Consider the following 288,358-nt stretch of genomic DNA (forward strand, 5'->3'; position numbering starts at 1 on the left):
TGGATACCTTAGCCACAAGAGCGCTTTGAAGTCTTCTTTTTAGCAGCATAAAGCTCCGAACTGGACCAACTTGATTATCTTACCCTCTGAGATCACACCTTGTTTGCAAATTCATTTGGCGATTAGTTCCAGTTTTCTGAAGGTTGAAACTATTGCATATCCCAACTTTTTGGAGTTGCTTTTTCAGGCAGCATCTAAGGCTCTCAGGCCCTAAGGGAAAGTACTTACAGTCCAGGCCCCACTTCCATAGAATCCACTAGCACAGTCCAGTGCAGGTCCCCTTGCCACTGGTCAACTGGGGACTCCAGGAAAAGGCCTCTTTCAACTACTGATGTCCCAGTAACCACAGAGGAGGTCATCAAACTGATCCTTGGAATCCACATCTTAGTCCTGGGTATAAGTGGGAGCAGGTCCAGCCCTTCAGGTCGTTGCAAAGGTCATAGACATCATGCTCAGTTTTATTCTGTTCTTCAACAGATCCAGATGTGTTCTAGGGAGTGAAGTGCCACTTTTGGACTATTCTCTAGCGAGTGGAAGGGGGTGACTCCTGGACATTCCTTAACCAAAACACGGAAAGTTTCCTTGTCATAATTAAGACTCCCTATAGTCCAAACCCATTGATTTGGCTTTTTATTGACTTGATGCAATGAAGCAAACTCACAATTTCAAAGTTTCCTTTGGTGTGCTGGCACCTTAATTTACTTTGAAGCTGTAGAAATCTCTTGAAAATCTCTGTTCTCTACATGCCAAATTCACCAGCTCACCTATCTAAAACTGGGCCACTATAAACATGAGTTTTACCTGTCTGAGTAGGTGCACTGAAGCACCTGATTTCAAAGTGAATGTATGCAGGACTATCCCCATCCATCCTGCTCTGAGACGATATGGGAAAGTGCTTCACCTCTTCTAAATGTGAGGCTCTGATATACTGAACCCTCAAAGTAATACACATCATTATGCAACATTGAATGGGCAAGACTGGGACTTTGAGGGTCGCATTACTCTATGTGGAGTTGGTTAGAAAAGACAGCAAGATTCTCCAAAAAGTAGACAACAGAAGGCAGTTTGATCTTTTTAATTGAATGGAGCCAGTGTTGGAAACAAGTGGGATCCAACCAGATTCCAGATCAGGCAGCAATTATTGAGCCAGATCATGGATCTGTTTGGCCCCCCAGAAAAATGTTGAATTTGTCCAGGTGTAATTTGCCAAAACTGATTTGTTTGTGTTCCAAACAGCAACCTGCAGGTGAGGAGGTGACATTCTTATTTTCAATTCCAGGTGGGCCCAAGACAAACACCAAATTTAAGGGGTATAATTGTGGCTGGGAGCTATGTGGATCCTAACACCTAGACCCCAAAGCAATGGAGGGAAACAAAGGTACACAGCTTCTTATCACTTCACAAGTACTAAACCTACTATTTGAAGGCAACCTTTTGACTGTGTTACGTCCCTGTATATAAGAACTATGCCTGCACTGTAAGATGTCAAACATATTGGTCTTTATGAGATTTAACATAAATTCTTATTTAAATAGCAATTTTCTATTTTTTTCTATTGCATTCCATTATATCGCTGTTCATTTCAATGTAGGATATCAGAGCGCTTTACATCATGCAATAAATCACAAAGTGTGTAAATTAGTGTACCGGATGTTAGATAAGACAATGAGGCTTTGAAGGTGTAGGAGTCACACATCATCTTTACTGGCAGGTATTATATGTTATGGTGCATGGCCTGAGAAACACAAAGTCAGGATTTAAACTGTAATGCAGGGCCTGGGAATATCTATACTAATGAGACTTTATTACGACCCAAATAAACCCTTTTTAACAACCTTATAATAACAACAGATCAGGATAAATACATAAGGTTCTAAACTGTGCCTTGCAGTTTGCTTGCAGATCCTTCATGCCAGTTCATAGCTCACTGCCCTATATTAGAATGGTTGCAATTTATGAAATGAAAGTAATACATTGATCTTTTAGTCAAAATCAGTAACATCCTTACCTATCTGCATACAATGCAAATCTCTCACCTGCATGTTATATGATGTGTTTTGCAGGAGACACAAGAACCATTATAGGGTTTGGGGTTTTACCTGGGCGCTGTCAGGAAGTATGCTCAGCTTCCTCTTACCTATTTTAAAAATAGAATAAAAATATCACAATACCTAACCAAGAGGGGTGGCCCGGCCCAGCCCAGCCTCCTCCGGGTCCACATGGGTGCAGATGTTTTTACATTTATATTTACATTTTCACCCGGCATACCCCAGTGTGTCCCACATTGCAGGACCTGCAGGCAGCTTTTAAATGCCTGCTCAGTGCTGCTCGGTGTTCCCCTACCTCCTGTCATACATAGAATGATGGTAGATGGAGCCCTGGCCCTTTTGAGCCTCCCACAAAGGAGCGTTCAAAACTATTTTGAATTTGGTACTTATCTGCAAGAACATTTTATTTTTTATTAAATATACAATATTTTTCTTTTAAACTAGAATAACAAATAAGTTGCAATTGTGTTCCACATTACTGTAATTCATAAAATGTGTTTACAAAATGATTAATACATTTCTGTTGATACGTAACTATGAAATTAATTTAAATAAAAAATACACACTTAAATTAAATGTCTAATTTACTACATATTTATTATATGTATTTTACATTTGGTATAATTGTGAAATATATATATTTTTGAAATATCAAATTAAATATAAAATTGTATATACGTTTTTTAAAATTATAAATATTTAAATATGATTACACACATTTTATACTAATAGATATTGGTTACACATTTCAAAAATAATAAACTAAACTTTAACTACATTTTATTGAGATAAACAATTATTCATCATATTTTAATTATTTTAACTCTCTTCCTAAAGCTGTTATACATTTTTATAGAAACATACTATTATAACTGAAATCCCACTGTAATACAGAAAACATTATCTTAGTGTGATAATCAAATTCATTAATCTTACTCCAAACCCACTCTTATTGAAAAAAAAGTTTAGTTTTTAGAATACAGATTCACTTTTCTAACTCCAAAGGCATCCTCTTTGGGGAAAGTGTTTAACTGTAGGGTGTTAAGATTTACTATTCTAACTCTGACCCCACCCTCATTAAAGAAAATGTATAATTTGGGAGAGTTGTGTGGAGTGTAGAATTGAGATTCAGTATTATAGTTCCAAATCCACACACATGTTCAATTTTGGTGACTTCAGATTTACTATTCTAACTCCAGTCCTACTACCACTTGCAAAAGTGTTTAATTTTGAGGAGTGCATATTTACTATTCAAACTACAACCCTACTACTAATGTAGAAAGTGTATACTTATCTAAATTCAAACCCACACCCAAATAGGAACGTTTTACATTTTTGGGAGTTTTTTCTGATTTAAGATTCTACCTCACACCCTACTACAGTTCGGATTTATTAATGTAACTCCAACGGAACTAGCATTGAGAAGTGCATATTTACTCCAAACACACATCCATTGGAGAACGTGTTTACATTTGCCACTCATTGGGAGTTTCCTTTGTGTTCTTCAGATATTTTTATTACAATTCAAAGCCCATAATAGTTACTTCTACATATTTTTTACTTTTCCTGATTTTTAAAAATATTATTAAATAATAATACTAAGTGCCATTAAAATATATGATTCCTTAAACCTATATTTATATCCTAATTCATGTAATCCATCAGTCTTATAATTGTCCTATATATATTTATTAACTTTGATATTTAATCTTTTAGTAGTAATATACAAATATAACCTTTTTAATAATATTTTTACATTTCACACCAATTTCCATAAAATCCCTCAAATGCTTTTCAAAGCACTAATTAAATGTAATTTATTAAAAGGCCGATACCGATGCGGCTCGAAGGGCTAAAACTGATGGTCGGAACCTACAAAGCCTCATTGTAATGGGACGGTTGGATTCCTTACCGACCGCCTCATTTTGATGGAGTTGATCGTAAAGGAATCCGACCTATCATTCAGGCTGGCTTCCAAGAGCCCTTGCGCCAGTCAGAATGCTGTCAGAATGCAGCAAGTAAACATTTAAAAAAAAAACATCTTTTTATTAAGTACAACCACTTGAGTGACACAGCAGTACATCTGTATAAATACATGACCATCATTCCTTTACAAAGTCTGATAGGTAGATCTCCTTTCTTTACACAAAATATCACAGGGCTGATTCATCTTTATTGTCTGTTTCTTCATGGCTCGGTGTTTAGGATAGATCTGGGTTAGGCTATTTCCCCTGGGGGGAGTGCAGGGATACCCTCTGTATGCATTCCATTTGCCCCATATTTTTCCCCATTTCTTTGGGCACTCTCTGTGCAAGTATTCTTAAGGGCGGGCGTTTCTGCTCTTGAGATTACGATGACGGCTTCCGACATGGTTTCCATGCCGCTCTGCCCCACATGGTAACCATGTTGGATAGTGTCTTAGGGAGTCCCCAGCAAGGCCCCCATGGGTGCACGGCCTCCGATTGGAGGCTGAGGGGCACCTATGGTGCCTCCCTGTTGATCCCTGCACCTTGTGGCAGGCACCTTGAGATTTTACTATGGGAGCATTCATTATGGTTGTTTTACTACCGGAATTCATGCTCCCATAGTAAAGTGTAAGAATGCGGCCAACCAGAGGGTCCAGGGAGGCAGAGAGGCACCAAGGGAAGGATAAACATTTTCCTTTCCCCGGTGTCTCTTTGCAGTGCATTCCTGCTGGGTGATCACTGGTGGTCCGTAATAGTGCAGCAAGAATGCACCCACAAGGCCACCAGGGATTTTCTTTGGCTATGGGGAGCGGCCCCTATGGCAAGGGTTGCTCCCTTTTGTTTGTGGGCAATATCTGGCCATTTCTGTCCCCTTTCGGGGCAGATCAGCCATATTTTAGGCTGATCTACCCCCAAGGAGGGCAGAAACCCACTAGACACCAGGGAAAATTATTTCTGCATGGGGGAGCGGCCCCTTAGGCAAAGGTCACTCCCCTTTTTTGGGTAAATTATTCAGGCAGGCCGGCCATATTTTTAGGACACCCACCAGACACCAGTTATAATTGTAGATGCAATTTGAGGAGCGGCCCCTTAGGCAAGGGTCACTCCCCTTATATATTCTGGCAAATAATTTGGCCATTGCTGCCCCCCTCAGGAACAGATTGCCATATTTTTAGGCTGATATGCCCTAAGTGGGGCAGAAACCCACTAGAACCTAGGTATAATTGTTTTCGCAATTAGGGGAGCAGCCCCTTTGACAAGGATCACTCCCTTTTTATTTAACCACATATTTTGGCTGTCGCTGCCCCCCTCGGGGGCAGATCAGCAATATTCTTAGACAAAAGCAACTAAACACCACAGAGTTTTATATTTATATGTCGTAGAGCGGCCCCTTGGGTAAGTGTCACTCTCCTTTATTGGAGCAATATTTTGCCCACTTTCTGTCCCCCTGGGCTAGATTGAGCATATTTTTTCCCCCATCTGTTCCCAAGGAGGACAGAAAATTACTAGAGATCAGGGAAAGTTTCAGTGTGTGTGTGAACTGGAGTTCGGCTGACAGTCTGGGTGTATTGGCGTTTGGTTGGCTGTGTGTGTGGACTGGTGCTTGGCTGGCAGTGCGTGTGGACTGGCACTTGCCTAGTGGTGCGTGTGGACTGGACTTTGGCTGTTGGTGCATGTGGACTGGTGTTTGCTGGCAGTGTGTCTAGACTGGCACTTGGCTGGCAGTATGCATAGACTGACAGTAAGCATGGACTTGCATTTGTGTGTGTAGACTAGCGCTTGACTAGAGCCCCCCTTGCAAAATCAGGTTGTTTTGTGGTAAATTATTTTGATGTGTCCACAATATATTTTTGGCCATTTCCTGTTATGTGCACTTGGCCCACCCACACTAGTGAGGTAGCATTTTTATCTGGAGGCCTGGGGACATGCTGGTGGTAGGAATTTTGTGCCGGATGAGATTTTTTAAGCTAAATTTGAGGCTTGCAGGGAATTCTGGTTAAGAAAAAAGTGGGGCATTCATGCACGCTACATCTCCCTGGACTCCCCTGGGTGTCAAGTTTCAGAAATATCTGGATTTGGTGAGTTTCCCTAGATGGCCGCTGAGCCATGGACCAAAAACAGAGGTGACCCTATTGCAGAACTAGGTCCTTTTGTGATCGATAATTGTGATGCCTTCACAATATGTTTTGGGCCCTTCCATGTTGAGGGCACTTGGCCCACCCACGCAAGTGAGATAGCATTTTTATTGGGAGACCTGTGGGAACGCTTGGTGGTGGGATATGTGTGCCAGCCCAGTGATCCCACAACTTTCCCACTCAGATATGTGAGGAAAATGTGATTGTTTTAGCTGAATTTAAGGGTTGCAGAGGATTCTGGGTAAGAAAACTTTGGGGGATCCACGCAAGCCCCACCACCCTGAACCCTCCAGAGTGTCTACTTTTCAGAAATGGGTTTGGTTGGTTTCCCTAGATGGCCCCCCAAGGGCAGGACTAAAAACGCAGATGCCATTTCAAAACTAGGTTGTTTTATGATAGATGATTTTGATGTCTCCACAATAGGTTTTGGGCCCTTCCGTGTTGAGGGCACTTGGCCCATTCACACAAGTGAGGCAGAATTTATATAAAAAGACCTGGGGGAATGCTGGGTGGTAGGAACTTTGTGCCGGCCCAGTGATTCCCTAACTTTCACACACAGATATGTGAGGAAAATTAGATTTTGTTAGCTAAATTTGAGGTTTGCAGGGGTAAGAAAACGTTGGGGGATCCATGCAAGCCACACCACCCTGGACTCCCCCGGGTATCTAGTTTTCAGAAATGTCTGGGTTTGGTAGGTTCACTGATATGGCCGCCGAGCCCGGGACCAAAAACAAAGGTGACCCTCTTGCAAAATCAGGTCTTTTTGTGATCAATAATTTTGAATCATCCACAATACGTTTTGGGCCCTCCCTGTCTCTGGCACTTGACTCACCCACACAAGTGAGGTATCATTTTTATCAGGTGACCTGGGGAAATGCTGGGTGGTAGGGAATTTGTGCTGGACTGGTGATCTCACAACCTTCCCACATAGAAATATGAGGTCAATCGTGGTACAGAATACACAAGACTATGTTGGAGAGATTGAGCAACAAATCCAGATGCAAGACAGTTACAGCAAGATAAGAGGAGATCCCACCTCGGAAATAAAGACATTAATCGAAACCGTAACCAAAAAGGGACTTGAAGATGGCTTTTTGAGCCAGCATGAACATGATTTTCTAAATCAGCAGGACCCAGGACCCCTACAATATATGCACTGCCTAAAGTGCACAAGAGACTTGAAAAACCACCGGGTAGGCCCATAGTGTCAGGCTGCGGTTCAATCCTAGAGCCTCTAAATACATTTATTGATTACTTTTTCCAACCCTGGGTTGCGCGTACAAAATCATACGTACGTGACAGCATGCATATCATCCAACTCCTTGAAGGCCAACCTTTTGATGACAAAAAACAGACATTGGTGACACTAGATGTGTCATCTCTGTACACCTCGATCCCTCAAGCAACCGCACTGGAAGTAATCAAAACTACACTAGATAAGAGGGAACGACCACACTGGATACCAACTGACTTTCTGATTAACATCCTGGAAATAGCAAAGAAAAAGAACTTCTTTGTGTTCAAAAAACAATTTTACTTTCAGTGTAAAGGAGTCGCTATGGGCGCTACATATGCCCCCAGCTTGGCGAATATCTTCATGGACCACTATGAAGAGGAACACCTATACGATCTAAGCAATCCGTACCTGGCCAAAATTGATGTATGGAAATGATACATCGATGACGTGCTGATGATTTGGTCTGCGGAAGAAACCGAATTGAAAGAATTCCACACCTGGTTGAACAATAGAAGCAGCGACATTCAGTTTACAATGGCACATAGCTCTGAGTCCATTGACTTCTTGGATCTCACATTTAAAGCCGAAGATGGTCACCTATATACGGATCTATTCCGTAAACCGATGGAAAGGAAAACGCTCTTGATGTATGGATCCCACCATCCATGGAACCTTAGGGATAACTTGCCCTATGGGCAATACCTGAGGATAAGAAGGAACTGTTACCGGAGGAATGACTTCTTCCAGGCGGCTGATGATTTGACATTACGCCTAAAGAAACGGGGATATCCATCAGGCTTACTCAAACGAGCGAAGAAACGTGCATGGTACCAACCACGGGAGCATCTACTTGAACCCAGTGAGAGGACAGAAGAAACAAGAAACTTAGTATGTGTGACCACATACAACACCAGGAGTGCGGATATAAAAAAGACTATAAAAAGATACTGAAACCTCGTGGCAACAGAGTTGCACATGGAAGAGCAACCGTTGTTAGCATTTAAAAGGGGAAGGAACATCAATGACACAGTGATCAGGGCATTTCTAGACCCCCCATACAGCCAGATCTAAGAAGTATGATGAATCTACCACCAGTGGTGGGTCACCACAAGTGTGGCAATTGTAAAGCCTGTGATACGTGTCAAGAAGGATCAAGCTTCTTTCATAATTCAAAAACATATAAATTGTCTCAATTTACCAACTGCAACAGCACCCATGTGATATATTCCATCACCTGTCCCTGTGGTTTGGTCTATGGGGGCCAGACGATGCAAAAAGTTAAAGTAAGAATACTACAGCACATGAGCAGACTTAGATGCAACACAATTGGGGCCCCACTAGTTGAGCACTATACCATCCACAAACACAAACCGGAGGAAATAGTGTGGAGAGTCTTGGAAAAGGTAACCATAGGTGCCAGAGGAGGCTCTTTAACAAAAGCAATGGCCTATAAAGAATGCAGGTGGATACACTTCCTAAATAGTGTACAACAGGGCCTGAATGAAAGAGAGAAAACAGCTAGACAGATGGGACAACTGTAACCAGAATAGTGGGATAGGCAAAAAGAAACCAGTATCTATTGTGCACGTTGTATTACGCACCCATGAAATGCTTGAACATTGTCTATAAATGGATAATCTATATTTACTTGATGAGTGGCCACACAGTCTCTCATCGATAGTATTCTTTAACAATGTTGATACTAAATGTTGCCCTGAAGGAGACAAGACTTCTATAAGATTGAACCATTGGGTGATGTCTCAAGATGTTTTCATTTATCTGTATATATGTATCATTGATGCAGGGTGTAGGTGAACATACATTCCCATTGCATGAAATGTGTCAAGTTTGTCAATGTATATGTATCAGTTATATGTAGGAGTATTAATACTGCCACTGTATTTTCCTTGGTCGGTCTGAATTAACTTAGGACAAACCGTTTCATTATGAAGATACTCTGAAAAAAAACCCCACTCATAGGATATAACATTAATTGCATGAAGACTACGAGAATAAGTCACCTAGCAATGTTAAAAGAAGCACCCACACACGTGATGTAATTGCCACGATGTGCGCGATTGAAGGTGGATCACACTTCAGTTCGCCCGTTTTTGAAATAATAATTACCAAATACAGATACTGTAGAGTGACTCTGTTAAATGTAAATACTGTGGAGGGACTCCGTTAAATTCAACGAGTAACGAGGCAACGAGGCAACGTCCTCGAGACGAATACGGAAGTAAGCATATTAGCGGCCCCGCACTCGGAGCCCGACTAGATGAGAACGGATGGTGGACGTTTTTTCCGACTCCAGTAATGAGCAGCAAGAATCTAAAATCAGGGTGAGTGAAGTCAGCACGGCGAGCGCCCTTACCGAGACTCTTGTATAGGCATTATGCACGAGCGCTCACTGAACTGTTTTTCCAAATTTCCAGATTTCGGAAAACAGTTAATGGAGAGACAGGTCTAAGCAGGATTTATACAGTGAGGCATCTCCTAGATGTATTTATTGCTTATTGAGCGCAGCTGTCACCCAAAGGGTATCCTGGCGCTAGATCTAATGAGGCCTCTCATTGGTGAGTTTAGCGCCGTTTTTCCACAATCAGCTACAAACACATTGCAAGCTAAAAAGAATGTACGAGTCCTTGATCCATTCGAACTTTAAATTGCAGATCGCAGAAACAGATTTCCATAAAATAAGGAAACGCCCATATCAACAGGAGTGATTCAATATGAGAGACAGATGTCTGTTCTCAGTTGGTGAGTTGACACTATCACCTAGGTTAAATCAGAATGCCTAAGAGCTAAATTATGAGTCCAATTTTACTTACCACTTACAACGTTTACCATGTTACACAGATTAAACATCACAGAAGAGAAGACCTTAACCAGCACAACTCCATGGTGTCCAACCCAAGAGGGGACCCAAGCTGGTGCCAAAGTAACCGGTAATTTGTAATCCCCATCCCCATATGAAAGTTTTTATCTTTTTAATGTAAACCCTGTGCAAAAAACAAACCTGATGGCTTTATTCTAATTAACCTACAGGCGCTATATCACTTTCCCTGTCCCCGTCCTGAAGAAGACCCGTCAGAGACCCACAACTAAGGCGTCAATAGGGTCGAAACGTCGACAATATACTCTAAGGACCAATCATCCGAGTCCAGCGTAACATAGCTAACTAATATAGCGTGTTGGATTAGAGAATTGTTGAAATAGAGATTGGCTTTCTAAATTGTTCTTCCTCCCTCCCGTCTATACTCCTCATTCACATGTATATAAGTCACTAATTGTTTTATCACCAAGTCACAATATTTCACTTTATGTCACAATTTTCACCATTTGAATTGATGCGCCGTTTTTGTAAATGATTTCTATGCATAATTCAAGGAGTCAGTTTAAAGCAAAAAGATAAAACATGAATGAAAAATAATTCACTGATTAAAAACATGTTCTGACCCTTTCTTGGTTTGGTTTGCACTGAATGATTTAACCTAGAGTCATAATAAGTAACACTATTATGCTGTAAATATGTTTTGAGATACGCACAGTATTTGAAGCAATTCTGTACATACCCGACAGAACCATTGTTGATAATATCATTGTATCGCCCAGGTTCTGAGGGATACTGGGTCACCCCATAAGAAGTTTACTTTCATAAGACAACAGCGTACGCGATTTAGAGCGCTCCTGAAAACACTCAAGCCACACAAGCCCCACACCACGGTTACGGCATAATATATATCTACAGCCACAGTGATCGAATTATATGCTCAATGAAGATCACACTATCGGCAGTTAGCTCATACAACAACTGTCTTGCTCAGAATACATCATGACATTGAGACCATTTAATTTCTACACCCCGCACCCCAGGGTCTAGTAGACGTAATGGTATGTTGCTGTTAAAAATCAGCCAAAGTTGAAAACGTAGACACAAATGTGTTTTTTTTCAACCTAATTTCTATATTTTTTTATTTAAACTGTTACTTTCTATAGGAAAACCTTGAAGGATCTACACGAATGAACCTTGCTGAATTTTGAATTTCGTCTACTTCTCAGAAATGTGTAGCTTTCAGAGATCCACCATAGGTTTCACATTCATTTCTACTACTAACTGGAAGAAGGTTAAAAGCACAAAAAATAGGAAAAAATGTGCTTTGTCCCAGTAAAATTCCAAAACAGTGTTGAAAATGTTTCGGACTCAAGCTGCCTGTTCTTGAAAGCTAAAGCTGGGAAGATTGTGATTTTAGCACCATAAACCCTTCCTTGATGCTATTTGAGCGGAAAAAACAGGCACTTTCTTCTGCAGCACTTTTGCCCATTTCCCCCCTAAAATTGCTGTATTTTGGCATATTTCTCAGTCTGCTCCAGCGGAATCCACAAACACTGGGTGCCTTTAGAATCCCCTGGATGTTGGAGGAAAAAAACGACAAAACTTAATTGAGGCCTAAGTGCAAACTATCCCAAATAGCCCAAAAAAACGCTTAGCATTTGGTTTGCGAGAGGTGGCGGGGGCCTTGCAGCAAAGGGGTTAAAAAATATATTTCAAATAATACAACAATCAAAATTATATCAAATAAATAAAAAAATAAAAATTTCACAAATATTTAAAGTTAATTGAAAACTGTAAAACCTATATAAAAATATAATTGATTAAATATTTATGCAAAAAATATAAAAGAAAGCAGTTATATATAATTTTAAATATAAAAATCTATCACAAATTCTAGGTTAAAATAAAACAGATCAAAATACAACAAAAAATACATTATGCGCAACAATGTTTACATGATCTATATTGTAAACATCACCATTTTTTACAAAGTGTAAAAACTGTGGGGCTGATTACGATGGCGGACAGACTTCAGTCCGTCCGCCATCGTATCGGGGAATGGGACCACCCAGAAACGTATCTGGGAATGGGGTGGTGGATCTGGTTCCATTGTGATCTTATGACCTCACTCCTAGCAGGTCCGAGTGACTATAGCACAGCAGAGGTAAGACCTCCAGCATCATTAGGACTTGGATTCCACTTGATGGTGTCAGCTGGGAGTCTATAGTGGCATATGGTTCAGTTGCATTTTGAGTTTGTTTTGCTGGCCCTAGCAGTCATGGGGGGGTGTGGTGATTACTAGATCAGGTCCACGGCATCTCTGGCAACTGTGGCTCCACTTGCATGGTGTCATCTGAGTGCCTTATCACCTAGGTACCAAAAATAATGTATAATCAGTTTTAAAAAGTTATCAATAGGCTAGATTTCTCTTTGGTGAAAACGTTATGACAAACAAATAACAAATATTTACATGTAACAGACGGGTCATGTATATCATTATGAATGTTTTAATGTCTATTTAAATACTGTAAATAAAAATATCGCAATCAGTTGGTCCTGCACAAAAACCATAAAGTGATTTAGAATATCACACAGTTATTCAAAATAATCTATATTCGTTTTTCTTCAAATACACCTTTATTCAATTTAAATCTAAATGTACAACTCGCCAAGAACTGTTTCGAGGGACAAACCCTCTTCCTCAGGTCTTATATGTAATTGATGACTTCTGTTTGTATAGTTTCTTAATCTGGCAATTTTATCTAAATCACAATATCCAATTTTTAAATCGCTCCATATCGGTATGAATTACAATGGGATAATGTAAGTGAAAGAATGAACCAGGAGACGGATTGAGTGTGTATCTCGTTTGGATGGATTTGGATTATTGATAAATCTGTGGGGCTGGTCCTAACACCAAGATTTTTCTTGTTTCCATAAAGTGATTTAGACTGCAGCAACACGTTTCTCTGTTCCATACTACAAAAGCAAAAATAATGGTGCAACTTTGCTCTGTCTTTGGTGCACCAGAGTGATGTTCAGATGCCATGGCCTCATGTGTTTCAGGTAATGGAAACATGTTTATTGAAGCACATTTTAGGGGCTTCGTTGGATATCACCCCAGAAAAACAAATGTGAACGCTATTACTTTAAAGAAAAAATGGATACTTCCAAAGTGAAAAACAAAAACATACCAAACTCTGCAGAGGTGGGCGGACTTGGGGTATTATTCTGAGCCTGTCCGTCCCCTAGACTTATGAGTTGAAGAAGAGAATCGAACCCATGGAAATGTTGAAGGTGGGCTAAGGGAGCAGACTTTCACTCTCGTTCACTGGAAATTCTGGGACCAGATGTTGGGTGGTGGGTGGATGTGTGGAACTTTCTATAAGTGTTTTGTTACTGTTTATGATCATGTGGTATGTTTTATTTTTCTTGTATTCACCTGCCTAAGGACCGTGTTATCTCAGTAAAACCTAATAAAATGTGTTGTGAAAAAAAACGACTTTATCGAAGAGCATTTGTTTTCCACTGGCCAGGTTACCCCGATCCCTCTGTTTCCTAATTTTTGTAAACCACAAGAGAGGATTTCTCATGCCTCTTTCCTCACATTGTTTCCACGGACAAAAGAGAGCACAAAAGCAGTTCTACACAATGGTTTTTCTTTGACAAATTGCTCTTTACCACAGCTTGAATAAGCACAGAGAATTGCGTTTCTTTTATTCCCTGTCAGAATTACATCAAGGGAATCTGATTTTTAGAATGTTTACTTGCCCACAGAAAATAGACACTGGAAATAATTATAAGTCAGGTACTGAACCTAAGCCCTCCACTAACTTGCATATGTTTGCCACAGCTTTCTCAGAGACGCAAACTAATTACATAATTCTTTACCACAATGCGCATCCCTAATGTCGTCAAGCTGTCATGTTCTGCCAGTGGCACATGCTGGCACTTTTCCAGTCTATTTCAAGAACTGGCAGGAAACTTCAACACAACATCATGGGGAAGTTGTTCACATACACGACTACACATGTTAGAGTGTGATTTCTAGACACAAAAATAAGACTTCTCAAACATAAAATTATGTTCTTTTGTCCAAGGACCATGGCTGGTAGGCAGGATATCAGCAACCCAGCTCTTGTCTAATAATCAATCTCTGCATCAAATTAGGCATCGTAAAAGTAGAACTTTCAGCAGAAAAAGAAAAACATGTTTTATTTCAGTACATTTTTTAAGCTTTTATCCCCAAAAATGTGCCACTGTGAACAAGCTTCACTGCCGTCTCTAATACATTAATACTTAATGGTAATACATTCTAGAAAATTCAATTTGGTACTAAACACTGAATACCATAATTTGAATATATTCTCGTTTCAATGCAATATGATGTCTAAACAATTATAAAATTAAAAGAAATGGGAACAACCTAGAACAGGAGAAGAAAGTTATCAACATACTCCATCAATAGGTGCAGAATAAATTCCAACCTGGCATTATCACCACTGAAATTAAACCTGTTTCTAGAGATGTGTGAAGTTGCAAATGTCTCAAATTTTTTACAAACGTTGTAAATGTTTCAAATTTTAAACTGTTTAGAAAGCAAATAAGCAAAACCCCACTTTCAGTAACAGGACCCGTTTTTGACAGAGAATTTTCCTACAAAAGCTTTTATTACAAGACTTGTTGCCCACATGTGAAAGGTTTCAAAGTTTACTAAAATGTGCAATCTTTGTTATAGGAGAGGTTTGCCAATCTCTCAAAATTGTGTGAGCAAAAGTTTAGATTTTCATACCTGTTAACTAATTCATTTAGCTTTGGCATGGCAAGTTTAATGCAGGCTAAGAAGTTCAGGGGAGATCTAAAGAGTAGCATTTCCCTTTTTAATTCCCAAAGGAAGTGCCTTTGCCTAGTTTGGTGTAAATCTGTGTAATAGTTTTCGAAGAAATAGTATTAGAAAAGCAGTTTTAGTGGGCCTTAAATTGAGCCGACTTGACAATAACATTTTGGAAGTTAAAGATATCTGTACTAATTTTCCCCTATTGTACCTTTCAGGTCTTCTAACCAAAAGTCAAGTTGATAGACCCTAAGCTCTCTGATTGACTGCCTACAATTTGAAGGAAAATGTCCCAGCTGCCATTACAGAAGGTCGTTACTCAGTCCCCACGTTCTGAGAAAAAAGATGAATGAGCTGTAAGGGAGGGCATCAACTCATCCAAAGGGGCCAGACTCAGTGACTAAAAAACAAAAAAACTAATTTTGCTGTAGCCCCCAGGATGGGGTTGAGAGCAAAAGCATGGCCTCCAAGGTTCCTATACCCATCCAGTGGTGCACGAACACAGGACAAGAGTCTCAGGGTCCTAGTTTTTACTGAAAAAAAAACAAAGGTTAAAGTGATGTTATAGTTTGGTGAAAATGTGAGTTTGAATGTAACATTTTAAACAAAATAAAATACACTGAAATTCATCAGTTATAGTTAATTTATGTAACTATACCTCCTAACCCCACCATGTACAGTGTTCATCTCAGATATTGTATTGATGTTATCAATAATGTTATAGAATATGTCATGAGTGATGTAACATGTGAGGTCATATCGAGGGCATGGCAAGGGCATAAATTATAGTTACTTGAAATAACTATAACTGTTGAAATTTCAGTGCTTTTTAATTTGAGTTCTTATGGTTAAACTGACATTTTCACTTCAATCTTAGCTTTTTCAGTCAAAATGTCTATGGTCTTTTTTTAGCATAAAGTAATATTTTATCACCATATGTAACTAAGCCATCCCCCATATTGCGGGCGAGTTTTAACTGCGCACAGCATGGATGGGCCACAGAGCATGGCCTGTGACTAGGCTCTGCACCCAGACCCCCGTGGGCAGCGAAACCAAGTACCCATGTCCTGAAATGACGGCTGCAACATTTCTTCTCATGTTATGGCCAGCCAATCATAGCGCAAACCTCTGTAAGAGCTAGCCATGTATGGGAAAAAATCCCCGTGGTTAATCAGATCACTCTAATATTTGAAGTTGCGGGCCAGGGGATTTCTCAAAAAGTAATGAACTTATTTACACCAAATCACAAAACAATATGGCTACAGATCTAGCTTTCTGATAAATTTGGTGTAATTCTGCTCAATAATTTGAGCTGTAGCACTGTTCAAAAATCCCAATGGAAATTGCATGGGGAAATTATGGTATTGGGAGCCCCCATTTTCTCGGAACCCTGATGACAAATCAACTTTAAAGAAAGGAGCTGAGGTTTTTTCTTTTGGAAAATTTCCTGATGATCTGTCAAATAGCGCCAAGGTTATTAGCAAAACAAAAAAACGCTTTTCCAATGGCAGCTAGTTCCAAACTTTAAGTACACAGTGGTGACGCACCAAGTATAATATATATACCTCTGGTCATTTGTTGGTGTCATTGTTGCAAAACCAGATTCTGAATAACAGTATTCATCATCTTCACCAGACCTGGTTTGCTCATATCTATATTGCCTCTGACCCACAATTTTAGTTTTATTATCTTACTCATGAACAATGGGCAACTCATTATGGGCTCTTTATATGGGAATTTCCGTAAACTGACAAGTGGCTATTGCCATGAATAAATCTATCATTCAGGATGTAATGCATAAAATGCCTCTTGGAGGCAGATTATGATGGTATACATCCATTGGTTCTCAAACAAATGTGATATTGGAGTCATTTGGAGTAAACAGAAATTCAGAACACAGCTGCCTCAACAATGTGGCCTGATTTGTGTATATGAAGTGGTGGAAAACAGCTCCTATTCAATCTCCGCATCACATTCTGTTGTTTATGATGTAGACAAACACAAAGAGGCAGTTGACTGGACCATATACCTTTTTTAATCAGAAGGTAGGGAGGAGGAATAGGTGTCAAGTCTGTTCCCCAGGGTAGTATTATTTATCATAAGTGGACTAAGACACTTGTAACTGCGTTACACACCGTAATATAGATAACCCTCATAAACGCTATGTTTGAGGTGATGCGGTTTATCTTGATTCTCCGCCCCACATAGACGTTATTGCATTTATCATTGGGTCATCTATTGTGATGCATGCCAGCCTCAAGCCTGAGGTCAACTCTGGAGTAGCGCAGTAGTGTCCAGAGAAAAGGTGACGCCACATAGGAAGGTTAATGTTAAAAGACACACCTACACCCAAAATCACTTTATTCTAGAGCGGATGTGGTCTGTTATTAAAAATACCATATGGGTATACAGTTGGATCAAGTTACTGGGTCCTTGTATATCACTTAGAAACAAACTGTCAACATGTTTCTGCTCCCTTTGGCCCAGCCGGGTCTGTGGAGCATTCGTCAGGACAAAGACAAATTAAAAATATATACTCACACCCTTTTTGTGTGGTATGTCAGTGGTTCTTGTTGTACTCACTGTAGTTTTTTACTGGAGGTTCTGTTAAACCTCATTAGTATGTAGTTGTATGTCTTCGGGGGAACGGACACATGGGTCCCAAGTCAAGTCAAGTTAAGTCAGAGAATTTATATAGCGCACTACATACCCAGAGGGTCTCAAGGCGCTTAGAAAGGGGGGGAGGATTACTTGTCAAATATCCACGTTTTAAGTTGCTTTCTGAATGCTAGGTGGTTCTGGGTAAGGCGAAGGTAAGCGGGGAGTGAGTTCCATGTTTTAGCAGCCAGGTAAGAGAAGGATCTGCCTCTTATGGTGGTCTTGTTGATGCGAGGTACAGTGGCGAGGGCTTGGCTGGAAGAACGTAGTTGGCGGGAGGGGGTGTAGAAGGACAGTCGTGAGTTGAGGCATTCTGGTCCGATGTCGTAGAGTGATTTGTGTGCGTGGGTTAGCAGTCGGAAAGTGATCCTCTTATTGACGGGTAGCCAGTGGAGGTCTTTAAGGTGACCAGAGATGTGTTCGTTGCGCGGGATGTCTAAAATGATTCTGGCTGAGGCGTTTTGGATTCGTTGGAGTTTCTTCTGGAGTTTAGCGGTAGTGCCTGCGTAGAGGGTGTTTCCGTAGTCCAGTCGGCTCGTGACCAGAGCATGGGTGACTGTTTTCCTTGTTTCGGTGGGGATCCAGCGAAATGTTTTTCTGAGCATGCGAAGAATGTTGAAGCAGGAAGAGGATACGGCGCTGACTTGTCTGTTCATTGAGAGTGAAGAATCCAGGATGACGCCTAGGTTCCGTGCGTGGTCTGTCGGGATGGGTGCTTTTCCGAGGGCTTCCGGCCACCAGGAGTCGTCCCATGCAGAGGGGGATGTACCTAAGATGAGGACTTCAGTTTTGTCTGAGTTCAGTTTCAGACGGCTTTGTTTCATCCATTCGGCAACTTCTTTCATTCCTTCGTGTAGGTTAGTTTTGGCGGTGCTGGGGTCATTGGTGAGAGAAAGGATTAGTTGAGTGTCATCCGCGTAAGAGATGATGTTGAGGTTGTGTTGGCGGGCAATGGCCGCGAGGGGGCTCATGTATACGTTGAAGAGGGTGGGGCTGAGTGAGGATCCTTGTGGTACGCCACAGATGACTTCAGTGGCCTCGGATTTGAATGGTGGAAGGCGGACTCTCTGGGTTCTTCCGGTGAGGAACGAGGTGATCCATTCAAGTGCTTTTCCTTGGATTCCGATGTTATTGAGGCGTTGTAAAAGAGTGCTGTGGCAGACTGTGTCGAATGCTGCAGAGAGGTCGAGGAGGATGAGGGCGACTGTGTCTCCATTGTCCAGTAGAGTTCGAATGTCGTCTGTTGCTGCGATGAGGGCGGTCTCAGTGCTGTGTTTTGCTCGGAAGCCGGATTGTGAGGAGTCGAGGGATTTGTTGGCTTCGAGGAAGGCGGCGAGCTGGTTGTTGACAGCTTTCTCGATGACCTTGGCCGGGAATGGAAGGAGCGAGATGGGGCGGTAATTTTTGAGTTCGGTGGGGTCGGCTGTGGGTTTTTTCAGAAGGGCGGTGAGTTCAGCGTGTTACCAGTCTTCCGGGAAGGTGGCGGAGTTGAAGGAGCAGTTGATGACGTCTCGGAGGTGCGGTGCTATGACGGAGTCTGCTTTGTTGAAGATGTGGTGAGGACATGGGTCTGTGGGGGATCCTGAGTGGATGGAATTCATCAGGCGGATGGTGTCCTCAGTGGAGATTGGGTTCCAGTCGTTAAGGGTGTTCACGGGGGGAGAATGTTCAGCAAATGGTAGGGTGGGTTGGTTTCCGGGTTGGTTGTCGAAGCTGTTGTGGATGTCTGCAATCTTGTTGTGGAAGAATGAGGCTAGGGAGTCGCAGAGGGCTTGAGAGGGGGTGATGTCGTTGGAGTTGGCCGAGGGATTGGAAAATTCCTTGACGATGTTGAAAAGTTCCTTGCTGTTGTGGGCGTTGTTGTCAAGTCGATCCTTGAATGCTGTTTTCTTGGCCTTTCGGATTAGTTGGTGGTGAGTGCGGGTGGCGTTTTTGAAGGCGTCCTTGGTGCTAGTGGTTGGGTCTTTTTTCCAGGCCTTTTCAAGGGAGCGGCAGAGTTTCTTGGACTTCTTAAGATCATCGTTGAACCATGAGGCCTTTTTGCTGCCAGGTTTGCTTTGACGTTTGCCGCAGTGGAAGGCGTATTCCGCGTCTGGTGCTGGCGCTGCCCCCGGATGTCATTTGGAGTAAACAGAAATTCAGAACACAGCTGCCTCAACAATGTGGCCTGATTTGTGTATATGAAGTGGTGGAAAACAGCTCCTATTCAATCTCCGCATCACATTCTGTCTGAGTTGTTTATGATGTAGACAAATACAAAGAGGCAGTTGACTGGACGATATACCTTGCATGTCTTTAACTTATTAACTCCATTACTTATTTATTTCATTACAGACCGGGAAACCCCTATGATCCAAAAGATTTACCCTAATATCCAATCATTACTTATTGGAGGTATATGGAGTATCAAAATGTGAATCTAATGATGGTCTCACAGATTATCATCATCCACAGTTGTCATAGAATGTCAACTATACCTGCTTGAGCATCTCAGTGAAAGGTTTGGGTATCATATGAGACACTTCAGGTACTCTGTGTGATTCATCCTCATTGTGAATATCTACAATTGCTCGTTAATGTTAACTTTATCAAAAATTCATTCTAATGTAGTCATAAATTTAAAACGCTGCAACCATTTATGATGAGAAAAGGGCTGACTCTGTTCTGAGAACTCACTCATTCGATTTTTAGGTAGAAAAGATTATGCAGTGTCTCTGTAGAGTCACCATTTAAAGGGAAAGTCTTGTCCACTACTGCTTGAACCATCACACTACTAAGCTAGGCATACTATATGTAGGCAGAACTAATCAACAGAAACACAATGAATGTTAATTGAGAGTAATTTAATGATAAGGCACTTACATTTTTTCAACTGCTAGGCCATGCAATCCTGTTTTGCAAAATAGCTCAATTTCACTCCTTTTTTCTAAAAGTTACTCTTAACAATGGAGCAGTTCTGCCTACCAGCTGAATTTTATGCCACCCATACGCAACAACTTGCCACCCAACTGAAGAAATTTTATTAACGATGATTTTGCGGCCGGCACTCTATCCCCCTCTACAGCACAAGCACTAATAACCTCATTGCCGAAGCCCGGGAGAGACAGCACTAAGCTGTCCGCATACCGCCGACTTTCCTTGTTAAATACTGAGTATAAAGATTTTGAGTAAAATACTAGCCAACCGTATACAGCCCCTTTTAGCGAAATTAGTACATATAGATCATTGTGGATTTGTCCCAGCATGTAGCACATCTTTAAATATATGCAGGATGTACAATAAATTGTTCGCCGGAACCACGTAAATGCCAGCTGCAGGATGTAACACACTCAATATTACCCAAGCATTCAACACATTGGGATTGGACTATATGCTTGCTGCGCTACGGAAATTCTGAATTCCACAAGAATTCACTCGATGGATTCAACTACTATACCACCTTCCAAAAGTGAAGATACGCACAGGATCGCATATTTCAGAACCATACCAAATACAGAGGGGAAAAAGACAGGAATGTCCCCTATCACCTATATTGTTTGTTCTTGTACTTGAACCTTTAGCCCACAAACTAATGGGCATCATCGGCGGGATGGGATATGAATATGATTGGCACTCATCATGCTCTCTCACTTTATGCTGATGACATTATCCTATACACCAGAAGACTACCGAATAATTTGAACACTGTAGCGCAACTCTTTACACAATTCGCGGCGGTTGGCAATAAATTACAAAAAATCATACGCCTTTGGCACAAACACGGAGGAACTAACTGTTCCATTTGGAATCTGTGCAATAACAATGGACAATAATACTGTCAAATATTTAGGGATTCAAATATATAGAACAAAAAGTGATCTTATAGAAGGGAACCTGCTAAAGGCAATAAGCTAACTGAGGGCCCAAATCACTTTTTGGACGTCACTGCCCCTCTCAGTAGGAATGTATGATGATACTACGCGATCAACATGATCTTACAACGCGGATTTTACAACGCAAGTCGTTTCAACGATTTGCGCTGGAGTGCGCTGCACTTTGGAGCAGAACAATTTACTATTCCAACACCAGTCTACGAACAGTAGGGAAGGTGTTGGATAGTTAATCGTACTATTCCTTAGCTTTCAGCAGTGCCCTCCAGCGCAAGTTGTTGAAACGACTTGTGTTGTAAAACCCGTGTTGTAAACATACAGCGGTGTAACAACGGCGTTGTAAAGGTCGTTTCCCCTCAGTAGCGGGAAGACTGGTAATATCAAAAATGGTAATGCTCCCGCATTTACTCTACTTCTTTACGAACCTTCTAGTGATATTCCCTAAAATAATATTTACAACATTGAACACACTGTTGACCAGTTTAATATGGGGCACGGGCCGCAGACATCTCAGCTTAGTGAAACTGCAACTTCCATCAGATGTCGGGGGATGGGAGCCCCAGGTTTTTTTATGCATATTGTCTATTAATGAAACTGCAGTGGCTCTCATATTGGTTGGCAGGCTGCAATCTGCAGGAAATTGCATACTTGAAGCGGATGATAGCACAGGGTGTTCTGCGTAGACTGCTTTGCCCAGGTAGTACAATTCCATCTACCGCAAGTATGCCACTCAAAACCGCCCTTGCATTCTAGAAGTGAGCAGTAAAATATACTAACACTGGCCCAGCTTAAGCCGCCAACATACCACTATTAGGAATCCCCACTAATCTGGGAACACTCACCACCTGCAATTTGGAACTGTGGGTGCAAGTGTCAGGATCCGTCCACCCCCTCGCCAGAAGGGTGGATCGAGCAGAAGGTGCAAGCTAAAAAACCCTTGTTGGAAAACTTCATTGAGATTCCTAGTAACAGCGCTGCGGAGGTCCGCCATCTTGGGAGTGCGGAAGTCATTCCGTTTCCTGCGTGGTGGTTTACTTTGCAGTTGATTCGAGAGTGTCTGCATATCGCGCACGCGCGCAATTCGCGCTGCGCACTTCAACTGAGGAAAATACCGGAGACGCGTGCTTACCTCACGCTCTCTTCAGAGAAAGTTCTTTTGACCAGAGTTTTTGTGTACAAGGTGGCTGAACTGAAACCTTAAGGAAAGTAACAAGTTACGCTTTGTATTATAGAAAAAGACTTTTCCTAATTCGCCTTTTTCCCTTCAGTATTGTCAAAGCTGGAAGAATCCCGTCGTCGGAGTTCAGGAGAGAAGTTGTGTGGAGGAGTCAGAGCTGGGGAAAAACTTCAGTCAAGAGAAGTTCCCTCAAAGACCTTCAAGTAAGAGTATTATTCTTGAGTTATCTGAGAGAAGTCTCAAGGCAATGAACTAAAGACGCTTTTGGACTCACTTTGGCAAAGAAGCTGATGAGCGTTGCGTCAAGAGCCTTACTGAGACATCTTGAGGAGAAAGACTTTGATTAAGAACGTGAATCTTCAAAACGTGTCCAGAGAGCTAAAACATGTGATGAAAGACTACTCCCTGTGGAGTTTCCGAAATAGTCTCAGAGTTGAAAGACTGTACATTCAGAGTTATAAACTTGAGTTTCACAGATCACAGAGTGTATTCGAAGCATTGTTCTAGTCACGAAAATTCCAAAGACCAGAGTTTATTCTTCCAGTGAACCAGTAGTAATTCTCCAGACATCACTTATAGAGAGTGGCTATCTTCCTAGTTTGCTTAGGTAAGACATTGAGGGCATAATAATAATAATAAAACAGAGTAACTAAAATATGTTAAGTAGAGAGGGCTAAAGAATTGTCTTTTCCTTTGCAGCGAGTCCAACCTGAGGGCTATCGAAGCAAACCTGACGAGGAAGAAGTCTCTCTTGTTTTGTCTGTCCACTTCCCCTTTCCCTTGCTGGTGAGGACTGAAGACTGTATATCTAAGCGGTCTTGGGTCTTGGCTAGAAGGGGACTGAGGAATTAGCGTCTGTTCCTGAGGGGGCCGAACCAGTGTATCCTTTACGGTTCTGACAGATTGAAGTGCCTGCCTCTATTGAGGAATCAGGTCCCCTCCCGGACAGAATGACGGAAGGCTTCGATTTAAAAACCTTGAGTGAAGTTCTAGGAAGTATGCAGGTGCAGTTAAATAGTGCCTTAGAGGAGAATAAATCTTTAAGAGAGGAAGTTAAAAGATCTAGTTTAGAAACCATGCAAATTCGTCAGAGGTTAGAAGGTCTAGCAACGACAGGGCCGTTACCTAGAACCGCTACACCACAGCAGTCATCCCCGTCGGGGGTTTCGACTCAAGTAATTCACTCTATTTCCCCAGTCATTCCTTTGGCAGCCCCAGAGAGGTATGGGGGGGATCCGATGAAGGCCCAAATTTTTCTGACGCAGTGTTCCCTACACTTTTTGTGTCGTCCGGTAATATTCACAGACGATCAGGCTAAGGTAGCATTCATATTGTCTTATCTGACGGGAGATGCGGCTGCTTGGTCAATGTCATTGGTCACCAAAAAAGATCCGATCCTAACCAATTACGAAAACTTCAAGGTGGAGTTTGCTCGAATTTTCAATCGACGATCTTGTGCTCAATCCACTGATAATGAGCTGTTGGACCTTAAGCAAAAAAATCGAGATTTGGTGGGATATTTGGCTAACTTTAATAAGTTGGTAGTGGAAACTAATTGGCCAGAGGAGAAAAGAGCGGCAATTTTTTACAGAGGCCTTCGAGACGAGTTGAAAGATGCTCTTGCTCAAATACCACAGCGTCCCACAGAGGTTTCCGCTCTCATAGACTTGGTGTTACAATTGGATCACAGATTAAATGAGCGGAAACATGAAAAAAGGAAGGACTTTCGACCCATACCTCCTCGATTCGATCGAATGAGAAGTGATTCTCAAAAGAGTTCTGAGACAACGTCCGTAGAAGAGCCCATGCAAATTGGATCCGTTCGAGGTCCGTTGTCAAAGGAAGAAAAGGAGAGACGGAGGAACTCCCTGTTGTGTATTTATTGTGGAGGTTCTGGGCATTTTGTCAGAGAGTGTCCGAAAAGATTAAAGACATCGCAGCCAGTAAAAGATCGGCTTCGCCCGTAGAGAGAGTTGCACGGGTCGAAGCGTCAGAAAAGTCAACTCCAGAATCTCAGCATATTATGAATACCCTCCAGTCGGCTGCTCCACATTTAATCGCGACCTTTGTGGTGAAATTTCGAGATCAAGAAATCAAAGAGGTGTCTGTCATGATCGACTCAGGAGCAACAGGCAATTTTTGTGATTTAAAGTATGCCAGACGGCATGGCATTCAGTTTGTGAAGAAGGTTACTCCAGAGCCTGTGCGAGCAGTGGATGGCACCAACTTGTCCTCGGGGCCTATCACTCATGAAACAGAGCTACTTCGATTAACAGGTTTACAAGGGCATTCAGAGTATATCACCTTTAACTTGATTGACGCACCACAGTTCCAGTTGATATTGGGACTTCCTTGGCTAACAGAACACAATCCAAGAATCGATTGGAGTCGAAGAGCAATTGAAATGACTTCACCTTATTGTGTCGAACATTGCTTTGGTAAGGAGAAGGTTCCAGAAGAGGAGTCACAGGTCAAGATTTTAGCTTCTGTTCATCCGGCCCAAATCTGTGCAGTGGAAGTTAAGTCAATTCCAGCTGAGTATCAAGACTTAGCAACGGTGTTCGATAAAAAGAAAGCAGAAACCCTTCCTCCGCATCGACCCTACGATTGCAAGATTGACATCGAGCCTGGAGCAATTTTGCCCTGCAGTCGAATCTATGCGCTCACAGAGACGGAGAATCGTTTCCTGAAGGAATATCTAGACAAATACTTGGCCAATGGATTTATTCGACCCTCGCAGTCCCCGGTCTCCTCGCCTCTTTTTTTTATTCCGAAACGGGATGGAGATCTGCGGGCTTGTATTGATTACCGAGCCTTAAATCAAGTAACTGTCAAGAATCGATACCCGCTCCCCTTAATCTCAGTGCTGTTGGACCAGGTCAAGAATGCTAAAGTCTATACCAAGTTGGACCTTAGGGGAGCATACCATCTCATTAGAGTGGCTTCAGGAGATGAGTGGAAGACAGCGTTTCGGACTCGATATGGATTATTCGAATATCAGGTGATGCCATATGGCCTTTGTAATGCTCCTGCTGCCTTCCAACATTTCGTTAATGACGTGTTGGGGGAGTTTTTGGATCGAGTGGCAGTGGTTTACATTGATGATATTTTGATCTTCTCCAACAGTATGGAAGAGCACATTCCTCATGTAAGAGCAATCTTGAGTAAGTTATTGGAGAATCACCTTTACGTCAAGCTGGAAAAGTGTGCCTTCCATGTCACCAGAGTAGAGTTTTTGGGTTTTGTGTTATCCCCTGAAGGAGTGAGCATGGATGTCACGAAAATCAAAGCAGTCCAGGACTGGCCCTCTCCCAAGTCGGTAAAAGAAGTGCAGAGTTTCTTGGGATTCTCGAACTTTTACAGGAGATTTATCTCAGATTTTTCACAGAAGGTGACCCCCATTACTCGACTCTTAAAAAAGGGAGTCCAGTTTGAATGGAAGGAAGAAGCAGAGGAGGCTTTTCAATTTCTGAAGAATTCATTTACTCAAGCTCCCATACTGTTGCATCCACGAACCGAAGACCCCTTTTATGTAGAAGCAGATGCTTCTGATCTTGCCATTGGAGGAATTTTGTCACAGCGGCATCCTGATACTGGTCAGTTACATCCGGTGGCGTATTACTCTCGCAAGCTCAATCCTCCTGAGTGTAATTATTCAATCGCTGACAAGAAGCTTTTGGCTGTAAAGAGTGCCTTTGTGGAATGGCGCCATTATTTGATAGGAGCGAGACATAAAGTAACTGTTTTTACGGATCACAGAAATTTACAGTTCCTCAAGTCAGCACGAACCTTAACCGCCAGACAATTACGATGGTCATTGTTTTTTGCGGATTTTGATTTCGTCATTACCTTTCGCCCTGGAAAGAGTAATGCCAAGGCGGATGCGTTGTCAAGGATAGATTCAACCACCTCAGAGAAAACTGGAAGAGAGGAACAGAGCATCATTCCGGAGGAAAAGATTGTTATGGTAACCACGGCAAGTGATCTGCGGGACAAGGTGCAGGAAAGTATGTCCATTCAAGAAATGCAAGATTGGTCTCAGGAAAAGCAGGGTCGAGAAATCAGAGATGGGTTGCCATATCAGGATCAACGTTTGTTTCTACCGACATCAGAGCTCCGAGAAAAGGCGTTAGAATCTTGTCATGATCATCTATTGGCAGGACATAAAGGAATTCTCAAGACCACCGATTTGGTGGAGAGGAACTTTTGGTGGCCTGACATGAGACCGCAGATCCGGCAATATGTAACTTCTTGTGAGAGGTGTTTGCGAGGAAAAGCTGATAGGAGATCACCTCAGGGGAAGTTAAGACCACTACCGGTGCCACCTCACCCCTGGCATACGGTGTCAATGGATTTGATAGTGGAACTACCCTCTAGTTTAGGCTACACCGTAGTTTTAGTGTTTGTCGATGTATTCTCTAAAATGGCACATTTTATCCCTTTGAAGAAGGTTCCAAATGCACCCGCTTTGGCACAGCTTTTTTCCCAACATGTTGTGCGGTTGCATGGAATTCCCAAGGTCCTGGTTTCGGATAGGGGAACTCAGTTTTTTTCGCATTTCTGGAAGGCCTTTACCCACAGATTAGGAATAGACACTCGGTTTTCTACAAGCTACCATCCAGAAACAGATGGCCAAACGGAAAGAGTGAATCAGGAACTGGAGCAGTACTTGCGACTATACCTATTGGATCAAAAGATGGAATGGTCTGAGATGGTGTGGGCAGCAGAGTTTGCTTATAATAACTCTGTTCACTCTTCCACTGGTTATTCGCCTTTCTACATAAATTATGGTAGACACCCTACTTTGATTGTAGAAAAAGAAGAGAGTTCAGTCCCTGCAGTGGATGATATAGTCTCTAGAGTGCAGAGGTCCCTTGCCCAAGTTAAAGAAAACCTGTCCAAGGCCAAGGAATCTTATAAAAAACATGCAGATAAAGGGAGGAGAGAAGATCCGGTTTTTTGCCCAGGAGAAAAGGTGTGGTTGTCCACAAAAAATTTGAGGTTAAAAGCTAATCGAAAATTCCAACCCCGTTTTTTAGGGCCCTTTACAGTGGAGAAAATGTTAGGACCTGTAACGGTTAGGCTACACCTGCCCTCTTCTCTGAAAATTCACCCCACCTTTCATGTCTCTTTAATTAAGAAAAGTCCAGAGCATTTGAGAGTAGGCTTAACTCCTAAGTCAGTGCAGGTAGATGGTGAGGAAGAGTTTGAAGTACACAAAATCCTAGACTCAAGGTTCAGAAGAGGCACACTATACTATCTGGTTGACTGGAAGAATTTTGGTCCAGAGGAAAGATCTTGGGAACCAAGTGACAATATCCATGCCCCCAGGTTGCTCAGAGACTTCCATAAACTTCATCCTTCTAAACCCCGGCTGGGGAGAGCATCCTTGGTGGGAGGTACTGTCAGGATCCGTCCACCCCCTCGCCAGAAGGGTGGATCGAGCAGAAGGTGCAAGCTAAAAAACCCTTGTTGGAAAACTTCATTGAGATTCCTAGTAACAGCGCTGCGGAGGTCCGCCATCTTGGGAGTGCGGAAGTCATTCCGTTTCCTGCGTGGTGGTTTACTTTGCAGTTGATTCGAGAGTGTCTGCATATCGCGCACGCGCGCAATTCGCGCTGCGCACTTCAACTGAGGAAAATACCGGAGACGCGTGCTTACCTCACGCTCTCTTCAGAGAAAGTTCTTTTGACCAGAGTTTTTGTGTACAAGGCGGCTGAACTGAAACCTTAAGGAAAGTAACAAGTTACGCTTTGTATTATAGAAAAAGACTTTTCCTAATTCGCCTTTTTCCCTTCAGTATTGTCAAAGCTGGAAGAATCCCGTCGTCGGAGTTCAGGAGAGAAGTTGTGTGGAGGAGTCAGAGCTGGGGAAAAACTTCAGTCAAGAGAAGTTTCCTCAAAGACCTTCAAGTAAGAGTATTATTCTTGAGTTATCTGAGAGAAGTCTCAAGGCAATGAACTAAAGACGCTTTTGGACTCACTTTGGCAAAGAAGCTGATGAGCGTTGCGTCAAGAGCCTTACTGAGACATCTTGAGGAGAAAGACTTTGATTAAGAACGTGAATCTTCAAAACGTGTCCAGAGAGCTAAAACATGTGATGAAAGACTACTCCCTGTGGAGTTTCTGAAATAGTCTCAGAGTTGAAAGACTGTACATTCAGAGTTATAAACTTGAGTTTCACAGATCACAGAGTGTATTCGAAGCATTGTTCTAGTCACGAAAATTCCAAAGACCAGAGTTTATTCTTCCAGTGAACCAGTAGTAATTCTCCAGACATCACTTATAGAGAGTGGCTATCTTCCTAGTTTGCTTAGGTAAGACATTGAGGGCATAATAATAATAATAAAACAGAGTAACTAAAATATGTTAAGTAGAGAGGGCTAAAGAATTGTCTTTTCCTTTGCAGCGAGTCCAACCTGAGGGCTATCGAAGCAAACCTGACGAGGAAGAAGTCTCTCTTGTTTTGTCTGTCGACTTCCCCTTTCCCTTGCTGGTGAGGACTGAAGACTGTATATCTAAGCGGTCTTGGGTCTTGGCTAGAAGGGGACTGAGGAATTAGCGTCTGTTCCTGAGGGGGCCGAACCAGTGTATCCTTTACTGTTCTGACAGCAAGCCGGCATTAACACGGTGGGGGACCTCTTTGAAGAAAAAATGCTACTTACAAACACAGATTTCACGAACAAACGGGGGGTCACGGAAACACTATTTTTGACACATGAACGACAGGTGCGCTACATTAAAAACAATGGGAACCCCACGGAACTGAACCGAATACACACGAGTTGGTTCATCTGATGCACCTTATGGGGACAGGTAGCCACCTTATTCGCTGGTTCTATCGTGGGATATGCACTCACCAACCATCCCCACTGTCTGCAACACATACTGAATCGGAACAGGACATTGACAGACTGCTATCAGACAAAGAGTGGCAATGATACTAGAATACCCAAAACGAGTATCCCGGTACACACATTTTAAACGTGTACAGTATATGATAACCCAGAGAGCGTACTTAACTCTGCATAAAATACATGCCATCTTCCCTAACATTATGCCGTCTTGCCCAAGGTGTCCCAAACAGGACGCAGATCTCATACACATGGTTTGGCCTTGCCCTGGACTGGGGAGATATTGGGGAGGAATAACTGAAGCCTTAAAGGAGGATGTTTGAGACATGGGTTAGCACACAGTAGAAACAAGTATATTGGGATTATATTGAGAATAAAAATAACAAAAAGTACAAGCCAAATTTGCTGATTTGGCCCTCCTACTTACTAAACGAGGTGTCACAAGGAGGTGGAGATCACCCGTGGCCCCAACAATACTCAGTTGGAAAGGGGAGGTTGTAAAATGGGGACTGGTGGAAAGTGTAGCCATCTGTAGAGAAGAAAACAGAGGACTAATACAGGAACCTGTTGCTATAAGATGGGACCTCTTGTTGGAATCTTTTAAATCTGCTGACATATTCACTCCATGACACTCTATCAGCTCCAGACACACTCACACTCAACAGACTCTTTTTCATGCAGCAGTATCCACTCTTGGTGATGAGAGATGATGCTAGCCACACTCAGGAACCCCCCAGGTTCCCATTCACTACCAGCCTAGTGAGAAACTCCGGAGTGACATTCACTCAAAATATAAGTATATATAATTTTTTGAACTCTAGTACCCACCCAACTAAACAGGCACGCAACATTCAGCCTCCGCAACCCAGACCCTAGTCCTCACTCTTCATAATTAGGCTTTCTTTACCACAAAAAAGGCCCATCAGCAGGGGATGGGGGTGAGTAGTTTAAAAAAAGTTGCCAACTGGTTCTACTATCATGCAGGAGAATAGTGCTATTTATGGATTAGCAGGCAGAAAGATACAGCGCATTAAGACCCAGGCGGAATAGCCAGGTCCCAAACAATAAGCGATTGTAAACACGGCGAAAGGTCGAAATGTGATGTAACTGAAAATAATTTGTATCGCTACTATGTGTATAAATGTGATCCTGCTACACAGAAATCTTATTTTTTTTCTATGTGCTGTAAATGGAAAAAACAAATTAAATCTTTTTTTTTTAAAAACCAATGGAGCAGTTCAGAGGCTCGCTAGTCCAAATCTCTACTCAAGGAAAGCCAATGCATTTTTCTTGGTTATAACTTCTTTTTGCTTTAGCTTAGGCATTAAACTTTTATGAATAAAAATTGTGACAAACAAAATACTTATAGATGTATAGAGACTTCCATACTAGCGCGATGATTGTAAAACGTCTCTAATAAAAGAACTTATTGTTTGAGCAAACAAATTCACAAGAAATGAATGAATAAGTCAATCAATATTTCTTGTAAACCATAAACAGTGCTAAATGCCAATCTAAACTAAAGGAAAGAGACCAACCAACGATTAACAAAATATACTCAGAATGGAAGTGGAGTCAAACACATCATGAGGTTAAAAATTCCAGAGTATGGCTGCAGTCTATCAAATTAATCCAGGTTAAAGTGCCACATTTTCATTTTTTCCTACAAATAGCAAGTGATGGAGCTAAACGCAACTCCAGGGGATAGTAGATTCTAGTATTTGGACTCCACAAGGTAAAGAGCGCCCACCAATTCTTGTTTAACGGATCAGTGGGATAGTGAGGAGCATCTCACACAAAGCTCTTATGTCTTTGTGGGGGGTGTACTTTTGGTCCCTCTCTCTTTACTGCTTTATAAGAGAAGTTTATGACTTTTTATAGTATTTTCTTGGACTGGAAGGCAATACACGTTCCCAAGATGAGGGTAAAACAGTTGATGCCGGAGGATTCACAACAAGAGTCGCACAGTCTGGCATTGAAAATGTAGGCATACCCAAAGGGAGTTGCCAGATTCCAGTCTGGGGGTGATCATGGCACTGATCACTGCTTTGCTGCTGGGAGCTTAAAGAACTCAATGATTTTTCTGAACGTTTTCAGAAGCACAAAACAGAGGAATGTGTCAGCTGTAATCTGTGAGTTCAAAAAGATATGATCAAAATGAATCGTCAAATTTCCTACTATTTAGAAAGAAACAGGAGGCTACCCTAAATCAGAAGGCCTTCAAGATTGAGACGAGATATAATCAGAGGCACCAAAAATTAAGTTCTCTGTCTTGTTAGAGTTGACCTGAAGGCAACTTCATTGCTTCCATTTGGAAACTGCTCATACAATCTTCTAAGAGCTGTTGAGAGTGTTGTTTGCTCCAATATTTACAGTATCAGTAGAGTATCCCCTGCGGTTGATAGTATCAAAAAAGCCATAAGATGGTACAATCTGCCCCAAAGGAGCTAACACCACATTCAAAAGTGTGGTGGATAAGGAAGACCCCAGAGAGGCACCTCGCTCTAGCGGGTAAGAAGTAGATTAAAACTGACCCAGCATAACTGCTAAAAATGTTCTGAATGAAAGGAGTAAAGTCATTTGAGATCAGATCTAAAAAAATCCTTTAAAGGCATTCCAGCACAGGCATATGAGACAGGGTATCAAACACTGTTGAGAGGTCCAATAACACCAGTGCAGCCAGGCTTCGCATGTCCACAACTGTGCGTAGGTATACAGACAATGGAAAGAAAGCAATTACAGTGCCATAGTGTTGCCTAAAACTGATTGGCTGTCACCTAGAAGCTAATGCTCCTCCTAAAAGATTGCCAGCTCTTTATTATTTTTTTAAACAATTTTGGTATGAAGTGGTAGAAGTGATATAGGCCTAAAGGTGACTAAAACAAAGGAATCTGCTAAGGGGCTGTTTTAAAGTGGCACCATGCTTGCTGGTTCCCAGAAAGACGAAATTGTTCCCAGTTCTAAAACATTTTTCAAATAAAAAGTTAGAGTTTTATGATCTTAGGCAAAGCTGAATCAAGCAGACAGTTCGAGGAGCTGGCCATGAAAGAGGCTTTCACATCACGTAAGGAACCAGATCGAAAGTAGCTAGTGTGGACATATTGGAATCACTCGAAGTTTCCAGTTTACAGATCTCTTTGATTTAGAATGAAAAAAGAAGCCAAGTTGTCACACACATTCTGGAAAGAAGAAACCACCGACTGGCAGCTAGAAAAGAAACGAGTTTGCCATATAAAATATTTATCTCGAAGAATTTACAGAGGAGTTCATTCATTCATAATTTCTTTTCGGGGTAAATACCCCCAAAAACATACAAATAGAAAATAACAATAAATAAACATAAACATGTATATTACTTATACAAATCAAGATGTACAATGCAAAATAATCACTTAATTGGCATTAAATTTATTAGCCATTCAAATCAATATTTTAAAGAAGTAAAGACCTATAAAAACTATGTACAAATCGAAGAAATACCATATTTGTCTATTAAAAGTCAGAATTATTGCACAAAAGTATTTGAATACCTCCTAATGTAATAAGTTCTATAGAAAATTATCATAAGATTTGCATTTCATAAGGAATACCCCATCTGCTTCCTCACTAGGCAAACGGCATAAAGATATAGGCTTACAGAGTACATAATACCCAAATTAGTATTTGTCCAGAGTATCCTAAAGCAGTTTGGTATTTTCTAATGCCAAGGCTTAAGCATAGTGGTCTCACCCAGGTTCTTCTTGCACTTTTCTACAATGGACACAGCAGAAGTTCAACATTTTCTACAGAGTCCATACAAGAACTACAGAAGATCTGTGCATCATGTTCGGATTTCCATTTGATAGACAATTTTCCTACCTGCAAGGTTCCTAATCTAAATGTAATATATAAGGTATGAGCATTATAAGATCTTACAACATAGTTTTGATTGCTGGTGTCATTTTAAAGGCTAGGAATGCCACAGTTAGACTTCCAGATGTACCATTACTGTGGTAGAGCTCGTTTATGTGTGCCAGGAAAGCTGATTTAAAGGCTACTCTTGTTCCGCACCTCATTGAAGAGGTTTGATTCATATTTTGTCTACACCTAAAGTCATTGAGATAGATTGTAAATGGCAGAACCAAGAGATGGAATTCGAATTGCCCACATTTAAGACCTCAATTAGGTAATCCTATAAGAATGAAAATCTGGGAGAAGGAGCTACGTGTTGAGCAAGATGGCCGCTTAGGACCTCGGCTCCGCGTTACTAGCCCTCCAGCTCCTTAATCCTGCATCTTATCTTGGCGCCGGAGCCCACCACCCGAAGGAAGAAGTGCCGCTGAGCCTCCGACAGTGATTCCGGCCCGCTACAATATCGGGGGCCGGAGATACGCCGTCCGATAGTTGCGGCCTAAGAAGCGGCTTGGACCGGGGGCTTGCGTGAGTCCAGTGGCCAAAGCAGAGTGAGTAAACAGCGGGGCCGGGAACCGGAAGTCACCGGTCCGGCCCGCTGGACGAGGGCGGGGGAGCGGCACCACGGCGAGAGGGGAAGCGCAGCTACACGCGGGCAGAGGGGACTTGCCTGCAGCATCGGCAGTATCAGTTGTGAACCCCCCCGGACCGTGCTGGAAAAGCTCTGAGTCAGTGAGACTGTGGAGCAGGCGGTGGGGGGCATCGGGGCCTCGAGAGGAAACAGACTGGCCTTGGCCTTCCCCTCCCGCTTGAATATCGGACCAGCTGGATGTGGCTGGCATAAGGGGGTGCGGTGGAGTGTAAGGGGGTTGGCCGCAACATCAGCTGTCCCGCGTGGATGCCCGAGGAGCAACTATAGCTTGAGAGATTCCGTGGGCGCTGCCACACCGTCGGCTGGCTCATCATCCTGCTGCGGGACTCTGGGGTCGTTGTCCAGCTTGTGGGGATTCAATGAGGTGGTTCTTCCATGGTGCGGCCCTCAGACTGTTCATCCATTTATTGGCCACCACCGCTTCAGCCGCTTTGCGATGATGCCGCGCCTGTGAGTGTTGTGACCTCCGATGCCCAGGACTTTCAGAAACGCCGGGGGTGTTGTATGACCGGCTTGGCTCTGGCCTGTACCCTTCACACTGCCCCTCTGGGACCATGGGCCATCCCCCCCCCCCCCGCCACCCCCTGGGGTTCCTTACTCCTCTGGCCCGTCCCGAACTGAGACATCGGACTGAGGTGGGGAAGACAAGTTAATGGATGTGGTTGAATCGGCCCGGGTTCTCGCACGTTCACACTGAATCTGGGGGTGGAAGTGGCCGTTGAGGAGTGTTCCAGTTGGCAGCCAGGCCGTATACCGACAAGAATCTGCCCAGGTCCTTCAGAGGAACTAAACAGGTTCAGTCCAACAAGCTGGACTGCTACACCATGTCTAAAGGCTCGCCTATAGAGACGAAGCGGGCTGTGACTCATCGGGAACGCCGGCGGAGCTGACGCTGCTGGCTGTGATTGCGGCTATCAAAGGAGTCCAGGCATCATTGGGGGGAAAAATTGAATCTCTGGACAGCAAACTGGACACGGTCACGATAGAGGTCAACCTCATCCAGGTGGATCTCACGAAAGCAAGCTAAAAGGTAAAATCGCTGGGTATAAAGACTGCCAGCCTGATAGACGACGAGGCATTGCTCCAGCATGAGGTGCATGATCTCAAGGCCTCACGGGCCCTGACTGACAAGAAGCTCGATGATTTCGACGGGAGAGCCCAACGAAATAATATTCGCATCCTTGGGGTCCTGGAGAAAGAACCCAGCCCCGGACCTGTTCGTCGAGGATATTATCCTGAACCTCCTCAAGCCCAAGGGACTGGGTAACTCTTTCACAATCGAGCAGGCACACAGGGTGCCCGGGGGACGGTCCAGGCCTGGGGCGCCACCTCGCCCGATGATTGCGAGGGTCCTGAATTTCAGGGACAGGGATGTTATATTGCAGGCGGCCAGCTCGGGGGCCCCCTCCTGTACGAGAATGCCACCCTCTCCTTCTTTCTGAACTTTACACAACTTGTCCAGAAGCAGCGTCAAAACTTTCTAACTGTGAAGAAGAAACTGAGAGACAAGGGCCTGCGGTATGCAATGATGTTTCCGGCGAGCTTGAGAGTGGAGGCTGAAGGGAGGACCTGGTTCTTCGACAACCCGGAGGTTGCATCAGACTGGATTGACAGCCATCCCCTGGCCGAATCAGAGGCACACAATTGTGAGGGAGAAGGCGAACAACAGGAGCAGGAGTGAAGAAGGTGGACGTGACTGTGGGACTATTGTTAATTATAAGGTGGTGGGTCTAGGCCCATTAATGTGTCTTATTTGTGGGCGCAGTGATAATGAGAGGCGTGTGGTCTACTCCGAAATTGGGGATTAATGTTTGATGTGGAGCTGGGGTGGGGGGGAGTACGGGACATCTATTCTCCTTGTTACTACCTCTAGTTAGTTTGTAGAGTTAGAGTGTGGGATTAGAGGCATACTGCCAGTAGGGGATGGGCGTATGCTGTGAGCAGGGGTGCAGGGAGAGGGGGAGGGGTTCGGGGTTGGCGGGGCTCCCCGGTGTTCGGGGTCGTGCTGTTTGTGGGTCTGTTTGGTTTGTGTTTTTTGTTTACAACATCAGGGGACAGTGTAGCAAATGTGATGCTTCTATACCAGTTTGATGCCGAATAGTGGGAAGGGATTGGGGATTAACGTGCTTAGTTGGAATGTGAATGGCCTGGGCGATAAAATCAATAGGGGAATGGTCAGTCAGTTTATTAGGAGTCACTCCAGAGACATGGTGCTGCTGTAAGAGACACATTTTATCGGAAATAAGTGCATGGCCCTACTTAGAGGGGCTACAAGTTAGTGGCGCATGCGGGATTCAGGTCTGGGTCAAGGGGGGTTGGTAATTTACTTTCTCCTAAATATTCAAGCCATGTGGTCTGATCAGAGGGGGAGATATGTAGCCATCTCGGGCCAATGGGAGGGGAAGACTGCCACCTTCATTTCCGTCTATGTCCCACCAGGTCTACAAACAGATTCGTATAGGGATCTAGGCGCAATTTTCCTGTCTTTGCCCCTGGGCATTTTGGTAATGGGAGGAGATTTCAATGCGGTGGTTGACGGAGAAATGGACCGCCACCCTGCTAGGGCCCTGCGTCTGGTGCAGAGGTGGCTTCCTGACTATTTGGACACAACGGGGTTGGTGGATAGCTGGCGGGTGCTGAATCATAGTGGCGCACAGTATACGTATGTGTCATCCGCACATCACAGTATGTCTAGGATAGACTACATCTTAGTCCTGGCTGCTCAGGCGTGGGCCGTTCGGGAGGTGCGGCACCTGGGGAGGGGCATCTCTGACCACTCCCCGGTTTGGTTGCAGCTAGAATTCGACCGAGTCTCTGCAGGCAGGATTGCTCCCATCAACCCTTGGCATTTATGGGACCCTACCATTAAGAGGGACATTGTCAAAGCCATGGACAGGTATTTCCAAGACAATCAGGGTATGGTGGACTGGGCGCAGACTTTGTGGGAAGCGTTTAAAGCTATAGTACGGGGCGAGGCCCTATCCCTGATTGTTAAGAAAAAGAGGGAGAGGCAGGCCGAGTTGAAGAAAGCGGAGGAGGCAGTGATAATACTAGAAAGGGAAGTATCCCAGACAGCAACCGCAGAGGGTCTCCACCATCTCAAATGAAGGCAGGATGGGTTTGGTAGAGTGGCTAGGGAAGGGGCCAGAGCGCAGTGCGGCGAGACCTAGAGTAGGGTGTATGAACATGGAGACAAGGCGGGAAAACGGATTGCTTGGCTGGAAAGAGAGAGTGAGCGTCAAGGTTAGTGCCTGAATTGCATTGGGAGGACTCTGAAGTGATTGTAGACCCGCAGACTATTGCCGACAGGTTCACCAACTACTATAGTATGGTGTTTTGTTCAGAAGGAGTGTATTCTGAAGAAGATAGTAAAGGGATGATTAAGGACATCCAAATGCCCCGGCTTTCAGAGGATGACCGTGCATACTTGGACTCCCTGATGAGGTGGTGCATGCCGTCAGGGGGCTTAACTCTGGCAAAGCATCGGAACCAAATGTCATCCCTGTCAAACTCTAGAAACTGAATTCTAATAAACTCACAGCATTCCTCCGCTCTCTGCTTGTGGAGAGTAAGGATAGGGGGGGGCATCCATGTGATCAGCGTATTGCCAATATTGTGTTTAGCCACAAAAACGGATAAGCTCAAAGTGAGTTGCTCATCCTATAGGCTCATCTCACTCTTGAATGTGGAACCGAAGATCCTGGCAAAACTGCTGGCGACGAGATTAGCCAAGGTCATCACCTCTTTAGTGCATCCAGACCAGTCGGGCTTTATGCCGCGTCATAATACGGCCCTTAATTTGCGCCGACTCCACAGGGTCTTGGGCCGGGCGCGAACTATCCAGGAACCAGCAGCGGTGGTATCACTACACGCTACCATGGTTTTTGACAGAGTCGAATGGCCCTATCTTTTTGCGGTGCTGGGGAAGTTCAGCTTTGAGCCGGAATTTATAGACTGGCTGCGCCTTCTCTATTCTGCCCCCTTGGCTCGATTGGTGGTCAATAACCACAAGTCCTCCGACTTCCCCCTGAGCAGAGGGACAAGGCAGGGATGCCCCCTGTCCCCGCTCCTGTTCGCACTGGATCTGGGGCCATTGGCGGCATGGGTCAGACCATCCGCTGGATGCGATGGACTCTCGACTGGGAGGATAACATTTCGCTCTATGCAGATGACATCCTGCTTTATCTCACTAACACGAGATGGTCCTTGAACTGTTTTTTGGATATACTGGCTATTTTTGGGAAGCACTCAGGCTTCGCTATTAATTGGTCCAAGTCGGTACTTTTCATCCTCATGGGAGACACACTGGTCGTCCCCAAGGCTTGCCCTATACAAGTTGCCAAATCAGGCTTCCGGTACCTTGGAATCTATATCACCTTGGATCCCAGGATTCGCTTCGCTAATAACCTGTCCCCCCCTCTGACTCGTTTTAGGGGGGATGTGGTGCATTGGAAGACGCTCCTGCTCTCCCTTTTGGGCAGAGTAGTACTCTTTAAGATGTTGGCCCTGCCCCAGTTCCTGTATGCACTACAGAATGCTATGGACTCAGTTCCAGCATCATATTTCAAAGAAATAGAGTCCTTCCAGAGGCAGTTGCTCTGGGACAGTAAACCCTGTATAGCCGATTCCAAACTCACCCTTCCCTGGTACGACGGGGGCATAGGGCTGCCGGATCTCAAGAAATATCATTGGTCCTCCAATTGGCGGCAGTTATATATGGGGCCCCGAATGACCCAGGCAATGCGATGGATCATTGGCTGAAGCCAGGGCGAGACTATACTAAAGCATTGTATGTGGGACCCCATAGATTCCATCTCACGGGTCCCACGGCGCATGCCGTCCAGGTGTGGCAAGCGGCCAACAGACACCTTAAGTGGGAAGGAAGGCTTACGCTCGCTACGCCATTAAGGAGTGCAAAAAAGTTGGGATGTCTGTGGAAGTCGACAGACTCCGACAAATGGGGCCTCATCGGCATTACTTCTATAAAGGATATCTGGGGAGACGGGACGATTCTGTCCTTTGACTCCCTTAAGCTACAATATCATCTTAGTGACGGAGAATATTTCTGGCACCTTCAGGTACGGCATGAACTACACACACATATCCCCCAGAACATTACACTCCCTGACGCTTCTCCACTAGAAGACAGAGTGCTAGATGGCCACCTTTCTGAGAAAACTATTTCCTTGATATGTAAAAACTCATAAACCATATGGAAGACCCACTAGGTTTCCTTAGAGTGCAGAGGCAGGAGGACGGATTGGAGCTAGATGATGAGGACTGGCAGGATGGAGTGTCTTCCCCGTGGGTGGTTGCAATCCAGATGAGACTTAGACTGGTGCAGCTGGAGATCTTCCAGAGGTCATATATCACAGGGTGCAGATTGGTCCATATGGGCCGCTCAGAGAGGGGGGAATGTAGGAGGGGATGTGGGGAGTTGGGAACGTTTATGAATACTTTAAGGCATTATACGAGACTGCATAGGTTTTTGGGGAGGGTCCACAGCACATTGCGGGCAGTCCTGGGTATGGAATTGCGTATGGAATCCCGTAGATGTATTCTGAATATCTGGGAGCCAACTGACCTCAACGCATATAAAAAGCAATGTGTAACATTGGCGCTCATGATAGCGAAGCGCAATGTGGCCCAATTGTGGGAAGCCATTCAGCCGCCTCGGATGGAGAAATGGATGGAGGACTTGGACTGGTGTATGTTCAGGGAACGATCAGTGTATTGAGCCAGGGGTTGTCTGTGGAAGTGGAGCAAGATCTGGGAGGCCTGGAATACATATAGGGGAGGCATCTGCACCTCCCCCCCAGTGTGTCCCAGTAAAGCTGAGGAGCATGTGTCCCCTTGATCCGTCAACTGAGTTAATTGCAATATATTTTGGCGGTATGGAATGTCATTCACTGATCAGTAACAATTTGAACTATGTCACCTGGTGTTTCTTTGTTGATTTTGTTTAATTAAAAGAAAAAAAAAAATGTAAATCTGGGGTTATCCACATCCTAATCCAAAAAAGTAATGGTCTTAAAGCAGGACTATTTCCTATGCACTTTAATCCTACATCAAGAAATAATGGGACTGTAAATGTACTTTGGGGTAGGCTGAACGTATACCTTATATAGGTATTATCATGCTCCTGGATTTCTGCCCCGTACAATGCAGCACTCTGAACTTTGGCATAATAAATCTCAATAGCTGGAGAAATCGACCTAGGAGTAGGTATTTTGTATCTTTTGAGTTACCCAAAGGCGCCATGTAACAAAGTGGTACAGCTCTTAAATAGGTGTGAAGACCAGCAGGAAGAGTTATCTACTCTAATGCAATCTAATTGAAGCTGTCAATCCTCTGCAGTAGGGAGCCCTTCATCCTGAATTTACCTTTAAAATGTTTATGAGGTTTAAAAAATAATCATTTGGTTTTAGCAATATTCACCTCCAAAATCCTATCATCGCAAAAAGCTGTGACATGGTTTAGCAAATATTGTAGCCTCTTAAGCATTCGAGAGATTTGAAAGGTGTCATCGGCAAACATAAGAGCAGGTACTAAACAGTCATTTAATCTTGGTGAGTCATGAGTGCAATCATTTAAATTCTTTTACACATCATTATATATAGAGGGAGAATATGGATGGAACCAATACACAGCCCTGTCTTACAACCCTCTCAATAGGTAATTGATTTTTTAGCTCCTCATTAGGTATCCACCATACTTGGGCATAGTTTGCTTCATGCAATCTCACAATGACTTATAACAATTCTGAGCTTAGGCTCATTGATCTTAATATTGACCAAATCTTCTGCCTTGGTACTAGATCAAATGCTGCCCAGCGGTCCATGAAAAGCCACACATAAATATTCCAAACAAATCAAGGTAAACCCGAATATCTGATCAGTTGTATGTTCTTTATTACAAAAGCCAGTCTGTCAAGGGGAAAGAATCTTATTAGAGCTTATCCATTCATGTAATTTGTCTAGCGCTTGGTAAGAAACCACCTTTTGGATGTTATCAATCAAGCCAATGGGGCGATAATTCCCGGTATCACCTTTCTTATATACGGAAATGATCTCTGCCACTGCCATGAGGCTGGAATACAGTCTACTTCCATGATTCTCTTTAACAATTTATTTCCTATACACAGATCGGAGCGCAAACTCAGATTAATAGAGGTCCCCTGGTACCTGGCAAGGGTCAGGTGCGTTCCTCTGTTGTAACCGGTTAATAGCACGTTGGGTCTCTTTGATAGTAAAGAAAGGCCCAGATGGTCTGGCTTCATAGATAAATGTTAAATTAGGAGTGGGTTGGGTAGGTTCAACAGCCTCTGTGTCAGGTTTATGTGCAGTATATAAATGTCCAAAATAATTTTCTCAAAGATATGGAGGGAAAACAACTCCAAGGGGTATTAGACAATGCACTCATGTGAGCTACCATGTGCCAAAAATCTCCTGGGTTTCTGTTTTTAACTGCCACCACAAGGTCCTCCCAGTTTGAGTCTTTAAATGTCTGTTTAGAGTTGGAGAAAATGTTCTTATAACTCTCTCAAGTGTCCCTAATATTCCCAATATCACCCAGATTAACAACCTCAATTCATTCTGATCTGACCTTACTGTACTTGGTATCAAACCAGGAAAAGGTTTTAGAGTCATCTAAATATATACATTTTAGCATTATTAAGAACCTGAGAAGGATCTCTTTGAAGAATTATCAGCACAGGAACGAAAGCTGAATTAAATGCATCAGAGGTATTGAACATACTATTCAGTTTAGAAGAATGTTTTGGCCACTTGATAGATCTCCTATTATTACCCAAGGTTAGCACAATCTGTGATCTACTGGAAGATTTGGCTTTGCCAGTAAAGAAATTGGTCTTAAGAGATAAAAGTAAAGGATAATGGTCACTACCAGGTTTAGTAGGGACACACAAATCATGCGTAGCATTAAATCTCTCTAAATCTAGTAATATTTAATTGATCTTGCCTTTGCTCACCCCCTCTATAAAATGTATATTCATGCTGGGAATCTAAATTAGATAACCTATTACATGCACGCAAACCATATTTCAATGTAAAGGACTTGAGTTGACTAGCACAAGAGGACCATCTCTTGAGGGGTTCTGCATCCAAAAAATATACAACCCAAGCCTCGTCTTCAGATTCTGTTACAGACAGAGTTTATTACAGAGTTGATAAAAGCTAAATGTTCAAAAGTAGTGTTGAAGTCTCCTGCAAACATTTACGGGGAACATGGTTGCCTATTTGACAAATGATGATCTAACTTGACCAATGTAGGGGATTTTTTGCTTGTTTCAACAGATTGACTATATATGTTAATTAAACTCACAGTTACGCCATTTGTTACCTTTACAGTCAAACCAATAATGTCAGGGTAGTCAATCAACAGTTCATCATGAATAGACAGGTTCAATGAAATTATTACCAGATTAAAATGCCTCCAGAAGGACGTCCCGCTCTGCAAGGAGTGCTTTTGCAGCAATAATTTGATTAACCAGAGATTTGGATGGGTTCCCCCAGCCACGTTTCTTGTAGCATAATCAATTTAAAATGAGTTAAAAAATTAAACCAATCTTGATCAACCAGTTTATTACGTAGCCCGGCTATGTTCCACAATAATATTTCAAAGCTGGGTGTACAGTCCTGGCCTGGTTGTAAGTGGATGCTAGAGTTAACAGGATTGATACTATAATCAATTATGGGACATGGGATCAGTAAGCAAGACTCTGATTTTGAACAGAGGAGTTCAATTTCCTAGCATAATAATATGCACATGTGACCCTTATAGACTTTAGGCACTCTTTGAGTATAGGAAAGTAACGTATTTTTATGGTGGGGTCATACAAAATTCTTCACTTGCATTCCAAGACTATAGATTTTCTTTTTCCCATGATATTTCCTCTGAAAAACAATGGCTTTCCACTGATAATGCCTCTGAAAACCAAGATCAGATCATCTCTCTTTACATTAACATTTTAACTAGTACCGTCTGCTGTTCTTCGTCATCTTTTTTCATTCTGGTTCTCCATAAAGGGCTATGTGGTTGATGCTTTAGCTGACTGTAGACCATGGTTTCAAACAAGCTTATTTAGAAAACAATGTCAGAGTACAACACAACCACAACTATGATCATGAACCATAGTTTACCCCACTTCATATTGCATTAGACAAGGGTAGGATATCAAGAGGTATTGGAAAGCTCAACTACACAGAACAGGCTACTCACAAGAGATAAGGTTCTCTGAAGCTCACACTTCACAGGGTTCTTACATTCAGACTAAAATAGCTGCTAGAAGTACCACTGTTGTATTTCTATCTAGGACCCTAATTCGATATTCCCGATTCATGCCCTTATGTGGTTATAATAAATAGTATCCTTATAAAGGCATAAGAATCATATCCATATTTAGTAATAGCCCATGCAATCCAAAGCCCGGCAAGGCTACTCCCATAGACTCCTAGAAAGCACAACACGTTCTTTAAACAAACCAAGCCTCCAGCAGCCCGGGAATGCCCCCTGCTTTTGTTTTGATTTACACAAGAACTCCTGGAGTCCAGAAAGAACTGTTAGTTCTTATTGACGTCTTATGTCCAACCTTGCGTCAAACTCGACACCTTTCAGGAATAAATATACCAACGTTGCCTTAAGCAAACACACGGTGGTGGGGAGCAGAGCGACGTTCTACTTGTCCGAGAGCCCAGCTGTTGCCAGAGACGAAGGAAGCCGCCCCTCCCTTTTTTGACGCGCTGGAGAAGCTGCTTTTTCTCACGCCGAGAAATCCAGCTCCGGTGTTTCCAAGTCACCCTTACGGGTTGCTGGGAGATGGAGTCCTGAGAAGTGAGATACAAGACCTCCTTCATTCTATAACCAAGGTACGGAGCTGATTAAAACCTTAGAGAGAATACTTGAATCCGATACTTGGCAAAATCCTAACTTAACTTAAGACTGCAACTTACTTACTCCTTCCCACGTATTAGACTTAGGTCAGGTACACCGGGTAGGCGTATCTTAGAAGCACCAGTTGAGTTCGTTAGTCAATGTTTTTATGTATGTATATATTTTATCCATTTTAAAGTATCATATGGCTAAGAAACCATATCAATGCTTTTACAGTATAATTTCATAATACTACTTTTACTGTACGCACTTTACTTTATGATAAGTATTGCAATTGTGGCAATTCATTTCTTTTGCATGAGAAAGAAGACTGCTCAATAAAATAACACCTTTTATTGAAAACGCCCGTCTCTCTATTTCTCTGCACTCTGGTGAAATTAACCATGCACGATTGACTGCGTAAAATAGCTGTCTATCGTTTTCACACGACTCTAGAGATACACTCTTTATTCTGAGGGAGCAAAGTTGTCATGTTTATGCGGTTGTCAGAACCTAATCCCTTCTTGTCTAAATCAGGACGGTTAACCCTTTCCTGAACATTCGAGAAAGTTTCTAGTGACCTCTGAGCTAGCTGGCAAAAACTAATTAAGTCTAACATAGTCAGTAGAGACCTAGATGACCTCAGTCCCACGTCTACACTGCTGTTTATGTTATTCCAATGCGCAGAGCCTATTGGGAATATAGGAACTACACTACATGGCGCCCAGCGTTTGGTAAGGCGATAATCTAACGCAAGACACTAGAGTAACTCAGTCGTGCTTTTCACACAGACCCCTTTCTCCCGTAAAAACTCCAATAGACGTCTGGAGTGGGTGAAAGGTTAATATCCGCCGGAACTTAGTAGGAGGAGAATCCTATGTATTAGTTTTTGGTATAGTCAACGTTGAAGGATACAGTGTTCCAAAATATTGTGCACCTAATCTTTGTTTCCTTGAAACTTGATCTGCAACAAAAAAACGTTCTTTCAGTAAAATGACGGATAGTGAAGAAGAGAGATAAAGAGAGGCCTTAGCAACTAGACTCTTAGAGGAAGACACAAGTCTCCAGCAAGGTGACCCGAATGCTATAATCATTCTGGTCAATATAAGAAAAACTATAACTCTTAAACTTATAGAAAATGGACTATCACCAAGAGGTGGTACAGTCATATTCGTGATAGAGGCACATGAGTATCGGCAGACAGAGGTATTCTATTCATGGATACATTTTCCAGCAGCACACGCTGTGACAAAAGATTTCCACTATTACAAAATAGAGGAAACTCCGGATATATACACTCCTTTCGAGGACGTTGAAATCCCACTAACATACCAAGAGCACCTGCACTGGTTTAAAGGCGCCCTAAAACATCAAAATCACATCACCAGGCACGGTCCACTAGGTAGACCAGGAGCCACGTGGCCGGTTCTAGCCAGCTACACAACACACCCAGACATTGAAACAATGTCAAGCGAAGAACTCCTAGTTAAACTAAAAGAATTAATAAAGGCATATAGAGAATTAGTTCAATTGGCAAGGGACGATATAAAGTACATCCAGAAATTGAAGGAGACAGATATTACAGACCAACCGTTTGAACTTACCGGAATCATAGCAAAATCCTATGAAGAGCTAGGAAGAGATAGTTTGGGTGGGAAACCAATAAAACCCCAACTAACCGAAAATCCTGAAAAAACATTTATTAAAAAGAATCTAAAAACTCCAAAAATAATTGGGATGGTAAAAAACAATCCACTCCCAAGGAAAAACGATTCCAGTCCAGAGGAAGGTCTCCTCAACGGAGAGAAAGATATCCTGGCCGAGGAGGCAAGTCTCCCCAAAGGGAACCCTCTGAAAAAAGATATATTCTCAGAGATAGGGATAAAATGAGAAAACCTGATAGATATCAAGATATTGATACACGTCCCTCTCGATCTTTTTAGACTTCCTCACAGAAATCGGAAAGAAGAGGACGGTCAGAACACAAGGAAGAGCACGTCAAGTCCAAAGACAAAGAACCTGCTCATCAAAGTAAAAAATCACAATTTCCCAGAAAGAAGGTAGCAAGTATTAAAATTAAACATGCCGAGGATTCTGAGGACACAACTGAAAAACGAAGAGTGTGCCCAGACAATGCTAGACAGCACAGCAGAAGTGACCATAGCTTGCAAGATCCTGATGAATCTTCTGGAGACAGTGGACACGAATGAATACATTCAGGTGGAAACTGCAGACACACGAGTTAGCTTGCCCCATAAACTATATGAAATAACATTACGTATAGAGGGGGATAAAACTAGGAAAATAAAAGGTCTCTTCTGGGAGAATCTTTCTAAAGGCTATGACATCCTGTTAGCTGAATAGGACTTGCCACCAGAGTTTGTCAGGGAGGCCCTCATGGCGAAGAAATGATTATGCCTGCCTTCTCAAATCATATTCCGATTCATAAAAAATACACATTTGCAAGAAAATGGGCAGTGGCCCAAGCCCCTGCATTATACAACAAGCATTGGAAATGCAATAGGTCTCGCAGCATTAGAGTTAGTGCTTTTAGAATTGTTTATGGGTTTTTTTGTAAATCTTTAGCATTTTTGTTTCCTGTAGCCAATGCTAAAGAATTTTAAAAAAAAGCCATAAACATTTCTAAAAGCTCTAACTCAAATGCTCCGAGACCTATTGCACTGTGTGAGGGTGAGGGGTTGAGGGTGAGTGAGGGTGAGTGAGGGTGAGGGTGGGTGAGGGTGAGTGAGGGGTTGAGGGTGAGTGAGGGTGAGGGGTTGAGGGTGAGTGAGAGTGAGGGTGAGTGAGGGTGAGTGAGGGTGAGTGAGGGTGAGTGAGAGTGAGGGTGAGTGAGGGTGAGAGTGAGTGAGGGTGAGGGTGAGTGAGGGTGAGTGAGGGTGAGGGTGAGTGAGGGTGAGTGAGGGTGAGTGAGGGTGAGGGGTTGATGTTGAGGGGTTGAGGGTGAGTGAGGGTGAGTGAGGGGTTGAGGGTGAGTGAGGGTGAGGGTGAGTTAGGGTGAGGGGTTGAGGGTGGGTGAGGGGTTGAGGGTGAGTGAGGATGAGTGAGAGTGAGGGTGAGTGAGGGGTTGAGGGTGAGTGAGGGTGAGTGAGAGTGAGGGTGAGGGGTTGAGGGTGAGTGAGGGTGAGGGTGAGTGAGGGGTTGAGGGTGAGGGGTTGAGGGTAAGTTAAAGTTTGTTTAAAGCCCTATATGCTCGCAAGCTCGATGCGCATGCGAATCGAATAGCTCGACCTAAAAAACTCTTAAATATCAATATAGATGCACAGATAGAAACACTAACGTGCAAGCACAGAAATATAGAAACATGCATGCACAGACAGACATGCACACATCTGGAAACACAGTCACCTGCAGCCACATACATTGATAGATGCAACCACACAAGCATACATATACACTCTCAGGCACACATACGCTTGCAAGCAGGAGCACATACAAACACAGACACACACATGCACATAGAAATGCATATAGCAAGCATGCATATACATATGCAGCACTACCAAGAGCAGATACATTTACACACACGCATGCAGATATATAAGCACACACACAAACACAGGGACTCCTACATACCTATGCAAATGTGTACACTCAGACACACATGCACGCGCACTTATACACGCACACACTCTTGTATCTCTTGTCTCACCCCTGTGAGGTGGCTTCAATGAAATATTAATGTTACACCTTTGAAAAATGCAAGCATTTGAAGTGCTCGGGCGGGTGGAAGCAATTTTGATGTAGAAGTGCTGTGGGAGGCGGGTGCAAGTAAGGACAGGGAGGGCAGAAGATGCCCTTGTAGAACATGCACTTTAATGGAGCATGACAACAATAAAAAATGTCAATTACTTAATGAGCCTGCAGTGAAGCAACATGTCCATTTTTTCCATTGCGTCACATATTTTGTATGAGCACTAAACTCACGTAACAGCGGGCGCTACACCATTGTGCGGTTGGTTAAAGTATGGTCGGGGTGAGGATGGCGAAGATGGTGGCTGGGCTGAGGGTAGAGTGCAGTGACCAGGATTTTTAGAAGGCTGCGAGTGTTACAGGACCCTCTAGAGGGGTTTCCTATTTCCTGAACCACAGCTGTGAAGGTTCAGAAGACCCCTGCCGTTCACTGCTTTGCAATGGGAGGTTTAAAGCGTCCAGATTTGAAGAAACAAGAGATTTTAAGGACACAGAGCGAGATGGGGCAACATGAGTGGATGGGTAAAGAGAGAGAGCAAGAGAGCAAGGGGGAGAGAGATGAAGACAGAAGTGATTAGGTAAGGTGAGAGAGAAGGAGCAATCCGGCACACACAGACGGGCACACACACACAAAGGCACACTCACATAACACAAAAATACACACTGACTGAAAGCAATAATACACGTGCTCACATACAGAATGCAATAAATGCGTACATACAAAGAGACGCACATGTGCAGAATGTTTTCTAAAGGTGAGAAAGGCATACACACGAAGGGGGTGAAGTGGAAGTGGCGAAAGACGCCCTAGAAAGCCAGCCCATTGTATACCTTGGAAGCTATTATCTTTTTGCAGGCATTGCAAGAGCGACTCTGGGAAGCAGGTCACAATGTGAGGGAAGCAGGGGGGGGGGGAGCAGAGCAAGAGGGGTCGGGCAGTGAGCGGAGGGGAGGTATGGATAGCTGAGTAATGAAGATCGAGCGTTGCTGGGACTCATAACTAAACTAAGAAGTTCCCACAAGAATAGAAAGCACATTTGATATAATATTGATTCCGGAGACCAGGGCCCAACTCAGTATCCCACACATTTGTTATGCAGAATTCAGATAGCCGGCCGATGAAAGCCTGAACATGCCTGCCATACTGGGGGTTGTCTGCCGGGCCGCGGGATACGGGGCAGACCTGTCTTGACTGCGATTGAATGCCGAGGATCCCGCTCCGAACCGGATTTGAAGACGAGCCTGCGGTGGACTGGCTCTGCGGCCTGAGCACCTCTGTGGTGGTGCGTTGAGACCCGGGGCGCGCTTGTAGCCCCGGTGAGAGGCCCAGGGAAGCAGGAGGTCCCGACTGGTGCCTGGAGACATGGAGCGTTGAATAGCAAGACGGACGGACGGAAGAGAGGGGAGGGGGGAGGAGAAATGCGACACGGAGGGAAGGGGAGGGGGCGGAGCGGGGAGGGGGCGGAGAGGGGAGAGGTGCGACACGGCAGGATGTGACCGTTGCGGCGGTGTTACGCGGAAGGGCGTTAGACGGAAGGAAGAGAGGGGAGGGGGAGGAGAAATGCGACACGGCGGGAGGGGGCGGAGCGGGTAAACAAAGACGGACGTGCACGCGCACGCGCTTTTAAGGTCAATGCGCATGCGCATAAGCTCAATGCGCATGCGCATTGACCTTAAAAGTCACGGGCACTGCAAGGAATCGCCACGATTCCTTGCAGTGTAGATAAAGAGTGGATAACTCGCAATAGTCTCGCTTGCTCGATGCGCATGCGCATCGACAGGCGAGACCTAAAAATCATGTAGGATGGGATGAGGACTCTCCCCCCACAAAATCCAGTTAAAAAAATCAACCCACTGCACAAAGGCAGTACCCAGTTAAACAAGAAGCTAAAAAGCAAGTCAGGGAGATCTTAGTCCAACTTGAATATCAAGGGGTGATTGAAACATGCACCTCACAAATGAACAATCCTTTGTTTCCTGTCTCCATGCCTGACGATTCATATCGTCTAGTTTTGGACTACAGACATTTAAACTCCTGCTGCAAAACTTTTGCAGTACAAAATTCTCACAGTGCAGCACTAATGAACAACATTGTGTGCAAAAAATATAAAACGACATTAGATATCTCTAATGGATTCTTCTGTCAAAACATTGCACCTGAAAGCAGGTATTTGACCGCTTTCTCAATAATGGGGTCGCAAAAACAATTTTGCCGACTCCAACAGGGATTCAAGAATAGCCCAGGATTATTCTCAGCAAGGGTAACAGAGTTACTACAAATATATGATGATGAGGCATTATCCTATGTCGATGACATCTATCTTACAGACGATGACCTGGAGACTCACTTAAAAAGAGTGAACACCATAATTCTTGGGTTCGCATCAGAGAGTTACAAATTCAACTTTAAAAAGTCAAGAATTGCCCATCTAACAGTCCTATTTTTAGGATATGAATTATCAAGTGAAGGCAAAAGCCTGGCAGACAACTTCTTAGAGAAATGTGCAGTACTCCAAGCACCAAAAACGCTGAAAAATTTACAATCGATACTAGGCTTCCTGAATTTTGGTAGAACATACATTCTAAATTATGCAAAGAGGGTAAAACCTCTCTATGAATTAATAAAACCTGATTTCAAACCAATATATTGGACTCAAAAACACACAGAAATTTTGAGATCATTACAGACAGACATGTTAACTAAAAAAATCTGCAAACTCGCGAAAAACGTATGCAACCTTGTAATCCGAGTCATCCCAGGAAGATGCGGATTCACGTACCTGACCTCTAATGAGGGAGAAACGGTACCTATAGCTTACAAATCACATTTGTACACTCAGGCTGAAATGAAATTCAGTTCTACAGAAAAAATTCTGACAGCGGTTCAAACTGCTGTAGCAAGAGAAAGAGCCCTAGCCCAAGGCAAGAGAATAACTGTCTATACAGCAGAATCACCCCTTGAGGCATTAACAAGTCCACGCAATCTGAATACAGTGGCATTAGATCCAGAATGGATACAATGGGAAAATTCTCTTGCTACAGAAGACGTGAAATACTATTTTGACCCGAAACTGAAAAAACTAGATGATCTAGAATATGAACAGGAATATCCTCTGCCAATCGAAATTCTGCCTCTCGAACAATATACCTGTGTGATCTATATGGACAGATTTGCACACCATTACGATGTAGAAAAAAAAAATCCTACAATGCAGCGTGCGCGATTGTTAAAGGTAGCTGGCGCTCTGGTAAATTCAAACCGATGATTACCAAAACTGAATCACTCAGAAACTGTTCAGCTCAGCGAGCTGAAATAAGATCTTTAAAGATGGTGCTTGAAAATGCTGATCGCGAATTCCCCACACTAATAGTGTGCGATTCACATTACTGCGTCAAGTCATACAACAGTGACATGCAGACATGGAGCAAAAACGGTTACAAAGATGACACAGGTGCCACAATAAAGCATAAAAAACTTTGTGAACAAGTAGTTCTTTTGCAGAAAGAACTACAAAAGACTCACGTGATACACGCACTGAGTCATCGATGTGATGGCATTCACGTTGCAGGGAATTCATTGGCTGATAGAGCCATAGTGGCGGCTGGTCAACCGGCTTCTGAAGCCACTAAAAAGCGTTCAGAAAAACAAATAGATGGAGAAACCATGCTGGAGGTAAAAGCATTGTTAAAAGGCGATTATGCAGCATTACATCTCAACTATCCACTCAGTAATACACACATAATTGATGCAAACTCCTTTTGCTCAAATCCCTGGAGTGGGGGATAGAGTAATTCCAAACACGAACCGGAGGGTTTTCTTGATTGAAGATGCACACATGGGACTGGGTCCGAGGCACCAAGAGATCTTGAAATCTCTAATTGAATTACAATCAGAATACTGGTGGCCGGGGATGAGCTTGCAAATTTACAAATTTGCAATGGATTGTCCAGACTGCAACAGAGATCGCAGTTGTGAACCGGACCAGACTATTGCCAGGACACCATTATTAGAAAGCATCAGGCGATCTATACGCAGAAATCCAGCCGGAGAAATGCGTCCCCATAATTATTAAGACTGAATTCACTTAAAAATGTAGACCCCACCGCTCGGCTGACGAAAGAACTGTTATAAAAGATTTGCGAGTCTTTATCGGCACATACGCAATTGGCATGATACATTCTGACCAAAGACCTGCGTTTAGCTCTCGAGCTTACAAAGTGGCCATGACCAGCATGGGCATTGCATTGCAGTACTCTTCTCTCTTCCATCCTGAGGGAAATGCGGTAGTGGAAAGAAAAAAACCGTGATATAAAGCAATCTATAACGGCGAGGGTATTAGGTTCGGGTGATGGGTGGGTCAAACATCTAATAAGTGTCCAACGTAGTCTTAATAACATGCCAAGAAATTCTCTAGGAGGTATCAGTCCGTACGAGTTTTTCTTTGGTACTAGAATGATTATCCAGGATCTGGATCATCAGACTTCAGTGGTAGAAGAAAAAACTTTTGATATCAAAGACCATTTGGCTGTTTTACAGGACTTGAATGAAACAAGAAAGAGTCTAAGTAACATAAATAGTAAGCCAACAACCACTGATGAACCACCTGTCCCAGCAAGACCTGTCTGAATTCCAAAGATTGGGGATCTGGTCAGAGAAAAGATCGCGTTGAAGAAGGAATTTGGGCCTTCATACAGAAAAGCAGTACCTGTCTTACCTGTCAGCGGAACAAGCTCAGTAGTACTACCGCTACTTGCTGGTAAAAAACAGAATTGTTTCCATCGATCTGGTGAAACCACAAACATGTGGCCGATAATAAATAGCAGGCCCAGTGGACTACCAAGAAATAGCAGAAGACCAAACTTTGCTACAATCCAAGAGGTTCAAACTGAAAGACCAATCACATTCGATAAACCTGCAGTAAATAAAAAGGGACTATGCAACAAAGCCATGGAACTTGTGCCTCTTGAAACCCAAATTGCAACAATTTGTGATGATACACCAATCTACAACGATGTAGCATCAGAATGTACAAATGTAACAAAAGAAAACGCAAAGATCAATGGAAATGCCGAAGCAATCCCACCAATTGACAGAACTGCATCTGGCTATTTTATCAACTTTGATGACTTTTCCGATGATCCAAGTGAACAGGGAGACAAGGCAGCAACAAAAACTTTCAAAGAAAAAATGACTGAGCTTTTTCACCAACTAAAAGAAACATATCTGATTTCACCATGGATTGAATTTTGGACTGTGTTAGGTGTACTTTTCCTCCTGCTTTGGCTCATCATGGTTTTATGTTTGGGTAGATTCATTGATGGAAAATATAGTACAATGGACACAGCAAGTCAGAACATCAACTTGGTCCTAAAGTCTCACAGATCCTCTCACATCGAGAAAAGAGAACTATCATCAGTGAACATCACAGCCAGCCCAATACCTGGGGGTATTGCATGGGCCAGAACTGACTATGATATTTATGTCCCGATTGAGCTCTTAAAGTATCCACACCAGTTTAAGGTTTCCTTAAGTGACTTTGTGATACCAAGTTTTTTCTGATGATTGGGACTTTGAAAATATTAATAATATGATGTCAGATTTAGTAATGTCAGCTAAATTTACAGAACATGATTACTTACAGGGTTCATCAAATTATGAAGAATTATACTGTTACAATCACTATGGTCATCACTATTTGCATAAATCTGCACAACCTAGAAATGTTTTTACTTATAATCAATGGGAACATTGTCCAACTCCACCAAAAGGAAGTTCAAAGACACTTTTTGAGAAATTTCCATGCTTCTCAGGGTTTAACAACAGTGATCCAGAAACGTTTTATTTTAAAATGTTAAATAAGACAGGAATGAAAACAATATTGACAAATACTAAACTGATTTATTCTGAAAAATGTTATGACAAAATGTCAACATTTGGTTTTGAATTTTGGAAAAACAACATTGAAACAAAAACCATCTGGGGAACAAAAGACTGGCAGGTACAAGGTCTAGAATCATTATTTAGAGCCTGCATGATCCCAGAACAAATAATTTTCCTGAATGATACCATTCAACAAACTACTTGTCTTGGTTTAGCTAAGATAAAAGACTTAAGTCAAGTCAAAGAAATCTTTATTCGATATTTCATCATAAAAGACATACTACACAAATTAATCATAAAACAATTCAGTCTAAAGATGACCAGATAGAGTAAATACATTACCCTACAATACAAATACGCAAATATAATTAAAATGTGTACAATAGTTAAAACTATAAATTACTATACATTAAGAACAGACTAAAATAGCATTAAATCACAATATGCAAGACTTCATTTTCAATAAAAGACCCGTATAAACAAGGCATCTAAAATACAACAAGTCCTTCCTAAGTACGTCGGGCCTGTTACCAATCTGACATAATATTATAGGGCAGTTAGCAATGATTTAATCAGCCTTAACCGTAGGATCCAGGCCCAGCCAATACATTTTGTAACCCCAATTACCACCAATGAAGAGGTGTCGGTCTTTAGAATTCTGCTAGCTGTCTTCGCTGAGCGTGTACCCAGTGACCTACAGACTGGGTTTAACCACTAGTGTCTAGGAGCTTGATACACAGGGCAGACAAAGAGGAAGTGGTCAACTGTTTCTTCCGACTCTGTACACAGTGGACAGTATCCGTTACCACTGTTGGCCCAAGACTTTGTTAGACCCCTGAGCGGTAGTGTCCCTACTCTAAACTGATGGAATAGCTTACGATCTAGGGGCCTAGTAATGACATTTCAATAGTCTTCAAGGTGACAGACATCCTTCACCAACACAAAGGATGCCGTCAATGAGGCGTATATCAATAAAGCATGTCTTTTAGAGACGGCCCATCCCCAATACAGATCTCTAAACAGTTTTTTCGGGGGAAAAGTAGCCGTATTCGGGTTACACCAGAGTTCTCCCAACCCCATATCAAACAATGTAGTTCTTAGGTCTCTCAACCAGCCTATCCTATAGGAACCCTGAAGATCCCTAACTTCTAGCAGTGCTTCCGCGTATAGGGAAAGTTCTGGCGTGGTCCACAGGCGCCGCCAAAACGCTAATGGTCTATATCGCGCAACATCCTCTACAGGTTGGCACCCTAAATCATATAAAAGGGAAATGCGGGGTGTAGATTGCGGGAGGCCTATTGCTGCCCTAAGGAATCTGTTTTGGGCCACTTTAAGGGGGTCCAAGTTACTGGCAACTTTTTTGAGCCGTAGATCTTCATAAGTGGGGACATAGATTTTGTTTGGGAGCTTTTATGTTCTTTAAGGAGTGCTCCATCTAATTGAGCATGCTTTAAAGCAAGAATGTCTATCTGGGGGTTCCAGCTAAGGTTGTCACTAAATGTGACACCAAGATATGTAAAAACCGAAGTCTGTTCATGGGTAGCCCCACCCATTGTTGCCCTGGCTGTAATTGGGCTTTTCCCCCGTAAGACCATAAACTTGGTCTTGGCCACGTTAACCTCTAGCTCATGTTCGCGGCAGAACAGTTCAAACCTAGACAGGGCCAGCTGTAGTCCCTGTCTCGTTTTAGATATTAGAAGCGTGTCGTCCGCGAACATGAGCAGAGGATTTTCATACCGGCCAAGGATGGAGCATCTGTGGGGTGGTTTGTAAAATAGTTTAGGGCCCCGTTAATGAATAAAGAAAATAAGGTAGGGGCCAAAACACACCCTTGTCTAACTCCCTTGGCGACATCAAATCTTTCAGTAACCTCACCAGGTTTGCCCCAGCGAACCTGTGCATATGTGTGGGCATGTAGGTTTACCAAAAGCCTCACCAATTCTACTGGCATAAAATAAACCGTATATTCCGAAGCCCATACCTGATAGTAATAGTACTACGGATGTGGAAATAGACGTATCCCATATTTTTCACCAAAACAGAACAAATCCTGATTGGAAAAAATGGTTGATCTGGCCTACAGACACAAACACCTGTCAAGATAGATTCCTGAACAAAAGACAGCAGTTCAAAATGGCCAGACCAGACCCAAGAGATTCCCAGAGACAACATCCAGGGATAGTTACAACATACAGTGTAGGCAAATTATGCCTTGAATGGCTACAGAAATCCACACTGGCTGGAATTAAGCAACACTTGACTTTACTTAAAGAAGGTGCTGCCTTGCGAGATTTCATAATGGGACCTCGCAAACAGCATCAAAAACGTTTCATAGCGACCGGTATATACGCTGCATACAACGAAGCTTGGAAAGTAATGCAAAACAGCAGAAGAAATACAAGAAATTGATCGTATAAATTTGGAAAAATCACTTTCTGTTGTGGACAATGGGTTAATGACTCTGTCTTCCAGAATATATTCACTGGACAGTATTGTATGATCTGCCTTTGATATAATAGAGCAAGACTTGCTAATGTTACAACATGGTCAGTCCCAATTGCGTTCTATTGTACAGCTTGGCTGGACGTTGCAAAACCTACGTTCAGGCTACGTGCCATGGCGTCTAATCAACATAACGTCATTATTTTCTATCTTTAACCTTACTGATAAACAAATCAGTTTGGCACAAAAAGGAGCCGATTATACGATTCTGAGCATTGAAAAACTTGAGAGATTACCATTGACAATGTCAGAGAGACCTGTCATTAAATGGATAATACACGGAACACTTACAATTCCAATAACAACTTTCCAGTTTAAATATTGCCAAGAATATATACCAGCAGGCCAGTATGAAAGGTTGGGTAAAGGATACATCAAATCAACCTGGGATTTACCTTACACACACAAATGTTATAGTGAAGGGAAAAAGGAGGCATTCCTTGGTGGCAATAATTGTAAAAAATCACTAAGCGGTACACTTCTGTGTCAAGGTATTAACTTGCATGGAGCTTGCGAAGGGTCTTTAAATAACCTTTCATGTCACCTGCAAGGCACTCCTGCAACACAGATAGAACCATTCTTCAGACAACTCTCCAACGGTAGCTACGTTGTAATAACTGACCACAGCTGTTGTGGAATGGTGCCAGGAGAATGCTATCTCGTAACTGTTACTTCCAGGGTTGTTTGCTGTATGCAAGTATTGTATTCAAACAGCAATCCAGACATGGAGGCGGCAATATGGCCTTATGTGAATATCTCTTTTATTCGAATTGACACTTTAAGCAGAATGAAGTCTATTCTTTTACAGACAACTGTGCCATTGACCTCATCCAAAGAAATGTATGATCTGCAAGTTGCAAGGACAGCGGCAGAGATACATACTCTTTTTTTGACAAATTACCCCGTGCATTTCGCAGAAATGTTAAGTCAAATTTTAAACATGTCTGATACCAGTGGCATCGCACATGTATTTAAGACAATTTTTTCGGGACTGTTAACACCATTTGAAACAGTTCTGGGCATCTCCCGAATTTTGTCCATTCTGTCTTTGGCGGCCTACCTTTAATTTTGGGACTCGTAGCTGGAATTTTATTCTTGTTCCTTCTGCTCCGATATGGCAAGCCAATCCACAGACAAGACTCCAGCAACGATAGAATAAACGATCCTAGCAATACGATACCGAGACCGCATCACTAAGGTCCTCGGATTGGCCCGGCTAAGAGATCTGAGTACAACTTGGTTTCTTTCATTCAGACCAATCTGGCAGGATTGCATCTTTCCTGTGCTTCGATGTCTGCTATGCGGAGAAGAAAGCGTGTTGGACGTTTGTCTTACACTACCATCAGCAGTACCAATGGATATCGATACTTTGCTTTGTCCTGTAACGACTCATGCAACGTGTTGTCCCCAGCGGCAACCTATCCTGATGACGGCATTCGTTGAGACTTTACCACTACGAGTAGGTGGCGGTGAAGTACGAGAGGAAAGCAGCACCAAACAGGTACAACCTTCTGTGAGCATTGCTGATCCAAACATCGATGATAGCAATCACGCACAGAACTGCACAGTTTCAGTATTTTCAAACTTGGTCGAACTTTCACCTGATGTTGTAGACCAATTTTTTGCAAGCCTGTCTGATATGATGTTCTCCCCTGAACAACGAGAATAACTTTTTAAAACAACAAGCTCACAGCGTTCCCTGAACTCTGAATTTGGCCTTCAGTTCTGTTAAACAAAGCAACTGAAAACATTTGGAACTATATATTTTTTTTTCCCCTGAAAGCGAAATTATTTTTCTTTCAAATTAAAAATATTTACAATTTTTTCCGGCACATGGTACTTTGCTTAAAGTAGAACTATTCTTAGAGAACAGAGCTTCTATTTTTAGAGACGTTAGAGACAATATTTTACCTCAGCCTCTAGCACATGTACAGTATCGTATAAATAATATGTGATGAAATGGTCTCGACCTTCTCTTCTGTATACAGAGCCATTTCATGTGTAATTTTCGCAATTCGTTCAGCTGATTTATATGCATATAACTGAATGATAACGCTGCTTGAAAAACGTACAGTGCCAATACTCATTTTCGTGTATGAACCATACACCATTTCAAATGCAATTATGCATTTTGGGGTGGGTTGGAAAACACACATGCATCGTATGTTTAATATTGCTTATTTTTAGTAATGATGGACATTAATACGTGGAGTGGGTGTTGTATTTCTATCTAGGACCCTAATTCGATATTCCCGATTCATGCCCTTATGTGGTTATAATAAATAGTATCCTTATAAAGGCATAAGAATCATATCCATATTTAGTAATAGCCCATGCAGTCCAAAGCACCGCAAGGCTACTCCCATAGACTCCTAGAAAGCACAACGCATTCTTATAACAAACCAAGCCTCCAGCAGCCCGGGAATGCCCCCTGCTTTTGTTTTGATTTGCACAAGAACTCCTGGAGTCCAGAAAGAACTGTTAGTTCTTAGTGACGTCTTATGTCCAACCTTATGTCAAACCCGACACCTTTCAGGTATAAATATACCAACGTTGCCTTAAGCAAACACACGGTGGTGGGGAGCAGAGCGACGTTCTACTTGTCCGAGAGCCCAGCGGTTGCCAGAGCCGATGGAAGCCGACCCTCCCTTTTTTGACGCGCTGGAGAAGCTGCCTTTTCTCATGCCGAGAAATCCATATCAGGTGTTCCCAAGTCACCCTCGCGGGTTGCTGGAAGATCGAATCCTGAGAAGTGAGATACAAGACCTCCTTCATTCTATAACCAAGGTACGGAGCTGATAAAAACCTTAGAGAGAATTCGTGATTCCGATACTTGGCAAAATCCTAACTTAACTTAAGACTGCAACTTACTTACTCCATCCCACGTATTAGACTTAGGTCAGGTACACAGGGGTAGGCGTATCTTAGAAGCACCAGTTGAGTTCGGTAAAGACCAAACACAATAGGACCTTCCTTCTAGATAACGTCAGGCTGGAACCCGTCAAGAAATGTTGCTATCTAGGGATCATTTTCTCTGGGGACGGGGGCTGGACTAGCGAACAGGAGTCTGTAAATTCAAAGTTGACGAGGAACATCAACAGTATCTTTAGATTCGCAACCAAGCTGGGGAATCGCAGAATCAAAGAAATTATCCACATTTACATCATGAGGTGTCTGTCATCTGCATTGTATGGGGCCGGCATTTGGGGACACAATATAAGTAGCTGTAAGCTGCTTCAACACCAGGAAAACCTCTTCCTAAACCATATATTGTGTACCTCGGCACCCGCTTCCATAGAGATCTTACACAGGGAAGTAGGTCTAGCTTACGTTGGAGATCTGGCAGCACTACGCCCCCTATCCCTATGGAGATCTATCTGATCTAAGTCAGAAACAGAATTCACCCAAATAGTCATCAAGGACTGTTTAAACCTAGACAACTATATGCGTATTCCCTGGTTTAGGCACATTCGGTTCTGGTTTAAGACAGTCTTTAACCACGATCCCTTTTTGAATCCAGAAATGGGTGTCCAGGTGACAAAAAAGGGGTTGAAAGATCTGTTCCTGGAAAATGCTAAGAAGGTTAGGTCCTCTAGATATGTATCCCAACTCACATATGCCTTCTATAACGAACATAACACCAAAGAAGGTTTCCAAAAATATTTGTCAACTGTCATCAGAAGTTCTCACCGTTTTGTTTTGACTCGGTTGAGACTGGGCACTGTGCATCATTTAGTGTCTTTCCCTCAAATCAAAAGGAGTAGCACTTTGCCCTGCCCATGTGATGGAACATCCAAACAGAGCTGTTGTCACTTTATGCTTTTTTGCAAATGTTATATTCCTTATAGGAAACTGTACCTAAAGCCTATATTCTTAAAATTTAATATAAGAAGAACCAAAGATGCCTTACAGTTAATGTTTGACTTGAGTAGCACAGAGGTATGCTTCCATGTAGCTTTTTATATTTTAAAATGTGTTTCCAGTAGAAAATCCATTATTTTATGATTCACATTATCATGATACTATGATTTTAGTAATATTCTGTTTACTATCGATGTATTGGTGCTATTTTTCTAAACCAATCGACTACACTAATTAGATGAAATCGTTATAGATTATGAATTTTAACATGTTTTTAAATTTAGGAACTATATTCATGAACGTTATACGTGTCACTCCAATTTTCCCTGACAAGCTTTGGGACTTCGCACTTTGACACTTTATTTAAAGGAAATCCTGTAACAACGTATTAATTGCCTGTAATGCACTTTTGGGTGAAATATCTCAATTTTTTCCTTTATAAATTGACTTACCGATCCAAATTTGTGAACATCTTGTATACGTTCTGGATCCTATATGATAATGTAATCCTTTTATGATGTATTATATGTATTTTTCTGCATGCTATATGGTTATATTTCATATACTGACTAAAGCATTTGAAACTGAAACTGAGTTCGTTAGTCAATGTTTTTATGTATGTATATATTTTATCCATTTTAAAGTATCATATGGCTAAGAAACCATATCAATGATTTTACAGTATTATTTCATAATACTACTTTTACTGTACGCACTTTACTTTATGATAAGTATTGCAATTGTGGCAATTCATTTCTCTTGCATGAGAAAGAAGACTTCTCAATAAAATAACACCTTTTATTGAAAACGCCCGTCTCTCTATTTCTCTGCACTCTGGTGAAATTAAGCATGCACGATTGACTGAGTAAAATAGCTGTCTATTGTTTTCACACGACTCTAGAGATACACTCTTTATTCTGAGGGAGCAAAGTTGTCATGTTTATGCAGTTGTCAGAAACTAATCCCTTCTTGTCTAAATCAGGACGGTTAACCCTTTCCTGAACATTCGAGAAAGTTTCTAGTGACCTCTGAGCTAGCTGGCAAAAACGAATTAAGTCTAACATAGTCAATAGAGACTTAGATGACCTCAGTCCTACGTCTACACTGCTGTTTATGTTATTCCAATGCGCAGAGCCTATTGGGAATATAGGAACTGCACTACACCACAATATAATTACTTTCCCTAGCTACATATCCCCTTTATTCAACAACAATTGTCCCATTGTGGGTCCGGGCAGTGCTTAATTTGTAAAACAATAAGTGCCAGGACTCATGTCAGGATGCAACTGCAGCTCGCCCCACCCATTGCTCCTGACATCGCTGCCAATGATAGTGACAACACAACTACTAACCATCACACTCTTGCAAGTGTGGCAGTTTGGATTATTTCAGGCCCCTAAAGCTATAAGAATGGCTTGGGCAGCAGTAATGGTCATTTTTAATGTATACTGAATTAAGGGCTGTTGTGGTCATCTGTAAATCAGCCATACAGCGCCCCTTTGTGGTAGACTGTCACAAGCGCTGGTGTTGATAATTAAGTGCCAGTGCTAGCACCGGAAACCCTTGGCTCAAATTACGCACCGGGTCTTCGGCATTCAGTAAAAGGTATGGTGCTTTTACCTGATGTCTTCTCAAAAGTGGTTGCCCACAGAACTGCCAAGGACAGTTGCGGCCCATGCAAGTAACAGTGGTGGGGTCAGGTGAGGGGGGGATTTCAATGGACAATGACAAGGGGAAATTAATTATTTATTTATTTCCCCTCGTCATCATCTCTCAAAATCTACCTCAAGCCGGCCCCACAGCCCCAACTTCTCTTACCTGCACGGGCAGCAGCTTGCCAAAGACCACAGTCCTGATTTCAGAGATGCTGTTAACCATGTGTTGCTGCTCAGCACAGCTCCAAAAACCAAAAAAGTGTTAACACCTTCAAAGCGATAATGAGGTGGGAGTCTCTAAGTAGTATTTAGTCTGTAATGCCTCCAATCTGCCATACATTGGAAAATACAGGGATTGGCAAAGTAATTCCCCATAAACATATCAATTCACTATAAGCAATACTCATAGCTTTAAGTTCAAGATAGAAAGGAAAGGGTAACTTGGCATTTTAGCTGAACTGGTCCTTATTTCACATAAAAAAGAATGGTGACTCAGGAGACACTTTAGAGACCTGAAAACCAGTGTACAGTACCATACGAATGATGGTAATCCAGTACATTCTATCTGTTAAATACACTCTCAAATAAACTGCATCAGAAAACAACAGCTGACACTGGTATGGAAAGGACCCCACAACCCAGACACCCATTGTAAGTCATTCTGGGGAGCCTCCAAGAAAACACTTTAAATGTACATTACCTGTCATGGAACACCCCCATTAGGATAATCCTCACCCTTCAAACCCCAACGCACTTCAATCTGTGATTTCTATACAAATCCAGCAGAAGAAAGTTTCAGTGGATAAATCATAATTACAGGCATCAATCTGAACAAGGTGCCTGGAGCTCCATTAATTGGCAGATGGTGCACAACATAAATACCCACTAGCAAAAACTAACATATCTGTTATAACATATCTGCATAGTAACATATCTATACAGTTTAAAATCCGTTTGCATAACTCTTTCAAAATACTCTACCCACTGAATCTGTTTAAACCTGCTATGAGAAACTACAAATACAAGGTGATTAGAGAACAACCTGAAACTCTCATTCCTGATAAATACTAATGTGACCACAAAACAGATGTTATTGTCTTTTCTCATAACACTGCACTGTAGGATACAATTTCTTCAATTCAGCTCAAGGTGGCTGACGTCATAGGAATTCTTTGAAGCAAAAAATGCATGTTGCACCTTCACTTAGCTTTAAGGAATCTCTTTTCATCTCTAATGACAGCAATGGGAAGCTTATGATTCAGTCCAAAAAAGATAATCTATTATTGCAGTAAATCAGCAAACAAGGGCACAATCTTGGCTGACCACAAATCATATGCAACTCCTACCAATTTGTTTTCCTACATCACCATTCTGACTGAACAAAAACACAGACCTTCATTAAAGGATCAGCAAATTGAGCACAGTAACCTTAGCCAGGTTCATCAGGAAACACTGGCAATTCCATTCATTAAAACTGTGAATTCTACTTTACAATATTTGCTGCATATTTGCAAATTGCAGTAAAACACATCATTCACAGTATGGTTTTAACTTCCTTACTTTCAATGAGACATCTCACAATATAATGAACTGTCTCCTCCCCTTCAACTACTCAATCATATGTATTGACCATGAGGACAGAGCAGGTAAAGGGTTGGGGGAATACACAACATTTTAATTTAGTGCAGGTAGATGCTGACTCTTGCTCTTCCTTCCAATGCTTAATTGTTGAAATTCAATCAGAACATACCTCCTCAATCAGACTCAATGTCATTTATCGCTCTCTTAAGACCAGTATGGCCTTAACTGAAGAATGAATTGGGGGTGTGGAATACAAACGTAATATTTTTGTTTGCAACACCTTTATTACAGGAGACTTCAACCTCCACTGGAGACAAATAAACAATGGTGAAATAAACATGTTCTCAACATTGCTTTGAGACAACTTCCTCATTCAACACTGCTCAAAATCTATGAACATCAAAGGAGTATCCCTTGACCTCTTAATTGTCAAAGAATAATTTATCTCAGCTAGCAACCAAATCCCTGTAGATTTGTCAGATCACTAACAGTTTCTTTTACTGCAAACTTCAAATACAATACTACCTGTTGACAGATAAGAAAAGAAGATGACTTGGTTTAGGCAGCCATATAATCTTGATCTCAAACTTCACAGTACAGGCTCGAGAATGTCTCTCGGGATCAATCCTAATGATGATATCCACACCTCATCCAATATTCTTACTCACTGCTCAGTGATCACTCTGGACAATCTAGTCCCTCTAACAAGAAACAAAGAATGCTTAAACCTTTTGTGTCCTGGTTATCTAAAGATGCATTTAAAGAGAGAAAAACTTAAAAACTTTGAAGACAAATGGAAACAATCACTCTACACCTCTCATTTTGAGTTTTCTGGGTATCCAGAAGACATTATATAAGAAACATCTTCCAGACTAAAGACACCCATAGCAAATCTTTGATAGACAATTCCAAGAATGAGTTGCCTGAAGACAGCTCTTTGAGGTGGTCAAAGCTTTCAATAATCCTCCTTATTCCTCAGAGTGGAAAACCTTCAGACTAAATTTGAAGAGTCTGCTACATAAAACTATCTCTTCCTCATGTCACAGACTCTATGAATGGCAATTATCTCATATATAAAGCTGAGCCTAAATGGACTAAGTCAACCCTTTTTCAGGAAACAATCTATTAAAAATCATAGCTACAATTGAGCTCTCCGATAACATCCTGGCCCTGATCCGTTATAATGGGCAAAGATTTGAAACCATACCCTCTGCCTCACTAGGCCAACATGTTCAACCTCTCTCTTCCACAAGGAGTGGTCCCTGAATCCTAAAAGATTGATTAGGTTGTCCAGCTTCAGAAAAAGGGTAACAGAGTTTGTAGTATAGAGGGGGGTTGTTAACGCTCACAGTGTTATGTAGAGTGACAGTGGCAACATGTAGGGTAATATGGTGGGCAACAGTAGAATCAGCCAGAGAACCACGCAAGGAGTCACCACACGAATGAAATGAGAAAGAATATAGAATAAAGAATATCTTGCCTTATATCTAATATTTTTATATACTCAAGACAAGACCAAAAATGATAATAAATCCACAATACAGTACTTAGAAATCTTCAGTTATCAAAATAACCTTGAAATACAGTTCCTTGAAGTCAATAGCTCCATCAGGGCATTGTGAACAAACAAATCCAATCAGTTCTGGCTGACCACGGCATCGCAGGCCAGCTACAGCGTTGAAAAGACCTGCAAAGCAGTACCTTTAGAAATGCAGGGCGTCGGCGACCTCTCATTGAACTTCTGAAAACACGGCATCCGCAGGCTTCAGTTCCCGGAGGTCGGTGCAGGAGTCGCCTGGCCCTTGAAGTCACATGTGTTGCAGATCGAACTCCTCGCGTTTGAAGCCAAGAGCACTGGCCTCGGTGCTGCGTCAGCGTCAGTAGGCATCACTGGTGAGATCATTGATAGTAGTATATTGAAGGCGGAGCACCACAATGTAAATGAGAGGGTGAGCACAGAACTGCATCAATTCAACATCATTGTTTGTTCGAAGTGTGTAAAATGCCGCAGCATCTATCATATGTATGAAGATGTAACTAGGCGAGTGGAATACGGGCTCGTTACAGTAAGAGTCCCCTGTTTCAAACGGTCCGGGTTGTAACAAAGTGAACACCCGCTCTTTAAAATATTTCCATTTTCGCAACCCTGATAAGTTGCTTTCCTCGAGGAAGCGATCGTACTCAGTAAGTGCTCAATCACCCGCAATTGTGTTCCCAATGACCAGGCGGACCAATAGAAATTATTCTACCATATTTATGCCTTGATGAAGTCTCTGTGTGGGACGAAACACGTGTTGGCGATTTACGTGCTGGGAGAATCTTTTTATGAAATTTGAATATTAATAAAGAAAAAAATTAACGAAATCTGAAGAGGACTCTCTTTGAATTCACCTTGGATTATTTGGACCCTTTTTCCGCCTAAATGTTGTGTTATCCTTTTAACTCTACCGTCTATGATAGTTAGAGTTTTTCTGAGGGCGTAATACATAAGCCAAGACTAAAGTATTTCTGACTGTTAGGTGTGCTGTAATTAGAATCTCATCTATTAATAGTTCTCCTTTAGGTCACACTTCCTGTGTGAGCCTATATAGCACCTTGAGGTAGTAGGTGCCTTGAGCTTCTTTAGCACCCATTTCATATGAAATTCATTTGACTGTATTTATATATTTCGCGTATTTACTTGTATGTACTCTAATATTGTTTTTGAATGAATGGTGCGGACGTTTCCTCTGTGAACACTACTACCTAATCTTGCTGCAAACTGCAGATCTGCCACCAAACATGCAACTGAGCTGGCAGAAACAATCATCACACACGACATAGACATTACGTTCATCACCGAGATATGGTTAAATGATCTCTCCTACCCAATCATGGATATGCTGGTACCACCTGGCTTCACAATCATTATTAAAGACAGAAAGGACCTACGAGGAGGAGGCACAGCAATCATTCATAAAAACAACATCTCCATAACGGAAACCGACTCCTTCAACTACAACTCTTTTGTATGCATAACCGCCAACATTAAGACAAGTAACAAAAAAACACTACTTTTTCATCTACTCTACCATCCACCAGGCAACACCAACACATTTGGCGAACACCTATCTGACTTGATTGCCAATTGCTCACTCCGAGACGCAAACAACCTAATTTTGGGGGACCTCAATCTACAATGGAACGTAGAAAACAACTCGCTAATCCAAACCCTTAAGAATCTCCTCCACACCAACAACCTCACATAACATTGCTCAGAGGAAACTCTCAATAGAAGAGCGATTCTAGATGCCATTATTGCCCAAAGAGACATAGCCATAATAGAACGCATCCTGCCAGTTGACTGGTCTGACCACCACATAATTTTATACCACATCAACCCAACGTTCCAAGAGCAATCCCTCATGACTAACCCCCACAAATGGGTGAGAAATCTAACTCAGATTCCCATGGCCGATCAAGAAGAAAAGGTAAGCTCTTTCCTTCACATCCACACTGAGGATCTCTCCACAGCAGAACTTATCTCTCTCTACAGCAAGAAGATAATGTCCCTTTAGACCAACTAGCACCCTTGAAATTAAAAAATGTCAGGAACATCCCATCCAGATCCTGGTTCAACACAGACATCAATGATCAAAGGAGACAACTTAGAGCTGCAGAAAGGCTCTGACGGAACAACCCCTTCAAAATCCTCCACGACCAACTCAAATCAGTTTGTGCAAAGTACAAAAACCACATTAACAACGAAAAATCTGCATTCTTCTGCAACACCCTGAACAACGCAAATAACAGGCCAAAAGAACTCTTCAACCTCATTAGGCAGCAAACTTCCAAGCCCCCGACTTCCTCAGGACAGGCCTCCAAGAGCATTGTGACAACTTTGTCAACTCCTTCAGTGACAATATCACAAGATCGAGCTTTCACTGGATAACAACCTCTGTCCCCCTCTCAAGATCTCTCTTTGAGGGACAAAAGAAACTCCCCCCTAAACCCTGGAAATCCCTCAACCCCAACCCGGAAGAGGAGCTAGTCAAACGAATTTCTTCAGCCAAACCTTCGTCTCATGTCCTCGATCCTATACCCGTCCAATTGCCCAAAAAACTTAAACTCAGCCTACCCCCGCTCTGGAGCAAAATCATAAATAGCTCTCTAAGAACCGGAGACATTCCAGACTGCCTGAAAGTCAGCCAAGTCACATCATCACAAAAAAAATCAGACCTGGCCACCAATGACCTGAACAACTTCAGACCCGTCTCCAACCTCTCTCTCATATCCAAATTCCTAGAAAGGTGCATCCTACTACAACTGACTCAACACTTGGACAACATCAACCTTCTAGACCCCCACCAATCAGGTTTCAGAAAAGGCTACAGCACTGAGACCGCAATCCTTAATGTCATAGACAATATTCACAATCACTCGATACGGACCAATGCTGCTCACTCATTCTCCATGATTTATCGGCAGCCTTTGACACGTTGACCACAATCGTCTCATTAAGATCCTTCAAGAAAGGGTAGGTGTGGAGGAGGTGGTTCTACAGTGGTTCTCCTCTTTCCTCCACAACTGCACCAGAGGAAATAAAAATTCAAAATGTCACATCTGACTTACACCCCGTCAAGAGGGGTATCCCTCAAGGATCCGTACTTTCACCGCAACTGTTTAACAACTACATGGAACCCCTCACTAACATACTCAAAAAAGCCAACATCCCCTTCCACCTATATGCAGATGACAGTCAGATCTTTCTTGAAACCTCCTCCATTGCCCATATCCAGAGACTCAATGACACTCTAAGAGTAGTCCAACACTGGCTAACTATAAATCATCTAAAATTCAACCAAGACAAAACAGAAATCCTCCTTATTTCCAACAAAGATAAGAACCCCCAAATCTTAGAATGGCTAAAAGCTATTGATGCTCTCAACTGAAATCTCACCCTGGCTAACTCTGCATTTAGAAAACAACTTGAAACGTGGATATTTGACAAATAATTTCCCACCCTTCTTCAAGCGCCTTGAGACCCTCTGGGTATGTAGCGTGCTATACAAATTTTTGACTTGACTTGACTTGACTTGTAAAATCGCTGGGAATCACCCTAGACCCAAAACTCGACATGGCAAAACACATCAAGAATTCCGCACAAAATGCCTTCCTCAACATGAAACTACTCAACAAAATAAAACCCTTCATTCCGCACAGAGACCTCAAACAAGCGACTCAATCGCTTGTGCTGCCCAGACTTGATTACGGAAACGCAACCCTTACTGGGATAGTGAAATCCCACTTAGCTCCCCTCAGAACAACTCTCAACGCAGCAGCTAGAATGGTCACTGGAGTTAAGAAATTTGAGCACATCTCACCCGCGCTCAGAGAACTAAAATGGTTCCCTGTCGAAATGCGGGCCAGCTTCAGAACCGCCTGCCTTACGCACAAAGCCCTGCACACAGGGAAACCTGAATACCTGAACTCCGAACTCAAGAAAGCTGGCCAGGTAAGGAACCTCAGAAGCACCCTCCCTACTCCTCATTCCTTTCAAAACACGCAAACAAAAAACGCAACACGGTCCTTCACTGGAAATGCACCTAAAATCTGGATCCAGTCCATATCAAGACTATCTCCACATTTGTAAAATCCGAGAGACAACTCAAAGACCTCTTCCTCAATCGTGCGCTCCCAAACCGATAGCTGCTGCCGAAGCTCACAAGCCAACACACTGCTGCATTCTGCTATTGGGTCATTAAGTCTTCTACCGCCACCACTTCCACGAGCCCTGCTGCTTCCGCACCTCACCTAATGCAAGTTAACAAAGGAGACTCAATGCAAGCTAACAGACACACAACCTGTATACTACCTGACCATCGTGCAACAATACTGTACATCACACAGAATTTTCCCAGCAACATGAGCCTATATGTATACTTAGACTTTATGACTCTCGAATGATAACTGTTGTAAAGCGCTCCAATACCTTCGGGTCTGGCCAGGGCTATATAAAACTTCTAAATAAATAAATAAAACATCTGGTGTGGCTTCCTGTCAAAAGGTGGAGACGGCATTGTCAGAGGCAGACCAGGCCCATTCATGTGAAAGGAAATCTCCTCCCCCTACTCTAAATTCAGACCAGGTCTATTCAGCCCTTTCCTCAACCACCTAGACTCTATGGAGCCTTTGCCCCTCTCCAGCCCCTGTTATCCAGAACCCAGACAATCAATCCAGAAAACCCAGCAGAGGCTTACTGGATGGCTGAGCAAGAAAATACCTACTTTCTAAACCTGGTATTTTCAAACACAGAATGTAAAAATAACCTTTACTAAAAGATGCCTGTTTAGATTCTGAGTTCAGGCATACGAAATTGTATTTCTCTACCTAGTTTCTAGGGCCAGTTATGTTTATAAGATGTGATAAACAAACTCTCCACTCTGTCCTATGGGAACAGGTAGCCTTTCAATAGAGAAAAACGAAATTGACAGTAATTCACTATCAGGACATGCCACACACATCAGGGCATGTCCTACCTTTCACATACACTGCACTCTGGCCACAGGGGTACCTTGGGTCTACCTTAGGGTCGACTAACATGTAGAAAAGGGAAAGTTCAGGACCTGGCAAGTGGGTGCACTTGCCAGGTCGACATGGCAGTTACAAACTGCATGCAGACTCTGGGATGGCAGGTCTGAGTTACCTCGTAACCAGCTATTTCTGTGGGTGGCACAACCCATGCTGCGAGCCCACTAGTAGCATTGGATTTACAGGCTTTGGCACTCTCAGTGCACCTTACTAGGGACTTACCAGTAAATCCAATATACCAATCGTGGAAACACTAATCCATAACACAATTTACAACAGGAGCACTTGCACTTTAACCCTGAACAGCAGTGAGAAAGGGCACAGAGACAGTAAACCAGCAAAAACAGAGGAGGTCAGAAAGCAAAAAGCCAGGGGAAACATGCCAAAAGATGTCAAGTCTAACAGTGATCCTAAGGGACAGTATATAAATGTACTTGGTGTTCGTCTTATATATATACACTTATGTTGAATATTTTGAGTAAAAAGACCTGTGTTTGATATAAAATTATTTGAGATTCATATTTGTGTATTTTTAGAATCACAACGCTCAATTGTGACTCTTTAGCGCTCTAGAATTTTGGCGAGGTATCTGCATATGTGTAACTGAGCAGGCAGGTTGTCTTTATTTAGATTGTGGTTTCTGTACCCCTGTTCCCCTGCCTTGGTATCGTGGTTTTCAGGGGTCCTCTCTTTGCATGTTTAAGTAGTTCTAAGGAAACTGATCTTCGCTCACGCTTTCCATACTGGAGGAATGGGGACATATATAAGCGCACATAAGTTGCTAATGCACATAACAGGGTGTACTCTCCAAAGGCATGGCAGAAAAGATACCACAGTGATATTACAAACCACGCAGTATTTTAAGATGAACAGAAACAAATTGTACTAAAATACAAATACATCCAATAGGTCAAGCAATTGAAGATTAAATTAATAATTCTATTTGAAGCATGTGCAGAGTTCTGATTGCAAAGTCACCCCGGTGCTTAAAAACAACTAAAGGAGAAAGTTCGCTTCATTTGGGAAAAACAAAGCAATTAGGATGTCAACATGAGAATCAAAAAAGCCACCAGTGGGAAGGTATATCTGGGTGCTCTTATGGTAGTCATTGACCTTTGACCGCCGGTTCTTCAGTCACTGATGTTTAATAATGAGTCACTTAGTCTGTCAGGCTAATACCCAGGGGAATGAAGTCCCAGTTGCTGCTTTGTTGTTTCAGTGCTAATTTTAGAAGGTTAAAAATAGATTAATATATCTGTTTGGGAAATGCTAAAAATAGGCCCTGTAGGTGGCTTTTTTGGAAACAATTGACCTCCTGTTTCTGTTATTGACAGACCCAGACTGTTGATGTGTGGTGACCATTATTGACCGAAAGGTCCCTTGATTAGGGTTTGGTAAATTGCTTTATAAAATGTCCTCCTGATTAAAGGCTGGAGAAAGAACTTGAACCAAGAGGCTTTGTTTACAATCCGTTCAGGCGCAACCAGTGGAAAAACGCAATAGCAGAAAAATGCATGTTGATACCGTTCAAGGATAATATCTATGCTGCTTATTGGATTTTATCAATAATGTTAGGGACTGAAGGGCACAAAATTAGTACATGGACAATTAAAAGTCCTGTAAGACTGCCCAGCACGTGCAGTTTCTTTCTGGGCATCATAGGAAACATTTCAGAGTACAGTCTTATATGGTACATAACTATACATTTTTCTGAAACAGCCTAATTGGCAGGGTGCATGCATCCAGCATTACTCAGCATAAAGCTATCATGCTCTCACCATAGCTTTTTAAGTTCTTAAAAAAAAAAAAAAAACCTTTTTTGTGTTTTTCTCGAATAAGTGTTTGCTACAGGATACAGAGTGTTCTACATTTGTTTCTTGTTTCTCAGCTTCGGCAGGGGAGAAGCCAGATCTAAAAAAAAAATTGTTTGAGAATTTTCTTGCAAATACATTTTAGAGAAGCATTGTAATGCTTTATGTGTTTTTTTCAGAGGGGTTCGCCATACATTCAAAAAGCTTTTACCTGGCTAAAACGTACAGGGAAAACCTAATAATGTCTACCCATTTTACATACCCAACTCACTTGCTCCCGCATTGGTATTGATACACACATCCGAATGAGGTCATTTGATCGAGCATTACCAGCTTTTTGTTCAACAATTTTATGTGAAAAAGAGAGATACTCGTCGAAGACTGGGTAGTTGGGGGAGCTCTAAACCAAGTTGCTGTGTTCCTTCATCAATGTCCTAACTCCTAATCCGCATATGGGATCCACTTTCTTTTCATTGCAAGTTCTCTGTGAACTTGAGGCCGACATCTTTCTGCTTTCCCCTCTGCCATTTTGTCAAGCTCTGGGGCCCACGGTGAAGGAAAGACTTGCGGCCCATATATTGTATTCACAAACCACACCTATGATATGAGCCCTTCCTGCCGTTCCATATACTTCCCGCTCTATTGGTCTCTCCACTTCAACTTGATACATTGGGGCTGATTTACAAGAAACTGGCGCATCTGTAGAGATGCGACAGTTTCCCTGCGCCAGCCTGCTACACCCTTGCGCCACCATGGATGCCCTATATTTAAAATACGGCGCATAATGGCGCACGGGTTGACGGATGCGTCAGAAATTCTGACCAAAAGTCACACATTGCTGGAGTCGTGTCGCAAGCACGATGCAACTCCAGCAATGCATGTTGAGGCCTATACTTATTATACTGCATCACTCCCTACGCCTGCTTTAGCAGGTGTAAGGTTTTGACACAGTGGCGTCCTAGAAGTGGCGCAGTGAAATATTGAAGATTTCACTGAGTCACTTTTAAGAGGATTTTCTGTGTGGGAAATCCCATCCTGCATACATTATAACTGAAGCAGGTATAATGTGACCCAGGTATTTACAACATGATGCCGCTTCCTAAATGTGTCACGTTGTAGATTGGCAGCACTGTTTATGCCACCATTGCGTCACAAAAGTGACACAACAGCGGCATAAAGGTATTGCAATGGGCTTGTAAATCTACCCCATTGTTCCTCTAGTAAAAGCGTGGTCGCCATCCATCTTTTCTGGAGATTGTTAGCTTCTCGTGCCCGGTCAGTTTGTGCAGTTTTACTAGTTTTGCTGTTTGCTGGAGTGGTGATATATGCAAAAGAAACAATTGATGGACGGAATGCTGACAATGCAAATAGTCAGCCCCAGTCACAAGGATCTGGGTTTAATCCTTCATTCTTTTGCTCACCAAGCCACCCCAGTTTGGACCCAGCCATATGCAAATCAGTCTTGACCCTGTTCCTTGTGGGAACAGTCCAGCCCGAACTGCCAAGCCTGGTCCTCCCTGGACTGGAAACAAGCATCCTGGTACCGGTTTCAGGGCATCACCCTTCATCAGCCAGGCTAGCTTGAATCCAGTGGTGTAGTGAGCATGGGACCCATGTCTGGGGATACCCTTTCCACTTAGGGCGAAATATGCAAAAGAAACAGTTGATGGACGGAATGCTGACAATGAAAACATTCACCCCCATTCACTAGGATCTGGGTTTAGTCCATCATTCTTTTTCTCACCACACCACCCCAGTTTGGACCCAGCCATATGCAAATCAGTCTTGACCCTGTTCCTTGTGGGAACAGTCCAGCCTGAACTTCCAAGCCAGGTCCTCCCTGACAGGAAAGAAGCCTCCTGGGACCGGTTTCAGGGCATCACCCTTCATCAGCCAGGCTAGCTTGAATCCAGTGGTGTAGTGAGCACAGGACCCACGTCTCTGCATACCCTTCCCTCTTAGGGCAACATTTGCAAAAGAAACAATTGATAGATGGAATGCTGACAATGCAAACGTTCACACCCAATCACAAGGATCTGGGTTTAATTCATCATTCTTTTGCTTTCCACACCACCCCAGTTTGGACCACGCCATATGCAAATCAGTCTTGACCCTGTTTCTTGTGGGAACAATCCAGCCTGAACCTCCAAGCCAGGTCCTCCCTGGACAGGAAACAAGCATCCTGGGACCGGTTTCAGGGCATCACCCTTCATCAGCCAGGCTAGCTTGAATCCAGTAGTGTAGTGAGCATGGGACCCCAGTCTAGGGATACCCTTCCCACTTAGGGCGACATATGCAAAAGAAACAATTGATGGGCGGAATACTGACAATGCAAACATTCAGCCCCATTCACAAGGATCTGGGTTTAATCCATCATTCTTTTTCTCACCACACTACCCCAGTTTGGATCCAGCTGTATGCATATCAGTCTTGATCCTGTTCCTTTTGTGAACGGTCCAGCCCAAACTCCCAAACCAGGTCCTCCCTGGACCGGAAACAAGCATCCTGGGACCACATTCAGGGCATCACCCTTCATCAGCCAGGCTAGCTTGAATCCAGTGGTGTAGTGAGCACAGGACCCATGTCTGGACATACCCTTCCCACTTAGGGCAACATATGCAACAAAAAAAAAATGATGGACGGAATGCTGACAATGCAAACATTCACCCCCAGTCACAAGGATCTGGGTTTAATCCTTCATTCTTTTTCTCACTTCACCACCCCAGTTTGGACCCAGCCATATGCAAATCAGTCTTGACCCTGTTCCTTGTTGGAACAGTCCAGCCCGAACTTCCAAGCCAGGTCCTCCCTGGACAGGAAACAAGCATCCTGGGACTGGTTTCAGGGCATCACCCTTCATCAGCTAGGCTAGCTTGAAACCAGTGGTGTAGTGAGCACTGGACCCACGTCTGGGCATACCCTTCCCACTTAGGGCGACATTTGCAAAAGAAACAATTGATAGACGGAAGGCTATCAATGCAAACATTTACCCCTAATCACAAGGATCTGGGTTTAATCCATCATTCTTTTGCTCACCCCACCAGCCCAGTTTGGACCTAGCCATATGCAAATCAGTCTTGACCCTGTTCCTTGTGGGAACACTCCAGCCCAAACAGCCAAGCCAGGTCCTCCCTGGACCGTAAACAAACATCCTGGGACCGGTTTCAGGGCATCACTCTTCCTCAGCCAGGTTAGCTTAAATCCAGTGGATTTAACACAGATCTTTTGACTGGGGAGAATGTTTGCATAGTCAGCATTCCGTCCATCATTTGTTTGCTGTACCATTTGTTTGCTGTAACACTTTTCGTCCTAAGTTGGATGGTATGCCCAGACGTGGATGCCTTGCTCAACATGCCACTGGATTCAAGCTAGCCAGGTTGAAGAAGGGTGACATACCCTGAAACCGGTCGCAGGATGCTTGTTTCCATCCAGGGAGGACCTGGCCTGGCAGTTCGGTCTGGACTGTTACCATAGGGCACAGGGCCAAGACTGATTTGCATATGACTGGGTCCACACTGGGGTGGCATTGTGGGCAAAAAGAATGATGAATTAAACCCAGATCTTTTGACTGGGGGAGAATGTTTGCATTGTCAGCATTCCGTCCATCATTTATTTGCTGTAACACTTTCTGCCCTAAGTGGGATGGGTATGCCCAGGCGTGGGTCCCTTGCTCACTGTGCCACTGGATTCAAGCTAGCCTGGCTGAAGAAGGGTGGCATACCCTGAAACCGGTCCCAGGATGCTTGTTTCTGGTCCAGGGAGGATCGGGCCTGGCAGTTCGTTCTGCACTGTTCCCATGGGGCCCAGGGTCAAGACGGATTTGCCTGTGGCCTCTCTATCCGTGCCTCCCTTGTAACTCGAGAAGGGAAATAGATAAATGAGCGACTCGTTGCCCACTCTTGAAAGTGCCTGCTCAGCCCGCCCGCTAGTAAAAACTTGATTCTCAAGGCGCGACTGATTAATTGTCGCTCCTTGGTTAAACATTCTTTAGACATAGCCCAGACCCTGATGGACAACAAGTGGGATCTTCTCTTCCTGACGGAAACCTGGCTCGGGGAGGAATCTAATCCAGCCCTGTGTCTGGCAATTCCCCCTGATTATAATATTTTATGCGCCAACAGACCGAGTCACAATCATGGTGGAGGTGTCGCTTTTGTCTTTAGGCTCAATGGACTATCTCTTCCTTCCCTTTAACCCAAATTGAATCCATAGAAGCATTACCATTTTGTATTAAACTGGCTTCTAATATCACATTCTCTGGTTTGTTAGTATACCGCCTTCCAAAATCTAAGACATCCTTTCTCCCGGTCCTTCTGGACTTTGTGCTCCAGGCCAGCTCCTGCTATGCGAACTTCACCTTACTCGGTGATTTTAACATTCATGCGGAGAATGACACTGACCCGATCAGCTCTAATTTCCTTTCTACTCTAACAGATGGCGGATTAATTCAACTGATCTCCTGCCCAACTCATAAGGCCGGTCATACACTTGACCTCATCTGTTCCAACGTGATGGATATCTCTATTAACAATCCTTACCCAGTGATTTGGTCAGACCATTTTTTTATTCCCTTTTCCATTCCTTTAAATCACCAGGACAGACCCATGTTACCGGCCAAGACAGTTGGCCGCAACTGGAGTAAGATCTCTCTGGACAGTATAGCTACTTATCTCTCCTCTACTGCCCCTATGGATGGCCCGGATTTGGACACCAGACTTATTAACTTCAATAGCTGGATATCTTCCGCTATTGATTTTGTCGCCCCTACTAATCCTATAAAAACATTTCGCGCTGCCCCCTCCTCACCCTGGTACTCAGATGAACTCCGTAAGTATATTCCGTAAGTCCATTGACGCTCAAATTGTTTGAGCGTCAATGGAGACTCTCTTACTCCCCTGATTGCAAACTCAAATTTAAAAAAGCTCTTAAAGACTATCGGAAGAAAATAATTGATCACAAAAGAAATTATTTAGAGGAGAGAATAAATAAAGCACAAGGCTCCACAAGAGAAATGTTTAATACAGTTAGAGCTTTTTACTGACCCCATGGCCCTCAAACGCCAATCCCCGGTATCACAATCCCTTTGCACCTGCCTCTCTGATTACTTTGAGGAAATAATTGCAACCATCTATGACCATTCAGGTACCACTGAAAAACCGGTTGTCCACTTTGATTCCACACCGGTGTTTTCGGACTTTGATGAGATCACCCTTGACCGTTCTCTGGCAGAACTTCAAAAATGTAGATCTGGCTCACCAGCCGATCCATGGTCGGCCAGGCACTACAAAGCTCTGGCCCCGCTTCTTTATCCTACGCTAATCGGCATATGGAATGACTCTCTCAAGACAGGTATTTTTCCAGATTCCTGGAAACATGCCAAATGGGTTCCAATTCTAAAGAAAGCCAGTGCAGACCCAGATGAACCCGTCAACTACAGGCCCATCTCCTTGCTGCCCGCCCCTGCCAAGGTCCTTGAAAAGCTGGTACATCAGCAACTAGCAGGCTTTTTTGAAACCCATGACCTTCTACACGACTCACAACATGGGTTTAGACCAGGCCACAGCACCGAGTCCGCCTTAATAGAGATGGCTGATTCTGTACGATGGAGGCTAGATGGGGGTTCGAAGGCGGTGTTGGTGCTGCTTGACTTGTCGGCAGCAATCGACACCGTCTCTCACCCTGTCCTGCTCGATCGTCTCCGGTCTAAAGGCATTCAAGGCAAGGTACTGGACTGGCTGTCCTCTTTCCTTTCCAATCGGACTCAGGCAGTTTTCACCCCCCCCTTCACCTCTGACAGTCGTCAGCTTAAGTGGGGAGTCCCTCAGGGCTCTTCACTGAGTCCCCTTTTATTTAATGTTTATTTCTACCCCCTGGCTGAGCATATATCTCAGTCAGGAATCAAGGCAACCTCTTATGCTGATGATATTCAGCTTTTATTTTCTTACGAAACTCCCACCCATGCTACATTCGATCCATTAAAAAACTGCCTCCGGAACATCGCCCATTGGATGGATGACAATTTCCTGCGATTAAATGTCGGAAAAACAGAGGTCCTTTTTTTCCATCAACCCTCCCCGCTGGATTCGAACCTCTGGTGGCCTCTTGACTTGAGTCTCCCCCCCCTCCCCTAAGGACTCAGTAAAAAACCTATGGGTCAGATGGGACTCATGTCTCTCGTTCCACAACCAAGTACAGATGGTATCTGCTGCTTGTTTTTCAAAAATCCGGATGGTTAAGAAATTCATTAATTTCCTCCCTAGTAACACCAGAAAAACCATTGTACAGGCACTAATAACCTCACACTTAGAATATGCCAAGGCCTGTACCTAGGGCTCGCTTCCGGGTTGTGCTATCGACTTCAGACAGTCCAGAATGCGGCAGTCCGACTGGTTTGTGGCATCTCTCTCCGAGGATACATTTCACCACATCGACGCAGTCTACATTGGCTCCCCATCCAAAAGAGGGCAGAATTCAAAGCCCTTACTTTGGCACATCGTGCTATCAAGGGAAAAGGATCTGCCTATCTTTCCTCTTGTCTCCGTCCTTATAGAAACGCCTGACATCTCCAGTCCAGCTCAAAACACCTGTTGTCAAACCCCAGATTTAAAAAAGCCCGTTCCGGAGGAAAAACTTACCATGTATGTGCCTCATCCCAATGGAATAAACTCCCTATTTCCATTCGGACGATTCAGGAGGAGATGCCTTTTTCGGAAAGCGCTGAAAACCTTCCTCTTTTTTTAAAATCACTGATGTAAGACACAGCAAACCTGCAGACGCGCCGGGACACCCAGTTGGGGTAGCTGTGCGCTATACAAAACACACTAAATAAATAAATAAATAAATGGCTGGGTCCAAACTGGGGTGGCGTAGTGGGCAAAAGAACCATGGATTTAACACAGATAATTTGACTGGGGGAGAATGTTTGCATTGTCAGCATTCCGTCCATCATTTGTTTGCTGTAACAGGAGTGATGATATAGGTACTCACCATACCATGCAGCATTAGCTGTGCTGTTTTATCTAACTTTGAGCTATCTGCTGCATAGTACACCAAAACAACAAACACCCTCTTCTCACATTGTATATTATTCCAGCCTCAACTATAGGCAAGTAGCTAACCCGTGGGTCTAGCCCGTATGGGATGTTAACTGGGAGCTTCTCTCCTCTTCTACATCTCTCTTTAGAACAGAGGTCTTCAAACTTTTTGATGTCGAGACCCCATGGTCAGATGTTTTTATGCGTAAGGACCCACTCCTGACAAAAATATTTCTAGAACCTGGTACTCATCATCAACAAAATGAACTAAACTGAATGGAGAAGCACTTCCTGCTTTAATGTTATGTGGTTTGACTGTTTGTTTTAATTTCTTTTCTTTTTTAACTAAGCGTGCTACAGAAGTAGCACGTTTGTCCAGAACCGTGCCTACTCATCAAAACTTCCTACCTCGAGTTACTGCGTACTCGACCTCTGTGCACTGTTACTGAATGTAATCTACTTAAAACTCAAAACAAGTTAAATACTTTTCTGCTCACTTTTATCTGCAACAGATATATTTTAAATGAATCATAAACTTTAACACATTCTAAATTAGCGAAAATAATTCTCATGAACAATAAAGCTTCAACTTATGCTTTATCTTTGATTCACAAAAAATCAAATGAACATTTCCTCGAATTTTTCAAAATAAATTGTTCATATGTTTACAATCGGTGATCAAACAATGAAATTTCAACAAATATTTTAATCATTTCCTGTCGATGCCCGATGCATTTCGAACCCAGGTTGGGCTCTTCCTCAGGGGCCTGAAAACTGAACATATATACAACTTTGTTGACTCTCTTCAATATAAGCAAACTGAATGTTGCATGAATTCTTTTTCTATTAAAGTGTCCATTTCTTACAAGGAACACGGTATTACTAACCACAATTTCCTGATTGTGCGCCGTTTGACGAGAACCAAAACAATTACAATGAAAAATGATAAAAAAGGTGCATGCAGTGACTGACTTCCTAGTTCTTGAGACCCCTTCACCCCACCTCAACGAGTGCATGCTTTTTTAATAATATATTACTCACTCGAATCCCGTTTTCAAATGCCTCTTCGCTTACCTCTGTATTTCCAAAACATCTATTTCACATAGAAATCCTCAATTCAAACGTAACACCTCGTGCACCTTAAAAAGAACATATCCTCGAGGTGAGACCAGCTCCAATCTATGCAGGGGAAACAACCTACCCATGCCACTTTTCAAACCCTTCCCATGTTCCTCCTCATACCTGATGTTCCGAATTTCTACCGTCTCTCAAGAGCCTCAACAGTGTGAATTTTCAGGTAGCTTCCCGGTCACACTAAAGAACTTAAACGTCTTAGTTCGCCGGACCTTCACTGAAGAAGGACTACGCGCCCCTCCAACACCGTGTGCCTTAAACATCAACATAGTCTTACTAACTCTGATCGCCATCGTGCCATAAACATCAACATAGTCTTACTAACTCCGATCGCCATCGTGTGATAGCAACAAATATTCAAAACCCATCCCAACGGATGCCGAACTCTTTACTACAACTTACAGTGCTCGGGAAAATGAATAAATAAATAAAGAGTGAAGAATTTAAATGAAAAATGGTGCAGAATTTGAAAAAACACAAATAAGACAGTCAAACGTGGTTTTCAGTTTTTCCATTATTAAATACAAAAACAGCATGCTTCAATCCACAGGTTCAGGGTCACATGGTTCAAACCTTTCTGTATCACAAGAAACATATGTAATCTATTTTTTCATTGAGACCCCTAGGCTCCTGTGTGTCTAAGCATTTGATCCAATAAATCTCCCTTTGAAGCAGGGATCTAGTTAGATCCATGCCTTCATGCGGTTTAATTTTCTCCAGAACTGAAAACTGGATCTGAGCTATGTTGTGTTTGCTCTCAATCCAATGTCTAGCTAGGTTACTTTTAGTATTTTGATTTCTGATTGTGCATTTATGTTCCGATATACGGATTTTGAGTTTTCTCTCTGTCTTTCCTACATATAGTTTCCCACATGGGCATTTTATGTAGTAAATCAAGTTGTTGGAATTACAATCAGAATCGTGATATAATGAGATGACCTTTCTGGTATGCAGGTGATTATCACATTATGACAATGGACACAATTTGCACATCTTTTCAGTCCTTTATGCTCTTTCTGATGTTGAGATGGTGCTGTGTTGAGAATTTCCTTCAGGTTTTTTAATCGTGGAAAGGCAAAAATAGGTTTTTGTGAAAAAATCCCTTGAAAATCAGGTTCATTTTGTAACAGTACCCAAAGATGAATCACGATATTCTTTATCTTTTGTGAACTTGTAGAAAATTTAGAGACAAAAACTTGTCTTTCCATTGCTTTTTGGGGTTTTTGCTTAAGTAGATTGTCTCTATCAAAAGTCAATATTCTGTTTTTGGCTTTCTCTAGAACCTCTTTAGGATAACCCCTTTCCATATATTTCTGATGTTGAAGTTCCAAATGTATATCCAAATCTTGCTTGTCCGAACAAATCCTTTTAATTCTCATGTACTGAGAAAACGGCAAGTTGTTTTTTAGAATTTGAGGGTGAAAATTTTAAAACAACAATGAATTGTTGACATCAGTTTCTTTTCGAAAGACTTCAGTGTGAATCTTTGATGCTTTTAGTTTGATGGCCACGTCTAAGAAAGAAATCTCAGCCTCACTGATGGTATGCGTAAATTTGATGGTCAAAGGTGTAGCTAAAAACAAAGGGCCTCATTTATGAGGAATTGGCATAGGCAATGCCCCAAGTCTTCTTGATGCGCTGCCCTACGCCAATGTGAAAGGGCAGGAATACACCATATTTACGAAATATGGTGCATTCGTTGTCCTTTCCCCTTGCGTTGGCGCACAAATTGCTGCTTAGCATCAACATAGTCACGATTGTTTTTATGCAGGAAGGTCCACATTCCCTCACAAAAACAACCCTGAGAGGTGTTTTCCTCTTTCTATGTGAGCTGTAGAGTGCAGCACAGATGGAAAGGGTAAAAAACGAGGAGAAACGTTATTACTGGGGAGACATACGTTTTTGATGCTGCTCAATGTTTACCTGGTTTTATAAATATGGGCCAGCATCAAAATCCATGGGTGTTGAGTGGGAACCCTCACACAGGTCCCATGAAACACCTCCTTGATGCAGAGTTAGGCAAGGCAGAGACTTGCTCTGCTTTATCCTACTCCATATCTATGAGGTCTTGCAAAGCCATGCAGGGTGACTGTGCGCTGCCTCATAGGAATGTTTGAGAAGCTTGTGCCACCGGAGCATAAAAAAACGAATGCTCTGGAGGCACAAGCCTCTCGTAAATAAGCCCCAAAATATTCTTTACGTTTTTTTAGGTCTTTCATAACTGGTACTTAAATATACAATAATGGGCAATATATATGAAAAATAAATGTAAAAAATTGTTACTCAGTGGGGAAAAGCAATGTAGTACATTATGAAACCTCTATTAGTTAATGCACTGCAGAGGTCTGTGTGTAACCAGAGAGACACAGAATTAAATATTGGTAGGTACAGTGGAGAATAGTATATTTTTAGTGCTACAAGGTCAAAGCCTGTGACAGAAAGCACTGTGGGTATGTAAGTCATTATTTTATACTTGCATTACATTACACACAGTAAAATATAGACTGATACAAAATGTGTAAATAGTTTTAAAATAAAATGGTGCTTCCAAAATGTAGATTTTAGTAATACCACTGTTTGCGATTCCCAATGGGGTCGCAAATTGCATGCCTCATGAATATTAATGAGGCTGCTGCAACTGGCGACCCCATTGGGAATGGCTGGCATGCCCAGGGATGATAGCCTGCTGGGGTCAGCAGACCACAATGTCTGGGACTGCTTTGTCATAAACCAGTTTTTTCAAGTATACTACTCATGTAGTGTTGCAGTTGGTAAAACTGCGTAATTCCCACATCATTTGATTGCTGAATGTCACCTTTTTAGTGCGAGACGTCAGGTGGCAAACACTACAGTTGCTGCATGGAAAGTGTCCAGCAGGTAACACTTGTAGGGTTTTCTGTCCATCTGATTTGGTGTCATTTTTGGGGCGTGTGTGGACAAAATTATTTTTTTGTTTTTTTCCTTTTCTGTGGCTAAACATTGGTATAGCTATATCTAGGTTTGCACTGTTCAGTGTCCGCCAGTGTTTCTAGATGATCTTGGTCACCTTGTTTGACGCAATATTATAAGTGGTTATACCGATTGGTCTTTTGTCTTGTACGGTATTTCCTTTTTGTCTGGGTTCCAGGAGAGCTTCTCTGGGATTATTTGCTGCTCTTTTTTTGGCTGTAGAGATTAGATTTTTAGGATAATGTCTCTCTTTTAATTTTTCTGATAGGTCTTTTGCTTAGGTGTTATAGTCTTCTTTTTCTGTACAATTACGTCTCAGACACAAGAATTGTCAGAAAGGTAAGTTGTACTTCAGTTGCTTTGGGTGGAAGCTAACTTAGATTAGAAGACAATCCATAGATGTCGGTTTAAAATGTGTGATTGTAGTCAAAACCCCTTGTTTTGCCCTGATGTTTAGGTCCAGGAAGACCAAATTGGACCTACTCATGGTGTTAGTAAACTTTAGAAAAGGGTCCTGTAGGTTCAACCAGTTTATGAGTTCCATGGCCTCAGATTAATTACCTTCCCAGATCACAAGCACATCATCGATGTAGCGTTTCCACAGTTTTAAGTGTGCCATATGCAGATTTTGGTTATTAATTATCTTATGTGTTTCCAGGTGATGGACGTAGAGTCCTGCTACACAAGGCGCAAAAGTGCTCCCCATGCTGGTACCATGCACTTGGCGGAACAAAGTGTCTTCAAACCTGAAGTAATTTCCCGTTAAAGACAGCCGGCAAAATTCCAGGACTACATGTCTGGGTGTATGGTAAACCCATGTGTTTTCAAAAAGTAGTTCTTCCAGAATTTGTAAGGTCTCTTTGTGCGGTAGACTGGTGTAGAGGCTTTCAACATCAAGCCCAATTAGTATGTTGGTTATTGGATTGAATTGTAAATCTTGTAGGAGGACCAGGACTGCTTTTATATCCTGTAGGTACGTGCTAGTACATTGTATGATGGTTCATAGGAAAGAATCAGCAAATTTTAAGAGTGGTTCCAGGATAGACCCAATGCGTGACACTATTGGTCTTCCTGGTGGATTTTGCATTGATGTATAGATTTTTGGAATGGTGTAAAAGTAAGGAATCGTGGGGTTATTGTTTTCCAGAAAATCTGCTTCTTTCTTAGTTAGCCAGTTGTTTGTGTTGATTCTTCCACCAGATAGCAGATTTCTACGTGTAGGCGTTCCATCTGATCTTCCTTGATTTTGGTGTAATTTCTTTTGTCCGCCAATAGTTGTAGGCACACTTCATGATATGCAGTAATGTTTTGTAGCACAATGGCGCCGCCTTTGTCTGCTGGTTTTATAGTGACTTTTTTCTCCATTGCCAATTGTTATATGGCCTTGTGTTCTTTCTTGCTGGTATTGTGATAAGTTGTTATAGCCCTGGGGTCTATTTCTGACACTTCCTTAAGCACCGCTTTTTCAAAGGCCAGCAATTTTACAGGGAGACTTGCCGCTGGTGGTGTAAAGTTTGACTTTTTGTGGAGACATGTGTCGCTTTCTGTATTATTCATTGGTGGTTTGTCCTTAAAGTAAACCTGGAGTTTGATTTTCCTGACAAACTCGTTGAGTTCGCTACAGAGTCTGAATTTATCCATGCTTGGAGTTGGCACAAAACCAAGTCCTTTTTCTAGAACTGATTTTTGTGTGGACATCAGGTTGATGTCTTACAGGTGAACCACTAAGCTGGGAGGTTGCTGGTTGGTGGGTTGTCTGGTAGGCCAATGCTTCTGGTGTGCCTCCTCGAAGTTTCCAGGGTTTGAGCCCATTGCACTTGTTGGGTTCTTCTGGATTTCCCTCTCTGTGGTCCCTTGCCTCTTCCTAAAAAAGAGAGGTTTTGTTGGGCGTCTGGTTGTGCTTGATCCCAGAACGCATGTGGCTGCTGCTGGTACGCTTGCTGGTGGAAGGGTGGTGGGCCATAGAAATAAGGTGATGGGCCGCCATATGGTGGTGAGCCTTGGTATGCTGGCCAGCCATAGTTTTGTCCTCCTTGGTTCCTGAAGTGTCCTCCGCGTGGTCGTCTGTTCCTGTTTCTATTGTTTTGTTTATAGCCTCCATCAGAGAGGTCTGAGCCAGTGTCAGATCCGTCGCTGTCGGTGTTGTATCCCTTCCTTACGGGACATTTCCTTCCTTGGTATATTGGTAGATTTTTTCAACTGAAAAAGACTTCAGGTCTTTCTTGAATTAAGTGTACTTAGTATCCTTTAAGCTTATTTCAAAATCAGTCATTGATGTATTCAGTTCATCAAGACGTTTTTTAAGTTCAGTGACGCCCTGGAATGTTCCCCAGGCGAATCTATATTGTTTGGATCTCTCCTTTAATCCCTTCTGACAGGCGTGCAGCAGTTTTTATAATAAGGACAAGCCAGTCCCTGGTGCAGTGCAAGGAAATGAGCGACCAATCTTTTTTAAAGGTTTTGTCTTGCTGAAATATGAAAGGTTCATTGCGTACAATTAGCCCTCGTGGAGTGGTGTTAGATCTTAAATATTCGGTCATCGTGATTCCACGCACTAAGGTTTTGATCGGGTTCCTTTTGAGTTCAGATAGGAGAAGTGTGGCTCACTGGTTAGAGCAGGCAGACCCTGAAGCAGAGGTCAGACCCGGGACCAGGGTTCAATTCCCGACGCGGCAGGGTCTTGAGCTCAAATGTCCATGGACTCGAAAATTTTCGCTTCGGTGCCTGACCTAATCATGGGTTCACACTCTGCAACTCTGGGCATTAAGCTTGCTTAATCTCCACAACGGCCCCCCCGCGGCGGGATGCCTGGCTTTCACCTTGGGGATGCCCTGTAGGGGCTATCTCACAGGGAAAAGCCAGGACGGGTTCCCAAGGCAAGCGCGGAGATACCCCTTCGGGGGTCGATTCAGGCGCAATATAAGAAACATAATAATAAGAAGAAGAAGAATAATAGTTCGTCCCAACACGGGCTAGATTTGTCTGAATCTCTATGTGATGTCGCTGCTAGGGGGAGCATTAATGTGATGGTTCTTTCAACTTCCTCCTCTGAGAACGTTAGTCCAGTGGTTTCAGTCATGCTTATGGTTGTGTCACGTGTAACAGCTAAATATATTTATCTCCCACAACTGGGTGCTGTAAATCTAAAAATAGAAAAATGGGGGGGAGAAAGAGGGATATGCTAGGTCCACCCTCCTAGTTGGTAAACAGTCAAAATATAGAGAAAAAAATATTGAATGGACATAATATCGAGTTTAAAATATAGAATGGACAAAATATCGAATGGACAGAATATAGACATCATAAATATCGTTTGTAAGGTAAGTAATGTAATATCGAATGTTAAAAATATAGAAAGTTAAAATATCGAAGTATATAATATAGGTTATTAAAATTATCGACTTTTTAATAATATCCAATTTTTTATAGTGTTTTTTATGTTATTATATGTGTGAAAAGTGTGTATTTATGTTATAATTTATTATAATTAATGAATTTTGTTATTTTAATTTTTGCGTTATTTATTTCTGTAGCGGGTTGTGGGTTTATAGGGGAATAAGGTGGGAAGTAATTTAATTATAATTAATGAAATATGTAAATGTATTTATTGATATTCATTTTTAATTAATTGTTAATTAATTTATATTTGGTAATTAATACAATTTTACTTGGCAATTAATTTTAATTAATGAATTAATTGCTAATTATGTTAATTTTACAAATTTATTTTCTGTAGCGGGTTGTGGGTTTATAGGGTGGGAAGTAATTCATTTATAATTAATTAAATATGTAAAATTATTTATTGGTATTTATTTAGAATTAATTGTTAATTAATTTCTAATTTTATTTAATTGATTAATTGCTAATTATGTTAATTTTACTAATTTATTTTCCACAGCGGGTTGTGGATTCATAGGGGAATAGGGTGGGAAGTTATTTATTTATAATTAATTAAATAATTCAATTTATTTAATTGTATTTAATTTAAATTAATTGTTGATTAATTTTTCATTGTTAATTAATTAATTTTTAATTTGTAATTAATTTGTATTATTAGGTAACTAATTGTAATAATTAATTTTAATTTGTAATTTGTATTCATTTTTAATTAATTGTTAATTAAATTATATTTGGTAATTAATACAATTTTAGTTGGCAATTAATTTTAATTGATTAATTGCTAATTATGTTAATTTTACTAATGTATTTTCTGTAGCGGGTTGTGGGTTTATAGGGTGGGAAGTAATGTATTTATAATTAATTAAATATGTAAAATTATTTATTGGTATTTATTTAGAATTAATTGTTAATTAATTTTTTATGGGTAATTAATTAAATTTTAATCTCCAATTATTTTATTTAATTGATTAATTTCTAATTATGTTAATTTTACTAATTTATTTTCTGTAGCGGGTTGTGGGTTTATAGGGGAATAGGGTGGGAAGTAATTTATTTATAATTAATTAAATAATTCAATTTATTTAATTGTATTTAATTTGAATTAATTGTTGATTAATTTTTCATTGTTAAGTTATTGTTAATTTGCAATTAATTTGTATTAATAGATAACTAATTGTAATAATTAATTTTAATTTGTAATTTTAATTGATTAATTATTATATTATATTAAATTGGTAATTACTTTTAATAAAGTTTTTATAGATATTAATTTTTTTTTTTAAATAATATATAAAGTATTTACTTTCCCTCCTGTTGCACTCTCTGGAGTGGGAATAGTCATTTTTACCCCTACGCTATCCAACGCTTTCCCTACTGTTGCACTCTTTGGAATGGGAATAGTAATTTTAACCCCTACGCTATCCAATGCTTTCCCTACTGTTGCACTCTTTGGAGTGGGAATAGTAATTTTAACCCCTACGCTATCTAACGCTTTCCCTACTGTTGCACTCTTTGGAGGGGGAATAGTAATTTTTACCCCTACGCTATCCAACACTTTCCCTACTGTTGCACCCACTGGAGTGGGAATAGTAATTTTTACCTCTACGCTATCCAACGCTTTCCCTACTGTTGCACTCACTGGAGTGGGAATAGTAATTTTTACCCCTACGCTATCCAACGCTTTCCCTACTGTTGCACCCACTGGATTGGGAATAGTAATTTTTACCCCTACGCTATCCAACGCTTTCCCTACTGTTGCACTCTTTGGAGTGGGAATAGTAATTTTACCCCCTACGCTATCCAATGCTTTCCCTACTGTTGCACTCTTTGGAGTGGGAATAGTAATTTTTACCCCTACGCTATCCAACGCTTTTCCTACTTTTGCACTCTTTGAAGTTGGAATAGTAATTTTAACCCCTACGCTATCCAACGCTTTCCCTACTGTTGCGCCCACTGGAGTATGAATAGTAATTTTCACCCCTACGCTATCCAACGCTTTCCCTACTGTTGCACTCACTGGAGTGTGAATATAAATTTTTACCCCTACGCTATCCAACGCTTTTCCTACTGTTGCACTCTTTGGAGTGGGAATAGTAATTTTTACCCCTACGCTATCCAACGCTTTCCCTACTGTTGCACTCACTGGAGTGGGAATTGTAATTTTTACCCCTACGCTATCCAACTCTTTCTCTAATGTTGCACTCACTGGAGTGGGAATAGTAATTTTTACCCCTACGCTATCCAACGCTTTCCCTACTGTTGCACTCACTGGAGTGGGAATAGTAATTTTTACCCCTACGCTATCCAATGCTTTCCCTACTGTTGCACTCTTTGGAGTGGGAATAGTAATTTTTACCCCTACGCTATCCAACGCTTTCCCTACTGTTGAACTCTTTGGAGTCGGAATAGTAATTTTTACCGCTACGCTATCCAACGCTTTCCCTACTGGTGCACTCATTGGAGTGGGAATAGTAATTTTAACACTCTTGCTAAGCTACGGTAATAATATTGTATATTTTTTTATAATATTATGTTAATATATATATATATGTTTTAACAAATAAAATTGTATTTTTTTTATAAGTTAAATTGATTATTTAATAATTTTAAGGTTATTTAAGTATTTTTAAGTATATTTTAGTTATTTATTTTTAATATTTTTTTAATTTTACATTAATTTTAATAAATTCGATATTTTTACAAAGTACATATTTTTAAACGATATTTTTGATTCCATATTTTTGTACTTACCTGTTTGTAGGTAGGACTTCGATATTTTTGTAGTCGATATTTTGGAGTCGATATTTTAAATGCCTATATTTTTGTAGTCGATATTATGTCAGTGATCCCTCATAGTTCAATCATATAACCACAAAATCCGAATTCTCGGATAAAGGACCTAGCTGGAAAGCAATGAAACATCCTGCTCAGTCAGAGTCAGGACAAATGATAAGGAAGGAAAAATGTCCTTTCGTGAGTCCCCTCACTCACCAGGGTTTCCCCACGGTGACATGCTTCATCATAGGGGCCATCCCAACCCGCTGTGGGTTAAGGCGTGCTACGACTTGGGACACTACATAGGAGCACTATTTTGTGAGTGACTATGTGTAGTGCGGTGATGTGGGTGGAGTGGTAGGTTAAAAATATCTAACTAGTGGGCAAATTTTAACTTTATTCTAGCTCCTAGTCGATATGTTAAAAATGGGGTTGGTCTCTAGGGCTCCTGTCTGCAATGGGTCAGGGGTCCCTAGTGGATGTCAACTAGTTTCGAGCTACCCCAGTGCTCTTCTTCAGGACAAACAGGGTCCAGTCCTGCGTGTACCACTCCTAAAAGTGACCTAAATTGAGGAATAAAAAATAATAATGCTGCAAAAAAAAAGCAAGCGAGATTAATACATACAATGCATTGATCACGTAGTATCTGTAACTAGAAATGAAGACATAATTATCACGTACCACCTACTCCTTGTGGTGTAGGTTAATTTTTGAAACCACAATGTAACAGTTCACTCATCCAAAGTGAGTGTGTTTCCTCTAAACCCCTCAAACGCTTCGCAAGACTAGTTTAAAAAAACATACACACTCATAGTTGAGCCCAAGAATTGTGACACTGTCATTAAATGCCTGGTACAGGTTACCAAATTAAAAAGAGTTACCACATGACATTACTCGCAAGGACTATGACTTCCTTATCGTTTGTCCTGGCACTGACTGAGCGGGAAGTTTCGTTGTTTTCGGCTAGGTCCTTTATCCGAGAATTCGGATTTTGTGGTTGTGGATTTAAACTGCCAGTTCTACCTCGCAAAGTAAACCTTTTACCAGGTGCAAACCTTCCTTTTGAATACATATATCACCCCAGAGGGCAATGTGCAATGTATTTAAAAAGTAGGGCATGCTCTTTCAAGTTTTACATGTCCTGGTCGTGAAAACTCTTATAATTCGTGTTCCACTACTGCAAGGGCTATCTCTCCAATAGAATAACACTGGAGTTGCCTCATTACATTTTATAAATGTGATTTATAATTAAGAAGGGATACCCAGATCATGTCTGGTGTCTCTGGAAGCACAATTTAAAAACCTAACTTATGGAAAAGTTAGATTTTAATTTGTAATTGTGAAAATTCAACTTTTAGAGTGTTGCCAATATTCTGCCTTAGCAAGTAATGTAGCCTGTATCAGAGTCTGGGTGTATCTGACAGTTGAGCTTTCTGTATTCCTCCTAGATAGCCTCAAACAGTAGGCTGTTTAGGTGTGCTTCAATGGGTCATCACTGGCAGGATGGGTGCGAGGAGCTGGAAACAGCCCGGCTAACGCTTGAATAGACTGTGTCCTGCCTCCATACAAATGGCTGCATACCCCCTGTAATTAGGCTGAAGCCAGGACAGAGAGTAGAGGGTGCCTGGGGACTTCAGAGGGAAACATCTAGAAGCTCCTCCCCCCACTTCAAAGGCACAACTTGCTATAAATACTGGACCTCAGAAACCAACTCTTCAGTACAATTCTGGACCTATGGATACTCTGCCATGATAAAAGGACTGCATTGCTGCTGAAGGTCTGCTGAACTGCACTCTGCTGGACTCCTGCTTTGCTATGTTGACCTGCTGCCTGTTGCCTCTTGCCTGGGTGAGAAGGACTGGAGCTGCATTTCTTGAACCCAAAACCCAGAGTGACTCCAAGGGATAGTTGGCTGGGCTCCTGATCTGAAGCCTCAGGGACATAACAGGCTTCCAAAAACCTTGCATCTCCATCTAGACTCCTCCATTTGTGAGTCTACCATGTGAAGTGGTGCCACCCCATTCCTAGACCCTTGGAGCCAGGCTTAAGTTGCTCTGCCAGCCCCTGAGGACCAGTTAAAACCGACGCATCTTCTCTGCTGTGCAGCGCAACCCAAGCAGAACTAATGCATCACTGCTGCTGCGTGGTTTGCACCCATCGCAAAGACCCATTTTGCAGCTTCGCAACTCTTCTGAACCCCCCCCCCCCCCACTGTGCGAGGCATCCTCGGCGCAGGCCATCGCATACCACTTGGACGGCAGCCTCAATGACGATGGCAGATTCCACATAACAGCCTCACAGCTCTTCTGAACCAAAAAATCGCCCGGACTGAGCATCGCATCCTCGATGCCAGACCTTGCATCGCAAACCCTATTGACGCGATTCTTGACAACGATGCAGTCCCTCGCACCACTGCCTCACCGCATCTCAGAGCCGACACATCGGTTCGGCTGCGCGATGTATCTTTGACACAGATCTACACAACGCTCTGCAGACTAGGATTTAAGGTACTTTGTTCAGCAGACCTAACTGGCTCCATGTAGCCGGCCCGTGCTCCATCACAGTCGGCCTGAACTTGTGAATTTGCCTGGTCTGGTGTGACCAGATATCCAAAGTTGACGTTTTGTGTTTTATGGTATTATTTTTACCTAAATCTTAAAAAAAATTATATTTCCGGTTCTACTGATTGAATTTATGTCATTTTGGTCTTGTTTTATGCTGCACAAATACTTACACATTGCCTCTAACTTAAGTCTGACAGCTCCATGCCAAGCTATCATGGGGTTGAGCACAGGCTAATTTGGAGTTTACTTGCTCCTTACCCTGACAACGATTGGGGTCACCCCTTGATCAGTGCTCACACCCCAGCCAACCAATTACCCCAATGTCTTACTCTGCCCAAGAAAGTGCTTTAATATGTAGGAGTACGCCCCTTAGAATTCACCTGTGACCACTTTGCACCAACAATCGAGCAAATGGTGCAGGCGGGGCCAATATGTGGGCCTGCTGGCATGCTCATCATGAGACGGCAACTCTGTCATGACATCTTCACAAAGGAGCATATGTTTATGCTCCCCCAAGTAACTATGGAAGAGAGACCTGCGTCCATCCCATGGGAAAGTATCGAATGCATGTGTTTTAGGAGGAGTATGTCAACTTTCTAGTGACAAGCTTAAAAATACATTTAAAAAAAAGATCACTTTGGACCCGCTATGTCACTGAAGAGAAGGTTTGCAGCCACTCTAAGTGAATTGAGTCAATAGGTACAGTGGACTGGCACATTGTCCCAGACTGCATGCTATGGTAAGCGGAAACAAAAGGTGAAAGACAATTTAACAGAGCAATCTATGCAGCTGTCTGAATAATAGCTCTGATATATATGTTTATTTTATATGCTTTTTTGGAAAACCAATAGTCAAGCTAGTCACTTAAAGCTGTCTCAAACAAGACCTAGGCGCTGGCAGCGAGGTCACTTTGAACACTATATTTCTTAAAAGTGATCTTTATCAGGAATTCAGGGAAATGCCACTTGCGTACTTCGAATTACAATGTGTTCCATGCATTTTATTCTGCACATTTTAAATTTCTCCCCGCAGCCTAGGCGAGTTAAGACTGCAAATCATATACATTTAAACGTATGCAGTTTTTGTGGGTAATCTGATGTGACCTGTCTCTTTTATTTTACACTTCATTTTCAAGTCCATGGTCTTTTAGATCAGTGAACAGTAATCAGGTGCTAAAGTAGCTGGCACAGATAATTTCGGAGCCAAAACTCGGGTCTTGTTTTCCTGAAATAATAATACAGAAAGTAGGCGCAAATTGCTTTGTGCACATTTCAGCATTAGCGCTTGAGTCTAAATGATTCAATCACATCTGACTACAAGATACCCCATAATTAAATGCTAGAAAAACCTTAGTAAGTACTAAATACTCATATGGTCGGCGGCAGTAAACTAGTTTATTCTCATAAAATGTCCCTTATTGTGAAGGACTAACTTCAGTGTCAATATTTAATTCAGGAAAAATACATCCAAAGATACCTTCATCATATGTAAATACAGCAGTGAACAGCTTCATAAGTGTATAGCTATGTACACTATAACTCATTTTTTGGAGGGAAAAAAGACCTAAAAGACCTGAGCATATTTTTATTTAACAATCATCCAAGAAAATGTGTTTTAAGTGAACTGCATCTGTCTGAATTTCAAGCAGATCACTGAAGCCTCGTGTCATTTTAACTTGCATGAGCACATAATGCTACACTGCAGAACATAACATGCTGACATTCTGACAGGGCTCCTGTGAGCAGTTGCTCAGGTGACAGATTATTTGCATTAAATCCATTCTGTTCTTTCATTTATATATAGATATATATTGAAATGCATAAATTAAATATCTTTTTCTACTTTCAATAGCTTTACTTAATACCCAAAACATATTTCACATTTGAAATTGCTACCATTTATATGAATTTTTCATTGTGTAAGCCTTCATGAACAATCAAATATATTACCTTCTCCTCCATATTAAAACTCAATAATTTAGTGAATAAAATGTATAAGACACGCCATTAGCGAGGAACTTGGGAAATATACAGACAGTTTTGGGGAACAAGGTATGATGTGTGTGTTTAGCATACAATAATGTCATGGAACAAGACGACTTAAATAGAGTGGAAGCCCAGACTGATAAGACACATGGAGGCAAAGACTGGCCTGGAGCAGCACCTGTTCCTGACCAGAGGAGACGGGGTAAAGCAGTTTGACCTGAACTACTCTTGCAAGTTAGACACAAGGATATTTCACTCAAATGAAAAGTCACAACTCTGAGAATCATTTTTGACTCATGGACTTCGATGTGATTAGACTAATGATATAACAGCTGCTTTATCCAGCTACCATTCAAGATGCTCAAGGGGTTCCTTGAGGAGCATAAAAGAACCGTGGTAGCAAGAGGGTCAATCAAGTGAAAATGTACCAAAGCAATATCTTATTTGATGCCACTAGTAAGCTCAGTAATCTAAATTAGAATACATGTAGTTATGTATGTTTGTATTTATGTACGTATCTATATGGTATTTCTATACGTATCTATATGGTATTTCTATATAACAATCCTAGCCAAAAGGCAATGGAGCACTGTACAAGGACAAACACAAGCTTATAGTCAACAAGGGATAAGGAGGAAGCTAGGTTGTGGACAGTTAATGTGCTGTGATGTGACGTTCGAATCTTCAGCTCTTTCGTAAACTGGAGCACTGTTGGGGGGGCCCTCATGGATACTGGGATATTATTCGAGATCCTTGGTGCACAGATGGAAAAGTTCTGCTGTTGTGTTTTTTCTTTTTTATACTCTTTAGTCTGCACTCTAATAGAGTACTGGCTTTGGGCATGCTGAGAACCACAAAAGATGGTGAGCTTGTCTGGCTGATAACAGGGGCTGCTGGTCATGATGGCCTTGTAAATCAAGCATCTGGTTATGAAGATGGCTGGCACAAGATTTAATGGAATTTCATGAGATGGTGATGATGAGATGAGTTTTTCAGACCCTGGATGAGATGTGCTGCAGCACATGGGATGTCATTAAGGGCTGCCAGTGTGGAGTTTGGGAAGTCACAGGGCATGGCTTTACTGTCATCCAGATGCAAGAGTATGAGGGTTTGACAAGCAGTTCCGAAGTCATGTTCTGGAAAGAACAATTTCACTTTCTTTAGAAGGAAGAGCTGGTACGAAGCTCTCTGTTGTGTCTGTGGATTGGCTGATCTCTGAGGACAGGGACTCGAGGACGGTCCGGCTCGTGGTGCTTCCGTCTGCTTCGTGCTCGAGCATTCAATCGATGCAAGAGTGCGGTGGCGGTTGGTGTGCCCTGCGAGCCAGAGGTGTTTAGGAGTGGTTATCAGCTGCCTGTTTGCCTTATATTTAAAATGAAATAAACTTCACTTACAGGAAGAACCCACCTTAGTGTCAGCTTTCCACCCCATGTAAAATTGGCAAGGACTGAAGAACCTATTTTGCGGAGCACTCTGCGAAATCTCTATGAGTTAATGGACGCTTGAGTGAACATTCCTGTTCATACACTAAGTGCCAGGCAGTGTTACGGGCAGCTGCTGGGATTCCTGGTAGGCTTTTTCCTCTTGCTGTGTGATTCTGATAGTCTCTCCACTATGGAACTAGTTGGCTGTGCCTGTGCGCTGCGGCCATCTTTCTGTGCCTGATCTTATGTCAAAGTTAGGCATTTGGAACAAGCCCTATCTCCTGCAAAAATAGAGCATTTTGCTCAGGTGGCCATTTAGTTTGAATTGGCCTTGTTGTGATATTCACATATTGGAATTTTTATCACTACGAATCTATGGTGACAGGCACACCCTATTATTCAGTCTGTCATCTACAATTATAAGGATGTATTACACCACAAAAGGGTTCTAGACCAAGTGGTGTACACATGTAGGAATCATTATGGTGACTGGCACATCTACATCAGCTTATCCTGGCCAGTTTGCAAGCCAGTTGGGAATTCTTCAATATATTGTGCTTTATATGCAGTGACTTTCCGGAGAATTCACACTTATCATGCAGTCTTTTAACCCAGTCTTCTGGAGAACCAGCAGGGGCCGCAGCAGGTAAGAGCAGTGGGGTGTAGCGCCAAGTGAGAGGGGGTTTTGAGAGACGACCATGAGGGAAAATTAATTAATTATTTTCTTTTCCCTCATTGTCATCTCTCGAAATCCCCCTTCACCTGGCCCACCGCCCGACCGTTTTTACCTTTAGCGGCCGCAGCTTTGGAGAACCCACTGTTCCTTGGAAGGAGTGGTTTCAAGCGCTTAACACATTCCTGGGGGCAATTGATGGTTTCAAGTTTAAACGTGAATGGAGAAGGTGGATTTTAGAAAATTCACTGGGTATGGAAGGTCAGGAGGTCTTTACACATTTACCAGTTTTCACACCACAGGATGGTGAAGAACTGGATGAGTACGAAGAAGCTGTCAACCGAATTGGAGAAGCAGTTTTCCGAACTACCAAATTTACTTGTAAGGAGGCACACATTTTTTCCTAGGGAGCAGATGGACACCAAGTCTGGTGATACATACGTTGCCTCTTTACATGTACTGGCAGCTAAACGTGAATTTGACAATTGTACAGACCAATTAATTAAAGACCAGCTAGTCACCATGTGCTTCAATAAGAAGATCCAAGAGAGGTTGCTCACATGCAAGAATGCACCTTTAGATTAAACTGTAGAAATTGCCAATGCCATTCAAGATTCAAAGCACTCACTTAAGGAACTTAACAAAACTGATAATATTGTGATGATAGTGAAAGGTACCAAATCCTCAGTGAACAAGACTGTTGACACACCTAAAGTGCAGAAATGGAGAAGACCACCAATTGCTGGCAATGTTTGTTATCGCTGTGGATCCAAATTTCATTGGATCCATATGTCCAGCTATTTCCAGGGAGTGCAATAAATGCAGTGTTACTGGCCATTTTGAAAAAATGTGCAAAGATAAAAGAGGGAAGGTGGATGTGGTAACAAAAGATTATGACCCAAGCCTAACCAATTACATGAATAATGTATTATGTGTCAATGCATGAGAATGTTGGAGCTGATAATACCAGCACAGACCCAGAAGGAGAAGCTGGGAGGAGTGACGATATTACTTATGATGAGATTCATTATGTTAGAATTCATGAAAATGATTTGCCTGTGTCCAAAGACTCTATAGAGATGTTTATAGTGGGAAAGTTGATGATACCTTTGGTAACAGGTTCTGGTTCTAAGATCACTATCATATCCAAGGATACTGTTCTTAAGTATAATGTAGAGAAAACATTAGTGGCACCAGATGTTTCTCCTCGAGGATATGATGGTACCAGAATTGATCTTGTTGGGTTTTTTTTAAACAGTCATTCATTTAAAAAATGGTAAGGAGGTCCAAGTGAAGGTATATGTGTCATATACTGGACCAGATATTCTTGAATGGCATCACCAAGCTTGCTTGCGTATTGTTCTGAATCCGGGTGGGGTACATCAAGTTTTGTTGATTGTTGACAGTCGTTTAAATGAACATTTGGATAATATACACACCTTACTTGAGAGTCATAACATATTTGGTCAACAGTTTTTTATGTTGAAGGTGTTTGACCATGCTATCAAGGTAAAGTATTAGTGTATTCCAGTGAAGCACAAACTGAGAGGGTTGTCTTTTAGTGTGAGGGACAGTTTGAAGATTGTGCTGGACAATTTACACAAGGACGATATTATTGAACCGATTGAATCTTCCTTATGGCCTTCACCTATTGTGGTGGCAAGGAACAAGAATAACAAAATCAGAATGTGCATTGATCTTAGGAGCCTTAATCAAGCAATCTGGGTAGATGGGTATCCCCTACCCAAAATAGAAGAAATTATGTGTATATTGTTAGTAGCCAGTGTGTTTTCAAAACTTGACCTGCGTTCAGCCTACCATCAGTTTTTCCTGACAGAGCAGGCCAGACATCTTAGTGCTTTTATAATACCTTATGGTATGTACCAATTCTGCAGGATGCCCTTTGGTCTCACCTCCGCAGCAGAGTTATGAGTGAAGTTGTGAAGGGGTTGGATAAAGTGCTGGTGTTTCAACATAATGTGTTGGTGAGGGTGAGTATTGATTTCCTTGAACCTTTCCAAATTCTTCCCCCAGCTCAGAGGTTTTCCATGGTGTTTGCCTAAATGGCTTGAAGTGAAATTTATTTGTGAACTCAATACAAAGAATGTCATCAGTTTCCTTACAGATGTTTATGCAAGGGAAGGGTTTCCCTCAGAACTATTATTCGACAAAGGGGTACAGTTTGTTTCTTTAGAAATGGAAGAATTTTTGGAAGGGGCTGGGATCAAGAACAAAAGATGTAGTCTTTACCATCCCCAGGGAAATGGTCAAGTTGAGAGAGCTAATAGAATGATTTTGGATAGTGGGAGAGGGGATGTACTCGGAAGTATTGATATGGGTGATGCAGTGTGAGCCATGCTTTGGTCTTATTTAAATACTCCCCATTGCGTGACTAAGATTTCACCTTTTGCCGCCTTGAGGGGCAGGAGTTCTCAGGAATTGTTGAGGCCTGCCTTGTTGAACAACTTGCCCAGAGTAAAATCTGCAGAACTCAGGGCACACAACATTGAATTGGCAAGGAGCAGGATCAAGAATAGTCAAGTTAAGAGTATGATGTCATAAGAGGGACAAACAGTGTGATTTTGGAAAAAGGTGATTATGTGCAGGTGAAACTACCAGAAGCAAGAAGGATTAAGGGAAGATTGAGGTGTGGTCCTTGTGAGAAGTTGGCTTGATATGTAGTGTTTCCAATTCTGGAACCACTTGGTATCAGTCCAAACAAACCCCAAAGATGTCTGGTTGTAAGTCAACCTTGTTAGACAAGCTATCCTAGTGGTAGCATGGACTAAGCAGCCTTAAAGGCTTAACTTAAGAGGTCGTGTTAAGCGAGCTGTTTTACCACATACAATCCTGTAATCAAATGAAAGGACACCACACAAGTATATATTATAAAAATATATGTATTTATTTTTAAATTACTCCCCAGTACTCTTTATGAGGAAAGGGGCACAAGCGTTAAATCAAAAGCACAGTATAACATACAAAGTTGCACAATTTTGGATGAGGGCCGGTGGCCACTCAAACCATATACTAAAAAAGTGGTATAAGAGATACCAATCGAACAGTGGTTAGGCCTAGGGCCTAGAGATTCGCTGGGAGCAGTCAGGACTAGCAATGCTGAAGTCGGGAGTAGCCCACGGAACTCGGGTGCAGCACGGAAAGTGCGGCTTGCACCAATGCAATGTCAATGGTGCGTAAAAGTTACACAAAGTGAGTTAAAAGATACTTCAGCTGAACCTAGAGGAACAAAACTTAAGACACAGACCCTAGAAGTGTGTACCAGTGTGGGAACACCGGCGTTGCAATGTTACCTCACCCACAGGCCGTGGGTGCACAGGGTCGAAGTGGCGTCGGGTTTTGACACGCAGGCTCTTGGTGCTTGAAGCTGTTGCAGCTGCAGGCGATGTGAAGCAGAAGTGTCCGGTGCGATCCAAGGGTGGATCGAAGTAGAAAAGTACCTGAAAGCAGAGGGGACAGAGTCTGGGTCACTCAGCAGTGACCAGGGTGGAACCAGGACGGAACCAGGCAATGTCGGGCGCAATCAGGTGGTTGTCGATAGGCTTCTCTCCGCTGTCACGTGGGCTCTGGGGCATCTGCGACGTCCAGGAGCGGGTCACGATCTGTCCCACGTAGGCTCTCGCCGTCAGCACCGTTGGCTTCAAGATTGCAGCAAACAGCACTTGGCAAAAGCAATCCACGCGGAACCGGGAGATTGCTTATCACTCGAACCAGGAGGGTCAGAGTGGGGGCTCCTTTTTACAGGAGCTGGTGCAGATTTGGAGCAACCAGAAAAGCGAGTCGTATTCAAGTTTTCGTCAGCACAGGGGCCACAAGCCAGCTGGCAAGTGACCGGGCCAACGCATCGAGCCAACACAAGCAGAAGGGCCCCACGCAGCACTCGTCGAGTGTGGAGGGGGTAGCTTTGGTGCAAGTGTAGCTCGGGGTGGGGGCTTCTCAAACCCCGGTGTACAGCTTCGAGGGTCACTCGTGGGCTGCACAGTCAGCGTCTCGTGGCCTTTTCAAGATGGCGTGCCCCACGCTTCCGGTCGCCTCCACTGGTCTCAGCTCTGCAGGGACTGTGGATCGGGCTGGGTGAAGGCAGGCAAGCTTGATCTCGTCGATCTCTGTTGCTCGAGTTCCGGCGGGAACTGAAACAAAGCAAGGGTCGAGGGCTGGATGGTGCCTGTTTGCACAGGGTGGTCACTCCTTGACCACAAGGGAGATTCTTCAGTCTTCTATGTTGAGTAGAATGTCGAAGGGTCCAGAATTCGTTTCTTATGTTTCTTCAGGATGATCTGAGTTGCATTGGCACTGCTCCCACTCTTATTCGAATCTGGTGGGCTGGACATCCTGCTAGGTCCCCTCCTATGGGTGGGACCCAGGAAGGGGGTGGTTACACCCCTTTCCTTTGATCCAGGCCGCGCTGGGACTGGGGCTGGAAGGCCCCAGAACCGGTTTGGCCGGATTATGCAAGGGGCAGCCTTGTGCTCCCCAGGCAGTGTCTGGTTTCTTTGAAACCTCCCTGCTACAATCCACTATCTCCTGTCTGGGGGGTTTTAACACCGCCCTTCGACAGGAAACCCTTTGTCCAGGCCACCATTTGCTGAGGTTCGGTCAGCAGCAGGAGGCCAGACCCGTGTCTGTGGCAGAGGCATCCATTTTGTGGATCTGAGGCTCATTTTAAATCAACCGCGTTTCAGTAAAGTAACATGTCTTATCCCTCTAGAAGGGTGGAATGCTACCCCCGTCGCCAGAACTGGTGAGAGGGTAGTATTCCAATTCGTCTGACACCTTACACGACATGTTTTGATAAAGCCAAACCAAAGTTGCTATATAACCGCGAGGATTATAAGGCGCTTAAGAGTATATGGTATGGCATTATCCCGGATCAGCTTAGGGAGTTGATCCCGACAGCTGCAGACAGGCTCAGCTCATGCCAGAGCTCCATCTCACATAAAACCACGCACTCTGCCTCCAGGATTGATGAGGCCTTCCATAGGAGTGGCTTACAGGCTATATATGTGTCCAGATATAGGTTTAGATATAGGTATACTATATCTAAGCAAGGGGTGATTACACCCACTTGCCCCAGCTGAGTGATCAGCCAGTTGTGTCAATTTAAGAACCAGCCAGAGGTGGCAAAAGCTATGCTTCAGCCCCTGGTAGGCCTTGGTGGCACCTATGCCCTGAGCACCTATAGTGCATGGTACAGGGGCTGACAAGGAGTCCATTTCCAATTGTGGTATGTACCTATAGCACATGTATTATGAATTTAGAGAGAGAACAGCAGGCTGGGGGTCTGATTAGCAGGCCCACAGCCTCAGTAAGTCGAAAACCAGTGAAGCAAAAAGCAAAAATTGGGGTGACCATAGGATAGCAGACCCTACTCTCCTACACAACCCCCCCCCCCAAACGCAGGGACATTAAACTTAACCTTGACCAGATAAGTCTTCATGTTCTAAGTGGAAGTACCTGGAGAGACCATCTGCATTACCATGGTCAGTCCCTGGGCGGTGCTCCACTGTAAAGTCCATCCCCTGTAGGGAAATGGACCACCTGAGCAGTTTGGGATTTTCACCCTTCATCTGATTTAGCCACAAGAGGGGCTTATGGTCTGTCTGAATTAGGAAGTGAGTACCAAACAAGTATGGCCTCAACTTCTTCAGGGCCCAAACCACAGCAAAGGCCTCCCTCTCAATAGCTGACCAACGTTTCTCCCTGGGGGTCAGCCTTCTGCTAATAAAAGCAATGGGCTGGTCTTGACCATCTTGATTAAGTTGTGAAAGCACAGCTCCCACCCCCATCTGTCTGTACAATGAACTGTTTGGAGTAGTTAGGACTCTTCAGGATAGGTGCAGAGCACATGGCCTTCTTCAGGTCATCAAATGCCTTTTGACAGCTAACTGTCCACTGAACCTTTTTGGGCATCTTCTTGGATGTCAAGTCATTTAATGGTGTCACAATGGACCCATAGTTCTTTACAAATTTTCTGTAATACCCAGTCAGGCCCAAGAAGGCTCTGACTTGTGTCTGGGTAATTGGAGGAGCCCAGTCCTGTATGGCCTGGATCTTGCTCTCCAGTGGTTGAACTTGACCCCCACCTACTAGGTGGCCCAAGTACACAACCTTGCTCTGCCCTATCTGGCACTTAGTAGCCTTGATAGTCAGGCCTGCCTTTTGCAGGGCCTCCAGAACCTTCTTCAGGTGGATCAGGTGATCCTCCCAGGTGGAGCTAAAGACAGCAATATCATATAGATATGCTGCACAAAAGTCATCCAACCCAGCAAGGACTTGATTCACCAACCTTTGGAAGGTGGCAGGTGCATTCTTCAAACCAAAGGGCATTACCACAAACTGATAATGCCCACTAGGGGTAGAGAATGCTGTTTTGGCTTTTGACTCTTCAGCTAGTCTGATTTGCCAGTAGCCAGCTGTCAAATCAAATGTGCTCAGAAACTTGGCAGAAGCCAATTTAGCAATGAGCTCATCTGCTCTTGGAATGGGATGTGCATCTGTCCTAGTGACAGCATTGAGACCTCTGTAGTCCACCCAAAACCTCATTTTTCTCTTTCCATCCTGGGTATGAGGTTTTGGCACAAGGACCACTGGGCTAGCCCATGGGCTCTCTGATGGCTCAATCACTCCAAGCTCCAACATCTTTTGCACCTCAGCCTTTATACAATCCCTGACATGGTCAGGTTGCCTGTAGATCTTATTCTTCACAGGCAGACTGTCACCAGTGTCCACCTCATGGGTGCACCAGTTAGTCTGGCTGGGTGTGAGTGAAAACATATGTCTGTGGGCCTGCAACACCTGTCTGCAGTCCACCTGTTGCTGCTCAGTGAGGCTGCCTGCCAAGGCTACTCCATCAACTGAACCATCATCAGGGTTCTGGGAAAGCAGGTCTGGGAGAGGGTCACTCTCTTCCTCCTGTTCCCCATCTGTGGCCATGAGGAGACTCATGTCCTCCCTGTCAACAAATGCTTTCAAACGGTTTACATGGAGCACCCTGTGGGGGCTCCTAGGGGTACCAAAGTCAACCACATAGTTGACTTCTCCCTTTCTCTCAATGATAGGGTAGGGTCCAGTCCATTGGTCCTGGAGAGCTGTTGGCCCCACTGGGTCCAACACCCACACCTTCTGCCCTGGCTGGAACTCAACCAGAACAGCCTTTTGGTCATGCCAAGCTTTCTGTAATTCTTGACTGGCCTCAAGGTTTTTGGATGCTCTCTCCATGTATTCAGCCATCCTGGAGCGGAGACCAAGTACATAGTCCACAATGTCTAGTTTAGGCTTTTTGAGAGGTAACTCCCATCCTTCCTTCACCAAACTCAATGGACCCCTCACAGGGTGGCCAAACAAAAGTTAAAAAGGGCTGTAGCCAACCCCCTTCTGTGGGACCTCTCTGTAAGCAAAGAGCAAGCAGGGTAAAAGGATGTCCTATTTCCGCCTGAGCTTCTCTGGTAACCCTTTTATCATTCCCTTTAGGGTCTTGTTGAACCTTTCAACAAGCCCATTGCACTGTGGATGGTAGGGTGTGGTAAACTTGTAGTTTACTCCACACTCTTTCCACATTGCTTTTAAGTATCCAGACATAAAGTTGGTACCTCTGTCTGAAAGAACCTCCTTTGGAAAGCCCACTCTTGAGAAAACTGCAATGAGGGATTTTGCCACCACAGGAGCTGTGGTGGTCCTCAGGGGAATTGCCTCTGGGTACCTGGTGGCATGATCCACTACCACCAGTATAAATCTGTGCCCAGATGCTGTTTGAGGATCCATGGGACCCACAATGTCTATTCCAACTCTTTCAAAGGGTACCCCCACCACAGGTAGTGGTATCAGGGGGGCCTTTGTTGTGCCACCTGACTTACCACTGGCTTGGCAAGTGACACAGGAGCGACAAAACTCCTTGACATTTTCTGACATGTGAGGCCAGTGAAAGTGTGGAACAAGCCCGTCCCAAGTCTTATTCTGGCCTAAGTGTCCTGCAAGGGGAATATCATGGGCCAAGGTAAGAAGGAAACCCCTAAACTTCAAAGGTATAACCAACCTCCTGGTTGTGCCAGGCTTGGGGTCTCTAGCCTCTGAATAAAGGAGTCCTTCATCCCAATAAACTCTATGGGTACCTTGAGCATTCCCTGCAGCCTCAGCAGCAGCTTGCTGTCTGAGGGGTTCAAGTGAAGGGCAATCTAATTGAGCCTGCCCCAGGTCTGCCCTTGAGGGTCCCCCTGTCCCCAGAAACTCAACCTGGTCAGGTTCAAGCTCCTCTGAGACAGTCTCCTCTTGGACTGCAGAATCAGTTTCCTGTGAAACTTGATCCTCAACCTGGGGCAAGTGGGAAGGCACAGCCTTAACCCTCTTGCTCCTTCTCTTGGGTTGTGGTTGGTCTATTGTTTCAAGATCCACCACTGGTTCAGGAAGGCACTTCTTAGCCTGAGACCTTGTCACTGCAAGGACATGAGCTGAAATCCCTAGCATTTCTGCATGAGTCCTGTACTCCACTTCTGACCAAACTGAGCTTTCAAGATCATTGCCTAGCAGACAGTCTACTGGGAGGTCTGCACTCACAACAACTTTCTTTAGGCCATCTACCCCTCCCCAGGAGAAGTTCACAACAGCCACACTATGGGAAGTAGTGGAGTTGCTTGCATTGGTCACTAGGTAACTTTCACCTAGTACAATCTGACCAGGGTCCACAAAGTCTGGTGTCACCATAGTGACACTGGCACAAGTGTCCCTGTAGGCCTGAGCCAGTTTCTCATTGATTAAGGGAGTCTGCCTATATTTGCCCAGGTTACTGGGGCTTACTGCAGTGGTCAAAGATAAGTCCACATCATATAGGAGAACTGCCTGTGTGGGGATTCTGACTAGGCCAGATTCCACCTCAGTACCCAAGGTTAACCCTACTAACCCCTTAGGTTGTGTACCACCACTGCTGACTGTACTAGGGGGTGCAGTTGCTTTAGGAGCTGCAGTGGTAGGAACTGGATTTTTCTTAGTGCATTCACTGCCCCAGTGTGAAACTGATTTGCAGGTATTACACCAAGGTTTCTTTGGGCCATCATTCTTCTTTTTCTTGTTTCCAGTTTGGGAACCCCCCTCCTTATTGCTAGTTTGGGGGCCTGAAGACTTCTGGTCCTTTTCTTTATCTTTCTGATTCCCACCCTTCTGGTCTGTTTTCTTCTGGTCACCTTGGTTCTGGTTTTTCTGCTTAATCCTTGTTCTGACCCATTTGTCTGCCTTCTTTCCCAATTCTTGGGGAGAGGTCAAATCAGAGTCAACAAGGTATTGATGCAACAGCTGGTTCTGACAGTTATTAAGGATCTGTTCTCTCATCATCAGATTGTACAATCCTGTATAGTCTGAGACTTTACTTCCCTGCAGCCAACCCTCCAGAGCCTTAGTGGCACAATCAACAAAATCAGTCCAGTCCTGAGTCTGTGCTTTTTGGGTGTCTCTGAACAACAACCTGTATTGCTCAGTGGTTAGGCCAAACCCTTCAATAAGAGCACTCTTCAGGACAGAGTAGTTTTTAGCCTCCTCAGGTCTAACAGTGAGGAGTCTATCCCTCCCTTTCTCAGAAAAGGAGTACCATAAAATTGCTGCCCACTGATCCTCAGGGACCTGCTGTACCATGCAGGCCCTCTCAAGAGCAGTCATCCATTTGTGGATGTCATCCCCTTCCTTGTAGGGGGGCACAATTTTTGTCAGGTTTCTATTGTCATAGGCCCTGTCTTTTTCTTTAGGAACTTTGCTGCCACCAGTGGCATCTAAGCCACACAATTTTCTTTCTCTTGCTAAAGCAAGTTTAGCTTGAGCCGAGGCTACCTCTTCCCTTTCTATTTGGAGTTGGACAGCCCTCATTCTGGCCCTATGCTCTTTTCTCTGGGAGGGAGTCATCCCTCTTTGAGATTCTCTTGAGGCACTAGAAAGATGGGAGTCCCCTGATTGAGATCTCACCCTCCTGTTACCTGGGAGAATTTGGTTATGAGATCTGGAGTGGTGCTGGCCCTCTCCATTCCCATGTAGGTCTAGGTTGGCCTGGTTAAGCCTGGCAACCTGTACCTGGGTCACCCTCTGATCCTGATTTTCAGACTCTTCTACATCTGAGCCTTCCTCTTCCTCTTCCTCTTCCTCCTCCTCTTCTTCTTCATCTGGAAGATTCTCATTCTCAGGGGAGTGTATCCCCTCACCTGAATCTAAGGGAGCCTGACTCACCTTGTCTAAGTCATCCTTTTCCAGGATAGCTATCAGGGAAGGAATGGTAGGGCCTCTGCCCTTTTTTAGCCCCCTGGCTGTGCACAAGGCACTCAGGTCTTTGTGGCTAAGGTTGTCATATCTGGAAGTTGCCCTGGTAGGGTCAACTGCTACAGGAGCAGAGCCTGAGGCTCCACCTGTATCAGACATGACTGCTAGTGAGGTGTAAGTGATGCACTTACCTACACTAAGTGTTTTCCTACTGTACCTTGCTAGTGAGTTGTAGTCAGGGTGTGCTAATCCCTTTAATCTACAACTACTAAGTTCAGTAGAACTTAATATGCTAAGCTTTTGATTTATATGTACCTAAGGTACTTGATGTGATCTTTCAATTTGATGTAAATATTGCAATGGTAAAACAAACAGCAAGCTCAAATCCGCACCGCTGCCCACCAATGTGAGAAGTTGGCCTGATATGTAGTGTTTCCAATTCTGGAACCACTTGGTATCAGTCCAAACAAACCCCAAAGATGTCTGGTTGTAAGTCAACCTTGTTAGACAAGCTATCCTAGTGGTAGCATGGACTAAGCAGCCTTAAAGGCTTAACTTAAGAGGTCGTGTTAAGCGAGCTGTTTTACCACATACAATCCTGTAATCAAATGAAAGGACACCACACAAGTATATATTATAAAAATATATGTATTTATTTCTAAATTACTCCCCAGTACTCTTTATGAGGAAAGGGGCACAAGCGTTAAATCAAAAGCACAGTATAACATACAAAGTTGCACAATTTTGGATGAGGGCCGGTGGCCACTCAAACCATATACTAAAAAAGTGGTATAAGAGATACCAATCGAACAGTGGTTAGGCCTAGGGCCTAGAGATTCGCTGGGAGCAGTCAGGACTAGCAATGCTGAAGTCGGGAGTAGCCCACGGAACTCGGGTGCAGCACGGAAAGTGCGGCTTGCACCAATGCAATGGCAATGGTGCGTAAAAGTTACACAAAGTGAGTTAAAAGATACTTCCGCTGAACCTAGAGAAACAAAACTTAAGACACAGACCCTAGAGGTGTGTACCAGTGTGGGAACACCGGCGTTGCAATGTTACCTCACCCACAGGCCGTGGGTGCACAGGGTCGAAGTGGCGTCGGGTTTTGACACGCAGGCTCTTGGTGCTTGAAGCTGTTGCAGCTGCAGGCGATGTGAAGCAGAAGTGTCCGGTGCGATCCAAGGGTGGATCGAAGTAGAAAAGTACCTGAAAGCAGAGGGGGCAGAGTCTGGGTCACTCAGCAGTGACCAGGGTGGAACCAGGACGGAACCAGGCAATGTCGGGCGCAATCAGGTGGTTGTCGATAGGCTTCTCTCCGCTGTCACGTGGGCTCTGGGGCATCTGCGATGTCCAGGAGCGGGTCACGATCTGTCCCACGTAGGCTCTCGCCGTCAGCACCGTCGGCTTCAAGATTGCAGCAAACAGCACTTGGCAAAAGCAATCCACGCAGAACCGGGAGATTGCTTATCACTCGAACCAGGAGGGTCAGAGTGGGGGCTCCTTTTTACAGGAGCTGGTGCAGATCTGGAGCAACCAGAAAAGCGAGTCGTATTCAAGTTTTCGTCGGCACAGGGGCCACAAGCCAGCTGGCAAGTGGCCGGGCCAACGCGTCGAGCCAACACAAGCAGAAGGGCCCCACGCAGCACTCGTCGAGTGTGGAGGGGGTAGCTTTGGTGCAAGTGTAGCTCGGGGTGTGGGCTTCTCAAACCCCGGTGTACAGCTTCGAGGGTCACTCGTGGGCTGCACGGTCAGCGTCTTGTGGCCTTTTCAAGATGGCGTGCCCCACGCTTCCGGTCGCCTCCACTGGTCTCAGCTCTGCAGGGACTGTAGATCGGGCTGGGAGAAGGCAGGCAAGCTTAATCTCGTCGATCTCTGTCGCTCGAGTTCCGGCGGGGACTGCAACAAAGCAAGGGTCGAGGGCTGGATGGTGCCTGTTTGCACAGGGTGGTCACTCCTTGACCACAAGGGAGATTCTTCGGTCTTCTATGTTGAGTAGAATGTCGAAGGGTCCAGAATTCGTTTCTTATGTTTCTTCAGGATGATCTGAGTTGCATTGGCACTGCTCCCACTCTTATTCGAATCTGGTGGGCTGGACATCCTGCTAGGTCCCCTCCTATGGGTGGGACCCAGGAAGGGGGTGGTTACACCCCTTACCTTTGATCCAGGCCGCGCTGGGACTGGGGCTGGAAGGCCCCAGAACCGGTTTGGCCGGATTATGCAAGGGGCAGCCTTGTGCTCCCCAGGCAGTGTCTGGTTTCTTTGAAACCTCCCTGCTACAATCCACTATCTCCTGTCTGGGGGGTTTTAACACCGCCCTTCGACAGGAAACCCTTTGTCCAGGCCACCATTTGCTGAGTTTCGGTCAGCTATAAATAGGGGGGTTATACCCAGATAGAGTTACGGGGACCTGGGTTGTCAAATGAAGTATGGGAAGGGGTCCCAGTAAGCATGAAATAATAACAAGGAATGTATAAACAATCAAAAAGACAAATCTTAAAGACACATTGTTTTATTCACAATGTGCTAGTATTTCGCATATACTTCACTGTTGAACATTCATTAGTCAGTGACTGTTTTACAGTGCCCCAGAAGTTGGGAAAAAGGGGGAGGGGGTGTGTGATACGTGTGGGTAATAGGTGAAGGAAAAGGGTTTGCAGTGACAGTAAAATCAGCGAATACGACAAGTTCAATAGAGTTACATGTTCAAGTACCCAGAACCAGACCAATAGGTTCACGTAAATTATTTTACAAAAATCATACTCCAAATGCACAGCAAATGAGGACAATGGGGTGTGGAGTTGACAGCAAAGAACAATGTGTTGTCGACGTTTCGACCCTCGTTCGCAGATATAAGTATTGATCTTGCCGTGGGGTCTTCCTCAGGACTAGGGAGTTGGGGACACGTGACCTAGTTGTTGTACAAATATACATGTATTATCTTACAGGGACAAAAATTCACCGTAAATTACTCAAGCGTAACATGGCACACCAACCATTAAATGATGATGGCTGAAAGTTAACAAAGAGTTTTCGGAGTGGAATAAACATTAATGCAACAGGTGTATCGCCAAAGGCGCGACTATTCCACCCAATTAATCTATTATTAATCCTAAATCAATATCGTTGTGGATACAGGGAGCAGGCTGTAGATAGGTCTAAGCGCACAGGGGCAGCCCATCCACGAACACCCGAAGGCTACAGGTGAATTGGCCACAGTTACTAATAAGTACGGGCTGGTTATACAGATCGAAAGTGTAAAAATCTCACATATCCCATTAGTGACTGCTGAATACTAAGGTTAATTTCGGTAGGGCTCGGAGAAGTTGGAACTTACCACAAAGGTGGTGTGCACCGGACCCGTTTGGTGGAGGGTTGATATATAAAATAGATCTGTAATTAAAATATACAGTTCTTATTCTACTGACAGTGCACTATTTATAAAAAAACCAGAGTGGCCACATAGTAGAAAACTTACCGAGGTCTTACTCGGAAGCGCCGTGTAAATTAATGGTCAGGGGTCCGACAGGGCATCAATAGGGCGGGTAGCTCTAAATATATAAAGAGCAAGGGCAGACATTAAAAACTAAATGCCAAGTCAGACGGGTTGGAACCAAAAGCGGAGAGCCAGGAATGGACTTACCCGACAGCCGTATTTCGTCAGCATTCGGCGTGGGGTAACGAGCACTCGCGCTGTGGCATCGGTCAGCAGCAGGAGGCCAGACCCGTGTCTGTGGCAGAGGCATCCATTTTGTGGATCTGAGGCTCATTTTAAATCAACCGCGTTTCAGTAAAGTAACATGACTTATCCCTCTAGAAGGGTGGAATGCTACCCCCGTCGCCAGAACTGGCGAGGGAGTAGTATTCCAATTTGTATGACACCTTACACGACATGTTTTGATAAAGCCAAACCAAAGTTGCTATATAACCGCGAGGATTATAAGGCGCTTAAGAGTATATGGTATGGCATTATCCCGGATCAGCTTAGGGAGTTGATCCCGACAGCTGCAGACAGGCTCAGCTCATGCCAGAGCTCCATCTCACATAAAACCACGCACTCTGCCTCCAGGATTGATGAGGCCTTCCATAGGAGTGGCTTACAGGCTATATATGTGTCCAGATATAGGTTTAGATATAGGTATACTATATCTAAGCAAGGGGTGATTACACCCACTTGCCCCAGCTGAGTGATCAGCCAGTTGTGTCAATTTAAGAACCAGCCAGAGGTGGCAAAAGCTATGCTTCAGCCCCTGGTAGGCCTTGGTGGCACCTATGCCCTGAGCACCTATAGTGCATGGTACAGGGGCTGACAAGGAGTCCATTTCCAATTGTGGTATGTACCTATAGCACATGTATTATGAATTTAGAGAGAGAACAGCAGGCTGGGGGTCTGATTAGCAGGCCCACAGCCTCAGTAAGTCGAAAACCAGTGAAGCAAAAAGCAAAAATTGGGGTGACCATAGGATAGCAGACCCTACTCTCCTACAGTCCTGCACTTTGTTTGGAAGAGGTGAGTAAAAATTGGTGTGCTGTTAAGTTGCAAAATGGCCAATGATGGTATTGTGCCAGAGTTGTCAAAGTAAAGGGGTATTTGGCAGCATGCTGGGAACCAGTGCAAAATAAGGTGTCTAGTCATTCTATCATCTTTGTTAAAGAAACAGGTGTGCAAAGTTCCTGAAAGATTCAAGGATTAAGTAATGTCTTAAGATGCTTATTTTTTGTTAATAATGTGTTAGCATTCTAACGCATTTCTTTTTCTTTTCTGCTGTGGGTAAGTTATTGTTTAATTGTATTGTAAAAGGGGGAAGTGTGTTGTATCTGTAGATTGTCATCTCTGAGGGCAGGGGCTCATGGACGATCCAGCTCGTGGTGCTTCTATCTGCTTCGCGCTCGAGCATTCCATCGATGCGAGAGCGGGGTGGCGGTCGGTGTGCCCTGTAAGCCATAGGTGTTTTGTAGCAGTTAGCAGCTGCCTGTTTGCCTTATATTTAAAAAGAAATAAACTTAACTTACAAGAAGAGCCCGCCTTGGTGTCGGCTTTCCTCTCCATGCAATACTCCCCTTTTTATTTTGTTCTTCTTTTAGGGTGATGATGGTCTTGAGGGTGAATCCAAGTAATTTAGCATTCAGTGAAAGTTGGGATTTGAATCTATCATGGTTCATATAACTTAGCCAGGTATATAATGTTTTTCATATGCTGTTATTGGCAAATAGAAGGAATTTTTAGCTTCAGGCAGGTGCTATACATCCAGGTCTGAATGAAGTCCAGGAAGAGTTTGAGGCACTGAATTTTGGAGACAGAGAAGACTTCAAGTATTAAGTTGTGTATCATCAGCATATTGGTGAATCTTTATGCTGTTACATATAAGTAGAAAGAACAATTGATGGACAGAATGCAGAACAATGTCATACATTCAGACCAGTACAGAGATGTGGGCCTACATCCATCGTTTTTTTTGCTCACCATGCCTTTCCAGTTTGGACCCAGCCATATGCAAATCAATCTTGACCCTGCGCCCAATGGGAACAGGCCAGCCCGAAATGTCAGGCCAGGTCCTCCCTGGGCTGGAAACAAGCATCCTAGGATCGGTTTTGGGCTTTCAGCCCTCATCAGCCAAGATAGCTTGACTCCAGTGGCATGGAGAGCACAGGACCCACATCTGGGCAAAGCCGTCCCACTAGGGGTGACAAATGCAAAATGAACAATTGATGGGCAGAATGCAGAACAATGTCATACATTCACCCCAGTACAGAGATCTGGGCCCAAATCCATAGTTGTTTTACTCACCATGCCATTCCAGATTGGACCCAGCAATATGCATATGGGACGGGTATGCCCAGACGTGGGCCTCATGCTCTCCATGCCACTGGAGTCAAGCTATCCTGTCTAATGAGGGTTGAAAGCCGAAACCAGTCCTAGGTTGCTTGTTTCCAGTCTAGGGAGGATCTGACCTGGAGAGTTCAGGCTGGACTGTTCCCATTGGGCGCAAAGTCAAGGATGATTTGCCTATAGCTTGTTGCTTAATGTCATCAGTGATGTCATTTGAGATGTCATCGGTGATGTCATCAGTGATGTCACTTACCATGTCATGAATGATGTAATATGTGACATCATCAGCAGTGCATTGCGAGCGCGTGAGTTATAGTTAGCAGAACTAACTATAACAGAGGAATTTCTATGGTTTTGTATGAGTCAAATGTCTAGCTAACTATAACACCCCTGAAATCTATGTTTTTTTCTGTGAATTTTTAAGGTTTTTTAAATGCTAATTTCTAACTATAACGACTCTGAAACCTATGGTTTTTTTCAGTGAATTTCAAAGCTTTTTGAAATGCTAATTTCTAACTATAACGTCTCTGAAACCTATTGTTTTTCAGTGAATTTCAACGATTTTTTACATGCTAATTTTTAAGTGTAGTAGTAGTTATACCTATTTTTTTGTACTGAATTTCTACTGTTTTTTCACCGTTTATTTATGAATATTTTATTCATTAAATAACATTATATATTTTTCTGAAAATTGCAAAAAATTAAAATTTTAAAAATTCAAACAGAAATATTGTTTAATGTTTTTGTTTTATTTTTTAATTTTAATACATTTAAATTATTTTCTTTTAAAAAGAAATGTTGCCAAACTTTTTTCAGAGTTGTGCGCCTAAAGCGTACACATCACGGTGGGTGCGCGGATTCTAGCCACCATTTTAGAAAAGTCTTGAAGGATCCGCGTACGGTGTGCGACGGCTGCGTGTTTTTCAGTTACATCATATACATGTAATATTATGTGATGTACGCGATAGGTATGCGACCAGTCCGCGACTACTGCTCCCGCGCATTCGCAACATATGCGCATTACGGTACACGATGCTTGCGGGGTGGCGGGTCCCGCGTTACGTCATATACGTGCTTGGGCGTGCTGGGTGCGCGACTCCCGCAAAAAAAAATTATGTTCTAAAATAATATGTATGTGTCTTTAATATACATATTAGGGCAAGGGATAGTATAAGTTAATCATGAAAATAATATATTTGTACTTATAATAAACGTAAATTATTTTAAAATATATTTTCGCGGTCGCGTCGGGTGCGTGCTTTGTGAGCGCAAAGTGCGCGTATCCCATCTGACCTCAAAAAAAAGATTTAATTGGTACATAACATTTCCCACTGTAACTATTGAAGGACCCCACCCATTTTAATCATTCTCGTTGGTGCGGCTTTAGAGAGACATCTCTTTTCCTACAAGAACCCTTTTTGCTTGTTTTTTTTGGTGTTTTAAAAAAAATATCAAACAAAATGGCATCTGGACAGCAGCAGCAGCAGGAGGAAATATCTTCGGAAGAAGAATTCTTGCAGGAGGCACCACGTCCACAGAGGCCGGAATCTGCCATGTGGAAATTCTTCACTTTTCCACCTGGAGAGAAGAAAGTAAATGCGAGAAAGGTGACGTGCAAAATTTGTGACTGAGTCCTGTCAAGAGGCAGTGAAATAAAATACACTTATGGCACTGCTTCTATGTACAAGCATCTCCGGAACACACATCCTTTTAATCTTGCGCAGGAGGAAATGAGGCAAGCTGCTTTGAACTCCTCACCTTCTGTGGCAAGTACGTTTGGAGCGTCCTCAGGAACACCTGCAATGGACCTTAGGCCAGAATTAGCCTTTCTCGAGCAACACTGCGTGAAGTGTAAGAAACGTATTTGCTTCGGTGAGCAGTCGGTGGATGCAGTTTGTGCTGCGCAACGCAACCATCATTGTTAATTGTTTTTGGTTTTTTTTGTTTTTGGAATGATAAGTGATTCCAAAAGTTTCCTGTTTTCTTCGATCTTATTTTTTTGTTGTTAATTTTTTGAAAAAACATGAAAAAAATACAAAATTGTTAAAAAAATAAAAAATACAAAAGAAAAGAAGAAGAGGAGGAGCCGAGCCAGCGACCAAAATGGCAACTTGAAGATCGGCTCCGGCCGACCTCCGCCTCCCGACTCACCATCCTGCCCGTTATCCTGTCCCCGACCCGTCCGACGGGTGGGGGAACCAAAGTGACGCCTGCTGAGACACTCCCGGCTCTCCTGGGTGCCCCGGTGATCGCGCTGCCTCGCTCTGCAGTTTGCGGCCTGTGGCCGTGGGAAGCCTGGGACTCGAGTGCCTGCTGTCCCCCGGCTGTAATCCAACAACAGCGGCTGCCGAAGGGGGCCCGAGTCGGCCTGCGGCAGTTGCGGGGGCCGCGGGCTGATTTTACCCCTAGGCACTGCTTACTACTCTTGGCCCCCCCTGAACATAGGGGGAGCCTGAAAATCGGCTAGCGGCAGACTTGCCCCCTGTTCTGAGCCCCGAGATGCCTTCTCCAGTGGGGTTGCGGACCGCGCCCCGGCTGCTTTGCGGGCGCCTGACACCGGGCGGCCGCCCTGTTTTGAGGACTTTCCTGGTGGGCCGCGGTGAGGCCCTATCGCGGTGATCCGCCCAGAATTCGATGTGGTAGCGGCAGGGGATGGTCGGTCCCCTCGTATGAACGGTGGGTCGCCGCGGAAGGCCAGGATTTGGTGAGGTGCTCCCTTGTGATCTGGGGACCACGCTGGGCCCATGTGCCTATCCCAGAGCCCGGATTGGGTGTAGCTATTTATCCTGAGTGCCAGGCACTCAGTGTGGTCCCTCCTTTGCCCGGTGGTCCACGGCTGGAGTCGAGCGGAGCACTATGTGGGCCTGTGGAGATACTTGGCCCGGTTGTTGTTGCTGCTGTGGGGCCGGGTGCGGACTTGGTTTGTGACTCCGTGGGGGAGGGCATCGGTCCCTTTGTCCGGCGGCTGGACTCTGCACGATAGCCGTTGCCCCCCACACATTATTCCTGCATGGGACGGCGGAAGCCCTTGGGGGGGCACCATGGCGACTAAGACGGACTCTGAGAGACAAGCCCCCAAGACCACCAGGGGTGCCAGGCAAGTGCACTCTAATAAGCTGGATAGATACACTATGCCCAAGGGGTCGCCTCTTGAGTCTAAGAAGGGTCCTGGCGGAGGCTCCGATGACCACTTTGCGGAAGAGGAGCCGTCCTTGAGGGACCTCATGGCGGCTATCACCGGGGTCCGGACGTCCCTGGGCCAGCAGATGGAGACTCTTGATACCAAACTAGACACCGTCTCAATAGAAATGGGGCTGATCAGGGCGGACCTCTCGAAGGCAAACGAGAAAGTCAAAACCCTGGAAGTAAAAACAAGCCTTATTGACGACGTGAACCAGTTGCAGCAGGAGGTGCGTGCTCTTAGGGCCTCAAGGAAGTCTACGGATCGTCGGCTTGATGAGTATGAAGGGCGGGCCCGACGCAAAAATGTTCGCATCCTGGGAGTCCCGGAAAAGGCTGAAGGGGAGGCTACGAATCTATTTGTCGAGAACCTCATCCTTAATCATCTCAAACCTAAGGGCCTCAGTACGTTTTTCATGGTGGAGCGCGCTCACAGGGTGCCGGTGGCAGACCCCGGGTCGGGGCGAATCCTAGACCGATCATAGCGCGTGTCCTCAACTTTCGTGACCGGGATGCTATCCTGCAAGCGGCCTGTGTGGCAGACCCTCTAGAATATGAGAATGCAACACTCCTGTTCTTTCCGGACTTCACTCAGGCGGTCCAGAAACAAATGCAATGGTTCTTGTCGATCAAAAAGAAGCTAAGGGACAAGGGCATGAGGTATGCAATGGTGTTTCCTGCCCGTCTCCGCGTGGAACTAGATGGGAAGACCTGGTATTTCGATAATCCTGACGTTGCGGCGGACTGGCGGAATGACACCATTCAGCGGCCGGACCAGGAGTCCCACAGTCAAGTGAAAGCTGAGGAACAATGACTTGGTGTAGCGTGAGACCAACAGGGGGTTATTGTTTATTGTTTTTGGGGATGTTCCAGCGGGGGCTAATACTAGGATTGCCGGCAGATTCGTGTTCACACGTCATTGTGTTATTTTATGATGCGGGTTTATCCACATAGAGTTGGGGGGGCGGTGGGCAGCAAGACCGTAGGCCCTCCTCTATTTTCCACCTTTAGATTTTTGTGGTGTAGTTGGGGGAGACAGGCACACTGCTAGTTCGGGATGAGCGAAAGCTGTATGCAGGGGTGCAGGGAGGGGGGATGGTGGGGGGTGTTCGGGGAGTGTTTTGGTTTTTTTGTATGTCTTTTTCATTCGCACTGGGTACCGTCAGTCGATCTTGTAATTTCATGGTGTAATGATGTCCTCTGATAAAAGGGTGGTTGGGATCTCCGCATTGAGTTGGAATGTGAATGGACTTGGGGACAAGATCAAGAGAGGTATGGTTAGCCTGCTTTCATTCAGTGAAAGTACGGATTTGAATCCATCATGGTTCATATAACTTAGCCAGGTATATAATGTTTTTCATATGCTGTTATTGGCAAATAGAATGAATTTTTAGCTTCAGGCAGGTGCTAAACATCCAGGTCTGAATGAAGTCCAGGAAGAGTTTGAGGCACTGAATTTTGGAGATAGAGAAGACTTCAATTATTAAGTTGTGTATCATCAGCATATTGGTGAATCTTTATGCTGTTACATATAAGTAGAAAGAACAATTGATGGACAGAATGCAGAACAATGTCATACATTCACACCAGTACAGAGATGTGGGCCTACATCCATCGTTTTTTTTGCTCACCATGCCTTTCCAGTTTGGACCCAGCCATATGCAAATCAATCTTGACCCTGCGCCCCATGGGAACAGGCCAGCCCGAAATGTCAGGCCAGGTCCTCCCTGGGCTGGAAACAAGCATCCTAGGATCGGTTTTGGGCTTTCAGCCCTCATCAGCCAAGATAGCTTGACTCCAGTGGCATGGAGAGCACAGGACCCACATCTGGGCAAAGCCGTCCCACTAGGGGTGACAAATGCAAAATGAACAATTGATGGGCAGAATGCAGAACAATGTCATACATTCACCCCAGTACAGAGATCTGGGCCCAAATCCATAGTTGTTTTACTCACCATGCCATTTCAGATTGGACCCAGCCATATGCATATGGGACGGGTATGCCCAGACGTGGGCCTCGTGCTCTCCATGCCACTGGAGTCAAGCTATCCTGTCTAATGAGGGTTGAAAGCCCGAAACCAGTCCTAGGTTGCTTGTTTCCAGTCTAGGGAGGATCTGACCTGGAGAGTTCGGGCTGGACTGTTCCCATTGGGCGCAAGGTCAAGACTGATTTGCCTATAGCTTGTTGCTTAATGTCATCATTGATGTCATTTGAGATTTCATTGGTGATGTCATCAGTGATGTCACTTACCATGTCATGAATGATGTAATATGTGACATCATCAGCAGTGCATTGCGAGCGCGTGAGTTATAGTTAGCAGAACTAACTATAACAGAGGAATTTCTATGGTTTTGTATGAGTCAAATGTCTAGCTAACTATAACACCCCTGAAATCTATGTTTTTTTCTGTGAATTTTTAAGGTTTTTTAAATGCTAATTTCTAACTATAACGACTCTGAAACCTATGGTTTTTTTCAGTGAATTTCAAAGCTTTTTGAAATGCTAATTTCTAAATATAACGTCTCTGAAACCTATTGTTTTTTCAGTGAATTTCAAAGATTTTTTACATGCTAATTTTTAAGTGTAATAGTAGTTATACCTATTTTTTTTGTACTGAATTTCTACTGTTTTTTCACCGTTTATTTATGAATATTTTATTCATGAAATAACATTATATATTTTTATGAAAATTGCAAAAAATTAAAATTTTAAAAATGCAAACAGAAATATTGTTTAATGTTTTTGTTTTATTTTTTAATTTTAATACATTTAAATTATTTTCATTTAACCCCTTCCATGCTCATGACGAGCTCAGCTCGTCATGAGGTAGCCTGGAGCTGTGCTCATGACGAGCTGAGCTCGTCATGAAACCAGCAAAATGGCAATTCCCAGCACAGGAGGGGAATTGCCTTAGCAGCCATAGTGTTAAAAAGAAATGTTGCCAAACTTTTTTCAGAGTTGGGCGCCCAAAGCGTGCACATCACGGTGGGTGCGCGGATTCTAGCCACCATTTTAGAAAAGTCTTGAAGGATCCGCGTACGGTGTGCGACGGCTGCGTGTTTTTCAGTTACATCATATACATTTAATATTATGTGATGTACGTGATTGGTATGCGACCAGTCCGCGGCTACTGCTCCCGCGCATTCGCAACATATGCGCATTATGGTACACGATGCTTGCGGGGTGGCGGGTCCCGCGTTACGTCATATACGTGCTTGGGCGTGCTGGGTGCGCGACTCCCGCAAAAAAAAATTATGTTCTAAAATAATATGTATGTGTCTTTAATATACATATTAGGGCAAGGGATAATCTAAGTTAATCATGAAAATAATATATTTGTACTTATAATAAACGTAAATTATTTTTAAATATATTTTTGCGAAGTCGCGTAGGGTGCGTGCTTCGTGAGCGCAGAGTGCGCGGATCCCATCTGACCTCAAAAAAAAGATTTAATTGGTACATAACATTTCCCACTGTAACTATTAAAGGACCCCACCCATTTTAATCATTCTTGTTGGTGCGGCTTTAGAGAGACATCTCTTTTCCAACAAGAACCCTTTTTGCTTGTTTTTTTTGGTGTTTTTAAAAAAATATCAAACAAAATGGCATCTGGACAGCAGCAGCAGCAGGAGGAAATATCTTCTGAAGAAGAATTCTTGCAGGAGGCACCACGTCCACAGAGGCCGGAATCTGCCATTTGGAAATTCTTCACTTTTCCACCTGGAGAGAAGAAAGTAAATGCGAGAAAGGTGACGTGCAAAATTTGTGACTGAGTCCTGTCAAGAGGTAATGAAATAAAATACACTTGTGGCACTGCTTCTATGTACAAGCATCTCCGGACCACACATCCTTTTAATCTTGCGCAGGAGGAAATGAGGCAAGCTGCTTTGAACTCCTCACCTTCTGTGGCAAGTACGTCTGGAGCGTCCTCAGGAACACCTGCAATGGACCTTAGGCCAGAATTAGCCTCTCTCGAGCAACACTGCGTGAAGTGTAAGAAACGTATTTGCTTCGGTGAGCAGTCGGTGGATGCAGTTTGTGCTGCGCCACGCAACCATCATTGTTAATTGTTTTGGGGGTTTTTTGTTTTTGGAATGATAAGTAATTCCAAAAGTTTCCTGTTTTATTCGATCTTATCTTTTTGCTGTTAATTTTTTGAAAAAACACCCAAAAAATACAAAATTGTTAAAAAAAACAAAATACAAAAGAAAAGAAGAGGAGGAGCCGAGCCAGCGACCAAAATGGCCACTTGAAGATCGGCTCCGGCCGACCTCCGCTTCCCGACTCACCATCCTGCCCGTTATCCTGTCCCCGACCCGTCCGACGGGTGGGGGAACCAAAGCGACGCCTGCTGAGACACTCCCGGCTCTCCTAGGAGCCCCGGTGATCGCGCTGCCTCGCTCGGCAGTTTGCGGCCTGCGGCCGTGGGAAGCCGGGGACTCGAGTGCCTGCTGTCCCCCGGCTGTAATCCAACAACATCGGCTGCCGGAGGGGGCCCGAGTCGGCCTGCGGCAGTTGCGGGGGCCGCGGGCTGATTTTCCCCCTAGGCCCTGCTTACTACTCTTGGCCCCCCCTGGACATAGGGGGAGCCTGAAAATCAGCTTGCGTCAGACTTGCCCCCTGTTCTGAGCCCCGAGATGCCTTCTCCAGTGGGGTTGCGGACCGCGCCCCGGCTGCTTTGCGGGCGCCTGACACATGTGCCTATCCCAGAGCCCGGATTGGGTGTAGCTATTTATCCTGAGTGCCAGGCACTCAGTGTGGTCCCTCCTTTGCCCCAGTGGTCCACGGCTGGAGTCGAGCGGAGCACTATGTGGGCCTGTGGAGATACTTGGCCCGGTTGTTGTTGCTGCTGTGGGGCCGGGTGCGGACTTGGTTTGTGGCTCCGTGGGTGAGGGCATCGGTCCCTTTGTCCGGCGGCTGGACTCTGCACGATAGCCGTTGCCCCCCACAGATTATTCCTGCGTGGGACGGCGGAAGCCCTTGGGGGGGCACCATGGCGACTAAGACGGACTCTGAGAGACAAGCACCCAAGACCACCAGGGGTGCCAGGCAGGTGCACTCTAATAAGCTGGATAGATACACTATGCCCAAGGGGTCGCCTCTTGAGTCTAAGAAGGGTCCTGGCGGAGGCTCCGATGACCACTTCGCGGAAGAGGAGTCGTCCTTGAGGGACCTCATGGCGGCTATCACCGGGGTCCGGACGTCCCTGGGCCAGCAGATGGAGACTCTTGGTACCAAACTAGACACCGTCTCGATAGAAATGGGGCTGATCAGGGCGGACCTCTCGAAGGCAAACGAGAAAGTCAAAACCCTGGAAGTAAAAACAAGCCTTATTGACGACGTGAACCAGTTGCAGCAGGAGGTGCGTGCTCTTAGGGCCTCAAGGAAGTCTACGGATCGTCGGCTTGATGAGTATGAAGGGCGGGCCCGGCGCAAAAATGTTCACATCCTGAGAGTCCCGGAAAAGGCGGAAGGGCAGGCTACGGATCTATTTGTCGAGAACCTCATCCTTAATCATCTCAAACTTAAGGGCCTCAGTAAGTTTTTCACGGTGGAGCGCGCTCACAGGGTGCCGGGTGGCAGACCCCGGGTCGGGGCGAATCCTAGACCGATCATAGCGCGTGTCCTCAACTTTCGTGACCAGGATGCTATCCTGCAGACCCTCTAGAATATGAGAATGCAACACTCCTGTTCTTTCCGGACTTCACTCAGGCGGTCCAGAAACAAAGGCAATGGTTCTTGTCGATCAAAAAGAAGCTAAGGGACAAGGGCATGAGGTATGCAATGATGTTTCCTGCCCGTCTCCGCGTGGAACTAGATGGGAAGACCTGGCATTTCGATAATCCTGACGTTGCGGCGGACTGGCGGAATGACACCATTCAGCGGCCGGACCAGGAGTCCCGCGGTCAAGTGAAAGCTGAGGAACAATGACTTGATGTAGCGTGAGACCAACAGGGGGTTATTGTTTATTGTTTTTGGGGATGTTCCAGCGGGGGCTAATACTAGGATTGCCGGCAGATTCGTGTTCACACGTCATTGTGTTATTTTATGATGCGGGTATATCCACATAGAGTTGGGGGGGCGGTGGGGAGCAAGACCGTAGGCCCTCCTCTATTTTCCACCTTTAGATTTTTGTGGTGTAGTTGAGGGAGACAGGCACACTGCCAGTTCGGGATGAGCGAAAGCTGTATTCAGGGGTGCAGGGAGGGGGGGATGGTGGGGGGTGTTCGGGGAGTGTTTTGATTTTTTTGTATGTCTTTTTCGTTCGCACTGGGTACCGTCAGTCGATCTTGTAATTTCATGGTGTAATGATGTCCTCTGATAAAAGGGTGGTTGGGATCTCCGCATTGAGTTGGAATGTGAATGGACTTGGGGACAAGATCAAGAGAGGTATGGTTAGCCAGCTTTCATTCAGTGAAAGTTGGGATTTGAATCCATCATGGTTCATATAACTTAGCCAGGTATATAATGTTTTTCATATGCTGTTCTTGGCAAATAGAAGGAATTTTTAGCTTCAGGCAGGTGCTATACATCCAGGTCCGAATGAAGTCCAGGAAGAGTTTGAGGCACTGAATTTTGGAGACAGAGAAGACTTCAAGTATTAAGTTGTGTATCATCAGCATATTGGTGAATCTTTATGCTGTTACATATAAGTAAAAAGAACAATTGATGGACAGAATGCAGAACAATGTCATACATTCACACCAGTACAGAGATGTGGGCCTACATCCATCGTTTTTTTTGCTCACCATGCCTTTCCAGTTTGGACCCAGCCATATGCAAATCAATCTTGACCCTGCGCACAATGGGAACAGGCCAGCCCGAAATGTCAGGCCAGGTCCTCCCTGGGCTGGAAACAAGCATCCTAGGATCGGTTTTGGGCTTTCAGCCCTCATCAGCCAAGATAGCTTGACTCCAGTGGCATGGAGAGCACAGGACCCACATCTGGGCAAAGCCGTCCCACTAGGGGTGGCAAATGCAAAATGAACAATTGATGGGCAGAATGCAGAACAACGTCATACATTCACCCCAGTACAGAGATCTGGGCCCCAATCCATAGTTGTTTTACTCACCATGCCATTCCAGATTGGACCCAGCCATATGCATATGGATCGGGTATGCCCAGACGTGGGTCTCCTACTCTCCATGCCACTGGAGTCAAGCTATCCTGTCTAATGAGGGTTGAAAGCTCGAAACCAGTCCTAGGTTGCTTGTTTCCAGTCTAGGGAGGATCTGACCTGGAGAGTTCGGGCTGGACTGTTCCCATTGGGCGCAAGGTCAAGACTGATTTGCCTATAGCTTGTTGCTTAATGTCATCAGTGATGTCATTTGAGATGTTATCGGTGATGTCATCAGTGATGTCACTTACCATGTCATGAATGATGTAATATGTGACATCATCAGCAGTGCATTGCGAGCGCGTGAGTTATAGTTAGCAGAACTAACTATAAGAGAGGAATTTCTATGGTTTTGTATGAGTCAAATGTCTAGCTAACTATAACACCCCTGAAATCTATGTTTTTTTCTGTGAATTTTTAAGGTTTTTTAAATGCTAATTTCTAACTATAACGATTCTGAAACCTATGGTTTTTTTCAGTGAATTTCAAAGGTTTTTGAAATGCTAATTTCTAACTATAACGTCTCTGAAACCTATTGTTTTTTCAGTGAATTTCAAAGATTTTTTTACATGCTAATTTTTAAGTGTAATAGTAGTTATACCTATTTTTTTGTACTGAATTTCTACTGTTTTTTCACCGTTTATTTATGAATATTTTATTCATTAAATAACATTATATATTTTTCTGAAAATTGCAAAAAATTAAAATTTTAAAAATTCAAACAGAAATATTGTTTAATGTTTTTGTTTTATTTTTTAATTTTAATACATTTAAATTATTTTCATTTAAAAAGAAATGTTGCCAAACTTTTTTCAGAGTTGGGCTCCCAAAGCGTACACATCACGGTGGGTGCGCGGATTCTAGCCACCATTTTAGAAAAGTCTTGAAGGATCCGCGTACGGTGTGCGACGGCTGCGTGTTTTTCAGTTACATCATATACATTTAATATTATGTGATGTACGCGATTGGTATGCGACAAGTCCACGACTACTGCTCCCGCTTCGCAGCATATGTGCATTACGGTACACGATGCTTGCGGGTGGCGGGTCCCGCGTTACGTCATATACGTGCTTGGGCGTGCTGGGTGCGCGACTCCAGCAAAAAACAATTATGTTCTAAAATAATATGTATGTGTCTTTAATATACATATTAGGGCAAGGGATAATCTAAGTTAATCATGAAAATAATATATTTGTACTTATAATAAACGTAAATTATTTTTAAATATATTTTCGCGAAGTCGCGTCGGGTGCGTGCTTCGTGAGCGCAGAGTGCCCAGATCCCATCTGACCTCAAAAAAAAGATTTAATTGGTACATAACATTTCCCACTGTAACTATTGAAGGACCCCACCCATTTTAATCATTCTCGTTGGTGCGGCTTTAGAGAGACATCTCTTTTCCTACAAGAACCCTTTTTGCTTGTTTTTTTTGGTGTTTTAAAAAAAATATCAAACAAAATGGCATCTGGACAGCAGCAGCAGCAGGAGGAAAAATCTTCTGAAGAAGAATTCTTGCAGGAGGCACCACGTCCACAGAGGCCGGAATCTGCCATGTGGAAATTCTTCACTTTTCCACCTGGAGAGAAGAAAGTAAATGTGAGAAAGGTGACGTGCAAAATTTGTGACTGAGTCCTGTCAAGAGGCAGTGAAATAAAATACACTTATGGCACTGCTTCTATGTACAAGCATCTCCGGACCACACATCCTTTTAATCTTGCGCAGGAGGAAATGAGGCAAGCTGCTTTGAACTCCTCACCTTCTGTGGCAAGTACGTTTGGAGCGTCCTCAGGAACACCTGCAATGGACCTTAGGCCAGAATTAGCCTTTCTCGAGCAACACTGCGTGAAGTGTAAGAAACGTATTTGCTTCGGTGAGCAGTCGGTGGATGCAGTTTGTGCTGCGCAACGCAACCATCATTGTTAATTGTTTTTGGTTTTTTTTGTTTTTGGAATGATAAGTGATTCCAAAAGTTTCCTGTTTTCTTCGATCTTATTTTTTTGTTGTTAATTTTTTGAAAAAACATGAAAAAAATACAAAATCGTTAAAAAAAATAAAAAAATACAAAAGAAAAGAAGAAGAGGAAGAGCCGAGCCAGCGACCAAAATGGCCACTTGAAGATCGACTCCGGCCGACCTCCGCTTCCCGACTCACCATCCTGCCCGTTATCCTGTCCCCGACCCGTCCGACGGGTGGGGGAACCAAAGCGACGCCTGCTGAGACACTCCCGGCTCTCCTAGGTGCCCCGGTGATCGCGCTGCCTCGCTCGGCAGTTTGCGGCCTGCGGCCGTGGGAAGCCGGAGACTCGAGTGCCTGCTGTCCCCCGGCCGTAATCCAACAACAGCGGCTGCCGGAGGGGGCCCGAGTCGGCCTGCAGCAGTTGCGGGGGCCGCGGGCTGATTTTCCCCCTAGGCCCTGCTTACTACTCTTGGCCCCCCCTGGACATAGGGGGAGCCTGAAAATCGGCTTGCAGCAGACTTGCCCCCTGTTCTGAGCCCCGAGATGCCTTCTCCAGTGGGGTTGCGGACCGCTCCCCGGCTGCTTTGCGGGCGCCTGACACCGGGCGGCCGCCCTGTTTTGAGGACTTTCCTGGTGGGCCGCGGTGAGGCCCTATCGCGGTGACCCGCCCAGAATTCGATGTGGTAGCGGCAGGGGATGGTCGGTCCCCTCGTATGAACGGTGGGTCGCCGCGGAGGGCCAGGATTTGGTGAGGTGCTCCCTTGTGATCTGGGGACCACGCTAGGCCCATGTGCCTATCCCAGAGCCCGGATTGGGTGAAGCTATTTATCCTGAGTGCAAGGCACTCAGTGTGGTCCCTCCTTTGCCCGGTGTTCCACGGCTGGAGTAGATCGGAGCACTATGTGGGCCTGTGGAGATACTTGGCCCGGTTGTTTTTGCTGCTGTGGGGCCGGGTGCAGACTTGGTTTGTGGCTCCATGGGTGAGGGTATCGGTCCCTTTGTCCGGCGGCTGGACTCTGCACGATAGCCGTTGCCCCCCACAGATTATTCCTGCATGGGACGGCGGAAGCCCTTGGGGGGGGGGCACCATGGCGACTAAGACGGACTCTGAGAGACAAGCCCCCAAGACCACCAGGGGTGCCAGGCAGGTGCACTCTAATAAGCTGGATAGATACACTATGCCCAAGGGGTCGCCTCTTGAGTCTAAGAAGGGTCCTGGCGGAGGCTCCGATGACCACTTCGCGGAAGAGGAGCCATCCTTGAAGGACCTCATGGCGGCTATCACCGGGGTCCGGACGTCCCTGGGCCAGCAGATGGAGACTCTTGATACCAAACTAGACACCGTCTCGATAGAAATGGGGCTGATCAGGGCGGACCTCTCGAAGGCAAACGAGAAAGTCAAAACCCTGAAAGTAAAAACAAGCCTTATTGACGACGTGAACCAGTTGCAGCAGGAGGTGCGTGCTCTTAGGGCCTCAAAGAAGTCTACGGATCGTCGGCTTGATGAGTATGAAGGGCGGGCCCGACGCAAAAATGTTCGCATCCTGGGAGTCCCGGAAAAGGCTGAAGGGCAGGCTACGGATCTATTTGTCGAGAACCTCATCCTTAATCATCTCAAACCTAAGGGCCTCAGTAAGTTTTTCACGGTGGAGCGTGCTCACAGAGTGCAGGGTGGCAGACCCCGGGTCGGGGCGAATCCTAGACCGATCATAGCGCGTGTCCTCAACTTTCGTGACCGGGATGCTATCCTGCAAGCGGCCTGTGTGGCAGACCCTCTAGAATATGAGAATGCGACACTCCTGTTCTTTCCGGACTTCACTCAGGCGGTCCAGAAACAAAGGCAATGGTTCTTGTCGATCAAAAAGAAGCTAAGGGACAAGGGCATGAGGTATGCAATGATGTTTCCTGCCCGTCTCCGCGTGGAACTAGATGGGAAGACCTGGTATTTCGATAATCCTGACGTTGCGGCGGACTGGCGGGATGACACCATTCAGCGGCCGGACCAGGAGTCCCGCGGTCAAGTGAAAGCTGAGGAACAATGACTTGGTTTAGCGTGAGACCAACAGGGGGTTATTGTTTATTGTTTTTGGGGATGTTCCAGCGGGGGCTAATACTAGGATTGTCGGCAGATTCGTGTTCACACGTCATTGTGTTATTTTATGATGCGGGTATATCCACATAGAGTTGGGGGGGCGGTGGGGAGCAAGACCGTAGGTTCTCCTCTATTTTCCACCTTTAGATTTTTGTGGTGTAGTTGGGGGAGACAGGCACACTGCTAGTTTGGGATGAGCAAAAGCTGTATGCAGGGGTGCAGGGAGGGGGGTTGGTGGGGGGTGTTCGGGGAGTGTTTTTTTTTTTTGTATGTCTTTTTCGTTCACACTGGGTACCGTCAGTCGATCTTGTAATTTCATGGTGTAATGATGTCCGCTGATACAAGGGTGGTTGGGATCTCCGCATTGAGTTGGAATATGAATGGACTTGGGGACAAGATCAAGAGAGGTATGGTTAGCCAGCTGATCCGAAGACACTCCCCGGATGTGGTGTTGTTACAGGAGACTCACCTCATGGGGAAGTGATGCATGGCGCTTCACAGAGGGGAATATAAATTGGTTGCACATTCTGGTGTTACATCTGGGTCGAGAGGGGTTGGGATCTTGGTTAAGAACTCCTTCCCGCTGGCCATCCAAGCTACATGGACCGATAATAGGGGTAGATATGCTGGGATTTCGGGTCCGTGGGAGGGGCAGACAGTTACCCTTTTATCAGTATATGTTCCACTGGCACTTCAGACTGATACTTTTCATGACCTAGGCAAGATTTTTCTGACGTTGCCTATTGGGGTGTTGATTGTTGGTGGTGATTTTAATGCAGTTATGTGTGGGGAAGCTAATAGATACCCGGCGCGGGCTCTGTTGCTGTCCCGGAGATGGTTGGCTGACTTTGTGGAGACTACTGGCCTGATTGATGGATGGAGACGCACAAATCCCAGTGAATCTCAATACACTCACGCTTCGGCTGCACACAAGTCCCTTTCCAGGAAAGACTATGTATTGGTGCCAGCGGCACAGACGGCTTGGGTCAAGGAGGTGAGGCACTTGGCGAGGGGGGTCTCGGATCACTCGCCGGTCTGGAACGGTTTAGACCTTGGAGGGCACGACATGGCAAGGGTGGCACCTATTAGCGCCTGGCGGTTGCGAGACCCTGCAGCAAAAAAGGAGATTGTGCATGTTGCGGACAGTTATTTTCAGGAAAACGTCGGAACAGTGGACTCTAAATGCTCCCTATGGGAAAACGGTTCTTAGAGGGGAATTGCTGTCGTTTATCTCCGGGAAGAAAAGGAAGGGCCGTGCGGAGATGGATAGAGTGGAATCAGATCTGCAGGCGTTGGAACGAGAGGTATCGCTTGACTCCACCCCGGAGGGAATACACCACCTGAGCCTCCTTAGGGATGAGTATAAGAGCTTGGGGCGTGATGGAGCGAGAGCGCAGCTGGCAGATACCCAGAGCAGGGTGTACGAGCATGGAGATAAGGCTGGGAAATTGATCGCCTGGTTGGAAAAGGGGGCGTGGGCATCGCGGTTAGTACCGGTGCTGCACCCGACGGCTTGGATAAAATAACGGATCCGCAGGAGATTGCGGACACGTTCGCTGGTTACTACGCTGTGGTGTATACTGCCGAGTGTGATTACACGGAATCCGAAAACGCTGATTGTTCCGGGATATTCCAATACCCACCCTGTCGGATAAAGACAGGGACTACCTGGAGTCGCCATTTACGAACGACGAAGTGGCCCAGGCTATTAGGGGGGTTCGCTCAGGAAAGGCCTCCGGCCCCAACGGGCTCCCCATTGAGCTCTTTAAAGTAAATGCAAATAAATTGGCTCCCTTTGTCAAGGATATGTTTGGTGAAAGCAGGGAGCGGGGCCGGCTTCCTTACGACCAGCGTGTTGTGAATATTGTAGTTATGTACAAGGAGGGCAAACCGAAAATGGAACGTTCTTTGTTCCGGCCGATCTCCTTATTGAACGCTGAGCCGAAGGTCTTGGCGAAGCTACTTGCGACCCGTCTGGTCATGGTCATCACGACACTGATTCACCCGGATCATGCCCCGCCGTAACACGGCCCTTAATTTACGCAGATTACACGGGGTTCTGGGCGGGGCTTCTAAGATACATGAGCAGACGGTTCTGCTGTCACTGGATGCCACCATTTGATATAGTGGAGTGGCCTTATCTCTTTGCTGTCTTGAATAAGTTCGGTTTCGGTCCAGAGTTCGCTTCCTGGGTCCGCCTCTTGTACTCCTGCCCTCTGGCCCGTGTGGTTGAAAATAACCATAGGTCAGCTGATTTTGTTTTAGGAAGGGGCACCCGGCAGGGTTGTCCCCTCTTCCCACTGTTATTTGCTTTGGCGCTGGAACCCCTGGCGGCCTGGGTTTGTTGGGACAGATCGATTAGGGGCCTTAGGTGGACGTCCGAGTGGGAGGATAAGATATCGCTTTATGCTGACGACATATTATTGTATTTGACCTACCCCCGGACTTTACTCTCGGCGTTTTTAGATGTACTGGCGGTGTTCGGTAGATACTCCGGATTCGTCATTAATTGGGCAAAATCGGTCCTTTTTGTCTTAAGTGGTGATCCTCCGGCTATGCCTGCGGGCTGGATGCAGAGGGGTTCAAGTATCTCAGCATCTTTGTGTCCCTGGATCCGCAGTGTAGGTTCACTAATAATTTGTTGCCGCCTCTGGCCAGGCTCCGGAGGGATGTTGTGTGGTGGAAGTCTCTTCCACTTTCCATGCTGGGTCATTCGGTTCTGTTTAAGATGATGGCACTTACCCGCTTCTTGTACGTACTCCAGAATTCCATGGACCCGGTTCCCCTGTCGTACTTTAAGGAGATTGAGTCTCTCCAGAGACAACTCCTCTGGAAGGATAGGCCCTGAATTGCGTTTGCTAAACTGACACTGCCCTGGTATGACGGGGAGATCGGCTTACCGAATATCCGTAGGTATTACTGGGCATCTCAGCTGGCGGCATTTAACCATGTCACCTATGGCTCGCCACATGACCCTTGATACGCCATGGACCGTGGCCAGATACCCGGTGGTGAGTTCTCTAGGGCACTGTATGCCAGAAAGGGGCGTTTTCCCTTGGTGGGGCCTGCGGCGGTGGCTGTTCAGGTGCGGCATGATGCTACTGGCTCCCTTAATTGGGAAGGGAAGATAACTATGGCTACGCCACTATCGAATGCTGAATGCTTGGGTAAGTGGGACCTTATTGGGATCTCCCGAGTAGGTGATATGTGGGGTAAGGATGGGATCCTCACGATTGAGACTTTGCAGGAGAGGTATCAACTGCAGGCGAGTGAGCGGTTTTGCTACTTGCATATCAGAGACGCGTTGCTAGCCAGTATTCCCCGGGAGGTGACCCCCCCGGAGGCCTCCCCGCTGGAGGATCAGGTGCTGGATGGTCATCTTCCGACTAAAATGATCTCCCTTAGTTATAAAAAACTTGTTAACCATATGGGGGACCACCTAGCGGCTCTCAGAGATCAATGGGCAGCTGATGGGCTGATCCTTGATGATGAGGATTGGAGGGAGGCAGTGGCTTCGCCTAGAGTCATTGCTATCCAGATGAGACTCAGGTTGGTGCAACTGAAGATCCTTCCCCGATGTTATGTCACTGGCCCACGATTGGTGCGCATGGGTTTGGCTGCCAGTGGTGAGTGCAGAAGGGGATGTGGTGAGGCTGGGACGTTCCTGGATGTGCTGTGGGATTGTACCCTTATGCGGGAGTATTGGACCGCTGTTCACTGTAAAATACGAGAGGTGTGGGGAGTTGACTTTGAGTTGGAGGCACAGCAATGTCTCTTGAATGTTTGGGAACCAACTGATCTTAGGTCTCACGGAAAGGTGTGGGCCTCGCTAGCATGTGCTATTTCCAAGCGTAACATTGCTCAATTATGGGGGGCGGCTCAACTGCCCTCTCTCGGGAAATGGATGGAGGACCTGGACAGGTGTATGTTTAGAGAGCGTGCTGTGTATGTGGCCAGGGGGAGACCCAGGAAGTGGGGGAAAATTTGGGGGGGGCTTGGAATGTATATAGAGGGGATATTTGTGCTCCCCCCCGCTGTGTCAGATGACTCACCTATGTAGGAGGATCCCTTAACCCGTAGGTCATGATTTGTATTGAATTTTTTTGTGATTAGGAGGATGTGACATCATTTAGTAATTTGCTTTACCGGAACCCAGTGTATTTTATGGTTTGTATTTATGATTTATTTTGTGTTTTAATAAAAATATTTATAAAAAAAAAAGAAAAGAAGAAGAAAAATAAGTTCTTATCAGAACTACCTTATCTGGTTAAAGACAGAACTATAATTGCAAGGTAATGTGTGAAAGTTTGGTTGAATATATGTATACAGCATGATTGACTCAAAGAATGCATTAGTAGTGTATGGTGAATTTATAGGTGAAGATTTATGAGGAAGTACTGCAGCGTGACACTGCAAGCTCTTTAGCTGCACTGCACTATGACACTTTCGAAGCACAGGGATGTGACATATGTACATGAATATGGTACAACTCTGTGCTTCCCTCTGCACTGCTGCACAAACTGCAGCCATGCGGTGACACAGGCACCCTTGCACCATGGTGCATGGATGTCGGTGTCGTGCAGAGATTGTTTTTGTGCAGGAAGGGACACCTTCCTGCACAAAATGTTTTTGTGCAGGAAGGGACACCTTCCTGCACAAAAACAATCAGTAAAGGCATTTTCCTCTTTCAATGTATGCTGTGAAATGCAGCATGCATTGAAAGAGGAAAAAATGAGGAGAAATTAAAACAATTCTCCTTGTTGCGCCTTGCTACACCAACTCTAGGATGGTGCAGCATTCACACACATCTCCAGATTTACGATTTCTCATAAATCTGGAGATATGTCTTGCTCTATGGGTGTTGTGTGGGAACACCAACAGCAACACCTATGGAATGCCCCTTCAACGCAAAGTTCTGTGTATGAAGAGGTCATATTTACAAGGAGAGGAAAAACCACGCAGGGTAAATATGAAGGAGTGCCTGGCGCTGTCAGTATGTTACAAAACGTGACGTACTGGTGGCGAAGGGTGCTTGTAAATCTGCCCCATAAGTGCCAAGGTATTGGCAGACTGATACAATAAGAACATAGGGCTGGATGGGTGATTGAAGAATTGCATGAGACTGACAGGACGTATCCTACTCTGCAGGGATACTACTTCAGTATTTAATGGAGTGGACCAATAGTATGTATCTGCTTTAAGATTTGTGGGGATTATGCACAGAACATTGTATGTGTACTTGTGTTAGTGCCTAGGACATTTTATAAGAATACCACTAGTAACTGGAATGATGACAGTGCTGCAAACAGAGTAAACACTTAATTTATAGGTGCTTACGTATTGGTGGAGTGATAGGATAAGTAGATAGTGGTAGATAAGTGATTAAAGAAGTGCATGGGACAGACTGGACAATTCCTACACTGCATGCGTACTAACTGGAGTAATTTCAGTGTTGCAAAGAAAGTGTGTGCTGAATTTATAAGTGCTTAGGTATTGGTGGAGTGATAGGATACGCAGATAGTGCTGGATGGGTGAATGGAGAAGTGCATGGGACAGACAGAAGGATTCCTAGACTGCATAGGTACTAACTGGGTATTTAGAAGAGAGTATCATTAGTATGTAGCTGGTTAGAGGTCTGCATGCATAGTGCACAGAATATTGTAGCTATACTAGTTTTATTGGCTAGGCCATTCCTTAGGTACATGGCTAGTAACTAGAATAATTTCAGTGCTGCAAAGAGAGTACATGTTAAATTAATAAGTGCTTAGGTATTGCGGAGTGATAGGATACGTAGATAGTGCTGGATGGGTGATTGGAGAAGTGCATGGGACAGACAGGAAGATTCCTAGGTTGCATGGGTAGTACTTTACTAAGGAGCTGCATAGGTACTAACTGGATATTCAGAAGAGCATATCAATAGTATGTAGCTAGTTAAAGGTCTGCATGCATAGTGTACAAAACATTGTACCTGTACTTGGGTTAGTGGCTAGGCCATTCCTTAAGTATATGACTAATAACTGGAGTAATTTCAGTGCTGCAAAGAGAGTGCTTGCTAAATTTATAAGTGCTCAGGTATTGGCAGAGTGATAGGATATGTACATAGTGCTGGATGGGTGAATGGATAAGTGCACGGGACAGACAGAACGATTCCTAGACTACATAGGTACTAACTGAGTATTTAAAAACTGTATCAATGCTATATAGCTGATTAGAGGTCTGCATGCATAGTGCACGAATATTGTAGCTGTACTAGAATTTGTGTGTCTATGGTTTCGAGAGTGGTAGTCTGTATTTTAGGGTTTAAGGAGGTGCATCAGATTATCACGTGGATGATGTCATCAGTGATGTCATTTGAGATGTCATCAGTGATGTCATCAGTGATGTCACTGACCATGTCTTGAGTGATATAATATGTGACGTCATCAGCAGTGCATTGCGGGGGTGCGAGTTATAGTTAGCACAACTAATTATAACGGCTGAATTTCTCTTGTTTTGTACGAGTGAAATGTCCAATTAACTATGATGTCCATGAAAACTGTGTTTTTTTCAGTGAATATCCGAGGTTTTTTGAATGCTAATTTCTAACTATAACGTCCCTGAAACTTGTGGTTTTTTCAGTGAATTTTATATATATGTATTTAATCTCCTCTCACTCTTACAAGGAAGGAATCAGCACTCAGGTTGTAGTTTGGAAATATTTAATCTGCAAAGGATGTGATCCACGCATTTCGGCTCGTCCGAACATTGATAACAATACAAGACATCATTGTAGCATACTTATTTAAATGTACAAATGCCTCCAGTTGCCAACATTAACAAAGGACTACATATTACTTTAATCCAAAAAGCTGGCAGCTATATTGGCCTGGTCACGATGTGAAAATTCAGGAATTGATAGAATAAAGAAAAGAAAACAAGTGTTAATATGCACACAATGCCATTTCAGCATATCATGCCCCGTGACCGCCATACCTGTATATTCGTCAATGTGACTTATTCATAATAAACATATTTAGGATTGCAAACATCAACAAAAACAATGGACTTCACATTACTTTAAAGTGAAAGGCTATCGGCCATATTAATCTAGGCACGTTACGTAATATAATGGTTCTTACACTAAAGACAAGAAAAAAAGGAGTGTTAATATACACACACTATCCCTAAATAAAGTTCTAGCGATTTTAGTTCCATTCCATTCACAGCTCATTTGAGATGTCATGAGTGATGTAACTGATGATGTCATGAATGATGTCATGTCTGAGGTCATTACCAGTACATTGTGGGGGTGTATGTTATAGTTAGCTGGTTGTGTATGAGTGAAATCTGAGTCTAACTATACCGTCCCTGTAATCTTTGTTTTTTTCAGCAAATTTCTAGGTTTTTTTTAACATTAAGTAAGATGCATAACACAATGGATGGTGGGGGGTTGGTAGCATGGCCTGGCATTGTGCTGCCCCTACCCAAGCTTGCTGTTCCTGCCTTCCCTCCACCTAGCCATCCATTGTCCAAGTCCATGTCCCTGCTCCCTTATTACAGCCCTGTGTGGCCCTTGTTCTGCCACTGGCCTTCCCGCCTTCTCTAAACAGTTATCTTGCTGCCCCATCCACCTCCTCTCTATCCTCTGTTGTCTGAAACCATGGACTAGCCTCCTCCCTCTTGCCATGCATGGTCTGATGTGCTGCCAATGCCCTCCATTTAGCATGATGTACCAGTCCATTCCTCCCGCCCTCCATTGCTCCATTCTATGACCCATCATTGACCTCCTGCTTAGCCTCTGTGCTTAGCTTGCTGCCTCTATTCTCCTTCCCCCACCCTCCGATGTCTGTGTGCAAGCCCCTGCTCCATCCTTTTTGCCCACCATGTTCCATGGACCTGCCACTCTTATCTACTCTGAGTGTTCTGGTGAGCTGCCACTCCCATCCCACCTGCCTAGCATTGCCAGATGACTGTAACCTGCCCCTGCCACCTCCACCGTTCCTGTCCACATTCCATGCCCCTATCCCCTTCCTCCTGTCCTCCATGGTCCATTTTATTGCCACACCATTCTTTCCCCCTAGTCTGTTGTGCTGCAACTGCTCCTCCTGCCTGCCCGCATGGTCTGTTGTGAGGCCCCTTCCCCAGAACACTCTTGTCTGTGCCCAGGTCCTGACCCTCCCTTCTATCCTCCATGGTCCTTTGTGCATGCTCCTGCACCCTCCTTCTTGCCCATCATAGCCATTGTGCTGCCACTAACCCTCCAGCTTGCCATGCATGGTCTTCTGTGCTGCCACAGCCTCTTCCACCTTCCCTGTGTGGTCAGCTAGCTGCCCCTGACCCCCTCTCACCTTCCCTCCATGGTCTGTGTGTATGCCATTGTAGTCTCACTGTTGCTCTCCATGGTGTGTCTTGCTTCTAGTGCCCTTCCTGCCTGACCTCCATGGTCATCTTGCAGCTCCTGCCCAGCCCCCTTGCCCCCAGCCTTCTGTTTCCATGTGCAGACCCCTATTCCCTCCCTCCTGGCTTGTCTGTTCCATTGTAATGCCCCTGATCCATTCCTCCTGACCTTTATGGTCCGATATGCTGCAGCTTTCTCTCCTATCTGTCCATTATAGTCAGCTAGCTACCATTGCCTTTTTCCCCTCTGTTCTCTGTTGTCCATGTGCATGGTCCTGTCCCCTCCCTATTGCTTTCTATGGATTGTTGTGCTGCACTCCCGTCCTGCATGCCCTGGGTGGTGTATTATGCTGCTGCAAACCCTGATGCCTGCCCTGTAGGGTCAGTTTGTTGCACCTCTCCATGTCCCTCCTGTCCTTTGTTATCAGAGTCCATGTCCCTGCACCAATTCCTCCTGCCTTCCATGATCCAATGTACCATACTTGCTAACATTTTGAACTTGGTAAGAGGGAGATTTTGAAAACAACTGGGGTATTGATTTTCCCCTTTGACTTACATTGAAAAAAGGAGATTGTAGACAGGAGAGAGATCAAATAAAGCCTATTTGGGCTTAAAAACATTGGACGTTTCCTGGCTGAATCGGGTCTGTTGGCATGTATGGTTGCACTACCACTGCCTCTTCCTTCTGCCCACAATGGTCTATTATATTGCCACAGCCTCTCTTACCAGTCCTGTATTATTGGTTTGTTGCCCCTGCCCGCCTCTCCACTAGCCTCCATAGTCTGTTGTGCAGCCACTGCCCTTCCTGCCTGCCCAGTGTGGTCACATTGTTGCCTCTGCACCCTCCTACCTGCCTTAAATTTTCAGAGTCTTTGCCCCTGGCCTCTGCCTCGCAACAATATCCTAATGACAACGAGATTGCTAACATTCTATATTTATTACAAAATTGTGGAACGCCGGACATCATCTTGATGTTATCAAAACTGTAATACCTAGAGCATTTCCTTTAGAAATTACATATATGAGAGGGTCTTATTTGCATCAAAAGTATGGTTAGTGCTCTAAAAAACTAAAATGAGGACATATTTTCTGAGTTTTCAAATAGCGACAAAGCACTTTAACATTTTTTGTTATCTTTATGTTTTTTTATGCAGTTGACCACTTGATTAAATGTTGCACTTAGGGGAGAGGATGTGGTGTTATTTCCAGAGCTGCAGACTTTGCAACTGGGGAACCAGGTTGTAGTTTCTGCTTAAGTACGACATTCTGTGATTCTGGTCAAATCACTTGATCTCCTCATGTCTACAACCAAATTGAATTTGTTTGTGTGTGATGTAACCAATGCTAATGTAAAGCACTCCAAAACCTGACAAGTCTGCACTATATACAACTGCAAAAACACAAAAAATAAAAAGTGTTTTGCACACTTCTGTCATTGGGCTACATGTGAGCTACATCTGGGTGATATTTGTGCTTCATTTGGGTTCTTTTGTCTCTGGTGGCCATCTTGGGAGATTTATTTGTTATGAAGTTTCCTAATTTCCTCATTTACTGCAGTCTCCTCAGTCTCCTCAGTAGGAAATGCTTTCAGTTTTTCACTTTGATTCCATCAAGAAGGTATTCAGATAGGTCACGAATTTGCCATTAATTCTGAATGTTAGCACTCTAGTTGCTCATTAGATCACTGTAGTAAAGCTACTGCTCACCACGGAAGTCTGCTGCTGGTATTAAAAGTGCATGTTTCAGTCTGCATGTCTGAATTTTTTAATGAAATAGAAGAGGATTTGAGAAGTCAAAATGTGCCCTAATTTTTCTTTCTGCAGCACTAATCATACTTTCTCTGGCAAAATGAACCCCCTCATTTTGTTCCTTTTTAAAATAAATGTTTTAAGAGTTACCACTTTATTTCAATCAAGATTGCTTCAGGTGTGCAATACGTTTGTCATAAGTAGCACTGTTAGCGCTCTAGTGATTCGTTAGAATACTCTGGGAAGCTGCAGAAGAACACAAAGGAATCAACTGACAGTCTCTGCCCTTGTTGGATGTACATGTTTTACTGAGAATTTCAGACTTCATTCTCACTGTTCTCAGTTTAGCTTATATCTCACCTTCCAAACCTGTGTGGGAAAAGCACGAGAAAATAGTTTTCTCTCAAACATGATTAATGATATCCCAGAAGAAGACTTTTTCACATGGTAAAATCACCTTAGAACACACCACAATTCCTAAAATGAGTATGGAACCATAACAAATGATTTATAATGTAACTAAAGTCTTAAAACCTTCTATTAACTGCAATGCTTTTTAATTAGGTGCTATCATGTATATTGGTCCCAAGATGGCTGCCAACAATTCTTGGATGAAGTGCTGACAGCCAATAAGATCTGTGGTTAGGCTCCGCCCAGATATATATATTTATTTTCCATTAATATTTTAAAAACTACTGAATGGATTTACACCATTTAACAAAAAGAGTTCTTTCTGAAACAAGGGCTACCTTTTTGCCAAATTTGGTATAATTCCGTTCAGCAGTTCGGGCTACAGCCGCGTCTAAAGTTTCCTATGGAAAATAACATGGAGAAAACACGTTTTGAGATCCCCTTTTTTCTCAGCCCCCGCTTGCGGAATCACCCCGAAACTTTCAGGATAGGAGCGGACCGGAGCGCCTCACGACGTTTGAAAATTTTGCGAAGATTCGTCATCCGGCACCAAAGTTATTGGGAATAGAATGTTGCGATTTCCCTATGGTAACTAGGTCCTAACTATAACTACCTCATGTCAACCGCCAGTAGGTAATATATATATATATATATAATCCAAGTTCGTGCCTATAATGGTAAAAGATGCCATCGATGTGTTCAATGACATTATAATATCACAGATCAAAAAATTTAACATTAAAACACTGAACACTAAAAGGAGATTAACAACTCAACAAAGAAGTTATGGGGCACTAATGGAGAAATTAAAAAAACAACATAACGTTGTAATAAGATACTCGGACAAGGGGGGGAATATTGTTTTGTGGCCCCTAAATGACTATCTAACCGAGGCAGAAAGACAACTTAACGATGTTCAGTGCTACCATCACAGTACGCCCCTCAGGTATAAACAGATGCAGGATGAATTAAGCAGCAAATTACTAGCCTGGAAGAGCAAGGGACTCCTAAGTCTGGATGAGTTCAAATTCTTGAAAAAGGAGTTCCCCAAAACACCTGTAATTTATTTTACACCAAAAATTCACAAAAACAGGGAAGAACCTCCGGGACGTCCAATTATAGCTGCCTGTGATGGGCCCCTTGAAAACATGTCTAGATATATGGACTTTTTTCTTCAAGAACACGTACAAAATCTGGAATCCTATGTAAAAGACACTGGGGATTTTCTGTTGAAAATTGAAAAAGTAAAGTGGCAGGAGGGGTACAAACTTATTCTCTTGATGTAACATCTCTTTACACGTGCATAAGAAATATAGATGGTATCAAAGCAGTGAAACATTTTCTAGCAAGGAGACCGATAGAGTTTACTTTACATAATAAGATGCTTATAGACATGTTGGTCTTCTGTCTGGAACATAACTTCTTTCTTTTCAGGAAACAAATGTTCCGCCAAGTACAGGGTGTTGCAATGGGGGCCAGCTTCTCCCCCAGCTATGCCTGTTTATTCATGGGCTGGTGGGAGGAGCTGGTTCTCCGGAGACAACACGGTGAAACATATAAGGACAAGGTTATATCGTGGCTACGATATATAGATGATCTGATGACTGTCTGGAATGGGACGGAAGAGGAAGCAGAGGAGTTTATAATCAATTTGAACTATAATGATATGAACTTGCATTTTACATCGCATATCAGTAGAGAGCAAATCCCTTTCCTAGATGTCCTAATCAAAATAGAGGATTCAAAGATCAGCACTACATTATTCAGGAAAGAAACTTCAGGGAACACATTACTGCATGCGACAAGCGCACATCCAGCACACCTCATACATAGTATCCCTTATGGGGAAATGCTTAGATTGCGCAGAATTTGTAGCAGTGAGACTGAACTGGTCAAACATCAACAGGAAAGCAAATTGAGATTTATGGATCGAGGGTACAGTGCCAAAACCATCAAAAGCGCAATTCAGAAATCCCGGACGAGGGTCAGGGAGGACTTATTGGTACAAACCAGCACATTGATGAAGTCCCAAAAACAAGTAACACCAGCGGTAGATGAGAGTCCTAGACTCATATTAACATACAACCGTCAGCACAAATCCTTGCGCAAAATAATTCAAAATAATTGGCACATAGTAAAGGATGACCCTGTCTTAGGCAATGCACTTCCTGAATATCCGGCCATAACGTTTAGAAAGTCCACTTCAATGGCTGATATTCTAGTAACCAGTAGCCCAGAATGTAAGACTAGCTCAGACTGGCTGAAGGCAAGGAAGGGTTTTTTTAAATGTATCAGCTGTAAAGCATGTACATTTGGTATAAATAAAACAACATACATGACGGCCTTCGGCTCAAAACCCCAAATGATCAAACAGCATTTAACATGCAGAAGCGAATATGTAGTACACATCCTTGAGTGCAGTTGCAATCTCAGATATGTTGGAAGCACAAAACTGCCTGGGCACCAACGGATACTACAGCACATTAGGGCAATAACCAATAATGACCCTAGCTACCCGGTAGCACGCCACTTCAAGGAACACCATGGGGGAAAAACGAAAGATCTAAAATACTACCTGATAGATAGCGTCCCTATTCAAAGAAGGGGTGGTAACAGGGAAGGGATGCTACGCCGTCTGGAAACCCATTACATTTTATTAATGGACAGCAAACAGCCCTATGGGTTAAATATGGGTGAAGACCTATACACATATCTAGACTAATGGGTGGCATATGCTCAGACAGGTGCCCATACCAATGTAACTTTACATCCAAAATACCAATTAGTCAACAAGATGATCTCCTTGTCCGTGGGAAATGTATATAAATGACATCTTCAACATGGGTTTATTTGCACAAATGTAAAAAATATTTGGAAATGAACAATATTTAATATGGATTTTAGCTGATAGAAATATTAACTAATGAATTTCTGAGAATGATTTTAATTAGTTATTTATATTATCTACAGTTTAGTATATGTTTTTTAGGACAAATGGATATTTACAATTTTAGCTGGGACATGAATTAGTTTTTTAAAAACATTTTTTAATCTTAGAAATGTTTTTAACTAATTGTGGGAATTGTGTTCTTGAATATTGATAAAGTTAATTGAATTGTCCATTTAGCCTGCGTACCAATTTGCTGTGACAAATACCAGCTGACTTTGAAAATAGAAAAATAGAGGATCAAAAATTAGTCGGTAAAAGTACTAGATCAAAATAATACTTAATGGATCAGTACATACCGTATACTGGTGATGCAATATATGATAATTATTCACATATGCACTTTATAATTTAGGCACCTAGCACTTTTTGTTTTGAATACACCAATAGGGTGGATTAATGGGTATTCCTTTGTGGAAGCACTTTACTAGAATTTTTAAAGAGAATAAAACACATGTACTCGGGAAATATGTTAGTGATTTTAATACTAGGTAAAACTGGCAGTGGGGAGGTACACATATGTATAAAAAATAATGTATATGTTACATTTCGTTAGGCTAATAATATGATTGCACATTTTAAGCAGAATATTGCTAAATAGAAAAACTGTATTTTACAGGCATTATCATATACCTATCCACTTTTAGCTACGTAATGTTCCTTATTGTATTTTACAACTATTCGCTGCTTATGTATTTACAAGTATTATTTACATAAAATGTATAGCGTATTAATCATTTAATGTTCACTAACTAAAAAGTTAAATTAACCCGAGAAAGGGAAAACAGAAAGAAAAAGAAAAAAACAGACTGTAAAACATGTGAATACTTCTTCTATGTTAATTACTGCACTTGCACTTTAAAAAGGTATGTGCTCCACGACCATGTTGTCATGTGATCAAGGCAGGGATCTGCCGAAACGCGTCGTGAGGGCTGTTGGTGGCGTTGTAAGAAAATAAACTAAATTGCACCAAGTTGGGTCTGCCTCATCTTCTTATGCGAATCCGGTTGGAGTTTGTGGTTGGAGCGAGCGCTTTTGGAAAAATATATATATGTATATATATATATATATATATATATATATATACTAGCAGCCCGCCCCAGCGTTGCCTGGGGCAGAAGGGGGCTGGGGGCTAATTTTTACCCCGGGGCAGAAGGTGGCTGGGGCAGCATGTTGTCGAGCGGTGCACCCGCCGACTCCCTCCCACCCGGACTCCAGCAACATCCGATTTAAGTTAAGTAGCAGCCCGCGCGGTGCACCCACTGACTCCCTCCCGCCTCCCGCCAAAGCAACATCTCCAGCAACGTACCTCTCACTGCTCCTCCGCTTCCCGCCGCTCCTCCCCGCGCTGCCACTGCTCCTCCGGTTCTCGCCGCTCCGCAGCTCCTACCGGCTCTGTTCTCCTCCGCTCTTCCTGGTTCTGGTGAACGCCGCTCCTCCCCTCACGCAGACGTCGCTCATGTCGTCTGCTCTTCCTGGTTCTGGTGAACGCCGCTCCTCCCCTCACGCAGACGTCGCGGCCGGCGCTAGTTGCAAGGGACTACTTTTTTTCATGTAACCTGATCTACACAGAGGTTTAACAACTGATAATTTCGAGTCATTGTGGACTGCAGCAGTTGCTAGTATAGTGTTCAAAATATCATTGATCACTGAGTTTACGCTATCAACAACTTTATGAAGTATACAAGGGGGCAGGGATCATGAGAGGATCCTGATTTGCAGTCTAAAATAGCCTGGCATGACTGAGGTGAGGTAACTCCTTGGAAAGTTGTCAATGATGCTCCTTTCGGGGGATTGTTCCTTGTCATAATATTAGTTGAAGGGGAGCTGGTTCTAAACTCCTGCTGAATGGCCTGTATTTTTTCGTCAAAAAAAGAGGATATTTTTTTGCATAAGGTTTGAAAGGGTGGAATACCCCTGATCATTGCTTTCAGTTGAGAACTTATTTTGCCATTTTAAAGATTTTTTTTTTGGTTGGATTGGGTTTTGTCAATCGACAGGTTCGAAAATGCAATGCTCAGCAAACTAAAGAGTCAGGACTGTTAGTGAGAGCAACTGTGAGCGGATTGGTCCCTTTGCTGAATGAGGTAACATGTGGCTACAGTGGATGTCTTCCACTCTACCACAGGTGACAACACACATCGTGAGCGGCTTGCCAGTTACTTACCGGCTGTTTTCCCTGTAGGCTGCGCACTAGAACGTGTGCGCATCATTCTTTTTCCTAGCGCCGAAAATCTTTTTAGACCCTCACAGGCTGATCTAGGCACCAGCAGAGAAGCTTTAGTATTAAAGCTAGTGTTCTTCTTGCTGCACGGCAATGCTCAGAAAAGCATTGTACTGGACAAGGAAAGGAGACAGAGGAGATGTGCTTGTGATTAAGCCATTCAGGAGTATTTGCGAGCGCTAAAGCATGGGATTCTTCCAAGCGCCATTAGTCTCAGAAAGGAGATGTTTGTGGACTGGAACAGCTAGCGCATGTCAATGCCGTCTGCTCTGCAGTTTATTAACTGAGCAGAAAAGAGCCATAGGGATAGCTGGCTAGTCTAGCTGCTTTGTGGAAAAAAGCAATTAATTGTTGGAAACTTTACGGATCGGAACATCAGTAGGAGTGGCTCTCACCTTCATTTACGCCCAAACAGTACGTGGCGAGGCCAGCAGGGCACATGGATCCTAGCTCAGGCTTCTGCTGACATCCTGCTGCACTGCATAAATAAGGCCTGTGCAGTGCAGCTATTGTATTTTTCTAGATTTCTATAACTGAAGTGGTAGTGTTCTCCTCCGCTCTTCCTGGTTCTGGTGAACGCTGCTCCTCCCCTCACGCAGACGTCGCGGCCGGCGCTAGTTGCAAGGGACTACTTTTTTCATGTATTAATATTTTAAAGAACGTTTTTTTTTTTACTTTTATGTAGCCTATGTCCTTCTGCTTGCCCTGAGGTTTTCTAAGATGTCTTGGGTGTGTAGAATGGCGCTATGGTTCCCGAGATTACCTTGCCCAAAGGTGCAAGTTCTCTCTTTATAATAGTAGTATAGATATATATATATATATATATTACCTACTGGCGGTCGCCAGTAGGTAGTTATAGTTAGGATAATTTTCAATGTTAAATCTCAACATTCTATTTTGAATAACTTTGGCGCCGGTTGACGAATCTGCCTGAAATTTTCAGGAAAATGGTCTCATGGCGGTCCGGTCCTTCCCTGAAAGTTTGGGGGGGATTCGTCAAGCGGGGGCCGAGATAAAAGGGGGGTCCCAAAACGCGTTTTCCCCATGTTAATTTCCATAGGGCGGTCGATTTCACTTTTAGCTCGAACGGCTGAATGGATTTCCACCAAACTTGGCAAAATTGTAGGGACTGGTAGCCCGATGTGCCTTTGCTATGTCTCAAGATATGTGCTCCAGTGGATTTTGAGTAATTTAGGTTCAAAAAAATATATATATCTAGAGCAGCGCTCCTGTACGCGCACCGGTGAGCGCTCCAGGCGCGACACGCGACTTGCGCGCAGGAAGCTGATTGGATCTCAGTTGTCTGTAAACATTCTAAACAGTCTGGAGCGGCCGCCATCTTGTGTCTCGGTAAAATCGAGACACAAGAGGTGGCTAAAAGAAAGGGGGAAATGACAATAAGGGGGAAGAGTACACCCCCTCCGACCCCCTAGTTTTGATGTGGGGGCCATTAAAGGGCCCCGCGGGGCCTCAAAAAAAAATTATTTTTTTTCGATTTCCGCGGGGGGCGCACCCGGTACGCGTACCGGGGAGCTTACTGAGGAGCGTACTAAGGAGATAAAAAATGACAGATTTTTTTCACAAAAAAATGCATTTTTTTATAAATTAGAGGTAGTTCTGAAAAGAACTTTTTTTTTCTTCTTTTTGTTGTTTTATATTTTTTTGTGTTTTTTGAACTTTTTGAACTTTTTTTGGCTTTTTAAAACAATTTTATAATTTTTTTGGATTTTTGTCAAGGGAAAAACAAAAAACAGGGATTCAAAAACGGCTCAACAGGAGCAAAAAAATGTGAAAATTTAGGGACTGTCAGGGCAGCGGTGTTGCTGTTTCTTTAGGGCAATAAGTTCAACACTCTGCTCCCCATAGCAGAGCAGTTCGTTACACTCCGTGCACAGAAATTTGATGCCTGCAAACTCTGGCTGTATGTTAGGGACCATTCTTCTACGGGATGGTCCCGAAGGTGTTGCTCCACCAGTGGAGGTGCTGCCGCCATCTGTGGGTAATTTCCGTGCCAGGTCTCTGACACTCTCCCTCGCAAAGTTGTTTGGGTGTCTTCTTTTGACATGCCTGATTAAATTGGCATTTCCAAAACTATATTTTTTCAGAGGATTGCCTCTGGATAAAGTACTACCACATATTTTGCAGGTTACTTTTGGAGCGTTGACTTTTTTTTCACCTTCAGGGATGTTATAAAATTTCCAGATGAAATGGATTTTTTTCTTCTGCGTAGGAGGGTCCTCATCTACAAATGCATCTGAATCACTGCTGGATGACTCTCTTGCAGCCATTGCTGTAGATCAGGAAAGTAGGAGATGAAGATAGTACACAGAACAGCTCTTGCTCTCTCCAAGTACAAAGCAATAGTGAAGGAAATGGGTGGGGATTTCATTCTTTGTAAAAAAAACTGTTAGCAACCAATGAAAAGTGTTATTTTAGGGTCACATGACCCGACGCGCTTACGCTGCGCGCTTCGGAGCACTTCCGGTGCGTTTACGCGGCGCGAACGGAGGCGCTTCCGGGGCGCAAACGTGGCGCGATCGTAGGCGCTTCCGGGTGCGTTTACGCGGCGCGATCTAAGGCGCTTCCGGGGCGCACATATGACGCGACCGTAGGCGCTTCTGCGTGCGTTTACGAGGCGCGAGCGTAGGCGCTTCCGAGGGCACTTACGTTGCGCGCCGAAGTGATGTCATCAAACTTTTACAGAAATGCATAATCATTTTCCTTATTAAAAAAAACTGATTTTATTTGTATAGTACGAAAAGTTTTGCATTATTATTAACTTTTCATTCATATTTTTTTTCACGAACGACAATAGCGCTCCGGGTGCGCTTTCTGCTAAGCTCACCGGAAAGCTTACGGGAGCGCTTAGCTGAAAGCTTCCCGGAGCGCGCACCAAGAGCGCAAAAGAAAAAAATATATAAAAAAAAGAATACTTACAAAAAAACAGCAAATTGTAAAAAAAAAAAGGATACAAACTCGATATAGAAAGGAATTAGCATTTAAAAAACCTATGAAATTCACTGAAAAAACCATAGGTTTCACACCAGTTATAGTTAGGAATTAGCATTTAAAAAACCTATTAAATTCACTGAAAAAACCATAGGTTTGACCCCAGTTATAGTTAGCTGGAAATTTTACTGATATAAAACCATTGAAATTCACACGTTATAGTTAGTCGGACTCACTATAACTTGCGCGTGCAATGCACTGCTGATGACATCACATATTACATCACTCATGACATGGTCAGTGACATCACTCATGACATCACTGATGACACCATCCAGTGAATATGTGCCTTTCTGAAAAAGTAAATATTAGTGAGTAATGTTTAAATATTTAAATATATATATTAGTGTTTCACTTTGTGTATAAGTGGCTACATGTGTTGGTAAGTAGCTACATGCGTATGTATATGGGTTATTAGATGTTTCTCTTAGTATCAGTATGAGTGTCTATATGGTTTGGTGGGGGTATTACTTAGCACATAGATGCATGAGTGACTGACTCTCTGTTTCTATGTGTTTTGAAGACAGCATATGTGCAGGACTGTATGGGCGGATGAGTGTGTATATGTGTTTGTTAGTGAGTGAATGACTGTCTCACTAGTGTCTTTATCAGTAACGACATATGTTTTAATCTAGTATATGTGAATATTGATGTATATAAGTGAGTATATGTGAGAGTAAGAGATTGAAAGAGTTCCTGTTTAAATAAGTATGTGTTTCTATAAGTGATTGTTTAAGAGAATAAATATGTGTAATTTTCAATAGAAGTAAGGTGGAAGTGTGTGTATAACTCTATATTCAAATAAATGGATGTTCAATAGTTTATTTGCACGTGTGAGTATGTGTGTGAGTAACTTTTCAATGATTGTCGGTGTGTAACAGGATGTATAGGTGTATCACTTCATATGATGAGTGAGTATATGTATGAGTGGATGTGTATATAGATGGTGGAATTACTGAATTACTTGTTGTAACTGATATAGGTATCTCCATTTTTTAAAAAAATTTCAGTTTCTATTTTTGAATATGTGTCTCAAGGGTTACATTATAGTGAAAGGAGGTCTGTCACTATGTCACAAGGATGGTGTCATGAGTGATGTCACTGACCATGTCATGAGTGATGTAATATGTGATGTCATCAGCAGTGCATTGCACGCGCAAGTTATAGTGAGTCCGACTAACTATAACGTGTGAATTTCAATGGTTTTATATCAGTAAAATTTCCAGCTAACTATAACTGGGGTCAAACCTATGGTTTTTTCAGTGAATTTAATAGGTTTTTTAAATGCTAATTCCTAACTATAACTGGTGTGAAACCTATGGTTTTTTCAGTGAATATATATATATATATATATATATATATATATATATATATATATATATATATATATATATGTGGGTGCGCTTCTAAGCATTTCATTTGCAAGAAAATAAAAACCATGTGGGTTGATGCACAAGTCCCAGCGCTGTGATTGCTCTGCTTTGTAGGAATTTACACAAACTTGTGCAGGCTGCAGCCCTGAACTGAAACCAGCACATTCCCTCCCGATATTTCTGGCTCCTGGCTTGGAGCCAGAACGGACCTGCACAGTAGTGGGCTCTTCTTAAGCGACCGTGCAAGGCCGTATTAAGTCCAACAGTTCAGGTAGCACATTGAAGAAGAGCCTCTGGAAATACAATTAGTTTGTTTCTTTAATGTAAATAACTTGCCAACAATCACCACGCCAGGGCACAGGCATCCACAGTGAAGCCAGAAGCGTTTCAGGAGTCCAAATCCTTTCATCAGTGGCAGGATGAGAAATGAAAGGTTGCACTACAGACAAACAGTTTATATTCAACACACCTGCTCCGATGGGCGTGGCGCTCTCACAGCCTTGTGGTGCTTGTAGTTCGTCTCTTGTTTCCCCATGTGGGTGCGCTTCCAAGCATTTCATTTGCAAAAAAATAAAACCCATGTGGGTTGATGCACATCCTGCCACTGATGAAAGGATTTGGACTCCTGAAACGCGTCTGGCTTCACTGTGGATGCCTGTGCCCTGGCGTGGTGATTGTTGACAAGTTATTTACATTAAAGAAACGAACTAATTGTATTTCCAGAGGCTCTTCTTCAATGTGCTACCTGAACTGTTGGATATATATATATATATATATATATATATATATATATATATATATATATATATATATATATATATATATATATATATATATATATATATATATATATATATATATATATATATATATATATATATATATATATATATACATATACATATATTTATATGCACTTCCCAGTGGATTAGTCACCTCTCATTGCAAATATAGTATGGAGTTTAAAATGGAAACCTAGCTTCCGGCTGTCCCAAACTGCTATTCAGGTATATATAAATGACTGTATATCATGATGTGCGACAATAATACGTCACTGCAGCAAATACATCAAAATGACCCAAGTGGGATTAGCGTTACTTAGTAGATAAAATTGCCATAATCATCAACATGCTAATAAACATGATATAGTTAGTTCAATTCCATTTTACTTCTACTGTGAGAGTATGGCTGCGGTACATAGACGACCTATTTATCATCTGGGATGGTCCTTGCGATCTCGCAGAACTATTCATTCAAGAGCTCAATAAGAATGATTTAATCTGACTTCGTTTCACTGCAAAAATCAGCAGTGAAAAAGTTGAGTTCCTCAACGTGTGGGTTCAACATCTTGATAAACAACTCTATGTCTCTTTGTACACTAAGCCCACCGCAAAAAACACACTATTGGAATATGGTAGTTTCCACCCACGAAGCCAACGTGATTCCATCCCATTCAGTCAGTTTCTCAGATTAAGGAGAAACTGCTCTCAAATTAGAGATTTTTTGTTTCAAGCTGACCTCTTAAAGGCCAAGCTGGCGGCACGGGGATATCCGCACCGCCTGATCCGTGACTCGTTCAAGCGTGCAAGGTACTTTAATAGAGACAGCATGTTTCAGAAACAAAACCGTGAGAAATAAATTGCCGCAAGTGATCAAATCTAATTGGCACATTTTAAATACCAGTGACCCCAAAAACCAACTGAATAAACCCATTTTTGCGTTTCGTCGGAACAAAAATCTCCGCAACCATTTAGTTCAGGGTCTCGTGCAACCACAAAAAGAACCTAAACAAATGGGTATATTCGGGCTACCCCTGATTGAGGGCAACCATCGCTGCGGGACATGCCAGGCGTGCCCCCGTGCCATCACAGGCAATCACCTGAAAATTGGTAAGCACAACATCCAACTAAAGAGTATGAGTAACTGTCGAACCACCAACACAATTTATGTCATCATATGCCCCTGTGGACGGCCCTATGTCGGCGAAACAGGACGTGAGTGCCGAATCCGAATTGGGGAACATAAGTCAAATATTCGAAATCAGAAAAGTGGGCCTCCACTTGTGGCTCATTGGACCACGGTCAAACATTCTGAGAGTGATCTTAAATGGTCCATTCTTGAAAAGATTCGGAACATCCCTGGCAAGGATACCACTCTGCTGAGAAAAAACGTGAGGTGTACTGGATCTTTTTTCTTGATTCTGTTAATATGGGTTTGAACGAGTGCTGCCCATGGGAGAACGCTATCCTGTAGGGTTTTCCCTATTTGTTTAATGCCATGAATACGGTTATTCTATGCTGCTGTGATTGATGCGATGTATATTCTTCATTATGCCTATGTGGACTTTCCTATATATTTGATATCTGGGTGCTCTTTAATTTGCCCTTTCCAGGTCGGACCATTTGGATAAATTATTAAAAAAAACTCCTTATAGGCCCGGGCCGCTATGTTATTATCATCTTACTGGATTGGATGTATCTGTCACGCTATCGTTGTTTGTCTTTAGTTTTCCATCCTTAGGCCCCGCGCTGGCCCGTAATGATGCTCTCTCCCTTTAAAATCTCAATCGTCCCCCGGGTCCGATCCGGGTTTCCATTTGTGTGCTCCTGATTAGCTCGGGCCCGCCCCTGATCAGTAAGGAAAGAAAGAGAAGGAGGGGAAGGGGGGTGTGTCCTCCTCGTGCTTTAAAAACCGCGGGAACTCGGCTTAGGTCTCTTGAACGCCCGGACTGCTGTGATTGCCGCCGGAGGACCCGATATGAGAATCACTGACCCGTATCTCAGAGGTAAGCCTTCTAAACTTCTGAGGCTCCCAGCCTTAATTCCAGCCCTTAGGCCTTGGTTCTAGTACATACGGTATTGTTTCCTGGCCGTTTATTTAAAATCGAAACCGCCGACCCAGCTTCGTATGCACTATAATCGTGGGTCGGCAGGTAGAGGAAATGTAAATAACTGCTGGCCACTACTGAATACAGTGTTATAATGTGACACCTCAGCTCCCAGAAACGCCTATGACCTAAATCGTATACGGTGCCAGAATGTAGGGTTTCAGTCATCCGAAACACCCGAGATGGAATTTTGTTTTAGACAGCAGTTTCGGAATACGTATATCATCTCCTGCTCTCTCTTTGTTTAGAGCCTCGAGCCTACTAATATCGGAGATCTGTCTTGGCTGGACACTTACCGGTCCTTTGAGCCACGAAAATCAACTTCTGGGAAGAAGCGTTTTAGAACAGAAATATCTCGCCTGAATAGTACATTCTTAAGCACGATTGTTTATGTGAGGCTTAGACATCTTCATGAAGAACCTTCACTACGACTATTAAATCTCCCTTATATTTTGTTTACAGGTTACCTGTGGCTCAGTTATGCTTTGAAAAAATGGGCATTTACAACACTTTGGCGGAGTAAACAAGCAACTGCCACTATTTAAGATCCCTGAGTAGGTCCTGGTTTGAGAGCAAGGAGTGTTACGACACGCCCCCCTGACAGAAATTTTTGAAACTGACAGAAAAAAACTTTCTTCCCTGTCTCTTAATAGATCCCACTCTGAGTCGGTTTTTTCATTCTATCTAACCGGCTTTAACCTCCTGGAGAAACGGGAGTGGCACCTTGTCTTCACGCTGTGGATTTAAGGTATATGTAATCAGAGTTCTACATTACTTAGACCAGAAAAACGCCTCAAATAACCCCATTGATAGATTCCTGGGAGGGCTAACTACAAGAGCTCCTATTGTTGTCGTAAGCTTTCTCTCCTGTACATGGTGTGTAATGTCTTTTTGATATCCTTTTACATTTTGTATTGTTTGACGAGTGTTTGTTTGTCTCCCTCAAGGGATTCCTTTGCTTCATGACCCTTTTGAGCTTATAATTAATCACAGTGTGAAAAGGCCGTTATTATGTTGCACACTTCTTTGAGCTCGCTGTACGCATTCTGTGAACTGAACCATACCTGTCTATAATATGACTGTTACAAGAAGGACAATATATAAATTTGACTTGGTCTCAAATTTAATTACTTTATCACGGACATAACAGTGTTAGCCTCTTAAAAAACTCATGCATTTAATTGTATTGTAGAAAACGAAGTGAAAAGAGAATGTAATTGTTTATTGTAACCCTAAAAATTGTCTCTTTTGTTCATCACAGAGTGACCACGGCTGTAAAATTGTATTGTTCCCCTTTTCTGCTACCCCTCGTATACATGCCCTGATGAAGGTGCAGCCATAGAACTGGCTGGGCACCGAAACGCGCGTCGGCGTGGTGACCATCTTTTCTGCCTACACCACCTGGCATCTCCCCAGCAAGTTGCTGAGGGGAGACCGCGGAATTACCTCAGTGTATTTGTGTGCGATGGGTTATGAGGTCTTTGCATTATGTTTATTGAATGAATGGATTGAATGTGTTAGTTGATCTGAGTGGAATGAGTCTGTGAATTTGAATGAAAGATGAGAGGGTGCTTAGGGGATATGTATTTATGTATATTGTGATTCCATCATTGTGCTCTGCATTCATTTGAAGGATTATGTTTTTACATGTTTCTGAAATCAAATTTATATTTTGAAAAATGAAAATAAAACTATATATTTATTCTTAAAGCTGTGTTGAGAATTTGATCCTGGTGACCGTGAACGTCAGTGAGCTCATGGTTGTGTTGTTCGATTATTGTGGGACTCTTCATGAGCCCTTAAACTAAAATATATAGGGCAGACTTTTCTTTCTTGTATTTGGATCTATTTATCCCCTGCCAGTCTGCCCTACATCTATCCCAGGGGGCCCCGTCTTATATTTAGTGACTGCAGCCATATGTTCTTCTGCTCTAACTCCCGACTGCTAGTATCTAGAGTTGCTCCCATGCGTTTAGCTCTGCGGAATGTTACCAAAGGCTTATTAGGTAAGGTAGAGTTCAATATATTATCAGTAAGCACTATTGGCCAGCTTCTTTTAATGATATTCCTGATCTTGTGTTCTTCATTGCTAAAAGTAGTAATAAATCTTGGGCAACTCATAGATTCTTCATCTAAGTTAGAGCTAGGTTCAGATGTATTAGTTTCAGTAGTCTCCCTAGGGAACAGACTCTCCCTAGTTCTCAGCCTGGCTTTAGCCAAAGCCTGGTTGAAAATCCTGTCAGAGTAACCTCGCTCTTTCAGTCGAGCCCTAAGATTGTTGATGCAATTTTCTAGATAACCTGGGAGCTACATATTCGCTTAATCCTAAGAATTCCTCCATAGTGGATGCTGGAGATAGTGTGTTTAGGGTGGAGACTGGAGGCATGCAATGTGGTGTTTCCTGAAGCCGGTTGTCTATACAGTGTTGATTCTAGTTTGTTGGCATTGACATAGACTTTAACATCAAGAAATTCTATCTCGTCTCTGCTGATATGAGACGTGAATCTAAGATTTAGAGAATTGTTGTTAATTTCTTCAATAAATAGTTGGGCCTCCTTTTCCTCACCTTGCCACAAGATGAAGATATCATCGATATATCTCAAATATCTGACAATTTTCTCTTTCACCCATACAGCATGTGTGGCACTGAGAACCCGCTCCTCCCACCAGCCCTCGTGCAAGCACGCGTAGCTGGGGGAGAAGCAGGATCCCATAGCCACACCTCTTAGCTGTTTCCATACAACCTTTCCAAAGATAAAATAGTTATTATTAACGCACCACTCCATCAAGCTCAAGATAACTTTGTTATGTTCGTATAGTTCCGCAGGTCTTTTGTCCAAAAAATGCTTAGTTGCCTTCAATCCATCAATGTGCCCAATGCTTGTATATAAGGACTCAACGTCCAGCGTTATCAACAACATATCTTCCTGCCACTCAAGAGCATTTATTTTTTGCAGGAAGTCACTTGTGTCCCGGACGTAACTAGGCAGGCCCTTTACCAAGTCCTGCAAAAAATAGTCGATGTATTGTCCCACATTTTCACAAACACTGTTAATGGCTGATATTATTGGTCTTCCAGGCGTGGGCAAAACACATTTATGGACCTTAGGGATAAGGTAAAATACTGGAAGAACTGGAAATTCTTTAAACATGTATTTAAATTCTTCCTCTGAAATTAGGTCTTCTCTCCGCCATCTGTCAAGAGTTTTCCCGAAGTTATTTTGGCATTCAAATATTCTTTGTTGCTGGACTTTTCATAACATGCAGTGTCATGTAGTTGTCTGTAGGCCTCGGTTACATAGTCAGTCTTGGGCCAAATGACTATGTTTCCGCCCTTGTCCGAAGTCTTCACCACAATATCAGGATTATCGCTCAACTTTTTCATGAGAGCATGATAGTTCGCTTGATTTTGATCAAATCTGTTTTTCATGTGGTTACAGGTTTGGGTGTATAGCTGCTTATATATATATATATATATTACCTACTGGCGCGGTCGCCAGTAGGTAGTTATAGTTAGGACCTATTATCCATAGGAAATCTGCAACATTCTATTTAGAATATCTTTGGCGCCGGTTGACGAATCTTCGCGAAATTTTCAAAACTTTTGGCTAGCTCTGATCCGCTCCTATCTAGCGGGGGCCGAGAAAAAAGGGGGTCCCAAAACGAGTTTTTCCCATGCAATTTCCCATAGGACCTTTAGCCGCAGCTACAGCCCGAACTGCTGAACGGAATTACACCAAATTTGGCAAAGAAGTAGTCCTTAGTTCAGACTCGTGCCTTTAAATGGTGTAAATCCGTTCAGTAGTTCCTGAGAAAATGACAGTTAAAATCATTTATATATCTATGGCCTCAGAGGGTCCGCATACCCTAAGTGCAGCCTAAGCGCACCCTGCCGTGCACAAGCTGGATTTTAATTGGCTGTCAACACTCCAAATCAGGAAGTGTTGGCAGCCATCTTGTGCCTTGGTAGAACCGAGGCATAAGAAACCTATTAAAAAAATCACAAAACGCGAAAAGGGGTCAGGGTAGAAAGACCCGGACCCCCTAGGCCTGCTCAGGGGGTCTCCAAGGCCCCCCCAATTTGTTTTTAATTGGGAGAATGCGCAATAAAAAAAACAATCGAAGCGCGGTCTCCTGCGCTAAATATGCTAATTTGCCCCCGGGGGCATCATAAAAAAAAAGTGTGGGGGGGTCCCAATCCCCCCCACACTGCCCCAGGGACCGAGGCCCCCCGGGGCTTCAACATATTATAGGCGGGGGGCCTCACGGCCCCCCAGCAGCCCCGGGGACCGCCACCTTAGGGCTTCTTTGAACTGGGTGCGGGGACTCTTAGGCCCCTGCAGCCCCGGGGACCACCACTCCTAGGGGCTTCTTGAATTGGGTGGGGGGCTCTCAGGCCCCCCCAGCCCCAGGGACCGCCACCCCAGGGGCTTTGAACAAATGTGGAAGGGGGCCCGTGCGGCCCGCCTCCTGGAGGCTTGTACGGGCCCTGGGGACCGCCACCCCCCAGGGCCGGCTCCTGCAGTGTCCCGGGGTGCCCACCCCCGGGACACTGCTGTTTGCAACGGCAGGGCGGGAGCCACGCTGCTCCCACCCTTCCATTGCAAACTGCTTTGCTTCATTGAAGCGAGAGCAGGGAAAACTGCTCTCGCTTCAATGAAGCAAAGCAGATTGCTTTTCCATATGGGGGGCAGCATGTTAGCTGCTCCCCATGTGGAAAAGCAATGCAGACTCTCGTAGGAGGCCGGGAGCCGGCTGGACCATGGGGGGATTGGGGACCCCCCATGGTCCCCAACGGTGAGGGCCAGCCCCGGGGGATGGGGTTCCTGGGGCTACCAGTGGCCTGGGAGGGGGGCCACGCAGCCCCCTCCCCAATTAACAAAAACTTTTTTTTAAACAATGGCTGGCCCCGGGGGATGGGGTCCCCGGGGGCCTTGAAGTGGCCTGAGGAGGGGGCTATGCAGGCCCCTCCATAAAAATATTAAATTCATTGGCCATACCCGGGGATGGGTTTACGGGGGCCCGGAATTGGCCACGGGAGGGGGGCCACGCGGCCCCCTTCCCGTAAAAAAATTGTTGGGGTCCCCAGGGCCCAAGAAAAGTAAAAGGAAGGGTGGCCACACAGCCGCCCTTTGAAAAAAACATTTTCCTATTTGCCTATCTCACACACACCAGTACATGTGCTCCTTTCACATATACTGCACCCTGCCCATGGGGGTACCTTGGGCCTACCATAGGGGTGCCTTACATGTAAGAATAGGGAAGGTTAGGGCCTGAGAAATGGATGCACTCGTTAGGTCGACATGGCAGTTTAGAAACTGCGCACAGACACTGCAGAGGGAGATCTGAGGTACCTTTTCACGTCTACTCGTGTGGGTGGCACAGTCAGTGCTTCAGGCCCACTAGTAGCATTTGGTTTACAGGCCCCTGCATACTTAGTGCACTTTACTAGGGGCTGTAAATCAAATATGCCAATCATGGATACACCAATCTATAAACACCATTTACACAGAGAGCATATGCACTTTAGCACTGATTAGCCGTTGTAAAGTGTCCAGAGTCCCATAGCCAACAACAACCGGTCAGGAAAAAAATAGGGGGAAGAAGCAAAAAGTCTGAGGGTAAATTTGAAAAAGGGCTAAGTCCAACGTGAGCTAAACACTATTTTATCATGCCTTAAGACACATTTGAACAGTCTGGTTTTATCTATTTGGATTGAATCTCGACAGATCACATGTTACCAATGCTGATGTAGCAGAAATTTACATAAGAATAATTTTTTTGTATATTAGCTCATCTTTGAGCTGTTTCAATGGATTCTGAAGGCACTGCATAACAGAGGGACTGGTAGCCATACTCGCCAACTTCACTTTTATTTCCTCAACTATGTGTACATCAGTTAAAGTTAGGATCTGTGAATTCCTTTGTAGAAGCATCTGTCTTGAACTGACTCAGTCATTTCCCCTGGCACAGGACTCAAGGACTGCAGTTCTATAATCAATGTTCCTCAAATTGGTTTGACTGAGCCAGCCCCATTTCATGCACCATGTGTGTCGCCTCCCCAAGACACGTGTGGAGCACTTTCATGATGTGACTTGCCAAACCAAATGTGTGCGATTTGCTGGTCGAATTCAGATTCCAATCCCATGTAACCTGTTAATAAAAGTTAACATCTTAGCTGGACAGTGTAATACTAGTAAAGAAGCATAACCTTTTTTGTTTTTCATTTCAAGTTTGCTTCTGACAAAATCCCAATGGTTTATTTGTATCATCATTGCAGCGTCACTTGCTCTGTGACTTTACATTTTAAAGCTTTCTTACTCAGTAAACAGTGCCCCTCACCTCTAAGAGTCCTGCAGCCCTGCTTAAATTCATCACTGATTATAGCTTCCACTTGATACAGTCCCCGCCTTCCTTCGCCTTGGTTTGCGCTATACAAATCCCACATACATAAATACACACATAGTTAGTCTAAATATTAACATCAATTTCACAAACTCATAAAATTCATATGAATTTAAAATAACTCCCAAAATACATATGCTGCTTTTTATCAAAAAATCTGCTAAACAAGGAAAAAACATTATTCTGATTTACAGGACATGCAATACTTATGTATTTGATATTTTCATGCTGTGTTTTTAGGTTGAGCCCAGGCAGCGCGCATACGCTGTCTGGAAGACCTGGCGTAATCCCTATATGGCGAGTAATCCCGCCTGCTGTGTGCTATTGGGTCTTTTCTGCGTTGCTCAGCTTTCCTAGTTCCTTATTTGCTCGCACTCCCCAGACGTCACTTCTTTTTCATGGCAGGCAGCACCGACCAAGTACAGTTTTGTTTTGCTCAGGGCCATATCTTTTCATTTAGGGACTAATTCATTGTTTTTTTTAAGCACCATGGCACCTGGTTTACCCATAGCAGCCTGCGCCTTTCTTTTGTTTACTCTATTTTTTAAGCAGTGTATGCTTTTTTTCTCACAACGCAGCACAGCGGTAATGGTGCCTGTGCGTCTTCTTTTTAAAATGTGTGGCTCGCAATGGCGCCCGTGTGTTTTCTTTTTAAAATGCAGGTTCATTTAACACAATTTTATTTTTATTTTTGCAGCATGGACGCTTTAAGAATAGCGTCCGCGCACCTTGCTTTTGTTCGGCTTTTGTTACGCACAAACTAGGATCGCGCTCTATCCAGGTCAGCTGACGCTGCCTCACAGCCCATATCCATGCCGATGTCACAACAAAAATAGGGTGTGAGGCACAGGTTGGAGCACGCATGGTTCAGAGCAAGCCCCCTCTAAAATGGTATTCAACAGTTGGAGGCTCCTTGGGACAATGGCGCGCTTTGTAAAGGGACGCTAAACACAAACCCAGCAAAACCCAATGAAGATCCCGATGGCTAGCCATACAAGGTTGTGGGAAGTTACATCAGGCTAGTAGTATCAAGGTATTAGTGAAGACCGCTGGTATTTCCATGTACAGTATATATTGTGGTCTAACTGTTGTTGGATGGTCATTTTTATAATAAAGTGACTGGTGGCATTTGGTACTCTCAAAAATACTGAACTGGTGTTTGGCAGTAATACGCAATGGCTAAAAAAAAACCTGTGTCTGTATTAATAGGCTTTAAAGTTAATTATTTGTACCCGTGTTTGTGATTTGAGCGCAGGGACCAGTTTTGGTTCTGCTTCGCCACCCGAACAGGTTAATATTTTGCCGAGAGGGGGTAGTAGTGTTGCCTAAAAGGTGCTATTTTTGTTCATGCAGTTATTTTAAATGTGCCCTCTTCAAACTCTCCTAAATCAATAAATGTCCTGATGTTCCCATTCCCACCTAGAATCTGTTGCTCATACAGACTTTATCATAGGCTTTACAAAAGCAGACCAATAGGCTTTGTCAATGATTGCTTTAGCTCCGGTTCGCCAACCTTATCTTTATCACTGACCTGCATACTGTCTGAGCAATAAATCAATAAAGTGCCTGGAAGTTGACTCCTCAACAGAAGTACCACAAAATTGGGGACGCGGGCTATAGTACAACCCTTCCCTGACTCCATAACATTCATAATAATGGAAATGCCAGACACATTGGAGAAAATAGCACTTAATGCCAACGACCTTGTCTCCTAAAATTGAATTAAGTATACCTACCGCTCAGCCTGTCCATTTGAACACTGTGTAGTGTCGTTCCTATTTTTCCAATAGGCCCTGCGCAATGGAATAACATAAACAGTAGTATGGACGTAGAAGTGCGGATCTTCCAGGTCTCCACTGACTATGCTAAACTTAATTGGGTTTGTTACTAACTAGCTCAGAGGTCACTGGAAATTTTCTTGACTGAATAGGAAGTGATCAGCTTCCCTGGTACAGACAAGAATGGATTCAGTTTTCTAACAACCGCATAAAAATGACAACTTTGGTCCTTAGAATAAGAGTCAATCTCTAGAGTTGTGTGAAACAATAGACAGTTATTTTACTCAGTCAGTTTTGTGCAGATTACTTTCACCAAAGTGCAGAGAATAGAGAGACGGGCGTTTTCAATAACAAGGTATTATTTATTGAACAGTCTTTCTTCTCGTGCAAGAGAAATGAATTGCCACAATTGCAAGACTAGTTATTATAAAAAGTGCGTACAGTAAAATGAGGATTGCGAAATAATACTGTAAAAGCATTGATATGGTTTCTTAGCCATACAATGGTTAAAATGAATAAAATATATACATTCATATATACAATTAGCTAACGTACTCAACTGGTGCTTCTAACTACGCCTACCCCAGTGTACCTGACCTAAGCCTAATACTTGGGAGGGAGTAAGTAAGTAGCAGTTTTAGTTAAGTTGGTTTTGCCAAGGTTTGCGCCAAGAATTCTCTCTAAGGGTTTAGTCAACACCATACCTCTGGAATAGAATGTTGGAGGTCTTGTATCTCCTTCCAGGACTCGATATCCCAGTCACTCGCAAGAGTAGGCTGGAAACGCCGGAGCTGGATTTTCTCGGCAGGAGAAAAGACAGCGTCTCTCTCAGCGCGTTGAGGAGGAGGAGGGGCAGCGTCCGTGGGCAGCGTGTATCTGCTGGGCTCTGCAGGGGACAGCTGTTCTGCTCCTATGTTCACCACACCATCGCTATCATCAATGTCATTGAGGCAGCGTTTGCTTAAGGCAACGTTGGTAATATTTATACCTGAAAGGTGCCTGGTTTGACGTAAGTTTTTGGACATAAGACGTCAATAAAGATGTCACTAGGAAGTGATCGTCTCTCAGTGCTCATTAGAGTTCTATTACTAATCAAAACATAGCAAGCGGGGTTTTCCCAGGTTGCTGAGTTTTATCTTGTTGAAGAACTCGGAGTGTAATCTAGGAATCTTAGATAGTGGCTTCTGCTGTGTCATTTGCTCTAATGAGCTGCAGAGGAAGCTGCAGAGGAAGAGATTCTGAAAGGTGGCTCTGATCGTGTTAGGCCAGAGACGAGTTTCTGAAATATCACTCTTGATCGTTTATGCCATTATAGGGGTACAAATTGATTATAGCCGTATAGGGGCATAAGGTCACAGTATTGATCAGGGTCCTAGATCAGAACGCGACACCCACTCCACGAATTTATGTCCATCAATTTACTAAAAACTATAGCAAAAGATGCATGTGTAACATTACCCACCCCAAAATACATATTTGCATTTGAAATGGCTTATTTGCAATACATGGAATTATTTGTACTGTACGTCTTTAAGCATAGAAATCATTCATAATTATAGCATATGCAATCAGTGAACGATTTTGCGAAAAAATTACACATGAAATATCTCTTAATACAGAAAAGAAAGGCGAGATAATTTCATCACATATAAATACAATTGCTGTAACATATGCTAGAGGCTGATGTAAAGTTATTATGTCTCTAGAATTACCTAAAAATAGAAGCTTCTGTTCTTTATGAATAGGTCTACTTTAAGCAAAGAATTTTTGTGCCAGAAAAAGATACATATTTTTAAAAAGTGTTCAATTAAAAAAAAATTATTGTTGAACGGGGGAATAGAGTTCCAACGCTTTTCAGCAGTTTTTGTTGATCAAAACTGAAGGCCGAATTCAGAGTTCATGGGAACGCTGTGTGTCGGAATGCTTTTCTAAAGTTATTGTTTCTGTTCGGGGGAGAACATCATATCAGACAGGCTCTCAAAAAAATTGGTCTACAAAATCAGGTGACAGTTCGACCAAGTTCGATAGTGCTGTAACTTGGCAGGTGTGAGAATGATTGCTATCATCAAAGTCTGGATCAGCAATGCTCACAGAAGGTCGTACCTGGGTGATGTTGCTTTTATTTCTCGCTCCACTGTCACCACCTAGTCGTAGCACAGGAGTCTCAACGAATGCCGTCATCAGGATTGGTAGCCGCTGGGGACAACACAATGCGTGAGCCGTTATAGGACTTAGCAAAGTATCGATATCCATTGGTACTGCTGATGGAAGTGCAAGACAGGTGTCCAACACGCACTCATCTCCGCATAGCATACATCGAAGCACAGGTAAGATGCAGGTCTGCCATATCGGTCTGAATGAAAGAAACCAGGTCATGTTCAGATCTCTCAGCCTGGCCAATCCAAGGACTCTAGTTATGCGGTCCCGGCAGCGTATTGCTAGGATTGTTTCTTCCATCCTTGTCGGAGTCATGTCTGAGTTTTGGCTTGCCATATCGGAGCAGGAGGGTCAAAAATAAAATGCCTGCTACAAGTCCCAAAATCAGGGGTATGCCGCCAAAAACTGAATGGACAAAATTAGGAATGATTCCTAGAATTGCTTCGAATGGTGTTAGCAGTCCCGTAAAAATCGTCTTAAATATGGCTGGGATACCTGTGGCACTAGACATGTTAAGGAGTTGGCTAAGCATTTCTGTGAAATGCACGGGGCAATTTGATGATAAAAGGTCATGAATCTCTGATGTTGTCCTTGCAACTTGGAGTTCATACGTCTCTTTTGATGACGTGATGGGCACTGTTGTCTGCAAAAGCACAGACTTCATTCTGCTTAAAGTATCAATTCGTATAGAAGAGAAATTCAAATGAGGCCATATGGGAGTCTCAGTGTCTCCAGGGCCGTTTGGAAACAATGCTTGCATGCAGCATTTGACCATGGAAGTTACGCTTACGAGATATGCTTTCCCTGGCAAAAGGCCACAACAGCTGCGATCCGTTATTAGAATGTAACTCCCGTTCGAGAGCTGCTTAAAGAAAGGCTCTATCTGCGTTGCAGGTGTGACATGTTGGTGGCATGAAAGGTTGTTAGAATTTCCTTCACAGGCTCCGTGTAAATTAATACCCTGGCACAAAAGTATACCGCTTAGTGAATGTTTACATTTTTCACCACTAAGAAATACATTTTTGTTGCTGTCACTATAGCATGTGTGTGTGTATGGTAATTTCCATGCTGATTTAATGTATCCTTTACCCAATCGTTCATACTGGCCAGTAGGTATGCATTCAAGGCAATTTTTAAATCGGAAAGTTGTTATCGGAATTGTGATAATCCCGTGTATTATCCATTCAATGACAGGACTTTCTGACATTGTCAAAGGTAATCTCTCAAGTTTTTCGATGCTCAGGATTGTATAGTCTGCTCCTTTCTGTGCCAAGCTGATTTGTTTATCAGTAAGGTTAAAGATGGAAAACAATGACGTTGTGTTGATTAAACGCCAAGGCACATAGCCTGAACGAAGATTTGGCAGCGTCCAGCCTAACTGTACAATAGAACGCAATTGTGACTGGCCATGCTGTAACATTAGCAAGTCTTTGTCTATTATATCTATGGCAGATGATACAATACTGTCCAGTGAATATATTCTGGAGGACAGAGTCATTAACCCATTGTCCACTACAGAAAGTGATTTTTCCAAATTAATACGATCAATTTCTCATATTTTTTCAGCTGTTTCAATTTGTGTGACTTTCCAAGCCTCGTTGTATGCCGCATAGATTCTGGCCGCTATGAAGCGTTTTTGACGCTGTTTGCGTGGTCCCATAATAAAATCGCGTAAATCAGCACCATCTTTAAGTAAAGATAAGTGTTGCTTAATTTCAGCCAGTGTGGATGATTCTAGCCATTCAAGGCACAGTTTCCCTACACTGTATGTTGTTACTATCCCTGGATGTTGTCTCTGGGAGTATCTAGGGTCTGGTCTGGTCATTGTTAACCCCTGTGTTTTATTCAGGAATCTATCTTGACAGTTGTTTGTGTCAGTAGGCCAGATTAACCACTTTTTTCCAATTAGGATGTGTTCTGTTTAGATGTAAAATTTTAGATACGTCTATCACAATATCTGTTGTTGCATTATCAGGTATTGGCTTTGGAATAGACGGTTTGTTAAGGTCTTTGATCTTAGCTAGGCCAAGACAAGTTGTTTGTTGAATTGTTTCATTTAAAAACATTATTTGTTCTGGGATCATGCAGGCTCGAAATAATGCTTCTGAATATATCAATTTAGTATTTGTCAGCATTGTTTTCAATCCTGTTTTATCTAACAGTTTATAATAAAACGTTTCTGCATCACTGGTGTTAAACCCTGAGAAGTACTGAAATTTCTCATAGAATGTTTTAGAACTGCTTTTAGGTGGAGTAGCACAATGTTCCCATTGGTTATACTTAAAAACATTTCTAGTTTGTGCAGATTTATGCAAGTAATGATCACCATAGTTTGTGTAGCAGAACATCTGTTCATAACTAGACGAACCTTGTAAATAATCATGTTGTGTGAATCTTGCTGACATTACTAAATCAGACATCATATTATTAATACTTTCAAAGTACCAATCATCAGAAAATGTACTTGGTTTTACAAAGTCACTTAAGGAAACCTTGAACTGGTGAGGATATTTAAGGATTTCAACCGGACCATAGATTTCATATTCAGTTTTGTCCCATACTACCCCGCCTGGTATTGGAATGGCTGTGACATTTACTGTTGACAGTTCTCTTTTCTTCACTTGGGATGATCAGTGTGGTTTTAGGACTAAGTTGATGTTCTGACTTGCTGTGTCCATTGTATTGTAATAAACTTTCCTAAAATTAAAACTAAAATTAGGCATAGTAGGAGTATAAATACCCCCAAAATAATCCAATGCTCAATTAATGGTGCATCCAGATATACTTCTTTGATTTGATGAAAGAGTTCTGTTGCTTTTTCTTTAAAAGTCTTTGTTTCTGGCATCACTTTGGGGTTGCTTTGATCCTCAGAAAAGTTATCGAAGTTGATGAAGTAGCCAGAGGCAGTTCTGTCAATTGTTGGAATTGTTCTTTCAATTTGTCTTTCGGTAGCACATTCTGATGCCACATCATTGTAGACTGGTGTTTCTTGACAAACTGTTTCAATCTGTGTTTCAAGAGGCACGAGTTCCATGGCATTATTGCGTAGTCCCTCTCTGTGCACTGCAGGCTTATCGAATGTGATTAGTCTTTCAGTTTGAACCTCTTGGATTGTTGCAAGTTTGGGTATTCTGTTGTTTCTCGGGAGTCCACTGGGCCTACTGTTGATTATAGGCCACATGCTTGTGGTTTTACCAGGTCGATTGATACAACTCTGTTCTCCTTTTTACCAGCAAGGGGCGGTAGTACTACTGATCTTGTTCCGTTGATAGCTAGGACAGGTACTGCTTTTCTGTAAGAAGGCCCAAATTCCTTCTTCACCGCTATTTTTTCTCTGACTAGATCCCCAATCTTTGGAATCCAGACAGGCCTTGCTGGGGCTGGTGGTGCCTCGTCAGTGGTAGTTGGCTGTTGCTTTAACTTTATGTTGCTTAAGGATTTTCTTGTTTCATTCAAGTCCTGTAAAACAGCCAAAAGGTCTTTGATGTCAAAGTCTGTTTTCTTATCTTTTACCACTGATACCTGACTATCTAAGTCCTGAATGTGCATTCTATTTCCGAACAATAGTTCATATGGGCTGAAACCTTTTAGAGAATTTCTTGGCAAGTTGTTTAGGCTTAACTGGACACTTATTAAATGTTTGACCTAATCATCACCCGAACCTAAATCCTTCGCTGTTATAGATTGCTTTATGTCCTGGTTTTTTCTTTCTACCACACTGTTCCCTTCGGGGGTGACGGACAAGAATACCGCAAGCCAACGCCCATGCTGGCCATGGCCTCCTTATTTGCTCGAGAGCTGAAAGCAGGACCCTGGTCAGAATGGAAATGGCAATTGCGTATGTGCCGATGAAGACTCGCAGATCTTTTATAACCGTTCTGGCGTCAGCCGAGCGCTGGGGCCACATTTTTTAAGTGGATTTTGCCTAAATGATTAACAGGACGCTGGATGGCAAGTAGACAGCATTACGCTGTTTCTAATTGGTAGCCGGGCAACAGACTGGACCAGTTCACTACTGCGATCCCTGTCACAGTCGGGACAGTTCTTTACATATATTTGATGTTGCACGCTCATTCCCGGCCACCAGTATACTGATTGTAATTCAGTCAGAGATTCCTTGATCTTTTTGTGCCTAGGACCTTCACCCATGTGTGCGTCTGCTATTAATAACTTTCTCTGGTTCATGTTTGGAATTACCCTATCCCCCACTCCAGGGATTCGAGCAAAAGGAACGGAGTTTGCATCAATTACGTATGCATAATTGAGTGGATAGTTCACGGGTAGTGCTGCACAGTCGCCTTTTACGGACGTTTTTACTCCCAGCATGGTTTCCCCGTCTATGTATTTTTCTAAACGCTTTCTTGTGGCTACGGAAGCCGGTTTAGTTGCTTCCGCTGTGGCTGTATTAGCCAATGAATTCCCTGCAACGTGAACGCCATCACGTTGATGACTCAGAGTGTGTATCACGTGAGTCTTTTGTAGTTCTTTCTGTAAAAGAGCCACCTGTTTCCAAAGCATTTTATGCTTGATTGTGGCACCTGTGTCATCTTTGTAATCATTTTCAATCCAGCTCTGTAACTTGTTATTGTAAGAGTTGACGCAAAAATGCGAATCGCACACGATTAGTGTCGGGAATTCACGTTCTGCATTTTCAAGCGCCATCTTTAAACATCTGATTTCAGCTCTCTGAGCCGAACAGTTTCTAACTGATTCAGTTTTTGTTATTTTCGGTCGGAATTTACCGCACAGCCAGCGACCTTTAACAATCGTGCAGGCTGCATCGTAGGATTTGCTCTCTACGTTGAAATGCTGTACAAATCTATCTGTATAGATTATACAGGAGTACTGTGGGAGAGGCAGAAGTTCGATTGGCAGAGGATATTCTTCTTCATAAGTCAATTCATTCAGTTTTTCGAATTGCGGGGCGAAATAGTATTTCACATCTTCCGCTCCAAGAGAATCTATACACTGTATCCATTTCGGATCCAGTGACACTGTGGGCAGATTTACTGGGCTGAATAGCGCCTCGAAGACGGATTCCGCTGTGAGGATATTGATCCTTCTACCATGTGCTAGTTCTCGTTCATTCGCTAATGCAGTTTCTACTGCTTTCACAGTATTTTCTGTTGGACTGAATGTTTTTTCCGCTTGTGTATACAAGTGTGATTTAATTGAAATTGGTACCTTTTCTCCCTCATTAGAGGTCAGGTACGTGAATCCGCATCTTCCTGGGATTACTTTGATTACAAGATCGCGTGTGTTGTCACGTGTATCTAATTTTGTTTTTGCTAACATGTCTGTTTGCAGTGATCTCAAAATTTCTGTGTGTTTTTGAGTCCAAGTGATTGGTTTAAAATCAGGTTTAATTAGTTCATAGAGAGGTTTAACCCTCTTCGCATAATTTAGAATGTAAGTTCTACCGAAATTCAGGAAGCCTAGAATCGATTGTAAGTTCTTCAGCGTTTTCGGTGCTTGGAGTACAGCGCACTTCTCTAAGAAGTTGTCCGCTAGGCTTTTCCCTTCACTTGATAATTCGTATCCTAAAAATAATACTGTCAGATGGGCAATTCGAGACTTTTTAAAGTTGAATTTGTAACCCTCTGCTGCGAACCCAAGTATAATGGTGTTCACTCTTTCCAAGTGAGTCTCCAAGTCGTCGTCTGTGAGATAGATATCATCTACGTAAGATAATGCCTCATCATCATACATTTGTAGTAACTCTGCTACTCTGGCTGAGAATAGTCCTGGGCTGTTCTTGAATCCCTGTGGGAGCCTACAAAATTTTTTCTGTGACCCCATTACTGAGAAAGCGGTCAAGTATCTGCTTTCCGGTGCAATATTTTGACAAAAGAAACCATTAGATATGTCTAATGTCATTTTATATTTTTTCCTAACTATGTTATTCATTAGTGCAGCACTATGCAAATTTTGTACTGCAAATGTTTTGCAACATGCATTAAGGTGTCTGTAATCCAAAACTAGACAATATGAATTGTCTGGCTTGGAGACAGGAAACAAAGGATTGCTCATTTGAGAGGTGCATGTTTCAATCACCCCCTGATATTCAAGTTGATCTAAAATCTCCCTGACGGGGGCGTGGCCAAGATGGCGGAGTGAGTAGACGCACCTTCTGCGATCTCCTCCGACCCGGGCCCCTAAACAACCCTATTATTGCTGATCTCCCCCCCCCCGTTGCTATCTGCGGCGGCGGAAGGGGTGGGGGACTTGAGGGCCTCATCCCGAGAATTATCGGAGTGCCTGAAGGCGTCACCGGCGAGCTCTGGACGCCGGGCTGGGATCGGCGAGGGCTAGGGCTCCGGTCGGAAGTGGTGCTGGGCCCGCCTTGTTGAGTTGACTGAGCCTGGGGTGCCGCACTGCGACCGCCGAAACTGCCCGGAGCGGTGTGAAGCCTTGGTCGGGTCTGGCTGTTTTCACTGCAGGACCCGGCTGGTTGCTGCATAGAGTCAGAGGTGTGCGGAGCAGCGTGTACGGCTGGGTCCTGAGGCGGAACGAGGCCGAGTCGCGGCCGCAGGGAGGACTCCAGTAGTGCCGAGAGAGACCCCAGGCCTGATTGGACCCGGGCAGGGTGTGGAGACGGTCCCCCCGACGGCCTAGCAGAGTCAAGCACTTGTGCCTAGCGGGGTGGGCCCACTCGAGGCTGGCCACGTCCCTGGCCGCCGTCGACGCGGCCGATCCCTGCAGGGCCCCAGCTTCCCCCATGGAGGGCCGGGGTAGAGTTGGACGGGAGCCGCCCGCGCAGTGAACCGGCGCTGGCCCACCTGTGGTCGGGGGTACTGCTCCGGGAGCCGGCGACTGGATCTGGCCTGGAGGCTATGGAGGCCCGGAGCGGGGGCTGTCTCGGCAAGAGCCCTTGCGCCATAGAGGACAACAACGAAGGAGGCGGCCGCCCAGTGCGCGCCTAGCTGGCCGGTGAGGCCGGAGGCTCATGGACCTGTCAGCAGCGGTGTGCGGCCATAGCAGGGGAACGGGACCCCATCCCCCTGACCCGATACCGTCAGGGACGCGGTGAGTGGAGCTTAGCTGGGCGGCAGGAGGTTGAGTGGCCTGCCGGCGGGGGACTCTGCACAACGCCGCGGCCGCGGCCTGTGGGCCCAGTGCTATCAGTATAAAATAGGGCCTGGCGGCAGGGGTGGAGACAGCTCCGTCCGATCCCCCCTGAGCATTACCTGGGAGAGGCTGAAGGCCTGTGAGTCCGGACTACCGGAGGGCTACACCAGGCCTACTGGTGATGCTGCGACATGGTGAGCCTGCAGTAGGCCTAGCTTGACCTCGGGACACATCTGATTGCGAAACGCGAGGTCTTGCTCCCGGCCGGTCTGAGTAGGGGTGAACGACATTGGTGTGGCCTTGGAAGTGGTCGGTGTGCACGAGAGCGGCTCGACGTATTGGGAGAGTGGTGCCTTGCTCCGGGTGGCCCATTTCGCCCTCGCTGCCTGAAGTTGGGCCGGGACAGGCGCGCACAGCTGGACTCCCGGGGAACATTTGGATCAGGAGTGTGCTGACAGCGGTTGACGGTGTAAGCACGCAGAAGACTCAGGATACCAGGGCAGGTCGGCCGGCTGGTAGCTTGGTGGGGCAGCGGACGCAGATATCACTGGTGGTGACTGCGGAACACCATCCATTGCCCAAAATGGCCGGTAACAAAGGGAATAAGAAAGGTGACCGCACTCTATCGGATATGCTGAACAGGGGCGCCGCACGGCAAGACCGCGGACAACACTCCCCGGGACAGTCAGGCAGCTCCCAGGGGGCGAGTGGAGGGGAGCCGTCAGTCACCAGGTCCTTTCTCGAATCGCTCTTCAGCTCCCTCCGAGAGGACTTCCAGGCACTAAAACAGGAGGTGGCGGGAGAGGTGCGAGAGGTACGGAGAGAGGTTGATGGCCTGGGGGAGAGGGTGACCTCCGTAGAGGAGGCCGGACATGCCCGAGACGAGGAACTCACGCAGCTTCAGCAGGAGGTGATTAGGCTTCGAGACCAACAAATCGATCTTCAATCGCACGTGGAGGACCTTGAGATCCGTTCCCGGAGGAACAACATCCGGGTCCGGGGTGTTCCTCTCGGAGAGGAGGGGGAGGACGCGGCGGGCTATCTGCAGGACCTGTTCAGGGACATCTTGGATGAGCCAACCGACTTTCTTGTCAGAATCGACAGGGCGCATAGAGTAGGCCCGCGGCGTAGGTCCCTGGCGCCCCCTCCCAACCTCTTGGCCTACCTGCCGGATTACCCCTTGAAAGAATGAATCCTCCGGGTGGCCCGCACCAAGTCTTCTCTGGAGTTCAGGGGCCGTAGTGTGACCCTCTTCCAAGATCTTTCGGTGGTCACTCTACAGAAACGTAAGTCCTTTAAAATTGCGACTGACTTCCTGCGGGAGCATGGCACTCAGTACTCTTGGGGTCACCCTTTCCGTATCATCTTCCGCTGGAACGGTAGATTGCATCAGCTGCGCTCCCTTCAAGACACCTGTGCGGTATTGGGCATCACAGCAACCGACGAGGACGCACCCACTCCACGCCGTCGTCGTGTCACCAGAGATGGCTGGCAATCAGTCCCTGGCCGCCGGCATTCAGCTTCTTCGGCGAGACCTGACTTGCCTACTATCCGGGCAGAAATGGATAGTGCAGTGAGAGGAGTTGCTAGAGAAACGGCGACTGGTGAAGTTGCATTGACCGCCTAAGAAGTACTCCGGGGGGAGATCGACATCGCTTTCTTGGAACTGCAGGTTTGGGGGCCTGGGGGAGGGGGGGAGCGGGGGCTGCGTGGTGGCTGGACGTCCACTTTTGTGACTTTCCATAGACTTGCCCGTTACAGGCCGGACTTGGGCAATGGTTCCTTTGACTCAGTTTGTGGGGTGGTGGGAAAGGGGTTTGGGGTGTGGGAAGGGTCTCGTTGGGGGGTGGGGGTGTTGGGGTGGGAAGCGGGAGTTGGGTGTGGGAGAAGGGGTTGTCCAGTGAACAGCAAAGGAATCTATTGCTTTAGCTGTCTTTCTTCACTTTGTTCTGACTAGAGGGGGACGGGGAGTGCATGCGGAGATGAAGGGAGGGGCTGGACGGTGCATGAGGCAGCCCACGGACACATTGGGGTTCGTAGCTTGCAGCGGGTTACCTAGTGTAGAAGGATGTGGGTTCATGTGCTATTTTTTGCCCGCCGTTCTGTTACTTGAGCCGGGGAGGGTACACACGCCTTCCATGACCTCAGCACTGAATGCCCACGCTTTCACATACACTATCCACTATGCCTCCTTACACCTTTAAAGTCGTGACCGTGAATGTCCTGGGTCTGAACAACCCCGTCAAGCGACGGGCAGTACTCTCCCTGTTGGAGAATGCCCACGCGGACATATGCCTCCTTCAAGAAACGCACCTGTTGCCACAAGACACGCATAGGCTGCGCTCCCACAAATTTCCGATACAGTTCTTCTCCTCTTGCGCCACCAAGACAGCAGGTGTGGCGATTCTTGTGGCCAGACACTTCAGGAGGGAGCATCTCCACAAGTTCACTGAGCTGAAGGGTAGGTTGCTGGCACACAGGTTCAGAGTGGGGGGATTTACGTTCACGATCGGCTCCCTCTATAGTCCCAACGACAAGCAGGAACGTTTCTTGCAGTCAGCAGTGGAAGATATCACTGCCTCGCCAGACAGACATATTATCCTCGGGGGGGATTTTAATATGGTTTTCGATTCTGCTGTAGATAGATCGGCGCTGCGCTCCCCGCAGGTCGGGGAATTCTCGGCCTGCTGTAAGGCACGACTTGCGGAGGTAGATCTCCTGGACCTCTGGCGTCATATGCACCCTACAGACAGGGACTACTCGTATTATTCCCATGCACACAAGACCTATGCGAGGCTTGATCATCTTTTGGTCACTTCACCGGTGCAGGCGCTGGTCTCTTCGGTGGACATGCAAGTATTATCCTTATCGGACCACGCTCCGGTTGAGGCTTCGTTATGCCTGCCCCCTGCCACTCACCCATCGAGGACTTGGCGCCTCCGGGATACTCTGCTACATAGGAAGGTGGTGGTAGACCGTATTGAAAAGGTGCTCCGTGACTATTTGGCTCACAATGATAATGCCGATACCACCCGGGCCACACAGTGGGCAGCTTTGAAAGCTGTCCTCAGGGGGGAATTTTTGTCAATCTCCGCGGCTGAAAATAAAGAGCGAAGGGCCAAGAGGGATGAGCTTACTGATAGGGTGCGCGAGCTTGAGTTGATCCATCGTAGGACAGGGGCGCCAAGGATTTGGCGGGAGCTCAAAGAGGCAAGGAAGCTTCTGGCAGCCTTGGATATGGATCGGGCAGAATACGCGGCCCTCCGGCTGCGCCACGCCTTCTATACGGGGGGAGATCGCTGTGGTAAGCTGCTGGCCAATTTACTCCGGGTTGCAAGGCAGAGCCAGATGGTAAAGGAAATCGCCAGCCCCACGGGAAGTATGGAGACCGAGGATGCTTGTATCTCAGCCGTGTTCCGAGGGTTCTACGAGAACCTCTACGCCGGTGACCCACCGGACATACCGGCCACGACCTCTTATTTGGATTCGATCACCTTGCCGTCCTTGGAACCTCTAAAGGCGGACCACCTGAATAGGGATATTGGAATAGAGGAGGTGGTGTCGGCCATTGGCAAACTCAAACATGGGAAAGCGCCGGGCCCGGACGGCTACTCCGCCCTCTTTTATAAGACGTTTTGCACATCGTTAGCTCCAGTCCTCACTCGCCTTTTTAACTCTTTCGCGGAACCTGGCGCCATCCCGTCTGATCTCCTGAGGGCCTCCATTACGGTCATCCCCAAGCCAGGGAAGGATCCGAAATACTGTGGGTCCTATAGACCGATATCCCTCTTGAACGTATATTTGAAACTCTATACCGGGATCCTGGCCAGCCGCCTGGCGCCCCACCTGCCCGGTCTAATTGACCCGGATCAGGCAGGCTTTGTCCCAGGGAGGCAGACGGTGGACAACACAAAGCAGGTGGTCCACCTGTTGGAGAAGGCTTCTCGGATTCCTGGTGAGAGAATGATGCTGGCGGTGGACGCGGAGAAGGCGTTCGACCGAGTACATTGGCCCTTTTTAGAACAGTTGGTGAAGGCGGGCATTGGAGAGAAGTTCCGCTCCAAGGTCCTCAACTTCTATAAAGAGCCAACAGCCGTGGTCCGGGTGAACGGATACACTTCTGCGGCCTTCAACATTGAGAGAGGTACTAGGCAAGGTTGCCCACTCTCACCCTTGCTCTTTGCTTTATACATGGAGCCGTTTGCCCAACGGGTACGGGTTAACCCGGCTGTGGAAGGGATACGGATGGGTGGCTTTACCCATGCGATCAGCCTCTACGCTGACGATGTCATCTTCACGTTGGCTACACCCCGGATAGCATTGCCGGCTTGTATGGAGGAGCTGGCCGCGTTCGGTGCAGTCTCAGCCTTTAAGATGAATGTGGGGAAGTCGGTGGCTTTGGATATCTCCCTAGAACCGGCCACCTGGGCGTACCTACAGAACAGATTCCCCTTGCTTTGGTCCTCAGAGGCGATACCGTATCTGCGGATTCAGATAGCGCCCACGTTACCGGCTATGGTTTCGGCTAACTACTCGGCCTTGGGGGTTAAGATCAGAGAGGAACTGGGACGTTGGAATCGCGGCATCCTCTCCTGGTTGGGTAGGATTGCTGCCATTAAATTGAAGATCTTGCTGCAGGTTCTCTATTTGTTCAGGGCCTTGCCGCTTCAGCCCCCGGCCGGGTGTATTCCACAGCTGCAGTCAGATGTGGCACGCTTCATTTGGCGAGGAAAAAAGCCCAGGTTGCGCAGGGCCCTCTCCCTTTTGTCTCCTGAAGCAGGAGGTCTGGGCATTCCAGACTTCCGTAAATACTTTCAAGCGGCGCAACTAAGGTATTTTGTAGAATGGTGCAGATGGGAGTCGGATAAGCATTGGCTTTTCCAGGACCAGGCGGTGGCGGGTCGGCCTCTGCAAGAGATACCGTTCTTGCACCGGTCCCATCGGCCTAAGAATCTCTACGCCTCCTTTATCACTAGGGTGCCCTTGCGGGTCTGGAACGCTACTTGTCTTAGGTATGACCTTACCTCGTTTCCGTCGCCGCTCTCGCCGTTGGTAGACAACCCGGCTTTTACTCCTGAAATGGAGAAGGGAGCCTTCATGCACTGGCGGCAAGCAGGGTGTAGAGCTTTATGTCATCTGTATGGCCCTGAGGGGGTCATCCCATTCACGCAGTTCCGTCAGGAATTCTCTCTCCCCGAGACCGAGAGGCACCGCTATATGCAGGCCCGACATTGGGCTCTTCAGCCACAAGTGAGAAAAACGGCGGATAGACTTTTCTCACCGTGTGAGAGGTGGCTGTTGTCACGTACGTCAGACTCGAAACTAATCTCAGACTTGTATAGGTTTTTGCAACTACCCTCAACACACTTTCACAACCCCGGGAGGGTGAGATGGGAGCGGGAGCTCTGGAGAGCATTGAGTTCCAAGGAATGGGACCACATCTCCTATAGGGCGCGCCACTCGGCATACCATATGGGCCTCACTGATACATTCACCAAAGTTTCCACCTATTGGTACTACACGCCTGAGCAGATCCACGAATTCGACCACAGTAAGGCAGACACATGCTGGCGAGGGTGCGGACATCGGGGTACGCTTACGCACATTCTATGGGACTGCCCTCTTTTGGCCACTTACTGGAAGGAAGTGATGGACGAAATAGACTCTCACTTTGGTATTGAGCTTCCGCGCTTCCCGGCATATACCCTATTAGGACTCCCAAATGACTTAATGTATCCCCCCAGGTCCAGAAGAGGTAGGCAGATCGCCATCGCCCTAGGCTCTGCAGTCCAGAATATTTTGATACACTGGCGCACTGTCACACCGCCTACCGTCACAGGCTGTCTCCACAGATTGTGGCATGTGCTGGGTATGGAAAAACTGTCTCTCATGGTGGCTGGGGACATAGCACAATTTAATGAACTCTGGCAACCGTTTCATTCTTTACTGCTCACGGAGTTCAGAGAACTCACTTGTCCCAGATACCTCCGCCTCCTGCGGCTCACGAGCCCGCCGGCACCAGACCGTTGATTGGGTATGAGATCCTCCTTCCTGGTCACCTATGGCCTTGAAGTATAATTTAGATGACGATAGTGCACTGGACAACGGGTGGGGTGGGACAGTTGGGGAGTTGGGGCTGGGGTGATTGGGAGTTGGGGCGAGGGGAGGTGTTTGGATTGAAATGTTGTGTCGCGCCAGGTCTATGCACTTTCTCTATTGCCATGCTGGATTACCATATGTGGCCTATGCCTGATAGCTTTCTGCAACCGTTGGGACTCTCTGGCTGACGTAGGTTGCTCCATGATGATGTGTATTTGTCTTGGTGTGTCATGATGAATAAAATACTTTAAACATAAAATCTCCCTGACTTGTTTTTCAGCTTCTTGCTTAATGGGATACTGCCTTTGTGCAGTCGGTTGACTTTTTAACTGGATTTTGTGAGGAGAAGAGTCCTCATCCCATCCTACATGATTTTTATATAATGCTTGTGCCTGGGCTACTGCCCATTTCCTTGCATATGTATATTTAATGTGAATCGGAATGTGATTCGAGAAGGCAGGCATAATCATTTCTTCGCCACGAGGGCACTCCCTGACAAACTCTGGGGGCCAATCTTTTTCAGCTAACAGAATGTCATAGCCTTTTGAGAGTTTATCCCAAAATAGACCCCTTATTTTCCTAGTCTTATCACCCTCTATACGCAATGTTATTTCGTATATCTTATGGGGCTCGCTAACTCTGGTGTCAGCAGTTTCTACTTGAATGTATTCATTCGTGTCCACTGTCTCCAGATGACTCATCAGGATCTTGCGAGCTATACTGATTTCTGCTGCACTGTCTAGCATTGTCTGTGCCCACTCCCCGTTTTTCAACTGTGTCCTCAGTATTCTCGGCATGTTCGATTACTCTAATACTGGCTACCTTCTTTCGTGGAAATTGAGATTTTTTACTTTGAGCAGGTTCCTTGTCTTTGGACTTGGTGTGCTCTCCTGGGTCTGACCGTCCTCTTCTTTCCGATTTCTGCGAAAAAGATCGAGAGGGACGTGTATCAATACTTATATATCTATCAGGCTTCTTCAAATTATCCCTATTTCTAAGGTTATATCTTTTCTCAGAGGGCTCTCTCTGGGGAGACTGGTGTTCTCGAGTCGGAGTTCTTTCCCTCCGTCGAGGAGACCTTCCTCTGGACTGGAAAACTTTTTCCTTGGGAGTGGATTGTTTATTTCCATCCCAGCTCTTTTTAGGAGTGTTTGAATTATTTTTAATAAATAATTTTTCAGGATTTTCGAGCAGTTGGGGCTTTACTGGTTTTCCACCCAAGCTGTCTCTACCTAGTTCTTCATAACATTTTTCTATGATTCTGGCAAGCTCAATTGGTTGATCTGTTATATCTGTTACCTTCAATTTCTGGCGGATCGCCACAGATGCTGCTTCTCCTTTTATATTGGCTAGTAATATAGCCGAGACCTGCTTGAAGTCTTTCAGTAATTTCATACCAAGAGTTACAGCAGGTTCTGGACCGTATTCATTCTGAATCTATTTTAGCACTTCTGGTATTACCGCCATTGACGGAACACCATGTGTTTTTGTGTAAATGGAAGCAAAGACTGTACCCCAAGTGTCACAGTCCTCCACGTGTGGTGCGACCCCCATTGGAAGGCAGATAGTCAGAATCCTATGTTTCTCAATAGGGGTAGTATTCGGAAATACTGCCTCTATTTGAGTAATTTTCTGCGCTAACCAGAAAGGAATTTGTTCCCGTTTTATGGGTGTTTTACCAAGACATGATTGTATGTTCTGTGGTGTAATTTTATTTGTGTTCCCCTGATGAGGGGTCAGCTGTGGTATGTTAACAGCTGTTTGGACTGTAGCAGTCCGCATTACATATTGGACTAATTGCCTATGTATTTTAATTAATGTTTTTAGCTGTGCTAAAAGTTCTTCTCTAGACATTTTTGCAATGTCTGGATGTGGTGTGTAGCTGGCTAGAACCGGCCACGTTGCTCCTGGTCTACCTAGTGGACCGAGCCTGGTAATATGATCATTATGTTTTAGGGCGCCTTTAAACCAGAGCAAATGCTCTTGGAATTTTAATGGGATTTCAATCTCCCGAAAGGAGCGTACTCATCCGGTGGATCCCCTACTATGTAGTAGTAGAACTCGTGTGTTGCGGCGTTTGCCACTGGAAATTTTATCCATGAATAGAATACATCTGTCTGCCGATATTCGTGTGCCTCTATCACGAAGACAACTGTGCCACCTTGTGTGGTCAGTCCATTTTCTATAAGTTTTGATGTTATAGATTTTCTTAAATGTGCCGGGATGATTATTGCACCCGGTTCAGTAGTCCCTGTATTATCGGGACCCTGCTGAGTCGCATTTACTGCGGCATCATCGTCTGACATTTTATTGTCAGGAAGGTTTTGCAGAGCAGGTCTCCAAGGAGACAAAGATTAGGTGCACAATATTTTGGAACACTGTATCCTTCAACGTTGAATAAACCAGAGCTTTACATAGGAATCTCTTCCTACTAAGTTCGGGCGGATTTTAACCTTTCACCCACTCCAGAAGTCTATTGGAGTATTTACGGTAGAAAGGGGTCTGTGTGAAAAATGCACGACTGAGTTACTCTAACATCTTGCGTTAGTTTTATCGCCTTACCAAACGTTGGGCGCCATGTAGTGTAGTTCCTATTTTCCCAATAGGCCCTGCGCATTGGAATGACATAAACTGTAGTATGGACGTAGAAGTGCGGATCTTCCAGGTCTCCACTGACTATGCTAAACTTAATTGGGTTTGTTACCAACTAGCTCAGAGGTCACTGGAAACTTTCTTGACTGAAAAGGAAGTGATCAGCTTCCCTGGTACAGACAAGAAGGGATTCAGTTTTCCAACAACCGCATAAACATGACAACTTTGCTCCTTAGAATAAGAGTCAATCTCTAGAGTCGTGTGAAACAATAGACAGTTATTTTACTCAGTCAGTTTTGTGCAGATTAATTTCACCAAAGTGCAGAGAATAGAGAGACGGGCGTTTTCAATAACAAGGTATTATTTATTGAACAGTCTTTCTTCTCGTGCAAGAGAAATGAATTGCCACAATTGCAAGACTAGTTATTATAAAAAGTGCGTACAGTAAAATGAGGATTGCGAAATAATACTGTAAAAGCATTGATATGGTTTCTTAGCCATACAATGGTTAAAATTAATAAAATATATACATTCATATATACATTTAGCTAACGTACTCAACTGGTGCTTCTAACTACGCCTACCCCAGTGTACCTGACCTAAGCCTAATACTTGGGAGGGAGTAAGTAAGTAGCAGTTTTAGTTAAGTTGGTTTTGCAAAGGTTTGCTTCAAGAATTCTCTCTAAGGGTTTAGTCAACACCATACCTCTGGAATAGAATGTTGGAGGTCTGGTATCTCCTTCCAGGACTCCATATCCCAGTCACTCGCAAGAGTAGGCTGGAAACGCCGGAGCTGGATTTTCTCGGCAGGAGAAAAAACAGCGTCTCTCTCAGCTCGTCGAGGAGGAGGAGGGGCAGCCTCCGTGGGTAGCTTGTATCTGCTGGGCTCTGCAGGGGACAGCTGTCCTGCTCCTATGTTCACCACACCATCGCTATCATCGATGTCATTGAGGCAGCGTTTGCTTAAGGCAACGTTGGTAATATTTATACCTGAAAGGTGCCTGGTTTGACGTAAGTTTTTGGACATAAGACGTCAATAAAGATGTCACTAGGAAGTGATCGTCTCTCAGTGCTCATTAGAGTTCTATTACTAATCAAAACATAGCAAGCGGGGTTTTCCCAGGTTGCTGAGTTTTATCTTGTTGAAGAACTCGGAGTGTAATCTAGGAATCTTAGATAATGGCTTCTGCTGTGTCATTTGCTCTAATGAGCTGCAGAGGAAGCTGCAGAGGAAGAGATTCTGAAATGTGGCTCTGATCGTGTTAGGCCAGAGACGAGTTTCAGAAATACCACTCTTGATCGTTTATGCCATTATAGGGGTACAAATGGATTATAGCCGTATAGGGGCATAAGGTCACAGTATTGATCGGGGTCCTAGATTAGAACGCAACAACTGATAGCGCCTATATATACTGATTGTAACCAAACACTGTGGAAGTGCTTTCTCCATTGGAAACAATGTTCCCAACACAGTAAACAAGCATTTGCCATGCAATAGGTCTCGCATTTGCGTGAGTTTGAGCTATTGGCATTGTAAATGACAATTACTTTTATTTATGTGTTTTGAAACTTTGCAAGCAACACGCACTTAGTACTTGTACGCGCTTACGAAAAGCAAGGCTGGCAATAAGAGGCGCAGTTACTTCCAGTTATGCTTCTTGTAAGCAATTACTATAAATACAAAGTGTGTGTTTACACACCGCCTGCAGGTTTTTAAAACAGATAAATAAAAAGCATTGTCATTTACAATGCCAATACCTCAAACTCTTGCAAATGTGAGACCTATTGCATTGCAAATGCTTGTTAATAAACTGTGTGTATGATAAGTTGATATACTCGTGTCTCTTTGAAAGTGGTTACACCTATTTTCTCCTTTGTTTTTGAAGGGTACGCTTTAGAGATAACATGTCTCAGCATCAATGCCTGCCTTTTTATTTTTATTTTTTATTTTTTACAAATTTCACTATCATTTGGTTCTTTTGCCAAGTACAAGTTTTCAAATGTATTGAACATTATAGAAGGCACAACGCAGTTCTCCCATGTTGTAATTTTGGACTAAGTACGCATTTCACAATTTCCAGTCAGAACAAAGGGTAACGTCATTGTGTTTACCCCTCTCCAGACTACAGGCCTGAGTGTGTTTATTTGAATGTATGCTTCACATAAGAAGCCTTTGTGAAATGAAAACTTTAGAAGCAGCCAAAATCCATCATGCACTTTGCCTTCTCTACGAGATATCTGATTGCTTACTGCTTACAGAAACTCCATGGACAACTAGGCTGAGATAGTCAAATCAGACCCTTTTATGACAACTGTACAGCACTGTTGATCACATGTCCTCAAGCAATCGCCCTCATGTAATGGAAAGAGCTAGAGCTATCTGAGGAAACTCAAAGCCTTTTATGACAAGAGTGTCATTGTAAAAACTCTATGAAAGATGTTCTTTGTCAGCTCTTTGCGCCAGTTTACCCGATAAACGTTCATGTGCACCATGAAAAGGAATAATGTTACAGTGCATTGTTATTTCCACCAACAGACTAAATAAAGGCCTGCATCTCTGGAAGATTTTTTAGCATTCTGAATCACCCATGAGTGCTGTGCATACTGACAAATTAGTCGACATTACCATGCAAAACAGATTTAGGGCCACTAGAATTACGTGGCAGAGGAGAACTAAATCATGCAGCAGGCTTGACTATATTGACTACATTATACAGCAAGAAAAAATTTACGCAGCGTAGTGTGGCACATGTGATAGTATAACTTCCTTATCTTTGCATTTTTACATGGGTTAAATTGTCTGTGCAAAGGTTAGCACCAGGTTAACACACAAATATGCACCAGAAAGGAGACCAGTCAACTTTTGAAAAGATCTTGTGACTTGTTTACATCTTTGATGAATGTCAGACTTGGCATCTTTTGGCGTGTTTCCCATGAGTTTTTGCTTTCTGACCTACCGATTTTGACTGGCTTAGTGTCTCAGTGCACTTTCTCACTGCTGATCAGTGTTAAAGTGTAAGTGCTCCTGTTGTAAACTGTGTTATGGATTGGTGTTTCCATGATTGGCATATTTGATTTACTTGTCAGTCCCTAGTGAAGTGCACTGAGTGTGCCAGGGCCTGTAAATCAAATGCTGCTAGTGGGCTGCAGCACTGGATTGTGCCACCCACACAAGCAGCCTGTAAGTGTAACTCTGGCCTACCATTGTAGAGCCTGTGTGCAGTCTGGGACTGCCATATCGACTTGGCAGGTTTACCCACTTGCCAGGCCCTAACCTTCCCTTTTCTTACATGTCAGTCAACCCTAAGGTAGGCCCAGGGTACCTCTGTGGGCAGGGTGCAGTGTATGTGAAAGGTAGGACATGCCCTGGTGTGTGTGGCATGCCCTGATAGTGAATTACTGCCAATTTCATTTTTCACTATTTCAAAGCTACCTGTTCCCATAGGAAATAATAGAAAGTTTGTTTATAACATCGATATAAAAATAACTGGCCCTGGGAACAAGGTAGAAAAATACAGTTTAGTATGCCTGAACTCAGAATCTAAAGATGTATCTTTTAGTGCAGGTGATTTGTACATTCTGTGTTTGAAAATACCACTTTTAGAAAGTAGGTCTTTTCTTGCTCAGACATCCAGTAGGCCTCTGCTGGGGTTGTAGATTACTGTCTTGGTTTTGGATGACAGGGGCTGGGGAGGAGCCGTGGCTCCTGATAGTCTAGGTGGGTCTGGAAAGGTCCTGTCAGTAAACCACACCAGAGAGGGCAGAAATGGTTTTGGCTGGGCACAGACACTCTCTTTCCTGAGAGGGCAAAGGATGTTGGGCTATAAAAAGTGGTGGCCCAAACCCCTGAACTTTAGAACTCTTTTGGACCAAGAAGACTGCCAAAAAGAAGAGCTGGAGAAGCTGTGAGGAGGAACTACCACTTTGCTGTGTTGGCCTGCAGTGACTGCTTCTGTCTTGGGCAGTGAAAGGACTGGACTTGAACTTTCTGCAACATCTTTTCTTTGAGTATCTCCAAGGACTTGAGGTAGAGCTTGCCCCCTGTTCAGAAGTCTCAAGAACAGGAAAGACTTCAAGTTCTTGTGCCCTCAGCACTGGGGACTGGGTGTTTTGTATGCAGCAGAAGAAGAAGCTACCCGACTACGAAGCCGCTGCCGACTCTGTGTCCTGAAGCCACCGCAGAGGGCACCGCCGCATCGCCACACTGCAACCCTGGTCTCACTGACGATACCATCTGACGGCACCACCGAGCCGCTGCTCGCACAGCAACCTCTGGGCACCACACTCCGCATCGCCTTGCTTCACGATGCCGCCTTGGTTTCCCCGACAATGCCTCTTCATGCCGACATCGACTCCCTCGCTTGCACCGTGGTTCGAGGGCACCGCTTGTAAGTTACACGACGCACCGTCCTCATTCTGCACCGCAGCCTTGGCCTACCGATGCCGGTGCCATCGACTCCAGTTCTTCAGCTGACGACAGTGCTTCAGCAACTACGACAACGCTGCCTGCACTGTGACCTGCCAGCAAACCGACGAGCACTGTATCACTTTGCACCGCGACCCTGGTCTCGCCGGCGATGCCATCTGACGCCGCCACCGTGCCGCTGCTCACACCGCGACCTGAGGATATCGTATGCCGCACTGCTGCACTTTCCATCGCGGCACCCGACGCCTGCCAACACCAGCGCTCCTGACCTCAACTCCTGCACTGACCTCCGGAACCTGCGCCTGCGGACGCTGTACTTTCAGAAGCTCAACGAGAGGTCGCCGATGCCCCGCATCTCTAAAGGTACTGTTTTAGGGTCTCTCCGACACCGTAACTGGCCCGCAACACCGAGGTCAGCCAGAACTGTTTGGATTTGTTTGTTCACAACGTCGTGATAGCCCCGGACGGAGCTATTGATTTCAAGGAACTGTATTTCAAGGTTATTTTGATAACTGAAGATTTCTAAGTACTGTATTGTGGATCTTTATCGTTTTTGGTCTTGTCTTGAGTATATAAAAATATTGAATATTTTTCTAAACTGGTGTGGTGTCCTTTTGTAGTGCTTACACTGTATTACTGTTGGTTATGTGCAAATGCTTTACACACTACCTCTAAGATAAGCCTGACTGCTCGTGCCAAGCTACCAAGGGGGTGAGCAGGGGTTATTTTAGAAGTGTAACTCCCTTATCCTGACTAGTAAGAAGGGTCCCTAAAGGGACCCTTGCCAACTAGAGACCCCCATTTCTAACAATGAACCGATTTTTTTTCACTCATGTATTCATTGTGCCTTGGTGGCAGAGCCCTACCCTCAACAGGCTCTTGTCACCATGTGCAGATCCATTAAAGTGACACTTAAATAAAATGGAGAAGGAGCCATAAAGACATAGCATCGATACTGGATGCAGAGTAGGACATAAACAGTCTTGAATTTTAAAAATTAAGTTGAAGATTCTTGAAAATATGAACTTTTGCATAGAAGGTATCCGGTTATGTGCCAGTTATTGACAGACAACAGGGAGTCCAAGGTACTACTAACAGCCATTGGCAGCCATAAAAGGATGTTCTGTACAATGTGATGTGAGATTTTCTCGTATGGAATGAGGCCCTAGCCTCACATTTGCAAAGATCCATTACAAATTAAAGAAATTAAGAACTTTTGTATTAAAGGCATCCTATTATGTGCCACTTATATTTGCATGGTCCATTACACAGGCAGTGCTCAGCCATCAATGATGGTGCTACCAGGTGACTTAACTAGTATCACAACAGGTGCACAGCCCAGCCAAATGTTAGCTACGTAGCCCTGGCAAATAACCAGCTGTGCAAACAGACCGAAGAAGAGCCCACTAAAATCTCATCCTTATAGCAGCACTGGAAACATAGCCTGTACAATTATACAAGGAATGCATGATAGAAGTAGTATTGTTTTAACTCTCCTAATACCTCTCAGTGTAATATGGGTAAGGGGGATCGCACAGCTGACTGTGCCAGTCAGTCGCAGTAAAGGTAACCTGTGATGGCATAACAGAAGTGGGCCTAGCTTGATTGAAGGTCAATGATGACATCATCCTGTGGCCAGCACGTGGTGTCTAAAGTGATGGAACATTATTCTTTCTGGTAATAAAGGCATTACAACTTTTTGATGCCGTCCATGCACAACTTCAAGATCACATTATCTCCAATGATATCCTGCACTAATATCAATACAGCTTAATGCCACGCTGCAACACGGACACATCTAACTTAGAAATCATACTCAATGACCTTCTAACCACAGAGAAAGATGGCTTCCTGCATCCTGATATTGCTGGACCTTTCATCCACCTTTGACACCATTGATCATATGTCAATGGTTCTCCTCTTCCCTATTCAACTTGCACCAGTTCATTCACACCAGCAAATCCAGGTCCCAGAAGATCCCTATCACTTGCAGGTTCTCCCCCAACATCTTTATCCTCATCCTTACAAGAACAGCTTGAAAATGCACCAATATGCCATTGACACACAACTCTGCATGACATTCTTCTCTGCTCAATATACCCAATGCCTCACACACAGCCTGCATCTCTTCCAGATTTGCATGTCCACCACCTGCCTGAATATCAACCACACTAAAACAGAATTCCTGCTACCCACCAAAAGCATCAAATAACATGGTCCAGGTTCAAACCTGGCTCAACGACATAAACCTGCATAGATAACAAGATGGCCTGATACCAGCACTCACTAAGAAACAAAGAGAAACATTTCTTCCCGGAAAGGTTACCCTGCTGTTGTTCAAGCCCATGTGTTCTCACATCTGGATGGTGGGGATGCGCCTCTCAATGATCACCTGGACTCTGCACTGTCCCCTCTTAAGGGTACAGTTTATGCCACAGCATTCCTCATCACTGGCCTGAGAAAATTTGACATGACTGCCACATTAGTAGAGCTCCCCTGGCACTTCTTGTGGTATACACCATCTTCATAACCAGTTGTATCATCTACAAATCCATGACAACCAGCACCACTGCTTACTTGACTGACAAGTTCAATAGCTCCAGTAGCTCTTGATGAAGCAAGGTTTTCTATAGCACAATCTTCAGGTGTAATCATTAAACCATTCCCGCCACTGGTCGTATGGACCTTTGTTCGTCGACAAGAAGAATTGTAAAGGAGCTATGATCTATATCAATCCTACAACGCATTATATTGTTAATGACTTTAGACCAGTCAACAAAGAGAGTTGTGTATGGGTTAAAGAGTTTTATTTTTCAATGTCTTAGGTTTTAATACATTCTATTTACTAAAAATTGTCTTTTCAAGCATCAGTATTAGAAATTAACACAATTCAATCATTTATATTCAATATAAGGTCAAAAAAATATTAGTCAAAACAACAGTAAATATTGTTATGATGCAGCAAGTGAGTTCCATAAAGGAAATTTTCTCATCTAAATATTTTAGAATAAGGTGAAAATAAGGTGTGTGTTCAGATACTCAATAGAGAGTTCTGATGAGAGAATCAATGCATAAGCATAAAGCCTCTGTGTGTCAAGCTGGAAAGTGTTCCCAGCTCTAAATCAGCAGATAATCAATGAAAAAAGACTAAGTAGCCTCTCATGTAGAGAAGTATTAGAAACTCAAAGATGAGTGCTACCAGAGAGTCGGAGAAGGAAATTCATCTGCCACTCTAGAAACAGGCACTAATACAAACACACAATTGCTAAGTAGCAACATATTTTAATTTGTCTTCGTCATTCTATTCTCACACTCATACAATAGTCTTTAGACGTGAGTCCTGGAAAAATTACAATGTTCAGATTCTGCAGTCCAGACTGTTCTTCTCATGAATCATCATTCCTATTGTCTCCTCTCCTCCTGGTGATAACCTGTCAGATGTCTAATAGAAAACAAAAGCTTATTAATTAACTAACTGGAGGCTTCTCGAAAATTAAAACATCTGCAGCAAAAGAGAAAAACATTTAATAGAAAATAACGATGCAATGTGAAAACAGGACTTTGAATGTTAATGCATTATTTTCAGTTAATATCGACACTTAGGCTAACTGAAATCAGCACTTACTTACTTCACTTGAAGGCCTCTAACATTTAAGTATGATTGCCTACTACAAATGTTCGTGTTTAGTATAGGTGCTATTTAAACAGAAGCTTTTGCACATTAATAATAAAAAGAATTGTTTGCAAATAGAATTTGCTCTTGTACTATTGACACACCAACAGCCAAGATACCATTAAACTGGAAACAAACAAATGCAAAAAAGGAAAAGCAAGGCAACACACCTTTTCCATCTATGCCCTGGGGATCTGGAATGGCATCCCTGTATCAATTAGGCCTGTTCCACTTCAAGAAAGAGTCGAAGTCTCACTTCTTTAACCCCTTCGATGCTTGTGACAAGGTCAACTCGTCATGGGTGTTACCTGCGCTGTGTGTTTGACGAGTTGACCTTGTCACATAACAAGGGATTTTGAAAATTGCAGCACAGCACGGGAATATACAGCAGCAATGAAATGAAATGAATGAAATGAAAACGGGATTTCTAGAGCGCATGGCTGCCCGGGGGCATCCCAGCGCTGGGATTGTACTAGCCACTGAGGGGGGAAGCCAAAAAACGGGAAGGGAATAGGCAAATTATTGTGGGAACAGGTGGGTTTTGAGAAGCTTGCGAAATTTGTTGTGATTCGTTTCTGCTCGAAGATGGATAGGTAGGGCGTTCCACAGTATTGCTGCTGCAACTGAGAAACAACGTCCTCCAGTACGGGCTTTCTTAATTTTATGTACTGTGGCCAAGTTACCATGGGAGGAACGCAGAGATCTGTTGGGTTTATATGGGAAGAGCCTAGTTTTATGCAACGGGGGACCCTGATCTTGTAGAGCTTTGTGCGTTATACATAGTGCCTTGAATTTGACCCTGCTGATGCGGTTAAAGACCACCACACTGCAATGCAGTAACAGTCCACTTTCGCTCTTGGGCCCCAGCTACTCCTTTAATCGCTTGCTCACTAGATCTTTGCTTTTGGCTCTGTACATTGGTCTTTCCATGAACTTGAGCGGCACTATTAACAAAGATATACACTAATACGTGCATCTACTCTGCCTCAAATGAGCACAAACACAGTATTTTAAGTGCCAAGCTAATTGTAGTCAGTAGAATGAAAATTAGCATAGGTCGCTCTCCCAATGGTACATACAACGGGTATCACTTTTTGAGGGATGGAGCTCACCTAGCACTTTAGGTAGCCATTGCACTTCATAACACTTACATGCATGTATATGTGGTATATCCACACAAATCCTAATCCTACAGCTTGTCCACTTCAAGTCGAATAGTCCAGGCAGAATGACCTCTGACATATTTGGGTTATTACTGATATCCGTCTCTCAGATCTTCACGGCATTCCAAGTCTGGAGAATCGCCCTGATCCAGAGAAAATGATAGACATCACCGTGGGTGAGGCAGTATGAGAGTCTATATCGAGACAGAAAAACCTCCCTCTCCATTTCTAGGAGGATAACTATGTGATTTTGCTCCTTGTACTCCTGATATAGGGCCCTATCTAGGCCTACAAATGGCTTTTCACTGGAATTAGGGGCCAACTCCTACCAAGGACACAAAAGGGCTCTCTCTGGTGCCAGAAACCCAACCATGTATTATGTGGCCCTTTACTGGTGACTGAACCTGCTGCCTCTCCATGGCCCTCTTGCTACCGACACATCAAAATCACTAAATCCTAAATCCTCCAGAGTAGTAGGTACCATGCAACCCAAAATAACTCCTGCCCATGGCTCAGGATGTGCTAATGCCCACTACCTGCCCTGCTGTTATGCAACTTGGAATGGTCTTACCAGGCAGATCCCACAAGGAAACACATACTAAGTGGTGCTAAGCGCTAGCCACCTCAGGATCCTCTTTGTCAAAGGTGCTCCAACACCAACATCTCTCTAAGGGCCAGATGCATCAAGCATCCATTTTGCGATTCCTTATTAGCGAAAAATAAGGAATCGCTAATAAGGAATAGCAAAATGGAATGCATCAAGCAATCACTACAAAAATAGCGATTCCTTAGAATTCCTTAATTGCGACTAGCAGATTGCGAGTCGCAATTAATGAATACCTCCCCATTCATTCCTATGGGCCTAGAGGCCCATAGGAATGAATGGGAAGACAATCTCAATTTGCGAATCGCAATTAGCGATTCGCAAATTGAGATTGCGAGTTCAAGGGTGCAGGGGTGTCCAAAGGACACCCTGTTGCACCCCTGAATTTGATCTGTGCACATATGTTGCGCACACACATGCCCTTAGGGCATGTTTGTGCGCAACATGAAACTTTGAAAAATGCACAAAAGTGTATTTTTGAAAGTTTTTGCAAATTACCATGAAGTTGTACTTCGTGGTAATTTGCATGCCCTATTAGCGAATTCGCTATTTTTGAAACTTTCATGCATTGCATTTAAGGAATCTCAATTTGAGATTCCTTAAATGCAAACAATCGCGTTTTAGCGAATTCTCTATTTGCGATTTTTGCATTTGGGATGATGCACCCCAAATGCAAAAATACTGGTCGCAAAGGGGCAGATTCCGAGAATCTGCCCCTTTGCGACCGGTTTTTAGCTTGATGCATCTGGCCCTGTGTTATTTGGCCCTTCGCAATCTTGAAAAGTGCTCATTGTCAGCCAGGCTCTCTCCAAGCACTGCATCAACCTACCCTTCCATTGCAAAGAGAAACCTATACTTTACTCGTCCCCTCCGGGACATGAGCAGAACTGCCTCCTAAGGGTACCAAAAGAAAAGTACAAATAGGAAAGGCACCTGCCAAACAAATGTATCCACTTACGTGACCAAGTAAAAGTTCTAACTTGAGGACTTCCTCGGTAGGGAGAGACGCTTACAGAATTGTGTCCGTGTGGCAATGATTAAACCGGAGAAACAATGGAAGTCATTCTACAAAGTAGCTTGTACACATTACACAAGCTTGGATCAAACAGAAGAACAAACAAGCACTGAACTAGGCAATCACAGTCACTGAGAAAAAGGTCAACCAACAAACTGAAGCAATGACCCAGGTACCAAAGGTGCATTGCCAGCATTCACTTTCTGACAATATCAATTATATCTGTGAACAGCTGGCCTCTTGATTGAGAATATCGTTCTTTAATTTGTTTGCATATAATATTAAACTTTAAAATGCTTACAATATTAAGGTGCAGTGCTGTGACAAAGTGATAGCAAATGTTGCAGAAGAATATGGCGATAAATGCGGATAGAACTTTGAATGAGCAATGGGAAGAAGATGGAGGAAGGGGCAGGGAGGTGTAGAGAACCATAAAAATTAAATGCAGCTTCTAGCACATCTTATATAGTATAGTATGATAGAATAGATGGTGTGTACAAACACAAGCATGACTATCACATGTAAACAAACCCCACTGGCAAATATTCAGTTAAAAGTGCAACAAAATCCTGTGCGTCCCTGTAATGGATTCAACTCACTCACACTGTCCTTATTTGCAATCATTCCACGTAACCCGCCTCAAAGTAAATGTAAATATCTCTTTACAAATTTCCTTTTAAATCTTGTTCAGTACTTGTGACTAATGTACTCGGCAAGCCTGAAAGAGGCAATGGTAAGACTTCAGTGGCAAATTAAATACATATATTTCTTTTCTTTTGCTAAAGATCCAAAAGATGTGTAATAAACGCAGACATCTATGTGTCTGCAAAGAATTAACATTTGTGGCCTGCATGTAAGAACAACGACTATTCTGAATCTCCTTTACAGCACAGATTTACTTACAGGGCCATAAACACACTGGGCCTCATTTATGAGCCCTTGCGTCACTTTTACGCCGCCGGTGCGTCCCTTTTTGTGACGCACCATCAGCGTAAAAAATGTGCCTTTTTGCACCATATTTACAAAGTGACGCATCTAGGTAGATGCGTCACTTTGTAAACCCTTGCGCTACATTATACCTACGCCAGGTATAATGTATGCAGGGGGGGGGCGTTCTGACGCAAGACAGGGTCATAGAAGTGACGCAGTGAAATCTATAAGATTTCACTGCGCCACTTCTAGGAACACAAATGCGTCAATTTCTTACGCCTGCCTCACAGCAGTCGTAAGACTGATGCAGGCCCTTTCACATGGGGCATGCCCCATGTGAAAGGACACATTGCTGGAGTTGCGTCACTTTTGTGACACATTCTAGCAATGCGTCACTTTTGCGCCATACAGATACGTCAGAAATACTGACATTTCTGAAACTCCTTGCGCCATGATGCGTCATACTGTAAATATGACGCATCATTGGTGTCGCAAGGAGGGCGCAGTGAAAAGTGATGCATCGCTGTTTTCATGCAGCGATGCGTCACTTTTCATAAATGAGGCCCACTGTACCTAAATAAATTCCGAAAGAGCAAAGCAACTACTATACCTATGTGAGAGTATGTCTACTACCACTGAATAACTTCAACTCAAATGAGCAATTGTAAACTCAATCCTGCAATGATAACCCGCCAGGGCTTTCTCTGGACCCTATGTACTTTATGTTCCTACCACTGATGTGACGGCTCTTAGATAAGGGTAGTAGTGTCAGAGCCACAGCTGCTAAAGTCAGGGGTACCTGCATATACCCTAACTACAATGACAGCAGGGGTGAAATGTTTAGGCGAACAAATGGCTGCCCTCGGTTTCCATGTGAGCAGAGCATGTTTGGAAACACAGCAGCTAGTCCAGAATCAATGTGCACTTGTTTATGATGTCAGTAAATGGATGGTTTATTGAGTTAATTAAAGGATGTTTACAGAAGGGTTGTATGATGGAACCCCACAAGCATTTACCCTGTATGCCTTTCCAACGTAGTTACTTTACCACGCAAGTCGGTACAGGGACTTGCTTTAGGGGGCACTGGACGTTGGATTGGTATAAATTAGTATTCCAACTCCCGTCTACCAACAGTGGGGAAGGTGCAGGACTTAAAAATCCAACTCCAGTCCAACAACGCGCCTCCTATGGCAAGTCGTTGTGACTTGCGGGTAAAGTAACATGTGGTAACTTCTCAGTCGAGGTAATAACTGCGTTGCAAAGGCTAGTCGTTGTTGAGACTGCAGGGTAAAGGATGTTGCCCTTAAAGAAGAAGTCTCTGCATACTACATAACATTGTCATAAAGGTTGAAAATGCACGGTGGGGGCAAATATTCTTTTTTTTTTAATATTTCAATTTTTTATTGACTTAAGCATGGAAGGGAAACATCACATTGATAGAATAGCAGCATAACAAACAGGTATCATAACAAAAAAAATTATTTGAGAGGCAAAAATATTCTTGCCTTAGACTCAGGCCCACATTACGCTTGCATTGGTCCTGTTTGGTGCAATATTTGCTGCACCCAATAAAATCCGCCATTGTGGTGTTCTGAATGTATTGGCTGCAATCATTTTAGACTATTACCAGCTTTGCCCTGAAAATGGGGGCATAATATGCAGACTTTGATGTTTACCGTACCAACATCAACATGACCAGATATTTACCAGACATTTTTTCCTCTTCAAATTCTGACAGGTTTCACCAACTGAAATGTAATGAGGGGTGCTCTCTTTATCACGCCTGGTATTTACTGGGTGAAATCGGCATGGCAACACTTACACCTCCGACCCCTTCACTCCTACGCACGTGTTTACACAAGGATCACGATTCAAGTGCTGCTTGTAAGGACGCTTTATATGTTCATCCAGATTTATCTAATCCAAGAAGAACGTAAAGGGTGCCGTAGATAATCAGTTCTTTATAACTCTTCAGATAAGCAATAATAATTTACTGAAGTGTGTTTCTTTAGTCAAGTTTGTGGTGCATTTTTTCAGCTAGTACCTGCCGACATATGGATCCATGTATATTGATGACAATTTAAACTATTTGGTAATCCCCTGCTGCCCTTTGGGTACTTTCCATGGTGTTACGTTTGGTTTTTGTAAAATTGGAAGAACTGAAATGAGCGAAATTAAGAAGTGTTTGAGGCATCTTATGGCAGACACTCTCCAGGGCGCATCCCCGGACAAGCATCTGGGAGAACGGTCAGCAAGACCTCCGGTTTGCTAAAAAGGCTAGACGGAGATGTCAGACTGTTACTATGAAGTCAGCTCCTGCAGATCCGTATCTGGAAACAACAAAAACAACTTATTAGTGGTTGGAGAAACAACACATGAACCAATATTCATGCCCATCATGCTCTTTCAGTATTTTATTGTTGCTAAGGTCCTCAGTACAAATGTCACATGTTCTAGGGCTTCACATGATTATTTGGGGCTTACCATGTCAAAATTCATATCCCAGAGTTAATAGGCAACTGTTCCCCTGTAAATTCCAGCAGGCTTTACCAGTAAAAATGTACCTGGGGGAAAATGTCAGCAGTGTGATGCATTCTGCAAAACTCTTAGGGCCAGATGTGCGACTGTTTTTTGCAGTCGCAAACTGGATATCAGCCCGTTCTGGACCGTAAAAAAGGATGGTGGTATGTACAAATGCTATTTTGGGAGTTGGTGACTCGCACAATAGTCTTTGCTAGTCGCTATTAATAAGGTGAGTGCCAAGGGCGTCCCTTCTTAATAGCAAGTCAGAATGGTATGTACCATTGTATTGCGTCCGCATTTGTGGTTGCAAAACACTCGGAGTTTACTGCCTACTTCAAGTATGTGGTTAGCCACACGCAAACACGAAGAGGTCCCAATGGGACCCCTTTCCCTTTCTGAATGGGTGCGAAAATATTTTTTTAGAGCAGGCAGTGGTCCCAAGTAAAATGGGCTGTATTTGAAAGTAAAAGTTGCTTTATTGAAAAATTCAACACAGACATTCGGGTCTGCTGTCCCCAGCAGGCCACCATCCCTGTGTTTGCAGGCCATTCCCAAAGGGTTGCAAATTGCGACCTGCCTCATGAATCTTAATGAGGCAGGTCCCTTGCAACCCATTTGAGAATCGCAAACATTGTCTCAGACACTGTTGTACATTCCATTTTGCGAGTCGCAAATTGTGAGTCACAAAACAGCGTAATTTTGACTCGCAAAATGGCACAGCATAAATCTGCCACCTAGTTTTGGTATGTACCGTAACAAAAGGTACAGAATTGAACAAGGTACTCATAATGTGGACCTTAGATACTAAGGTATGGTGGTTTTAGAAAATAAATTATAGATGGGTGGGTTACACTTCGGATCATTTCATTACCAGGCACTCATCACCAGGGAAAAACAATGGGAGTTGAGTTCTGGCAGGAAACACAAGATGAATGCAGCGTTATTTTATCTTGATGCCAATCTTTTTGCTCTTATTTAGTTGTAGCTTGCAATCAGGCTACTTTTGGATTTGTGATCTTATGGTTATCTTTTACAATTTAGCTGAACTATATTAATTACGACTGACTAATTTCATCTGGTGATCGATAAGAATATGTGGCATATAAAAAAATGCTAAGCGCTGACTCGACTGATTCAAGGTATGTCTGAGATATCTTGAGGGGAACACTATAAATTGTTATAGTATGAAACAACTAATATGATAAATTTATCTAATCTACTTTTCCTCAAAGGTTGCCAGTGGTAACTTATCTATATGGAACAAATTAGAGTAATTTTCAAAGCTCTCAGACCATTAGGTTAATAGGAATAACATAAAGATACTTGATTAATATCTTCAAACATCACACAGGAAGACAGCTACTATCCTGAGCTATCTGTTTCTGTGAATCACAGTAACAAAGATGATGCCATTTAAGGTGCCATCAGTGTTGTCATCAATTATGTCATTCAACATGTCATGAGTGATGCAATATGTGAGATTATCAACAGTGAATGACGGGGGTGCAAGTTATAGTTAGTTCACTAAATTAAACAAACTAATTTCTGGAGTGTTTGGTTTTTCTCATTTTAGTACCTAACTATCATGTCACTTTAACATTTGCGTTTTATCAGCAGTTATAGAGTTATCTCAATAAATTATTACTCGTGCCCTATGGAATCTATAACTTGCGCCCCTGCCATGCACAGCCTTCTCATCAATAATGTCACTGGCCGCAAGGCCTTGCTGCAGCCAACACCTCACATGCAGCCAGGATCTGTGGCCAACACTCCAAAGGCAGCCAACCTGGGTTTTCACCCCCAGGAACACAGTCCGCCGAGGCTGGACCAGTCAATGGTGGGTACTCTGGCCACACCTAGGGTACCCGTTGTCTTTTTGTTGGGGGTTGCGGTAGAGTCCTAATGCTCCGTGGCCCCAGCCGGCTACCCGCCTCCAGCGGAAGCTGGAATTACTCCAGCATGCAGGGAGCAGCAAACAATGCTGCTCCCTGCATGCAGGGGCACATTTTGTATCTGTTTCCCTGTGCGCTTCACAGCCCGCAGTAAGTAAGGAAATAATGTATTGTTCAGTTAATTAAAACTCACAATGTAAAAACATAACCATTGCAGTTAAAAAATGCATAAAATCCCTTCTTCTTTTCGGTTTCTGTAGCAAATAATAAGTTGTATCAGAATGTAAAGTCTTTGATATAGAGCTCACCGATGGTATGGCATGTTTGGGGGATCACGCCCAATTCTTAATCCTGGCCAGAAAATCATGTCAAATATAAAGTGCTGGGTCTTCAGGATATAAACATGGTCAGTGCAGTTTAACCAGTGTAGTTCAACCAGTCATTAGCATTCCAGTTTGACCATTCCAATTTAAAGTGCCTGTGTGTTTGGATGAACATAATCAATGCTGTTTTACCAATCACAGCCGTCAGGGATACAGATGAAAAGGCTGCTCCCAGCGGATAGGACCATTTTTTCCAGGCTCCGTCCACTGGAAGCAGACTTACTGTTTGGCCTCGCTTGGCGGGAGCTTTAATTTGCTCCCTCCAAGCAAGAGGAATCAGAGGTTTCCCTGCCCACCCTAGTGCGGGCAGGGAAATTGCTATGTCCTCTGGGTGGGCATCCAAGGGCGTAGCAAGAGCCCGGCCCTAGGGGATGAAGGCCACATGGCCAGCTTCCTTTTTAGTGCAAGGCCGAGTCCCGGGTAATGGGGTCCCGGGAGCCAAGTGTGACCCAGAGGGGGGGGCTGCATGAACCCCTCCCAATTGTGCATATCGGCCGTGCCTCAGGTGATGAGATCACTGGGGGCAAAATTGGCCAGGAAGGGGGCCAGATGGCTCTCCTCCCTCAATTGCATTTTGGCTGGGCCATGGTGGTTGGGGTCCCAGGGCCAAAATCAGCCTAGAAGGATGGCCACACAGCCCCTCTCCCCATTCTCAAATTTGGCTGGGCCCCGGGGGATGTGGACCCCGGGCCAAAATTGGTCGGAGTGGTTGACCGCGCAGCCCCCTTCCCGTGTTTAGTATCGGCCAAGCCCCTATGGGAAATTGCATGTGTAAAATGAGTTTTGTGACCCTCTATTTTCCTCTGCCGCGCTTGACAAATCACCCCAAAACTTTCCAGACAGTGGCAGAAGTGATTGGCGTACTAGTTTTGAAATTTTCCTGAAGATTCGTAAAACAGCTCTCCTATACGTAAAAGAAGATGACCTAAAATTTTGGATCCCCATTGAATAAGTGCCAGTGTTCCCGAATCATGGCTCTTAGCTCCCTGTAAGGTAGGACTCAGAACAGTGATGAAGGATATAAAGATTTGTATTAGGCTTTTATATAGACTTCTATAGTTTGTTATAGACAACGTGGGACTGGGTATGACTGTATGTCTGGTCAGTATATCTTTCTCAGCGTCTTTCCGTCCGGTCTTCTCCGTCTTAATCGTCTGACTTCACTAGGCCCCCAGAATCACCCTCAGGGAAACATAAACCGGGAGAGACCGTGGAACTCAAGCTTACATCAATGTCTTGGAGTCCATCACCACACCAAAGAGTTCAGAACTCGAGAGAGAATCTAGCGTCACCAACCTCCTAGTGTACCTGGTTATCCCTCCTTGTGGGGTGCTCCTCTTACTATGCTTTCATGCAATCCGTGCTCTGGGATTTCAGTGCTCTCCGCACTCCCCATGTGGTGATATAACTTCATGACAAGAATAATGGAGTCTTGTACACCAAGTCAACGCTGCCTTATCTGTCTTTAAAAACTCATCAGACAGGTTGCTGTTAGCCCCAATGTGGTGCTCGTCTGAGGCTGTGACTCTGTACTAGTCACAGCGATCTTGTGTGAGTCCCCTTTCCCTGGGGTCTGCTGCTCAGCGTCCTTCTTCCAGAGAGGATGCAGCTGCGCCTTCCATTGGGTGGACTTGTCCTCCTTCCCCGAAGCCTATCGATACTCTGGTGGTCCGTCTGTTTTATCCTTATTCATGATGCCTGCTTCTGACCTCTCCTCCTCAGGGCCCATCCTCCTGACATCGTCCTCCTCGAGCCCCATCCTCCCGACGTTGTTCTCCTCAAGCCTCTGCTGTTACGCTTCCTCGATTGCCAGTGCTGCTTCCTCCTTCAACTCCTCATCCTGCACCCCACAGCCTGGCTCCTCTGGCCTAAAAGAGGTTCTGAAAGCCTCCAGGGGTGTACCGCTTTTGGCCGCCATAAGTGTGGCAGGGTATGCTCAGACGTGAGTCCCTTGCTCTCTTTGCCACTGGATTCAAGGAAGCCAGGCTGAAGACGGCTGGAATGACAGAAACCGGTCCTCGGAAGCTTGTTTCCGGTCCAGGGAAGACATGGCTTGGCAGTTTGGGCTGGACTGTTCCCATGAGCCACAGGGTCAGACTGATTTGCATATAGACATGTCTGAACTGGGGTGGCAGAGTGGGCTAAAGAACGCTGATGGATTAAACCCAGATCTTTTGACTGGGTGTGAGTGTTTGATTGATTCAGATGTTCCGGCCATCACCTACTGCTTTTGGCCGCCATAAGTGTGGCAGGGTATGCTCAAACATGAGTCCCTTGCTCACTTTGCCACTGGATTCAAGCAAGCCGGGCTGAAGACGGCTGGAATGCCAGAAACCGGTCCTCTGAAGCTTGTTTCCTGTCCAGGGAAACATGGCTTGGCAGTTCCGGCTGGACTGTTCCCATGGGGCAAAGGGTCAGACTGATTTGCATCTAGCCATGTCGGAACTCGGGTGGCAGAGTGGGCTAAAGAACGGTGATGGATTAAACCCAGATCTTTTGACTGGGTGTGAGTGTTTGATTGATTCAGATGCTCCGTCCATCACCACCCCCTTTTGTACCGCTTTTGGCCGCCATAAGTGTGGCAGGGAATGCTAAGACGTGAGTCCCTTGTTCACTTTGCCAGCGGATTCAAGCAAGCCGGGCTGAAGATGGCTGGAATGCCAGTAACCGGTCCTCGGAAGCTTATTTCCGGTCCAGGGAAGACATGGCTTGGCAGTTCGGGCTGAACTGTTCCCATGAGGCACAGGGTCAGACTGATTTGCATATAGCCATGTCTGAACTGGGGTGGCATAGTGGGATAAAGAACGGTGATGGATTAAACCCAGATCTTTTGACAGGGTGTGAGTGTTTGATTGATTCAGATGCTCCGTCCATCACCACCCCCTTTTGTACAGCCTCCAGGGGTGTGGCATGTGAAACCACCAGAACACCTTCATGCCTATGTCTTATGCCCCTGGGGTCAGTGCTTTAAATGGGCCGGTACTCACTGGCACTGAGTAGCAGCACTTCTTTGTTTTTCCTCTCCGAGTACCGGAACGTCTCCGAGCCCAGGGAGAGTACTGGTACTTACTTCTGCATGTTGGGATTTCCTGAAGAAATGGTCATCATGCGAGCATGCACAGGATTTCTACTCTGCAGTGCATGCCCACATTATTAGCATCTTGCACTGGCAGTGAGCATCATCTTGCCATCAGTCAAACGTGCAAAGTCACTACCCCATAGCTGTGTGGCAGGAAGGAATGGAAGCCCTTTAAATATTCAGATTACAATGGACTTCCCTTCCTTCTGTGCCACACAGCAGCAAGGATCGTCGACAAGGAACCAGTCAGGAGCAGCCCCTGAGTAGCAAGTCTCCTTCCAGTGCCAGGCAGGGGTGCCAGGACCGGATTCCTGCATCCAGCGCCATCCAGGACCCAGGAAGCAAGAATCATATTCCTGCAGTTGGGCTCCTTATCCATACAGCTCAGCTGAGGACCCAAATCACGAGATGGGCCATTTTCACCTCTAAGCCTGCCTGCCACTGGGGTCTGACTGGGTCTTTTACTTGACTCATTTGCTCCTTGCCGAGCTGGGACATGGAGCACATAATGGGTGGAAGGAGGTGTGGAAGATGGCCTGAGCGACTCTCCTGAAGCCCCGATGAGATTGGAGGAAGCCTCTACCCTGGTGGAGACGCTGCACATGCCCAGGACCCTGCAGAGCTCCCTGTCTCTGCTACTGCGAGCTCCCCAGCTGTGGGGCCTTCTGATCCCAATCCGACTCTGCCTGCTGCAAAGGGGATAGAAAAGGGTAAATTAGACTTGACACTTTCAGAGATGACAATGCTGATGCTCAGTGAGTACAATCTATTAATGTTGGGCAGATTCTTTTTTTTTACATTTGTTACTAGCTGTAAAAATAACTATGCTGGAGTTAGGCTGAAAGAGCAAAAATAGGCCTTTAAATTTAGTTTTTTTTTGCTCTTGCCACAGAGGTTGAATGTGAGGCGATACCATCTGACAAATTGCTGATTATTCATTTAACATGGAGACAGTTGTTTACTTTTCTTTCCCTGACTGCTGGATGAGAGCATTTTTTAAAGTTTGCAAACAGAAATCCCTATGAATGAACTGAACAAATATTTCAAATTTGGAAATAAGAAAAGACAAATGAAGCAGCTCTTTGGTGATACTGAAGTGTCATGGGTGATGGCAAAATATAAATATTCTCTAGAGCCAGGGGTCTAGCTTCCATAGGTGCTGAAGGTGCAGTGGCACAGAGGGCGGGGGTCCATTGAAACCAGCTTATTTCTATATTTCACTGATCAAACGGGTAAGTGGCCCATTTCCTTCCTTGCACTCAGACCCATGACACACTGGCTATGCCACTGGCTGGTACCCAAATGCACACACTATCATTGGTGTGTTGCGTAGTATGTCAGTAAAACCAGGTCTGTGCATATTTAACAGTAATGACGATGGAAAATGTGTTGTCGCTGATACACAGTGCGCTGCCACACTATGCACCACCAGTTACATACCACACCGATTCCTGTACATGTTTACCAGTAGCCCCGCCCCGGTCCCACCCCTAAACTGCCTCCTCACCCTGCCCCTTGGGACACAGCTCAGTTTGGTGAGTACCTGCACTTTTACCCCTCCATTTAAAGCACGGCCTGGGGTCCTTGTTGGGGTCGTTTCCTGACGTCTCCTCAGGTGAGAGATCACACTCCCTTTCCTGCTTGCTTTATGTTGTTGTTAGTCTGATACCAGGCTTGTTCTCTATTGTATGTGTACTTGCAGAGAGTATGGATTCTTTGCTCTTCTGGTTCACTGTGGCCACTGTCTTCTCTCCTTGGGGCAGGTGGGTTTCCTAAGTAACTAGTAGTTGGCAGGCTTAGGTGCGAAGGAAACATTGGCTTGGCTTCCTGGATGGATAAGCATCTCACAGCTGGGGAAGGTATAATGAGCGGATATTGTATGGATAAATAGGTAAGTAGAAATATAAAGGGTGGTAGGAGGCCAATCAGAAGACATATGGTAGAATGATGTTGAGTAAAGGAGTTAAATAGAATTGAAAAGGGTTTTTGGGGCACAAGGGGGTGGGGTGTAAGTGTCTTAAGGCTAGTTAAGGTCCAATGTCTTTCTGTATTAGTTCGCTATGCAATTTGTGGGATGTGAAGTATGGTATCAGGTTATAGCTTCGCCAATACTGACCTGTTATAATAAAGGGGCCTTTTATATTCTAAGAAGTGTATATGTTGTGGTTACTCTGTCTGATCCAGCAGAGGCTTTAAGGAGTTGAGGCAGACCAGATCTGCCCCTAGGCCTTTTGAGTAAGGGGCAGATTCTAAGAGGCATTAGGGGCATTTGGGCATGGTGCACAGGGAGGGGTTCTAGTTAAAGCGTTTATGCGTTTGCCTCCTCCTATCCCCGTTCGTAAATTCAGGTTTGCGGTATCTTTATATGTAGAGGGAAGGGGTTATGTTGCCTCCAAGCTTGGATGAAGCTGCTTTGATGTACCGTTTGGGGTAATATTTGTTTAATTGGTTATGCAAAGGTTGCTCGAGGGCTCATATGTTCCCACATTGGGAGGCAAACACATTTTTAGGTTATATGATGTCAAGTTGTAATTTTTTGAGAGCAGCCTGTTCACATTCCACAGACTGAGAACCCCATTAGGAGAGCTCCAGTAATACGGTGCAGGAATATCATGCATGGTGCTACCTATAGAGGGCGGTATTACTGATGGAGCAAGGATTCGCACGTAAAGCGACTTGCTCACATTCAAGAACCTCGCCTAATCTATAATGTCATTAATCCACCTGTTTTGTCATTAATTGTGCACTTTCACACAACACACGGGTGTCCCAGAGATGCTTGCCTATGTGTCTATTAATCTTAACGATGCTTGCATACTACAGAATCGCTGCTTTGCAGAAATCTAGTCTGCACATGCGTCGGTCATACCCATGTGATGTGACGCACTCGTAGTTCTGGAGGGATTTTTCGCACATGCGTATTGCTGCGAATATGGCCGCTTTGTCTTTAACATGCTCTCCGCTTGCTACTGCCGCTTTTGCTCAACTGTCTATTTCTGCCTAAAACCCTAATGCTATAAGATATTATAAAGTAAGGGTGCAGTGTAGCTAATCATGGTATACAGTGTATTCATTTTTTCTGTGTTTCTAATTTGTTTTCGCTTACTTTTCATGTACCGCTTATCTGTGGGCCTGGGAGTGGGGAGCCTCTCCATCTTAGAAGTCTGACAGGGACTCACCACGTGACATGAGAAACGAAGTCTTGCAACAGAACTCAGCCAGCTGGCTGCCGAAGCTGAGATGCTCCTGGGAACCTGCTCTTTGGCCTGGGAGAGGACTTCGACTTGTACCTGAATTGTATCAGGTTGTGTGATAATGTTTGTGTGCTCCATTGGTCTCTTCACACATATGCCATGGGAGCTGGAATGTAAGGGGTGGGTACGAAAAATTAAATATTCATTGTGGGAACACTAAATTTTAGGTGATGACAGTGACCTAACCACCTCTCTTGTCCAATCCAAAGTTGGGGATCCTGTCTTTGCAACATTTATGAGTGGTTCATGGACCCGAAAACAGTATAACTAGCCTAGTTCTAGATAGAGAAATTGTCCGACTTGTCCGAGTAGCTGGCCTGTCACCGACCCTACGAACTCTATAGGTGATTGATACAGAGAGCTGCGGAGCACTCTGTCCGTAATTTCCACAAACTCCAAGGGGTGGAATAGTCTTAAGTGCTGGCGAAGCACTTTGCTGGGAGATTCGAAAACCCAATCGGGGTTTATTGGCGGATTCCGTGCAGTGAGGGAGTAGCGCAGGCGTTGCATCCAAAGCTGCAGGTGTTGGTCGTGCCCTTTGATGAGCCCAGCCCTGATCCAAATCTTGAGGGGTATCCTGTCCTGACTGTCCATGAGCTGTACCTGCTCGCCTACTGGCATCCTAAGTCTTTGAGGGTCCTTGTCCTCGCCTTTTCCCAACTGACCCGTGGCCTGGGTTAGTCCTCATTCCAGTCCTAGGTAAATATAATTGTGGGTGTCCGTCTATCTATTCTTCTTCTCTTCCTTTAATAAAGCATCCTTGCCTATGTTATTTACCTGTCTTTCCAAAAGACTTATATGCAAATTTTTTATTAGAGATGTTCCATTTTTCCCTTTACCTGTAGGATATTATTTAACTATTTGTTTACTTAGTGTGATATATTTACTCTCGTTTAGAACGTATGCTTAGAATAATAGCCAGAATACGGTTTGTTTAAACTATTAGTAGCAAAACTAGCACTCTACAAAATAGTATGTTCTTGCCCACTTTTACTTGCTTTAGTATAAGCCTGAAAACTGAATAGCATGTTCCCTGTTACCCTTACCCTGTATTTTTTACTCCCAATCAATGGTGCTTGCTCTCATTCATAGTTATATTATAGTTATAATTCTAATTATTGACATTCTAATCTGTATCAATTTTATTCTCATGGCATTTGGACTTTAAAACTTACTATATAAAGTCTTTAAGCCCTTCAGGTGTCTGTGGTTATTACAAAAGGTATAAAGTGTTATTAAATGTATAAGGATTTTTTTTTGTTAAGTCTTATCTCCTACCCAGTAATAGCTCCTGATTCGTCGGGAACATAGGTACCTGTGACAAGGTGGTAAGTCAGGTACATTGGAAATAATTGTAAGGAAAACACAAAGAATTACTGATGGTGATGTGTAAACTCGTCCGATTCACAAAATACAGTCATAAACACGACATGGGCCCAATGCGTGTAAATTAGGTGTGATAAAGGGTTGGACGACCTGCGCGCTCTATCAGTAATTTTCTGGTAGCAGTAGAATGGTTAGGACTAGTTAAAATAGGTAGATAAGATAGTTTTGATGAACTGTGAAAAATAAAATGTGCTGCTAAAATTTATTGCTGCTAAATTAAGTTTTCTATTATTGCATTTGAATGTTATAAAGGTTTTGAAATAAGATTTATGAATTGCTGCTATATTATTTCATGTGATTATCATAATTGTCCGTGATTGTTTTATGTTGTATGGAATCCCCGGGGAAATAGAATAGCAAGTGGTGAGTAGAATCCACTTGGCTGTGAGGTCACTGGCTGGGAGGAAGATTAGTGCATGGTTAGGCAGAACCGGAAGCGCTAATTAGGATTTTTTCTGAATGAATTATTGAATAAATGATAGCTACGAGTCCACTGTTGAAACTCCCGTTGTGATATCACCTAGTAAGGGTCACATGCGGAAGGAGTAGTAGGTTCTTCGGAGCTTGAGTGATAGGCAGAAAGATCTATCTGTAGTGAATGAAAAGTAGACAGAAGTGGTTTACTTGCAGTGAGAGAAAACCCCTTTTTCTTTTTAAAACCCTCGAGCACAGTGACGAAAGTTATACGTTGTTAACTAAATTGAGCACTTGCACTTTAAGAAAAATTCAAAGTTTCCGTTACCTTGTGAAGGAGGGAGTCGGTCGCAAAGCCGCACTGACGTCACTCCGTGCCGCACTGGTATTGGTTGAGCCAGCGGGTGTGTAGCGAAGCTAGAAATTGTAAGGGAGGGGTGAGTGCCGAAGAGTGAGACCGTGTCTCGCGAAGGGGCCGCGCACCCATTGGTCAGAAGTATTTGCAACCTCTGTGCTGACTGGTTGCCGTGAATTGAAAGACGCGCTAGCATTGGAAGCACCTTGGTAAACAAAATTAATCAATCCGAGCTTGAAGACAGTTTGGAGAGGTGTATGTGGTATCCTGAATTTTTACCTGATCCGAAAAATCTAGGTTTTCATAAGGAGCAGATGCTAAGAGGTAGACCTTACAATATGTACGGAAGCAAGAGAAAAATGTCATTTGCCGAAAAGATTAAGAACAATTTCAAGAAAGACAAGCCCATCAGAACTAGAGAGGGTGTGATCATTCCACCACCTAATACTCCCGCATCATTTATGATGTTTGACAAAGGGTATCATACCTGTGTATGGTTGGAAAATTGGGTAAAGTATACTGAAGATGACGGAGTCTTAGCATTTCCCCTCGATGGTACCTTTAATGGTAGAATCCTGTTTAACTTGAGGACCCGAATGAATGAACTACACCCCAGACCCAGATTAACGCAATATGAAGCTTTAGAGGAATGGGAGATTGAGGCTCTAGAGCGAGATAGACCCCGAATGGATAAGGGAGTGAGCAAATGGTATCCAAAATTGCAGCGGGAAACAAAGGAGAAAAAGATGAAACAGTGGAGACAGAATATGATGGTTGAGGGACTATTTCCAATGTTTGGGGTAACTGAACAAGAGGGAAGAAAAAGGACAGAGAAACCCCAACATTTAATGGCTATGGGGGACTCAGAGGATGAATACCTGGAAGATTTATTAATGAAAAATCCACCTCCCTATGCTGAAGAGTCTGGGCCCCTAAGCTCGAAAAATCTATTTTTCCGACATCCTAGAAGTAGAAGGGCCAGTGAGACAGATGTAGCTGGTACCGGTAGCAAAGTCAGTGGTAGTGATGGATTCTGTAGGCCTGGCACAGCGATCCCAAATTACCGACCCTTTGATGATGATCGACCAGGTTTAGCAATCCCAACTGCCACGAGTATATACCCTCCATTAGTACCCCAAGTAATGCATGACAACTCTATGGAAATAGTTTTGCACGAACGAGAAAAAGAAGCATTGATTAAACAGCGAAATTAACTGATTTAGACTATAGCTCAGATAAATCCCAGTCCTGAAGCATTGACAATTCCAGTCACTATTGGTCCAGTTGTTCCTCTTTATGGGGATAGACAGGCTGTCCCAAGAACTCCTGTTATTACGCCAATTGTAGCACCACCTTGAAAAGAGCCGCTCATAGTCGATGATCAGGCAAGCGAATGTGAGTCTATGGTCTCCCTGATGGATCTGCCCATAAGGGAACCTGAAACCAGTGTACCACGGTCGGGAAACCAGACTAAGGCAAAGGAGGTCCTGATAGAAACAGCTTCAGGTACCCGGAGTGCCACTGTAGTGACTCCGGAAGAAATAGAACGATGGTCCCGAGAGATGGAAAAAGAAACCCCTCAGCCGAAACCATTATATATATATATATATATACAAGCTAAGAATAGAGCTGGAGGAACTGACGGCTGGGAATGTAGGATTAGACAGGTTAAATACCTTTGATGAAGAAGAGTTGCTGTTCCTATGCAAAAGCCTTACCCGGAATACTAGAGTGTTCCATGAAAAATTTATGGACACAGCCGCAAGTATGGGAATAGATGCTAGTCGATCCAAGGTACTACAGAAACCCTACTGAGCAGAATTTTCCGACAAGGATTTAGAAAATATGAATGTGTCAGGGAAGAAGAGACAGATAAAGGAATTGCTGAACATAACACAGAAATGGGGAGATCTAGATAAGTGGAAAGCCAGGTGGGCAAAGAAAAAGGAAGACAGTAAGGCCAAACCAAAGACTTCTGAATTTGTTTTAAAGGAAGTGGACAAGGCAGAAAATCTGTATCCCATGAGAGAAGTACCAGGTGGGAAATATGTACATGTCCCATGGTCCCGACAGGATATTGTGTCCTTTACCAATGACTTCCCAAAATTAAGAGAGAAACTTGTAGAATGGTATCGGCAGGTTGAGCTATTCGTGAAGGTTCAAAAATGTCTCCTGAAGGACCTGGATGGGTTCTTTGACATTGTAGTTCCTGTAGACTTGTGGACAGAATGCAAAATTGCAGTTGATTGGCCCAGTGAAGAATATGAGAGAGACTCCAGAACCGGAGCTCCTTCGCCAGATGTAATGAGAAAGTATGATAAAGTAATACAATACCTAAAAGAGAAAGTGCCAGCAAAAGAAACTGATTGGACCCGAATAGATAGAACTACCCAAAATCGTGATGAAACAGTGCACTCCTACTATGAACGACTACTACAGGTATTCAAAACCTACAGTGGAATCGATAATATTGAAATGAAGGATATGACCCATTTTATTTATCGATTCGTGTTGGGGTTGAGGCCTGAAATATCCCAGTGGATCAGAGATAATAAAATCTGTTGGCAGGGAAAACCCATAGATGAGGTCCTCAAGTACGCTAAGTACTGTGAGGATGAATTGGAGAACAAAAGAAAAGCCCTGAAGGAAAGAGTGATGTGGGCACAAGTAAAATTGGCTGAACAACAAGAGAAACAGTTAAGTAAAATGAATAATAATGTTCAAAACACTACCTCTGGGGGAGGGGGGAAGCCTCGAGTAAAAATGAGTAAAGAAGAGGCCAAAAAGAAGTTTCCTTGCCACGGTGTGGTCAGATAGGGCACTGGAGAGACGAGTGTCCACATTTGCAGGCTGGTAATGCCCCCATAAATGGTTTAAATCCACAGGTGCAGAAAGAGGGGCCACGAAAGAACCAGCAACAGGTAAAACAGCATCCGTTGCCTCGAGCTCCTAGACCTAACTATAAGTGAGGGGGTCGAGGTATGGGAAGGAGGGGATGAGAGAAATGCAGAGACTTCGCAATTCCTGTTAAATGATACATTCCTCTGTGATGAACCATACTGACGGGGCCTGAGGGGGGAGGATGAGGAGTGCGTGCTTGGCGCCTCCTTACCGGTAGACCAGACAGGGCCATACATTGAAGGAAAGGTTGAAGGAAATGACATCACCTTTCTGTTGGACACTGGTGCTACCCGTTCCACTGTGAGAACAGTGGACGTTCCAAACCTACCCCTCTCGGGAGAAGCTATCAAAGTAGTGGGCATGTCAAATCAGATAATCAGTACTCCTGTAACTGAACCAATGGAGATTTCTATAGGGAACTTTAAAGAAATGCACAGACGTGTTGTCTGTGACTCTAGTCCAGTGAATCTACTGGGACGTGATTTGCTGTGCAAAATGAACTGTACCATCTTTTGCACACCAAAGGGCGTCGAAATTCAGACCCCAGACGAAGATGGACTGTACAAATTGATGTTACTAAGGCCTGACACAGAAATTAAGACACTGACAATACAGGACTTACCTGAAGAGCTCCAACAAAAAGTGATACCCGATGTGTGGGATTTCACTGGGAAAGATGTGGGATTAATGGCAAATGTGGACCCAGTTAAAATAGCCATTAAGACAAATGCTGTTTACCCAAAAACCAGACAGTATAAAATGAGTGCAGAAGTGAAAGCTGGAGTTGCTATTGAAGTAAAGAGGTTGCTAGAGGCAAACATAATACAGGAGGTAATGAGCAGTCCTTGTAATTCACCCATAATTGGAATTAAAAAGCCTAGCGGAAAGTACAGAGTAGTGCAGGACCTGCGAAAGTTAAACCAGATTGTTGTACCTTGCTGTCCTATTGTGCCGAACCCTGCAGTGATCTTGTACCAGATTCCATGGAATGCGGAATGGTTTACCGTTATTGACTTGTGTCACGCATTCTTTTCCATCCCATTACATCCAGACAGCAAATTTCTTTTCTCATTTGAATTCGACAGTCATGTCTACGTCTGGAATCCTGTCCCTCAAGGGTACACAGAAAGTCCTTCGATTTACAATCAGATTTTAAAAAGATGCCTTGAATCACTAATCCTGCCTAAAGAATCAGTTTTGGTCCAGTACATAGACAACCTTCTAGTGGCGTCTAAAAGTCGGAACGACTGTGTTACTGATACCATTGCCTTATTGAATCATCTAGGCAAGGGAGGACATAAAGTATCGCCTGACAAATTACAGTTCTGTAAAAACTCAGTGAAATATCTGGGGCACCAGATAGAAAAAGGTATCCGGAAGGTCACTTCAGAAAGAATTAGAATAATTCGAGACATGGAGTTACCTAGAACCCAGAAAGAAGTCAGAATGTTCCTAGGAGTTGTAGGGTACTGCAGACAGTGGATTGTGGGATTTGCTGTTTTAGCCAAACCATTGATAACAATGACCAAGAAAGGAGTATCAGAACCAGTTACCTGGGATGACGAAAGTATGACAGCCTGGATAAAATTAAGAAATTGTCTGTGTTCAGCTCCTGCATTGCCTGACTATTCCAAAAACTTTGAGTTGTTTTGTGATACACGAGACAATTGTGCACTCTCAGTCCTAACACAAGAACATGGTCTGACCATACGTCCGGTGGCCTATTTTTCGGCTACTTTAGATCCGGTGGCTGCTGGATTGCCTGGATGCCTGAAAGCAGTAGCTGCAACTTGCACTAGTCTAGAACAAAGTGAAATAATTGTTATGGGACATCCTGTAACAGTATATGTTCCACATTCAGTTGTGATTCTGCTGACCCGAACTAAGACTCAGTATCTCACACCTAGTCGGCTGACTAAGTATGAGAGAATTCTTATAGGTGCAGAAAATGTGATCATTTCCCGATGTAATATTCTAAATCCAGCAACCTTGTTACCAAACACCCAAAGTGCAGAAATTGGGGGTGATATGGAGCATAACTGCATTGACTTAACTGAATTTAGCACTAAACCATGTCCTGATATAAAAGAAACAGCCTTACCTGTAGAAGACCTTGTGATGTTTGTGGATGGCTCCTGTTTAAGACATGAGGACGGAGGTCTGAGTGCTGCCTATGCGGTAGTCACTCTAGAAACGACCCTCGAAGCATCTTACTTAAGTGAAATAAAATCTGCCCAAGTAGCTGAATTAATTGCATTGGCAAGAGCTTGTAAACAAGGGAACAATAAGAGGGTAACCATATACACTGACAGTGAATATGGTTACGGGGTTGTGCATGACTTCGGCCAGTTGTGATTGCAAAGAGAATTCATGACTTCCTCAGGTACCCCTATCAGAAATGGAAAAGTGGTACAGAACTTACTGGAAGCAATCCAGTTACCCAAAGAATTGGCGGTGGTCAAGTGTGCTGCTCACAAATCTGGCAACGACGATGTGACAGCCGGAAATCGATATGCTGACCAAATTGCCCAATATTGTGCCCGATACAAAATGTCACTAAAAATCAAATAATGGGGAGGCGGAAACAGCTGCCAACTTATGGTGTTTAAGAATGTATCTACTTGGAGGGAACTGAAAGAGTTGCAGCAAGCAGCAGAACAAGAGGAAAAGGAGAAATGGGAAAAAGATGGATGTCAACCGAGAGATAGGGATGGTGTTATTGTTTGCGGGAAGGGTATGCCTGTATTGCCAGACAGTATGGTTGCTCCAATGGCCCGATTAATACATGGAGACTCACACATAGGAAGGGATGCAATGTGCTGTGTTTTTCAAGAAGTGTGGTACAATTCGAAGTTCAGAAACATTGCAGAGGCACTTTGCCAGAGGTGTTTGACTTGTCAGCAATTTAACCCAGGGAAAAGAACAGTAGTGGACCAAAGTACGATTGGAAAGGCAGAAGGTCCCTTTGTCAGACTGCAGGCTGACTTTATTCAATTGCCCATGTGCAAAGGATATAAGTACGTTCTGGTTATAGTCTGCCTGTTTTCAAGATGGGTGGAGGCCTACCCAGCAAAGAAAAATAATGCCATTACTGTAGCCAAATTATTACTAAGGGAACTAATACCTAGGTACGGTTTTCCAGAGACAATTGAAACAGACAGAGGTGGGCATTTTGCCAACGAAATCTTAGATGAACTTCATAAGGCATTCAAGATTACCCCAAAACTGCACCGTGCATATCATCCAGAGGCTTCTGGAGTAGTTGAACAGGTGAATGGCACTATAAAGTCAAGATTGGCAAAAATGTGTAATTCTACCGGATTGAACTGGATAGAAGCTTTGCCCCTTGTCCTGATGGGATTGAGAAGCATTCCAGACCGAAAGACAGGCCTGAGTCCCCATGAGATACTAATAGGAAGAGTGATGCGACAGGCATGGTTACCTGGACACAAACTGCTGAATATTTCTGATGATTTGGTACTAGAATACTGCAGGCAGCTGGGTGACCAAGTGCGTTCTATCTCTCACCAGATTGGGGAGGACGCCTTCGCCTGGCCAACAACTCCAGCTCCTTAACTGAAACACACCCGGAAGAGTTGCCTCGGACCGAAGTGGGGAAAACCGAGACAGGTGATCCTTGTCACAACAACTGCAGTGAAGTGTGCAGGCGTGCCAAAATGGATCCATGCCAGTCATACTAAGCGGGTGACCGGAGAAGAAGCGACTGAAGCTGAAGGTGGTGCAGCTGAGGAGTCTCCAGATGAGGGTCCGGAACTAGCTGATTTCGAACTACCGAGCACCAGTCAAGACGAATGGCCCCCAGCAGACGATCTGATGCTTGATCCAATAAGAACCAGAAAGTATTCTTACCTAGATAGAGAGTGGGATAGTGAGGACGAGACAGGAATAGACGGAGAAAATCAGGTTATCGAGAATCACATCAGACCTGATCAGGAAATAGGTCAAGCAGGGACACACCAAGTTATCGACACTCCTCCGAAGACTCCAGAAACTGAAAAGGGACAGATAGTAATTAGGGCTGAAGTTCATGCGGAAGAAAATCAAGGGTTCGAAGTGCATGAACAGGAACAGATAGAAATAGTTCAGGAGGCAGAGTCTGAAACAGTTGAAAATCAAAGACAAATGCAAAATATACCTGAACAAGGCCAGCTTAGAAACCAGGCGGAAGAAACTGAAGAAAGACCTGGGACTAGTCAGATAGGAAGGGAAAAAGATACCGTTGAAGAAACAGTGCCACAACTGAACGAAAATAAAAGGGCTCGTGAGGAGAGCCAAACTACAGTAACAGCTAAAAGATTCAAGAAGAAGAGTGAACCTAGATACATAAAAAGACTGAAACTAAAATTAAAGACAGTAGAGGAGAAATTAGAAGACTGAAAAAGGGCTGCCAGTGAAAGACAGAAAACAGGAGCTCAGCCGAACAGACGAAGTACCAGAATAAAAAGACAAAACAAAAATTATCGGAGTCCTGAATGGACTTACTTGGTGTTGGAAGAAATTGAAGATCTCAAAATAAGCGACAAAAGTGACAAAGAATCAATTAATGATCAGGGTTCCGAAGAAGAAGACCCAACCTGAAAGTGAAACTGCGTAAGCCTCTTGTGTAAAGCTACAAAGAGGGGTTGGAAAGCTTCTTGTGAGCCGAAATTTCTGATTCAAATGTGAATGGAAGACCTAAAGGAAACTGTTGTAAAACATGCTGTAAAATATGCTTATGTAGCGTAGCAATAGTACTGATAGTATGGATAGGACTAACAGTCTTTATAACTTTTATGATAAGTAAAGATACTAACCTGCACCCTACTAAACAAGTGACGCCAGACACAGAAGCTGTACAAACCGAAGAAACACCACGAAGTGTAGAAAGACGTGAGAATACAGTTAGCCTGAAACAAACTAGACCTAACTTAGATGCATCAGATGAGGGAGGACTACATTATCACAGAATCAAAAACAGAACACATTTAAATGTATTTGCAAATCTTTTAGTACACTATGTAGAAGCCGTGGAAATAGAAGATTGTTATGTCTGCATGAAGCTACCTACTTCTGTAGCTGAAGGTGTGACCTATCACCATCTACTCCTAACCTATGGAATTTCCTGTAGTATATTAGCAAGCTTATTTTATAGAAGCACCTTACAATACTACTATTCAAACTCTGACGTGATTTTTTCTGAACTTCCTATTCGGGGAAACCTGAACATTGTACATATTAGAAGTGACGTGACTCCTTATATGGGAGAATATTTTCTGACTATGGGTGATATAGATTTAAATGAAGCACGCAGAAGTAATTTAACTTGTTCATTACATGAACAAGAGAAAATGTTCTTGAAAATGGCAGAAAAGAGAAGGGAGAGTTTCCAGAGAAAGGCAGATGATAAGAGACAGAAAACCCCTAAATGGGCTGAAAACATGGAAAGCACCTCAAATGGTGAAGCTAATCCTGCACTGTTGCTGGACTTCGAACGAAAAGGGAAACTCTGTCTTCATAGAGAAAAGACTAGTTATTATAACAATGTATTCATCGGTTCCAGTGAATGAGAACACAATTACAAGGTAATTGGAGGTTGGGGTTTCAAAAATGGGTCAGAACCTGTGTTTCCTGGAATTTATTATAAATGTGGAAACAAGGCTTATTTCAAATTGCCGGAACACCGGTATGGAAGCTGCTATTTTGGCATTGTCTTCCCGAAAATATACCATGTGAACAACGCCGCTGGAAGCAATGAACATACTAATGGTTTAGTACGTAGTAGACGAGAAAGTGCAGGAGAAATTATAGCTGATATATTTAGTGCACTGATACCTAGAGTGGGAGTGGTTCTGAATACTGACTGAATTTGCAAATTGTCTACAGTAGTGGATCGGTTATCAACTGACACTGCTTCTGGATTCCTGCTGGTCAATACTGGAATGGTTGCGATCAGATCAATGGTTTTACAAAATCGACTTGCTCTTGATACCTTATTGGCAAAAGAGGGAGGGGTCTGCAGGATGTTGAAGGCGCAGCATTGTTGCACTTACATTCCTGATAAGAGTGTTGAGATTAGCAAATATGTAAGAAACATTACTAATCTGGAAAAGGAACTCAAACCACTGGAGGTTGATAGTGCCTGGAAGAGACTAACAGATGGTCTCTCTTCTGTGGGTAGTTGGTTTTCTAACATAGGTAGGAGTCTCGTGGGGAAAATACTGATGCCAATGGCTGGAATAAGCTTGATTGTATTGATTGTAATAATTTGCTGCAAATGTCAAAAATGCAGAAAGAAGTATACTGTGAATAAGAGAAGAGTGAAACGAAATATAGATGAACTGGAATTAGAAGAGTTGAGAAACCAGATTTACAAAAATGCCAAGAATTTCCATCCTAATAAGGATGCTGAGAAGAGGCTCAACAATAAATTTGTAGAGATTGAGATGAATGAGATCTGAAAGAAGTTGGCATCTGTTTCCATTAATAGTGATGATAGTAAATATCATCAAAGAGGGGATTGATGGAGCAAGGATTCGCACGTAAAGCGACTTGCTCACATTCAAGAACCTCGCCTAATCTATAATGTCATTAATCCACCTGTTTTGTCATTAATAGTGCACTTTCACACAACATGCGGGTGTCCCAGAGATGCTTGCCTATGTGTCTATTAATCTTAACGATGCTTGCATACTACAGAATCCCTGCTTTGCAGAAATCTAGTCTGCGCATGCGTCGGTCATACCCATGTGATGTGACGCACTCGCAGTTCTGGAGGGATTTTTCGCACATGCGTATTGCTGCTAATATGGCCGCTTTGTCTTTAACATGCTCTCCGCTTGCTACTGCCGCTTTTGCTCAGCTGTCTATTTCTGCCTAAAACCCTAATGCTATAAGATATTATAAAGTAAGAGTGCAGTGTAGCTAATCATGGTATACAGTGTATTCATTTTTTCTGTGTTTCTAATTTGTTTTCGCTTACTTTTCATGTACCGCGTATCTGTGGGCTTGGGAGTGGGGAGCCTCTCCATCTTAGAAGTCTGACAGGGACTCACCACGTGACATGAGAAACGAAGTCTTGCAACAGTGGAACTCAGCCAGCTGGCTGCCGAAGCTGAGATGCTCCTGGGACCTGCTCTTTGGCCTGGGAGAGGACTTCGACTTGTACCTGAATTGTATCAGTTTGTGTGATAATGTTTGTGTGCTCCATTGTTCTCTTCACACGTATGCCATGGGAGCTGGAATGTAAGGGGTGGGTACGAAAAATTAAATATTCATTGTGGGAACACTAAATTTTAGGTGGTGACAGTGACCTAACCACCTCTATTGTCCAATCCAAAGTTGGGGATCCTGTCTTTGCAACATTTATGGGAGGTTCATGGACCCGAAAACAGTATAACTAGCCTAGTTCTAAATAGAGAAATTGTCTGACTTGTCCGAGTAGCTGACCTGTCACCGACCCTACGAACTCTATAGGTGATTGATACAGAGAGCTGCGGAGCACTCTGTCCGTAATTTCCACAAACTCCAAGGGGTGGAATAGTCTTAAGTGCTGGCGAAGCACTTTGCTGGGAGATTCGAAAACCCAATCGGGGTTTATTGGCGGATTCCGTGCAGTGAGGGAGTAGCGCAGGCGTTGCATCTGAAGCTGCAGGTGTTGGTCGTGCCCTTTGATGAGCCCAGTCCTGATCCAAATCCTGAGGGGTATCCTGTCCTGTCTTTCCATGAGCTGTACCTGCTCGCCTACTGGCATCCTAAGTCTTTGAGGGTCCTTGTCCTCGCCTTTTCCCAACTGACCCGTGGCCTGGGTTAGTCCTCATTCCCGTCCTAGGTAAATATAATTGTGGGTGTCCGTCTATCTATTCTTCTTCTTCTCTTCCTTTAATAAAGCATCCTTGCCTATGTTATTTCCCTGTCTTTCCAAAAGACTTATATGCAAACTGTTTATTATAGATGTTCCATTTTTCCCTTTACCTGTAGGATATTATTGAACTATTTGTTTACTTAGTGTGATATATTTACTCTCGTTTAGAACTTATGCTTAGAATAATAGCCAGAATAAGGTTTGTTAACTAAAACTAGCACTCTACAAAATAGTATGTTCTTGCCCACTTTTACAAAATACAATACAATACTTGCTTTAGTATAAGCCTGAAAACTGAACAGCATGTTCCCTGTTACCCTTACCCTGTAGTTTTTACTCGCAATCAATGGTGCTTGCTCTCATTCATAGTTATATTATAGTTATAATTCTAATTATTGACATTCTAATCTGTATCAATTTTATTCTCATGGCATTTGGACTTTAAAACTTACTATATAAAGTCTTTAAAACCCTTCAGGTGTCTGTGGTTATTACAAAAGGTATAAAGTGTTATTAAATGTATAAGGTTTTTTTTTGTTCAGTCTTATCTCCTACCCACTAATAGCTCCTGATTCGTCGGGAACATAGGTACCTGTGCCAAGGTGGTAAGTCAGGTACATTGGAAATAATTGTAAGGAAAACACAAAGAATTACTGATGGTGATGTGTAAACTCGTCCGATTCACAAAAATACAGTCATAAACACGACATGGGCCCAATGCGTGTAAATTAGGTGTGATAAAGGGTTGGACGACCTGCGCGCTCTATCATTACCGCATCTGTACCGAGCGAATATGAGTTCACCCATCTGGAATTGGAAATAACATGTGACAATTGGTATTATCGCACCATTTACTGGCATGGCAATAGCAGGACCGTGGTAATCCAGGTCCCACTGAAAACAACTTTTCACACAAAACAAGGTTACTGGCCTACCTGTAATCAGGCACTAAAGTGAGCCTGCCATGTTTACCCCAACTCTCTAGTTGAGGTTCCCTCAGGAGAGCGCCAGAATGTAGGTTACCTCCAACTTCCGGTCAGGAATCAAGGGATTCATGCAGTGGTCGGAGTTACCCACACTCTCATGTGGTTGTGAGTTAACAGCACCAACCTAAAATAAACTGCACGAGGGTGACTTTCCAAAGCTACCAGACGCCTCATGCTGGCAACTCAGCAAAAGCAAAGAGGAAATCATTTAGCAAAATAAAACTGTAAGACTTATTTAAACAAAGAAATTCATTTTAACTTAGGGTATAAACATGCTTTTTACATCCCACAAACATCTTAGTTAAATGAATGGTTGCGAATAGGACTGGCAGGGCACCTTATTTTCAGCAGCTGACGCTTGTACAGGAAGAATCACAGATCTTATTTTATGGTTTGACCCGGGCATACCGACCGCCATCAGCATACACAGAAGCACCAGCAGCGGCTGCTCAAAGGCGACAGCATATCCAACCACACGCAGAGCTCCCAAAATGACTGGGTGCATTCAATTTCGTAGTTCTGGGGATCACATGTCGAAAGCCACTGTCTCTAGTAATAAGAGCCTACTCTGGTGTGCTTTTCCAAGTCTCTCTCCTTCCACACACAACCACATACCTCAAATACTTTAGCCAATTCTACTCTACATCCTGCATTAAGCCCTCCTCTACATTAACCACGTTTGATGTGAAGTTGCTCGCCTGCTCAAGACTCATGTCTGCATTTTGTTGGAAGCAGAAGATATCTCTGAGCTCGTTAGAATTACAGCGATATGAGAGGTATCACAGTGTGCAGATAGACATTTAACAAACAAAATGGAAGGGAGTATCCAAATAGTGATTATCCTACAGCTAGAAAACCATGCCTAGTGTAACTTATGGGTTGAAAGAACAGACCAGATATTAACGATTTGTATATTGATATATATAAGTCATTCTAAAAATCCATTAATATATAGAGCTAACCGAATCCTTAGTCAGAAATTATAAAAATCCATAAAGATCATTCATAAACTTAATTAATATAACTCATCAGGCCAGACTTATGATTGTGCCTGCCTGTAAATGCATGGCATTGTCTCAAAGATCTTATAGAACTTTTTGTAGCTACACATGGTCCTGACTGTTGCGGGTGTTGATGTCCCCAGAGTAGGTGGCCGCCCCATTCCGGCTCTACTGTATGCGAACAATACCGTTTTAATGGCCCGTACTGCTAAAAGCCTGAACAAGCTTCCTTCTCTTATCATTAATTTTATCAACAGCCTTGACCTATCCACCAATTTTTCTAACTCACACATCATGATTTTTGGTCCATTAAAAACAAGAACAATGAAGTATGTAATAGATAGCTAGTACATTAGAAAGGTGGATACGTTCAAGTACCTGGGGATACAACTGTTTTCGGAGCTCAATTGGCACTCCCTCATTAATCAAAATGTGTCCTCTTTTAGCAGGGCAATTTTTCATGTACGGGATTTTTCCTGCTGATTGGGGCGCACTCATATCCAATCGGTTCTGAAGATTTACAGGGCTAAATGTATCCCCTTAGTGTGTTATGGCAGCGGAACCTGGGGAAGATATGGCCAGGCGACCCCACTCCAAGTTGGAGAAAATACGTTTTTAAGGAGTCTCCCGGGTGTTCGTCAATGCACACCTTACGAAATTCATCATGAAGAACTAGGTTTGGATTATTTAACAGATCGGCTTCGCCTTAGTCCATGAAAACTCTGGAACTCGATCTGGTCAAACGAGGAGTTGGGCTTTAGTAGACTGATCCTGCAAGACAGTTTATAATTAAACAAGCCCCTACAGATTCCATGGCTGGTGTACGTGGCACTTAGCTTTAGGGCTATTGGGAGGCCGGATATGTTTTGTCAAGACCACAAGAATAACTTGCGCCGATGGTAAATGGGGTGAATCTGAGTTTATGGGCAAGCTCAGGTCAGAATGCGATAATGTGGCTTTCCCAAAACACTCTATACGACACGCGCTGCTGGTGAAAACAGTTAGTAATATTGAATTTATTTCACTGACTAGTCCCTTTTAATTGTGGCTGTTTTGAATACTCAGTTGTGCCCCCCTGCAACTGGGATAACAACTCGATCAATGACACATTACATGTGGGTATGTTTTGCCCAAAATACAGTTACCTGCGACATAATTTTATACACCCAATTTTATTACTGCTCAATTTTAACCAAGTTAAGCCAGATTTACTCTTTTTACAATTGTTGTATTCACCTTTTAACTGCTTTTCTCTTGTACGTTTCCTGGTGGGAATTTTGTATGTTGTTTTTAAATGACTTATCTTTTGTGATTTTATCCATAAAATCGAATAAAGATTATTATGATGAGCTACACCTTTCTCTTGAAGAGTAGAAAGAGCATAGGAGTCAAATGTCTTGCAGAAAAGTCATGTTCGACATTGGTATAGTTAGAAGAGGTTATTTTGCTACCATCCCTCTTACCCCAAGAATGCTCAAGTCTTTGTGTTGTAAAGGTTTTTGTGTTATTTACAAATAATACATGGAATCCTGTATTCCCAATGTAAAAGCCTGTCTCTAGCTTCATGACTACAGTCCAGTTGTGGTGTCGCTAGTCACCTGTACTAAGACAATGGCGTAGCTGCTCGATGGTAGTAACTTATTATAGCTATGAAGTCATAATGCCTGCTGCAAGAGGCAGCAGCCATGTTGTAATTCATTTTTTTAAGAAAACTATGGTGTAATTCAGGTCACATAACTGCATAACTGCAGCAAAGGAAACAAGACCTTATGTTGGTCTGTTTTTCGATAATGCACAGATATTAGATATTTATGGCAGGTCTATTTTTGCACATAGTTCGTTAGAGGAAAGAAAGAAATCACAACATATTTGTACTTATTCTGAGTTCAGCCTTTTTTAATCTGATTTACCCTAAAACAGTGGTTCTTAACCTGTTTATTTCTGTGGACCCCCATTTAATCAGTACTTGAACCTAGTGACCCCAAGTGAATGTTTATTGGTATCCCAAGACCTCAGTGAGTCATTACTGGAAGCCGGGGACCCGAGTCTAAGAATTTCCAATGATTTGAGCCACACAAAAATACACAAAACATACAGAAACAAGCATTCATCTAACAAATAAACAAATGATAAAACATTATATTTCATTCACAACAAATATAAAAGAAAATCACATTTTAATTTTAATGGGAAGGTTGGATCTTTTCTAAATTCAACTGAGGCCACGCCTCGTCCATACTACAATCAGTTTGGTGCACTTGACCTGCTCCCACAAATCAATCTGAGGATGATAATTTAATATTTAGTTTCCAATTTCAAATTCCTTCACATTTACAGAGCATTTTGTACATTTTACTTCTTTATTTATATACACTTTATTAACCTGTTAATAATATTTACATTTCAAAGCAGTCACAACCCCCCTAAGTAGGTTTTGCACACCCACAGATTAAAAACAACTGCCCGAAAATGATTACTATCTTAAACATTTGCTAGCTGCTTTCTGGTGTTTACTTTTGCACTACAGATTCTGCTTTTATTCTCCATGTCTGCAGCCAAGCATATCTTTCATATAAAGAAACAAGACCCCAGGATTTTAAGAGTTTGTGGAAAGAGTGATAGTATGATTATCTATTATAGGGAACAAAATACCCCTTGCAGTATGTTAAAAAAAAATATTGCAAATCACTTCGGAGTTCACAGCCACATTCCACTAATGGGTTACGGAACTCCTCCTTCACTTGCAATATCATTATAGTGTAACTCAGGTGGTGCTTTGTACAATATACAATACATGGTTACTCCTCCAATCCGTGTTTAACTACCCTTTTCCAATATCACTGAGATATTTATGGCAATATGTTTATTTGTTTCCATATTCTCTAATATCACTGAGATATTTATGGCAATATGTTTATTTGTTTCCATATTCTCTAATATCACTGAGATATTTATGGCAATATGTTTATTTGTTTCCATATTCTCTAATATCACTGAGATATTTATGGCAATATGTTCATTTGTTTCCAGACTGTGGGTCCCTATAGGAAAGATAGAATATCTGCATGTTTCTGTGCACTCTGAGATATTGTATTTGTTTAATCTGATTTACATTAAAGTGATTATAATATTATTTTGCAACAAATTAGCAAGGGCCTGATTTAGATCTTTTCAGTTTGGGATACTTTGTCACAATGGTGACGATTATCCCATCTGTCGAAGTAAAAATCCCATTATATCCAATGGGATTTATAATTCGGCGGACGGGATATCCGTCACCATTATGACCGAGTAACCTATTCCCCATAATCTAAATGAAGCCAAAAGTGCGTTTTGGTATGTTAAATTATGTGTTACAGTTTCTGCTTTTATTCTTCATGTCATCTAAATTATCACAGAACACCTCAGAAGCTGAATTATGAATAACATTCTTTTTACTTAATAAACACTAACAGCAAACATAAGTACCAAACAGTTTAGTAACAAACAAGCAAAATTCACAGAGCAAACATCACTCAACCGTGTCAATTTGGTATTCAGTCTACTGTGGTGTTGCCACATGCAGCAGACCTAAGAACAGGCAACCTTTCAGGAAAACCCAGTTTGCTATTATTCCTCTTTTTCTTTGCTGATCTAGCAAATATGTATATTTCAATTCCTTGTTAAAGAATCATCAATTATTTTTGTACATTTTTTTTTTAATTATGTGTTATATTAAGTATTCATAATATTTCCTGACCTGTTTTCTTTTACAAGGGTGGTAGTGAGGTTCTGCAGACAGTCTCTGTGCCAGGACCTTCAGAAGCCTCTTGCTTCGAGGAGTTTGTCTCAGCTGGGTCCTATGGTTTTGGAGCTGATAAAGCCACCAAAAGCATTGCCACTGTGGCTATTTCAATGACATTGCATGTTTTTGTTCAGGAATTAGCATTTATTTGGTTGGATGATGAGCGTGGTGCAAAGCTCTCTTGCATCTTTCCTCCCTTTTGGTATCACCCATTGGGAGTTGCACATGCAACTAAGCTTGGCTTCTCAGAGCCGATGAATGTATTTTTTTTCTCTTCTCAAGGATACTTTGCTGAGTTCCTGTTCTTCACAACATATTTAACTCTAAGTAGGTTCTGTTTAATGCAGGTTGGCACTTTTTAATTTCTCTAAAAGTTTCAGCTTGGCAGTTAGGTTTATATATATATTTTTTTTTAAGACCTTTATTGCGTCATACTGCAAGAACACAGCTTCTGGCCTACAACCTCATTGGGCCGGCCGCAAATATCAATAATACATGTTTATCCAGTCTTAATGACACAGCCATTCAGCCGACAACCATAGGTCCGGCGGCGTAGCAATGAAAAAAAGGATGTATTCAGAACTTGCAGTACCAATTCAGGATATCCTTTCAGCCTTTTATTTCACATATGTCATAGACAAACATATCAACAAATAACTCCCCCCCATAAACCCTTGGGATCCTAGTTGGATAGTAACCATGAGTGAGGAAGACAGAGTAATTAAGACGATTGGGAAAACACAGTATCTGTAGGTTCAAATATGGCCATGGTGATACTCTCAGTATGTATATACCTGAAACACCCATTAAAAACAAAGGAGACCAGCTCCGGTGCAGGAGGATGGCAGTGAGTAATTACAGCAGATGGAATGCTGTGCATCGGGAGGAACAAGTGACACGCATCACGATCAATCCTTGTATGTGCTTGAACAGAAGAACGCCCACAGCATGACAGTGGGTAGCACTTTAAGACCATATCCACAAGAGTAGAGAAGTAGGGCATGTCAGAGAGAAAGAGCAAGATCAATCATCTTCAGTAACTTTGGACAACATATAGGCAGTATAAGGGCCCCAAATATCTCTTGGCGCGAGACAGATGGGAGTTCTTCATAATAACATGTCAACTGATCACTGCAATATGCCATTTCCTGTAGCCAGGTTTTAACATCAGGTGCTCGTCTCCCTCCCCAGCAAGCTGCCACTCTCCGTTTGGCAATTTGTAGCGCTAATGTCCCCAAGCGTCTCATTCCTAACGGCACGCCAGATACTATGCCAAGCAAACATATGCGCGGGTCCATACCAATCGACACCTGCGTCCTTTCAGGAAATACTGCCGTCACATCCTTCCAAAACGCAAACACTCGGGGGCACACCCAAGCCAAGTGCATAAAGTTGGCCCCATCCATCCCACAGCGTACACAGGCAGTCGAGTCACGGAGCCCATATTTAGAAAGCTGCTCCGGGGTGTAATACCATTGCTGTAAAAATTTGTAGTGTATGAGTCTGAAGTTACCGTTAGCTGCAAAATTACCTGTCATAGTAAAGCATTTAGACAATTCCTCATCCGTCAGCGGCTCCAGCAAACAAGCATCTCATCTAGCCTTTGCAACCACATTCATACCTCCCTCGTCTTCCTGTGATGCCCGGTATAGTCACGAAATCATCTTCACACGGGTAATCGTAGTATACATCAACTGTAAAGCGCTTAGCGTAGGCGGTTCCATCGGAAATGATGGATAGAGATCGCGCACCGCGGCACGTAGCCTGACATAAGCAAATGTAGCCATAGTTCCGTTATTCATATGATCCAGTATACTCTGTAGTTAGGTTTATATTTACAAAAAATATGAAAGGGGAGGAAGAAATATGTTTCTAGGTTGGAATGTCTTTGACGTGATTAACTGTGGGCTGTAGACCATTTTAATCTGTTAATGGTTTAATTTCTTTTGAGAATCTGGGATTGTGTCATTTGGGTCATTAAGGTTAGATACTTTGAGAGTAACAGTCAAAAATGGGTGAGTAAGTTGAGCTCGGCGAAGGCCGCGGTTAGTTTTGGTGATTTCTCCTCTTGTTATTCGCAGGAGACTGGGGAAGCAAACATTCCCTGATAGGCATGTTCTGGCCACTGTTCAGACTGTAGCTATAAATGCAGTGTTGTGCTCAATAAATCATGCAACTGAAATTCTCTTTGAAGCATAGGAGAGTCTGATGAAGACAGACCACTTGCTGTTGCTCGGGCTAAATTTTATCTCCAGCCCGCTATACACCGTGTTATCAATGATGTAATTTCAGATGTCGTTAGGGATTTTATCAATGCAGTCATTGAACATCTCTTGAGTGAAGGTAGAAGCTGTGCATGGTGAGGGCGCGAGTTATAGTTACTTTAGGACACAAGCCACAGTTACTTGAGATGGCTATAACTAGTGAATTTCTATGGTTTTGTTAATTTAGAACAGTATGTTTTAACTAACATTTTCACCTTACTAGAATGTCTTTATAACCTTTGGCTTTTTCAGTGAATTTCTAAGGTTTTTTTGTAACGCAAATGAAGATATTATTACCATACCTAACTACAACGTCACTTTAACCTCTGTGTTTTTTTGGGTGAATTTCTATAGTTTTTTTTAACATAAAGTAAGATGCCCATTGCCATGCATGGCATGAGGTTGGATGCAAGGCCTGAACCCCCACTGACACCCAACAACCTGCTGTGCACGGTCTTTAGCTGTACATCACGGGTTAATGGGCACAGGGCCTGCGCCCAACCCATCTGCTGGCAGACAACTCTCCGCTGCACACAGTCATGTGCAACAGAGGGCTGGGTGCAGGGCGAGTGCTGTGCACACTACAATGAGAAGTTGAGTGCAGGGTCTAGTCTGCGTCAGGTCCCGCAACCGTCCCTCCCCGGCACTGACGTGCACAGCTGACAATGTATAATGGTATAAAGGGTATTTTAAGTAAGGCAAATGCTTTTGCTTTGTCAGAAAGTTAGCAATAACTATAATCAAATGTATATTTAATACATTCACACATTACAATGATTAATAAAAGTGCTTGTCGTAAAATATTTTGAATGAAGCGTTTTTAAAAGAAAACAATAACAAGTCTTTGATTCTTTCTTTTAACATTTTGCAAGGCACAAAGTGCAGCCATAGAACAAACCACTAGAGTTCTCCATACTTCAGCTGAAGAGCATACAGCTCCAGCTCAGAGTGCTTTTAAAAAATATAGCAAGCTAACTTGGGGTCATGGATTTAATGGCCCAAGAGACTTACTGTTGTTTTTTCATGTGGCTGGGCGCTGCTGCACTGCTTTCAGCCTCCCACAACGTTAAAAAAACGTTTGTTGGTTTCCATGCCTCTACTATGGGCACCACTAGCAAGACAATACGCACTTGGAAAATACCCTACAACATTTTGGCGTACTCATTGCTAGTAGCAGTGGATAATAAATATCCAGCTCTTGACGCTCATTTATTATTCATCTTTCCCCATTTTTAATTTGTTAATAAAGGTGTGAAAATCCTGGGCCCACCCAGGACACACACCACATTACTTTTTCATTGGAGGCCATGGGGGTAGGTCCCAGGGCCCCCGCGGCTCCTCAGGCTCCTCTGCAGGTGACCATCTCGGGTGCCGTCAGGAGCCAGCAATTTTTTTAACTTTTTTTAAATATTATGAAGGGGGCATGTGCCCCCAGCCTTTAACAGGCCATGGAAACCCCATTCCACAGGGCTGCATTCATGTTTAAAGTATGGGGGGCATGCAGCCCCCGTCTCTGAGGCCTTACAGTCCCCAAGGACCCCATCTCCAGGACTATATTCATATTTAATGGCACTGGCATCGTGCATCCCCCATAGCCAATACAGGGCTTGTATTATCTCAAATAACTATAACTTGTTCCCTAAGGTAACTGTAACTTGCATCCCTGCCATCCATAGTATTCTCATCAATAATTTTATTGTAATTTGTGGGGTAATTAGCAGTGCATGGTGTGGAAGAGGGTTAAAGTTGCATAAGGGCATGAGTTATAGTTACTTGAGATAATTATAACTGATGAATTTAATTGCTTTTGTATATTTAAAACGTTACATTCACACTGAAATTCTCACCTACTATAACAATAATGTAACCTTTGTTATTGTCATAAAATTTACAGTTTTAAAAAACCCATAAAATAATAGTTTGTTACAACACACAACGTCAACCCCCACCACACACAACTTCGGCCTTGTGCGGTGGAGGGTTGTCCGCAGGGCCACAGGCAGCCAACTCCCAGCCACACCTATATACGGCATGACATAGGCTGCTTGCCAGACCTGCACCCCTCCCTAAGCCACCTCAGGCACCAGGGTCCCCATCCCCCAGGGCCAAAAAATATATATCTAAAGCGGAGGGGGCACGTGGCTCCCCTCCCCGAACCACAAGGGCCTTTAAGCAGAGGGGACACATGACCCACTGGGCTAATATTGCCCCATCTCCTGGGGTAATTACTCAAATAAAAGGGACGGGCAGGCATCACTACCCCAAAGCCTTAAAAGGACCGGGGGACCCATTGCCCCAGGATGGAATTCCTTTATAAAGGCAAGAGGGTTGGGAGGGGGCTGTGTAGCTCCCCTCACTGAGTCTCAATAGCCCCCCCGGGACCCATCCCCGGAGCCGAATGCCATAAAAGCCTCCGCTTTTATGGCATTCGGATGCAGCCCCCCTCCCCAAGCCTTAGTATTCCCTGGAGACCCAATCCCTGGAGCCAAATGCCATAGCAGAGTATAGGGGGGCACCAGGCCCCTCTCCCTGAGCCTTATTAGGCGCTGTGGATTCCCACCCAATTGCCATTATGGTACATGGCATTGGAGGATGGGGTCCCCAGGGTCTTTTAAGGCCCGGGAAGGAGGGCCGGGTAGTCCCTCTCCCCTTTTAATTTAGAATTTGGCCCTGGGGGATTAAGTTCCCAGGGCCTAATAAAGCTCAGGACTGGGGCCTCATTTACACATTGGTCCCAGGTATAGGGTTTTTTTTTTCACACAAGTCTGCACTTTTTAAAAATGTTGCCATGGATTCGCAGATCCTCCGTGAATTTAGGCAAATATTTAAAAATAATGTTTTGTCCCAAGGCTGTGGTCCCTCTGAGTCCCTACTGCTAGGTCTAGGGGTCAAGATATCCCTACCATGCCCCCTTAAGTCTTTATGTTACCTTTTTCTTTGGACTCAGGACAGAGTCCTCAGAATCGCAGATTTACAGAATCGGGCCATTTGTGAAAGCTAAAATGCTTTTTTGATGATCAAAAGCTAAATTGTGAATTGGTAAACTATGACCAAATCGCTATTTGGTTTTGCAATTTGGTATTTGAAGGGCCATATTTTGGTATGTATTAATGTTTTGCGACCGAATTCCTGTCACGAAACATTCATATTTTACTGGCATCTCAAAGGAGGTGGTAGCCCATTCGCAAATGGGTAGGGGCCCAATTAGAGAATGTTGAATAAACATATTTTTAAAGAGCAAGAAGTGGTCCATGAACCGCCCCTGTGACTGCTGTGATTCCTACTGGGTCACAAATTGGGACCTAGCTTAATATTCATGAAGTAGGACGATTTGCGTCCCACTAGGAATCTCTCATTTAAATTTTAAAGTTTAGTAAATTAAGAATAGCGATTACCAAATAGCAATTTGATAAAAATGGCTATTTGAAAATCGCTTTTCTTAATATTTGTACATCTGGGCTGTAAATCTAATTTAGACCAATTTAGGCTAAAACTTTCCATAGATATAGTGCAGAACTCGTTGTTAATTCTGCAACAGTATTTGGGCACAAATATTCCTGAAACCTTTGTAAACTCAATGAAGTACACATATTACATGATGGGACAGCTGCAAAAGGCAGTTTGCAAGTGCAGTTTTCCTGGGCCTGGCCTGAACGACAACTGCTCATGAAGCGAAATAGCTAAAAAAACAAGCACATATATTTGCAGCATAGTTCACGGTGATTAGACCTATATTTTCACGTTTGCCATAAGTAAAAAAAGATCATTTTAATGAGCCCTGCATATTAAATTATTTCAATTTCGGTTTTTACAATAATAATTTCGATGTCACTTTAACCGCTGCTTTTAAATAATATTACAGTATGGGAAAAAGATTCCCTAATGAATGGGTATTCACCTTCCATCGCCTTTTTCCTGTCTTACTTTACAAGTTCCTGTGTGTGTGTGTGTGTCTGGAACATAATTTTGGATGACGAGCAACGTTGCTTCATTATGTGCCAAAACAAATAGCTTTGTTATGTTGTATCTTTTGATTTCCAGGCAGCTAAGTCCAAAGGATATTTGCCTATCATGCTTTCAGCACGTGGATTCCTTAACTGCTCAAAGGTTGTGAACAGGTGATTCCACCACGTCAATCTGTCTTTCAACACTATCAAGTTCATGTCTTAAAGCACTTGCAGTATCTTTGGAAAATGTAAGCATTTCAAGGTATTTGGTCATTTGGTTAGTCATGTAATGCTTACCTCAAAGGGTCCCAGTTTACAGCTGTGCACTCCTTTAGTCACTCAGTACTACTGTAAGAGCCTCATTAAGAGTATAGGTGGCATTTATCACACATGATAAATAATTATACCACAGGGTACGTAATGTATTGAGTTCAATTAACCCCACCTATTACGAGTTGGCGGGGAATAAATGGGAATTTTGCCAATTAATGCACCAAAATCTGCATGATATGGCGAATACTGTCGGGTTCCCCCTATTAAAGATCTGCAGGTTTTGAAGGGAGGAAATTTAACAAAGGTTGAGATATTTAACACATCTGATAATTATTAGTAAATACCTAACAACTTGTAATTCCAACCAGTGTGTAAACAGGGGTTTATACCCAGGATGGAATGTAATAACCAACTTGCAATCAGGCCCTTTGTTTTGGAGAAAAATTAATAATTTCATCGTATAACGTGCACTGGTACTGGTAGTACTGTGTGACTTTCATTGGATTACAATAACATGGCTGCAACTGAGCCTGGGGAAAACACAGAGGGGCATATTAACAAGGACAAGCGATAATTATCTCTAAACTCACTGAGCACGTTTTTCATTATCGCCGTTTATCGCTGAAATACATCGCAGTGTAAGCGGCGTATCAGCAACACTTAGCTCACAGGCAATGTAAAATCCTGTGATAGACAGCGATAATCGGCAATAGCGTTGGAAATGCAGAGCTAATTGTACATTGCTTCTGAACAGCTTGCTAATAGGCAAGTGTGCACTTAACCATTCAATCCACCTCCCATGCATATGATGGTTAAGTCAAGAATAAAGCAGGTGCTAAAACCCTGCAAACACCCCGCTTAGCGCAACTTTTTTTATCACGTCGCAGGTCCGGGACCGCATTGTAAATAGTGAGTACTTGTGTCTGCGACTGTTTCCATGTAGGTTTAGGGAGGAACACCCACTTTGCATGTCATTAGCGATATATATCGCTGACATGCAAAGTGGAGAAAAGACGGCTGCTAACTCAAAAACGGCTGATGAAATTGGGCTTGATAATATGCTCCTAGAGAGCCTTCTCTAGAGGGAGTGAATTTTCCAGCTTCTAGAGAAAACTGTGAATCCATAGCAATATCACTTTGGGAGCAATATTAAACCAACAGGCTATAGTCGATATTTAGAGCTTCCTTCAGAATTTGGAGGAATATCATACATCAATTCACAGAAAATCTGAGTCACATGTATTAACTTTCGATGTCTCAAACGTGAAACAAATGCTCAGTTCTGTGCTGAGCCAGCACAGGTATTCATAATACACCCCATAGGATTTTCCCTTGAATGGTAGTCTCTGCTGCATTGCTTCCATCTGTTGAACGTTTCGCTAACCAAATGTCACTGCTTTGATTCTCTTGGCAGGCAGATTTAACGCGCCCATGTATGACTCCCATCCGTACAGAGCTCTATATAGATGATACTGTCTAGTGGTCCACCAAAAATAGCAGCGTGGACAGAATTTTCATTGAATCAGGCTGGTGAAAAATGTAGATACAGCAGTCCTTTACCTGTTGCTCTGGTGCTAGCGGAAATTGTGCCACCTGGGGTAGACAAATTTCCCCTGTAACCACCTGAAATCATGTACTTCATAGAAAATATTTTTGCTTGTCTTTTGCTTAATGGCAAACTTACCTTTAATGGTGAGAACTATGAAAAGAAAAGCAGATTTTTTGCTAGCTGGGTTGCAAAGTCTATATGTGGAAACTGCAGAAATTATCGTTAGCATGAGCTGAAGCCATTTTGTTTGTGGCATCCATTTTAGTCAGCCATGTGCTCGCCATGTGCTTTGCCCGTCTTTACTGTTGCCTGCTTTTGTATTTTGCTTTAGTCATGAACTATAATTAACTCCTTTAGCACTGAGCCAGAGCATTGAGCATGCTCATAAAGGCCTGTAGCTGCCAGAATACATCTGTCTTAGTGTGTAACTGCCAGGCTGTTTTTACTGATGCAAATACAAATGTCTCCCCTCCTACTTTGCCAACCAAGACATATTTGTATACCCATGTTAGTCAACAACTATTCTTGTATGTGCCAGTACCTCACCTTGGTCTCATGCTTACAAAGCAACACATTTATATAAAATACCCCTGGTTTCTGTACTCCTTGTCCTATCTCAGCCAGTGCCCGAGGGTGATGTATTGATGTAGTCCCACTCATGAGTGAATAATAAATACCTTGTTTTTATATTCCAGCTTCCGTTCTAATCTCTTCCTTGTTGGTTCAAGGACCGGTGCATCAGTGAGCCCCTAAAAAGGCTTTTTATTCCACATATATACTTGATAGAGCAAACCTTTTTAGATGTTGGTTGACATAAACAAGTAGCATATAAGAAGGTAAAATTAATCACAAAGGTATTTTGAAGCTGTCTGCCTTTGTCACTTTTCCCAGTGCTTTAGTTGTCAAGTATAAAATAATATTCAAGTTGCTTTTGTTCTTTTGGAAATACACTTTGTTTTGTACTTGAGAGTATTTCATAGATTATCAGGACTGCACAATGCCCAAAGATTCTGTCTTATGTAACCAATGCTCAGTAAAGAGAATCTACTAAATTTGAATAATTCACAATTTAAAAAATATTGTTACTAGAAATAATACCTGAAGTAAATGTTGACAGCCTTTCATGGAAGTAGCAATAAATGCCCCTTTAAACCATTCCTTTACAATATTGCTACAGACTATATTCTGCTAGAATACACAACCGATAACAAAACTACTACTCTGAGTATTTGAGACACAGAATTTGTGACCCTCTTCTGGCACTCCTACCAATTTTTCCTCTTCTCTGTATTCTCCTAGCAAACAATTCATCTCACAAGCTACAGTGAGATACAAACACACCAGTCCACCGTCGATCTCCCTTAGCTGTTTTTTCACCATCCTGTTGATGTCTCAGGGCAATCTTTGGGCAATATCTCATTATTGTATCTTTTAGCAGCGCTTTACACTTTTTTCCACCACTAACCATACCATCCTGATGGACTGTTGACTGAATCCAGGCTATATTGCTACTCTCATCTCCATTCTATCCATCTGCTGTTTTTAGGGGCAGCAATAGTGTTCCTCCCTGAAGACATGCCTAGCAGCTCACCTAAAAGTACTGCAAAGAAGCTACTTGACCACCAACGGCCATGAGGCAAAACAAGTAACTACATAAATATTTTGAGCCACTTGCTTGCTAGATCCTGTCATGTAGCTCCCTCTTGTACCTGCCATTTTTCAGATTCCCTTTCTTTTGAATCGTAGATTTTTTGGCACTGTGACAGTTCTTGGATATATTGTAGAAGTCAAACACTAGATGGGCAGCAAGTGACTCAAGCTAAACTCAAACAAAACTGAGATAACAGTTACCTTAGAAGTGCTTGCTTCTCCGCCTATGGAGTTAAGTGAATTTGAACGTTTTTAAGAACTTAGACTTCAAGATGAATGCAATCCTGCCAAGTACCCAAATCTTTGGAGTGTCCAAAGAGTCGTTTTCAATCAAATTTTCCATGATTTACCCCCTAACTGGATTTTAACAGTAGTACCCAAAATTCTGCACCTCAACAAAGGTCATCTGGTTGTTCAAAATGCTTGACTTATGCTGGTGAGTGGGACCTCTATGCGCAACAAAGCAACCGCACTACTTATAACAATCCAGTGGTTGCCAACTTTGAGTTGTATGGTTTTAAAACTTTATTAGCCTCAATACGAGGTCCACATTGTGAGATCCAGTATCCACATTGTGAGATCCAGTAACTCTTCTTTCTAAAGGTACTAATAACGAGTTACTAGTAACTCTGAACGGGGTGGAGAGCCAGATTAAAAGGTGAATACACGTTGGATCCTGACAATACACCTTTAAATGAAGAATTTTTTAGAAAATCTGTAATTCCAGGTTTGCTTCCCCAGGTAATTAAATATTTTTCCCCAGAGTTTCATCTGAAGACAGCATCTCCAGGTGAAAAACAACAGGCCCACAGAACTGTTATTACTTCCTAATTGTAACAGGGAAGGTAAGTCTTGTTAACAGCCACATATGAATTACCAGGGACCTCGTAACAACGTCCTGTCCATTGTCCACCAACGTATGATCAAGAATGAGAAAAAAACTCAATGCAATAGCTCAGCATTTGCATTGTGGTCCTTTCATTATTGACCTTTGGCCTTCTGTAGTGGTCTGGTCCCACATGTTCAGGTGACATAGTAGACGTAGCCGAGTTAAGTTGAAGTAGTTTAATGAGTCCATAAGTAGATGTTACAACAAGACCCACCAGGAGCAGCCTCCTAGCTGCTCAGCCCATCTTCCAACTGACAACACTCATACACCAAGTGACAAAACTTGTGAGCGATCTCTCACCCTAAAAGTGGGTGCACTTCAATTAGTTCTACTAACAACAATGTAAAGATGCACCTGTGGGGGAAAAAAAAATCAGTCAAAGTCATATAATTAAGGCATACCCACTGCACTTTGTAACGAATGAGCAATAAATATAAGTCAAAACAAGAGCCCAAAAAAACCCATGTAAGGCTTCGACAAACATTTCAATAGTTATGAATTAAATGTTTGAGGCAGGCGTCACCTGTGAGCGATGTCTCACACGAATTGCAACTGTCAACTTGAGGCTGTTCTTCTAAGCAAAAGTATAAAGTACCTGTGAGCTGTGAGTAGACTTAGAACAACAATATCTTGGCTGCCAACCGTTCAACAAATGCCAAATGTTAAACAGTACTTGCAAGCTCTTTCTTTCATGAGAACATGCGTGACAGGTGAAAAACAAGTAATATTTGAAGAAGATAATCTCATCGCGGCATTCCTATCTTCTGAATAACTTTATTGAAATCGACGAACTTGGGGAAAAGACGTGGTTGGCAGTTTGTAAATTACAGGACGTATGAAACAGCATACTTCACCAATTCCAAGATGGTGGCACACTGTCTGATGCCGTACCGGATGGCTACCTGCATCGCCAAGCACTAAATACGTCTATAAGCAGCAATGCGTGCTCTGGAAGGAAAAACACGTAATGGAGATCTGTAGTTCCTTCGCGACACCCATGTGAGGTGCACGAGCCACGTTTGAATTTTTAAAATGAAGTGCAACTGTAATCTCTTACCAGCCATGCAGACAGAATACATGACAAAGTTTCACACAGTAAAGAAAATGTATTCTCCTAACCCAGATGTCTTTCAAGCGGCAGTTTAACCAAAATGAGGCAATATGCGGTCACAGTTATTTTTTCCGTACATCACTCGCTTCCTTAAAACTTGGCAGTTAGCATTCTACTGCATCCATTAAAATGTCATTGTACAAGGCAAAAAGAACTTCAATGACATCCGCATTGAGCACGAAGTAGCATACAATGATTTAAACAGCAAGTCCATAAACACGAAGCTATAAAAAACACTTTTAGAGTCCATGTAGTATTAAAGTATATAGCAAAATTAAAAACTGGATGCCTTTCGCCAAAGAGAACATTTTAACCTCACACTGGTGGGCAAAAACACAAACAGCCACTGATTACCTTGTTTTGTGATGTATTGTATACTTTAGTTGTTGTAGCATATTCTTTTCTTGTGGCTTTGTAGACCTTAGAAGAGGCAAAATCATAGGCAGCTTAATGACTTATTACCAGCTGATGAGAGTACACGAATACCAACACAGCATGCCTGGTCTTGGGCTGTCCAGTGTAGTGGGCACTGGTGGGACAGACAGGCAAGCTTGACAGGTTTCATATACTTCAGTTGCATCGCTTGACAAGTTTCTTATACTTGAGTGGCTTGTACATGTTTCAAAGATCATGCTTCTTTTACCCATAAGCTTTATCTTAAGTCCTCTTTCTTGGCACGTTGAGTTGAAGAATAATGCCATGAAGATCATCGCCAAAAATGTAGTGGTGTGGTCCCACATGTTCAGGTGTTATAGTAGACGTAGACGTAGCCGAGTTAAGTTGAAGTAGTTTATTGAGTCCATAAGTAGATGTTACAACAAGCCCCACCAGGAGCAGCCTCCTAGCTGCTCAGCCCATCCTTCCAACTGACAACACTCATAAAACAGGCACTCAAGCATTCCACTCACACTAACATTCTAACCGGAACACTCACACTGGCTGAGCAGCTAGGTACAGGATGAAAGGGAACATATTAACAAGAACTGAGAATACTACACCTTCCACTATAGTCACTTAATACCTGCTTAGTGCTTACTCTCTTCTCGTTTCTCTTTAGGCGTGTGACATAAATCTTCTCTAGTGTTTGAATGCCATGGAATACTCTGCCGTGAATATGCACTTTAAAAAAGTGAAACCTAACCCTCCAGTGACCTCATTATCCTAGAAGTGGCCAGCAGAAGCTACAGATTGCATTTGACTAGTCTAGTTTTTCCATTTCTCAGAGGTTTATTTAGATATGCATGAGGAATAGCTGTGGTGAGAACACAACCTAGCAATAAATTGAGGAACATGGTCAAAAACATTACATTGCTATAGATTATCTCTTATATAATTCTGACGGAGAAAATGTAAAAGAGGTAGACCAAAGGCTTCTTCAAAATACCCTAACAGGCTGAATTCAAGTATAAGTCTGAGAAAAGTGGAGGGTGACTAGGATTCAACAATTCAAACAATACAGTGCAATGAATAAAGGATGTAAGGTCAACGCCAAGTTCTTTTGAAGGAGGTTTTTACTACATAACTCCCACACAAGGATACAAATAAAATGAGGATGAAATCTTGGAGAAAAATAACTTGAACACTTTCATTGAAAGCTAATGATGTTCATGAAATGTATTTGTAAAGCATGCATTTATTCAAACAGGTGTCCTGGCGCTGATCAAATGTAGAAGGGGGACCTGCAGAAAGAAGAGAAAACATTATGAAGGTAAGAGATGGGTTTTGAAGGCCTTACAGAGTACTGCTTACAAATGGCAAGAGGAAGTGAATTTTCAGTGTTTGGGACCTAGGTAGGAGAAGGTGCAGCCACAGCATCTGGAAAGAATACTAGGAACTACCAAAAGATAAAGGGTAGATAAGTGGAGGTATCGAGTTGATTGGTTATGATAAATTCTGTGCAACAAATGGCACAATGACAGGCAATGAGCACTTTCAACAAAGATCACTTGACAATAAGTAGCCAAAACCATCTGGTCAGAAGATAAGTAAACAATAGGTGCACAGGTAAGTTGAACATAAGGCGGAACACACATTTTGGACAAGTTTCAATTGTAAGATAAGGCAGTATGAATGACCATGAAAAGGAGAGTTCTTGACCCCAAGGAGGGGTAGCACAATAGTCTAGATAACAGTTTTTCTTAGGATCAAGGGAAGAATGTGAAGGTTTATCCTGAGAAGACAGATGTAATAGAAGCAGAGATGTGAGAGATATGGGAGGAGAAGGAAAAGGATCAAATAGAATCCAAGGTTATGAACTGTGGAAAAAGGAGAATGCCTAGTGCCCAGTTCAGCTGCCCACCAGTTGGAAGACCAGATGGAAGGCAAGCCGCAAAAATGCAGGACTTTAGCTTTGACCAAATAAAGTTTGAGCCAGTTGGCACTCATCCAAGCAGCTAGTCTGAAAAGACAGAGCCTAAAATTATCATTGTGGGTTTGAGAGTTGCTGTCATGCCGAAAAAGAATCTGAGTGTTGTGTGTCATCTGTGTAGTACGTGAGTTGCAGACCAGAAGACTTAATGAGATGGGAATTAAACAGAGTGAGGATTAAAGAGGAGCCCTGAGGAATGCCATAAGAAATTTACAGCGTAAAGAAGGACAATTAAAAGCCCAAGTACGATTAGAGATGAATGAAGAAAACCAGGCAAAGGTTTCGCCTTGGGTTCTGATCTGAGGGGTCGTGATGAATCAGCATGGGGTAAGAAACAGTGTCCAAAGTGGCCAACAGGTCTAATAAGACCAATGATGCATTGCTACCTTGGTCCAGAATCAGACATAGGTCATCAACCACTGCAAGAAGAGCAGTTTCAGTGTTGTGATAGTGGTGGAAAACAGATTGAGATGAGTCTAAAATAGAGAGAGAGGTAAGTTAGAGAGACTGGCATTAATATGCATATGAGGATAGGAAAAAAGTGAGGTATGTCGAGAGCATGAAGGAATGAAAGGTTCTGCAGTAGGCTTTGTCAAAAGGCCGACTTCCAGATGGAAGAAATAGTGGCAAAAGTGATAGAAAGATTGAAGATGTGAGGGGGAATCAGAAAGACAGTAGTCGCAATTTCAGTAATAACTGAGGAAGGACAAGGATCAAGTGGAAATCCACTCAATTCACTTGCCATGAAGTTTTGCTGTAGTCGGCTCCATCATGTACTACTCGGTTGTTGGCTGCCCATGAGTTGGGCATTGTTACTTCAAAGGGAACAGGGAGTCAATTGGGGAATGGAGCCATGAGTTGAAATTATTGGGACTTATGACTAAATTTAAATTCTAAGGATCTAAAAAAAACAATTGAAACATAAGATAAATATGGGTCACTTTTGTCTTTTTAGCACGACTAGGGCAAAAGTCAGGATGACTCATGAGTGCTTGTAGGCAGGTACGATACGTGTGCTTCTTCTAGTTAACAAAGTTGCCATGGGATTGTGATTGTAAAACAAATCAGTTTCTGAGGAGGGCTCCACAGATTTTCTCTCAATGTCTAAAAGCCTGTCATAGCCAGGGTTTGTGAAAATGAAAACGTTCCAACTTAATCTAAGCCGGTATAAAGGCGAGATACGTACTTACTCTTTATCCTGATCCTGCAAGGGTTTAACTAAAGTTAGTTCTTGAATGGTTAGGATTTACCACTGGCAATGACAGCCAATATTTGTGTATGGCTTGCAGGAATTCTACAACTGTATGGACTTGGAATCAGCCAAATCAGACAGGACTGTTCCGGATTCCAGCGTTATGAATCAGCACAAGGACAAGAAAGCCCCAATGCCCTTCTCACGGCACTTGCACACAGCCTCTTGACATGATTCAAACAGTCAAGCTTCAGGATTCAAGAAGTATTATCTGCTCACCTCCAGTTCCTGTGTTCTTCCTGACCTCCACAGATGCCAAAGCATGAGCCATCCCTGGCGTCCAACAGGGACCTCTCCTATCGGCATCTTGTTTCAGCTGTCAGGATAACTGGTTAACTAAAAGGTGCTGTATAGATTCTTGGGCTCTGATTTCTATTTTTATGTAGAAAGACCAAATTGTTTCAGTGCTATTTTCAAGCCATAAATGCAACAATTCTTGTCTTTCCATAGAGTGAACGTCATCTCCTTATACTACGGTGTTTACAGTTTTTACTTCGCAGGAATGAGAGATTCGGTCTGATGTGTCTAAAGTCACACGTTGCACTTCCTCACAATTCCAGAATTTCACAAAGCTTATGGTGAAGTGTAGATCTCCATTGGAGGGTCTTCCTCCCTTCTCGATGTCACTCAGATTTCTTTATCTGGGAAGGAATCGGGTAAACATCAATAAAAGAACAGACAAAGAGGCAAACAGCAGAATGTGGGTTCAAAGAATCATCGATGAACGGAGAAGGAACAGACCTCCAGAGCAATGAAAGCGCAGGCAGGATTCATCAAAAACATGAGTCAATTAAGAAAGCACTTTGCCCAAGCTGCTTTTATAGAAAAGCTGGCAGGAGGTCCCTGTCGGTACTGTGTGGTAAAGAGGAAGACAGGGAGATGTACAATACCATTAGGAAGTAAGAATCTCAGAAAGGTCAACCCCATCTTTATACAGCAGCAAAAATATCTTAGCAAATCCAGGGCCTGATTAAGCCTTTCCCTCAATGAATGCAAGCACTCAGATGAAAAGCCTAAGAAATAAGCAACCTTGAGAGGCACATGAAGGCCAATAGACCACAGCTGTTCAGCCATGAATACAACAAATAGAAACTCAAGAAATTAGGGTCAGACAGAGATGACCTGGAAGACCCTGGAAAACCAAACCAAGCAGAAGACTTCAGAGTGGGATACAGAAATGTAACAGGCCTAAGAAGGTAGAAGATTTAGAAAGATTATGATGACTAGAGGAGACAGAATGGAGTCGCAGGTTTCCATTAACACTGGTTTTCTCCACTCTGTGTGATTGAGAATCAATGGCACCAGTGCAAAAGCATTGGAAAGCAGCTTGGGAAAGCGAAGGTGCCCCACCATAGTGAAATAGACGCCTTTCTATTTCTGTGGCAGCTAGCGCGAGGACGGAGTGACCATTAGAGCCCATCTGCACCAGCACCAGCCTACCTCTCGCGGTACCCGCTTCGCGGGTCCCGCATCGCTCTGGGTGGATTCTGTGCCTTCGACGTGGGACCAGCGTTTGGAGAAGGAGACTGTCAGGCGGGGCTGCGAGTGAAGAGCAGGCGCAGGAGCGGGACTACAGCTCCCAGGAGCGCCTGCCTGCCCAAATTGTGACCACCTGGGCCGCTCTCCCTGTCTGCTCCTCCCCCTCCCTTGGATTTTAAAACTCCTGTGCCCTGGACTCGTATTGGGACGCCTTTCTATTTCTGTGGCAGCTAGCGCGAGGACGGAGTGACCATTAGAGCCCATCTGCACCAGCACCAGCCTACCTCTCGCGGTACCCGCTTCGCGGGTCCCGCATCGCTCTGGGTGGATTCTGTGCCTTCGACGTGGGACCAGCGTTTGGAGAAGGAGACTGTCAGGCGGGGCTGCGAGTGAAGAGCAGGCGCAGGAGCGGGACTACAGCTCCCAGGAGCGCCTGCCTGCCCAAATTGTGACCACCTGGGCCGCTCTCCCTGTCTGCTCCTCCCCCTCCCTTGGATTTTAAAACTCCTGTGCCCTGGACTCGTATTGGGACGCCTTTCTATTTCTGTGGCAGCTAGCGCGAGGACGGAGTGACCATTAGAGCCCATCTGCACCAGCACCAGCCTACCTCTCGCGGTACCCGCTTCGCGGGTCCCGCATCGCTCTGGGTGGATTCTGTGCCTTCGACGTGGGACCAGCGTTTGGAGAAGGAGACTGTCAGGCGGGGCTGCGAGTGAAGAGCAGGCGCAGGAGCGGGACTACAGCTCCCAGGAGCGCCTGCCTGCCCAAATTGTGACCACCTGGGCCGCTCTCCCTGTCTGCTCCTCCCCCTCCCTTGGATTTTAAAACTCCTGTGCCCTGGACTCGTATTGGGACGCCTTTCTATTTCTGTGGCAGCTAGCGCGAGGACGGAGTGACCATTAGAGCCCATCTGCACCAGCACCAGCCTACCTCTCGCGGTACCCGCTTCGCGGGTCCCGCATCGCTCTGGGTGGATTCTGTGCCTTCGACGTGGGACCAGCGTTTGGAGAAGGAGACTGTCAGGCGGGGCTGCGAGTGAAGAGCAGGCGCAGGAGCGGGACTACAGCTCCCAGGAGCGCCTGCCTGCCCAAATTGTGACCACCTGGGCCGCTCTCCCTGTCTGCTCCTCCCCCTCCCTTGGATTTTAAAACTCCTGTGCCCTGGACTCGTATTGGGACGCCTTTCTATTTCTGTGGCAGCTAGCGCGAGGACGGAGTGACCATTAGAGCCCATCTGCACCAGCACCAGCCTACCTCTCGCGGTACCCGCTTCGCGGGTCCCGCATCGCTCTGGGTGGATTCTGTGCCTTCGACGTGGGACCAGCGTTTGGAGAAGGAGACTGTCAGGCGGGGCTGCGAGTGAAGAGCAGGCGCAGGAGCGGGACTACAGCTCCCAGGAGCGCCTGCCTGCCCAAATTGTGACCACCTGGGCCGCTCTCCCTGTCTGCTCCTCCCCCTCCCTTGGATTTTAAAACTCCTGTGCCCTGGACTCGTATTGGGACGCCTTTCTATTTCTGTGGCAGCTAGCGCGAGGACGGAGTGACCATTAGAGCCCATCTGCACCAGCACCAGCCTACCTCTCGCGGTACCCGCTTCGCGGGTCCCGCATCGCTCTGGGTGGATTCTGTGCCTTCGACGTGGGACCAGCGTTTGGAGAAGGAGACTGTCAGGCGGGGCTGCGAGTGAAGAGCAGGCGCAGGAGCGGGACTACAGCTCCCAGGAGCGCCTGCCTGCCCAAATTGTGACCACCTGGGCCGCTCTCCCTGTCTGCTCCTCCCCCTCCCTTGGATTTTAAAACTCCTGTGCCCTGGACTCGTATTGGGACGCCTTTCTATTTCTGTGGCAGCTAGCGCGAGGACGGAGTGACCATTAGAGCCCATCTGCACCAGCACCAGCCTACCTCTCGCGGTACCCGCTTCGCGGGTCCCGCATCGCTCTGGGTGGATTCTGTGCCTTCGACGTGGGACCAGCGTTTGGAGAAGGAGACTGTCAGGCGGGGCTGCAAGTGAAGAGCAGGCGCAGGAGCGGGACTACAGCTCCCAGGAGCGCCTGCCTGCCCAAATTGTGACCACCTGGGCCGCTCTCCCTGTCTGCTCCTCCCCCTCCCTTGGATTTTAAAACTCCTGTGCCCTGGACTCGTATTGGGACGCCTTTCTATTTCTGTGGCAGCTAGCGCGAGGACGGAGTGACCATTAGAGCCCATCTGCACCAGCACCAGCCTACCTCTCGCGGTACCCGCTTCGCGGGTCCCGCATCGCTCTGGGTGGATTCTGTGCCTTCGACGTGGGACCAGCGTTTGGAGAAGGAGACTGTCAGGCGGGGCTGCGAGTGAAGAGCAGGCGCAGGAGCGGGACTACAGCTCCCAGGAGCGCCTGCCTGCCCAAATTGTGACCACCTGGGCCGCTCTCCCTGTCTGCTCCTCCCCCTCCCTTGGATTTTAAAACTCCTGTGCCCTGGACTCGTATTGGGACGCCTTTCTATTTCTGTGGCAGCTAGCGCGAGGACGGAGTGACCATTAGAGCCCATCTGCACCAGCACCAGCCTACCTCTCGCGGTACCCGCTTCGCGGGTCCCGCATCGCTCTGGGTGGATTCTGTGCCTTCGACGTGGGACCAGCGTTTGGAGAAGGAGACTGTCAGGCGGGGCTGCGAGTGAAGAGCAGGCGCAGGAGCGGGACTACAGCTCCCAGGAGCGCCTGCCTGCCCAAATTGTGACCACCTGGGCCGCTCTCCCTGTCTGCTCCTCCCTCTCCCATTACATTGTACATAAATTGACATTGCCATCACCGCTGCGCGGTAGCGCGCGGTAGCGCCGGGAGAAGCCCGGGACAAGGGCGGGACCGTCCAAGGCCGTCATCGGCCGGAGTAGGCCGGGCTGGGCCCACTTTCTTGGTTTCTTATATCGTGCAGGTATTTACAGGTTATATTATTCTGTTGCACCCGCCTTGGGAGGCATAACTGACTGACCCTCCCGGAGCTTAATTATGCCCTCACCGACAAGGGAGAGTACCCCTCAGAAGCCGGGTGGAGTGAAAAGCGGGACTCTTGAAAATTATTTTGCACGGGCTGTGGGGGATGCGGACAAAGAGGGAAATTTGTCAAGGCTAAGGGCGGAACGGAGACGATCAGTGGACAACCTGAAAAACACCCCCATGGGAGAACAATCTATTACATTAAGGGAGGAGTTAACTCGAATTGAGGATGTTCCACTCCTGTTAAGGGAGGGTATGAACACCTCCCCAGCTGAAATTACGAGTACAGCTCTACCTATTAGCTCCAGTCCCGTTAGGGGGACTATAGTTTTAACATCACAACCGCCCGCACCCCATAAAGATAGGCATCCCAAATTGAAAGTAGTCACCACACAAGTAATCCCGGGACCCCCCCCAAAAAAACGCAGGAGAAGGGCAAAGGGAGCGCAGGGCGGTAGTAAATCCAAAACTCTACACCTAGACTTTGGCAAATCCCTAAAACATTCTGTACCCACCGTAAAACCACTGGCAGATTCACACCCTAAATCCAATGTGCAGGAAGTTATAGTTCCCGCCTTGAGCAAAGATGTAGGAATTAGTAGTGTTAATGTCCCCCTCTCTGTTGTGCCGCTGGGAAACTTGGAATTTCTCTTACGGTCGCTGTTACTCCCGATCAGCGAAAGCGTAAAAAAGATCGAAATCAGACTAACCATATTGGAGGCCACACTGGGAAGTCTGAAAACCCGCGGAGGTCGACAGGAAAGCGATCTAGCACCCATCACCACCCCTGTAGCCCCGCAAGGGTCAAAACACAGGGTAGTCAACCCAGCGCCAATTCCACCTCAAGCTGTAAATGGGGTAGCCCCCCAAAAACCCCTACAACCAAATCCTGTAGCTACCAATTTAATTCATGCTAACACGCCTAACCCCCCCCTTGCATCAGTACCTCAGGCACATACGATAGACAATAACATTCCAGACCACCAAAAAAAGCCCCCTGCAAGACCCCGTCGCCCTAACCTACCCCCCGAGACCAATGAACTTACAGTAGTTATGGCAGGGGTCCCGCCACTTGATGAAGGAGAAGTAGAGGATTTTTGTGCCCTTAAAACTAGGGTTATTAAGTGGCTAAACAGAAATAGACCCCTCCCGAGACATCTTAACAATGAAATTATAATGGTAAGAAGAGTCCCATGGGTGGGGAGAACTCAGAAATCCATCACTGGGGACTGTGTTTTGGTGAGTTTCAGGGACAAGGGTACGGTGTCGCATATATGTCAAGGGGAAAACATATCAAGGGAATCTACTATTCATACCCTCCGTGTCTCTTTCTTCTTCCCCATTACCCCAGGCCCTCACCACCCACCCCCAAATCATGATAGATGGGAGAGAGTCGGAAGAAGTGGGCGTCGCCAGGCTTCTCATCCCTGGCCACTTTTGGGTAGACCGGCACCATTTCTCCCAATTTATAATCGGTTTAATTGTTTAAATGGCCTAGAGGGGGTGGATTGACAAACAGATAAGGCCCCTAAGGGGATTACAGAAAAGGGCGCCCAAGCAGAAACACCAGAGGGGCAAAGACACTCGGTCCTGCAAACCCAAATAGTTAGGGTGGAGGATCCTATGCTTGCAGTTAATAAACAACTAACATATACCCAGACACCGCCTTTAGCCTCATTAGGGGAGGTGGAACTCACTCCATGTCGGTTCCTTAGCTGGAACGTGGCGGGCACTAGAGCTAAAAGACTAGATCCCACATGGATAGACTTCATAGCCTGTAACCACGTAATTGCCCTTCAAGAAACATGGGACACCTCACCAACTTTTTGGTTGGATGGGTTTACAAGTTTTACTATACCTGCAATTCCAAGTAGTGCAGGAAGAGCTAAGGGAGGACTAGTTCTCCTCTTTTCACTTAAATTGGCAGGGACGTTTAAACAATTAGAGTCTGGCTCCCCAAATATTTTAATGGTAGAGTGGACTATCGAACCAGGGCGGGTCCTAGTGGTCTCAAATTTTTATAATTCTTGGGTTAGACAAACAGACACAGCCCATGTGGATCACTTGGAAAATGTTCTTAACGATTACAGTCATAAATCTTGCACTAATTTCGATTTCATAATTTTAGGCGACTTTAACATTCAAAAATGTGTTTTAAAATGTAATTTAGGCAACCTGGAGGGTCAGACTGAAAATGGCAATCTGCACTTCGTTCACACCAAAGCGGGGGAGGCGCTTGAATTTTTCCTTGCTAGCCTTAATATGTTTGAACCCCTCAGCACTGGTAGTGACGAATCTTTGCCCACTTACAAAGGTTCAGAAAGTGGGTCTGTGATAGATTTCATTTTTGTTTCTCAGGGTTTAACCTCTAAGATGGGGATATATGAGGTAACTGCCTCCCCACATAGTGACCACAACCCAGTTTCTGCACAGGTTCACTGGAGTGACTTATGGAGCAAACACCTGGGTCTTCCTAGGGCTTGCACATCGACGGTGCCCAGCGATCAGGGCAGACGGCTTAAGTGGGGTAAGGTGGTCCAGGAAACCTTCATGGTTTCCCTGTGCCCAAAGATAGAGGAACCCATGTGCATCTGTCTAGACCAAAATGCCACTAACAAAGAGATTGTTTCAGCTTTTAACCTTATTTGCTCACAAACAGCCAAAGAACTCACAGTTCCCAAATCCAATTGGCCACCCAAGCCTCATAAATGGTTTGATAGAAATTGTTCTAAAGCCCATAAAGACCTGAAAAATGCACTCAAAACAAAGCCGAGGGATAAAATCTTAATCTCTAAATTAAGACGGGAATATAAATTGGCTATCAAAAATAGGAAAAACACAATTAAACAAAATGCCTGGAATGACTTGCTTGACGTGGATATACTACGTAACAGTAAGAGATTCTGGGACATTATAAATAACCAATTCTTCTCTGGGGAGACTAACACAATCTCCGACTGCATTATCAGTGACGAGAAATGGGTTGATCATTTTAAAAACATATACGGCGGTAATGACTCTGTGATTGGAAACGATATAGGACTGACCAGGGGGCTAGTGGCAGTAGAATTTAATGAGGAGGAGGTATATAAGGCTATAATGGACTCCACGAAGAATAAGGCTCCGGGCCCAGATGGAGTCCCGGTAGACTTTTTTATATACGCCCCAACCACCTGGTCTAAAGTCCTCACAAATGTTTTTAGGGCTACAAATGATGGATGTTTTCCAGAAACTTGGAATACATCTGTCATAGTACCCATCTTCAAAAAAGGAGATAGGGAGAATCCGGGATGCTACCGCCCAATCTCTTTAATAGACTCTGCCTTTAAGATCCTGGGCAGAGTACTATTGACTAAATTGAGAACATGCCTGGAGGTTTGTGGGGGCCTCGCAGAGATTCAATATGGCTTTAGGGAAAAACGGGGAACCTTAGAGCAATGCTCAAATTTACATCTTCTAATATCTAAGTACACGGTGGCCGGGGAGGGCTCACTATATTTAGCCTTTATGGACCTCTCCTCGGCCTTCGACTTGGTTAATAGGGCCAAGCTCTGGGCTATACTCCGTGAGCTTGGCATCGAGGATTCCTTGGTGACCCTTATAGCAAGTTTGCATCAAGGACTTACAGCGAAGGTCCGGGTAACCAGGGAAGGGCGATGCTCTGACAGCTTCAGGTCAAATAAGGGTGTTCGCCAAGGCTGTATTTTGGCCCCACTTTTATTCACCATTTATATTAATGATCTAGGGAAGTCCTTGTTAGCAGGCAACGCTGATGTCCCGCGGGTAGGTGGGAAGCAGATTCCGGCTCTCCTATATGCGGATGATGCTGTTCTCATCGCCCGCACGGGCATTGGTCTACAGACCCTTTTGGAGCTTTTTGGTTCTTTTATGGCTAAATTAGACTTAAAAATCAATGTGACCAAATCGCACACAATGATCGTGGGTCCGCAGAAAAACAGATCACACACAAAAACCTTTTTCTGTAATGGCGAGGTTCTCTCCAGGGTCCCGGTTTTTCCTTACTTAGGGGTCCTGTTTGACGAGAAGGGTTCCTGGGTTCCACAAATAAAGGCCAAGCATATTTCTTTAGCCCGGTCCACAGCAGCCCTGATGGACTTCACTAAAAGACTAGGGGCCAAACCAATGGAAGCTATGTTAAAAGTTTACAAAAGTAAATGCATTTCTATAGCCTCATATGGTGCAGCACTGTGGGGTTACACTAACCTGGACAGTGTACAGAGGGTAGAGAACAAGCTCATTAGAAGAATCTTGTCGGTTCCAAACTCCACACCTACCTACTCCATACATGAAGAAGTTGGCCTACCTTATATTATAGATGGATTGAAATTGGCCCCTTTACTTTTTTGGGCCAATACCTGGTTAAATACTGAGTTGTCTTTAAACCACACAATTCTTAAAGATGTGATGGCAAGGGAGGGGGCAATGAAAATAGCCTGGTTGAGGTATATAAAGGCATCATTCACTGCCCTCGGGAGACCTGACCTTTACACAACACCGTCAATAATTAGGAAAGCGGACATTGCATGGATTAAGAAGGAATTCCAGGGGAGGACACGCTTAGAGAGAGAAGAGTTTGAAATTAACAAACCACTAGTAAGAACACACCTGGTTTTGTCCTCTTCCCCCTCGATGGAACCATACCTGCAATATGTTTCTAAACCCTTGCACAGATTTTTGCTAACCAGATTTAGAATGAATCTGATCCACTATTCACTAGGCACCTTCCCTACGTGGGGTAAACCGGAGCATGCACCTCCCTGCGAGTGTGACCAGTCTTCTAATCAGGACACTCTCCATTTTCTGTTTTTTTGTGCATTTTATAACACGGAGAGGAGAAAATATCTAATTCCCCTCCTGAAAATTCTTGGCTTCATACAGGTGAGACCAGCCTTGTTTTATCTTCAAAGATTACCGGATGCACATGTCACTTTTTGTGTAGCAAGTTTTCTAACAGCCGCATACAGAGGAAGAAACAAAAGTATCCCTAGAACTGTACTGTTTTAAACTAAAAACCAATATATTAATTGTAAATTCATTTTATATATCATGGTGATTAATTAAGTGACTCTTTGACTGACACTGTGTAAATACAAAATGAATTGTGGGTATTTTTAAAATGTTTTTAATGTATGTATTTCTTTTGTCTTTTGTGATTTTAACAAAAATCGAATAAAGTGTATTTTGACTGACTGACTGACTGACATAGTGAAAACAAGCATTAGCAAAAAGAATAAGTATCGCCTTTGGGACCTAAAAGCTTGGCCAATGTTGCCTGGCATTGCTGTACAGCATCGGTATAAAGGAGTATGCTTTTTGCTGATGCAGTGCAACATCAGGAAAAAAGAAAGAAAAAATGCGTCAAGGCATGATGCAGACACACTGCGTACAAATCATGACACTATTGAAGCCCAAGCAATGTGCATTAATCACCATGTACTTTCATGCCTGCTATTGGAATTTGCACTATTTTCTTTATTTTTTATTTATTTATAGATTCAAGATGGAGAACCACTTTTAGATTGGTAAATGAAACATTATTTTTACTTGGCAAAAGTGCTTTATTAAAAGCCAAGCAGGACAGCAGCAAAGGGCCCTCCGAAAGTTTTTTATTTAAATACCAGGATGACTAGGTATCAAAGAAGGAGCAGATGAGAGGGAAGTCACGGAGAGCGTGCAGGGGATCAATGAGGGGAATAATTTCTAAAAAAATATCAATAAAGCTATGGAGGAAGAAGCAATGGGCAAGGTGGGGTATGGCTGAGCAACATGGAGCATGGTGGCTGGTGGAATAACAAGCAGCACACGAAGGTGGGAGCAAAGGGGGGAGAATTACACAGAGCATTCGGGGAAGGGGTGAGGATAGGTGACAGGAAGGAAGCTGCAGGGAGGGAGAAATCCTGAAAACACAACAATCTCATGGAGTGGTAAAAGGAAAAAAAGTTGTTTGCTAACTGTGAGCAGTGGGAAGATGCAGGTTAGCTGAGGATGGTAAAAAGGCTATGCTCCACGAGAGGGACAAATATAAAAACAGGAAGTAAAGCCACTGAATGTGAAACAAGAAAATAAACCTGACAATAAAGCCAACTAATGGTATCGATGGGTGGGTTCTAAGCCCACTATGAGCTTTTATGTTAGCTCACAAGAGATCTTTCGCAACCAGTAAGGTAAACATTTCTGGTAGGCGAGACCTAAAAATGAGGTCCCAGGCAGAAGGAGCACAGAGAAGCAGCATAGGAACCCCAAGCCTGATCAGAATGGTGAGATCAAGAGTTCTGAAACTCAATCTGGGAATACTGAGCACGTCTGACATGTAGTTTTTGTTAGGCATCCTCCTCTTCTCTTTAAGGACAATCTGAAAGAATGTATGATTTTCCTGTAAAGTCTCACTGAGTTTAATTTAATTTTGACAGCAGCTATTCTTCTTTCTCGCTTTCATAAGGTATCGATGAGAAGGTGGGAATGGACTGGTTCTAGGTGTTTAAAAAAGAAGAAATGAGAAAGAAAGCAAAAGGTAAAAGGAGTGGCCAGGGAGTAGTGAAGAGGGAAAACGTGAAAAGGAACACAAAATATATGCAGATGGGGCAGTGACAGTAAAGAATTAAAGAAAATAAGAGACGGTATAGTATAGTGCTGGAAAGATGAGAGGTGAAAATAGGTGGAGTGAAAGAAAAAAGGGTGAGATAGACAAATAGAAAGGGACTGGATAAAGAAAACTGGAGCAGGAGTTTAGTTTGAGATGGAATAGATGATAAAAAAGAAAGGGGGTTGATGGCTTGGGAATCAGAAACTATGAAATAAATGGAAAATCAGAAACTATGCTAAAAATGGGATAAAGGTTAGATCGAGAGAGAAACAAAACAATGCAAGGGGAAGATGATGGGAGAGAAAAAATAAATAACAGCAGGACATAAGAGGATAGAGAAAGATAGAAGGAAAGTTGGAGAGAAGCAGAAATGAGTGAAGAGAATGTAGAGGCTCTCAAGCAGTAGAATGATACGTGGAAATCGGAAACCATAGAAAGTACATGAGAGGTCAGAGAGACGGGAAAGCGGCAGAGAGAAAGGAAACTAGGGAAGGGAAAAGAGAGGCTGAAGAAAAAGAGACGTTGAGGGAAGGCAAGAAAGAGGCAGAGGATGCTATAGAGATAAAGATGGATCTTTCTAGAGAGGAAAAAAGAGATAACAGGAGTGAGTGAAGAAAGAACGGAAGAGAAGTAAGATGAAAGAAAACAGCAAGAAATACCGGAGAAAGTTCTCAAACGGAGGAGGGGGAGGAGGGACTGAGAGATAAAGCACGTGAAGGAACAGAAGTCGCTATAGAGAGGACGGAGTAATGAAGAGAAAAAAAGCTTGCTAAGGCACAGGAGGGGCAGACAGGAGAGGTAGGAGTAAACTCACCCACTTAACCACTTGCAACCGCACATTCATCCTTTATCCAGCCACATGATCTTTAGTTACTCACACGCACCATTACTCAACCTATTCACCCACATCAATGTGTTCATCAATGTAATCATCATCAGCACCTGTGCACACACATGCATCTATCTTTCCTCCAACACCCATGCATTTATCCATGTGTCCATCTCTTTACCACCCACCCGCGCACCAATTCACCCATCCACCATTACCCGTGCCTTCACACTCCTACCGCCTAGCCCGCACCTATTGAATTATGCATTTATCCACTCAACAGTGCAACCAAATGAATGAATGAATGAATGAATGAATGTGGGTTTATAGAGCGCGTAGTAACCCGGAAGCATCCCAGCGCTAAAACCAAGACAGCAGATGTACACACCAAAATATTTCTCATTGCATTTAATACACACATTCATTCGTACACCCATCAACCAGCACAATAATGCAGGCATACACATGTCAGAGCATGTGTAACTGCATATGTGTTTATGAATGCATGAGTTTAGATGTGTCTGGATGTTGTATCTGTATTGAACAAACCTGGACAAAAGCGATGGAGAGCTGAACGGGGACAAAGGCAAGTAAGTCGAGGTATCTTAGTTTCTTTGAACAATGGTTCCTGTAGGCATGTTGCGTGTACATGGGTGATTTTTTCTGTGCTATGTGTATACAGTGGTATCTGCAATTGCACCTATTTTCTAGTTGGTCTGTTGTATTCGGACTATGCACGGGATGATCTTTGTGCACGTGCCTGCATAGGGGGCCTTTAGCTGATTTGCTGTGAGATGTGTGCATCTGTGTTTGTAAGTTGCATTGGTGTGTTTGTATGCATCATGCACAAGGAAACCTGTTCGTCTTTGTTATTATCAGCTACTGTGCAACATAACATTAAATAAGCCGGCACCTTTTTGAACATAAGCAAGATTAAAATCATTTCTAAAAATTGTTTTGTTGTGTATCACTCTTTAAAGTGCAACGCTCAGTCTACAAAGAGAGATATAATATTTGTAAAACATTCAATATCAGCATTCTTTATTTTTGAATGTAGTTACAAGTTATTTGGAATTTTTGAAGTTTATTTTATTAACACATAGACACATTGTTTTATCTAATACCATGCACATTAAAGGGAAGCCTCTCTACTTCTAATGTTTTAAACAAGTAGTCAATGATTAATAATACCCTACTGACTGTCTTGAAACCAGACTTAGGTCTCATGTTAATGATTGATAGGATATTTAATAGGACACATTCTAGTAAAACAAGTACTTTCTCCTGCCATGGGAAAAGCAATTAAGAAATAGAGCAAGTAAAAAGGAATAGAACAATTTGCCTTGGATAAGCTGAAATATTTGAACAGTTTTATTTGACAGCTAATAAATATAGACTGGTGTTGATCGCTCTTTCCTTCCACATTAAATTAATGTATTCCTTCATATTGTAGCAGTCAATAATATCCCTGCTTTCTTCTCTTTTCATTTCCCCCGAACTGATGTGCATAGATTTGTTTGCTTCCTGACTATTTTTAGATCTCGCCTACTAGACAATACACACGCTGTCAGTTGTGAGACGCACTGTCTGCTTATGGTGAGCTTAGAGCTCACACATTACTTACCATTGGTTGGCTTTATTGTCACTCTTATGTGCTGGTTTCTCATTTGTTTGCTTGTGTGGGCTTTGCTTCATCTTCTTGTGTTTGTCCCTCACGCGGATCATGGAAGCATTACTTGTGACCTTCCATTGCTCACTTTTCAAGCTCTACATTATTATTTTTGTTTAAGCACTCCAAAAGAGTCTTCCTCATGTACTTCTTCCCCTTCTCTGCACTTGTTTTACTCTTTCACTGCCTGTTAGCTTCTCCCTGCTTTCCCTGTGTTGTGTTCACTATGGAGTGCTTTTTCCCCTGATATGTATTGCTTTCTCACCAATGTGTTTCTCCCCTTCAGCTCTGTTTGGAGAATTTGTCCATTTGCTGTCTCCCGTTCAGACTTAATGTTGCTCTCTCTCCATTTCCTTCCCCACCTGTGCTCCCATGTTGCGTCCTCCCACATTCAACCATGTGTTGCTTCCTTCCCACTCACACTCTCGATATTGATTCCTCCACCCGTGCCCCCATGTTGCCTGCACCCACTTTCTGTGTTGCTTCCCCACCTTCTTTGCATCCACCCCTACAACTGCGCCTGTTTTTTGTCTCTTTTTGTTTACTGCTCCAACTCATATTGGCAAGTAATCTTACTATTTACGAGCACTCACATCAGCTTGTAGGCTCATAGATGCTTTTTGTGCATGTCTACACAATGAATTGGTTGGCCACATCATAGATTTGTTCCCACTTTTTTAAAGCCATTCTGCACAGCATTTGAAATGCTGTACAGAATGAATAAAACCTTTGGCAAATCTAATAGATTCCAAAAGGGATACCTACTGGCTTGGTCAATGCTTGTTTCTTAATTTTACCATTCGAGAAAGCCACCTATGAGATCCTCTTCTGCCTTAATCTTTAAGTTTTAATGGAGTCTTCGCTAATCTCGTAGTTACTACTAGCACTTTGTCCAATACAACAGTGATCATTTTCTTCAGTCCCACCCGCCAATCCCTATTTAATGTCTAACAAATTCAATTAGGCTAATCCCGGACTAACAGCTGATTGTATTTTACTATTGATGCCGAACTCCAATAACTTAACACATTTCCTGCATTTAGATTTAAAATGCAACATTCCACCATTTTGAATATTTTTACTCATAATTGAACTAAAAGCTATGCCTTTCTCAGCACTCAATCAGACCCCCAGCACCTTCCCTCCACCTGCATCATTGCTCCACTCTGACATTTCACCAAGCATAAGGGCATACGGGGTGTTCATGGTGAGAAGTACACAGTACACATTAATGTGCAAATGATGACTGCTGTCTTGTCACTGGGCGCAACCTAGCTTACTAGAACCTGGAATAGTGTCTTGAAGCAAGCTTGGTTGGCCACTATGCTTCAGGTCGGGAGTAATTCTCCAGCAATCATATAATTACACGGTGCATTTGAAACACTACACCTGTGTGTTATGGTTGCAGGTATTTCCAATCACGCAGGTTCCCTCGGTTTGTTTCCAGTGAAAGAAACTTTATCCACAACTACTCATTGTTGCTAGTGGGACTCATCTGCCATCACATATGCCTTTATGAGCCCAGGCAGAGGGATTTGTTACTCTGGGGAAATGATTTACTATCTTGTCTCCTAGGATTTTGCACTACCACATGGACCACATGTATAGGTCCTTTGCACTGTGCTGCATCTACTCCAGGTCAGCGAATGTGGCTGAACACGCCACATATCTCATAGCTAGGTTTCTACCTGTGCAGATGTCTACTGACATATTGAGAAATATATCTATAAATAATTTAGTGGCACTTGAATTAGTATCATCATGGAAAATATCGCAAAAGGTCAATGCCAATCTTGTCAATCTCTGCCTAAATCTACCTCTCCACCATTCCAGCAATACTGCAAAAATCACTCTTGCGTAATTTAAGCAGTAGCCTTACCAGTGGCGTAGAAAGGGGGAGGGGGCGGTGCACCCTGGGCAGCACGAGTTCTTGCTTGCGGCAGTCACAGGGCAGCAAATGCAGGAAGGAATCACCAGTCCCGCCCCCTGCTCTTACATGCAGCCACGCGGGGCGGCAAATGCAGGGACCGGCATGGGTGGCAAAAGGTCAATCTACGCTACTCAGCTGCACACATTGATGCTATTAGATCCATCACAATATATCAGGAAAACACGAAGCAACAAGTTCAACAATGTATTTATTTCAGTGCAGAAGTAGCAAATGCAGGTGTGGAGAACTGCTCAGTATCAGTAGGAAAGTGCAGGGGATAACAATAGTAGGAGTGCAGCTATTGAGGTGAATATAAACATGAACTAAAACAGGCTGAACAGACAGGAACTGAGGAGGAGTAAACCCCATAATAGAACACCTGCACAAGTTTTAAATGTATTAAAGAAAGTCTCAATAGAGAGTTAAACCTATAACATAAAATGGTTTAATAGTTCAGTATACAATGTCCTTCCCAGACCAGGTTTACAACGTGCTGTTAAAGAGTGGCTGGTGTAATAGTATAATTACTTGAGCTCTCAAACTATTCCAATTTTATATCACGTCTTTCCTTGATTTCAATTATCATATTTTTCTGTTTTCCAGTAGTAACATTTCACATCCTCAAGGACTTTCATATTTTGCTCTTTCGTAAGATCAGAAAATCTACCACCTTTGTCACCGGCTATCACTACAATATGTTTGCCCCTTGGAAGATCTATTATAGCCATACATTATAAAGTCAGATTCTTAGTTTTCACTTGTGAGGTTTTCAGTAATTTGTCTATATCTTTCATCAACATTTATGAATATACGTCTATTTTATTTCTCAGTGGTGGTGATGAAAAAATCTTGACTTGTTTTTTATGCTAATGGAAGAAGCTTACCTGCAGCTTGTAGAAGCGTGCATGCTGATGCATGCTGATAAGAACTAAGCATTATAAAACCAATCACTAGTTAAAAAGTTAGATAATTTACAAAAAGACTTCGTAAGTATCGCTACATCTCTTTTGCATTATGCAAACTCATATCCTTCTTACATCTAATGCGCTTATCTTTTCTCTCCTTCCAGCCTATATACAACATTTGGCCCGCTCATGACCACCTTGAACCTTTCTTTGGTTTTCTATTAGAGTATTTTAGTTCTAAGATCCATTATGTTACATCAGCAACCACACTCCAGGCTTTCGAACCACTATCATATCGGAAACAAATCGTCCCATAAATTGTCCAGGTTCAGTTTTTAATCTTTGCCCACCAAACATACGGCTGTGGAACACTGTGGGATTCTCAAAATACACCCAGGGAAAATAGCGGCGATTTAGTCGAGGAAAAGAATTTCAAACAGTTTGCTCTAAAAGCAAGTAAGTGTGTCTGAATTGCCAAAGCCACGTGATGCTTAAATAGGATTAAAGAGGCGTTTCCAACAGGCTAATCACAGAATGGTTGCAGTCACAAAGGTCCTGCTTGGGCATGTTTTGCCAATATCTAAAAATGGAGGCACATGGAACCCAAGACACAAGCATACAGAAACAGTTAGCGTCTTTAAATGGTTCAGCAGCATGCACTAAAAAGCCTATCAAGGAGCTGAGCGGAAAACATAAAGTGACACTTCAATATCGCCTACCTCTGGCTTAAGGAAATGGCCAACAACTGTGCCTTGTGCAGTACCACTGAATCAGGAATAACTAATAAGGACATCAACCCCCCTCCCACTTCATGTGTTATGCACCATAATTGGGTCTGCTCCTGAACCAGTTACATCGCACCATGATAGAGTATCTGATTCCAATGGAAGCTTCTCTGCACTCCTTAGTCCCCCTCACTTGTGTTTGCATCCTGCCCCCTCATATCATGGTAATGTTGATATGTGTCAACACATTTTACTGCATCCCAGCTTTCACACATTCATCAGAACTTTGAATGGTCTGTGTGACCAGGGGAATATCATAACCACTATTACTCAATTATTTCAATGTTACATTGATACAAAAGGATACAGGAGTGTAAGAGTCCCATGCAGCTACTCATCCAGCCCAGTGCCCTGCTGGTTAAATATGAAGACATGGTGTTTCAATTATCTGCAGACTAACAATGTTGTTTCGCACGGAGATCCTTACATCACCTGCTGCATATTCAGATAACAGTGAGATCATCTCTAGTAGTTTGCCTATCTGCTTGAATTTCCTTAATTGATTGTGCAGAAGAGTTTGCTTTGTTTGTCTCTACTTTTCTTCTTTCAACATTGTTTTTACATGTTTTTTGGCAGCAGGTGTTGGTTACTTTATGGAATCTTCTGAACCAAATTGGTTGGCACTGTAGTTTATTGCGAGGCATGTGATGTGTAACGGTTTTAAAACATGGTACATAATACCTGCTTAGCCTAACCTTATTTGGGTGATACAAGGAGTTTTCCAACATTAAAAATTAGCCATGATGGCGAGGTCCAAACTGTGTTATTCTAAAATAAAGGCATCCACATTCTGCACTAGTTGAACCCTTTTTTGTTTTGAGGGATGGCCACCAATAGATTGAAGTTTCCAATAACCTTTTCATGGCCACTGTTGTATTTATAAAGTAAGTATGAGGATCTCATCCACAAAGGGCTTGTCATAATCTTATATTTCGTAATTAATTTCTTTAATATGCAAAGCGTGTGCATCCACTGTGCATCTAGTGGCAGCAAAATTAACTTCATTAAATTTATGATGGAATTTGTGTGTGGGATTTCCTTATTCAAAGATAGTTAACACCATGCACAGACAGCCCATACAATACACTGTCCATGAACCATGTTACTATAAGGCATCCATTCCCCCTAACTAAAATTTGAGTGCCAGATAATTGTTTCTGTGCTAACTGAATCTTTAGTTGACAGATTTCAATTTGCAGGCGGATTGAATTTGTTTGAATCTTGTCAAGTTTGTCGTCAGAATGCTTAATTTGCAGATATTTGGGTGCCGTACTACTGAATGCGTCTGTTCGGGATTTTGATCGTGATGTCTTGGATTGCGACCCTGGATCCTTCAATTTCCTCCCACTCTCTTTCATGATAGTGTTTCTGTTTTTGTCTCAGGGGTTGTGCCTATACTAGGTCATCTACATTGATGTTTGTTATGTGGGTGTATTGGCTCATTGAATGAGGGTTTTGGTCATTCTTTTTAGGTGGTTGAACAGCATGAGTACTTCCTCTTTTGTTCAGACTATCTCAATCAAGTAGGTCTACTGTTTCTATGACTTTATGTAGTAGGTTGAAGGTTTCCAAGCTACAGCTTTCACTATAAACAAGAGGAGGTCTGCCAATGTGTTGGCCGTTCTATCACTATGGTAGGTATCAACAGAGATTCTGGATTCTTTTAATAGTGTAGACGTTGATCATTTTAGTACATTTGGGCAATGTGATACTTGAGTATCTAAGTGTGAAGCTCTGGCACACTACACGTGCCATGGTCCCTGATTAATGTTACCTCCATTTTGAAAACGTTGCAAGAGACATAGGTAGGTTAGGGATGTTTTACTGTAGGATTATCATATGGAGGGACCGAAACGATAGTGAATGTGATTTAAATATTTTATTGTTATTTTGTTTATATTAATCTTTAGAAAATAAACATGCTTAATAGCTTCAAATGTGTCTGTGATGGTTACCTTACCTTTGTTAGTTTTATTCATGTTTTTGTTGTTGACTTTGCAAAGCTCTAAGTGTTGCTGCCACATGAAGCGATGTGTAGTAGACCTTTATCTGGTCTGATTCTCTTCAATCCAAAATGGTTAGTGCACCTCTTAGGTATTGTTATAGTGGCTCGCTCTGATTTATCCATCAAATATTTCCTCATCACTCCGGGCATCATGAAACACCCCTATATATCCCACCTACTTACCTTTTCAAGCTTTAGTCAATCTCTCCTCCTACCAGCAGTTCTTACTGTTTAGAAATGGTGTTTCTCATGGCCAGGTGTGCCACTCGGGGTCCAAGGTGCTGGCCTTGAATTTCTCTACCCATGGTCAGCAGTCAGTAGTGGATATGTGACTGGGGATATGAATCCACTTAGTCTAGCACCAACCCCATTTGAGAACGTCCATGCCAGACTGCTAGACCTCTTCCCCTCTGTATGGAAACACAAGCAACTCTAGACATGCTTAGGTCCTGCTAGGCCTCATCAGTGAAGTGCAGCCTGAGTCCTTTGGCAAATCAAGATATCATACCCGCTTTTGGGCAGAGCAAAACCATCATCGCATTACTCACTGAAATAAAAAAAACAGTAACTGAATGAATGTTTAAATTAATCATATCCATTATAAATACTCTGGGTGAGTGCCTAACAGAGAATGACAGGTGGCTGGTGATGATACATCAAAGGAGACAGCTAAGCTGAGATAGGAAGGTCTTAGGTGAAAAAGCACATCAGTTGATGGGAGAGCACATGGCGTAGAAATAGATGACGACTCAGGAGTAGGTGATTGTATAAGTATTTGGTCGTGGCACAGCATGAGCGATAGGGGTTCAGAAGTACAGGCTAGAGTACTGTACTGTACTGACACAGCTGTTGGGGTGCAGGAGCTGATGGTAGCCTTTGTTCACAGCCATCCTATGCTGCTATCACTAGCATCATGTTCCTGGCTTGTGGATGTGCAACAAACTGCAGAAGATACAGTAGATGTAAGAATTTTAAATAGAGGATAACTTCTCACAACAATAATCAGACTCTGTGGCTGTAGGAACGATTACATTGCCTAATGTTACTAAATGACAAATGTCACCAAGGTCGCATTTGGGATGGGGTCAGGGGGGCGAGTTTTATATAACACAAACTTGATCCGAAGGTATCAGAGGGCTTTACAAGAGTATTAGTTGTGTTACAAGTGGATACATTTATTTTGTTAGGCACAGGGAGAATAAGTGATTTGCCCGGAATCACAGGATGTTGAGCGCCCTTGCTGAGGCATCAACCTGGTTCCTCAGCTTCAGGATTGACCCCTGTAGCTTTTGAGCTTTTCACTTACATATCACTATTTTCCAGTGTACTCCATCAACTGATCACCTGAAGTGAACCAGGACAACTCTGACAATGCATTAAATTGTTGATCAAAAGCTTAGGAATGGAGCATTGTGTCCTTCGTGACATGAAGTCAGCAGGTAACTTTAGTCTTGGCAGCTTGCTCCAAGCTTCTCTCTGCAATTCAAATGCTGGAATTTAGAGGCTGTGGGATATAATGGAATCAACATTTCCTTAAAAAAAAATCTAGGACCTGAAGAGGGTGAATTGGAGGCAGAGAGGTTTGGAGTTCTTAAACCCACAGCTAGAAGTTTCAAAAAGCTGAGGAGCAGCTTGTAGATGGCCTTCAGAGAAGTTGGGAAGCTGAATGTGAGATGACTGAGTAGATTTAAAGCAGAATACGCAAAGTGAAAGAACAGTCAGTCAGTGTATCCTCTCTTTTCACACAGCAGATGGAGTCCATGGACAGTACTGGTGCCCTCCATTGTCATTGCCCAGTCTTGCTCAGGGTGCTGCTGCCAACAATTCTCTGCTTATCTCAGTGCCTTCGGTTGTGCTTGCTTGTACTGTGCCCATTCTCCCAGACAGAAAACGAGCTTGTTGCAGGGGACCTGAGGCTGCTACTAGCACTGCGCCACAATGTGCCTGAACAGTGTTTTAAAGTGGTTGGCTTTAGGGGGCCAGCATTGAGTGCTGCTGATGCCAGGCTTTTATTAAAGGAGGATGAGACCTGAAGTCAGGAAAATAACTGTGACACGTGTATCTAGTGCCTTCTCAAACTCTGCAAATCCAAGTTACATTCATCTTCTGCAGCAGATTTATGTATTATGAATAGTCTAAGAACGAGGCCATGGTCTATTTTTAAAAGCTTTAACCCTAGCGGCTTTTTGCATATCTTTCCAGGACTATCCTTGTTAACTGCCATTAGCACCCTTTACAATTGGCTTTATAGCACTGTGTGAAATTGTGCATTCCAGCATCCGCTCTTCCAGATTCGGCATCAGAGCCTTCTCCTTTACCGTCTCCATGGCATGGAATTGTTGTAGCGGATACTGTGCCCTTTTTTATAAATAAACTTTTCCTCTCAATACTATTGTCTCTTCCATATGACTTAGCTGCCACTCACATGAATCTCCGATGATCAGGAATTGGAAATCCAATTCATAAAATTGTAATTAAATTCATGTATATTACTCTCAACACTAGACTATATCAGAAAAAGATCAATACAGCTAGTCCAAACCTTTTGAAGAAATTTAGCCGGGCTAAAATCATGCAAACTAATAATTCTGTTAAGGCAATACAAAACAATAACATTAGCACCTGATGTTCAGAGATTTCTCTATGCTGATCTCTCTCTGACATTAATAAATCAATAGGAATGCAAAATCAACTTAAGGAGACAAGTTATGAGAAACCAGAGTCTAACATTGTCAGATATACATACTTCAAAGATATTCAAAAGGGCAAATATTTCATTAATAAACATTTAGGAGCTAAAGAGTGCAGGATAGTCTAACTAGTTTGGGCTTACCATAAAGTGACAAGGATCTTTGGAAAGTTCAGCAAGGACATGAGCCACGACAGCTCATGAGAAGTGTCCCATCGAGAAAGAGCCCACCATTGGTGCACACAACATATGCATCAGCTGGAAAGAGCAAGTAGAATTTGTAAAAGTTCCCAACAGACAGATGCAGGAAAATCAAAAGCAGTCTCTGGGGTCAGTGTGCGACTGCCCATCCATCACACCAATGTATAATATAATCCTCTAGTTCCGTGGTGACACCTCCTTCATCACCTTATCGAGTCATACCACTCAGTCCATTGTTCAGTTTGTATAAGATGATTGTCATATGACGTAAAGGAAGGCACAAATTATAGAAAGAGGTGGTACTGAGCGTGTAAGTTTCAAGATCATCCGGTATACGTAAACTTCCAAACAATGGTCTTTTAGCAACAGGCACATGAGTGAGTTCAAGAGGACAATTTCCCATAGCAGATGTTCACAAATAATAAACTTTTGTTGCAATAGTCCTTGTAAGCGAGTGAGGACTCTTCCAGCAAGACACAATTTCGCTTCACATTGAAAGTTTAGGAAACTTCTGAGTGTAAAACAAAGCAAAGTAGGAAAAAATATAAGCCCATAATAAAGTCTATTTAAAATAAGCAGAATATAAAGTAATGGAAATATACATTCCATAACGGGAATCAGTTTTCTAATAATCTTGTCAAATTATAAGCACTCAGAATATGCTATTATTGGGGTTGCAAAGATCACATGTAACTATGATACATTACTGCATTTTCAAAGTATCAACGAGTAAAAGTATTTTAAATCATAAAATATTAATATTGTTTCAAGTGTTTTACATTACTATTTCAATGAGGATGATTACTCATTTCATAACCCGTAAGTACATCACTTTAGCTTTATAATATGCATTGAAATAATCAGCTAAGGCTTGTTAATAAACTATAAACCTATATTTTGCAAATGACTATCATTTCATCTATCATACAATTAGCTGCATATTTTTACAATGCAATAACTAAGTTTTCTTACATTTCTCATGTTTCTTAACATATCGATTGTGCAATTTTATTAATAAGTTACTCAAAGCGTCTCATAATCGGTTTATTTGTGAGGCAAGGGTTCTGATAGCTTTTCAGCTGCATTAGAATCAACTTCTGTACTATCTCCGCTACTGTTCCAACTTTGCTGAGTTTCAAAAACTCTTGAAGACCTGGCTCTTTTAGGCCGTTGCATTGTTTCTGTTTTGGCAGAGCGCCGAGGTATACCTGCGGGTATAAGTCGTTGCACCATATGAAGTAAAATAACATAACATAACAAGAAAACCTTCATAGCGCTGAGGGAGTGGTTGTGCGATCAGTGCACCAAGTTTGGAGCAGTGATGGGATCAACTCTCCCAGCAATCGTTTGCTGCTGGTCTTGTACTGTGTTTCCGGCTGCGAAGCATGCACACAATCCTGCAGCTGCTTCTCACTGTGCTTCCACTTCCCTCTTCTCTGTGCAGCTGCCAGTTCTGTGACCAAGGAAGTGCAAGATGTCATAACTGGAGGGCACATTCATGACAATATCAGCTGCAAGAAAAAATAGTGACTCGAGACTTCATCAGGCAGCAAGGTCTCAAGTTGGCCAGACAGCCAGCAACAGGGCATGCCAGCGTGTTAATTGGGCGCGAGTGGGTCTGCATCCGATCCAGTTCCAGTAGCTTACGATAGAAAGCAGGTAGGAGTGTTCCCACTCTAGGTGGGAATAGAAAGAGAGTGATGGGCAGCAAACTTGGGGAGCCATGGAAACAGAAAAGAAACTGCACGCAATACAGAGGGCTTACGACTGTTTCCTTCACACACCCCGCTTAGTCTACTGAGCCTTACATTTGAGTCAGTGAAGTTCAAATAGTGACTTTAAAAGATAAGGAAGCCACAGGACACATTCCACCTCTATGCAGTTACTGCTGTCTGGGAAAAGATCCCTGGAGCCAATGTTGTGGCCCTGGGCAGTATGTTTTCTGGAAGGGATGTGGGTACTGGCATACTGAATACTAGAAGAGCGGTATTTAGTTCAGTCCTGCACACTTAGCGTTCAATACCCCTGCAGCGGCTGCGCTTCCAGCTGTGACCCATGCAAGTAAGAGGAGTAGGGCAGTGGGGCCGGGTGGGGGGGATTTCAACAGATGACAATGAGGGGAAATTAATTATTTATTTAATTTTCCCTCGTTGTCGTCTGTTGAAATACCCCCCACCCGGCCCGCCGCTCTTACCTGCGAGGGCCGCTGCTGTGCTGGTCTTTGCTCCAGGCCTCAGAATCTAGAGTGTAGTTGAACCACGAGAGGGACTGTAGTGACAGAGAGAGTGGGTGGGCAGAGGACAAGGGAGGGACAAGAGGTGAGAGCGACCGGATGGGGAGGCAGGGGAGTATTGATCCTACAGGAACCCTTTTCTAAGACCACGGTGCCATCAAATTGAAGGGGTTATTGTCTGAGATAAGGGGGTTGCCATGTAATTGGGTCATACCTGTGGTGCCCCCTGGCCCCTGTGTGTCTCCCTGCTGACGTCATTCTAAGTTACCGGTTAGGTAACTGTTTTGTCATCTCTCCTCACCACTTGTGCCATGAAACCTCTAGGTGCACGTGCGCTTAACAAATTCTGAATAACATAACATAACATAACAGTGTGTTTACAGTGCTTTTTCAGCCTGTGGGTGAGAGCCTAACAGCGGATATCATTCTTATTGTATGCATGTTCTCAAGCACTGTAACAGCTGAAGCCACAGAAACAAGCTACTTTATTTCCCCATCACCAAAAACTCATCATAAGGTTACATTGCATAATGTAAACAACCGCAGACTGCTGCAGGATCGGCCAAAGCACGACAGACACACCATCCAGCCAATGCCTGAAGGTGGCTCATCCCAAACAAGCCAGTGATGAAGGAAGCTGACCGGAAGCCCCTTTCTGTAAATTGTGTTGAGGTTTTGATAATGGCGCAGCCTGTTTGTAGCCACACTTAAAACCTGTTGAGGTCGAACGTTTACAAGGAAAAAAATTGGTTTATCGGTCCCTAAATGAGGTGCAATCTTTCATGTGTATTTTCATCACTACCGGTACCCAGCTGAACTATCTTCATCGCCGGCCTTCCTTCGCCTTTTGCACTATCACAATTTAATGTTGTTGGTCCCTGATTTAATATTTTTCCTCTCTCCTGACCTACTCATGTTTATATATTCACCACTGGGAGAACATAGATATTAATTTTGTTTGCATCCTTTAGATCTCTACATACCGTTCAGTATTCTTGTCTGATTGCATTGTATCTATTAGGCACGAGAAAGTCGGGAGAGGGGAGGGGACGACAGTATCATTTTGAAAGCCTTGTTTTTAATGTTTTCAAAAAAAGTTGAGACTTTCTAGTAATAACAACGACAACTGCATCAAAATACATGCACAGTTATTTATAAAGAATACTGGCTGAACGTTTTGGATCGAAATAAAGACACAAATGCCATTTCTTCTCTAAAGAAGATGCTTTTGAATTCTCCCCTTTATTCGACATGGGATTCGCCGCTGTGATTGCTTGTCATACATAGCATGCTGAGAGCCAGGCTGAATGATCTCAGTAGGAGGAACCGCAGCTGCAGCAGCATGGGAAAGACCCTTCATTCATCCTTCAATAGCAGCCAATCAGCCTCCCACTTAGTGATTAATTTGAGCTTCTGGATGCAGGTGGGGTGCACTGACACTCATTTTTGAGGATCAGCACTTATTTTTTCCACATCAGACTTTGACCCATAGCAAGAGAGAAAAAAAACATGCGATGGGGAAAGAAGGAAAAGGAGAACTATGGGAAAACATGACAAAGGTAGAAAACAGGGATTAATAAGAGCCAGCAGAGTGAGATAAGGGTCAGGAAATGTCTGCTTGTGGATAAAGAGGCATGACGTAGAATCAAGAATGTACGACGGCGAAAGTGACCAGAATCGAGCCCTCCCTGACGCCCCAAACCTTAGCTACGCGAGTCCCCGGCTTTTGGCCTACTGCCGGGGACCGCCTACAAGCTGCCCAGAACTCCCGGTCCTGCCTGCGTGAACCGCGGCCTACTGGCCTACTGTACCGCCCAGGTGGACTGCCTCTCACCACCTGGACCTGCTGCTGGTGCCAGAAAGGACATTTGGGCACTCAATGAGCCCAAACTACGTGCACAGACCCGGAGCGAGCTGGGCCCTGGTTCAGAGACGCGGAGGGCAGTGCTCACCCCTCCACCTCTACAGCCTAACAAGAGGTACCTGTGCCCACTCCAGCTTCTGGAGCCTGCTGGGACTGTAGTGGCTCACACTGTGAGAGATCCTGCCCTTTCTATATTGGGGGTGCCGTCTGGACGCTGTACCCTGGTGCCGGCTGGACGCTGCCTTGGGCCTGGCATTGGAGTCCAAAGAGGGCCCACCTTAACTCCACACGAACCGGCGCAGCAGCGATACGACCTCTCCCTCGGATCCTGGTGCTTTGCGAAGAGAGCTGGCCCGGTGTGACCCCCTTCATTCCTCCTGGACAGACAAGCTTTGTGGAGAACTTGGTACTGCAGCATCTCCAACTAAAGCAGCTGTCTAACTATTTCTCCATTGAGCGAGCGCATAGGGTCCCCGGGGGCAGGCCGAAGCCGGGTGCTCCCCCCGCCCCATCATTGCCCGAGTGTTTAACTTCCGTGACCGCGATGTCATCCTTCAGACGGCACGTACAGGACAGCCCCTGCACCTGGACAATGCCCAGATCACGATCTTCCCTGACCATACGATGAAAGTTCAGGCTCGTCGGGGCAGTTTTCTTGAAGTAAAAAAGGCGCTCCGTGCTCAAACCATCAAATATTCCATGCTGTTTCGCCCTAAACTTCGCGTTGAATCGGAGGGCAAGACTTGGTTCATTGAGTTCCCTGCTGAGGTATGGGACTGGCTTGAGGGGTGGCGTCAGCCGGCTGCCACTCAGAATCGTCGCAGACGATCGGCCGACCACTCCGGTCCAGAAACACTACCAGGGAGCCAGGATTTATTCACGGAAACTGCTCACGGAGACCAATGATGCTTTCAATCGTCTGGATCCACTCCACGGGTCGGTCAGAGGGGAGTATCCTTTGCTCTGTGACCTGCCACATAACGCAGAGCGCTTTTACCCCATACCGGCTGCATATTGACTGATTGGTACTTACTCCTGTTCTCCATGCACTTTCCTTCATGGTCTCGATACTAGGATCCGTCCAGTCCTTGTTTCATTGTGGTACCATGAGACTGTCATGGCTGTCATCATTGACTTAAGTTGCACTGGACTCCTTCCTTTTGTACTCTCCGGGTGTGACCTCTTCAGTTGCTCGCTCCTTTTGAGCTGTCAATCCGGGTCGCTGTCCAAGGACCAGCCTCATAAGATTGAGACCTCCCACTCCTGATCGGACTAGGTACATTGGCTGATGCCCACCCCTGGTCTACCCATATCCTTTTTTGCTGGTCCAGAGACTATGGAGCGTCCTGCTCGTTTCACTGTTTTCTATACGATGTTAATGCTACTGTTGATGTAATTTGTTCTAAGATGCACTAGGCTAGACAATCCTGTTCACTTACAGCGAGGGCACCCTTGGCTCTCCACACATCCCATCAATGTTCGGGAGGGCGACAGGCACTCTGCCTAGTTGGGGTGTGGATAGTTTCAAGTCCGCGGGCAGTGGGGCAGGGAGGGGGTTGGGTTGGGTGGGAAAGGGGTTCTAGGGTCTTCCGTTCTGATTTCTTTTTATCTCCAATGGCCTTTTTTATTTTTCTTTGTTTGTAGACTTTGCAGAGTCCTCCTTGCATATGGGCATAATAGATACAGTCGTCCAGCCTCAATTGCCATCCTATCCTTGACGGATATCTGTCCTTGTTCCCGACTGACACAGCTTTGGGCTATAATCCTGCCCCCATGTCTTTTACTATACAACCCATCATGATGTTAAATGTTAAATGTTAAATGTTACTGGATTTCTAAAGCCCACGGCTGCCCGTGAGCGTCCCAGCGCTGAATGAGTACAGGTGGAGTCGTAAGGGGGTTTCACAGGAACAGCCAGGTTTTCAGAGATTTTCGGAAGGCCAAAAGATTAGGCTGTGCACGAATGTCAGGAGGGAGGGAGTTCCATAATTTGGAAGCGTTGTAGGAGAAACGCTGACCTCCTGATCGTGCTCTCTTGATCTTGGGTGGCAGAGTTAAATGAGCATTAGAGGATCGGAGAGGTCTAGAAGTGGTGTAAGGAGTCACCAGGTCTTTAAAGATGGGAGGGGCCTTGCCGTTGAGGATTTTGTGCGTAAGACAAAGCGCCTTAAATTGCACTCTTTCTACCACGGGTAGCCAGTGGAGTGCTTTGATAGCTTTGATGCACTACCATGCTAGGGCGCTCACCCTCATGACGGGGAATGTCAATGGACTTGGTAGCAAGATAAAGAGAGGAGTGACAATGCAATACCTTAAACGTCACGCTCCTGATGTGGTATTACTCCAAGAGACACACCTGATGGGCAATACGTGTCGAGCACTTCATCGAGGGGAGTACAAACTACTGATACATGCTGGTTTCACCTCTGGCTCCCGGGGCACCGGTATCCTTGTCAAGAAAAGCCTTCCACTTACATGTACTAAAACGTGGGCTGTCCCCCTGGGCCGCTTCGCGCTGGCCGAGACCACATGGGAGGGGCAACATCTAAACATTATCTCAGCCTACATCCCACCAGCATTGAGCAAAGACGCCCTGATGACTTTAGAACGACTGTTGTTAGACCTCCCCCAGGGTACACTGGTTATAGGTGGGGACTTTAATATGACTATGGACAACGCTATAGAAGACCCCCCAACGTAGGTCCCATAAACAGTACTCAGACCTTTCGGACTTCGCGCATGCGATGGGCTTGGAGGACCTCTGGCGAGCGTCACACCCGATACCCCATACTATACACATTATTCCAACGCCCACAACAGTATGTCCCCCATTGACTATATCCTTTGCCACACGGCAGATGTTGGCCTCTTTCGCAATCCAAAGGTGCTCCCCCGAGGTATCTCAGATCACTCTCCCCTCAATGTCGAACTCACCTACCATCGACAGGTGACCAGGGGTCCCATAATTATCAACCCATGGCTCCTGAAAATTCCTGATATCAGAGACAGCCTGCTCGAACATACTGAATATTATTTTGCCGAGAACCTTGGTTCGGTCCAATCGGCCGTTACAATCTGGGAAGCATATAAGGCAGTCATTAAAGAGAGGGCGATAGCTCTTAAATCTGGATATCAACTCAAACAGGCCGAACTGTTGCTTCAAACCGAGTCGGAGTTGCTCAACTTAGAATCTGACCTTAACACTACCCCATCCGATGACACCGCTGCCCGTCTCCAACTGAAACAAATGGAATACAGAATGCTGGCCCTATAAAAGGCTCAAGCAAAACTGTTGGAAACCCGCCACCGAGTCTATGAGCTGGGAAACAGGGCAGGTACAATGCTTGCTTGGCTAGAACGCCACGATCAGGGATCTAGATGGGTTCCGCTACTGATTCGTCCTGATGCCTCACGCATCACAGACCCACTGAACATAGCTGAGGCATTTGCAGACCACCTAGAAGAGGTCTACTCCTCGAGAGCATACTACTCAGCGGACGAATCTCGCCTCCTTTTGGAGGAAATGCGCTTACCCACTCTCTCCGACTCGGATAGGGAAGAATTGGACGCTGCTCTCACAACTGAGGAGCTTATGAGCGCCCTCTTTGCCATCAACTCAAGCAAGGCTATGAGGCCTAATGGTATCCCCAGTGAATTCCTCAAGGAGATGTCCCTAGAGGTGATTCCTCACCTAAAGGCTATGTTTGAGGAAAGTCTTGAACGTGGTAGTCTGCCACTGGACCAACGCCTGGCCTCCATAGCAGTCATCCATAAGCCCAATAAGCCACCCACTGACTGTGGCTCTTATAGGCCGATTTCTCTTATTAACGCTGAGGTTAAGATTCTGGCCAAACTTCTGGCCACCAGACTCCTCACAGTCCTCCCCTCCCTGGTACATGATGATCAATCAGGATTCCTTCCGGGCCGGAACATGGCTTTAAACCTCCGCAGGCTCCATAACGTACTGGGCAGGCAACCCACATACAGGAGGACGCCGCAATACTGTCCCTAGATGCCACTCTAGCGTTCGACTCCATAGAATGGTCCTACCTTTTTGAGGTCTTGAAACGTTTTGGCTTTGGCCCTGTTTTTATCCAGTGGGTCTGATTGGCCTACACCGACTTGTTAGGCCAGGTACGAGTCAACGCCCACACTTCCAGGCAATTCCAATTGCATAGAGGAACCAGGCAGGGATGTCCCCTCACCCCCCTCCTCTTTGCGCTCACACTGGAGCCTCTAGCCCATTGGATCCGTACAGATGCCTCAATTAAAGGGCTGAGATGGAACGATGATACGATTGACAAAATATCCCTATATGCGGATGACATCCTTGTATATGTCTCCTCTCCCAGATCCTCCATTAACAGTCTCTTTCATGACATTCTCAATCAACTGGTCCAAGTCAGCCCTTTTTGTCTACACTGCCCCCCACCCATGCTTCCAAGAGGGTTCTCTATTGCTGTGGCCAAGGACGGCTTCAAATACCTGGGTATTTTTGTTTCTCCTGATCCCAATCTCTTCTACGAGCACAACCTAAAGGGCCCGTTCCAGAGGCTCCATAATGACATTTCTCACTGGCGTACACTGCCCCTGTCCCTCCTGGGCAGAGCAGCCCTCTTCAAAATGTTAGCACTCCCGCGTTTTTTGTATGTCCTTCAAAATTGTCCTTACCCAATTGCTGACTCCTTTTTCCGTGCATTGGAGGGTGATTTGCGGCTCCTCCTATGGGATGGTAAGGTACCTCGAATTGTTCTGAATAAACTATCTCAGGGATGGTACAATGGGGGTATCGCCTTGCCAAACATGCGCCTCTACTACTGGGCTTCCCAACTGGTGGCCACCAAACCCTGGATACACGGGTCACCTACCAACCTGGCTTTCCATTTAGAGCACTATCAGACGGGACGGGAGGGCTACTTAGGTGCCTTATAAGGCAAATTCCCCCGAAACCGATATGTGGGACCCATGACACAAACTATTGCTATCTGGCACCGGGCTACTAAAAGCATGGGTTGGTCTGACATATTCATACTCAAGCCACCCCGCTCTGGGCATCCCAAAAGCTAGGTTCCCTTTGTCACCTTAAGGGCTTTGACAGGTGGGATACGATAGGCATCTCCACTCTAGGTGACTTGATTCACAAGGGGAAACTATTGACTTTTGCCGAACTTCAACAGAAACACGATCTTGCCCAATCCGAGCATTCAGGTACCTCCAGATTACACACGCTATCACAACCACTGTACCAGACCTCTCCCACCTTCCGGAGGCCTCTCCCCTAGAAGATAGGCTACTTTCAGAGCCACTCCAGATAAAGGCAATATCGTGTACATATCATAAACTGTACAACAATATGCCCGACTCCTTCCGGGCCCTGCGAGACAAGTGGCAGGAGGATGTGGGAGACCTAGACGATGAAGACTGGAGATCGGCACTCATGTCCCCTAGGGAAACGGCGATAAATCACCGCTTCAGATTGATCCAATTGAAAATTCTACACAGAACGTATATGTCTGCCCCTCTCCTGGCTAAACTGGGGAGACGCCCGGATGAGATGTGTCTCCGCGGCTGTGGCCGCCCAGGCACCTTTTACCATGTCCTCTGGGAATGTCCAATTATCCAACAATTTTGGGACAGGGCGGTTCGTAAAATGGCAGAGGCGGTGGGAAAACCCATTCCTCTTTCTCCTAAGGAAGGGCTTCTTAATATATGGGGTGCTATGGACCTCGCTGAAATGGAGCTTCAGTGGGTGGCCCTGGGTTTCCTGTTAGTAAAGCGAGTAGTGGCAATGCACTGGGGTGCCCCCCAGAGGCCTCTCCTAGTGGGTTGGGTGGCAGAAATGGATACATGCATGCTGGTGGAAAAATCTGTATTTAAGGTCAGAGGATGCCCCAAGAAGTAGGATAAAATATGGGGACACTGGACTGTCTATATAGGCGAAATCTGTACCTCCCCCTCAGTGGAACTGGCAATGGATAAGGCTGGATCGAGACGATGTAATGATCTTTAAAGTGATTTTTTTCTGTATATGCCTGATTTATTGGATGCTGTACTGTACTGTTTAGTTACTGAATGCTGACTCTGCTTTTGTTTGTTTTCTCAATAAAATATTAAAACAAAAAACAAAAAAGAATAACCACCCTTGGTATTCGGTATCCCAATATGCAATAGCACCAGCTGTGGGCTACTCATTCATATACAAATTAAGAACTGTATCCACTCATCAAGGTCTGGTTAGCTTGACCACGATAAGCATAATAAGCATCATCCTTGATTTTGGATTGCACCTCCAACCCTCCAGTGTCACCAGAATAAAGGCTAGTCTATTGGCACAGACAGTACCCGGCCCCCTTTCTTTGCTACTAACTGACCCATCATTTTTTGACCAACCCTGCCTTATTAAAGAACAGCGCTTTGCATGCTGAGATTTGTGAACTCACACTTACTATGTTACTTTGTAGCAATTTGTTGGTTGAATAGTGAGGAATGTTAGGTATTGCACATTATTTGGACCAAAAGACAGCAACATAAGTGTGCGTGTGATGGAAATCATGATGTAGAATGTTGACATAACGGTTCCACGCTGAGGAATAAAGACGTGTAATACCAAGCTCCGTGTGTGGCGTGGTCATTTGCATGTACCAGGGCTGGGGTAGGACGCTAGAACTGGTGACAAGATAGGGGATAACATAAACCCCATGACCTGAAGATCTTAGAGTGCTCTCCCGAGGAGTTTGCTGTGGTCCAGCAAATTGCTAGTGCATGCCGCTTTGCCTCAGTGGAAGTGAAAATCAACAGTTGGCGTATGTGGAGTCAAAGCACTATTTCAGTCACTGAGAGGCCTGTGAAGAAAGTGAAGACCTTACAGAAAGTTTGTTTGTCATTGGCTAGAAATGTACTGATAAAGTCAAGACAAGAGGTACTATGCCACAACGCAACACAGACCTGTCATTCATACAGTACGACAACACTAAAGGCAGCAGCAACCAGGTACAGCAAAGCGCTAGAGGCAGTGATAACCAAGTGCAAAAAGCGATACAAGCAGAAATATTTCTCATACCAAGAACCACGAAAGCCAGTGACAACCAGATACATAAAGTGCAATGAGTGATGACAGCCAGGTGCAAGAGAATGCTGTGAGCAGGAGCAGGTAAACCCAGAGAAATGTAAGAGATGGTTATAATCAGATACAGAGAATATGATTATGTTTACCAGAACCTGACTAAAGAGAGCTATCCGAACTCAGCACCAGGTGCCGTAACCCAAGCAGAAGCAGGGGGTAGGGCTTATGAGGCTGGTGAATAACGTTGGACCGACTGAAAGGCCGTGAGCGGCGGTCGGAATAGTGAAATCTTGCAATGGTTGCTAAAGAAGCACAGACTATGGTGCCACCGCCATCTTCAAACTACCGACTCCTTTCATTACCACCAAAAACCTAAATATTGATGACAGATGGACTGCCTGGGTTGAAACTTTCAATGATTTCATTGAGGTACTGGAAGAACAAATGACAAAAAATAATTAAATATCTAAATAATTTAACAGGTGAAAGCATAAAAGAAGTGATAAAGAAAATATGACAAGGTGAAGAAGTGACATACCATCAAATCAAAGAAGCACTAAACACCAAGGTCAATCCAATGCCGAATGTTGACTATGAATGGTACATCTTCAGTCAGAAAAGGCAGAGAGCTGGTGAAACAATGGTTGAGTTTGTAGAAAGACTTGTTTCGCTTATCAAGCACTGCAAGTAAAATGAGTTCAATGGTGTAGAAGGCATGCACCTCAGAGTAAAAGATGGTTGCCTCTTTAATTTCTTCAGACGAGGGATGCTAAAAGAGACAATCAGTTTGGAGCGAGTACTCATGCTATCAGAGGAGAAGAAAGAGCAGACAGACAGGCAGCTAACATGGAGACCGGAACAGCCCAAAATAAATCAGCGTTGAGTGTGAAAATTAAGTCGAAACACAAGGCAGAGGCCATAAAGTAATGTCTTCAAAGAAAAAAAAGTTAGGTTTTTGATGTGGATTTTCCTTTCAGCATGAAGGTAACCCGCCATTAGACAGGTATGCAAAGGCTGCAGGAAAGAGAAACATTTTGTAACTGTCTTCAAAGGGAGGGAAAGCTGATGGGTGTCACATTGAGAAATAAAATGGAGACAAGATCAAGTGCATCACATAAAGAAAACAAAATAGATGTCAAAAAGTTTCAGATGGGACACTCTACGCTCTCCCACATGGCCAAGCGGCCACATCAGGTGAGGCAAGTAGAAAGTGAACGACATTGATTGTCATAAAATTCTTTGTCTAAGAGTTTGCCATCGTCACTGTCAAGTGACAGTGAGGAAGATGGGTGCGCGATGTCAATGTTGACTGCTTGACAACGTACACATGTAGGATTAGCTTCTTTCAAGGAAAAATGCTGGTCAAAGCTAGGTCGACAAGCAAAAGACCGAAATGGCCCTAAGATCACACTGAAAGTGAATGGGTGCTCCATACCTTTTATCATAGACAGTAGCACGTTGGTAAACATTATGTAAGAGGCAAAGTCAATGAACTGTCTCCAGTTCCCCGTTTAACCCCCTCGAACGCCAAAGTGTATACATGGGCTGCTTCAACGCTACTGCAAAGTCAAGGTTCATTCATAGCAACTGTGAAGCATAAAACATGCCATGGCACTACCTCTAAAGCAGCTGATGCTTATGTTAACTTCACTGCTGCCATATCCATAGAACACATCATAGCTGCCATGAGTACTGACAGAGACTTGCTCATACGCAAGACATTTTCCACACCAATCATGACAAAAGCACCCTTAAACTCTTCATGATAAACTTGAATACCAGAAAATCAAAAATTAGCAAGAAGAATTTTCAGTTACCCCAGGAGGCATCATTTAAAAAAGGGGTGAGACTTGTCATACCCGAGAGTCTGAGACAACAAGTTATTGAACTGCCACATGGACTGCCGTGGACTTGTTGCTATGAAACGAGCTTTATGGGACCAAGTGTGGTTCGCGCCTCTTGATGAAAGAGTTGAAAATAAGTTAAAGGCATTTCATTTGTTCAACTGTTTGTCATCTAAGATGACCCACCTCTGTTAAAAATCTCAGATCTCCCAAAGCATGCATGGGAGAAGATTGCAATTGACTTCTTTGGACCCCTTGACAATGGACATCATCTGCTGGTAATTGTTGATGAATATTCCCATTTTCTACTTGTGTAAGATCTGTCATCAACTACTCATGACCAAGTCAGTGAGAGATTATAAAGTATTTTTGCAATATGGGGCGTTCCTTCCATTTTAAAATCTGACAATGGCCCGCTTTTAAATAGTCAAGAATTCACAGATGTTCTCACTCATTTAAATGCCAAGCATCAGAAAAGCACACACACCTCTCTGGCCACAGGCGAATGGTGTGGTCGAGAGATTTATGAGTAGCCTCAAGAAGACTGTTCAGCGCACTGAGCTGGAAAAGCTTGAACTCAATCAGTTCTTCCATCTAAGCTTTGTTCATACAAGTCAACTCCCCATTCAACCATAAGTGAGAACCCTGCTACCTTAAGGTATTGGAGAGCATTAGGATCAAATTGCCATAATGGACTACTGAGAGATCTACTGACATTGATAAACTTTGAACCCCTCGTTTGTTTCACAACACAAAATGAAGACCTATGTGGACAGACACTGCTGTGCTCGGAGCACTGTGTTCTACAGAGGAGACCAGGTTATCGTCAGGCAGAAACAGAAACACAAGTCTGATGCTCCGTTTGATGGTGACCCACTGAGGGTTGTGACTAATAAAGGACACATGGTGACTGTTCATTGCCCTGGAAAGTCCATTACACAAGATTCTTCGCATTTCAAGCACCTGCCTCGACCTTCGCCAACTCCAGATATCAGGAGTAAGACTTGTCCACCTGAGAATCTAGAGAGACCAATTACTGTATTGATGTTTCTGTTTACAATGCCAGTCATGGAGACTTTTGCAGTATCTCCACAGCCACACATGACCAGATCTAGGCAATTGATGCGAGCACCAAAATGACTTCTTGAAGAGTTGTGAAATATATATGTATTATTGGTACTTTTTACCTAACAAAGGGGGAGATGTACTGTCCTGTGAGTTAGAGGTGACGGGTCACTTTTGGTTCCTGATGGACTCCATAGACCAGTGACGTAAGTGTGTGGGTGATGGAATTCATGATGTGGAATGTTGAGTTAACAGTTACGTGCTGAGGAATAAAGACGTTTAATGCTAAGCTCCCTGTGTGGCATGGTCATTTGCATGTACCCGGGCTGGGTTAGGATGCTACACTCTTTGTATCAACTTATTTTTTCTAGATGTAACACATCCAAGAACAAGCAGAGACAACTCCAATAATTCTCAATTTTAATTTCTATATGGATGTGCACAGATAGGCACTGATGGAAGAATCGCCTAGCATTGGAACAGAAGTATTGTTAGACGGTTTATTGTTAGTTGCACTCCAACATGTAGGAAACATAACATGTACTCAGTAAATGAGTACACTTATAGGCACAATTGTATTTAAACTATGTCAACTGTGTTATTTGAGCAATACAGTATACATTACATGTAGTAGCCCATGTATGCAGTACCCTGTATGGAAAATCAGTTTCCTAATGCAGAGTGGAAGAAGACAATGAAAATATGTCACCAAACTTGGACCCTACATAAACGAGGGTAGCACATGGCCCACACTAGTGAATTATTTTTTCCCCACATATAGGGAATCTTACACACCTGCTGCACATATTGTGCCATTTCTGAGAGTGAGGAGGCTACTGCCATCTAGCCTGTAACTTTTCTTAGAGTTATGGAAATTTACATCACTACCCACGCAGTGTCTCTGTTGTATATGTAGCTTAGTTAGCGCTTTTTCACTAAAGAACGCCGAAATGCCTGGCACTATGCTGGCGTTGGGAGTGCAGAGTGCAAAAACCTTAAGACCAAGGGGCACAAAGGATGAGTATAAGGTACAAAAAGGGAATGTGGGTCTAAATGGTGAGTATATGGTAAAGATAGTGCAGTCTCAGATTGTGCACACAGAATATGTACAGCCCATGCAGCAGCAGTACCTGCTTTCTCGCGCATACACATGTACTGATGCAATGCACCACAGGGGCATCTACAGGGTAAGCTTCTGTCAATTTTTGGGGTCTCTATGCATGCGTGCTAATAGAAATGTGGCATGAGAGCATGGTTGTCTATAAGTGAATGTAGGTCTGTTTATGTGCAGCCTAGTCTGTAACTGCATGTGTGCACATATACACATGAGGCCCTTTAGGTGCGGACTCTATAATAAAGTCACATGCATCAACTTTGACAATGCATATTAAGAAATGTCAGCAAATAAAAATAGGTGATTAGGGACGAATAGCAAACCAGCAACTTTCCAATTTTCTGGAGACGAATCACCTACTACGTGACTCCCAGACCGGTTTCAGACCGAGGCAAGGTACCGACACTGCCCTACTGGCAGTGGTCGAAGAGGCGAGAGGCATCATAGACGCAGGAGGATCAGTGGCAGTGATCCTCCTCGACTTGAGCGCCGCCTTCGACACGGTGGACCACGCTATCCTGGTCCACCGGTTAAGTCTAGTGGGAGTCACCGACTCCGCCCTTGCCTGGATCAAATCCTTTCTGGAGGAAAGATCATTTCAGGTGTCAGACAGCACTTCCACGTCCAAGGCCCTGCCCATGCAGTGTGGGGTCCCTCAGGGCTCCTCCCTGAGCCCCACACTTTTTAACGTTTATATGTCCCCCCTTGAGGACATTATCACCCCTTTCGGCATCAAAACAGTAATGTACGCTGACGACACACAGCTGGTGGTTTCAATCAACCAATCAAACACCAGCCTAGAAAATCTTTCCAGGTGTCTAGAAAGAGTCTCCAAATGGATGTGTGACTCTCGACTTAAACTAAATGGAGACAAATCGGAGATCCTTCTCCTAGGTAATCCAAACAAACCTCTCCTGGCCACCCTGTATGGGAACTCACCCAACCCCAAAAACTGAGGTCAAAAGTCTAGGCATATGGCTCGACCAGGACCTTAATTTTAAAACCCAGGCCAGAAAAACCTCAGGGACCTGCTTTGGCCTTATCCGCATGTCCCGAAAGATCCTCCACCTGATCCCCTTCCAGTCCAGGAAGCTACTGATGCAGGGGCTGGTTAACTCCAGGTTAGACTATGGTAACATCTTGTACCTGGAAGCCCCAGCATCAGTCGTTCAGAGACTTCAGGTGGCCCGAACGCGGCAGCTAGAACCCTAACAGGAACCAAAGCAAGATCCTCAGCGAAACCAGCTCTCAAAAGCCTGCATTGGCTTCCAGTGAAGGAGCGAATTACCTTCAAAGCGCTGTGCATCTCCCACAAGATAATGCACGACAAATGCCCCCCAATCCTCAGATCCCTAATGAAACCCCACCAGTCCACCAAAAACCTAAGATCTGACACACTTGCCCTTGCCAGCATCCCAAGAATAAAAAAGTCAAGATCCGGCGGCCGCTTGTTTGCCTACAACGCACCAAAACTATGGAACACCCTCCCAGTAGCCATGAGGAGAGAACACAACCTCCTATCATTCCGGAAACAATTAAAAACCTGGCTCTTCCCTTAAACCCCGTCTTCCTTACCGCCCCCCCTCCCCTTTGGAATACTGGGTCGTGTTAGCGCTGGGATGCCCGAGGGTAGCTATGCGCTCTACAAATCCCTACTCAATGGACATGAACGGATTTCTTGAGACTCTGGCTAGCCCTTATGTGGGGCATAGTGTACCCATCGCAAGTGGTGGCTCGCATAGGGCATGCTGCGAGGGAGGGGCAGGGTGCGATAGGGTAGTAAACTCGGACATACGACTGAACGGAGGAAAGTAATAATGACTTTCCTCCGTTCCGTCTTACTGATAGAGCGCGCAGGTCACCCGACTATTCTATTACCAAATATGCACACTTGGGCCCATAATTTATTTATCACACTTATTTAATCGTGTAACCTACACTCTACTACCAGTAACCCGGTTCCTTTCTATTTATTTCCAATGTACCTGACTTACCAATCCTCGTCACAGGTACCTAAGATCACAATGGATCAAGGAGCTAGCTGAAAAGATAAGCAGTCATCTCCATACAATATCAATTTAAAAATGTTTGCACTCTTTATAATAACCACAGACTCAGGAAGTTTTGAAAACCTTTATCTAATCATCATCATCATATGTCATGAGCATAAATTTACACAGATAAGACTATCTCTAACTAGAATTAGAAATAACGTATAGCTATGAATAAGGCAGAGAATACTAATCATTTGGAAATTGAAAAACAAAGGGAAGGTGAAAATAAGGAACATGCTAATTTAGATCAACAGACTTTCACAACTTCAATAAAGGAGTGTTAAAGAAAAGGAACATGCTAAATCAAAGTAGACTTTCGGAATTCACTAACTGTTTAAAGGAAAAAAAACTTATGCAATTTGATTTATCCAGATGTGCTTATTCTCTATAGGGAGGGTAAGAATGGAACATAAACTATGTAAGAAAACGATTTAGCATTTGACTAAAGGTAGGTCAAAAAGTGGAACATGCTAATAGACAAATAATGCATGGAAATCTCATTTATAAAGGGACAGGGGAGAAAAAGGAACATATGCAATTATGCTTTGCAATATTCGAGAATTAGAAATGCAAATATAGATAAGAAATCACCCACACAGACTTTATATTTACCTAGGATAGAGTGAAGACCAATCCTGGCCACGGGTCAGTTTGGAAAGACGGGAGATTTAGATGCCAGTAGGCGAGCAGGTACAGCTCATGGACAGTCAGGACAGGATAACCCCAGAATTTGGATCAGGACCGGGTTCACCAAAGGGTACGACCAACACCCACAACTTCGGTTGCAAAGCCTGCGCTACTCCCTCTTTGCAAGGAATCTGCCAATAACCCCGATTGGGTTCTCGAACCTCCCAGCAAAGTGCTTCGCTAGCACTTTAAGTCTGCATAAACCCCGAATGGGTTTCTCAAACCTCCCAACAGAGTGCTTCGCAGCACTCTGAGTTCAGTCACATATAGAGTGTGTTGGGTCAGTGACAAGTCAGCTATTCGGGCAAGTTGGACAATTTCTCTAGGTAAACCTACGCTAGTTATACTGTTTTTCGGGTCAGTGTACCACCCCCAATGTTGCAAGTCTAAGGATCCCCAATTTTGATTGGACAAAGGAGGAGGTTAGGTCATCACACCACCTAAAATTTAGACTTTCTCATGCTCCTTATTTGAATTTTCTACCCGCCCCTCGAATTTTACTTTCCCATGACATGTTTACACATAACAATGGTGAATACAATTTTCATATACAATTGTTACAAATGTAGTACAGTTCGGCTTCTTCGACTAAGTGAGAAGGCTCTCTCTCAGGCTCATCTTGGCTTGGGTTGCCATCTGGCTTCCGTCCAAAGGTCAGATTCAAGCAAGATCACGTTAGAACAGGCCAAGTTTTCAAAGTGTTACATGAAATGGAAAAGAACAGTTTTAATACATAGAATAAATGATTTCACTGTATACCATGAGTTGCTATATAAATCCCATCACTTTATAATAACTAAAGCATTAAGTTTTAGGCAGAACAGACAACTTTGCGAAAGCGGCAATGCAAGCTCAGAGCATGTGAGGACACAAAGCGGCCATGTCAGCTGTATTGCGCATGAGCAAACACTTTCCCACCAGAACTGCGAGTACGTCACGTCACATGGGTATGACCGACGCATGCGCAGTCTATATTCCCGCGTAGCAGCAGCCATTTTAGTGGCAAGCGTATTAGGTTTAATAAACACATAGGCAAGCATCACTGGGACACCCCGTGTAGCGTAAAAATTTGCAATATTAGTAACGGTGATGGATCAAGCCCTGATCTCTTGACTGGGTAAGAGTATTCTGCATCATTCAGAAACTCTGTCCATCACCACCCCCTTTTCCAAAATCGATTTTGTCCACACTATGTGTGGGAGGGTATACTCAGACGTGAGTCCCTTGCTCATTGCACCATCAGGATTCAAGCAAGCCGGGCCGACGACGGCTGAAATGCCAGAAACCGGTCCCCGGAAGCTTGTTTCCTTCCCAGTATAAGAATTGGCTTGGTAGTTTGGTTTGCCCTGTTCCCATCATGCACTGGGACAGGAACGGACTAATTTGCATGTAGCCAGGTTCTGAGCTGGGATGGTGCAGTGAGCTAAAAAACGGTGATGGATCAAGCCCTGATCTCTTGACTGGGTAAGAGTATTCTGCATCATTCAGAAACTCTGTCCATCACCACCCCCTTTTCCAAAATCGATTTTGTCCACACTATGTGTGGGAGGGTATACTCAGACGTGAGTCCCTTGCTCATTGCACCATCAGGATTCAAGCAAGCCTGGCCGACGACGGCTGAAATGCCAGAAACCGGTCCCCGGAAGCTTGTTTCCTTCCCAGTATAAGAATTGGCTTGGTAGTTTGGTTTGCCCTGTTCCCATCATGCACTGGGACAGGAACGGACTAATTTGCATGTAGCCAGGTTCTGAGCTGGGATGGTGCAGTGAGCTAAAAAACGGTGATGGATCAAGCCCTGATCTCTTGACTGGGTAAGAGTATTCTGCATCATTCAGAAACTCTGTCCATCACCACCCCCTTTTCCAAAATCGATTTTGTCCACACTATGTGTGGGAGGGTATACTCAGACGTGAGTCCCTTGCTCATTGCACCATCAGGATTCAAGCAAGCCGGGCCGACGACGGCTGAAATGCCAGAAACCGGTCCCCGGAAGCTTGTTTCCTTCCCAGTATAAGAATTGGCTTGGTAGTTTGGTTTGCCCTGTTCCCATCATGCACTGGGACAGGAACGGACTAATTTGCATGTAGCCAGGTTCTGAGCTGGGATGGTGCAGTGAGCTAAAAAACGGTGATGGATCAAGCCCTGATCTCTTGACTGGGTAAGAGTATTCTGCATCATTCAGAAACTCTGTCCATCACCACCCCCTTTTCCAAAATCAATATTAGTAACACAAACATGTTGGTTTAGTTGATTAACATTATTCGAGGTTCTTGATACAAGCAAGTCGCTTAACGTGCGAATCCTTGCTCCATCAATCCCCTCTTTGATGATATTTACTATCATCAACAATTAATGGAACCAGATGCCAACTTCTCATATTTCACCCATTTCAATCTCTTCAAATTTTCTATTCAGTCTCTTTTCTGCATCTTTATTAGGATGAGAATTTTTCATCTTTTTATAAATGTTATTATTCAATTCTTCTAGTTCGAGTTCTTCCACATTTAGTTTCATTCCTCGCTTATTCACAAAATACTTCTTTTTGTGTTTTCGACATTTACAGCAAATTATTATGATGAGCACAAATAAGCCTATTCCCGCTATTGGCATCAGTATTTTGCTCACAAGACTTTTACCTAGGTTAGAAAACCAACTACCAACAGATGAGAGACCATCAGTTAGTCTCTTCCAGGCACTATCAACCTCCAGTGGTTTGATCTCTTTTTCCAAATTAGTAATGTTTCTCATGTGTTTCTTAGTTACAACACTTTATCTGGAATATAGGTGCAACAATGTTGCGTTTTCAACATTCTACAGACTCCGCCCTCTTTTGCCAATAAAGTGTCAAGAGCAAGTCAATTTTGTAAAACCATAGATCTGATCGCAACCATTTCGGTATTGACCATCAGGAAACCAGCAGCAGTGTCAGTTGATAACCAATCTACTACTGTAGACAATTTGCAAATTCTGTCTGTATTCAGAGCCACTCCCACTGTAGGTATCATTGCACTAAATATATCACCTATTATTTCTCCTACACTTTCTCTTTTACTACCCATTAATCCATTAGTGTTTTCAGTGCTTCCAGTGACATTCCCCATATGATATATCTTTGGGACGACAATACCAAAGTAACAGCTTCCGTACCAATGGTCGGGCAATTTGAAGTATGCCTTGTTCCCACATATATAATAAATTCCAGGAAACACAGGCTCTGACCCATCTTTGAAACCCCAACCTCCAATTACCTTGTAATTGTGTTCGCATTCACTGGAATCAATGAATATGTTATTATAATAACTAGTCTTTTCTCTGTGAAGACAAAGTTTCCCTTTCTTTTCGAAATCCAGCAACAATGCAGCATTAGCTCCACCATTTGAGGTGCTCTCTATATTTTCAGCCCACTTGGGAATTTTCTGATTTTTGTCCTTTGCTTTCTTTTGGAAACTCTCTCTTCTTTTCTCTACCATATTTAGACAACATTTTCACCTTGGTCTTCCATTCACAGTGGAATCAGACATTTTGGCTCAAAAGAAGCTTCAACCCCTCTTTGTAACTTTGCACAGGTTGCTTTCACAGGGCAACTTTAAGGTTGGTTTCACTTCTTCGTCAGTGTGGTCAGCAATCAATTCTTCATCACTTTCGTCACTTATTTCAAGGTTTTCAAAGTCTTCCAACACCAGATAAGTCCATTCAGGACTTGGATACTTCTTGTTTAGTCTTTTTATTCGGGCACTTCTTCTTTTAGGCTTTTTTCCAGACTGGTCAGCTTTACTGGAGTCTTGATTTTCTTGCTCAAGTTCTTCGTCGATAGTTTTTAGTCTCAGTCTCAGTCTTTTGACAAACCTTGGTACTTTATCTCCTTTCTTGAATCTTTTAACTGGCACTGTGCTTTGGCCCTCTTCAAAGGCTCTTTTATTTTCACTCAGTTGTGGCACATCCACTTCAGTGTCTTCTTCCTTCTCTGTCTGACTAGTTCCAGGTCTTATTTCAGTTTCTTCTGCCTGGTTACTAAACTGGCCTTGTTCAGGTATGTGCTGGATTTGTCTTTGTTTTGTTTAAATTTCTTCTTCCTGAACACATGTATCTATTTCTATCTGCTCATGTTCAAGCACTTCGATCTTTTGATTTTCTTCCGCTTGAACTTCTGCTCTAATTTCTATCTGTCCCTTTTCAGGCTCAGGAGTTCTTGGAAGTGTGTCGATAACCTGCTCTGTTGCTACCTGGCCTTCCTCGTCATCAGATTTGATTTGGATTTCGATGATCGGATTATCTTCTTCTATTCCTGTCTCGTCCTCACTATCCCACTCTCTATCTAAGTAGGTTTGTCTTCATGTTCTTATTGGATCGAGAGTTAGATCGATTACTGGGACCCAATCATCTTGACTGGAGCTCGGTTGTTCTTCTTCAGCTACTTCAGGACCAATTTCAGGAGACCCCTCAGCTGCACAACCTTCAGCCTCAGTTTCATCTGGTTCAGTCACTTTTTCGTGTGGCTGGCATGGATCCACCGTGGCACACCTGCACACTTCACCGCTGTTGTGGTAACCAGAATCACCTGTCTTCGTTTTCCCCACTTCGGTGCAAGGTAACTCTTCCGAGTATGTTTCTTAATTACAACCCAATCACCTGGGTTTAAGTCATGGGCTGGAGTTGCTGGTCTGGCGACGGCGTCTTCCCCAATCTGGTGAGAGATAGAACGCACTTGGTCACCCAGTTGCTTGCTGTATTCCAGTACCAAATCATCAGATATGTTTATCAGTTTGTGTCCTGGCACCCATGCTTGCCGCATTGCTCTTCGCATCAGTATCTCATGGGGACTCAAGCCTGTCTTCCGGTCTGGAATACTTCTAAGTCCCATCAAGACAAGGGGCAAAGCATCTGGCCATTCCATTTGAGTCCATTCACACATTTTTCCCAATCTTGATTTGATTGTGCCATTCAGATGTTCTACCACTCCAGAAGCCTCTGGGCGATATGCACAGTGTAGTTTTTGTGTAATTTTGAATGCTTCACAGATTTGTCTTATTATTTTGCTATGGAAATGTTTACCTCTGTCTGATTCAATTGTGACTGGAAAACCGTACCTAGGTATCAATCCCCTCAGTAACAATTTGGCTACAGTGATGCTATTGTTTCTGCGTGTAGGATAAGCTTCTACCCATTTTGAAAATAGGCAGACAATGACAAGGACGTACTTCATTCCTCGACAGGGGGGTAACTGAATAAAGTCAATTTGTAATCTTATGAAAGGACCTTCTGCTTTTCCAATTGTACCTGGTAAAACTACTGTTTTCTTTCCGGGATTGAATTGCTGACATACTAAGCACCTCTGGCAGAGTGCCTCTGCTATGTTTCTGAATTTCGAATTGAACCATGTCTGTCTAAATACACGAATCATTGCATCTCTTCCTAAATGTGTATCTCCATGTATTCATCTAGCCATAGGAGCAAGCAAGCAGTCTGGCAACACAGGCATATCATCAAGGTAAACAATGACACCATCCTCATTCCTTCTCCGACAACCACATTTTCTCCATCTTTCCTTTTCCTTTGGTTCTGCTGCATTCTGCAAATCTCTCAGTTTTTCCCATGTTTTTATTTCTTCAAACACCATAAGTTGGCAGCTGTTTCCGCCTACCCCCATCTTTGTATTGATTGCTATTTTGTATTTGGCACAATGTTGGGCCAGTTGGTCAGCATATCGATTTCCTGCTGTCACTTTGTCATCGCCAGATTTGTGAGCAGCACACTTGGCCACTGCCAATTCTTTTGGTAACTGGATTGCTTCCAGTAATTCTTGCACAAAATTTCCATTTCTGATAGGAGTACCTGAAGAAGTCAGGTTTTCTCTTTGCAGCCACAATTGGCCAAAGTCATGCACAACCCCATAACCATACTGGCTATCAGTGTATATGGTTATTTTCATGTTCCTCCCAAATTTACAGGCTTTTGCCAATGCAACCAATTCGGCTACTTGTGCAGACTTGACTCCATACAAATAGGATGCTACCACTGGATCTCCTAAAGTGCATACTGCATAAGCAGCACTTAAGCCTCCATCATCATGTCTCATGCATGAGCCATCTACAAACAGCTCGTAATCCTCATAATTTAGGGGCACTTCTTTATATCTGGGCATGGTTTTGTGCTATACTCAGTCAGATCAAGGCAGTCATGCTCAACTTCTCCCTTCACTCCTGCTGTGAGTGAATTTGGTAGGAGGGTAGCTGGATTCAAGATATTACATCGGGCAGTGGTTACATTTCCTGCACCTACAAGAATTCTCTCATACTTAGTCAGCCGACTAGGTGTGAGGTACTGAGTTTTGGTTCTGGTCAACAAAATTACAACTGCATGTGGAACATACAAGTTACAGGATGTCCCATAATAATGGATTCACTCTGTTCAAGACTCATGCAAGTTGCAGCTACTGCTTTCAGAGATCCAGGTAATCCAGCCGCCACTGGATCTAATGTAGAGGGGAAATACGCTACAGGTCGTCTGGTTAAACCATGACTTTGGGTCAGGACTGAAAGTGTACAATTGTCTTGTGTGTCACAAAACAGTGCAAACTCTTTTGAGTAATCAGGTATTCCTGATGCGGGAGCTGTACACAGACATTCTCGTAATTTCATAAAAGCTGTCATGCCTTCATCATCCCACTCCACTGGGTCTTTTGCTCCTTTCTTTGTCATTTTTATCAATGGTCTTGCTAGGACTGCAAATCCCACAATCCACTGCCTACAGTATCCTACAACTCCAAGAAACATTCTGATTTCTTTCTGGGTATTGGGCAGTTGCATGTTTTGAATTATCCTAATTCTTTCTGTGGTAACTTTCCTGATACCTTTCTTTATCTGGTGCCCCAGATATTTCACTGAAGAGGTACAGAACTGTAGTTTATCTGGTGACACTGTATGTCCCCCTTCACCTAAATGGTTCAGTAAGGCAATGGTGTCAATGACACAGTCTTTTCTGCTTTTAGACGCCACCAAGAGGTCGTCTATGTATTGCACCAGGACTGATTCTCTAGGCAATACCAAGGATTCAAGGCATTTTTTCAGAATTTGATTGAAAATCGAAGGACTCTCTGTGTACCCCTGAGGGACACGATTCCAGACGTAAACATGACTGTCGAATTCAAATGAGAAAAGAGATTTGCTGTCTGGATGTAAAGGAATTGAAAAGAATGCATGGCATAGGTCGATGACAGTAAACCATCCAGCATTCCATGGTATTTGGTACAAGATCACTTCAGGGTTCGGCACAATAGGACAGCAAGGAACAACAATTTTATTTACCTTGCGCAGGTCCTGTACTACCCTGTACTTACCACTTGGTTTCTTTATTCCAAATCTAGGTGAATTACAAGGACTGCTCAATACCTCCTGTATTATGTCTGCTTCCAACAACCTTTTTATTTCAATAGCAACCCCTGCTTTTACTTCTGCACTCATTTTATACTGTTTAGTATTCGGGTAAACTGCATCTTCTTTTATTGGAAATTTTAATTGGGTCAACATTTGCTATTAATCCTACATCTTTTCCAGTAAAATCCCATACTTCTGGTTTCACTGACTGTTGGAGCCCTTCAGGTAAGTCTTGTATTGTCAGTCTTTTAATTTCTGAGTCAGGTCTTATCAGCATTAATTTGTAGATTCCGTCTTCATCTGGGGTCTGAATTTCTACGCCATTTGGTGTGCAAAAGATGGTGCAGTTCATTTTGCACAGCAAATCTCGTCCTGGTAAATTCACATTACATGAATCACAGACAACAAATCTATGCATCTCTTTGAAATTCCCTATTTTAATGTCCATGGGTTCTGTAACTGGGGTACTAATTAATTTATTAGAAACGCCACTACTTGGATCGCTTCTCCCAAGAGGGGTAGGTTTGGAACATCTGCTGTTCTCACAGTAGAACGGGTGGCACCAGTATCCAACAGAAAGGTGACGTCATTTCCTTCAACCTTTTCTTCAATGTATGGCCCTGACTGGTCCACCGGCAAGGAGGCGCCAAGCACACACTCCTCGTCCTCCCCCCTCAGGCACCATCAGTAAGGTTCATCACAGAGGAATGTATCATTTAGCAAAAATTGCGAAGTTGCTGCATTTCTATCCTCCCTTCCTTCCCAAACCTCTGCTTCTTCGCCCTGTTGTGCCTTGCTCCTATAGTTTGGCCTAGGTGCACGAGGCAACTGATTCTGTTTTACCTGTTGCTGTGTCTTATGTGGTCCCTCATTCTGCGCCTGTGGATTTTAAATCATTAATTTGCACATTATCATTCTGCACAGCCTTACACTCGTCCCTCCAGTGCCCCATCTTTCCGCACCCATGGCAGGGGAACTTCTTCCTGGCCCCTTCTCGACTAATTTTTACCCTTGGTTTTCCCCAGGACTCTGATTCTGAGTATTTGTTATTTTACTTAACTGCTGTTCTTGGTGCTCTGCTAATTTTACTTGTGCCCACATGACTTTTTCTTTTAATTCCTTTTTCTTGTTTTCCAGCTCATCTTCACAATACTTCGCATATTTCAGGACCTCATCTATAGGTTTAGCTTGCCAACAGATATTATTGTCTTTAATCCACTGTGAAATTTCAGGTCTTAATCCTAACACAAATCGATAAATGAAGTGGGTCATTGTAACGGGGTGGACCGACAAGCCCCTCCGGAACGAGACTTGGGGACCCTTCAGGGACTCTCAACACATTCCCCCCTTCTTTCTTGCACTTCACAGAACGACTTACCCGATGTCGATTACGGAATGGGCTCACTGGGCGAGGAGGAAGTGCACTGGCCCTTTAATTTCCAGTCAGCTGTAGAGTGGGCGGGTCTACACGAGGACACTCGAACGTCAAAGGCGGAAGAAGCAGAGAAGCCGGTGTGCTTGTTCTCCCGGAGCGGAGACGTGTGAAAGGAGAAGGAAGAGGAGCGGAGAGGTTAGAGGAGTGCAGAGGAGATGAGGAGACGAACGGAGAAAGCAGAGAGCAGTGGAGAAGCGGCGCCTGAGACGGAGGGTACGCCAGGAGGCCAACGTCCCTACGAGCCGCCCGGCCACACACCCGGCGGAGGTGTGTGGCTAGCCCAGGTACGGGGCAAGATCAGGGGCTGGGTTGGACGTAAGGGCGGTTCTACCGAGTAGTCCTTGGTATTACCTTATCCTGGTATGCTTGGCGCCAGGACACCCAAGGGTAACAGACGCGCTTAATAAAACAAATAACATAACATAACATATCCCTATCCCTGAGCACGACCCCCCTTCACCTGCAGGATGTCTAGAGAGTGTGACACGGGTTTTTGCTTTCTCACTCCTTTTTCCCTGAGCACATGTACATATAACGGGCACTTTCCTCACGACTTGCTGTGTTTGTTTATACCGAGAGGCAAGACGGACATCGACGGAGTCCCGACCCGACGGAGCCCAGAAGGGCATCAGAGATGCGAGAAGGGCAAGCCCAGAAGTAGAAGGACATATCAAAGCCGCTCACCCCGCTGAACAGTCCCTACCCGAAAGACTTGTTCCGATTACCTGTTTTCCACATTAAAGCCCTCTTTAACGAGAACTCGCCTCCTGCCCATTTCTCCCGCGCCCGTTACAGTGGTGGAGAATACGGGCACGGATACCATCTGTATAGAAAAGATAGAGACAGTGGTACAGCAATTGGTGAAGGGCCAGGAGCGGTTAGAGTGGGTAGTGGAGCAACAGTTGAATTCTGCACAAGCCGACAGGGAGATCCTGAAGAAAGCCTTGTCAGCGCGGCCAGAAACCCCTCACTCTGGTTAGATCCAGTATCATGAGGAGGCAGTGAAGAAAGACTCATTCCCCATGGCTCGGCAGCAGTATCCCTCCAGAAGTACCACCCTGGTGAGGATCCCGACTCATTCTTGTTGAACTTCGAGAGAGCGGCCAGAGCGTGTGGATGGCCCATCAGCAAGTGGCCCTTCTTCCTGGCCCCGCTTCTCGTGGGCGAAGCCCAGGCCGCGTATCAAGTGGCCAATCCCACGGGAGACACCCCGTATACGGATGTAAAAAGAATTATACTGGACCATCTAGGTTTAGATGCAGAGGCATACAGACTGAGGTTTCGGAAGGAACGGGAAGCCCCGGGAGAGAACCCCAAAACCCTTTTTGTGAGACTGAAAATGGCCGCTGACAAATGGCTCACCCCCTCCACCAGCTCCAAAGAGGAGATCATGGACCGCATATATTTGGAGCAGTACCTAGAGGCTCTACCCTACGCCACCCAACGGTGGCTTCGCCAGCACCACAACCTAACAACTACACAGACCATTGACATGGCCGCCACCTTCGCCCGGGCACAGCCCAAGAACCCCGGTTGGGACAGCGAGAAAACCACCAAATCTGTTCCCAAACCGGAGAAACGGCCTATACGACCTTTAGACCCACCACAGCCTCGCCCCTGGAGGCCCGAGGGCTCCGGGGCCCCAGGACCCCAATGTTTCGACTGCGGCAACTGGGGCCACATTGCCCACCTATGTCCAAGACGACGACAACAAGACGAACCTATGGAGGTGGGGTACCTGCCCAAAGCGGTGTTATATTCAGCTGAGATGGGGAGCTCTTACAGAGTAAGTGTCAGGGTGAGCGGTTCCTCTATTCAGGCCCTCTTAGACTCAGGCTGCAGACAGTCCGTGATCCAGCTCCAACATGTGGCACTTTCTCAATACTTACCCCCGGAGATGGTGAACATAAGGTGTGTGCATGGAGACGTTAAGCCCTACCCCGTAGCCAACATCCCGATACAGCCCTTGCATGGGGATCCACATATAATACGGGTAGGGGTCCTATCTTCCCTCCCAGAAGACCTGATTATAGGGATAGACAACCCAGGCTTCCTGCACATGTTTAAGAAGAGAAGAGTATAGAACAGGTCCCGGTTCTCCCTCCCAGACCAGCCCGACCCAGAGACCTGTTCCCTGCCCTGCTGTCACCGGAATCCTGGGTGTTGGACAGGAGCTTCCGATTCACCCAGGCTAATGATCCTACCCTCTTCAATGCCTGGGAACAAGCCCACCAAGACCAAGGCAACGAACCTTCCAGGTACCCCTGGTTCCTTATACAAAAAGACCTGCTATATCGACAAGGAAAGCAAGATGAACCAGCGCAGCTCTTGGTGCCTGTATCCTTTAGGGACCAGGTATTATTCTTCGTGCACAGCCATCTGGTCGCAGGGCATACCGGAGCAGAGAAGACCACCCAGAACGTTCTCCGGCATTTCTATTGGCCCGGAGTCTATGAGGACACTGCGGTGTACTGCAAGGAATGTAGTATATGCCAGAGAAAGAACATGACCAAACCCCCATCCGTCCCCTTACGACCCCTGCCCATAATAGGGAAACCCTTCGAAAGGGTGGGAATTGACCTTATTGGGCCTCTACCAAAGACCAGGAAGGGATACCAACACGTACTGATTGTCGTTGATTATGCCACACGTTTTCCGGAGGCATTCCCCTTAACCGCTACCACCTCAAAGCAAGTTGCTGAGAAGATGATAGAATTGTTTAGCCGAGTAGGATTTCCCAAAGAGATCCTGACGGATCAAGGCAGGCCCTTCGTCTCAAAGCTCATGAAGGAGGTCTGTAAAAACTTAAACATACACCAGATTCGCACCTCGGTATACCACCCGCAAACCGATGGCCTGGTCCAGCGCTATAACCGTACCCTGAAAACAACGCTCAGGAAGATGCTGGAAGTCAGAAGGCCGAATGGGACCAGATATTGCCCCTAGCGCTGTATGTTATCCGAGGCCAACGACAGAGTAGAACAGGAGTATCAGCTTTTGAACTACTGTATGGCAGAAAGCTGCGATCTTTACTTGACATGACCAAGGAGGCATGGTAGAACGAGATCCCAGAAGAGACTGCCACTACATTGGACTACGCCCAGAGTCTGAAAGCCAAACTAGGAAAACTACGAGACCTACCCTATACACACCTAGAAGAGAGCCAGAAGCGACGGAAAGTAGCCTACGACAGAGGAGGCAACTTCTGAAAGACGAATGGGCTTTGGTTCTCCTGCCGTCCTCCACTCAGAAATTCCGAGCGGAATGGGTTGGTCCCGATAAAGTGATTGAGGCGATTGGTAGAACGAGTTACAGGTTACAGATAAGCCCTTCAAAGACGCAGACCTACCACATTAATCTGCTCAAAAAGTGGTTGGGACCCCTTCCGTTGGGAGTGAACCTGGTTTCGGACCCCCGGGGTGTTCTTCTACTCGAGATCAACTGGTACTCAATGATGAGCTGGACGTACAACAGCTTAAAGAGCTACAAGATACCCTAAGGAAACACGACTCCTTGTTCTCCAACATCCCTGCAAGGACCTCTCTTGCCGAACACTCTATTGATACCCCACCGGAAAAACAGCCAGGATTGGGCCATATCGAGTACCAGAAGCCCGAAGAACCGCCATAAGGAAAGAAGTACAAGACATGTTGGACCTTGGGGTTATCCGCCCCTCCAAGAGCAATTGGTCCAGTCCAATAGTCATGATTCCAAAACCTGACGGGACACAACGTTTTTGCATGGATTTCCGAGCACTGAATGATATATCCAGCTTTGACTCGTGCCCCATACCTCGAGTGGATGAACTCATTGAGAAACTCGGCGACGCGCAGTATATCACCACCCTGGATCTCACCAAAGGCTACTGGCAGGTGCCCCTAAGGGAGGAGGATCGAAGAAAGACCGCTTTTTCCACGGATGATGGACACTTCGAGTTCACCGTCCTCCCTTTTGAGCTACACAGGGCACCTGCCACTTTTCAACATCTAATGAATACAGTTTTGAAAAACTTAACCGGATTCGCTTCAGCCTATTTAGACGACATTGTCATCTACAGCCCTGACTGGTCCACGCATCTCACCCACCTCCACTCTGTGTTTAACGCCCTCTAGAAAGCAGGCCTGAAGGTTAATGCAAAGAAATCGTGGGTGGCGTACCAAAAGGTGAAATATCTGGGCTACGTTTTGGGACATGGCCTCATCGAGCCACAGATCGAAAAAATACGAGCAATCGCTGACACCCCTTTTCCGACTAACCGGAGAGAGATGAGGGCCTTTCTCGGCCTAGTCGGATATTACAGGCGCTTTATCCCACAGTTGCCTCACCGACTCCCTGAGACAGCTGGGCAAATCCACCACTCCCATCCACCCCACTGAAGCTATGCAAAACGCATTCCACAGGCTGAAACATATCAAGAAATCCACCCCGGTCCTTTCATCTCCTGACTTTACACAACCCTTCTCCTTGCACACTGACGCCTCGGATTACGGTATTGGGGCGGTACTCTCCCAGAGGGGGTCCGATGGTCCTGAACACCCCATACTGTACATAAGCCGCAAATTGTTTCCACATGAACTTAAGTATGCGACTATCGAAAAAGAGTGCCTGGCCTTAAAATTGGCCGTAGAAAAGCTTGCATACTACCTTGAGGGACACCCGTTTGACTTGTACACCGACCATGCCCCCTTGCTGTGGATGGCCCGCAATAAATCTAATAACGCCAGGGTAATGCAATGGTTTTTGTCCTTGCAGCCCTATGGTTTTTGGGTTTACCATCGCAAGGGTTCTGACAATGTGGGGGCCGATTTTCTCTCTAGGCATCCACTCCCCGAACGTGAGCGACCAAGGGGGTTGGTGTGTAACGGGGTGGACCAACGAGCCCCTCCGGAACGAGACTTGGGGACCCTTCAGGGACTCTCAACACATTCCCCTTTTCTTTCTTGCCCTTCACAGATCGACTTACCCGATGTCGATTACGGAATGGGCTCACTGGGCGAGGAGGAAGTGCACTGGCCCTTTAATTTCCAGTCAGCTGTAGAGTGGGCGGGTCTACACGAGGAAGCTCGAACGTCAAAGGCGGAAGAAACAGAGGAGCCGGTGTGCTTGTTCACCCGGAGCGGAAACGTGTGGAAGGAGAAGGAAGAGGAGCGAGAGGTCAGAGGAGTGCGGAGGAGACGAGGAGACGAACGGAGGAAGCAGAGAGCAGTGGAGAAGCGGCGCCTGAGACGGAGGGTATGCCAGGAGGCCAACGTCCCCACAAGCCGCCCGGCCACACACCCGGGGGAGGTATGTGGCTAGCTCAGGTACTGAGCAAGATCAGGGGCTGGGTTGGACGTAAGGGCGGTTCTACCGAGTAGTCCTTGGTATTCCCTTATCCCAGTATCCCTATCCCTGAGCACCGACCCCCCTTCACCTGCCAGACGTCTAGAGAGTGTGACACGGGTTTTTGCTTCCTCACTCCTTTTTCCCTGAGCACATGTACATATAACGGGCACTTTCCTCACGACTTGCTGTGTTTGTTTATACCGAGAGGCAAGACGGACATCGACGGAGTCCCGACCCGACGGAGCCCAGAAGGGCTTCGGAGAAGCGAGAAGGGCAAACCCAGAAGTGAAGGACATATCGAAGCCGCTCACCCCGCCGAACAGTCCCTACCCAAAAGACTTGTTCCGATTACCTGTTTTCCACATTAAAGCCCTCTTTAACGAGAACTCGCCTCCTGCCCATTTCTCCCGCGCCCGTTACAGTGGTGGAGAATACGGGCACGGATACCATCTGTATAGAAAAGATAGAGACAGTGGTACAGCAATTGGTGAAGGGCCAGGAGCGGTTAGAGTGGGTAGTGGAGCAACAGTTGAATTCTGCACAAGCCGACAGGGAGATCCTGAAGAAAGCCTTGTCAGCGCGGCCAGAAACCCCTCACTCTGGTTAGATCCAGTATCATGAGGAGGCAGTGTAGTAAGACTCATTCCCCATGGCTCGGCAGCAGTATCCCTCCAGAAGTACCACCCTGGTGAGGATCCCGACTCATTCTTGTTGAACTTCGAGAGAGCGGCCAGAGCGTGTGGATGGCCCATCAGCAAGTGGCCCTTCTTCCTGGCCCCGCTTCTCGTGGGCGAAGCCCAGGCCGCGTATCAAGTGGCCAATCCCACGGGAGACACCCCGTATACGGATGTAAAAAGAATTATACTGGACCATCTAGGTTTAGATGCAGAGGCATACAGACTGAGGTTTCGGAAGGAACGGGAAGCCCCGGGAGAGAACCCCAAAACCCTTTTTGTGAGACTGAAAATGGCCGCTGACAAATGGCTCACCCCCTCCACCAGCTCCAAAGAGGAGATCATGGACCGCATATATTTGGAGCAGTACCTAGAGGCTCTACCCTACGCCACCCAACGGTGGCTTCGCCAGCACCACAACCTAACAACTACACAGACCATTGACATGGCCGCCACCTTCGCCCGGGCACAGCCCAAGAACCCCGGTTGGGACAGCGAGAAAACCACCAAACCTGTTCCCAAACCGGAGAAACGGCCTATACGACCTTTAGACCCACCACAGCCTCGCCCCTGGAGGCCCGAGGGCTCCGGGGCCCCAGGACCCCAATGTTTCGACTGCGGCAACTGGGGCCACATTGCCCACCTATGTCCAAGACGACGACAACAAGACAAACCTATGGAGGTGGGGTACCTGCCCAAAGCGGTGTTATATTCAGCTGAGATGGGGAGCTCTTACAGAGTAAGTGTCAGGGTGAGCGGTTCCTCTATTCAGGCCCTCTTAGACTCAGGCTGCAGACAGTCCGTGATCCAGCTCCAACATGTGGCACTTTCTCAATACTTACCCCCGGAGATGGTGAACATAAGGTGTGTGCATGGAGACGTTAGGCCCTACCCCGTAGCCAACATCCCGATACAGCCCTTGCATGGGGATCCACGTATAATACGGGTAGGGGTCCTATCTTCCCTCCCAGAAGACCTGATTATAGGGATAGACAACCCAGGCTTCCTGCACATGTTTAAGAAGAGTATAGAACAGGTCCCGGTTCTCCCTCCCAGACCAGCCCGACCCAGAGACCTGTTCCCTGCCCTGCTGTCACCGGAATCCTGGGTGTTGGACAGGAGCTTCCGATTCGCCCAGGCTAATGATCCTACCCTCTTCAATGCCTGCGAACAAGCCCACCAAGACCAAGGCAACGAACCTTCCAGGTACCCCTGGTTCCTTATACAAAAAGACCTGCTATATCGACAAGGAAAGCAAGATGAACCAGCGCAGCTCTTGGTGCCTGTATCCTTTAGGGACCAGGTATTATTCTTCGTGCACAGCCATCTGGTCGCAGGGCATACCGGAGCAGAGAAGACCACCCAGAACGTTCTCCGGCATTTCTATTGGCCCGGAGTCTATGAGGACACTGCGGTGTACTGCAAGGAATGTAGTATATGCCAGAGAAAGAACATGACCAAACCCCCATCCGTCCCCTTACAACCCCTGCCCATAATAGGGAAACCCTTCGAAAGGGTGGGAATGGACCTTATTGGGCCTCTACCAAAGACCAGGAAGGGATACCAACACGTACT

This window comes from Lissotriton vulgaris, chromosome 10, assembly GCF_964263255.1.
Source record: "Lissotriton vulgaris chromosome 10, aLisVul1.2, whole genome shotgun sequence".
Taxonomy (NCBI): Eukaryota; Metazoa; Chordata; class Amphibia; order Caudata; family Salamandridae; genus Lissotriton; species Lissotriton vulgaris.